This window comes from Tenrec ecaudatus, chromosome 9 (assembly GCF_050624435.1).
Source record: "Tenrec ecaudatus isolate mTenEca1 chromosome 9, mTenEca1.hap1, whole genome shotgun sequence".
In the NCBI taxonomy this organism is placed as follows: domain Eukaryota; kingdom Metazoa; phylum Chordata; class Mammalia; order Afrosoricida; family Tenrecidae; genus Tenrec; species Tenrec ecaudatus.
The window spans coordinates 49,670,831-49,959,188 of NC_134538.1; the positions used below are offsets into that span (position 1 = coordinate 49,670,831).

A 288,358-nucleotide genomic window follows, 5' to 3' on the forward strand; every position below is an offset into this window, starting at 1 on the left:
ACCCCAGATGCTATATCTTTTGATAGCCTGACACCATCAGCTTTCTTCACATTTGCTTATGCACCCATTTTGTGTTCAGCGATTGCATCAAGGAAGGTGAGTATCGCAGAGTGCCAGGTTATTAGAACAAAGTGATCTCTTTTAAAGGAAACCTTCTTTTGCCAATCCCCAGGCAATGTCCTTTTCTATCTGCACTCTGTGTCTTAATCTATCTCCACATCTATTAAATGGGTAGGTTATAGGGAGATACTATGATTTCTCTTTGTGTTCACTGGTCATAGTGCATTGCCTCAGGAAACCTGAGTAAATGGCTGATTAAGGGCAATCCTTGTTCGAAGAGAATGTTGGTGACCTCCATCAGATTTCAGAGAGATATGAAAGCTAGCATTAGAAAATAGAACAGGCCGAGAGAATGCTGTGGTACTTTTGATGTATATAATAATGCTATCTATTTAAAAGCTGAAGTTATCCATGTATAGCTTGTAAATGTAAACAGAGTCTTTTCTAATGCTCGATTTTCCAGAGAAAATTGGATACAAAATTAGTTCATCAATTTAAAAAAATTTAATAGTGCAATACACAGATATAAAATTCACATTTTTCATGAATGCAAGTATATTTAAATAAAACCAAACTACTTGATAATTAAAAATTTTTAAACAAATGAGTATGTCCTCAATCCAGTCTATATTTTCCAATTATTTTGAAACTATTACAAACAAAACAACCAACAAGCCCACTGTCATTGAGTCAATTTGGACTCATAACAATGCAATTTTTGAAAGTATAAAAGAGCCCCAAATTCACTTTATATCAAAATAATACTTTCATAATGTAAGCAATTATTTATCAAAGGAAACAGTCCACTAAATGTTTAATTCATTAGAAAATTTTCATCACAAATGCAAACATTTTATAAGACCATTTCATCCTTCCCCCTTAGCACTTATTTTCACTCTGGAAGAATGGGATGAGGTGATTGTGATTCGTGTTGGCACAGTGAAACCTAGTGTAGCAATAAGGTGCACAACAATATAAGGTCAGAGTCATCAGCTATTTCTAAATCTATTTAATCAAACACGTCATCCTTTCTGCAAATTCTCATATTCAAACCACGTTATTCACCCCAAGCCAAGCTCTCTCGCCCTCTAATAATGTCATGGTTGCTTTTGAAACCTTAGAGGGGAGGATTAACTCTCAGAAATGCATACTACTCAGAAGCTCGAAGCAAGCTTGTCCATTTAACCATCCTTGATACAATCAGAATATGAGTATACAGTATGTAACCATCCTAATCAGAAAGGGGGGAGGTCACCCCCCAACATTATGGGATTTAGTTACAGTTTCTTACCTTGGTTTAGAATTTTATGGATTAAAATATATAATCTCTTGCTCAAAAAAAAAAAAAAGCTAAAAAGCAACAATAGAACCTTTTTTTGTGAGGTAGGCAGAGCAGATCTCTTTTTATAAGACACTGAAGTTCAGAAAGATAAGTCCCTTGCCTAAGATGACCCAAATAGAAGCTGATGTAATTGGAACTTGAACTCAAGTCTGATGCTTGCTGACCTGAAGACAGCCAGGGGCAATGCAATAGACTCTAAAGCCCCAAGCCCAATCGTCACTCAGCGTGTGCTATGCAGATGGCTTGAAGTGTGAGAAAACCAGTACTATGATTCTCATACTCAAACCATGTTATTCACCCAAGCCCAATCATCACTGCTATGCAGATGTCTTGAAGCGTGATGAAAACCAGTACTATGATCTTGGAACAAAAGTACACATGTAATTTTCAATGGGGTTCTGGATAGTCCCAGTGCACTTGATGAAAACTAGTATGCAAATAATCCTATATTGTCATAATTATCAATAGAAATATAAATAATAATAGCCTGGGGACAAACTATTTGATAGCCATCGGGGGTTCCGACTCATAGTGACTCTGCACAGCACAGCAAAACACTATTCAGTTTGGCACCATCTCCACAATTGCTCTTAAGCTTTACCCTGTTTGTTGCAGCCACTGTGTCGGTCCATCTTGTCGGCATCTGCCTCGTTTTCATTGCCCCTCTAGTTACCCAGGTTGATGTCCTTTATAGGGGCAGTACATTATTTAACGTGGCTCTTCTAGCCAGAGTCCCTAACTCCCACCAAACCACCTTTTCCTGCATGGGTCTGGTAAGAAAGTCGGGGGGAATCTACTGCTAGGATACACCTGTGAGAAACTGTGTACAAGATTCTCTCTAATCACATCCAGCTGTGTACAAAGGAGTCCTGGGACGCAGGAGTAGGGAATCTCGTTACCAGGAAGAGCCCGTGGAGGAGCATGTCCTCTGGACCCCCGGTATCTGTGCAGTGAACCTCTGGGTCCAGAAAACAGGTATAACATCAAAGGAGCAGCAGCAGAACCAGGAGCCAGAGCGTGGAACGGAGTGAAGGGCTTCTCAACCCAATGGGCAAATAAAGCTAAGCGCTTTGTGCAGGAAGCTGCTTGTGGAGTGGGGTGCCTCTGGGCATGTATATGTCAGGGCGCTGGGATAGCTGAGTCATCTCGCCGGATGCCTTCAGGTTAGGGTTGACAGTGGAGTGTTACAACCCTTTGAGTATTTTTTAGTAGATCTGAAAGAACTTTTTCTCACTGGAATTAAAACTTGTTAATTTCCTTAATAAACACTTTCATCATGAATTTTGTCTGTGAGTTCTGTGTAGCTATCGCAATGGATATTAGAACCCAGAGGGGTAAACTAGAGAACATTAATTAAAACCACACATCCTTTTCCAGGAACATGTGATAACACGTGAGACCAAGTCTCGCCATCCATGCCTCCATGGAGCATTCTGGGTTCACTTATTCCAGAAGAGATCTGTTGGTTCTTTTGGCGGCCATGGTACTTCCCATACCTTTGCCAGCACCGTAATTCCAAATGCAATGATTTTTCTTTGGTCTTTCTTATGAGGTGATTAAAAACATCATGGCTTGGGCCAGGTACACCTTGGTCCTCAATGGAACATCCTCTTTTTTTTTTTTAACATAGTCAAGAGTTCTTGTGCAGATTTTCCCAAAGCATTGCATCATTAGATCTCGTGACTGCTGGCTCCGTGAGCACTGACCACGGATCCCAGCAAGAGGAAGGCCTTGGCAACTTTGGTCTTTTCTCCGTTTGCCATGCTATTATCTATGGGTCCAGCCGGCAAGTTAGAGATTGAAACGGTTCAGTTTTCAAAATCATGTCGTGAAGAATAACCTTGGTTAAAAGGAAGAAAGTAAAATACATGTTAAGATTCTGACTTCATAAACCTTTTCAATTTTGTTTACAAATAGAAAATAGATTCATTTTTTCTCATGTGTTTTCCCACTGTAAAAATTGGTTTTACCCTTGGAAAACCAACACTTTTGCTAGTTGGCTTTCTTTGAAGCATGGCTTCATGACTAGAAGGCCTCCACCACGGGAGTGATCTTGCGGAAGAACTTATGACCTCGGGAGTTGGTATTTTCAAATATATACCCTGGTGGAGCAGGGTAGCTGGCAGGGCAGACTTCCTGCTTCTTCGGTGCATACTCTGTGGAGTACATGGTCGCATCGTCAAATGGAACAGAACTTGTCAGAGAAACGGTTAAAGGTTTGCAACTCTTTGTGGGAATCAGTTCATGTGGCACATAGTGAGATCGGAAAGTGCTCAGACCATCAAATTTTCCAGATGGGTTGGGTATCTGCTGTTGCCTCTTAATCATTCCTTGACGACAACTTTCCCATGCTGGAAAATCTTCCTTTGTGGTACTCTTTCCTTGGAAGGGGACATTCTTATTTCTTCTCTGAGAAATGGGCCTTATGGCAGCCACACGGCTGGCCTGATATGGGACATAATCGAGATGACTTGTGCTACTGAACTGCATAGGACCTGTCGGTGGGACATAGTCTGCTGCTTTCTTGACAGTGGCCGGTGGCATTGCCCAAGGCTGAAAACTTTCTTGGAATTCGGTGCTTCCTGAAAATGGAATATTTTGGGTCACTCTGTTGTAGGCAGGCTTGCAGATCTTTGCAGTTTCACCAACAAGACCCTGGAAGTCACTGTGGTGAATTGTGAGAGCCTCAAAAGGTTGGCTGGGTGGCTTGTAAACTTCTTTTGGCCTTGCGCATTTGAATTCCACCTGATGTGGGACATAGTCAAGGCGGTGACTGGTGTCGCCATTAAAGGGGACTGTAGAGTGTTGGAGCGCAAAGGACGGTTTGAGGCTTTGCCGTGGTTTTATCTCCTGAGGCGTGTAGTCATCCTGAAATGTTGTTGAGTTTCCGAATTTCACAGTAGGTGGGCGGTAACTTTCTTTGGGTTTATAAAGTTCGCTTTTCTGAATGTCCCAAGCCCTATAATCATCTTGAAAATGAAAAAAAAAGTGTTTAATTATTGAATAATCACATCTTACATACTTCTCACAGTACCCAATCCTTCCATTTCCTTTATCATCTGAATAGTATCAAATATGACATTTGTCTAATTCCCTTCAGACCTGTTTGTTTTTATTTCCACTCTCTTCTTCCTACCTACCAGCTTTAAGACACACAACTTCCTACTTCCAGACTCATTCGATCCCATAGCAAAGAAACAGCACATCTGGCCTTTTTGTTTATCAGTTTTGAGAGCCCAAAAGGCTGAATTTTAGATGAGGACAGATTTTAAGAGATAATTATTGTGCTTCCTCACTTGGGAGCTGCAAAAACTGGTTGAAATTCTCATGCTAATATGAGTCATATATAGTACACACGTTAATTTAAGGTTAACATAAGTCATAAAATTCGAGCTGGATTCAGAAGAGGGTGTGCTATGAAGGCTATCATTGCTGATGTCAGCTGGATCTTGGCTGAAAGGAGAGACTTTCAGGAAGATGTTTCCTTGTGTTTTATTGACTGTGCAAAGACAGTCAGCTGTGTGGATCATCACAGACTACAGAGCCTGCCTGGAGAGGAAGGGGAGTATGTCGTGCTCCTGTAGCACTCCTACGTCGGCCAGGAGGCAGTCATACAAACAGAACGAGGGAGCACTGCATGGTGTAAAACCAGGAAAGGTGCGAGTCAGGGCTGCATCCTTTCACAATACTCATTGGATCTGTATGCCGAGCACATAATCTGACAAGCTGGGCTATACGGAGAAGAATGTGGAATCAGGATTGGAGGAAGGTTTATTATCAACCTAAGATATACAAATGATACAATTTTGCTTTCCAAAATGGAGGACTTGAAACATTTGCTGATGAACATGCAGGGCTACAGCCTTCTTAATGGATTGCATCTTAATGGAAGAGAAACCCAAATCCTCATAACTGGACGAATAGGCAACATCATAATAAATAGAGAAAAGACTGAAGTTGTCAAGGATTCGATTTTACTTGGATCTATGGTCAATGCTCACGAAAGCAGCAGTTAAGAAATCAAATAATGTATTACACTGGGCAAATCTACTGTGCAAGTGTTGAAGAGCAAGGATGTCCCTTTGAAGAGAAGGTATGCCTGACCCAAGTCATGGGGTTTTCAATTGCCTTACATGCATCTGAAAATGGGAAAAGGAATTAGGAATACCAAATAATGGATGCATTTGAATTATGGTCTTAGCAAAGAATACTGAACCTAGCATTGACTGCCAAAAGAACAAACATCAGTCTTGGAAGAAATGCAGCCAGAATGTTCTTTAGAAGTGAGGGTGGTGAGACTTCATTTCAGGGATTTTGGACATGTTATCAGGAAGAAACGGGAAAAGGACATCATGCTTGCTACGGTAGATCAGCAAAGAGGAGGAAGACCATCAAGGAGATGGATTGACTTAGCGGCTCTCACAATGGACTCAAACACAAAAATAATTGTGAGAAAGGCACAGGACCGGGCACAACATCAGTTATAAAACTCAAGTGCTGTGATGTGTGGGCAAAGTGATGTTAGGGTTATTCCTTGCTTTGGAAGGACTTCTCCAAAGAGAGACAATCTCCACTCTATTATAGTCACTAGGAGTCAAAACTAGGAGTCCTGGTGGCATAGTGCTTACATGTTGGGCTGCTAATCCAAGTCAACCCAAGTTCAGAAGTTTGAAACCACCAGCTACTCTGTAGGAGAAAGATGAGGCTAGCTACTTCTGTAATGTGGTATTAGTCCTGGGAAGCCACAGCGACAGTTCTACCCTGTCCTACAGAGTCGCTGTGAGTCGGAATTGGCTCGAAGGCAGTGATTTTGGCTTTTATGAGAACTGTATTCCTACAAGACTCCCTAAACAAAGTTAAAGGAGAACTTGTACTATCTTATAAAGATCTTTGACCACCTCTTCCTTTTCATGAAATGAGCTTGGTGATTCCCACAGATAGAGTACCACTTAGTGCTCAGGCCTGAACTGAGTACTTTTCAAGACTATTCACAATAAATGTCGAATTTAAAAGGGAGCATCAGAGCTAAAATATGAGATTAAAATTTCAATACTGCAAGCCTGCCTCCTAATGCTTATTAGACCAGGGATGGGAAATTGAAGTGCATACATTTTAACTACTATGAGATGGAAAAGGTTACAAGCTGGAAAATACTATAGAATTAATTTCACCAAATGTATTCAAAAATACCAAAATTTCATTTCTAAAATACAATATAAAGTATTTGGATCTGGCCTGAAATGTGTACAATGCAACTGGAAAAATGAAACCTCAACTGATTATATGTGGCTACTTCCTTCCAAGAGATACATGCCTCACATATAGGGCAAGATAGAAGGCAAGTATTGACCTAGCCCCGGTGGCACAATGGGTTACATGTTGGGCTCTGATCCACAGGTCAGCAGTTTGAAACCACCAGCCACTCTGCTGGGGAGATAGGACTGGGAGGAGTTCCATATGGGAAACCCACTAGGGCAGTTCTACTCTTTTCTATAGGGTCACCAAGAGTCAGAATTGACCTGAGGGCAGTGAGTGAGACAGTACAAGTTATCCTATATTTTTGTTTTTGGAAAATTATTTTCCATCCTGTCTTCAAACAATTCAATCTTGTTGCTTCTCTTCTTCGTGGATTCCAAATATACCTTATATCCATATAAAAGTACCCCATCGTTTTAGATGCTGTTTTCTCACTCATTGTTTTTAGGTTTATTTTTATTAAAATTTCTCATTTACTATTTTTTTCCACTTGGCTGGGTTGAGTCTAGTGTAGGAAGGCATACATAATTATGTGTGTGTCTGTGTGTAGGAGTGGTGGTGATTATTTCTAGTATTCCCATTTACTTTCATAGTTTCTCTCTGAAGTTTTCTATCTTTTCATATATTATTTCCATTCTTTCCATTTGAGCTTTTAGCATATCAATAATCACTTAAAACTCACCGCTTTTGAGTCAATTCCAATGCATAGCTCCCTAATAAGACACAAAAGAGGTGTCCTTGCTAGTTTCTGAGGCTGTAAATCCTTATGGAAGCAGAAAGCTTCATCTTTCTCTGGTGGAGCAGCTGGTGGTTTAGAACTGCTGACTTTATGGTTAGCAGCCCAGCTCACTACCACTATATTACAAGGGCTATCAATGATAGTATTTTTAAATTCCTTATCTTGTATGTAATTAAAATCCCAAGTCATCTCTGAATCTGGTTTTAATTTGGTTTCTTGACAATTATTCCCTTTCCTTTTTATTTTTTAAAACTTGTGGTTTACTGATGAAAGCTGGACATTGTGTGAAGGAAGATAGAAAAATAATATTTATACCCAGTAATCCTTTTTTAGTATATGTGCTGCCGAAGCGAGCACACCCATTAATCCTTTTTTGCTAACTCTTTAGTGAGCAGAGTTGAGTCATTCTTACTAGTATTTAAACTTTGGGGTTTTTTTTGTATTAGATGTCATCTTCATTTTATAAGTGGCACGTTACCTTTGTAGGTTGGGACAGTGTCCAACTTTCCTTTTTTAACTTGCTGTCTTTCCAAAGGCCGGGCTATGGCCACAGGCTGCACTTTATAAGAATTAAAATCCCGTTTGTAGGTAGTACCAAGATCAATCTGTCCAACTTTGGGCTTATATTCTTCCGGTACATGACGAGGCGGTTTGACTATGTCATATGGACGATAATCTGACCTGAAATATATATATTTCAAACAGACTCACATGTTCATATTTCTAATTATTCCAATACAGTATTAAACATGCCAAGATCTTTACTTGAAAATTTGAGAAAATATTAAAATAGTAGCAGTTGATACATAATTTGAAAAAAAGAGAATTCTATAAGTTTCTGCTCAATGATTCAACTAGTGAATATGACAAAAATCCTAGTTTGCAACATATCCTTACAGTACATTTTTTTGTTAGTTGGCAATGAATAAAATCCCCATGTAATTGATGTTTTGCTCACATGGAAGGAAATCTCAGGTGGTCTGATGAGCTTGAAAAATAACCCAAGGGAAACATAACCCTTGGGCCCACATTGTCAAGAGTCTAATTCACCCTGCTTCAAGATTCTATGTAACAATTCAGACACTTTCTTCTCACTGAAGTCCAATTGCCATCCTACTCATTAATCAATAACTCTGGCCATTAGAGATTAATCAAAACTGTAATATAGGTATGAGTCTTACTCATGTATGGCTCTCTTAGGACAAGGGAGACATAGGTGGGAGTCAGATGGTAATCCAACTCTGTGGATATTATGTCACTACGTGAGAGGCAGGAGTGTAAGCACTGAGGCAGACGAGTGAAGACCACTGATTCACACTGACCTGGTTCCAAATCCTGGCTTCATTTACTATCAGTAGCACCATCTTGATGAATTCCTTGACCTATGCCTGTTTCCTCATATGTAAATAGGGCATGAATATTGTCTACCTCATAGGGTTGTTTCTCAGCAAGGGTGTCAAACTGGTGGCCAGTGGGCCGCATATGGCCCCCAGGTAATTTTGTGGCCCACCATACTCTGAAATAAAGTGTAATGAGGGAATTGTGTGTACGGTATTTCCTCGATCTCCCCTAAGCACTATTTTCTTCATATCATTTTTTTTCCTATTTTCATTTCATTTCAGAGCATCATGGGCCACAAAAATTACCTCGGGGACCACACGCGGGCCGCGTTTGACACCCATTTTTCAGGATTGTCCATACACATACTTTAGAGGACTGTTTGGTATTTAAGAAGGGCAGCTGGGCTGCTCACAGCCAAGGTCTGCAGTGCAAAACCATCCGCTGCTCCTTTGAAGTGTTTCTGAGTGTGCTATTATGAAAACTTGGAACATGAAGGCTTGGTACTGACAGATGGAGAAAAGTCGTTCTGTGTGAGCACTATTTAGGAAGCAGAAGTGATAGGACCAGATGAGTTGAATACTGGAAAATAGGTGAGGGAGGAAGAAGGTGTGCATGCTTTCTGATGTGTGCAGCTGAGGATGTGATCTTATTTGCTAAGATAGGGAACAGGTTGAAAAGATTTGTTGAGGGAAATAGTTTTATTTGAGACACATTGAGTTTAGAGGTACTTCACCTTCATTTCTTACGTGGCAGGTTACCTTTGTAGGTTGGACAGTGCGCACAGAAAAAGCCTCAACACATAAAAGTCCAGGTCTGTTCTTCCTCATTCGTCTCAAACAACAGAGTGCTTCCATTAACTACCTCACTGCTTCTAAGTCGATGCTGACTCATAGCAACCCTACAAGACAGAGTAGAACTGCTCCGTCGGGTTTCCATCATGGACATCTTTATGGGGGCAGAGAGCTTCAGCTTTCTCCCAAGGAGCTGCTGGTGACTTTGAACTGGGATTCTGGGCTAGCTATTGCGTATTTCCTCCTCTCCATGGCCCTTTCTGCTCTGCTCGGAAGGCACTTTTTTCTCCACATAATCCTGTTCATTGCTACACATCTTCCTAGCCTTACCAACATTTTTTCCGCTCTTCTGCTGAAGGAAAACCAACCAACCAACCAACAAACAAACCCTAACAACTTTTATGCTGGCTCTCAAGGAACCTTTTGCCTGTCCTTCATGTTTTATCACTGTTGCCAGTTTAGAATTACCTTGAGTGCTTGTTTGGGTTAACGCCTCCACTCCAATCAGACATGAAATTCTGCTCACGCAGAGATCGTGGCTGTTTGTCCTCATGACTGAATCTCACTGGTCTAACATTGTGCCTGGCACTTAGGAGAGGCTTTCTAAAGCATGTTTACACGGGCAGAATGGTAGTAGAGAGCACATGCCTCTGCTCTTCAAGACCTCTGAGTTGCTTTCTCTTTCCAAATACAGCTAGACAGGAGTGAACTAAAATCGATGGAAGAATCAGAAAGACGATGGAGAGTTCAGAACGTCTTGGTTTCTCTGATTAGACTAGGTGTTAGAAAAAGTACCTCCAAACCCAAAGCAACCTTCAACTGAGAAGTATTCATAATTAGAGGGCGAATGCCATTGTAGTCATGGAAGATAGCTTGTAAGACTTGACATGCCCAGACTCCTAATCTGTCAGGGCAAACTTCCTGGCACTCTTATGCTATATTACTGTGCTGCAACAAAGGGCCAGAAGCCTTGTACAAACCCAATGATCTGCCTTTTACCGTCTCCTCCTTCCTGTATTGATAAAATGTTTGAAGTATAAGTTGGCACCTTGTTCTGTCAAGTAACTACCGCTTGTTTGTACAGATAAGTCAGCTGCCTGCTGCTGGAGCAACATGAAGGCGACACGCAAGAGGTGCAGAACTCTAGGGTCTGGCTCTCCAAGACACTGCAGGTCCCCCGTCAGAACACCGAGAAGAGAGTCACTGTCTGACTAAACGGAGAGACAGCAATTTAAAATATGGAATTTTTCATTTCATTAGCATATCTGGACGCTTTGGAATTTAGAACATTTCTTTCTGTTTTTTTTTTTAAACTATCAAAGGTTCCTTGTTCAAGTCAACTGGGGAAACAGAATTGGAAAGTGGATGCCTTTTAAAACTCTCCCAATTTAACATTCAGAATCGATTAAATGAAAAAACCTTATTCACTCAATTTAAACATGGTACAATTTATAAGATTATATAAAAAAGTACTGCTATACAATAATGGAAGCCTTTATCAAACAAAGGATCCAAATGTGAAACTAGTCTTTCTTAACATATCCTCCATGTAGGTCTACACGCTTCTGGAAACACGGTCTCCTTCTTCCCTGAAGAATTGTGTTCCTGGATTCACAGCCCGCCAGAACAGCACTTTGGCAGCCTCAGGCGTTCAAATCCTGTTTCTTTTCATTATCCTAGGGGTCTGGAACAAAGAGTTTGGGGACAAGAAGGACCGGGGCTACAGAGAGGCTGGAATAAGGTTTCCCAAGGAAATTCTCGTCAGACAGACCTTGCTCCACTAGGAGAATAAGCACTGTCGTGATGGGGAAAAATCTTGGTCCAAGGTTCCTGGACCTTTTCTAACCAATGGAGTTTTCCTTATTCTTAACATTTCTTCCTAAGTTCCCATGAGCATGATTTCTCTGCCATTCAGAAAAATCTGTCAAGATTACCCCATGGGAATTAAAAAAAATCCATCGCTGTATCCTCCTGAGCCATCTCCCTCAGCCTGACTTTAACTGGCCAGTAAAGGCCCTGGAAAGGCACTTTTTAGATTGGACCTCCCCCACTTCCTTTTGGAAGATACCCTAATGAGACTAAGACAAGTGTGACGCTGAAAAACCTGTGTGCTGCCATGCACTGGTGGCAGAGACATGTTTATGCATATATGTTTGGAATACACCTGTGTGCGCATGAACTGGAGCCCTAGTAGAAACACTTTGTGACACACACTCATGTTAAGATGTTCTTATGGACCATTAACGGCATCAAGGAAGAAAGAAGATAGATGAAGAGAAAGAATAACCATTCCTACTTGCCAACCGGTTATTTAGTTTCACCTCATTTGCTGCAGTTGTTCACTTTCATTGTTGATTTATCGGATTGCTTGTTTCGGGCATGTCTACCCTTCAAGACTGCAAACCACAGGAGGGTGAAGCCCTCTATATTGGGTGCCATGCCACATCCGGTGAGCCGCCAGTACTGACCCCCTGCAGGGCAGCTGTGGCAACAGAAACACCAAAACACCAGCCAGGCGGGTTTAAACTGGTCTCCTCGGACCCACTCCATTGCCTGCTGACTCTGCTACATGGGGTTCCGGAACCTGCCAATTTAGCCTTATTAGGATGCTCTGAAGATGCCACGGAGGACCCGGGAAAATCTGCTCTGAGGAGGAGTCATGCACCCCCAGCAACAATTGGAGCCACCTGAGTACTTTTGACAACTAGGGCTGCTTGAAAGGAGGTTAAAGTGAAACTGATCTCATTTATGTGAGATACCTAGAACAGGCCAATGCAGAGATCAAAGTTCATGGGCGGTTACCAGGGGTGGGTAGGTGCTGGAAATGGGACACCCTTGCTTAAGGGGTGCTGAGTTGCTGGTAAGGGTAATGGAAAAATCAGAAATGTACCGTGAGGGTGGTTGCCCAATATGGGGGAAATAATTAAGGCCAGTGAATCAAACATTTCAACAAGTGGGTGACGTGCTAATGTTTTGTTACAGGTACTTTATCACCAGTTGTTTTTCTAAGTAGAAATAATGACCCAAAGGTTTAAACGTTCCCACCTTGCTCTTTAAACAGAACTGGCCTTTTATGAACGAAGAAATGGCAATGGCTAGGTATTAGCGCTGTTGTAGAGCACTCTGAAAGCGTCAGTGACAGAAAACTGATACGAGTTCCTTGAAAGGAGGAACCCCAACAAATTCAACTGTATAAACCTAAAGCTAAAGATTTTACCATGAATGTAGCACACATTAAAGAGTGAGTAAATAAAAGAATTAACCAACCATGTTATCAAACATAGGAAGAGATGATAAAGCGAGTCTGAGTGAACACTGCCTTTGAACTTCCTTGCCCATCACCATTGAACACATATTGAGCAAACACTCTCTGTCGTGCATGGCACTAGGTTTCTGGAAGTAAAATGCTGATTTAAGAATACAGCTCGTGCCTGCCTCCATAGACAATGAAACAATTCTAATGAAAAATTATAGGAAGGGGATTATACAAGGGACCTTCATCTCTCCTGAAAACTGAGTCAAGTGCTAGAGGCAGTTTTTCAGAGGAAGTGATGGTTGAGACCCCCAGGGAGAAGGGACACTTACGAGGGGAACGAGGGAAAACTCCAGACAGGGCACAGAGTGTCCTGAAAGGCTCTGTGACAAGGGACCCTTGGGACTTTCAGAGAAAACGATCAGAGGATTCGAGGGAAACAGAAGCGTGTCAAGGGCATTGCGGTGACATGAAAGTAAAGCTCAGGGGAGGGACCACGTGGGATTTTGATACAGATTTTAGTCCATTGAACACACATGGGAGTGTGTAAGAATTCCAGGGTTGAACAGCATTATACTGCAGCAGACTACGGGACTCGAAGTGGACCAGCGGGGCAGAAACTGGAGTAGATATAGATCAGTTACAAGGACCATGGGATGCTGACAGGGGATGGTGACAGTGGGAAGGAGATTATCATGATTTTAGAAGGTTAAAAAAATCAGTGATCAATTTTCATCTCTTTTTCTTAAGTGGTGACCACACGAGTTTCTTGCTTCTTGTTGGTTCAATTTGAATTAACTAACTAGCTTAATTTAACTGGTGAGAAAATCCTATTAAGGCCAATTTGGGAGGAAAATGAGTAAAGCAAACAGTTGCTGAATATTTACTTAAATGTCGTTATTCCTTCCATTTTACCACGGCATGCTCGGGACTCCTGCTTGGGTTTAAGACTCTGGGGTGGAAGAACTTTGCCATATGTAGGATATTTTTCCAAGTATTCAGTTGTGGGGTAATGGGTGCCGGAATTTTCATAGATCCTCGTGCTTCCATGTGGACAGCGATGTCGCCTGTGCAAACATAAATACACTTGAGAGATTATTTTCACCGTCAAAACATTTAGTGTGACAACTGCATTTATTTATTTAATTTTTGCACATATATAGATGTATTAATTAATATACAGGAACCTGCTGGCGGGTATTCTCCCCAGAGGCTTTTTCTTTTTTTAATTGCTTTATTAGGGGCTCATACAACTTATCACAATCCATACATTCATCAATTGTGTAAAGCACATCTGTACATTCATTTCCCTCATCATTCTCAAAACATTTGCTCTCCACTTTAAGCCCCTGGCATCAGCTCCTCAATTTTCCCCTCCCTCCCTGTTCCTGCTTCCCTCATGAACCCTTGATAATTTATAAATTATTATTTTGTCATATCTTGCCCTGTCCGACGTCTCCCTTCACCCACTTTTCTGTTGTCTGTCCCCCAGGGAGGAGGTCGCATGTAGATCCTTGTAATCGGTTCTTTTCACCCCACCCATTTAAATGAGAGACTTCAGCTAAGCGCAGACTCTGTAGCTCTTCAAGAAGTTTGATTTACAACAAAACAAGCCAAACCCCCCAGTTACTTTGCAGTGCTGCTGAGGAAAACGGGGGAAAGGGGCGGTGTCGCCTGGGGTGGTGGAAACTGGCTCTGTTCCTCACACTTTGCCGTGTTTTCTTCTGCTTCCAATGCCGAGAAGCTAACAGATGTGTTTCCTGGTCCCTTTGCAGGGACGTTCCAGGGACAATCTCTGTTTCAACTATTAGAAATACTCATGGATTGTGGTACAGCCAGTGAGATTTGGGGTGCCAGCAGTTGCTAGGCAGGGTGATAGCAGTTTCCTGATTGTGGCAGAGCCAGTGGCTGCCTTTGTCACACAAGACTTATGATGTTCATGACAAAGCCAAGGTACAAAGGTCACGCACAGAGACTGTGGTATACCTGTACTGAGTTTCTGATACCAAAAGAAAGGTTTGGAATTCATCATCATTTTAGTGTTTAATTTTCCAACAAAGTAATATTCACATCATTGCAAATCAAACAATGAACAGGCATTTATAAAAGAAAGGAATTCGTTCCTAAATATTTTCCTCTAAGTTTCTACCACCCTTTCAGGTCTCACTTTTTGTCAGTTAAACTTCTCTACTTCTTTTATTACAAAAGTTGTTTGGGTTATGCCCTTCAATGCAACCAAGTTGCCAAACTTTGCACCTCGTTTTAATTTTACGTTGTAAATTTAGCTTCGGCTACAAGGACCACAGTACACCTTTGATGCTGGCCTACTTAGTATGCACGGAGAACCTTTCTTGTCCATGGTTTCAACATGACTCGCAGGCACTAAGGTAGAGTTGCAAGGTTCAAGGTTAAGTCACTTGTCTTCACTTTCACTCCATCGATTATTAATTATTTAAAATTTTACTTGGCCTCATGTACTGTCTAGCTGTGCCCTGACGTTTCTAGGACCTTGACTGCCACGTAGACAATCTGCATTCAACATGCAATCAAGATTTCCAACATCTCTTTTGTAGCATCAGCTTACGGAGGCATCATTTTTCATGGTAGGCTTTCACAGTAAAAGCCTTCACTTTCCTCAGACAAGTAATTTAATTGCATTAAAGAGCCATTCAGTATTTTCTTTTTTCCTTCTTAGTTGACAGTGCAGTTGCCTGGTGGGGGCAGATGTAGGAAGAGATGAAGTGCCACAGTGGTCCAGGCGCTTTGGATTCAGACGTTAGTCTTTCTGAATAAGCCTACCCTTCTGTTCTCTACAGAAACTAGTCTCCCTCAGGCCCTATAGGGCAGCCGGATTCATTGTGTCATACAGAACACCCACTTCAGTTATGTGTTTCATCTGTAAAAGTGTTCCTACCTTTCTAAAAATTGTTGAAACTTCATGTCAGTGACTCTTCTTCTCATTAAATTCAAAACCATTATTTCTACCCTTGTTTTTATATTTTTACTTCAGTGGGTTGTAGGCAAGGAATGAAGAGCAATGTTCTATCTGCCCTGCTGGCCTTTCACACACCATCATCTTTCTCTTCCCTCTTCCAACTCTTAACCAACCATTGTGACCAGGTTGTGATTTCCTGCTTCAAGTTTTCCCTTCCACCCCGCCACCCCCCCCCCCCGACTTAATGTTCCAATATAAGCAGCCACAGTTTTTCACACGAGAAGTTACATCTACATGTTGCAGGGGAAAAAGTGAGCTATCTGATGAAATATGTGAAACGACTTGCATGTGTGAAAGATTCAAACAGGGATTTGAAAAGGAAGCAGGAACAGGTCAAAATCTTCCCCCTCTCCCCCCTCCCAAGGTCTCTTGGCGATCTTGATTGAGGGAAGCAAATGATTCAAACAATACTAAGTGCTTGCTCCCTTCTCCCCCTTCCTTTATTTCAAGCAGCTCATCAAGATTTTTACATCCCTTATTGTTGGCTTCTTGGCAGACGAACTTCAAAAAATGCTTGAAGTCAACACGTTATTCTGAATTTAAAAAAAAATCATGGAAGAGGGGGTATTTCCTTAAAAGGAAAATAAAAGACCATTGTATTTTGGGATCGCAAGAGGAAAGAGATGGTCTTGAAGAGGAAAGGGATGGGCTAGGGATTTGAAAAAGAGCAGTGAGAATTCCCTCCTCCCCTCCCAGAGGAGGGGGAAAGATTCTGAGAAGGCCAGTCTCCCAGGAAGTGGTCATATTTCAAAAGTGTTGGCTAAGTGGAACAGCTGGAGGCTCACCCCACTCACTGATCGTCCAGCTTTGGTAAAAATTCTTATACCTCAACCATAAACCTTAAGAAGCAGAGGATTCTGTGAATTTGGGAGACATTTCAACGATAAGCATTACAGGTGTTCAAGACACGAGGAGACCGCTCTTGTGTTGCCACGGTTCTGCATCCTGGATACACATCCTGCTTGGAGAAAGGGACTCCCCACCACATCAGAAGCTGGTATTTCCTGAGAGCTGAAGGGGAAGACAGTTGGATGATACATAAATTAAATTAAAAATTAGAAAATAAACTATATGCCTTTTCTTGCACACTCCAGTTTGCAAACATTGTTTATATTTCAACACCTAATCACAAGCAAAGATTATGAAAAGACTTAACATTCAAGTGTTTTTCCTTGAAGGATGCGGTTACAGGGGTGACAAATACTAAAGGATCGACAGAGTTAGGTTGTTTATTCAGCAAGTCGTGATCTAATCCGCGGGTCAACAGCGCGGATGAGGAAGGAGGCTGTGTTTATAGGTGGTAGGAGGTTGGTAGGCAGGTCCCAAGGTTCAATTCTGGGCTTCATGGTGGCACCCACTACTTTTCCAGTCAGGCCGATCCCAAAGGATCCCCTGGATGGGAATGGGAATATGCTCAGCCTTGGAGAAGGGAAACCGGGCGGTGGACGTAGAGAGAGAGCTCGCTGGCACACTCATGGCCAGGCACACGGCTCCGCTTTTCCAATCGGGGCCACATCTGACCCCACCGCTGACCCCGCAGACCCGGCCCGTTTCACCTCTATTAGCTGTGAGGCCCCAAAGGCACCTCTGGACGGAGACTCGGTGTACCACCCGGAGGCAGGGGTGCAGAGCGCGCCCCGTGGATGGCGGGCAGCGCCAGCTTCCCTCCTCCACGTCCAAGGCCCCGACCCGCCGTCCTTACCCGCAAGTACAGATCTGGCACAGACACCGAGCCCGCATCCTCGCAGCTGGCGCGGCTTCCCCGGGCGCCCCGGCCCGCCAGCCGCCGCTCCCGCCGCCCCGCGCGCGCCGTCGTCCAGGCAACCGCGGGCGCCCGGGTGACCGACGCGGCGCCGGCTTCCGGTGGCGTCAGCGGCGCGGCCGGGTCGAAGGTCGCGCGCACGCAGCCCCGCCCCTGGCGAGCCGGCGTTCAGGCGCCCCGAGGTTTCCGCGTCCTGGACGTGCGTGTGTGAGAAGGTGGGTGCGGGCCGGCTCCGCTGCGGGGTCTTCGCTGCGGGCTGGGCGGGGGCCGGGGCCCGCCCTGGGCCGGGCGCCGTGGTCCACCGAGCGGTCGCCTCCAGCCCGCGGCCAGGGGCAGGGGGCGCTTCCTTCTAGACTTTGGGAGCCTTCGGGAAAGCGTCCCCAGCCCCCCCTCCCCCGGGGGTTGGGGGGGTTACATCGACCCACCGCCGGTTTCAACTCCAAGGACCCCAGAGGACAGAGCACAGCGGCCCCCGTGGGTTTCCGAGGATGTCCATCTTTTCAGGAACAGAACTTCGTCTCAACTTTCTCCCGCGGAGCGGCTTTGGGTTGGCGCTACCAACCTGTGGGGCACAGCTTAACCCTCGGTGCCACCGGGGCTCCGGGAAGGGAATGGGAAGTTGGAATTTTCTACCCCCCCCCTTTTCATTTGGAAAAGATTGAAAACCCTTCCGCGCACCTGCGTGTTTAATCAGTGAGCCCGTGGGCCCCGCACTTTTATTTGGGCTGTATACGTAGTCATTTTGCACGTGGGCGTTTCACCTCCAGCAAAAGTGACAGAACTGAGTGACTGAGGAGAATAATCCGAAGTGAGTGAGGTCAGCGGATACCCTACCTCGTGCATGTGACCCTTTTATGGATCTTTGGGCTGGAGAAGTTTACCTTGGTTCTCAGCAGAGCAGAATTACTGGTGGAGACGCACCCGCCCCCTGGGGCTGTGTGATTCATCTCAGCCCTCTGTACCGCTTGAGTCAACTCCTTGGGTGCCAATTGTGATCTGGCATTGAATTAAAGCCGGGCTGGGGCCTGGATGGGTGTCTCCCTGCGGTAGTGTGCCCTTGGGTTCTCGGTGTAAGGGATCTGAGCAGACTTGTCACCTTTCTGTGCTGTCTGTAATGTACTTTGACTTTTCACTCGCAGGAGAAGGAACCATGGTGCTCAATAGTTTGGATAGGATGATTCAACTCCAGAGGAACACTGCAAACATCAGGAATATCTGTGTTTTGGCTCATGTTGACCATGGTAAGAAACCTTTTAAGCCACCTTAATTTCAATTGCAAAGGGTTATGACGTGGTGAATTACATGGAGTGAAGTGGTAGGCTATGGAGAGCCCTGTTACACTGACAGAAGGAATGTGTCATCTTTCTTGAAGTTTTCTGTGATTTAAGAGAAGCACTTTTGAAGTGAACATGGCTAACTGGTGACTATTGTTTTAAAAAGGATTAAAATAGTGTATCACGTTGCTCTTTCAACCAGAACCTGAGGTTTGCTTAAAATGTGTAGAATTTTTTGAAATGGCTTTCTAAGAAAAAATGTCTATTGCATGATATGCCTCCGTCACCTGTGGGCCTCTCAGAGTGGTCCTTGCTCGAGTAAACTATAGCCTGGAACCATTGACTGTCCTCCGTGTCTGTAGGCTTCACGCAGTGGACTGGGGTACATGTGGAGAAATGACTCATGTGGACTCTCCTTAGAACTTATTTTATGCATTCCTATTTAGTTTTTCAGATATACATTGATGGTCTACTAAGTAAGATATTCTGCTAGGGTGTATGCTAGCAGAGTGAGATTTTTTTATTAGGACCCCACCCAGCCTGAGTTGAGTGGGGTGAGTCACTGTGTCTTGCGTAGTTGGCACTGTGCTGTGCCGCCTGTTCTTGTCTCAGCCCTTCTCATAGCCACAGTCAAGTGATTTGTATGGAGATGTGAAATAAAATGTATTTATTACCCCGAAGTAAGGCGGTAGGAGCGGGGGGGGGGGTGAAGGAACCCTAGTAGGGTAGTGGGCTATGCATTGAGCTGCGTAACAATAAGCTCAGTGATTGGAACCCACCAGCTGTTCCCTAAGAGAAGGAGGAGGCTGTCTGCTCCTGGAAAGGTTTAAGGTCTTGGGAACCCAGAGCGGCAGTTCTCCTCTGTCTTCTAGGGTGATGTGATGTGGAGTCACCTGGACAGCAGTGGGTTTGGTTTGGAGGTGAAATGAAGAGGCAGGCCCGCCCATATCTTATAGGATAAGGGTTAAATTCTTTGAAGTTACGACAACCCGAGTGCAAAGCTCCATTTCAGGATCTGCCTTTTTTTGTGCGTCACGGACAGTGTTATAAAGTATGGTGAAAGTTGAGCCTGTAAGTTAGAAGAGATGATGAGTGAGAAGCCCTTAATCATGACATCGATGCCGATTGCTTATTAGGTTGTAGGGAGCCACTTGGGGGGAGGGGGGATAAGGCAGCAATGCTTGTATTCAAATAGGACATTAGAAAGTTTAGTGGAGTGGAAGTATCTAGGTGGCTTTTTGCCATTGATGTAAAAACTGGCAATGAACTGGCTAAGACCTGAAACAAAGGCAGGGATGATGGGTCACTTTATAGGTGAAACCAGTGAGAATGAGTTTCATATAACAATCCAGTGACTAACCCACTTGCCCCTTAGGTTTGTAATTATGTTGCTCATATTTTGAAGATGTGGGGTCTGGCAGAAAGATTCTTTTGCTCTGTAAATTCATGTGGAAACTCAAAGGTCTGCGTGTGTTTAACAGATTATGTTAAATTTATTCTTTAACATTAAACTGGTAAGTGAGTGTGGTCAAATTGGTTTTAGATATAACTACTATTAGGGATAGCTAATAAGGGACAAATAGCTAATAGGGATAGCTAATAGGGGACAAATAGGGATAGCTATTGGGGACAAATTACAGTAACTAAAGGTTGTGAGATTGCCTCATCAAACTTAAAAATGCATTTTAATATGAAAATATGCAATATATAAATTATGCCTAAATATCTAAGTATGTAATATGTAAATTGTACCTTGAAAAAAGGCTCTGCACTGAAAGTCGATAGCATTCTTTTATGTGAAGTTGATGGTATTCACAGCACTGGAAAGTATGGGCATCCTTCCCTGTGACATTCTGTTGCCATAACTCTAATTAACTCCCTGAAATGCTGCTTTGTCTTGCTTCACCTAGCATTGGTAAATAGGAATTTTGCCAGATTAATTCTTATGGCCAGCTATTTGATCGTTATGTATAATATATCCTCTACTCCTATTAAAAGAGAAATAGATTTGAATCAATATTGGTGTTATTTTAATAACAGGGAAAACTACCCTGGCTGACTGCCTTATATCTAGCAATGGAATCATCTCCAGTCGCCTGGCAGGCAAGGTATGTTGTTATATTTAATACACACTTGTTTCATTTCATTAAGTATTTACTAGCTGCTTACAATGTAATGGACCATTTTCTGTGTTTTCTGCATATCCCTCCAGAAATTAACCTAGTTTCTGCATTTAAGAAGCATCTAATAACTTAGCATCTAATAATTTAGAAAGATAAATATGTGTTGAAGAAAGCCTCCATTTCTATGTTATTTCATTAATAATTTACAAGCACAAAAATGAGTTTTTGCAAGGAGTCCGATGAGATACCCTGGCATGAAAATGAAAGAATTCAGAGTTTTGTCAGAAGTATATGATTTAAGTGGGAAGACAGAGAAACTGTCAGCTAAGAGGAAATGGCGTGGATAAAGGACCTGTTCTAGGTTTCAAGGCTTTGTACAGCATCAGTACTGACCGAGACCTCCCTTAACTGAATACCTTATCTCTCTATAACTCCTCAGTCTGAAGTACATAACTACTACTTTCCTCACTCTCCAAAATTATCTATTCCCTCCCTACTTATTTGTGGGCAGTAAACCAGCTTTCATTTTATAAAGGCCATGAATTAATTGGTAGTATTTAAAATATTTTTCTACACTGCCACTTAAAAAAAATGTGTTTAAATCCATGAAAAAGCGTGGAGACTCCTTATACCTTGAGGCAACCTTCTACTTCAACCTTTGCTCAGCTGCTGTCAGTCTAGGACTGGAAAAAGAATGGCAAGAAGTGTGGCTCCCACTTGTGGCTATGCTCTCCAGACCCTCTACGACAAAGATGGAACGAACCAAGTGAACAGGTACAAATGGCCATCTTAGAACCCAGAGCTTCAAAGGCAAAGATAAAGAAGTAGCACAAACATTGATGAGAAGAAGAGACTGAGTGAAAACAACGGATAAGGGCATCAGGAGCAGTAAACTACCAACTGGCATAATGTGCTAATTTGGCATGTTTGTAAGCAGTGCTCCCAGCAGAGCAGAGACCAGATACTCAGCTCCACGCACGCAGCACCGTCCTAGCACTCACCCACATCTCTGATCCGCAGTCACAGGGACCCTTTGTGCCATTCTTCTTCTTGGCCCCGCCCCACCCCTTTTATTCCTTTTCCCTACTCACTTTCCCCCAGCAGTGGAGAGCCAGCTGTCTACCCACCATTCCTACTGCACCTGCCAGCCCATCCCTGGGATGAGTGCCACTGTGTGCTCTAGCACCACTGGAGTGACAGCACATGCAGCCAGCACACTGCCACCTGCTACCAAAGCCATACAGACAGGTAGTGAGTGCTTCAGTGCTGCCAAGCTAGTAACAGAGTAGCATGCCCACCTTCCTGCCAAGGTCTAGTTAAATAAAGCAAAACACCAGGGTGAAGCAAATAAGCATGCAATCAAGAGATTAAAAGAGTAGCATCACATTATCTCAGAAAGCAGACAACTTCAAGTTCACAGAAAACAGGACAAGAGATTCATACAAAAGATCAAGTTTTAGGCCCAGAAAATCTAGAGGAAGAAACACTCATAAGGAATTAAGGAGGCTCAATACTTATGTCCTTTTAGAAGTGTCAGAAAGAGACAAGGAACAAAACAGCAAAACCTGCTTACATCCAGGAAAAGAATACAAGAACAAATTAAGTAAATGGAAAATCAGAAGTCACACATAAAAAGCAAATAGACATCAGGAATATTAATACTAAAATTTCAGAAATAGATAATTAGAAGGACAAAGAAGTAGAATTAAATCAATGGATGACAGACATGATGAAATTGAATACAAATATCTTAATCAATTAGAGAAACCATCAGAATGAAAAGGAAGAATCTTGTGGGACACCACCAAAAAAGTATTAAGTTATATGTGATTGGAATGCCAGAGTAAGAAGAGACCATCAAAAAATATAAAAAAGAACCAAAAAAGTTTTCAAAGATTTGTTAGGAAGAAACTCGCTGCTGTTGAGTTGGTTGCACCTTAAAGATCCTGTGGGCCCAATAGAACCGCCCCAGAGAGTTTTCCAGGCTGTTATCTTTATAGCAGCAGCCGTCTCACCATTCTCCACTGGAGTGGCGGGGGGTGGGGGGGGTGGGGGGGGGTGGTTAAATTCCTGACCTCTAGGTTAGCAGTCCAGTACTTTGATTGAAAAACAAAACAAAACATGGAAGATGAGAAGATGGCCACTCGAGTTCAGCAAAGCCTAGATAATATAGACCCCAAAAGAAAATCACCAATACAGCATAATTAAACTTTCTAACACCCAAAGGAAAGAATTCTGAGAAGCTGAAATAAAAAGTTTCCTGTTACATCCTGGCCCACCAAACCCCGAGGATGATGTTCCTGCTTGGAGCAGACAACGCACGCTCGGGGAGGATTATAGGTCTGGCCCCACCGTGGGACTTGGCATCCTTCACTGAACCATGGCTGTGCGGGGGACAGCACTGGAGACACAGTGGGAATAGTGCACGGTGTGGCCCCATCATGCTGGGGCAAGGCACTGAGGGCATGCAGCAGAGCAGCAAGGGGAGCAGAGTGATGAAACCCCCAGGAAATACCAAAAACAGACTTTGGAGACAAGTAGCACCTTATCAGACTCCACTGGAAAGCACTTGCAAAGGCCAACAAACAGACCTTGAACTATTTATAGGCTTTTCCCATTTTTGTCAGTGGCTTTCTTTATTTTGATTTTGGCTGTTGTTACTGTTTTGTTGGTTTTGACTTCTTTTGTTGTCTTATTTGTCTTTGCCAGGTTTTTGCACTTAGTAATGTATCTGCATCTCTGTCTAGCTAAGATAGGTGGGATAAATAATTTGGAGATGAAAAGAATGGAACCAATGATTCTGGGTTGGGGATACAGAAGAAAGGGAGGTGGGGGAAAGAAAGGTGGGGGGTAACCAACCCAGGGTCAAGAGAACAACAAGTGAACTATAATCAATGGAAAGAAAGTCATAGGATGCCAAGTAGGGCTTAAGGGCAATGTAGCAGCGAGGAATTACTAAACCCAAATGAAGGCCAAACATGATGGTGGGACAAGAGGAAAATTAAAGGAAATAGAGGAAAGAACCAGGAAGCAAAGGACATTTATAGAGGCCTAAATACAGGCATGTACATATGTAAATACATATAGTACGAGAGGAATAGAACTGTATACTCATATCTATATGTTAAGAATTAAGGTTGCAAATGGACATTGGGCCTTAACTCAAGTACTCCCTTAACACAAGAACACTTTGTTCTAGCAATCGGGCATTCTGTGATGCTCACCTTCCTGACACGATCGCTGAAGACAATATGGGTACATAAGCAAATGTGGTGAAGAAAGCTGATGGTGCCTGACTATCACAATATATAATGTCTGGGGTCTTAAAGGCTTAAAGATAAACAAGTGGCCGTCTAGCTCAGATGCAACAAAGCCCATGGGGAAGAAGCATGCCAGCTTGTGTGATCATGAGGTGTCGATGGGATCAGGTATCAGACATCCAAGACCCAGAACAAAACTATACCCAAGGTGAAGGCGGGGGGGACGGGTTGAAATGCAGTGGAGACCCAATGTCCATCTGTAGACAATTGGACATCCCCTCACAGAGGGGTCACAGAGAAGAGATGAGCCAGTCAAGTTCCAGTATAGCACCAATGAAACACACAACTTTCCTCTAATTCTTTGGTGCTTCCTTCATCCCATTACCATTACCTCAATTCTACCTTACAAATCGGATCAGACCAGATAAGAGCCCTGGACACAGGGAATCCAGATAGATAAACCCCTAGGGGCCAACAATGAGAGTAGAGATATCAGTAGGATTAGGGGGCGGGGGAAGGGGCAATCAATCACAAGGATCAATCTAGAACCTCTTCTCGGGAACGAATAATGGAAAAGTGGGTGAGGAGCGACAGAGGATGATGTAAGATATGGAAATAATAATCTATAACTTATTAAGGGTTCCTGAGGGGGCGTTGGGTGGGGGGGGAAGGGACAGAAATGGGGAGCTGATATCAGGGGCTCAAGTGGGAAGAGAATGCTTTGAAAATGATGATAGCAGCATATGTGGAAATGTGCTTGACACACTCGAATGTATGGATTGTGATAAGAGATGTAAGAGCCCCTAATAAAAGTATTTTTTAAAAGATTCCTGCAAAAGAATAGTAATAACACTTGGCAGAAAGTATTACAAGCAAGAAGGCAAGGACATGACATATAAAACCTGAAAAGAGAAAATTGCCAACCAAGAATTACGAATCCAGAGAAATTATTGGTAAAATTAAGACATTTCTAGGTAAACGGAAATTACGAGGGGACACTAAGATCAGTTAGCATAACATAGTCCACAGTGAATTACTTCCTCCTTGGTTGAGTGGTGACTTGGGCTATGAGCCCTAAGGTGAGCGGTCGGTCATTTGCTGTGCTGTCTTGAACAAAGAAGGGTGAAGAAAACCAGAGCTGCAAGGAATCAATTATTCCAGAAGACTAATGGACCAGGTGAGCCTCAAGCACCATGACCTGTAGACCATGACCTTTAGACCAGAGCCTCCAGCACCATGACCTTTAGACCTGCCAACTACTTTAAAAAGGATTACAACTGGAGGCCCTGAATAGAGTGCGAGAAAAATGTGGAACAAAACTCAAAATCTTTAACAAAGGCCAGGTTTATTAGTCTGCTTGAGACTGATGGAGCCCCTCAAACTATGGCTCTTATATACCATCAGATCTGGAACTGATTTCCCCCTGTGGCTCATCTTCCAGCCACTGAGGTGAGCAATAGCATCAGAGAGATACACAATCTAGAACAAGCAACTGTATGAGATCAAATAGAGATAAAGCTCAGAAGAGAAGGAATGGAAAGAAAGCTGACTGAAAATGGTGAATACTAATTGAACTATGGGTTGATATAATATCTATAGAGCTCCCAATAGAATGGGGTCGGGTGTGTGTGTGTGTGTGAGTGTGTGTGTGTGTGTGTGTGTGTGTGTGTGTGTGTGAGAGATAAATACTGAAGAAGAGGGAGGAATGCTGGATGGGCAGAGTTGGAGGACATTCATGAGTTCCGAATGGCAGTGCCTTTCAATTTGTTTATATTCTCCTCCCACTCATCCACGCCCCTTGCCATCTCCTCCCATTTAAAAAATAAGGAAGCCACAAGGCTCTTCACCTTACATGAAAGTGTTCAGAACCAGTCCAATTTAACGGAATGCATTAGTAAGTAAGCTGCGCTTGTGACGTTTTTCCAGTTAAGGTACATGGATAGCAGAGAAGATGAGCAGGTCCGAGGGATCACGATGAAATCCAGTGCCATCTCACTGCATTACAGAGAAGGTAAACCAATTTGTATTTTGAAGAAAAGTGAGTTTGCATTTTCCATTCCATGCCCTCCTTTCTCCCTCTGGGCTAATTGCACTCCTCCATTTCTTTGCTCCTTGCTCCACGTTAGCCTCTCCAAATGACTAAAGTAGGCTGTGTAGTCTTGGGTGTAGGTGGGCACCTCTGACTGACTTGAGGGCAGTGACAGTCCACACCTGCCCCCATCCACGTAGATAATTGTATGGATTTTTTCCACAAGGAATGTCAGGAGCCTTAGTATTTTCCTCACTCTACCCTAGCTGTGTAATTCCTGGCTACATCCTTACTCTGTTAGAGACTGATTTGATTTATATAATTGCTGGTTCCCATGGTCAGCCTTGGCTTGCTGTCTCCAAATCAGGATGCCATTTTATCAGTAACACTTTGAGAATTTACCTGGAAAAAGTCATACAAATGTGTGAACTGAGTGTGTTGGTGAGTTAATATTCACCCAAACCTTTGTATTCGTGAGGAAAATGACAATACGCTGCCTGTCAATGGGAAGTTAGTTAAGTAACTGGTCATGCATGCTGTGAAAACAGCTGTGATTGATTTCCGAGGGGCCATCCAGAAGTTCGTGGACAAGTCCCATTGTCTTTTAATTCCATTTCCCCCAGCTTTTTGAAGCACCATCATACATGCCGTGTGGGGTACCAGGCCCCACAATCGAATGGGTCCAAGAGGCGGTTGTGTAATTGAAGGGTAAAATTAGAGGCATCAGACAAAATAAATCATGAATGCTAACTTCTGGGACAGTCATTATTTCAGTAGGCAGATCCGCGCAGAGACAGAATATATTTCTAACCAAGGCTTATATACCCTCGGGGGGCATGCAAGCCCCCCAGATTACAGGTAACCACATCGTAACAGAAAGGGGTCGTACAATTGGCATATGTGTAACAGGAAGGGGAGGCACTAGAGGCATGCATGTATCACGAAGGCACACAAGTAACAAGATGGGCAGACTCTAGAGTCAAGGTGGCAGCCTAACCTTGATCTTCCCTGAGTTGGCTTGACCTTAGGTGTCCTTGGGCTCTCCTCCAGGAGAAGAATCCATTATCCTTATCAGAAGGAGGTGGGCTCTATTTAGGTTGGGACATACATAGGGTCTGATTGCTTTGGATGGCTGATAATCTTCAGGCAGATAGCCTTTAAGCAGTTGACCTTCAAGTGTATAGTCAGGGACCATGTGTCTGTAAGCAGCACCTTAGGTTTGGCATATATTATGGGGTACAGCCTGCAGAATAACTTTCCTGTTTCCCACAATGCAGTTGTGTAGAACAATGTTAATTAGCACAGTATTTTTATAAGATTTAAATGGTGATAAAATATGTATACATAAAGTGTCTAGGGCACCTTAGTTATCTTCAAAACCTGGATAATGGAGAAACTTGCACCTCATTACTATTTATATTTGAATTGCATGAAACGTTTACAGGAACAGTGAGTGTATTGTTACAGTTAGAAAAACAAAATCAAGATGTTTTATTTCCCTAATGGACTGGCCTGTTGTTCATTTTTCCCTCCATCATGTCTGATATTGGCAGGAAGGGATGGACGCTGGGGCACTGACCAGTCTTGAAAGAATGTTTACTCGGCTAGGTCCAGTAAATCCTCAAAATTTACTATGCAAAGTAGTGCTTCATTAAAAGACAAAGTAATGCTCTTTCAAATTTAAACAAGTGTGTGTTTAAATTTTAATGATCCAGAGAGTGACATCGGAAAGCTGCAGTCACCCTTTTCTGATATGCAGGTTACTGACTCTGCAAGTGTCAGTTTAGTTGCTCTGCTCTGGACTGTGTCCAACAACAACCCCTCCTTCCAGTCCCTTTAAGGTGTAACATAATTGCCCAGAAACTCACTCATTCCAACTCACCTTTTGTTCTTTCTGGTATGGACAGTTGTAGGATAATTGCCACCAGACCCAGGGAATTGTATGAAATGGCCTCTGTTCTATAACATCAGCAACTTGCTCACCATACTCTTTCAGATAGGTTTCCTTGATTACACAGATGAGAGACACATTAGCTTGGTTTGGGGTAGGGATGGCTTATTGAAAGATTATGTTTGGAGTGATATTGGTGACAATATTTTATAATTGGAAAATTAAAAAATAGAACAAAGACACCAGGAGCCTTTTTGGCGGCAGACAGTGCTTCTGCAGAGACCACATGCGTTTATGGGATCTCCTGGACTGCCGCTGCTGCCCTTGTTTCTCACTTACATCTATCTGTTCTTCCTGTTTATCCCGAGGTTTGATAGTGTTTTCTTTTTTGTTCCTCCATCTTCATAAATTCATCTTCTTCTGGCCCCTTGTCCTTGCTTCTACATATGTCAACATGTTCTTTGACCCTATTTCTGCTGTTGGGTTTCTGAGAATGTACGAGGGGGTCATCCACCCTCCCCAAAAGACACCCCCCCCAAAAAGCTATGCATTAAAATGTTCTTTTTTACAAAACAACCTTATCACCTTCAAAGTACTCTCCATTACACTTGTCATATCTGTGATTCCAATCTTGGAAACATTTTTCAAACTTATTTGTTTGGATGGCTGACAGCGCCTCCCTTGTTTTTTTTTCTTTGCCTCTTATACATCATCAAATTGCTCACTGTCCTTTCATGTCCCTCTGCATTCGCAGAAAAAAGAAGTTGCGCAGAGTGAGGTCAGGTAAGTTAGGTGTGTGGGGCAAGAGAGGCATGCTGTTGTTTGCCAAAAACTGGTGCACTGGGATGGCTGCCTGAGCAGGTGCATTGTTGTGGTGGCAAAACCATTCCCTGTCTGCCACAAATCAGGCCTTTTTTATCAAACACTGTTAAAAAATATTTTCAGAACCTCTAAATGGAAAGTTTGAATAACAGACTGACCTGGTGGAACAAACTCCAAATGCACTACGAGTCACCATTTTTATCTGCTTGGGATTTGATAAATGTCCAGACATAGTTTGTCACCAATCGACATTTCACCTTTTTTGAAATGATAGAATCACTTGTACAGTACACTTGAGCTTTTCCCATAGTGCTCTCCTTGTAAACTGTGTTCAACATCAAAACATTTTCTACACCCTTTTTTCCTGAGCAGGAAACAAATTTCACAGCTGCATACTGTTCTCTTAAAGCCACCATTAAAAAAACAAGGTTCTAGCAAAACGGCTTTTACAAAAAAATTTCCCCGACCAGAGAGAACCTTCCCAGGTGATGCTACTGGGTGCACTAACTCAGAACAGATTACTTGATGCTCACCTAGCAGGAAAGCCGCGTACTAGGAAATCTCTCCCTTGCAGAGCTTTTCCCCAGTTTTTTGGGGGTACTCTCGTATTTAAAAAAACCTCTTTTTATTAGGGGCTCATACAACTCTTATCACAATCCATACATACATCATGGTGTCCAGCACATTTGTACATTTGTTGCCATCATCAGTCTCAAAACATTTGCTTTCTACTTGAGCCCTTGGTATCAGCTTCTCATTTTCCCCCCTCCCTCCCTGCTCCCCCATCTCATAAACCCTTGATAATTTATAAATTATTATTTTGTCATATCTTGCCCTGACATCTCTCTTCACCCACTTTTCTGTTGTCTGTCCCCCAGGGAGGAGGTTGTATGTAGATCCTTGTAATTGGTTTCTCGTTACCAACCCACCCTCCCTCTACCCTCCCAGTATTACCACTCACACTACTGATCCTGAAGGGATCATATGCCCTGGATTCCCTGCATTTCCAGTTATCTGTACCAGTGTTCATCCTCTGGTGTAGCCAGAATTGTAAGTTACAATTTGGTTCATGATAGTGTGGGGGAGGAGGGGAGGAGAAGCATTTAAGAACTAAAGGAAAGTTATATGTTTCATCGTTGCTACATCTCACCCTGACTGGCTCGTCTCCTCCCCGAGACCCTTCTGTATGGGAATGTTCAGTGGCCTACAAATGGGCTTTGGTTTTCCACTCCGCACTCCCCCCTCATTCACTATGATCAGGTTTTTTGTTCTGATGATGCCTGATACTGATCCCTTCGGCGCGTCTTCCATGTGGGCTTTGTTGCTTCTGAGCTAGATGACTGCTTGTTTACCTTTAGACCTTTAAGACCCCATAGCCAGGCACCATCAGCTTTCTTCACCCCATTTGCTTATGCACCAATTTGTCTTCAACTATCATATCATGGAGGTGAGCACACAATGATATGATTTTTTGTTCTTTGATGCCTTCAAGCCTTTAAGACCACTGATGCTATATCTTCTGATAGCCGGGCACCATCAGCTTTTTCACATTTGTTTATTCACCCTCTTTGTCTGCAGCGGTTGTGTCGGGAAGGTGAGCATCATAGAATGCCAATTTAATAGAAGAAAGTATTCTTGTATTGAGGGAGTACTTGAGTGGAGGCCCAATGCCCTTCTGCTACCTTAATACTAAACCTATAAATATATACACATAGGTCTATTTCCCCATCCTCGTATATAAATATGTTTGCACATGTACATGTCTTTATTTAGACCTCTAAATGCTCTTTGCCTCCTAGCTCTTTCCTCTATTTCCTTTGACTTTCCTCTTGTCCCACTATCATGCTCAATCTTCATTTGGGTTTCAGTAAGTCCTTTCTGTTACATTACCCTTGATCACACTATACCAGGCCTCCTACACCCTCCTCACCACACACTTGGATCACCTGTTGTTCCCTTGACCCTGGGTTTGTTAACACCACTACCTTTCCCTGCATCTCTCCTTCTCCCATGTACCCCCATAACTGTCGGTACGTTGTTTTTTTCCTCAAGGTTGTTCATCCAGCCTACTTATTTAGACAGACCTGCAGAGTTACTAACATGCACAAGAACAAGACAGAGCAAGACCAAGCAAGAATGTACAACAAAACAACAACAACAGACCAATGACAACAAAACAAAACAAAACACAAGAAAGAAAAGCTTGTAGTTAGTTCAAGAACTGTTTGTTGGCCTTTAGGAGTGTTTTCCAGTCCAGTCTGTTGGCGCACCACGCCCTGGCCCCAAAGTCCACCTTCAGCATTCCCTGGGGACCTCACTGCTCTGTTTCCTTGCTGTTCTGTTGCACCCCCTTAATGTTTTGCCTCAGTGTGGTGGGATCAGATCTAGTGCAATTCCCACACTGTCTCCGGTGTTGTCCCCTATAGGGCTATGGGTCAGTGAGGGACGTCATGTCTCATTGTGGGGCTGGCCATGTGGTCCTCTGTGGACTGGCTGCTCTAATTGGGGACATCGTTCTCAAGGCCTGGTGGGCCAGGATGTGCTCCACTCTCTCCTCTTCCTCCTTCATCGACTCCCGTGTGCTCCGATCAGATTCAGCGCAGTCCTTTGAAATAAATTCTTCTGGGGGAGGGGCAGGTGTCCACATAGTAGTTGGGATTGGGGCTGGCTTTCAGACCTCTCCACTGGTTCCCTACTCCACGCTGTCACGTTGCATTCACATCTTGGAACACTGGGTTTAAGTCTGGTCCTTCTTTCCCTGTGGAGATATAAACAATACCCTCCACTTGGCTTGGGTGGGTTAGTGTCCTGTGCCCCCGCTACCCTATATTTTATTATTATTTTTCCTTTCCCTTCATCCTTTTTAGTTGTCTACCGTATGTATTCCTGTATGTGGTCTGGTCCCTGCCATATTACCTGGCCCTTACCTCAAGAATGTTTGTATACAGTAGCTTTTTCTCTATGCCCCCTTTACATTTTTTTTTAAAGCTTACCTTAGTGTACTCATGTTGTACTTGCCCTTTTGTGCTTGGTTTACTTCACTTAGCATGATTTCCTCCAGTTCTTCCCATGTAGCGATGTGCTTGCTATGTTCATCACTGCTTTTTAGCGTTGTGTAGTATTCCATCGTATGTATATACCACAGCTTTTCAATCCACTCGTCAGTTGATGGAAATATGGGTTGTTTCCAACTCCTTGAACGTGTGTGAACTGTGCCGCAGTGAACATTGGAGCACAGATATCTGGCCTTGGCTTATTTATTGCCCCTTCTGGGTATATGACCAGTAGGGGGATTTCTGAGTTGTATGGTAACTCAATTTCCATCTGTTTTAGATATCGCCAGAGCGATTTCCATAGCGATTGTACATACTTACAGGTCCACCTTCAGTAGATGAGAATTCCTGTCTCCCCACAACTCTTCCAACATTTGTTGCTTTCTGATTTTTTGAATTGGGCTATCTTTAAGGGTGTTAGGTGTTACCTCATTTTTGTTTTATTTTGCATTTCTCTTATGGCTAATGGTCGGGAACATTTTCTCATATTTTTGTTGGCCATTCGGATTTCTGCCCCTGTGAAATGTCTGTTCAAGTCCTTTGCCCACCTCCTCAGTAGGCAATTAGTTGTTTTCATTTTGGGAGCTAGCATAGTATTGTAAATTTTAGTAATAAGGCCTTTGTCTGATGTGTCATTGCTATAGATGTCTTCCCAGTCCGTGGACTCTCTTATTACTCTCTTGGTGAATTCTTTTGATGTACACAGGAGTTCTCTGCTAATTCTGTGCTTCTTCCCTCTCCATATGAAGTTGGTAATCAGTTTTTCCATTTCTTTGAAGAAAGGTGAGGGTAATTGTATTGGGATTGCATTAAACTTATATAGTGCCTTTGGCAGAACTGACATCTTGACTGTATTGAGTCTTCCAATCCACGAGCATGTTGTATTCTTCCATTTGTTGAGGTCGCTCTTGGTTTCTTGTAATAGTGTTCTGTAGTTTTCCCTGTATAGATCTTATGTTCTTTTAGTGAGGTATATCCCTAGATATTTCAGTTTGTGCTTGGCTATTGTGAAGGGTACCACCTTTTTGATCTCCTCTTCTGAGGTTTTATCCGATGTATTTAACAGTCTGATGGACTTCTGTTTGTTGATATTGTATCCTGCTACTTTGCCAAACTCCTCTATTGCTTCCAGTATTCCCCTGTGGAGCTTTTGGGATTTTTCACATATAAAATCATATCATCTGGAAATAACGATAGTTTCACCTCTTCTTTCCCCAGACAAATACCTTTGATGTCTTTTCTTTGCCTTATGCTATTACCTAAAACCTGCAGCCCGATATTAAATATGAATGAGGAAAAGAGGCATCCTTGTCTGGTCTTTTTCAGTGAGATTATGTTAGTCTTTTCTCCACTGTCTACCATGTTTGCTGTTGATTTTTCATATATAGCTGTATTGTCTTGAGGAATTTTCCTTCAATTCTACCTTCTTAAGTGTCTTAAACAGGAATTGGTGTTGGATGTTGTTGAATGTTTTTTCTCCATCTATCGATATTATCATGTTATTCTCACAGTTTTTCACGTCAGTGTGATGAGTAATACTAATGGTCTTTTGTATGTTGAACCATCTCTGCATCCCTGGTATGAATCCCACTTGGTAATGGTGAATTATTTTGTTGGCTAGTATTTTGTTAAGGATTTTTGCATAAGTGTTCATTAGGGATATTGGTCTGTAGTTCTCAATTTTTGTGGGATCCTTGCCCGGTTTGGGTATCAGAGTTATACTGGCTTCATAGAAGGAGTTCGGGAGTTTGCCATCTTTTTCTATGTTCTGGAAGAGTTTGTGTAGGATTAGTGTTAGTTCTTCCCTAAATGCTTGGTAGAATTCTCCAGCGAAGCCATCTGGTCCAGGGGATTTTTTTGGTTGGTAATCCCTTGATAACCTTATCTATTTCTTCTATAGCTATGGGTCTGTTGAGATTCTTGACGTCCATCGAGGATAGTCTAGGGAGGGATTGTTTTTAATAGAATTTGTCAATGTCTTCCAAATTGTTGAATTCATGGGAGTACAATCCTTTGTAGTACTGTGAAATCATTCTTTTGAGTTCATTAGGGTCCGTTGTAATGTCCCCACTTTGAACCCTTATTCTTGCTATTGAAATTTGTTCCTTCCTTTCTTTGGTTAGGTTTGCCAGCAGTCTGTCGATTCTGTTTATCCTTTTAAAGAACAAACTTTTAGCAGCATTAATTTTTTCCATCATTTTCTTGTTTTTCCTCTCCTGAACGTCAGCTCTGATTTTTATAATTTCTTTTCTTTTGCTATTAATACGATTGTCCTGCTGACTCTGCTCTAGTTGTTGCAAATTTCATGCCAGCATATCAATCATGGGTCTCTCTTCCTTTCTCAGGTGTGCGTGTATTGCTATTAAACTTCCTTTGATTACTGCCTTTGTGTGTCCCAGAAGTTTATGTACGTTGTTTGCTCATTCTCCTTGGTTTCTAGAAATTTCCTAATTTTCTCTGATCTGTGCCAGTATTCACTCCTTTTGCAGTAGTTATTCATCCTCCAATTATTTGCTCTTGTTTTCTTTGTCTTCCTTTTGTTGATTTCCAGCCTTATGGCACAGTGGTCAGAGAGAGAGGTCTGTATGATATCAATGTGCTTAAATTTATGTAGACTTGCCATATGCCCCAGCATGTGGTCTGTCTTCGAATATGTTTAATGGAGGCTTGAGAAGAATGTGAATTTTTCATATTTGGATGAAAAGCTCTGTAACTATCAGGTCAAATTGTCTAATTGTAGTGTTCAGCTCTCTAGACTCCTTGTTGAGTATCTTTTCCTGTGATCTATCTTCTTCAGAGAGCAGTGTACTGAAGTCACCCACTATAATTGTTGAGGCTGTGATTTCTTTTTCATCTTTTGGAGTGTTTGGTTGACGTATTCAGCGGATCTCTCGTTCGGGGAATATATGTTTACAGTGCTTAGTAGTTCTTTGTCTACCATTCCCATGAGCACACTATAAATTGTCCCTACTTATCTTTTAAAAAAATTTATTAATATATCATTTTATTGGGGCTCATATAACTCTTACCGTAATCCATACATACATCAATTGAGTAAAGCACCCTTACACAGTCGTTGACCTTGTCATTCTCAAAATTCGCCTTCCACTTGGGTTCCTGGATTCAGCTCATTTACTTTTTTCCCCCTCCCCTCCGTCCCCGCTACCCCCTCCCTCATGATCCCTTAATAGTTTATAAATTATTATTTTATCTTACACTGCCCAGCATCTCCCCTCACACACCTTCCTGTTACCCATCCCCCAGAGAGGTTACATGTAGATCCCCGCGATCAGTTCTCCCTTTCTACACCCCTTCCTGCCTGGTGTCACCACTGGTCCTGAGGGGTTCATCCGTCCTAGATGTCCTGTGTTTCCAGATTCCTACCGCACCGCTGTGCATCCTCTGGTCTAAGCCGGTCCTCAAGGTAGAATTGGGATCATGATAATTGGGGAGGAAGCGTTCAGGAACGAGAGGAAGGCTTTGAGTTTCATTGTTGCTGCACTGAACCCTGAGTGACTCATCTCCCCACTACCCCTCTGCAAGGGATGTCCAGCTGTCTACAGATGTGCATTGGGTCCACATAACTCCTCATTCCTCCAGTTGATTCTCGAGGTCCGTGTTTCTGCTACTGGTTTTTGTTATCTCCTCCCTAAGCTCCTGTATTTCCCATTGGTATATGGCCTTTATCTCCTCTATCATTTCATCCTTTTTCTGTAGTTTCCCTCATATCCTGTCTGACTCCAAGCAGCATTCTGAAAACTTTTTTCTATGGCAGCTCTTATGTCTGTTTTCTATGCATGCCATTTATGTTCGGGATGTCTTCTGCCATTGTCTTTTGTTTCTCCTGTTTTTTCGTTGAGGTCGTTGTGGCTGATGGCAGTTGGCATTGCATTGTTTTAGAGGAGTCAGACATGATTTTCCAGGGAGTCTAACAGCATTGGCTCTCTCTGGGAGACTTGTAGGAATTCTTCTAGGAATCGCCTACAACTAATGTCACTATGGAATTAACCTACCACTTAATCCTCCTGTGGCTTCCCTTTTCAGGGGAGTGCCACAGAAGGCTGTGGGTTGCCTGCTTTGGTGTTGCGGAAGTTGGGTAGAGGTTCTTGCAGCAGCTTTGAATGTTGATGACTGTTGGCCGAGCTGCTTTAAGCACAGTCAGGAATTCCCAGGTAAGAAGTTGAGCAGAGTATCCACTGGTGAAGTTCAACAGGGCTTTCCCTAGCCTCAGGCGAGCTACATAGGGTGGAGTTCACCTAACTGGGTGTGGCACAGTTGTAAATGCCCTAGGCTAAGGGGAGATCAGCAGTGGAGTGTGAGAACAGGAAAGAGACAAAAGAGGAGGGAAAAAAAATCCCACTGAGACTGTGCAAGGATATAGAGAAGAGAAGGAAACAAAAATAACAATGTAACTGAATCCTGATCCCTGCAGGTGGTGCTGCAAGGGTTTAGTCTCTGCCCAGTGGCAGAGGCGGCAAACTGTGGCTGTGTTGAGAAAAAGCCCCTGCATAGCCCGAAGCAAATATGGGGGGGATATAGAGAAGATAGGGAAACAAAATTAACAAGTTAGCTGAACCCCAGTCCCTGCCCTTGGAGCTACAAGTGTTTATTCCCTCCTCCGAGGCTGGCGGTGGCAAACTGGTTCTGTTGAGTTAGCGCTTGTGGGCTCCCAATGGTCCCGGCTCAGTTGGGGCTAAGGTCAAGCCCTAGCCGGCCTCACTGTGGTAAGACAAAAGCTCCCAGCCCCTCAAACCCTTGTGGGTCTGTGCCTACTTAGCTTTATGATGCTCCTCCTGAAATCAAGCAGTGTTGAATCTCACTCTAAGCAACGCTCCTGGGCTGAATTCTGCGGAGTCCCCCAGATACTGTTACTCCAAAGCCATCTTCCAGGAAGTCTCTTGTATTCCTAAGAGCAGGGGTGTGACCAGTTTCTTAACTCTTTATGCCAGCCCATTTGCAGAGGCTGTGGATTGGCTGCCCTTGGTTTGGATAGACATGTCCTAGGACAATCAGTGGTGATCATGGTGGAGTCATTAGTGCTAGGCATGTTTTTCTTTGAGCATAACATGGCTATCTTGAAGTGCCTTTGGGGCTAAGTAGTCTCCAAAATTAGGAATTAGTGCACACACTTGCTTTCAAATCTATGAAATGGGAAAAAGTTTGAGAAGTTGAGTGAGACCTATGTTCTCAGGACATTTGAGAGATAATGTGCATTCTTATCTCAGTACGGACACTCCAAGGTTGGGTATTTCCTGCTGTGAAGGTGGGACAATCTGAAGGGGAACCTCAAGACAGGAAGGAAAGAAAATGATGGTTGAAGAAACTTCACAGTGAGCTTCATTTGCAATTTGAGTAAATGGGATCCAGGTCACACCTGACTGCCTCTGGCCACAGAGGAGAAGGTAAATCCAGCTCCACTAAATTTCCATCAGACAGGCTAGGTGTGCCTCCACCCTCCATGTTTCTTATTCTGACTTTATTTTGACACTAACTGTTCCACCCACAACACTATACCTCTCTATTGGGTTTGATAATCCATTGCAAAAGCCACACGGAAATCACAGGCTTTACTCATGATTAAAGGGGTTTATTAGGGAAGTTAACAGGTAGCCACACTGAACTCACAGGCTCTACTCATAATTGAGGGGATTTACTAGGGAAGTTAACAGGTTACCACAGCCAGGATCAGCACACATTAAGAATACAGTTGTGGGTCCACAGCAACACCCCTCAGTAGGGACCCAAGAATCCCTAATCCTGAGCCTCTTAGCCACGTGGTTTTGGGCCTCTGCCTTCACGGGCCAGGAAGCCAGCCCACTATTCTGCCATAGAGCTTCATAGCTTTGGTGCTGCTCTTTGCTCTGTGCCAGGTCTCTGTGCCACAGCTTCTGGTGCCTCTGTTCTCTCGGCCTCCACCACTTCACACAGAGATCTTGCATGTGCTCACTGGTGGCTCTGATTTCTTGTGGCCCTGGGAGATTTCTGTTCTGGCTGCTGAAGTAGCCAGAGGACCGTACTGAAATGGACCAATCCCCTCTGTTGATGTTTATAATACCCCTTATAATGTCCCATCCTGTCATATGGTGGGAGTTACAGACACATGAGCTAGAAGAAGCATAAAAAGAAATTTGGCTGCACCACATCATGCTCTCCCCTTTTCCCACTCTTCTGTGAAGCATTCCTTCTTTGTTGGGAGTTTCATGCCAAATGCTCATTAGAATTCTTTTTCTGTTCTGGCTCTTAAGTTAACCAGTGTTCAGAAACTTTAATTACCTTTATTTAGATTCAAAGATAAGGCCTTACTTTTATATACAGTACACACATGTTTTTAGGTGTTAAATTCGTTTCCACTCCTAGCAACCTTACGTACAACAGCACCAAACTCAAAGAGAACCACAATGGTTTTATTTGAGCCCATCCTTGTATTCACTGTATCTGCCCATTTCTCTCAGTGGGTTCATCTTTTTTTACTGGCCTTCCATTATCCCAAGCATGATGTCCTTTTCCAGGGACTCGTCTTTCCTGATAACAAGTCCAAAGTACCTGTGATGAAGGTTTTCTACCTTTGTTTCTAAGGAAAATTCTGAGTGTATTTCTTTTAAGACAAATTTATTTGTTCTTCTGGCAGTAATCCACAGTATTTTTAATAGTATTCATTAATACCATAATTAAAATACATCAATTCTTCTATGGTCTCTCTTATGTGCCTATGAGGTGCTTGGGTCAGGTGCACTTTAGTTCTCAGAGTGATTACCTTATTCTTCCAAACAAGACCTTTGAAAGAGTTCTTGTGCAGTAGTTTTGTCTAGTGCAGTGTACCATTTGATCTCCTGACTGTTGCTTCCATGACTGTTGATTGTGAATCCAAGCACAATGAAATGCTTGCCAACTTCAGTCTTTTCTCTCTTGATCATAAAGTTGTCTATTTGTCCAGTTGTGAGGATTTTGGTTTATATTGAATTGTAATTAATCATGAATGCTGCATACTTCCTCTATTTCAGCATGCAAGTTTGTGTCATCTGTATATCTGAAGTTGTTACCAAGACTTCTTGCCATCTTTATTCCATATTTTCTGAATGTTTGTTCAACATACAGATTGATTAAGTACAGTGAATGGATACCATCCTGACACACACCCTCCCTGATTTTAAACCACTCTGTATTCCTTTGTTCCTTTGAATGACTACCTCTTGGTTCATGCACTGGTTCCACGTGAGCATAGCATTCTAGAATTCCCATTCTTCTCAGTGCTGTCAGTCAGCACTCAGTGCTATAATTTGTCACCAGATTGCTAGTAATTATATATATATATTTATAAAGATATATAATTCAAGAAATAAACCGTTAAATAATATACAGATAGATAATACAATAAGTTAACAGTTAAATTATAAAGCAGTGAGACACTAGCAGTCCTTCAAGTTTTGAGAGCTGCCAGGTGCCAGTTCCCTTCGTAGAGAGAGCTGGGCTATATATACCCAGGCAGCAAACAGCAAGGCAGGTCCCCAACTGTCATCAACTGTCAGTCCCCAGCTCCAGAGATGAACATTCCAATCGTGTGGGCTTAAAGGGACCTCAACTTACAGCAACACAGTCCACAGGCTAGGCATCCCACAGGTAGTGTACCCCTTTAAACTGAGGCACAGAACAAGCAAGGCGAGGCTCACCGAGCCATTTATCCCTCTGCCCTTCATTTAATCCTACTTGTGCTTATCGGCCAGGCTGGCACAATAAACTATAGCCCTCCCCATAGTCTAATGTCTTTGCATAGGTTAATAAACACACACATCTTTCTGGCATTTTCTTCTTTCGGCTGACACCATCTGATGTCAGCAATGATACCATTTGCCCTCTTCTAACAACTCCCTGTCAATGTGCTGTTGCAACTGTTTTTGTGTTATCTTCAGCAAAAATTTACTTGCATGTGATATTAATGATATTGTTGGGCTATTTCCACGTTCTATTGGTTATCTTTCTGTGGAATGGACACAAATGTGGATCTCTGCCAGTCAGTTGCCCAGGTCTTCCAAATTCCTTGGTAGAAATGAGTTAGTGCTTCTGGTGCTTCTCGGCTTTTTGAAGCTTTTCATTTGGTACTCCATCAGCTTCTTTCTTCGTGCCATTGGGTCTTGATCCTGCGCTTCCTCGGAAAGTGATAGAATGTCGAGCAATTTGTTTTGGGGCAGCGGCTCTTTGTGTGCCTTCCATCTTCCTTGCTTCCTGCTTAGTTCAATAATTTACCTTGAATATTGCAGTTTGCCTGGATTTGCATAGGTTAATATGCAATTTAATTTGCTTAGGTTAGTTCTTTCCATTGGAAATATGCTGCGCATGTTCTTCCTTTTGGACTTTCCAACTCTAGGTGTTGGCGTGTGTCATTATAATACTTTGTCTTCTCGAGCTGTCCTTTGACATTTTCTGTTCAGCTTTTTAAATTTCATCATTCTTCCATTTGCTTTAGCAACTCTGACCAAGAGCAAGTTTTTCAGAATCTTTGCTGACATCCACTTTTACCTTTTCTTTCTTTCTTGTGTGCTTAATGACATACGTTTTTACACGATATTTTTGATGTCACCCTACTGCTTATCATGTGTTCAATAAGTCAAATCTAATCTTGAGATATTTTCAAAATGCAATCGAGGGTATACTCAGGGTCATATTTTGACTCCTGTGAACTGGTTTGAGTTTTCTTCCACTTCCACTTGAATTTATGTCTGAGAAATTGATGGCTTGTTCCACAGTCAGCCCGTAGCCAGTTTTTGGTTGACGATACTGTCCTCCATTTTTCTCCGTTCTTTCCTCCCACAGTTGTGGTCTGTGTGATCTGGCAAGGTTCCCACGTGTAGTTCCCTTTTCTGTTCTAAAAAGATATTTGCAGTGAAGAAGTGTTGACCTTGTAAAATTCTGGCATGCCATCTCCCGTTTCATTTCTATCACCAGCACCATGTTTTCCAATTATGGAGCCTTCTTTTCTGTAACCAGTGTTTGCATCAAATCACAAATAATTATTAATGCATTTTGATTGCATGTTTGATCATTATCAGACTGAAGAATTTGGTTAAATCTTCATCACTAGCTATAGTAGTGCATAAATTTGAATAATTGTATTAATTAGATTTCTTTGTGAGCAAATAAATAAGATCCTATAACAGACAGTGTTGTACTTCAAGATAGATCTTGAGCTATTCTTTTTGATAATGCAATACTCTTTAAAACAAACTCACTGCTATCAAGTCATTTCTGACCCATTGTGACGTCCCACCACTTTCTGCCATTGAGTTGATTCCAACTCTTGAGATGTCAGTGGCTGTAAAATCTTCACAGGAGCATGCAGCCTCGTTTTTCTGACTCAGAGCTACCGGTGGGTTTGAATAATCCATTTTGTGGTTAGTCCTCTAACACTTAGCATGTAGCATCACCTGCACTCCATGATTCATAATTTGAATTTTCACCCCAAATCTTCCTGGGTAAACTTACCATCTCTTAGGATAACTTGGTCAACAGCTTGACTTCTCAGCAACAGTAATAGTAACCCTACTTGACTCTCGGGGCCACTTTCTGGATTTCAGAGGCATCTGCAGCTGTTTGTTCCTAACTTTTCAAATTGAAATATGCCCATCTCTACAGTCTTCCATTCTCCTCATTTTCACACCTGGGCACTGAGATACTCACTCTACGTTTTCTTCAAGATCTCTAATCTCGTGATTCCTCCCCCCACATTATCCTCCAGTTTTGTTATCTTACCAAGAGTATTAGTAAGCCCCTCCGGTTCTATGTTTCCTTGATCTCCCCTATTCCTAACAAAGCTCTAACCCGTGGTACAGCCGTTTACGGACTACCCCTGGTGTCCTTCCCATGGCACCGATGTTAGGTCTTGCTCACTTTTCCTAGTAACTGTTTTAAACCTCTGACCTCCCAAACTAACCCCAAATTTCCTCTCCACAATTTCAGTGGAAGTAAATTCCTTCTGTTTCACAGGAAGTAGAAGTCTCTCAACTGCTTGTGACCAACGCCTCAAGACATAACGGTATTAACATCTTTGCTTATCTTCTGTGAAAGACCTGCTCTCTGGAGCTCCCCTCCCGCTGATCCTGTTTTCTCCGTATCCTCCACATCTTCCTCTTCCTACTGGACATCAGCTTTTCACCGTGCGCAAGTCGGACTCATCTTTTACATGTATAGTTTTATTTCTTAAACACACATGCACACCTTTATGCATATACAAGGGGGCTTCCATTATCTTTTCATTCCATCTTTCCATAAACCTTCGAAGCCTTCTTGCACGTACACACATTGAAAACGCAATTTGCTATAGTAGTTCAATACACAACCCTTGAGTGCAGCTAAGTGACACTCAGGAGCACTCTCAAACAGGCCTCCTTAGAAGTGTTACACGCCTTCCCTGGATGTGGTTATAATTTCTGTTAGCGGTAACAGCCATAATATCTGGTACTGCATAAACCACCTAACTTTTTCTGTATATTTCTGCGCTTGACCCTCACCAACAAAAAAAGTCAATAACTTATTTTATGTTTAAAGAAACCAACCTCAAAGAGGCATAATGTTGAAAAAGTCACACCACACAACTGTTTATGGATACATGCACACACGTATACACGTGCGCATTCTATGTTTGTGAGGGGGCTTTAAAAAGTTAGTGGAGAAATAGAATGAACAGATCGTGGGATTTTCCCATGAACTTCTTAAGCCCCTTTGTGTGTACGTATGTACTTACCTTGTTTTGAAGCACACGCTCCCTACATGGTTCGTCTCCCTCTCTAGTTACAGTGATCTTGCTGTTACTCAGCTGCGGTGACGGTGGGCACCACACGTGTTGGGATAGCACGCGGGTTGATGGGAGTGCCTCCCCTCCGGGGTGACACAGCAGGAAGAGGTTCTAGACTAGGTGCAGAACCTTTATGTGGGCTCCCAGAAGCCAGTTTTCCACTCCAGAGTCTTAATCTGGTGCTCCCTTCCATTGAGTAGAAGCAGGAAGACTGTGACATGTCATCACTTGATTTATGGGCTGTGCAGCAGGCCTTCAAAGGTGAGCAAGTTCTGAGGGAAGCCAAAATGCAAGGTGTAGTCCTGGTACCGAGTGATTGAAGTGGGTTAGTGTGAGCTAGGAAAACCGTGATGTGAGTTAGGGGAACCAACTGGTCTAGTTTGCTTCACGTTAAAGGCAAGTCTGGAAGAGTCTAGGGATGAACTTGTGCAGCCACAGCAACCAAAGCTCTGTTGCTCACGATTCATCGACGCTTCCGGACCATTGCTCCCTCCCTCTTGGCTGACATCTCCGCTCTGACACTTATGCCATCGGAGCCAACCACCCCACCTCTTGTTGTGGCAGTCTGCTGCAGAGGGAGCCTCTTGGTTGAGTTTTGGTGGTGGTGGTTCTGTCAAATTGGTTCCGGCTCTTCGCGACCCTGTGTCCTACAGACTACAACACTGGTGCAGTCGGGCACTGCCCTCATTGTGTTCCCATGTCGGAGCCTGCAGTCACTGTGTCAAGTCTGTCTTGTCAGCGGCTCCCTCTGTTCTCCTGCCCCTCTTTCTACCATACCAGCCATGATGTCCTTCTCCGGGGACTAGTCTCTCCCGACAGCATGTCCAAAGTATGTGAGACCAAGTCTTGCCGTCTTTGACTCTAAGGGACCTCTGGCTGTACTTCCCCCACAGATGTGGACGTTCTTTCGGTACTTCAGTATTCCTCGCCAGCACCAGGGACCCTGGTGGCATATTGGGCTGCCCACTGAGCCGCCAACACAAAGTCATCGGTTCAGACCCACCAGGGAAAGATGAGACTGTCTGCTTATGAGTGTAGTGCTCTTTGTAGTATTATGCTTTATCAGACACACAGCTGATGAGTCCATTTTGACTCATAGCAACCTCAGGCTATATTGATTTTTGACTTTCAGTTGTATTTATTGGTTTGAAACCTAAAGGAAAAGTCGTGCTGTTTTCTTAAACATTCGGGCTCCCTCTCTTCCATTGCCATTGAGTCAGTTCAGACTCACTGAGACTATATATAGGGCAAGTAGAGGTGCCTCAGAGTTTCCAAAGCTGTATCTTTATGGCAGCAGTGGCCCTCATCTCACCTCCCCTGGAGCAGCTGTGGGCTTGAACTGTCAGCCTTAGGGTTAGCAGCTGAACCACTGCATCACCTGGCTTCCTTTGTCATTCCATAGTTGGGGTGCTCATAATTGTTAAATGCTCATAAATGAGTCATTTACTCAGGAACATATCCTCGTACCACTCAGCTCCGTGGCTGAGCACAGCCTCCCCTGTCTCAGATTCCAGCTGTATTGCTGCTGGTGGTGGTTGCTACATACAGTGTTCTTCTACATTGAAAGGTAAACGACCCCTGCACAAGGTGTAAGTCTTCCTGTGTCACTTGAGTTTTTCGCACCTGTTCTATTTTAGGTACAGTTTGTTCATCCGCTTTCTTCCTGTGCTCTCGTGAGCGTCATCAGGGTCTTGGAAGTGGAGCGCTGCCATGAGTCTTAACTGTTCTCTGAGGAGATAGCATTGGCAGGTGGTGGGACACACTCGCATCTCCTGTGAAATGATGTTGTGTACACTAAAACTGCCCCAGGACGGTGTGCGCAGTAAAGTCTCTGCACGGAACTGCTTATCCGCAGCAGAAATTACCTGCAAGGCATCTACCATAATTAACTGCAGGATCTTCCAACCTACAATAACTTAAACAGAAAAAAAAAATTAAGGCACTTTTATTGACACATAATCCCATATAGAATTCAATAGTTCAGTCATATCAAGAAGAGTTATACTCTCATTACCATAATCAATTTTAGAACAATTTTTTTCTTATAGTCATTGTTAATGCATTCTTTAAAAAAATATATAATTTTTAGTTTTGTGGATGTGAAAAACAAAACAAAACTTTGGATTGGTGCTTAGCAGTTGAGATCAGCTGTCTGAAATGAAGAGATTTACCGTATACACTCGAATGTAAGCCGACCCGAGTATAAGCCGAGATACCCAATTATTACCTGGGAAACCAGAAAAACTGATTGACTCGAGTTTAAGCCTAGGGTGGGAAATGCAGGATGTGAATTAACACAGAGACCAGAGGGGAGAGACGGAGCACAGCTGCAGACACATCCTTACCAGTTCAGCTGCCGGCATAAGTGAATCACTACAGGTGCTTCAGTGAATCGGAGCCATCCATGTCATAGGCTGGCTCTGATTGGTTAGATGTGAGTAAACAAACATTCAAAGCCCTGCAGTGTCAGCGGGGCTTTGAATGAACAGCAGAGGAATGGCAGTCACCCGCGAGATGTTACAACTCACTGGGACACCACTGACACTTGTATAAGCCAAACCCCAGTTTTTCAGCACATTTTTGGTATATTTTTTATAAACCGAGTTTCTACTGTATTTCCAAATGCCTGGGACCTAAAGGAGCAGACGTTTCTGTCCCCAGATGTCTGTCTAGGTTAAGTGTGGAGCCCATTTTGACTCATAACCAACCCACATACAACAGAGCAAAACAATGCCAGTCCTACGTCATCTTTACAGCTGTTTTAGTTTAAGCCCATTGTTGCAGCCACAGAGTTACCGTATACACTCGAGTATAAGCCGACCCGAATTTTGGCAGAGGCACCTCATTTTACCACAAAAATTGCAGAAAAATGTGCTCGAAAACTCGGCTTACACGTGAGTATATACGGGAGTTCAATACACAGCTTTTAGATCATTTTAGGATACTTAAAATATTTGGCATCTGAGAAGTTTTATGACTTCACCAGATGTATTTATAATTTCTCGTAGCAATAATAATCATGATAGCTAGTACGGCTTAAACCCCTTGACTATTTTTTGCTGTATATTTCTGTACTTGATTCATACATACATACACACACAAGATAAGTGGATTTTACTTTATATTCAAGGAAACAAACCTTTCAAAAGATTAATGTGCCTAAAGTCACACAGCAGAGGCTTATGGATTTTTTCCCTTAAATAGATGCTGGACTTCTCCTGCCTTGGAGACTTAGGTTGACGCTGTCTGGGAAAGGTTAGAGTGGAAGAAGTAGTGAAAGAGCCCCCGGAGACCTGGCTCTGAGAGGAGCCTTGCTGCCTTAGTTGGCTGTGCGGTCGAGCACAGCGTTATCCTTCCTCATCGTCAAATACGATGCGGCCACTCGGGATTTCAACCAAACGGAGCAGACTCGCTATTGGCACCGACTCGATGGCAGTGAGTTTGTTTGAGAGCTTGCTGCTTCACCACAGGGCACCTCCGAGCCCCCCCCCCCCCCCCACACACACACCAGGTTGTCACTCATCTCTCCCTGCATACCAGCTGTATTAAGTTCATTCGATTCACATTTTGTTTTCAGTCTGTATGTCTTCAGACTGAACTCATTTGGTGTATCATAGGTTCTGTGACCCCTTCTCGATTCACTTTCAAGGGCTCTGTAAAGGAGCCCCAATAGCACCATGTTTCAGTGCTTGGTTGCTAACTGAACGGTCGGAGGTTAGAATCCACTCGCCGCTCTGTGAGGGAAAGCTGCTGCACTCGGCTTCCTTAAAGATCCCGAGCCTCGGGATGCCATCGGGCCCTTGTCTTCTGCCTCTTGGGTTGCTGTGAGTGGGAATCAGCCGGGCAGCACAGGGTTGGGGAGGTTGATGGAAATGGAGTGACGATGAGGGAATGTACACCGACACGCACTGCGCTTTCATTTGTTCAGTCCTTTGGAATTTTCCTAACGGTTTTGAACCCTCAGTCACAGAGCAGAGCACTGTTGTGTAGGAAGGGTGAGGTTGCTCTTTGGATTCCTTTTAACACTACTGTGAGGAGTCGGCACCCACTCCTTGGCAGCGAGCTTCATTTTGTTTGTTTATTATTTATATGCCAGCTGTACTTAGAACCGTATCAGATCACAGAAGTGTCAGACAAAGGATAAGGAAGTGCTTTGAGATCTCCTCACCTCACTCATAGAGTTTGGTCAAATGAGCAAGCCTGGCTGTTTGCTTAGCTGCCAAGGAAACAGTAGTCCAGGATGTGAGAAACAGCTCCGCAGCATGATAGGTCCTGCGTGCCAGAACTTGTTATTACATTGGGTGACTCTTTACTTGTGAGGGCTTTCCGCCAAAAACAAAGGGGTTAGACTGGGATAATACTTAGTGACTTCAAGAGTCACGCTTTCATTTTATCTGGTGAGAGCTGATAGGACCCTGGGCCATGTTAGACGTGCTTGTTTTCCGTGGTTTATTCAGTGGAGCCTGATTTCTTGAGACCCACAGTGAGAGAGAGGCTCCTCTTAGGCACAGTGGACTTTGTCTGAGGGCCGTTATTTGACTGCCTCGATTTTATTTGAAATACCCACAGCCCTCTCGGGTTGGAACTTTGTTATTTCCTGATTTAATTTATTTTTTAAAATAACACTTTATTGGGGACTCAAGCAACTCCTGTCACAATCCATCCATCCATCCATATGTCAAGCACATTTGTACATTTGTTGAGCCCTCATCATTCTCAAAACATTTTTTTTGACTTGAGCCCTTTGGTATCAGCTTCTCATTGACTGAGATGAGCCAGTCAGGGTGCAGTAGAGCACTGATGAAAAATACAACTTTCCTTTAGTTCTCTCTCTTTTTTTTAAGTTCCTGGATTTTTTAAAATCGTTTTATTAGGGGCTCATACAATTCTTATCACAACCCATACATACATCAATTGTATAAAGCACATTTGTACATTCATTGCCCCCATCATTCTCAAAACATTTGCTCTCCACTTAAGCCCATGGCATCATGTCCTCATTTTCCCCCCTCTATGCTCCCCCTCATGAATCCTTGATAATTTATAAATTATTATTTTGTCATATCTTGCCCTGTCCGACGTCTCCCTTAACCCACTTTTTTGTTGTCCATCCCCTTAGATCCTTGTAATCGGTTCCCCCTTTTCAACCCACCCTCCTCTACGCGCAACCAGTATTGCCACTCACACCACTGGTCCTGAAGGGTTCATCGACCCTGGATTCCCTGTTTCCAGTTCCTGTCTGTACCAGTGTACATCCTCTGGTCCAGCCAGACTTGCAAGGTAGAATTGGGATCATGATAGTGGAGGTTGGGGGGGAGCATTTAGTAACTAGAGGAAAGTTGTATGCTCTATCCTTGCTATACTGCCCCCTGACTGGTTTGTCTCCTCCCTGAGACACCTCTTCCAGAGAATCTCCAGTGGCCTACAAATGGGCTTTGGGTCTTTACTCCACCCCCCCCCCCCCACATTCACTGTGGTAAAATTTTTTGTTCTGATGGTGCCTGATACCTGATCCCTTTGACACCTCATGATCACACAGGCTGGTGTGCTTCTTCCATGTGGGCTTTGTTGCTTCTGGGCTAGATGGCTGCTTGTTTACCCTCAAGCTTTTAGTTCTGTAATGCTTCTCCACTCCCCCTATCATGACCCCAATTCTACCTTATAAACCTGGCTAGACCAGAGGATGTACACGGGTACAGATAAGAGCTGGAAACACAGGAAACCCAGAGCAGACAAATTTCTCAGGACCAGTATTGAGAGTAGCCATACCAAGAGGGGAAGGGGAAGGCTGGTGGGAGAATGGGGGAATCGATTACCATGATCTAGCTATAACCCCCTCCCAGGGTGATGGACAGCAGAAAAGTGGGTGAAGGGAGACATCGGTGGGTGTAAGACATGAAAAAATAAGAATAATTTATAAATGATCAAGGGTTCAAGAGGGAGGAAGGGCAGGGGAGGGAGGGGAAAATGAGAAGCTGATTTTATCTCATTTTTAAACAGTTTTATTGGAACATAATCCACATGCCATACAATTCAGTAGTTCAGTCATTTCAAGAAGAGTTGTACAATGTTACTACAATTAATTTAATCAATTCTTATACTCTTTATTAGCTCCCCATTTCTCACCCCCACAATTTCCCCTGCCAGACAAGAAACCATTCATCTAGAGTCACTCATTCTAAATTTCCTGTACCGAAACATTAGCAACAGGTGCAAAATGAAACAGAGAGAAGCCTTAATAAAAAAACAAGCCGAAATGTTAAAAGCTTTTCTGGTGGGTGCAGAGAGCCCGAGGCCATGCGAAACCCTTTGCATGAAAAGCCCTGGAAAGCAGGGGCTGAGAAGAGCCGGTGTTTGCCTGCAGTTGGCGTTCCTCTCACGGAGCCCCCGTGCACTGTGGGCTTCAGGGAGTCACAGCCCGGTGAATCTTAGCATGTGGGCTGCCACTCACTGCCACCCCGCCCGCGCGTGCTGCTTATGGAGTGGAGTGCAGGAGATGGAAGACCCGAGTTAGATGGTCTACCACTGTGAATGGTTTGATCTCAGGTAATTGACCTCAGGCCGGGTTCTCAGCGGATGTTTTTGTGTTCTATAAAACAGGGCCAATGGTGGTAATTACTGAAAATTAAATAAACAAAACATTCAAACTCACAGCTAGAGTTGAATCGTGAACCTATAGGACCAAGTACAACCCCACTGTGGGTTTCCAAGATGATACATCTTTACGGACACAGAAAGCCTTCTCTTTTTCTTGTAGACTGGTGGGTCCGAACTGCTGACTTTGCTTGAGGTTAGGAGCTCATAACCCACTACGCCCCCAGGGCTTCTTGTAAAAGGCCAGTGCAAGCAAACATTAGCTAACGTCCACAAAGTGTTTCCCACAGTGCTGCGCACAAGCAGAGAAACCACAGATGCGGGTTCTGGCCGTAGTGGCTGTGTTATTGTTTTATGCATATCCTCTGTATGACAGGCAGAAATTAAGAGGTTAACATTCCCCAAGAAAACCCATTAAACAGCCTATGCATCATCATCTTCAGTCCTGAGCCCACTGAAGTTGGTAAACACCGAATTAAAGGGAGGAACAAAAGTAATGTGTCTCTGCAGTTACTTGAGCAGTCAGATGATTTTGCCTCTCAGAGAATCCTATCTAATTGAAGGGTAATTGGGGAATGAATGTAAAATTCTAAAGTACTATTATTTTTCTGCACCATTTTCTTCTTTATGCTTTAATGTCAAATCTCCACAGCCTCAGGTGACCAGTTGTTAGGGTCTGCCTGAGACTAATGGTTTGAAGGGATGTAGTCCTAAAACTGGCCAAAGCAGGATGAGGTGACTCCCTTGCTGTACGCTCAGCTCATCTCAATGCAGGCTACTGTGAGAATTAAGGGGCTTGTTTTTGCGTGCCATACCTACTTGGTACATAGGACCCACTCCAGAAGTGTTTTTGTGCTAATTGAATCTAAATCTTGGTCACACCCTTCGGCATTGGTCTCCTGCGTCTCAGTTTCCTGTTCTGTAAAATGGGAATAGGACTATCTCATAGGACTATTGTAAGGATTCACTAGTGCACGCACTGTTAGCATATTGAAACATATTCAGCATGGCGCCCACTCCCCAGTAGACTCCTAGCCCGTGGTGGTCACTATTGGAATCATACCGTTCTTTAACATTTACAGAGGTGCTACTTAAAATCAGTAGTGTTGATAAGAGGAATTCTGAAATTGGAATGGGATCTGTTGATTGAGCTTTTAGCTTCTTATACATCTTGCTCCCGATTCCTTGAGGATGAGTATTGCATATCTGCATATGTCTTTTTAAAAATTTTGTTGCAGGTAGTGAGGAGTACCTGATTAACCTGATAGACTCTCCAGGACACGTGGATTTCTCCTCAGAAGTATCCACAGCTGTTCGCATTTGTGATGGGTGCATCATTGTGGTAGATGCCGTGGAAGGAGTCTGTCCACAGGTAACGGAACTGTAATGGGAAGAGCCTTAACGGGTTGCAGAAGGTAGGAACTCTCGTACACTGTTCCACTCCAGCCGTTGTCACTGACCATCACACAGTTGGTTCCACATTTCCCCTTTGAGGATAGTCCAGGATATAGTAGGGAGTGAGCACCCTGTCTTGAGGGGATCGTAGAGATGGGGACTAACTTCAGATACTTGGGCTTGATGTGTCTGTGATGTCCCGAGAGGCAGACTCACCAAGAATGGGAGGAACGTTGAGCTTTGGAAAGATCTAGATGTTTCACTCTAATAGAAAAGGCTTCTGAAGATTGCAAGAGACTTGATAGAAAGATACTGAACTAGCTTTGTCCTGGATAGGAGCAATTCTTTTCTGTTGACTTTTTAGTCTAGACTTCTCGCCCCTGCATGTGTGTGTACACACACACACACACACACACACACACTCTCTCTTTCTCTCTCTCTCTCTCTGACACACTCCCACTCCTTCCCCTTCCTTTTCTTGGTCTTCCATATCTGTGCTCAGTGTCTTCCAGTGTCCCTCCAAAGTTGGAAAGGATCACCCCTCTGGCCAGAGGGAAGATGCAGCTCTGATCAGGGTGAGCTCAACATAGCTCTCTAAGATTATTTATTTTAATAACCTTTTGAAGTCTTATATTTCACCTTAAAAAGAATGTCACCTTTTATCATCTGCTTCCTAATTTGTGTTTTTTTAAAGCATGTATTTATTTGAGTAAGCTCTTTAAAGAATTACAGAGTAGAAACTGTTATTTTCTATAACCTATTCCAAAACTAAACTTCTCTAGCTTTTTTTTAACCAATCATTTTATTGGGGCTCGTACAACTCTTAACACAATCTATATATACATCCATGTATCAAGCACATTTGTACATTTGTTGCCATCATCATTCTCAAGACATTTGCTTGCTACTTGAGCCCTTGGTATCAGCTCCTTTTTAAAAAATCATTTTATTAGGGGCTCATACAACTTCTATCACAATCCATGCATGCATCAATTATGTAAGGCACACTTGTACATTCATTGCCCTCATCATTCTCAAAACATTTGTTCTCCACCCAAGCCCCTGGCATCAAGTCCTCATTTTTGCCCCTCTCTCCCTTCTTCCCCCTCCCTCATGAACCCTTGCCAATTTATAAATTATTATTTTGTCATATCTTGCTCTGTCCCACGTCTCCCTTCCCCCACTTTTCTGTTGTGTGTCTCCCAGGGAGAGGTTATGTGTAGATCGTGTAATCGGTTCCCCCTTTCCAACCCACCCTCCCGGCATCACCACTCGCACCACTGGTCCTGAAGGGATCATCCGCCCTGGATTCCCTTGTGTTTCCAGTTCCAAAGCAAAAAAATTTGTATGACACACTTTCTTAATTTATTGTAGCAATCTGAACCTGCTGTCTCCAAGTTCATCTGTAGTCTTTTAGGCATCCTGACAAGCTAAGTGAAATGAATACTTTTAGAACAGTGCTTAATTCTAGGACAGCGGTGCTCCACCTTCCTAACGCTGCGACCCTTTCATACAGTTCCTCATGTTGTGCTGACCCCACTTGTGGGCCTGTCTGTATGTGGGCCTGTCTGTATGTGGGCGCACCTGCCTGGAGACAGATAGAGGAGCGGTGTCTCGGTTCCTAAGACCATCGGAAATAAGGTCTTAGGCAACCCCTGTGAAAGGGCCGTTTGACCCCCAAAGGGGTTGTGACCCCCAGGTTGAGAACTGCTGCTCTAAGAGAGGGAGTTTTCACTTAGGGAGTTGTACACTGGGGACTCCAGGAGAATGTCTTATTTTTGGCCCGTGTCCTGGTAGCATGTTTGTTTTATGATTATGTAAATTCTGCACATATGAGGGGACTTCAAAAAGTTCATGGATGAATAGAATTTTCAAGGTAATAGAGTTTTTCCACTAAGTTTTTGAAGCTCATATATATGTATATATGTGTGTATGTATATATTTCTTTTGTCATTATGTATGTAATATTTCCTGGATAAGAGGAGAGAAAACAATGCCAACAAAATGTTGATAGGAACAACAACCAAAAATAGAGGAATATGAGTCTACTCAACTCTTCTTTGTGTGTTGGGTGAATACTAAAAGGATATAATTTCCATGTTCCTGGTCTACATTATTTATTCCATCCTTAAATTGTCATTTGCAGTTGTCCCTTGCAGAAGGCTAGGGCCCTTTCTTACCTGCTGTGTTGAGTCCGTCTGTGCTGTCGTGAATCCTGGCATCTGCCTGGCCTAGTAAGAGCGCAGTAAAGGTGGTGGCGATGTGGTGACTGCTAACCAAGGGCTTCTCATGTGCTTTGGCTATTTCATTTGAGGAAATTGACATTTTTGTTTCTGTTTCTTTTAGACACAGGCAGTTCTACGGCAAGCCTGGCTTGAAAACATCCGTCCAGTTTTAGTGATTAATAAGCTTGACCGCTTGATAGTGGAGCTGAAATTTACCCCACAGGAGGCCTATTCTCACCTCAAGAATATTTTAGAACAGGTATCTTATCCTTTACCTCAGGGTTTTAAAAATTGGGGCTCAATGAGTTACAAGGGGATTGTAGAGTTGTGTATGAAGTATTGCTTCAGAATATTCCCCTATATATTTATATGTGTTTGGAGTCATGTAAGAATCATGCACCATTTATATATGTTGGAGTCATCATGTTACAACAAAAATGATGGGACAGACATGCTCCCTGGAGCCCTTTTTAGTCCCTGGAAGCACTCTTCAGTTTAAAGCTTGGACATTGGTTTTTAGCACACTCTTGTTTGATGCTTAGTAGTTGGCGATTATCTGGTTTTTTATTTCCTGTCTTTAGTTGGAGTTTTACCCAAGCATTCATTCATTTATTTATTCAGCAAGCACATGAGTATATAGTATATAAGCTGAATAAATATATTCTTTCAAGTTCATTGTGCACTGTGTATTGTGAATATGGAGATGGACAAGCTCAAGTCTCCCTTTTCAGAGCGCTCACAGTGTGGTCAGGGAGATCAGTAGTTAGGAGATAGGCAGGAGTGGGATAAGCACTGGGCATGATTGGAAAGCACAGATGAAGGCCACCTAGCCCAGATGGGTGAAGAGGAGAGAGTTTGGAAAAGTCCCATCGTGGAAATTTTGAAAGGTAGGCCTTTGCGAAGCAGAGAATTAGAGAAGGCTGTGAACAAGAAAGAATGGACGGCCAGTCACAAAGGCAAGAAGAAGCATGGTGTGCTGTCGCCTTCAAGGACTGCTAGTTGGGCATAGCTGGGGAATTTGGTCCTGTTACGGCGGGGGCTACTTTGGCTTAGCATTGCATACCACGAGTAGGAGTTTGGACTTTTTCTTGTCAAGACTCTGGAAACCCATTGATGAGATGGATACTTGTTTGCTAAAGGAGGCAATGATCCCGATAGAGCAGTGGCAAATAGTGCTGGCAAGTAGTTTCTGGTAGGGACAGACAGAGACCAGCAAAGATGAAAGACCCCTTCCTTCCCCGTGAGCTGGGAGGAGAAGGGTCAGCAGTGTTTGCAGATGTGAACAGGCTTATAGATTGGAATAAAGAGCTCCGATGGTCCAGTAACTAACACTTGACTGTTAACTGAAAGGTTGGCCGTTCAAAGCCAGCAGTTCTATGGGCGAAAGAGGTGACTGTGCCTGCAAATGACAGCTTTGGGAACCCAAAGGGGCAGTTCTCCCTTGCTGTGCGGGTGCCATGTGGGTTGTTAGAGGTTGGCAGTTAGAGGCTGGAAAGAGGCCTCAAGAGTGTTAACAGTTTCAAACAGCTGATGTGAGAACTGAGAGAGGGAGGTGACTGAAGTTACAAACCAGGATGAGCAGGTTAGAAAATAGGATTCCTGGCCCCAGTCACTGAGCCGCCTCCGAGGACTCAGCAGCCTCCCCCTCGAGCCCCCTCACTTCCCGACGCTCCGTCCCCCCTGCCCGCCTTCTCCAGCCGCCGCCTTCCACAGGCCGTTTCCACTGAGGAAAAGGAATTGTATCATATGTCCGCTATCCAGAACCTCCACTCTTTTGACCCCTTTGCTGATGCAAGTAAGGGTGATGACCTGCTTCCTGCGGGGACCGAGGACTATATCCATATAAGAATTCAACAGCGCAACGGCAGGAAGACCCTGACCACTGTCCAAGGGATCGCTGATGACTACGACAAAAAGAAGCTAGTGAAGGCCTTTAAGAAGAAATTTGCCTGCAGTGGTACTGTGATTGAGCATCCAGAATATGGAGAAGTGACTCAGCTCCAGGGTGACCAGCGCAAGAACATATGCCAGTTCCTTGTAGAGATTGGACTGGCTAAGGACGACCAGCTGAAGGTTCATGGGTTTTAAGTGCTTGTGGCTCACGGAAGCTTAAGTTAGGATTTCCTTGCAATGAATAGAAAATTCCCACTGTCCCTTGTCACAAGTTTAAAACCTCACAGCTTGTATGATGTAACCATTTGGGGTCCACTTTTAACTTGGACTAGTGTAACTCCTTCATGCAATAAACTGAAAAGAGCCATGCAAAAAAAAAAAAAGAGAGAGAAAATAGGATTCCTAGTGACACCATGGTCGCATACTGAAATCCAAGGTAAGGATTTGACATATTACTAATAATAATAATTACAAAGTGACCTTTCACAGCCCATAATTTAGTTCTACTGGATTTGAGAAGAATGAGTTGATAGCATGTAGCTAAAAGTTAATCATTGACTGTAAATGTTAACTCCGTCCATGTGCACTTAATAATGAGCCCAAATTGTCGTTGATGATTCTAGCCCTAGAAGGCTTAGTCCATGTGTCTCCTACCATGTGCGTGCTAAGCATCTGAATGACATTCTGCCATTTCCTTCTCTCTCCTAGATCAATGCACTCACGGGAACTCTTTTTACTTCTAAAGTCCTAGAAGAAAGAGCAGAGAGAGAGACTGAGGCCAAAATGAATCCCAGTTCTGAACAAGGAGAGCAGGTGTATGATTGGAGCACTGGCTTGGAGGACACAGATGATTCGCACCTTTACTTCTCCCCAGATCAGGGGAATGTGGTGTTTACAAGCGCAATAGATGGGTGGGGCTTCGGGTAAGTGTGGTTGAGTCTAATGAAATATCTTTGGGTTTTACAGAAATGGACATTTTATGTTAAACTTCAAAATTTGAAATATTGATTGATTAACATGCAATGATAATAATCCAGGGAAAGAAACGGAATCCTTTATACACTGCCCCACAATGATACCATCTTATAAAACTATAGTCCAGTAACCACACCATGATACGGTAAAGACACAACATATTTCCGTCGCCACAAGGTGGTGATCTTTTGTAGTCACCCTTGCCCTTCTCTAGCCCATCCCCACCTATTTAATAGCTGGCAACCACCCATCTGGCCTCATCATTCTGTCATTTCAAGAATAGTCTATAAATGGAGTCATACAGTGTGTAACCTTTGGGAATTGGCTGATACCACTTTGCCTAATTCTCCAGAGATTTATGTAAATTGTTGCATTTGGCAGTAATTTGTTCCTTTTGATTGTTAAGTATTATTTCATGTTGTGATTGACTACCATTCACTTGTTGATTCCAATTTTTGGCTATTATAAGTAACTGCGCATGGTTGGCTGTGTGTGGGTGCGCGTGCGTGAGTGAGCGTTCACATCTCTGAGAGAAATGTCCAGGGGTGCACCTGGGGCTGTATGGTGGTTGGTTGCTTAGAAAGCCCCCACCACACTATTTTCCAGGACTGCCGTATCCCTTCGCGTTACCACCACCAGTGCAACAGTCGGCCAGTTTCTCAGCATCCTCGCTGTTGTCACTGTTTTGTATCTAGGTGTATAGTCATATCTCATTATGCTTTTACTTTGCATTTCCTCAGTGTAGTTTTTCCATGTGCTAATTTGCTGCCGTGCACACAGGGAATAGCATGTCTGTCCAGGTTTTGTTCACTTCCTGTTTGATTATTTTGTCACTGTTGAATTTTGAGATGCACGCAGACACACACCGGGTGACTATAAATGGTAGCTTTATTTTCTCTCATCCTGTAGCTTTCTTTTCATCATTTTAGTAGTGATTCTTTGAGTCCGGAACAAAGTGTGACCTGTTGACTTCGTCATTGGGGAGCATTTTGCTAGGGAGCCACCAGGTGGGGAGCTTGTCCTTATCTTGCAGTCACTTTCAGAACAGTGTTCACGTTCTCCACGAATGATTCTCAAACTCTTAACTTAGGGGATTGTGTTAGCTTGGGTACTTTGAAGAAACAAATCTACAGAAACTCATGTATAAGAGAGAATTTTATATAAAGAGTTTTATAAGTGTGCATCAAGATAACATCCCAACCCAGTGCTGCCCAAGCCCACAAGTCCAACATTAACCCAGTAACCCATATGTCTGACATCAATCCACAAAGTCCTCCTCCATCTCACAAAACAGACACAATGATGCTGACTGCAGGAGGAAAGCTGAGTCAGTGAACATGTAAGCATCTCTGCACTGGCAGGGCCCTCCACACAGGGCTGCACTGGGGTAGGTCCATGTGGCTTCTCCTTGGGGATGTCTTGCAGGAAGTGAGCCTTGCCAGCTGAAGCAGGGAACTGGCTAAGGCAGCCACACCCTGGTCCGACCATCACAAAGCAAGAGACCTGAGAACTTTAAAGGGGGGGCTCACTGAGCCATTTATCTCTCCTCCCTTCAATTAACCCCACACGTGTTTATCGGCCAGGTTGGCACAATAAACTAACTACCTCAGGGGTGTTCGTTGTGAACAAGAGATAGGCAGAGGCTTGAGTGGATAGAATAACTGTGCTTCCCGTATCTCTCGTGCCTTTTCAGACTTTTAGAACCTCTCCATTTCAGTGAGCGAGCATGTCCTATTTAGAGATCTGCTAGCCCTTTTTCTCAGCACATTGATAGCTGACTGCATGGGAAGATGTGTGGTGGGCATAAAGCCCAAGTGGGAATGGGAAGGATTTTGCTTTCCTGATCCCTCAAGAACTGGGAAAGGCTGAATCTGTCTGTGTCCTGGAAGCTGGGAACTGAGTACACATCCAAGTCAGGAAGGTGCCCCTATCACTCTCTCGGAGCAGGCCTGGATACAGTGTGACTGTGCATGCTCGTGTCGGTTCCCGTGGTAGATGTCAATGCAGGCACATCTCTGCAAAGCACAGACGCATATTGACTTGGGTGAGTGGCAGCCAGATTCAAATTGCTGTTTTAGGTCAGTAGAACTAAGGCCCAACCTTCATGTGTAGGGACAAAAAAAGAGAGAGAATGAAAAATCCTTCATAAGAGCTTTTTTGTCTTTATGCACCACGGACTGAGACTCTGGGTTATAACATTAATCCAGTGGGTAGCGTGGAGGGCAGAAAGGCCCAGCAATTTCCTCCTTGGCTGAGTTTTCGTTGAGGCGGCTAGGCAAAAGATAGGCAGTCAGTAAAGTCTTGGTAAATGTGCTTTGTGGCTCTTTTCTGAGGCTCATGCTTAAAGTTACTCTCAGATGAAGCGGAAATGGATTAAAACAATTCAGTAATGGAGCAGTTGTGCTCAAAACTGGCAGTGAAAATTATAAGCCACCCATGACAAGAGTGTCAATAAATCACTAAATCGACAAACATTGTTATCAGTAAGAAAATTTTGTGATAATTGGAGGATCAAAAAGCATGAACAGGATAAAAATCAAGGCTGTTGAAAGATTTTGTGCATGTGTGAGTATGCATATATGAATAAGTAGTAGACGAGTGGGCTAAGCAAATGAGCTACATTTTTTAGAATTGGTGGTTTTGATAAAAGTGCTTATGGAAATCTTCAAGTTTACCACTTACGGAATTAAAAACAGAATATCACATGTACCACTGCAAGATAAAGAAAATATATAAAGTCTAAATAGCACAAATCAGACTTTCAAAAAACCCTTATTGCTTCTCGACCTTTTGGCTAAGTTGAAGTGTAAAACGATTCTGGAAATATGAGCAGAGAGTGTTCTAGAAACCTAACCAGTCAAAACTGTGAAGTGATAAATGTATGAAATCCCCTCTTAAGGAGATAACATATTTTAAAAGAAAGACATTTCATTTAAAAAAAAGTTCTAGTTATTTGCCTAAAAGAAATGAACATGAAATCCACTGGAGGGAAGCTAGACACCCAAACGTAGGTCAGAGGTGTTAAAGTAGATTTGGCAATATGAACTTCAAGGTAGAATTTGTGAAGATTGTATTAGGCATAAAGATCAGTGTATATTGATAGTTGACAGCTTTCAGTGGTTAAAAGGTAAGTTTTGTATATCAATCATCAGCAAAAAAAAAAGTGCATGAGATAAAAATAGAACTAACTATAAGTAGATATCAAGAAGCTGTCAGGCACATAGTTTGTGGAGGAATCTAGCATTTCACTCTAAGACTGTTCATGGGTCAAGTACACAGGCACCTATGTCATATGAACATATAAGTATATAACACTGGAATTTATTTTAAGTGCCAGTGTATAGAAATTGGTCCTATGGTAGGCAAAACCCCAGAGTTCTATGTGAAAATGTTGGCAGTCTGATGGGCTCATTGCCACCATCTCTCGTTTGAGCCCTCTGCTCAGGTTGCTGGCATGGAGATTAGATTCGGTGAGACCCTAGGGCATGACCCCCAGCGCAGGCTCCCTGGTCAACCAGTGCTTCCCTCCACCCGTAACCCTAGCACCTGGCTGTGGGTCCTGGTTTGGATCTGCAGGTTAGACGTGGAGGCTCCTTACCCAGCTGTGAGCAGGGTCATAGGCTTCCTGGCAAAATCAGGCCTTGGCAAATGGAAAGGCAGAGAAAGACTACAGCCTCCTGACTTGCAGTTGTGAAGAAGACTGACTGCCTTGCTCTTAGTGTGCTTCACTGCAGGAAGCCAGCTTTCTAATGTTGATAAAAAACTAAATGAATAATCATTGATTCAAGGGGGAAATCGAGATTATGACAACAAGCCAATGTAGAAAGTACTGGACCCTGGAGGCCAGCTGTGGGGTGTCTGCGCCTGTAACCTCTATGAGGGAGCTTCGAAAGCAGGGAAAATGGACTTGACGGAGATTTCATGAACTGTGTGGAGCCCTTGTTTCATTTGGATTTTCATTTCTAATTGGGAATATTGTGTTCCTTTGGCCTTCTGTGAGAGAAGACACTGGGTCTTTATCCCCAATCACTTCTAGTCTGCTTTTGCTTCTGAGCTGCTGCCTGATGCACTTTGCTTTCCTTGTTCTTACACAATGTCGTACTGGCCTCTGCCCAGCCTCCTAGTCCTCCTCTGGCTCCTCCCTCCAGCTGGGCTGCTCTGAGTTGTAGCTGAGGGCTGGAGAAGGCATTTCCTTCCCCTGTGCCAGGGCTGCGGGGTCGGTAGCTACTCGGTGGCTGTGAGTTTGTTTGGGCTTGTTTTTTCTCCTTTGTCAAGTGATTCTGTACCGTGCCTGGGCTTTGCTGGTTTCTCTGCAGGCCGATGTGCTTCGAGAAACTGTGTATTTTCCCCATTTATTCCGGGATGCTAAAAATCATTTTTTGGTAGGCCCTGGCTGTGGAGTTTGTTTTGTACGCCACTGGCAGGGAAGGATTCAAACAAGGTTTTTGTGTTGGCGTATTTGTGACAAGCATTTCCTTGGCTTTTGCCCCCTTAGCTTTGTTGTACAAATGCAGGATCAAGGAATGGAGCGGTAGCATGTATTCTAACATTTGAGTGGAGAGAATACTGCACAACCACGTGGGCATGGGAGCCAGGCTGGGTTGGAATCCCTATCTTGTTTATTCATTGGCTGTGTATTAGCTCAATGCTTCGTCTTCTTTTTCTGTGAAGTAGAGGAAATAGGTGAGTTACACGTTAGGGTGCTAACCACATGGTCAGCAGTTGGTTCGAAACTACCAACTGCTCCATGGGAGAAGGATGAGGCTTTCTATTCCCATAAAGTTACAGTGTCGGACGCTTGCAGGGGCAGTTCTACCCTGTCCTGGAGGGTCACTCTGAGTCAGAATCGACCTATTTACCTCATAGGATAGGTGAACGCACTGGTTGGTCATACATGTGGGGTACCTGGAGCAGAAACATGCAGGCTCCTGGTGTACTCACTATAGCGTTACTTTGTTGTTATTAACAATTTGATTTTCTTTCAGAATTGAGCACTTTGCCAAAATCTACAGTAAAAAAATTGGCATCAAAAAGGAAGTTCTTTTGAAAACCTTGTGGGGAGATTATTATATAAATATGAAGGCTAAGAAGATCGTGAAGGTGGATCAGGTAATGGGACACATGTCCTTTTTATTTTGGTCCTGTTCTTTCTGTGACACCATTAGTAGACGTAATCCTGCTTGAACTTACGCTGGAGTGGTTCATGTGCGGTTCTTTTTAACTGTACGTATTTGTTGACGGCTCCTAAGTCTTATGTGTAAGCATTGAGTAAATAGATTTCTTAGCCCTGTTAAGTCTAAGGAGCAAAGGATGACATTTACTGTCATTTTGAAATATTTACTCCTTTTTTTACTAGAAGAGAATTTTTAGAACCTGACCATGTGAAGATACATTGCTTGGATGGTACATTTTTGTGTCCTCCTCACCATAATGAGCCTTCTCCTCAGGACGTGACTGCATGATCCATACTATCTCCACATAGGCCTTATCTCACTGCCTGCGGTGACCCTGCAGTGTGGGTGGGAGAGGCAGGGGTGCCCCTACCCCTCTGCAGACAGGATCACAGAACCTCAGTGAGCTTGGGTTAGCAAACACACTTCACCTACCACCCCATAAAATTACTCAATGCCCCCGGTAATGAAGCATTTCTGTTGTAGAACCCATAATCCAGAATAAAGTATAGGTATCTGTTTTGCAAACTCCTGGATTGGTTCTATATCCTCCCCCCACCTCCCGCCCCCTTGGGGATTATATTACCCACTTTGGGAAACACTCCTTTAAACTTTTGTTTTTTAATGTAAAGTTCATGATTTTATGAATTTATTTTCAATTTGTAAGGCATGTTCTTTTTAGTTAGTTACCTATATTCAAAAGTTGCCGGGCAGAAAATAATAAGCCAACTCAGCTACTGTTTAGTTTTAATTTTTCTTATTCTTTTCAGGTAGCTATATACATCCTTCAATTAACATTATCTTCCCTTGTCCTTAAAAGCTTTTTATAAATAGCATCTTTAAAAATGAGCCAAAAAACCAAAACAAAACTTACTGGCTTCTGAGTCAATTCTGACTCAGAGGAGCCTGTGTTATAAAATTGGTAGCCAAGGAGTGAGAGCCCTGCTCTATATCTGAATCTTGCCGTGAGTGTAGACTAACTGCGTCTGGTGTCTGTTTTCTCTTCAAAAAAAGGGATTATCTTATAGATGGATTATCTATCTTGTGATAGTTTGATAGTTGTGTGAATGATCTATGCAGTCTTCAGAACAGATCCTGTCACATAATAAGGCTCCTGTAATCTCTTTCTTTGTGACGCTGTCATCATTTATGTATCTTTGTCTTAAGAGCATAGTTGCGCCCCCCACCCCAATGTATTGCTATTGTCACCAAAGTGGATATAACATACCTCTTTGGGCATAAGCTTTTATCCATCTTCGCGGTGTCTTTTTTTAACCAGACATCAAAGGTAGTGACTTTGTATCTGCTGATACCCATTGCTTCAGCATACTCATACAGTGATATGCAACCGTAAGGTCAGCAGTTTGAAACCACCAACTGCTCCTCTGGAGAAAGATGAGCCTTTCTACTCCCATAAAGCAGGCGTCCTCAAACTTTTTAAACGGGGCCAGTTCACTGTCCCTCAGGCCCGTTGGAGCGCCGGACTACAGTTTTTTTTTTTTAATGAACAAATTCCTATGCATACCGCATATTTCTTATTTTGAAGTAAAAAACAAAATGGGGCAAAACACCCGGCGGGCCGGATATATGTAGTTTGAGGACGCCTGTCATAAAGAGTGACCGTGTCAGAAACCCACAGGGGTAGTTCTACCCTATCCTGTGGGTCGCTATAAGTTGGAATTGACTCGATGACAGTGAGTTTGCTTTTGGTTAATGCCTATTACCAATAGCCCTTCAGAAAGGAAGTAGCCATTTATATGCCTCAGCATAGCTGAGAATATCCATCGTGTATAGTGGGTTCAAAGATATTGATAAGCTTTTTTCCCTTTTAATTCACCTTTTCTTCAAATTCAACATCTTTTTCATATGTTTAAGGGCATTTGCATTTCTAGGATGGGCTCCACGGGAAGTTTTAGCCACCTGTGCTGTACAGTTCAGCAGGGTGTCCTTTGTGTGCCCCTGCCAGGCCATGACTTCCAAAAGGTCTCCTTGTTTGCAGGGGCCTTGACTATCAGAGGAATGGGACAGTGGATCATTACTGATTGTGGGTCCTTGACTGTTGAGTATATTGTTAAAAATTTTCTCCGATTTACTACTGAATAAATATTTTCCAGTAAAAATTAGGTATCAGTAATAGAGATATCCAGAATGAATATGTAAAATACCTTTTAAATGTTCTTTTGTACAGGCCAAAGGAAAGAAACCTTTATTTGTACAGTTGATCCTGGAAAATATATGGAGCTTGTATGATGCCGTCTTGAAAAAGTAAGACGGTTATAAAGTCGTTTGTATTTGGGTCTCTGTGTGATGTGATTTACATTCCTTTCCATTCTGATGACGCACATGTCAGGGAGCTGAGGCAGCCTGAGAACATGAACAGAGCCTTTGTGAGATGAGATGCTTACAGGGTTTGGAAGCGAAAATAAAGGGCTATGTTTAACCCAAGTGAAAGGTAACAGAGGAGGGACAGAGCAGCAATATTCTATAGCCTGCTGAGGAAGAGAGGGAAGAATGGGAAGAAATGTTAGCCTTTGTTTTTTAAAAAACACACCTTAAAAAGAGAAAAAGGTAACCGTCACAGAAGAGCTACTTGCTATCTAGAATCCTAGAGGGGCAACTGGAGGGATAACTGACTTGCCAGGGGTAAGTGGACATGAAAGTTTGCCTTTACTTTTAAAGTTACTTTGTGAATTCTGAGTTATTCTAGAGGGGAGAGAATGACTTTTTTCCATCTCTTTGTAAAACTGCTTAAACAGTTGGCAGTGATTGGTCAAAGAGGTGTAGAATGGTGCTTCATGGGAAGTTTTAAAGGAAAAGTTCACTTGAAAATGTATTGGAAGAGGGATATAAGAGTCTCAGTTGAATGCCTTCTATTGTGGCAGGAGCTCTTTCAAGTGTTTTTGTTTTTTAATAGAAAAGTAATACTTCAAGACTAGATGAGTCAAATAATATTGAGTTACTACTGCCCTCATATCTCTTTGTGATGTTTGTTTCTTAATCTTACATGTTTACTTACAGAGACAAGGAAAAAATTGATAAAATAGTGACTTCGTTAGGGTTAAAAATTGGAGCGCGAGAGGCACGTCATTCAGACCCTAAAGTTCAGATCAATGCCATTTGCAGTCAGTGGCTCCCCATATCTCATGCTGTTCTCGGTATCCTTTCTTTTCATGGTTTTTAGTGAAATCATTTAATAAAGCACGGGGGGGGCATGTCGGTTTGGCACCAGGAAATCCTCTGGAAGTAATGCGTACCTCTCCAAAGTCAGTTTTTGGTGCTGGATTTAATGTTCTGTCCTGAAATTGTCGTTAGTACTTTAAAAATTAACATGTGAATACCAATTAGTGTTCATAGTTATACTATTGAATGGTTTATAAAAGATAATTTCATTTTAGTTTTATGTAGTAATTATGTAACAAACTTTCAGAAAATGTGTAAATAGATAATGTAGAAATACTGCGTTGGATCACAATTTCATTTTGGTATCATGTTTCTTTACTATATCCTATGGTGTTGATGCTCCTCAAAGGCTCGAATTGAAGTGATAGTGTAGCTATGGATGCTAAATCTCCTTATTGAATTGTGTGTGCCAGCAGTGCCCACACCACCCATTTGGGTTGGAGGCGCTGTCTGGGGAGAACACTACAGCGGGGCACTTAGCCCAAAGCTGTAGTAGACACATGCTCCATGGGCATCCTGGCTATGATGGTGGACCTGTTTGTGTCATAGCAAGTGGCTGGGTGGTCACTGGCTTTATAGACTAAAACCACATGAGCCTTCCTTTGAACGTCAGGGTCAAGGTCGCCAACCTTAATGCTCTATGATCCTCATTTATTCTGCGCAGTGTTGGACTGCTGATCTTGAGGATCTATTCTGGACTTTAGAAAGCCCATGAACTTCTTGAAATTTTTTGGTATGGCACATAACATAATATTGTGATAGAGCCCAGGCATTTTCTATATAGACCTATATTGTCTGCTCAGTACTTAGTGCGTGTGGTAGATCCTTGCCTCTGTGGAGGACCTGAGCCCAGAGTTTTGAGTCCTTAACAGCAGACTCCAGCTATGGTGTGCCAGAAACTTCCTAGTCCCCTTGACATTACAGCCGAGAGAGTGGAGAAGCTAATGTGCGCGGGATCACAAGCGTTCGACTCTCTTCCTCCGGAAACCCAGGCACTGAAAGCAGGTGAGGCAGCAATCCAAGTGTTTCCTGTCAGCAAGTACCATATTGTTTATTGTCCGAGGTCCACGTTGTGCTTGGCTGATATGTTGAATGCAATTTTCTAAATGGTTCAGTTTGTTAAATAGCCGGATTCACAAATGATCACTTTTAAAGAGTTTTGGTTTAACTAATTGTTTTCTGCAGCCATTGGGTAGGAACCAGAAACCCTACAGCTTCTCCTTCTGTCTCATTTCATAATCATGCCATATTCTATTCTCATAACCAGCCAGGAATATGTTCCCTGCCCCGCTCCCTCGTCAACATGGCTTGGGCCCTCGGGACTGTGGAATCTAGTTCCAGGGGGTATACTATTCCCTAGAACCTCTGTGCACACACTCCCCCTGAGAGGGGAAGCTTCCATCCCAGGTTCAAAGACACCACGTAATCCATCTGTATGAGCCTGCTGTCTTCCATTCATTTCCTCCAGTTCTGTTGGTTTGCCTCCATCCTCAAAACCATTTACCTGCTTCTTTCAAGGTCAGCATCGACTCAGACGGGATGTGATGCTCAGCTCCCAGTCTTCTCTGACGTGGGCTGCCACTAGCACTGAGCCCATCAGGTCACTCCTTCCTCCCTGAAACACTGTCCCTGCCCTCCGCCGACGCCCATGCTCTTGCTTCTCTCCACGCGCCTTCACTGCCTACTTCTTCGCAGGCTTGCTGGTTCCGCTCCTTCCTCTCAATTTCGTAACTTTAAGCCATCTCTTCTCTTTTCTGTCTGCAGTCCTTCTCTTGGGGACCCTACCCAGACTTAGAATAACAGTTCAATTCTTGTCATTCCCAAATTGGTGTGTCCAACCTAGGTTGACTCCCTGGACCTCCAGACTCATGTTTCCAACTTCAGACCCTGACTCTCCTTGGCTGTTTGGAAAGCATCTGAGACCTAACCTGTCCCAGACCTGCTCCCCGTCCTTGCCTCTCAGCAGCATGTGCCCGCGTTCTTTTGTTGATGTGGGCCAAACGCCTGTTTCTGTGCCCGACTCCAGTCTGTGCAGATCCCATTCTTCCTCTGAAGTATATCTGAATTTCAGCTACTGCTCATCGTCTCTACTTCTGTCTCCCCAGGCCATCCTCTCCCACCTACAGTGTTGTAACAGCCTTGTAACTCGCCTCCCTCCCACCAGTGCAGCCAAGTGCTCCTTTAAAGTGTAAGTCAGGGCAAAACCCCCTCAGGACCTTTCAGACGTGCCCCTGGCAAGACTTCTGATATATATTTAATTCTTACTTCCTATGGTTTAAAAAAATCATTTGTTTGAATTTTAATGTTCATCCAGAAATTGTTAGTGTGGGGTTTTTAAGGAAAAACATAGACTAATACTCTCCATCTCCAATAGGCAATATTGACATGAAATTGTGCTAAAATATATAACTTTAGGGAGAATTAACACCCTTTGGTATTGAACCTTAATTTAGTGCTGAGGGGTTTTGTCCCTAGGATGAATACATGATTCGCCTCTGTTTTTGTGTGAGAATGGAGACACTGTTGGTTGTATATTTTTAACAAACTCCTTTGGTGACTGTTGGCCCTTGGTAACCCTTGGTTCTCTCTTTGCCAGATGAGGGACGGATTTAATGACGCATATTGTGGGTGGTTAGTGTAGTGTGTATATTTAGATAAATGCTATTTTCTGTACATCTTAGTTGTTTTCCAGAAAAATTTAGCCTTTTCATATCATGGTGGGGGAAAAGTGACATTTTTACTTCCTTTTTGTCTAGCTTTTATGAAATGTGGAAGTGAAGACTCAGCTCCAGTTATTATCTTTGTTTCCAAAATGTTTGCAGTTGATGCTAAGGCTTTACCTCAGAATAAGCCCAGGTAAGGCTAAAGGGGAAGGTGGGCAGGGCCAAGCAGGCTGCATATTTGGGGGGTGTAGACTGGATACTCGAGATGACGCCTTCCCTCCCAGTACGACTCCGTCCCGAGTAGTCCCAGGGCAGCAGGTGCTCCGTGCCGTGTCTTAGCCTGGTACGGGAGAAAGCTGCTGGATTCAGCTCTAGCACTGCTGATTTGCACCCAGCAAAGCTGGGAATTAGTAACTGTACCCAGTAGACTGGTGATGCGTGCAGTGGTGTTGCAGCTTGTCAGGCATGCTCTACTTGAAGCCGGCACGCACTCATTTAATTCTGCCCGCTCCCGTGGAGACTGATGAGTGAGCATCCCCACTGCTCTCTGTGTGGATTGTGCCTGTGCAGGTTTGTGCATGTACGTGTGTGTGTGTGTTGGCGGCACTGGGGGGTTATATCTCAAGTCTCCAGAGGCGTGGGGAGTCCCTTTCTTCAACACCATTTGTGTTACAGACACGTGTCCCCCCTGCCTCCCGCACTGCCAGTCCCAAGGCTCTCTGGTGGAATTGATGGCCGCAGCTTCCAAGAGGGCCCCTGGTCTCGGTCATTCTGAGTGGCTTTTCAATTTCCAAGGCAGCCAGCCATTCCGCTCACCTGCCTTTTAAATATTCTCGCCCTTTGCTTTTATTCGTCTCTGCTGCTTATCTTTCAGACATTTTCATTGAATTCTTGCCTGGTAATACGTTTTTGTTAATTAGAATTCTACTCAGAGTTTCTAAACACGGTCTCTGCCCCTGAATTCCTGAGTCTAGTTGTTGCTCTTGCTTCCTCCTTAAAACCCAGCCCTTTCAAGTAACGAGGCAAGTCCTCTAAGCGGATGCCTCTTCTCTTCTTGGCGGGCGGCCTGCTTCCCACCCAGACAGCCCTGAGCGCAGGCATCCTGCTTGGAAGCCTCAGGCTGGACGGGGCAGCGTGCCTGCTGCTTTTCCTCTTCCCTCCAACTGCATCTTTCTGGCCCACATTTCTACACTCCAGGCATTCTCCTTCCAGGTCTCCTTTATCCCTAACATTGGTAACTACAGCCCTCTCGGGAAGTGTTGTTAGTCTACCCACAGCCGAAATAACTCCCGACCCAACGCTGTTTGCTTAGTTAGTAGAGCCCTGATTTCTTGCACATACATTCTTCTTGGTTCTAAGCAAATATTGAGTATGCAGTGGGAATCTCATATTAATACTTGCTGATTTATCTTGTCTATTTTGTTCCTCACTGAGCTTCCTCCCCCAACCCCAGTGTCTACAACAACCCTAGCACATGATAGGTGCTTACTGGCTCAATGGATAAATAAACAGTAACCCTGCACATTTTATGCTAACGAGCAGAATCCTATATTCCAGATCATCTGTCATGGACTTAAGTAGACTGGATATTTAATATAGGAGGTGAACCAATAAGCCTCTTTAAAAATCAAAGCTAAAGTGGAATCATTTAATTAAAAAGGTAGTTTCATACCTTCCAATCCCTTCTGAATGGGAGACCTAAGCTTGGCCATGATTGAGCTTGAGGTTTGGAGTCTTGCTAGGTTGAGACTTGAATCTTGGCCTTCTGTATGACTTTGGAATTGTCTGTGTGACATTGGGCCAAGTTACTTAATCTTCTAGGCCCCAGTTTGTTTGTTTATTTGTTTGCTTTCATCTGTAAAATAGAGCTGATAACATATACCTTTTCATTGTTGTGATAAGGAAGTGCTGCAATTCTCGAGTGTGTAAAGGGATGAACCCAATGTCTGGATCATAGTGATCAGCTCTCTTGATTTCTGCTCCAGAGCTCAGAACAATGACCGTGGCTAGAGATTGCAAGTGATCGCTTTCATCCAGCAATTCGAAAGGCCTCCTAACCTTTGGAGCTTGCAGTGAGACTCGGTCCCTCCAGTGCCTGCAGCTTTGATTGCCTAGTGGCACCTGACCAATCCAGTCTCAAGAACTGTTCTTTCATGTGTTCATAGCTTGTAGCATAGCCTTTACATCTACAGTGGATGCATCTACCTGGAGGGAGCAAACACACAACTGAACTCTTCCATTCTGAAAGGCAGGTGCGAAGGGAGGGAAACTCGTGTCCAGTAGTGCCGAGACGTGTTGCCTCTGTAGGGAGGTGCCTGAAGAATGGAGCAGGGGGCAGTCGGAGTTAGAGAGTCACCCTCCAGGTAGCCCACACGAGGCGAAAAGGAAGAGGTTTTAGGTTATTTGGCATTGGGCGCCCCACAAGTATGTAAAGGTACTGAAGGCAGGTCAACACATACATTCAGAATGCCTGAGCTGTGTGTTTGTTTTGTGTGTTTCAGAAGAGAGGACAGGGAAATGGCATAGCAAGCTGGGAGATGAGATCATCAGCCAGGTCCGAAGTCAGAGCCTGTGGAGAAAAGCAATCCTCTTAATGTCAGAGCCGAGGAGCGACAGCATGCAATGGCATACAGTGTTAGGACCGAACCAGGGGCCCGGCTTCCAGAGGCTGGAGCGTAAAGCTGGGACCCGAGCACTGTGCTGATTGTCTTGATGCTCAGCTCCAGAGTGTGGGGCTGAAGGAACTCAGGGGTCTTGACTTTGGGGCAGGATTGGTCTTGCACTTCCTTGTGTTGAAGCTGAGCAGGCAGGTGGCGTCTCATGAAAAACCACATTCTGGGGATTAGCCTGCGAAAGCCCAAACTCCTACACAGACGCTCATTTCTATTCAGCAGCGTGCTCCCCTATGGTCTTCTCTCTGGCCTGGCAGACGTGAGGGTTAACTCTTCAGGAAGAACATCTGGATCCCTCCCCACCTCTGGCAGACATACTTGGGGCCTTCAGAACGTTTGTGGAAAAGCAGTGTTCAACGATAGTGGGCTTTCCCCACCAACTTCGTGACGCCCCGCATACAAACTCACTCGCACACTCCCTTCTCCACAGTAGTCCTTCCTGGGTCTTCACCCTATGGTGATAATCTCAGCCTGACTCTTTGCCAGCTTTCCACCCTTCCGTCTTTGACTCGATCACAGGGAGTATCGTGCTGTCCCGCATAGCTCCCCTTGGGGCCATCGGGTGGTCTTGCATGCCCACTACCACGCTCAGGAAAGCTGGGCACAGAGCGTTCTTATAGAAAGACTGCTAGGAGGGAACTTGGAGAAGCCTCTGCCCGTGGAGGAGCTGGGCTGCCCCGCCTCTTTCCAGCCACATCAGTGCTTGTTTCCCCACCTGAACAACATTCTCGATGCTGCCGCGAGTTAACACGTCTGTGATGTCCTGTAGACCTCTCTCTCAGGAAGAAATTTCGCAGCGGCATGAGCGCGCGAGACAAAGACACGCGGAGAAACTGGCCGCGGCACAGGACCAGGCCCCCGTGGAGCTTGCCCAGGACGGGAGTGCTGAAACAAACCCCAAAGAAGAAGAGCCACGAGGTAGGGCTCTCGAAAATAGACTTTAGTGTGAGGTGGTTAACGGTTTGCTTGGTCTGTGGAATGTAGCCTTAGTTGTAAGGCTGAGAGTTAGTTCCTGATGTTTCTTTCCCGAAGCTGGGCCAGATAGAATAGATTTGCCCTTCCCCCTGTATTTCCAAGCAGCTACTGGATTGAAAAGAGCATTCTGGGCACTCATTATCCTGTGTTTCCAGCAGGTGATGGACACCAGGCCGAGAAGAGTCTGACCCCTAAAGCTGTGCCCCAGGAAGAAAATGACCCCGAGTCTTTCATTGCCTTTGCTCGGGTGTTCAGTGGTGTGGCTCGAAGAGGAAAGAAGATGTTTGTCCTGGGACCCAAATACAGTCCTGTTGAGTTTTTGCAACGGGTAAGAGCTGGGAGCAAAATACTCATTTGTATGTTGTTTCAAAGTTCTGGGGTTTTTTGTTGTTGTTGTTGTTTTTTTCTCAGATCCATTGGGATTGATGTATTTGTTTTGTCTCTAGAAAGGCCCACTTGAGTGAGTCCATATATCTCCTCTTGAGTTGCTTTGGAAACATTTGTTATCAAATGGATCAGATAGTAACAGCATTTAGGAAACCAAGTGTATTGGACAGGGTTCTCTAGAGAGATAAACCAGATTGCTAGTAATTATATATAAATATATTTATAAAGATAGATATATAATTCAAGAAATAAACCATTAAATAATATACAGATAGATAATACAATAAATTAACAGTTAAATTATAAAGCAGTGAGACACTAGCAGTCCTTCAAGTTTTGAGAGCTGCCAGGTGCCAGTCCCCTTCTGTAGAGAGAGCTGGGCTATATATCCCCAGGCAGCAAACAGCAAGGCAGGTCCCCAACTGTCATCAACTGTCAGTCCCCAGCTCCAGAGATGAACATTCCAATCGTGTGGGCTTAAAGGGACCTCAACTTACAGCAACACAGTCCACAGGCTAGGCATCCCACAGGTAGTGTACCCCTTTAAACTGAGGCACAGAATAACCAAGGTGAGGCTCACCAAGCCATTTATCCCTCTGCCCTTCAGTTAATCCTACTTGTGTTTATCGGCTAGGCTGGCACAATAAACTATAGCACCAGCTTAGTATACAACTCACATTTTTTAGCTCTTTTCTTATTCTCAGGTTTTTTTTCCTGCAAGGTAAAAATCACCTGGAGTGTAGTTTGAGGAAAGTGCTGAGTGGAGATGGTGCCCTATGGTGCCAGGCAGTGTCAGATCTCCGAGCAAGATGGGCCGTCCAGTGACTGGGGCTTTAGCCAAAGGTGTACGCAGTCAGCAGTTGATAGGCAGCTGTTGCATGGCAGGAAGATCCCAGAAATCTAGTCAGCTGGGATCTAAAATCCCTGAGCCAAGGGGCACAAATAGAGCTCATAGGCAAGAGCTGCCCCAGCACAGTTCTGGCAGCCAAGCAAGGTGTAGCCATCGAATCAAATGATGAAGGCGTAGGATGATGAAGATACTGGTGGTCCAGGATGTACATCAGGCACTTGCCAGAGGAGATGGGTGGAAGAGCTGCTCGCCACATGCGAAGCTGCTTCCAGGACAAGAGGCCAACTGTCTGCAGGCAAATCAGGAACGTGGGTACAAGTGATAGAGAGTGTGGTGGCAGTTGACGGAAGTCTCTGCCATCAGCTTTTTAATGGCTTGAATGCTTAATCCACCTGTTTCAACAGCTTAATCCTTGCAGGTTACAATGCTGAGTGGTGCTTATATAGTCTTTCATGGCATATGCCCTGTTCTGATCTAACAAGGAGGAGCTCTGTGAACAGTGAAAGTAGGGGTATATTTTGTGGGGGACTGAAGGTGCTATAATGGCATTGTATGAAAACCCATTATGAGGGCGCTTCCAAACGTGTGTGGAAAAATAGCATGGAAAGATAATGGACATTTTTTATGAACCCTTGACGGCCCCTCATATAATAATCTTAACATCTTAGCTTGAGTTTGAGGCCCAAAGACGAATGTGGTAGTTTTGTTATTGATGAAGAAAAACCAAGTGTCTGTTCATTGTTCTCGTCTTGTTTACTCTCTAAGCTGTCCACATGCGTAAGAAATATTATTTAGTGGAACACTGATTTATTGGACATTACAAGTTCCACGAATACTCAGATTTATCTTCTATCCTCTCTGCCTAGTGTCTGTTTGCTTTTGTCAAGCTAAAGCTTCAAATCAATAGTTTGTGTCGAATGACTCAAGCAGGAATGATAAAATGAATCAGCAGCACAAATGACTCTTTTAGTAATTGAAATCTTATAAGACCTAATTCCAAACTACTTTAAAAGAGAAAGTAACAAATTGCCTACTCAGAATTTTGTGTTCATCTTTTATATTAGTTTTCCAGTTAGCTTGAAACAATAGATGCTTATCATCTCTCCGTTGCTGTGAGTCAGGAGCTCAGGGCATTATTTCCAGTCTCACAAAGCTTCAAAGTGTGGGCCAGCCTGTGTTCGCATCTGCACACCTTACTGGGGAAGGACCTGTGGCCAAGTGCATGGAGGTTGTTGATGGACTTGCTTTTCTTAGGCATGTCGGATGAAAGGCCTTGGCTTCTTGTTGCCTGGAGGCTGCCCTCATTTCCTAGAAGCTATTTGTAGTTCCTTACGAGGTAATCTTGCCTGGCTTGGCCACTAACTCTGTCAAGCCAGCAAGCAGAGTCTCTAGAGCAGTAGTTCTCAGCCTTCCTAATGCTGCGACCCTTGAATACAGTTCCCTATGTTGTGGTGACCCCAAGCATAAAGTTTTTTTCATTGCTACTTCATAACTAATGCTGCTAATGCTTGGAATCAGTATATTACTGTTTACTTTATAAGTATCTGTGTTATTTAGCTAAAAGGTATCTCATGGAATAATTTTGTTTCAAGATTTAAAGGATAATTTAGGGTGACAGTCTTGGAGATTCATTCGCAACGTGTCTGTGAATCTGGACATTTTAAGAATTTGAGTTTTGTTCCACATTTCGCTCCCATTTTATCAGAATCCCTCTGATGTATTCCTGATCATAACAGTTAGCACCAGTAGCTGGGCACCATCTAGTTCTTCTGGTCGCAGGGTATATTAGGGCATGGTTTGTAGACCATTAGTCTCCTGGACTGGTTTCTTCCCTGAGTACTTACATTTGTTTTCTTTCTTTCTATTCTGGATATGTAGAGACCAATAGCGCCTTCTGAGTTTCGAAAATTCCATCTTCAATTTAGGATATGTTTGCATTTTCTATTTGATATCTTTTAACTACAGAAGTTCTTGGTTTTAATGTAATTGAATCTATCACTTTTCCTTTGTGAGTTCTGCTTTTAATATCTAATTTAAGAATAACAATTCATAACATACTAAGTTGAATACTTAGACATGAAAAGCAAAATATTAAGTATTTCAGGAGAAAACTTTACAACTTCAATGATAAATTTGTATGTTATGAAGAATGGATCTAATTTCCCGTTTTTCCTTGTACCACTAACCAGTTATTCTAGCACTGGTCTTGATCCTTCATGAATCATTCATTCACCAGCTACTAGTTTGTTTTACCAACTCTTGTCAAAAATCAGGTGTCACATGTTTGTCTCCGGACTAGGAGATTTCATTTTTTCTTTCATCTTAGTACTTCTGTATTCAATGCTGTCTTCATTTCTGAAAGTTTTGAACTCTAAAAGACTTTCAATCTTCTTTTCTGTCTCATTTCTCACTCTCTGCTCTTGTATATAGTTTACAGTTCCATGAAAAGCCATCTCGATATTTTTTATTGAAATTGTGTTAACTTAGCTTGAATTATTGTACTGTATAATCTTCCTAGCTGAGTGTGCAAAGTATTTTTATTTGTTTACTTAAGTTGTTTTGTTCATAGTTTTGTAATTTTCATCAGAAAACTCGTGTTAGATTGATTCTTTTATCTTATATTTTGTTGCCATTGTCAAAGTTACCATTTAAAAAAATACAGATACAAATGTGCTTGACACAATGGATGTATGTATGGATTGTGATAAGAGTTGTAAAATCCGTTTAAAATCAGTAAAATGATTTTAAAAAAATACATATTTGTTGTCTGGTTGAAATGTAGAAGTACAATGAACTGTTGCACTTTGGTCAGTAATTTGTAGGTGGTTTTAGGAAGATGATCACCTTGTCTGTGGACAGGGAGGTCTGTTTCTTCAGTCCTCACATCTTTTACTGCAGCGCTGTCATTCTGCCAGAGGGGGCGCATTCTGTCCGCTGCTGCCCTGAGGAGCAGGCTGCCTCTGGAGCGGGTGGGCAGGCGGGGGAGTAGGTGTGGCTAAAACCATACCTCTCCCTCATTGGTTTGTATGGGTTGCTTGCCTGTGCTGGCTGCCTTTTCATCGCTCCCGCTTCACTTCTGTTGCGGTTACTTTGTTTAGGTTGGGTCTCAAAAAGAGACGTGTTAGAGGGCTTGAGGTAAGCATATATCTCAGGCTGTTTTTCCTTCATCCTACCGTTCCTGATGTCCGATATATATATATTGATTGGTTGAAATACTTTCAGGTCATTTTGTTTATATATTCTCAAGGATACATGTTGTTATATGAGGGTAAGTTTTAAAAAAGAGTATTGCTGTAAAATCATAAAAACCTTTATTCAAACAAAAATACCAAAATGCGAGACTCTTGTTGCTGCCGTATCCTACGTTTGAGGAGGCAAGGTCAGGGCTGCTGGTGGCTGCGGTACGGTTTACCGGGAACGTCTCCTACAACAACACTGCTTAGATGAATGAGCAGGTGTGTTGTGCTGATGGGCGGAAGGACTTAGAACAATGTACATGGCCTTTTTCTCACCAAAGCTGTTTTCCATTTTCGTAAAACTTAAAAATAAGCCCTTGTGAACAGCCTGTGTCCTTTGAGAAAATCTATCAAGATTACCCCACTGGAACTCCAAAAGCAGTGTCCTGACTGTCAAAGCCGACCTCTGCCTGAATTTAACTCGCTTGGCAGATTCCCTTGGAAGTCACTGTTTTGATTCAATCTGGGTTTTTTTTTTAAAGCATCCTCCAGACTAAGACAAGTGTATCACTGAGCAAACTTGAAAACCCCGTCCACTGATCACAGACTTGTGTAACATGTTGTATATGGAAGGAACACATTCTTGTTTGAAGCCAGACCCTAAGTAGCAATACTTTTTTTTTACTTTCCCTTCTATTTCTGAAGATTTCACAGCTCAAAACATGATTAATTTGAGACTATCTCTGTAAGCATGAATATGATATAGGAGGAACTAATAAATCTATTACCCTTGAGGCTTATTTTTGCTGTATGAGCATTCTGTTTTCTCATCAGTGTGTCCAATATGTCACAGTTTGCTCTCTCCCAGATTAACAGTGGAGCATTAATGACAAGTGATTGCCCTTTGCATGACCTTTTTATTCCTTCTAAGTACTCTTCCATAGTTCATAATTTTCCTCTGTTGCTCACCATGAGCCCTCAACCTTGTTGAATGTCTAAAGGACATTATAAGAAGAAGCAGTCTTTCAGCGATAACCAAAATGATGAGTGTTGAAGTGTCAGTGAGGCCACCAGCGCTGCCATCTGATTCACGACCAGTTAGGGCTGTAGAGTCTTTCAGGGAATCCACCTCTGTAAAGATAAACAGCCCTTGACAATTTCAAGGGGGAGGGAGGGGTGTGGACGGAGGAGGGAAAATGAGCTGATATCAAGGGCTCAACTAGTAAGAAAATGTTTTGAGAATGATGATGGCAACAAATTTACAGATGTGCTTGACACAATTGATGGATGTATGTATGGATTGTGTTAAGAGTTGTACGAGCCCCCAATAAAATGATTTTTAAAAAGTACAGCCTTAGAAATGTTAGGATTTCTCTGTGGCCTGTTGGGTGCCTGTGGGTGAGTATCAAGCAGGCAGCAGTGGGTTCGGGGTTTATCAAGTGCTGTGGTGCTGCCAGGTGCAGCAGAATTAATATACCTGCCTGGAAAGCATTTGATTATTGAGGATCCGGATACATTTTAGATATTTGACAGGTTTTATTATTTCAAATGTCATTCCTAAAGTAGTGTGGCTGCACTGTATCATTTGCGTACAGATGGCTTTAATAGGTACTGACAGGTGTCCTTGTTTACTGTCTCAAGTTCAATTTTTACCCCCCATCCTAGGTACCATTAGGCTTCTCAGCACCACTTGATGACCTCCCCCCAGTACCCCACATGGCGAACTGTACTCTGGAAAACTTGTATCTCCTGATGGGAAGAGAACTGGAATATCTAGAAGAGGTGCCTCCAGGAAACGTACTAGGTAGGGTGATGCTGGGCATCATATCTCTGCTCCCCCCAGAGGTATTAGTTGATACAACACCAACAGAAACTTCGTGACCGCGTGGAAGAACTTTGATCCCTTTATTTATGCTTATTATTATTGATCTTTTAGAGTTTGTCTACTTTTTAATAATCAGTTTGTGGATTAATAGTTTGCTGTGAATTATGGTAGTTCATTTTAAGATATCCACTGCTTACGTGATCTGTGAGTGCGCTGTTGTAAGAGGAATTCCATTGGTGCGGGACCGTGAGGGGACTTCCTTGTCACATAAAAGCCAGTGGCTTTCTGCTCCCATAAAGCGTCAGTCTCGGGGACCCACTTGGACCGTTCTACCCTGTCTTACAGGGTTGCTATGAGTCGACATGCATTCAATGACAGTGCATTTGGTTGGCTTTTAGAGATAAGTAGGACATTTCAAATATTGCACATTTAAATCTGAATGTTGGAAGTTGTTCTGATCTAAAGGTCCATATGAATTCATTTCTCCCCACTATTCATTGGGTGTTGGCTTCACTTACAGGAGCTGATTAGCAATATATTAGCATAAATATTTGCTGCCTGCTTAACTTCTGCCCTTTTTGTGCAAAATTCACTCTAAAGTACATTGCTATGAATTGCAATGGACTTGACTTAATTTGGGTTTTTCCCACTGTGACCCTGTCCGGTTGAAGGCACTTCCCTTGAACTCTCACAGGAACCAGAGTGTACTATGGAGCGTTACATCCTGTTGTACTGCCGCACTCTTAACCCTTAGACTCACTGTTAGCTATAGAGCTATTTATGGGAGGTTGGAAATTCTCTCATATTATAGAGAAGTGGTTCAGTACAGCATGTGGATTTTATCTTGATTTGTGAGCTTTGATTCAAGAAATTTGCCAAAACTTTTTGACAATCTTCCCCAGAGATAACATTCATTTCTTTATTTTTTAATTTTTTTGGCATGCAGCTAGTACTAATTCCTAGCTTGTTTGTGTTATCGCTTCTTTCTCATACCTTTGGAAAATACCACTAAGCATTAACAATTGATATAGCTTCATGACCTGCAGACCCAGCAAAGTATGAAGAAACACACCCGAGAAAAGAATGAAAACCACCCTGCTCTTGTTCAGAATGCAGATTAGTAATCCTTGGAATTTCTGCTCACTCAGTCCGTGTCCTCATAAGGGAGGTCTCAAACATCATGTTATTGAGTGGATGGCTTTTATCTTCCCTGATAACGATAATGTAACGGGGCCCCGGGGGCATAGTGGCTGGGAGTTGGGCTGCTGATCACAAGGCCAGTAGTTGGAAACCAGCAGTCGTCCCCTGGGGAAAAAGCTAGGCTTTCTACTCCTGAAAAGAGTGAAAGGCTCAGAATCCCACAGGGACATTTCTCCCCTGTCCTATGGGATCACCGTGAGTCAGCATCAACTTGATGGCAGTGAGTTTGGTTGGGGAATAAAGAGAGGGCATTTGTGCTGTTTCCCAGTAAAAGATGGTGACTCAGCATGCATTCGTCGTTGTTTCCTTCTGTTAGTTTGTGTCTGTGTAAGGACTGCCAGGACTGAGGTTCAGGAATGGAACCATTCCTCTCCCATCTGCCCCGGGAGGCAGTCTTGACTTCTGCCATCTGCGGTGAGGAGACCTCTCATAAGAAAAACATTTTCATTTCCTCTTTAAGGAAGAGACCTTGGTCTTTATCATTGGTCTTTCAAACATAGTGTGGCATGGTGGGAAGGACAGGAGTGAGAGTGAAGAACATTAATCACTGAATGTTAAAATTTAGCTGTGTAAGAAAAGATAGACATACTACCTTGGAGTCAAATAGATGTGGAGCCAGATCTATTTTTTTCTAGTCGGTTTGCATGAAAAACCAACAGCATAGCCTTAAACTTTATCTAAGGAGATCCAGAGAGTCACAGGCTGGGGCTAGTGGGATGGCTCTCCCGTGGGTCAGGGAGTCACCCTCCTCCTGTGTCTTTGGTCTGCCATTGTCACCTTCTGCCTTTTCTTCCCAGGGAGCCAAGGGGATGCCTGCGTCCTAGGGGTCATGTCCACATTTCTGGCAGGCAGAGAGCCAAGGGCCAAAGGCCTTTTCCAGTGACATCTGTCTATTCTTTGTCTTGCCTTTTTATCAGATGGTCATTGCTGGCTGCCTTGGAAGCCAGCATTAGCCTATTTTACAATGGCTTTCAAACAGTCATTTGTCTGGTGATGCCTGAGGCCCCGTCTTTAAGATGCTCAGTTTACTTTCATTAAGGTAGATCGAAGGATTGTGAGTATTTCATTGGAGGAGTTGGGACCTAGCCAACCACTTTGATGCATCGTTTGAATGGAGACACGATCGTTATTTTACTTCTGTTTATCCAGATCTAACTGATGACTGGAAAACATATGACTTAAAAAAATCATTTTATTGGGGGCTTGTACACCCCTTGATTTTTGTTATCAATTAATTATGTAGCCCAAGGCTAGTTGTATAATCCTTGCAGGGTTTAGTTTTACTAAATACTAGGAGTGATTGCTCACATTTCTTACAATAGAAACAAATTAGCCACTTTTTTCCTGTAAGAAACTATTTATGAATTCTTAGTGATTCTTTTATATACAAAGAAGCTTCAGCAGGTTTGTAGTAAGATTCCATTACTTTTTAGTTATGTGTTCCCTGAACTGCTGGAGCCGCCTAGTATTTAGCATATGCTGTTGTATTTATCATCCTAAACTTAATGGACAAAACATTAATGGCATTGTGTGGAGTACATTTTATTGCTGCAACAATGAATTGTAGGTACGATTGTAGTTTACTTGAAATTTTAAATTGGCATTTTAGTGTGGTAGGTTGATAGTGGGGAGGGATTCAAGTAAAAATTGTTCAATATTTGTGGCATGAAAAATTCTACCTGAAGTCAGCCAATATCCCTCTGGTTGAAATAAAATCAAAACTAGCGTATCTTCAAAGTTCCCTCTGTCAGGCTTCTGTTTTCTGGAAAAATCCTTTATTTCAGAACTTAGGATATTTCCATCCTATGTGTTCATTAGAAGGAACAATCAATGTTTTGATATGAAAATGTGGTTGGATTAACAACCCATTTGAACAGTTCCATCAAAGCAAGCTTCTGAACCTTGTTTCCGACATCGGCGTCAATTGAGTTACCTTTTCAGGCCAATTTTATTGTCTATTGATTAAAAACTTGGAGCATGTGCAGCAAGTAAGCCAGAGTGTATATGTAATAAAAATTGACCTGTAAGTTAGGAGTAAGTTAAGAACAGGGCAGAAAAGAAGGCCCGGCATTCCAGATCATCAGAGGTAAATAGCAGACAGCCTAGTGAAAGGCCAGCTGGTTGCTGAGGGTTCGTAGTGCCGGGATTCCAGCCACCAGATTGCGTGACTGACCAGGTTTGTCAGTGCAATAATATTTTTTCATTGAAATGGATTTTTTTTTCTCATCTGGGTTTGAAGTGGAAAAATAAGATGGCTGAACTCCACCATAAGAATCTAACATGCTCCTCTTAACCTGCTGCCCCCAAATCAACCCAAAAAAACCAAACTCATTTTCATGAAGTCACTTGGGTGTAAGCTATAAAATAACCCACCCTCAAGCCTAATGGAGAAGTTCCCCTTTGACAGCCCCCGGCAGCACCGACACAATCATAGCTGACTCCAGAGCAGCGTCCAGCAACAAGACCTAGCGGAAAGCCAAGATAATTTCTGCTTTGCTCACCGACCCGCACTTTGGGTATAGTGTGCTGGGGACACCTCATTCTCTTCTCTTTATCAGTTGAGGTGGCACAAAGTCGGGTGACAGTCACATGAGAGTCCTGTCACTCACATGCCAGGTGATGCTTGGCTCTTGACCAGGGCCTGGACTGGGACTGCAGCCGGTGGCTTTTCCAATATGGTTGCCTGATTCCTCACAGCGTCGGGATTGGGTTGTACAGGTGATCATCCCACGTGGGAGTCAAGAGACTTAGATTGCCTCCTGTGCCCTAACCTCCGAAACTATTCCTCCCTACTTGCTTGGTAGACACGAGTCCCTAAGACTAGCTTATACACAAAGGGAGGGGAATTGACTCCCATCTCCTGCTGACAGGACCGTCAAGGAATATGGGGCATATTTTAAAATTTCCACACTACTGATCACATATCACTACATAGTTTCTTGTTGCCTTTTGTATTGTACCAGACCAGTGGCAGGACATACATCACAAATTCAGACAGAAAAGTTTATAGTGATCGGGATAGGTCTCTAAATGGCCAGGACAGGGTTAGGGGTGATGCCATTTTCTTTTACTCTTAGCAACCTAGACAAAAACGTTGTAAGCCCTATTTAATAAGGAAACAACAGACTCCGCTACCCTGAGCTCAGAAGTACTTGATGGTGCCCTTCTCTGACTACCCGCTGCTCTGATCTGGGTCACCATCGAAGGGCCTAGAGAGAGAAGAAGAAAACAGCTATGTCAAACAACGTTCCAAGTCATCAAAAGGACCCGACTTACTGTGTGAGAAAGACGGAATGGACTCCTGAAATGGTGGCTCTGGGTGCCCCGCCAGCCTGGAACTGCCCCCACCTCTGGGGTCAGCTTTCAGCCCAGCAGTAGAAAGGCCCACAGAGTGAACCACATCAGCAAGGAGTGGGCTCCTCAGAGCAGTCAGTCTCACGAGACCAAAAGAGCAGCGTTTCCTGCAACAAAGCCCAGGAAGCAGGAAGGAGACAGGAGAAAGGGCGAGTGGCAACAGGGGACCCAGGGAGGAAGTGGGAAGCGTGCTGGCACACTGGTGGTTGCAAGCAGTGTCACAAAGCAAAAGGTGTCCAGAACGGTGACTGAAAAACTAATTTGCCCTCTAAACTGTCACCCAACTACAATAAAAAAAAATCAGAGTGATACAGCTGATCCCCACAAGCTGCTTATCACAAATGACAGGGTCAGATTTACCAAGAAGCACACATGAAAATTCCTGTTGGAGAAACAAAGGAAAACATTGCATAGCATATCTGAATAATTCAGTGTTAAAGCAAAGACTAAAGGAAAGTTCTTCTATTGGCCCCTAAAGTTATGCAAAGTTCACATTTGAACTCAACTACAATTCATTTAGAGAATGTGTATTGCATGAGAGGTGTAGACTAGATTTTGTGGTCTGGACATAGTTGATTTAAAGGTTAAAATCACTTAAATCTAACCTGATATTTGTATAATTTGTATAGTAAAGCAAGGACCAAAAAGAACACATCACATTGAACACACAATAGCCTGTTGTTCACGTTCTTTTTGAGGATACCTCTGAAAATAGATGTTTGCTACAGACTCCTATTAAAATGTGAGAGGAAATTGAATTAGGAATCCTAGTCTTTAGCCTTTTCATGTAAACTTTCAGATCTATTCCGGATGGTTAAATCTTTTAAAAGTTCAGGGACGTAGTCTGAAGAAACACGATACTTTTCTTTTCACAGCAGGAGGAAATTAATAAATATTAATTAGCCTTTTTCTGAACTGGTTATGATTTTGCCATGGTTGGTCACTGTATATAGAGAGAGACTGTGTGTGTGTGTGTGTGTGTGTGTGGTGTGTGTGTGTGTGTGTGTGTGTGCGGTGTGTGTGGTGTGTGTGTTTGTGTGTGGTGTGTGTGTGTGTGTGTGTGTGTGTGTGACTCCCCAGTCAGGAGGATTGGAAAACCAGTCAGGAGTCTTTGAAGGGTTTTGCTCTATGATTTCCAAGGAGATCTCAGTCTGTAGCACTGCCACCAGGGTTCCGGGTGCGTGTGTACTTACTGTATTCTTGCACACCTAGATAGCAGCATCCTAGTAGCTAATAAAACAAATTAGTAGATTGTTTTAATGGTTTCTATTCTGTGGAGCTGTTTAAATGACAGGAAATTTTAGGCCCTAGACATTTTTTATATTGCACTCTGGCGACCAACTGTGCCTTTCTAGGTGTTAATGTTCTCAATTTTAATTAATCTTCTCATGTTCTTTTACTCTTCCTTATGTCAACTTTGGTACTTTCTGTCCTAGCAGACACTCATCCCCGTTGGGCTGATTAGCTAGTATGTTCGCAGGGTGTCCCATTCAGGGTGGGAATACAGCCCGTTCTCTGATGGGCTGGGACTGTGCTGGTGTCAGTGTGGAAGGCATGTCACCAGGCCCTTCTCTAGAGGATTAGGCCCTGTGTGCACTTGGTCAGGTGTGTCGGGGGGTGGGGGGAGGTGGTAGGGTCTCCTGCCAAAGAGCCACCCGTGGAAACTCAGCGGGTAAGACTTTATGCTGTTTCTGCATAGGCATCGTGCATGTGTCTAGACAAAAACTGAGTGGTTGCATTGAGGCCTCGGACATACTAATGAATCTCCTGGCAGACCATCTTTTACTTGAAGAGATGTTGGAAGCATACTTGTGAGTGGAGATTTAGTTATCTCTGTTGTTGTTGCACCACAGTGGGGAAGGCTGAGGACACCAGGACCTGGGAATTAGCAGGTCAACAAAGCGGCTTCAAAAAGTTTGTGGAAAAATTTCATTATCTTTTCATGCCATCTGTTTCCTGGACTTTTTGAAGCTCTCTTTGTATAGGAGGAAGTAGATGGTGAGACATTTGACCTAATGTGGACACATCACCATTAAACTCTGCCATCCTCTCCAACCCATAGTGCTGCTACAGGACAGAGTAGAGCCTGTTCATCTTTTCGGGAGCAGACCACCTCTTCTTTCTCCCATGGAGCTCTTGGTGGTTTCTTACTGCTGACTGTGTGCTCAGTAGCCCAGGATGTACCCAGAGAGCCCTGGGCACGTGACCAAAGGAAGTAATTTGTCTCATGATAAAAGCAAGTTCTCTTGTTGACAAGATTGGATGCCATGTATCCCAGTAGACACCCAATTGTCAAAAGACTACTAAAGCAAGTCAGTAAATGTCGTCATTTGTACCCATAATAATGCATTTGGAGTGCAGTTTGGCCCTAAGACCGCCCTGAGACGTAATTATATCCTTTGTCCCAGAAGTTTTACATTTTAGATTTGTTTCAGAAAAATAATTAGCATTAAAAATAATTAATATTCTGTCTCCTCAAAGATAGAATTATTTGGGGGAAGGTGATTTTTGGTGATTAAAGTGACCATAACATTTGAGTAGTGGCAGTAATTATGAAGACTTGATTTCTTGGTCAGTCTTTCACACTTTTCAGAGAAAATATACCTACTAGATGGTCTGGAAGAAGATGATCACATTGGATGGTGAAGCACATTTAATAGCGTGTGACATATGACATGACATCAACTGATGTGGCAGATATATGTTGAAATTAAGAAAATAAAGCCAAACCAGACTGACTGCCATCAAGTTGATGCCTACTCATAGGGTACCGAGAGGACAAGTGAAACTGGCCTTGTGAGTTTATGAGACTGTAATTCTTTATAGGAATAGAAAGCCTCGTCTTTCTCCCAGGGAACAACTGGTGGTTTTGAACTGCTAACCTTGAAGCTACCAGTTCAATGGGTAACCGCTAAGCCACCAGGGCTCCTCAATTAAGAAAATACATCCTACAAAACACATTAGAATGTCAAAACTAGTAACTTCTGGCAGTAGTCCTGTATTGTGTCTATAGAGCAGCACTGTTGACCAAACGGTGCTATTCCTGTGAAGAAAACGTTAATACAGATGTAGCATGTACTCCTCCTCCTAGGTAAATAGCAGCGAACTTGGTACATTATAAATAAGGATATATATGTGCATATGTGAACATATGAGTATTTATCGTAGCACTGTTCATGATAGGGAAAAAGTTGGAAGCAACCTATTCATTCAGAGGTTAGATGAATACATTATGATGTAATCACCAAATAGATTATTATGCACAAGTGAAAAATGAATGAACTATATAACATGTGTTGACTTGGTGAATTTCACAAATAGAAATATAACAAGTTGCGGATTATATGAGGGTAAATCCAGAAATACTGCTACAAAATCATACAATTTTTAAACAAAAATGATCAAATTCTAAAGCTGTTATTTCTTGACATATCCTGTACCTAGGTGTCTACTTCTGAAAGTGATGTTTCTATCTCTAACCCTTTCCTGAAGAAGTCTCCACTTCTCTACACCATCTGCGTTAGTCTGGGTTGACTAGAGAAACAAATCCAGAGACCCTCGTGTGTAAGAGAGAGCTTTATATCAAAAGAGTAATTCTGTATTCAGAAAACATCCTGGTCCAGCCCAGATCAAGTCCACAAGTCTGATATTAGCCCATATGTCCGATACCTGTCCATAAATTCTTCCTCAGACTCACGCAACACATGCAATGATGCTGAATGCAGAAAGATCACAGGCCTGGGGGGAAAGTTTCGTGGATCGAGTGGCGGTGGGAGCATCTCCAGGACTCTGGCTGCCGTCTGTGGCCCCGTGTGGTTTGTCAAAAGGAAGGTGTAAAGCATAGAGAGAGTGTGTCCTGGCTCCAGGGAGGAAGACAGAAGTTCCCAGAATCCTCAGGAGAAGGCCATGTCCATGCAGAGGCCTCATTGGCTCTGACCTGATTGACAGGATTGGACTCCACCCCTTCACTCAAGGTGACAGATTATATAACTACCACACCAAGTCAAAGCGATGGTCTTGATATCCTGGAGGAGCTCAAATCATGCTCCTTTGACATCTTCTCTGAATGTGGGGAACCAAGAAAGATCAAGGCTGTCGGGTGGACAGGGCAGGGCGGTTCCCTGGGACATTCTCTTAGGGCGGCCTTCAAAGGACGGGCTGCTGTGCATTTTCCTGAGAAAAAATGCCTTGGTGCAACTTGCTTGGCCTTTTCCTCATCAGTTTCCCTAAACCTTCTTAATATTGTCCTGTGTCCTTTGAGGAAATCTATTGAGATTACTCCTGAAGTCACAAAAACCATGACCAGAACCCTCCGAGCGGACCCATCTGGCCCAGCAGATCCTCGGGGATCTTTTTTGAAGACACTCGAGTGAGACAGAGAGGACCTGCCTGCAGGCATCTTCTGATGGCACAGACTGGATGAACTGGAACCTTAGTAGCAGTCAATGCTTGTGACTTGCCGTCGCGCGCGCGTGTGTGTGTGTGTGAGAGAGAGAGAGAGAGAGAGATTAAGTACTGTATATTGTTGGTTAGGGGCAGAGACATACGTAATAAGAAAGAGATAACCAACCATAAAAGAGGTTCAAAATAGTGATTACTTTGAGAGAAGAAGTAACTGGGGAGAACAAACCCAATATTGATAGTATCCTGTTGTTATTGTGTGCGGTCTAGTCAGTGCCAGCTCATAGTGACCTCAGAGGGCAAAGCCGACCTGCCCTGCAGGCTTTCTAAGGCCTTCAGTCTTCATGGAAGCAGAATGCCGCGTCTTTCTTTTGCTGGAGGAGTGACTGGTGGGCTCAAAGTGCCAAGCTTCCGTTAACAGCGGAGTCATTGAACCAGTGTACCACCAGGCCTCCTTTAAGACAAGCCGTGGGCTCCAGTTGTCTGAGTTTGCTTTTTATCATTTTGTGTATCTTAAATATCACCTGTGAGAAGTCCTGCAGGGGTAATGGTTCAGGGTTGGGCTTCTAGCCACATGGTCAGCAGTTCAAAACCACAGGTGTTCTGTCAGAGAAAGACAAGCCTTTCTGCTCCCTTAAAGAGGTACCGTTTTGGAAACCCACAAGGGCAGTTCAATCCTGCCTTGTAGGGTCATTATGAGTCAAAATTGATGCAGTTGCAACGAAGGGTTTCTTTGTTGTTGTTTTAATATCGCCTAAAACATTTTATGTTTTCATTAGAAGGGAAGAGGGAGTATAGTGTCTTTCCTTGACTTGGAAGCTAGCTGTCTTGAAGAAGTTATCACCTAAAGTTTGGTGGCGATATGGAAAGGTGTGGTTTGCAACCTGATAGCCAAAGTTAAAATTCCAGCTCGGCTGCTTTCTAGCTTCATAGCCGTGGGCAAGTTTCTTCATGTCTCTGGTTCCTAGTTTCTTCATTCCCAAGATGAGGATAATGCAAGATAGCTGTGAAGATCTAGTGGGATAATGCACCTTATTTTGTTCCAAAAATCAGCAGAAGGCAGAATGTTAATTAAGCAACATGGTCATCACTATTGTTTTGCATGGGAAATTATCATCGTTAATTAAGAGACCACCAAAAGTTACACGCATAAAGAAAACAAATTATAAGTGAAGCACTTAATTAGGAAGATTAAAGAATGCCTTTCTAATTTAACATATGTCACTTAAATGTAGTTTTTAAAAAAATCTAGGTTAAAAAAAATTCAAGTAGGCCACCGGCAACATTCTGAAGAGAAATATTGTCTTCTAGTGAACTCTAGCTCCTCTAATATGTATGTGGAAAATAAATCCTCACTGTTACTGAAATTGTTTCTTGACTCTCCCTCATTTTATTCAGTCACAAAGAAGCAAAACTTTTGGTGGCTTCTTAAAGAAGAACTTGAAGTAGCAGGGTGATAGCCAAACCCATTGCCCATGAGTTGATTCTGACTCCTGGTAGACCCTGGGTGTGGGTGTGACAGAGGAGAACTGCTCCATGTGATTCACTTGGCTGCAGTCTTTATGGACGCACATCTCCAAACCTTTCTTCCACCCACAGAGGGATTTGAACTGCTAACCTTTCAGTTAATAGTCCAGTACAAACTATTCATACTAGCCAAGAACTTCTAGAACCGTGTTTTCCAAACTGGGAAATCCCATCCCCTGGGCAGCATGGGAATGATGAGGGGGGCAGAGGGCAGTTATAAAGCAGATATCTACACTTTATTCTGGATTACAAACTATTGCAAAAGTTTTTATTGCCAGGGGGACACTGAGTCATCTTTTTCCACAAAAGGGGGAAATGTAGGCCAAAGAGGTTTGGAAACCTATGCTGTAGAAGATACATTATGCTGATCAAATATTTCTTCAAAGTTTAATATTCCTGGATACCAAAGGAAGATAGAAAGTACAAAACATTTCATTGCATATAAACCTGTTTGCTTTTCATTCTAAGTGTGAGGGGGTACCCCCAAAAAACAGAATCCCTCCCCACCAATACAAACAAACAAACAAATAACACCTTCAAAGTACTCTCCATTATACTTAATACATTTGTCAACTCTGCGATTCCATTCTTGGAAACCCTTCAAATTAATCTGTTGGGATAGCTGACAGCACCTCCCTTGTTTTCTTCATATCTTCTATATCATCAAATCACAGTCCTTCCATGTCTCTTTTCATTCCAGGGAAAAAAAGAACTCGCACAGAGCAAGGTCAGGTGAGTTAGGTGTGTGGGGCATGAGAGGCATGCTATTTTTTTGCCAAAACCTGGCGCACCTAGATGGCTGCGTCAGCAGGTGTATTGTTGTGGCCAAACCAGTCCCCCGTCTGCCACAAATCAGGCCTTTTTGTCACACAGGGTTACACAATTTTTTCAGAACCTCTAAATAGAAAGCTTGAGTAACAGTCTGACCTGGTGGAATGAACTCGAAGTGCACTGCAGGTCGAAATTTTCATCTATTCAGGAAGTTGATGAACATCTAGATGAGGTTTGTCATTAATTGACTTTTCACCTTTTTGAAATGAGAAAAGCTAGCTGTTGTACACTTGAGGTTTTCCCGTAGCGCTGTCTTTGTCAGCTGTGTTCAACATCGCAACCGTTTCTGCAGCATTTTCCCCAGCAGGAAACAGATTTTCACAGCTGCCTATTGGTCTCTTAAATCGGCCAGCACAAAAAAGGAAGTTCAAGTGAAACTGCTTTTACAGAAAATTCACTGTGACCAGAGAGAACCTTCCCAGGTGATGCCCGCTTAGTGGGGGGAAATGCATACTATGAAAGTTCTGTTCTGTCCAGCAAAATTCTGGGGTTTTTGGTACCCTTCATACACTGGAGTTTGGTAAATGAGAGCCGAATTCCTTCCTGATTTGAATATTACTCATTAAAGAATATTAAGGTATCCTGAAAAATAGCCTTTTATTTCAATGTGATAAAATTATCCAAAACCTCACAACCAAGGTGATGTTCTCACTAGAAATTCTTTGTTTAATCTGCCTACTCTGCTGACACCATTGCTTCTTCCTCTTTGGGCGTCCCAGGTGTTCTGGGACGCGCACAGGCACCTCCTTGATTGAATAAAGCAAAGCTATTTGATGATACAGAAGCAGAAGTCCAGAGTCCCTTACAACTATTTTTTTGTGTGCCATGAACAGAGTTCTAGCCATTTTAAGGACAAAATTACCCCCCCGAAGCCCTGCTTCAGCTCCCCCCCCCCTTGTCAAAGCAGAACTCAATGGTCTCTTGGTCTGCAGAGCTTGTCTGCCCATGTTAGTTTGCATAATAGTCTCCGGTGTGTGGTGTTCAGGGATTGGACTCCTTTGACACTTTTCCCCCTTTAATTTTCTTCATTACTAAATATTTTAGAAATTTTAGTCTTTTCTTGCATTTAAAACAACAAAAACACTGCTGTGTCCAGCCAGTTCAAGTTTATCTTCTAGATCAATACTTCACCTTCCTAATGCTGCGACCCTTTAATACAGTTCCTCATGCGTGGTGACCCCCAACCATACATTTACTGTCGTTGCTACTTCATAACTGTCATTTTGCTACTGTTATGAATCGGGCGACTTCTGTGAGAGGGTTGTTCGACCCCCAAAGGGGTTGCGCCCCAGAGGTGGAAAGCCACTGTCTTAGATGGAGAGCTGTTATGCCAGCACAGGTTGTCCAATGGGCCTTTTCATTTTTGTTTTCCACTGAGTTTTACAACTTTTTTTGTCGTTTGTTAAATTCCTAATTTTACTGATGTATTTGCCTACCCCATAGTTGCTTTTTCTTGTTGTTCATTTTATTTTTACAGTTTCTAGAATTAATTTTATCTGGTTTTATCACTATTCACACATATAACGTATGTATTTTACTATTCGGGAACAATTAAGAGCTCATTTTATGTCATCTCAAGGCGTTCGATGTCTGTGTTAAGACGTTTAATTTTATTTATAGAAGTAAGTTGTGACCATAAAAAATGACAAAAGTTTGCATCCTGTGGCTAATCACTGCAGATGTTATGTACTATCAGAGCACCAGACATTCTTTCAAATGATATCTGCACAAGCACACATGATTATATACATAGGTTCCTATAATAATGTATCTTTTAATGGCTATGAATTTAAAAGTTCCTTTGGGAATAGTCAACATCTTTGCTATACTGACCCATTTCCAATGGTACAGAGCTAAGGAAGGCCTGCCACTTACCTCAGCACCCCTTTGGTTTGGTCTCTGTTAGTCTGGGTCCTTTAGAGAAACAAATCCACAGAAACTCATGTATAAGAGAGAGATTTATATAAAGAGTTAAGTGTGCTTCAAGAAAGCATCCCAACCCAGTGCTGCCCAAGCCCACAAGTCCAACATTAACCCATATGTCCCATACCAATCCACAAAGTCCTCCTCCATCTCACAAAACAGACTCAATGATGCTGACTGCAGGAGGAAAGCTGAGTCAGTGAACGTGTAAGCATCTCAGCTTGGTAGGGGTCTCCACACCGCTTCTCCAGTGCCCAGGGCTGCATTGGGGTTGGTCCATGTAACTTCTCAGGGATGTCTTGCAGGAAGTGAGCTTTGCCAGCTAAAGCAAGGAACTGGCTAAGGCAGCTGCACCCTGGTGCGACCATCAGAAAGCAAGAGACCTGAGAACTAGAAAGGCGAGGCTCTCTGAGCTATTTATCCCTCCACCCTTCAATTAACCCCACATGTTTATCGGCCAGGTTGGCACAATAAACTAACCACCTCAGTCTCCTACCTTTTCCGCAGTCCTCTCTCTTTAGGGACTCTGGTGGTGCACCACTAAGTACATGGTTCTGAGAGTTCAGTAGTTCAGTCCTAACCTCAGGAGAAAGACCTGGGGATGTAAAGCTTCCAGAGAGCCTAGAAAACCCTGTGGGGCCGTTCTGCTCAGTCACCTGTTATCCCTGTGTGTGGTCAAAATCTCCTTGGTGGCACCAAACAATATCGAATACGCTCTTCCGGGCTAAGCCCTTACCATGTTCATGCAAGGCCTTTTGATTATGAGCCCGGGCTGAGCCGTCTCTTAATTGAGCAACCAGCTGGCAGCAACCGGAGTGACTTCAATGGCTATTTCTTCAGCCTCAGGCTCTTCCCTGAGACATGGGCTGTGGCTCTTGGCCTTCTTCCTTGAGGCTCCTGGAGAAGTCCAGGGTTTCTTTCTGGAGAGACCAGCTGCTTTTTCTGTGACATAATGAGGCTTGTGCAGCAGATTTACCAAATGCCACCTGTCTTTTGGTCCCTTTACTGCTACTTCCATGGGCATTGATGGTGGTAGATCCAAGCAAGACAAAGTCCTTGACAACTTCAACCTTTCCTCCACCATGTGTCATGATGAGCAAGGAAGACTCAAGAAAAATCGATGCATGTAAGTGGTGATGCTGGAGAAGGCTATCGAAAGTGCCAAGGACAAATGTGTGTGTCTTGGGAGCAGTGCAGCCAGAGCACTCCTCGGCTGCAAGGACAGCGAGCCCTCATCGTACATCCTTTGGAATGCTGTTCGGAGCACTCGTCCCTGGAGAAGGACGTCATGTTTGGGACAGTAGAGGGGCAGTGAAGAGAGGAAGGCCCTCAAGTGATCGGCACTGTGGCTGCAATAAAGGCTCAGGCCTAGGAACAGTTGTGATGGCACTGGACCGGGCCTTCTTTTGTTCTAGTGTGCATAAGATTGCTCTGGGTCAGAACTAACCACAGCAACAAGAAGTACACCTGGGTGACCCTCTTTAGTTTAGACTTCATTTTTCAGAGCTTCTGGCATTTGGATGAGACCTATTCCTGTGTTGGTACTGTATTTCCCTTACCTTTCCTTGGTTCTTTCAAGGAGTCCTGGCAGCTCTATTGTCTAAGCATTGCTCTGCTAACCAAAAGGTGAGTGGTTCAAATCCATCGGAGACAGAAGAGGCTGCCTGTTCCCATAAAGACTTACAGTCTTGGAAACCCTGGGAAGCAGTTCTCTTTGGTCCTTTAGGGCTACTGTGTGTCAGAACTGACTGGATTGCAGTGGTGTTTTGGATTGGGTCATTTGACTTGGGATTTGGGCAAGGAGGGACTTTACCAAGGGTGGTCAGACATCTTTGGTAAACCTTCCTTTCTCTATTTTCCAAGTCTCGAAAAAGGGAACTTTTTTTTGGAATATGTAATAAACCTGCTTGCCCTGAAAAGACAGATTTTGTTTACTTCATTTAATAGCCTAATTCTTTCATATACACTTGTGTCTTGTCCTATATATGTGATTCTATAATACACACTAGATTTGATAGCTCATCTTTGGTGCTTAAATTTAATTTTTCAAATTATTTATGGGCCCTTTACAGTTCTGACCAGACTATCCAATAAGATAATAGGAAATAACTTTGGGTTTTCAGACTGTGGGGCCTCCAGCAAGTTGGCCACTTCTGCAGGGGCATCCACACCCAAGTCTATATCTATGTCAGTTACGGAGACTGGAATCAAGTGATTTCTTATGGCCCTTCCCTCCCTCTGTCAGCCAGTTTCCTGAGCGTCTTCCCTCCCTTCTCTGTTGCCCACACCTTGAACTTCTGTACCTTCCTTCTTTCTGCGTTCAGTACCCTTCTTGCCCTCCCCCTCTCTCTCGAGGGCTTTCAGTGACATTCAGACAGCCAAAGGACTAGCAGTCTTTTGACTTATGGGAGATTCCAAAAGTCTCTATTCATACCCAGAACAACCAACCAACCAGCCAACCAAAACTCATTGTCATTGAGTGAATGTCAACTCTTAGCAACTGCTGTGGGACAGAGTAGAGCGGGCTCTGAGGCTTTAACCCTTGATGGGAGCAGAAAACTTCTCTCTCTAATGAAGCAGCTGGTGGGTTTTGAGCTGCTGACCTTGTGGTTGTCTGCCCAATCTGTAACCCACTTTGCTTCTTTTCTAGCGTCGATAGTGGGCTCTTTAAGAAGTATTGCTTCACCCTCTCTACTGGGGTGCCCCTGTTGCTCTGTCCTAGGGAGCTCTAGAAGTGAGAGGGTAACCTATTGCCTCACTTTTCCCACCAGTTCTTCCTCCTCACTGCTAGCTTGATGGGAGCAGAAAGCCTCATCTTTCTCCAGTGAGGGAACGTGGGTTTGAACTAATGACCTTGCAGTTAGCAACCCAACCCAACTCATAACCCAATTAACCACCAAACCAAAGCCAACTCAAATTCACTATAATTGAGCTATTTCTGACTCATAGAGACAGGGTAGAACTGTGCCTGTGGGTTTCAGAGACTGTAACTCTTCCATGGTGCATCTTGTAACCACTACGCCACCAGGGCTTCACTTAAGTCACCCCGCACTTTATCCTGACAGGACCACCTGCCTTGAGAGGGGTCCAGCGTAGTGTTCTTAGACTTGAGCTGGGCCATTTGCTCTAAAAGCTCGAGCAACAATCCTCATTTATGCCAGTCTTGATTTTTGGGCGATATGGATGGGAACAAAGTCATGGAATGAGAAACACTTTTGTGGCCGGTCTTGGCTGTAGTGAACACTGTGGTGACACTGAGATGAACACAAGGGGGAGCCTTTCCCACAGATTTCCACCAACTCAGAAAAAGGGAACAAAGACAGAGGTGTCTTTGTGAGAGCAAGCAGGAGCCAGTACCCACAGTGAAATTTGCATCCCCCTGCCGTGTGTTTAAAAAGAGTATGAAGCTGCTGCTGGGTGAAGGGCCTGTGGGAGCTGAGTAGATTTTGTGCTTTTCTGGGCTGCAGTTTGTGACAGCACCCCAGGCTCCTTGGGGAGAGTACCAAGACTGGATCCCATCATCCGACTTTGCACACGGCCCGCGGCATTTTTGATATCTGGGGTGCAGAGGTGACCGAACCATTCAATAGAGAAATGGAAATCCCTCTCCCTTGCTGTTTGGACAAGTTCAAAGCCGTCATTGTCTTTCTCCTGCCCCTCCCACCTCTCGGCCAAATACTGAAGACATTGTGTTAGTTGTGTATGTTTTCCTGGGTTTCCTCTTCATCTTGGAAATGGAGTTCGGACTCCTATGGCTGTTTCTAGTCGGAAGAAGCTTTGTTATGGAAATCTGTGCTGTTTCGTGAGCGATGAAGCAGAATGTAAAATATCACTAATATCCTGATCTCCGTGCAATTAGAAGCACATTGTCACTAGTTTTGTTTTATGTTTCCCAGATGACTGTTGGTTAATTTACAGCAGTTCAGCGCATAGTTGCATTGGTGATCATATTTCAGAGGATTTAAGTCTATTGGTTTCAGTGCAGAATTGAAGTAGCTGTTGTTATTCTTGCACTGTTGTATCCAAATCCATCCTATTATTTGACTCTGCAGTGGCTGGAAGAAATCAGATATGCTTTGAGAATCACAGGCAAAGCCCCTTTCCCTTAGGGTTTGGGGGTGGGATGGAATGAGGAGCATTTTTTTTTAGCTCTCTACAGAAGCAGAAATTAGTAGAGTTATTGTTTAATAGTTGTTTTTCTTGAAAGCCACAAGCGTTTAATTTTTCTAAAATGTCAACTGTAAAATTTCAATTTCTGAGCAGTGTATGTAATCAGGTTTATTATATTTGCATATCTTTTGTCACTTGTGATGCTAAGAGGCACGGCGCATGTATAAACGTATACATGAGAGATGCGCCAGGCTGGATTTGACCAGCACTGTCTCAGCACCTATTGGAGGCCGGGCATTTAGTGAGTTGCTTTGGCTTCTGTTACCTACTGTAAGTCTCACAGCAACCCTGAGTGGTGAAGTTGTTACCCTCACACTGCAGACAAGAAAGCAAAGATGGAGAAAGTTTTGACCTGCCCCAAACCTATCCCAGGCTGTCCTTTGTTAGGACTGGTCTACTCTACAGTTTTGTAGCTGAAATAGTTAAAATATGCTTGCTACTGTGGGCCTTCCGTTTTCTCATATATTGTCTAGAAGTCTCATTCCAATAAACTAGTGACCGACTCGAACGATGCCATCTGTAACTTCCGTAGGTGCCCTTCTCCAGCTGTTCAGAATGGGACACCCGTGCCAGCGAGGGGAGTGCAGCACTCCTCACGTGGGCACTCATTGGCACTCACCCCCGCGCTCAACGTGGAAGCCGAGCCCTTTGAACCACTTGAATATCAGGCCTGGTTCAATGTCAAGATAGGCCCAAATAATGACAAGTCTGTTGGGTCTTTTGAGCAACACCAACTGAAACACATATATTGTAATGTGATCAAACCCTTGAGTTTCATGGTGTGTGCAGTCCACTCCCTTCCTTCTGCAAATCAGGACTCTGAAACTCAGAAAAGCGGGTATTCTCTTGGCTTAGACAGCTGGTAGTCAGCGTGGAAACTGGAACCCAGGGCTTGCTTTTGTAAGAGGAAACTGCTGGGGAGGAGAGAGAGAGAGAGGCCGTTTGCCTCCTCCTAAAGGGGAGCTGAGGGAAGCTGAACAATGAGCATGTGTCACTCACTGTGGAAAGAGGAACAGATGGCGGGAGCTAGACCCCTCCCCACACACCGCTCTCCAGCCCAAGCCTCCGGTGCAGTTCTCAGCACCGGTGACTAACTGCATCGGGACGTTCATTTCCGAGTTTCATCAAGTGCTGTTTCGTCCTCCCTTTCCTCCTTTCCTGCCTGGCCAACTGGCCTCAAGACCCAGCTCAAAATGTCGCCTCCACGGCCTTCCTGGACTGCTTCTGACAGATACATTCATACTGTGCTCTCTATGTGAGCAGTAGAGAGCCTTACCTTGCGCCCTTGGAGCAGCTGTTAGTTTTGAACTGCCCACCTTGCATTTAGCAGCCTAACACTGCCATATAACTTAGATACAAAACACAGGCAGTGGACAGCCAGATTGGCTGTGTGTGTGAATGTGTAACTGTGTCTTTCTTAGGTAGAAAGTTGATCTGCCCAGACGTGAACATTGTCCAGCCTGAAATCTCATCACTCCAAGTTTGGCAGCAACATCACATTGGTCTTTGTTAGCTCTTTCAAACGATTTCTGTTCTTTGCCATAACTGAGTGTTTTCTGCATTGGAGTTTGGCCTGTACATGTCTGGTGTTCTATATCACCTAATGCATCAAAGACTTTTGGGATAATAACTGTGAAAAACAATTCCCTCCATATGGTTAGACACGTTTATAACCGACATTACGTGTCAGTCATCTGTCAACTTGAATGCCAGAATATAAAATTGTCTTTTTCAAAGACAGAGGCCAAAAGGGTAAAGGGTTGCAGTTTGCTATTACAATTGTAAATCATTTGAGTTTTATTGATACTTAACTGTACATATAAATGTAGTTGTTTCTTTGGGTACATCCTAGAATATTTTCCCCCGTCCCATTTTCTTCAGGATATCTCATTGAGTTTTAGATTTTGCAAACAGGACTTTAGAAAAGAGGAGAGGAAGCTGAGCGTTTAAGCCATGAACTCTATACCTCCCTTTGAATGAGCTATTTCTTTTTATAACAAGGAAGGCCCCACCACCTGGTTCGCTCAGGACATCCTGATGTTGGCCTGTTGTCTCACAGAAGTTATTAATAGTGTGCCTTTCACGCTCCACAATCCCAGTTTGGAGAATAAATTCTGTGGGCATTCTCCTTATGACTGATACTTTGTCCTTGGTCATTTTATTTTATGCTTTGATTTTAATGCGGCTTTTGTGTGTTATTTTTTACTATACTTTTCTGTATTTTTAGGTTCTCTGATGTTTTAGAAGGCACGTCCTATATTCAGCTCTATTAATGTCTGTCTTTTGTGTCTGCTTCCCCCTCCCCCCGCCAAATCGACTCTGTAAAGTCTTTGAGGATAGCAACTGATTCATCTTTGTACTCCGAATAGTGCTTACTACTGGGCTTCAAACAGAGAATGCGCTCAAGAACCGTGTATGGAATGAATCGTGGCAAAATGGTTTGGCTTTACCAGACTGAAGGGTGAAATCTGCCCAGTTGACGGGAAGGAACTGGGTTTGGGCTCTGACAGAGGAGCCCGTGGTTCTGAGTTCTGTGGAGGCCAAAGCCAACTCCGTCATCTAGCTATTAGGAGTTTGCAGTCCACTCTTTCAACGGCAGTTCTTTCTCAGTGGTAACACTGGATTGAAAAAGTAAAACGTGTGAGCCGAGTGCAAGTGAGCCTGTTTCGACCTCCGTGTTCCCCAGTAGGGTGTGTCTTCAAGCTCCAAGAGCGAGGGCCCCCAGTTTAGTTGGAAAGGCCAAGTGGAGAATAATTAGTCTGAGGAGCATGGAAGGAGCTCACGGGAGAGCATGGAGATTTTTGTGTGGATTTCTAAAGAATTGGTTTGGCTTCTTAATTTGAAGTAGACATAGTAATTGAAAACTAGGTATATTTGTTATCAATCAGTTAGCAGGCAGAAGAGGGACGAGTACCCTTTTTCAGCGTTTAAGCACAGAACCTGCCCTGTATTCTGATAGGCAGGTTACAATGTCTGTCTGATAAGACATATTGTTGTCCTTTGCCAAATCGAGCTAAGTGCCTTCAAACTTAGGTAAAATAAGGACAGTTGCCCTCAACTGTGATAATGTGGGGACTGTCATGAATAAAAACCTTTAATAATTAGAAAATAGAATAAACTTTGATTTTAAGGACTAGCGTTACTTATCTACAAACTAGAACAGGACCTAATTGACTATATATGGAAGGCTATAGACAAATCGAACACACATAAGTTATTAGATAACTGCTTACATTAATATCTGTACATGGCAATGCTCAGTAAAGGTCAGATGAATTTGTGTGGGGTGTGTGTGTGTATTCCACTTCCAGCAAGTCCTCTGTCAAAAAGATTTGGTCATTCAGTGAATTGTATTATTTTCAGACCCTCATAGTCCATTGTATAATTCTAGGATGTTCACACACACACACATTATGTATGGAAATAATATATATGTAATCACAGCTAAATATAAATTATATCTATATTTTAACAAAACAAAGTCAAGTTATATACAAAACTTAATTTTATATGTAATTACATTTATAGAAATTATGTAATTTGAATTACTTTTTATTTCACTCATTTAAATTTCAAAAGTTTATACCTATACGATAAAAATCCAAACAGTGCAGAAGTGCACAAGTAAAACTAACCAGATCCTCATTGCTCCAACCAGGAGTAGCAAATAGGTATGACTCCTTCCATCCTTCTCTCTCTTTCATCTAGCACACGTACGTTTAGGCTCTTTGTTTTGTCTGATCTGTACGAGTGGCATTAAGTGGGTTACCAGTGTGGCACAATTCAACAGCTGCATATTGAGCTCCTGCCAGTGTAGGAGGCAGTGTGCACTATGGGTACGCATACTCTCTGCCCTTGGGCAACTTATCACATTTTCAAATTCATTATGATTGCTAATCCCTTTATCAATTCTTAGGAGGGTTTTCTGCCTCGTGGTATTGTTAAACCCATGGAGTTTATTAAAGCACTTAGTTAAGCAATAGGATATGGCTATCATAGTGATTAATAATTAATCACGATGAATAATTCTACCATTTGACATTCCTAGAGGACAAAAATGGTACATCTGCTGCTTGCATTTTAATTGTTTCCAGTAGGTTTCCATACCTGCTTTTACGTCCTGCATTTGTTACTTTTAGATGCAGTCTGCCCGACTTTATTTGCCTCAGCAGGTTTTTAAAAATAAAAATTTCCTGTTAGTTATAAATGTCTTTAGCAATCCTTCCCCTCCATCTACATGTCTACATGTAATGAATGAGCGAAGTACTCTAAACCTGGTTTGGTGAACATGTGTGCTGCAGAGTCGGAAATTTCTTCTAGTTTGTTCATGTTCATTGTGTTAGGATTATTTTATCACCAACGAATTAGTTACAGCTGGGCATTTTAACCCAGCCACAGACGTAAAAAATCTCGTTTTTTAGGAACACACACACACTCACACTCACACTTATTCACCACCACCACCCTCCTTGAAAAGTTATTCAAATTTTATCACAATTTCCAAATGCCCCACAAAAACGTGTGATGGCCCTGAGTGAAAGCTGTGGCCCTGAACCCAGCCCCCGCATTTCCCTTCTCATCCTGTATGGACGGAGTGCAATTTGATGCAAGTTGACTGGCCTGAAATGATCCCAGTCAGTTGCAGACCTGGATCTGGATTAAAGTCTCATTACTTTCTGTCTGCATCCGGGCAGTAAGAAAAATCATTGAAATGAATGAGTTTGGAATTTCATGTCCAGACCCATTTTTAATACTACCTCCTTATGTCTTCATAGCACTGTATGCTTTTCAAAATACTTTTATCGGTAGCATTTGATCTGCCCAGCCCGCTGCTAGCTTCTATGTTTCAAAGGCCAGTAATGGGTAGGTTGGAAGTAATACCTATTAGAATAATGACTTTGAAAACTTTGAAATCATTTCCAGGTGTTTGAGATAGGTCACACTGGAATGACGAAACTTTACACTTTCATCCCTGTAAAAGAAAACTTTACTGCTTGAAGTAATCTTACGAAGGAACAGCCCCAAAGATTTCAGTATTTGTTGCTGCTGGGTTTTTTTTCGTTTTTTTTTTTTGCATTGGGTGTACACAGCTAACTGAGATGTCGATCAGATGTGATTTGTGTGCAGAGAGAGTTATAAATGTAGTCCAGAAAAGATGGAGAAAAGAAATACTTGAGGTTGTGGAAATAAATTATAAACAACATTACTTTTTTTAAATCCAAAAATGGATACATGGTGTGAAGGGAATAAATAGACGACTACTGAGAATCAGAGAAGAATATCTTGAGTTGTGCAGTTTCTGCTCTGGGGACTTTATTCCTATTTTACCTGTGACTTCTGGTGTTCATGTTCAAGATGTTTCACAGACGTCTTAAAGACAACTTGTACATAAAGGGTAATGTTTTATCTGTACTGGCGAAGTAAATGTATTGATTTTCACAAACGAGACACGAAGTGTAGAACTCCCTGATCGACTTCTGCTTGCCACTCCTTTCCTCCTTGTTACAGATGATGAGATCACCACTGGTAGTAAAGAAAGTTAGGACTTAAAATCTCCCCTCTGCTGTTCATGTGTGACTAAAGATTTGAACAGAAACCGACGTGCCGCCTGGCACAGCCGTGAGTGGCTCGCCTCACAAAGCAAACATAAACCCATCTCTTGGGATGAGGACAGGAGAATGAGCGCTCTCAAAGGAAGATACAGTCTTTCGATTGAAAAAGACCAGTTTGACCAACAAAAGCCAATGGGCCTGTTTGAAATGGGAAGACTTGGAAGTGTAAATATTTGGAAATAATAGCATTGGCAAAAGCAGACTGAGAAATTGGACATTGAAAACACAATGACAGGATTTTAAAAATTAGAATCGATTCAAAACTATTGAATAGATTCAAAACTGAATAAGCCTCAATCAGTTAATTAGAAGAAAACGAAAGAACTTATAATAGAACTCAGGAAAATTCTAAGTGGAAATCACTGGAACATAGAAAACAGATACAGGAATTCCGTATTCGTTACCTGTCTGTAATGAAGTATCTGTGTACTTGTGTTTAACCCTGAAAGAAATCCTAGAAGACCTTTCTCATATTGAAAGGGTAACAGGCAAAGTAACAGGCAAAGTAGAGAGAGAAAAATTCGGGGACCTAGACTTTTCAAGAAGAAAACGTGCGCAGTGACCCCAGTGATGGACTCAAACATGAAACCGGACGGGGAACATCCCATTCTGCTGCACCTTGGTCACTGTGAGGTGGGGCCACCTGGGTGGCAACTAGCAACAGTACAAACAAACAGTTTTATATCCGAAGACTTACATTGATAGGCCAAAGACCGTTTCAGGACATAAAGCCTTAAACAAGACAAGATATATTGAAGAAAGATATAACTGTTAAATTCTAAGACAGGTTACTTGTCTACGATGCCAAGTCAGGTAGCACTGAAATACAGAATCCCTCACAAGTCCTGAAACAAGATTGCTACTTTCATTATTACTGTGCCATTCAAGTCAGATAAAGGACCGGCTCACCTTGTGTGTTGCTCTGAAACCTCCAGTCGTACAAGGCTCAGTGAGCACACGACGTAGGACATCTGCAGTAAAAGTAAATAAATAAATAAATTGTGGTAGAATGAAAGAAAGAAGTGCAATGCAGGTGAGTTACTTAATGGACTTTTCTAGCCATAAGCTGTGTAACTCCTACCAAACGCTGCCTGGGATTATGCACACGTGAAGTGTTTGTGGTTTACCAAGGTGATCATATAGCTTGCTAATGGAGCATCGCACCCATCGAGGATGGGAGCATGAGAATAGAGGGGATGGAATTGTGACATAGGGATTGGTTAGTTTTGCCGTCTCACCAGGTTTAAAATGAGACATCTCAAACCAAGGAGCATCTCACCACTGTCAAGAAAGATGACCGAGGAGCAGAGTACATTATTTGGACCCTGATAGCCAGCGTGTTGAACCTCCTCACTCTAGGAGAGCAGAGAAGTGGTGGCCCCAGAGGCAGCCACGCCAAGACCATGAAAGAGAGCAATGGGTTTCCTAAGCCTGGGCATGAGAAAGCCACGTGCCTGTGGGAAGCAGGCTTCCTTGCAGATTGGATGCCTTTGGAGCATTTATCAACAGAGCAAGCTTTGTAACATTTGTCTGAGCAGAGCAGAAGCCCGGGGGATGATGTGTGGCTGAGAGGTTTAGGACTAGAGAGAGGCAGGCTTGTGGGCATAATTAAGAAGAGGTGCTCCTAATGGAAAAACTGTATCCTGAGTGTTTCTGATCCTGGCTTGTAACCTGTTAACTTCCTCAATGAACCCTATAATCAGGAACAGGGTTTGTGAGTTCTGTGTGGCCATTGCAATGAATTATCAACGAAGTAAGGAGGGCCTTGGGAAATTTTGGTGTTAGAATTGGTAAAGAAGGTTGGAGGGAGAGGCTTGATTGGCCTCTGCCTGAAAGGAATCAGCTTTGGGCTGATGTTCAGTTTCAGTCGTTGCCCTGTGTGAAGAAGTTAAAGTGGGTCACACACCATTAAAAAATTAAATATTTGAATTAAATTTCTGACATTTCAGATGCTGTGTATATAAAGCAAACTATTAAAAATAAAAGAATTTACAAAGTAGACATTGGATTTGGAGATTTGGATTTCTCTTCCAAAATAAGACCGACAAATTGAGCTAAGGATAAATCTGGAAATAGAATGTTTTGACAGTGTAGGCAGTAATCTTGACTCACAGATACATAACCCTTAATGTACTACGTACAGATGACCTTCAAAATGTCTGGGACAATTGAAAACTGGATTTTGGGGGGAACCTAAGAAAAATCTTCACAAGATATAAACTGCAGAAGAGATATTATTCTGACCAAAATACACTAAAACTAGAAACTAATTTGGGGGGTGGGTGGAGTGTCAATTAACCGTGACCCATTAGATGTTAAAATACAAACTCCTAAATCACTCTTGGAGCAAAGTAGACCTTAATTTTGCAGTTGCAGGCGACAGCCATCCCTTGAACTAAAGCATTTAAATTTCATTTTTGCCAAACAACCTTAGGAGAAGTTATACTCAGTTTGCAATGTTTTCGCCACTATTTTTAGAAAGAGGCCAAACTTTCAACTTATTCACCCCTCAGCTCCTATGACACCTGACCACCTCCATAGAAAAACACCACAGAAGCACTAATGCTTATCGCCATCCTGTCAAAGCGTGCTTTGTAAGGAGGTGTATAATAGAGGGCATGGGGAGATCACTCTAAGTGGGTAAAATGAGGTTGGATCGGACGGTGAAGCAAGATACCCAATGGGTGTGGCAATCGCATTCAGCATTCAAGGAAACGATATTCCCCATAGTTCTAGAAACTAGCCTCAAAGCACACTACAAGATGAGTTTCCAGGGAGGGCAGTGCGCCAAAGACTACCTGAACGTGCACCTGGATTCATGGGAGTTTTAAGGGTGGGTGCCGTGGGGTGGAATGGGGGAGAGCAAAGGGGGCCCCTGACATTGAAGGAGGAGCCTGTCAGAAAGGCTGCAGGCTAGAAACTCAGGTACAGGAACCAAGGGCAAGCCAAGTGACCTGAAACAGGCTTATACTACATCTCCCCAAATTTTGCAAGCCGGTTTAACTTAACCATGATTAAAACATTAAATTATATAAGCTTATAATGAAATATATTAAAAATGAAGGTGGCAAATAAGAGTAGGTCAAAAAGGTGGCTGGGCTGATGCTTCTCTCAATAGCTAAAGCACAACGAGGCTTGAAAACCTAATGCTTCGGAAGTGGTTCAATTCGTCATGAGTGTTCAGGTGCTAAAGCATCCGTTTCCTCTGCCTATTTATGTAGTTTGCAAATGTACTTTTAGGTTGGGCTTTACCAGGGAGCCAGATAGTGCTTTGTGTATTATGCCAATAGCCGTTCCTCTTATTACCCATTTTACATACATGAGCCTGTATATGCGGTAAAAAGCTCTGAGTATTGTGTTATTTAATTAGGGGAAGAAATCAACTGATTATTCTGCTGAAGAAACCAGTAGTCAAAAGGTAAACAGAAAGAGACGAAGGAAGGAAAACTTAAGAGTTGGGACAACAAACAGTATACTTCAGTTATCAATAAATAGCAGATGTGCGTGAAAAGATCAGGCTAGGAGTTAGATTTCTTAAATCCGAAAAGGGGAAAGCAAAGATACCCTAGGAATGGACACAAATGCAGTAAAAACAGGCGATTTCAGATTGTGAGAGCGCATGCTCACGCATCTAGACACAATGTCTAGATGCAAATACATGGTTTCCTTTAAAAAAAGTTATAAAATGAATTCAAGAATATAGAATCCTGAATATACCAATAACTGAGTGATTTTTAAGTTTGTGTTTATTTTTCTACTAATGGTGTGAACACTTTATGTGAGACAGTCACTTGTATTTCTGTTTTGAAATATTTTCGCATACAATCAGTCCCAGGTTACCAACAAGATACCGTATGTTCCTAAGTGTGTCTTGAAGTCAGTCTTATTTGTTGGTAAGTCGGAAGAGGCACATATGGGTCTCATTTGCGACGGAAGCGTTTTCGTTGACTTGAAAGCTCCGTGGGCAGCCCGTGGAGGGAATGGGAATGGAGAGACTTGCCAGCGGGGCTTGGGTCCGTCCTTTGGAAAGCAGTGCAACTTGACGTAGCACTAGAGGGCCAGTGCACAGAGGTCAGCTGACGGGCAACCAGGGACTGCATTTCATTACAGCATTGGTTTTCATTTATTGGTAAAAGCTTTTTATATCATCTTTGGGTAGATGCATGAGATCGTTTTTCTCAGGTTATGACTTGCCTCTTAAACTTTGTTTATTATGGCTTTGTCCATAGGGAAGTTGGAAATAAAATTATAGGCAATAATAGTGGTTTTCTTTTCCTTAGGTTTTTTTCCCTCAACCTCATCTATTTTTTTTTCCACTTAGGCTATGCACTATCAGTTATATAGATAAAAGGCAATAATCTCTCTGCTGTGAACTATCATGTACAATGTTTATGTTAACAAAAATGCATACATGCAAGCAGTTTCCCCTTTTTATTTAATGATATGTAATAGTTACAGACATGCAGGTCATTTTTAATCCATCTGGATTTTTACCTTGATATATGGTGTATGATCGAGGCACAAATGCAGTTTTTGAGATATATTTTTGTAAATAGATGACCTTATTCCAAACTGAATTGGGGGAGGGGGGAGGGAGAGGACGTGTGCGCACAAACACATACACACACGCGTTCCCGTGTGAGTGCCCACACATAAGCCGCTCCTGAGAACGGGCCTGTCCTGTGGGAAGGGGTGGTGTGCATTTGGAGGATGAGCTTTGGTAGTCAGCAGGACTGTAACTGACTTTCCCTCGGAGGGGTATGCGTGGTGGGTGATTTAAAGGGAGACGCGGTCCTCTCACCTTATGTATCTGCTGAAGTATGTGCACTACGTTATGCAGTCTGTACAGGCAAAGACCTACTAACTTACTAGCTGTTCATTGGACTTACTCTACTTTTTAAATTGTTCTTATTCAGGAGGTGAGACTGCTCTAGTATTTTTTTAAAAACTTAATTTTTTATTGCACGTATTTTGGCTCTCGAGTGGATTGTTTCATCCCATTTCATGTGTTAGACCCCTATCTACCAACTGAGAGTTAGAAATTTACATCCTCTTCTTTACTATGTGCTAGACCTTCCCCCCCCCCCCCCAAATGAGTAAGGGGGAAATATTCCCAAACAAGATGAAGTGCTAGAGATGTATTTGAGCAGGAGAGAACCAACTGCAGGGTGTCCCTCTACTTTAACTTGGGCTTTGTTGTTCATTGCTTTTAGGAAGTGGGTTTTATTTTTTTTTAGGAATGGGGGTCCCCGGGAGGGCACATGGTTTAAAGCACAATGTGAATCTTGGGGAAGCTGTCCCTGTTGGGTCCGTTCAGACTCATCATGCCCCTGTGTGGCGCTAAACTGCTCCATAGCGTCTTCTTCCAGCTTTGTTCTCTAGGGGAGAGGATCGCCAGGGCGTCCCCCAACCTCTGGTGGCTGTGAACCACCGACCAGCCTTTCCGTTAGCAGCTGACCACAACCCTTTGCGCCACCAAGGGGCCTTTATGAGCTAACAGGAGGAATTCATTCCTTTCCCGGAGAAGACTCACCCTGGCAACAAACGCCATTGCCACCAGGAGACTGAGGGTAGCTTTTCACAGTCTTGGGAGAAAGACGGGCTTTCTACTTCCTGAAGGAGTTGCAGCCTCAGAACCCCACAGAGGACACTTCTGCCCTCTCTCAGAGCAAGGCTTTGAGGCGAAAATCAACTTGTTAGCAGTGAATTGGGGTTGGTTTTTTTTTTTTCCGACAAGTCAGCCGGATTGTAGGGTTTAATAACTTTCTTGAGACCTTAATTAGTGTTCCTATCTCTTTGAGGTTACTGTGAATGTGTTATAGTCCTGATTTTAGCTTTCCTTACAATTAACCTTCTGCTTCTGCTGTTTCCTGTGGTTTCCAGGAGTGTCTGTGTTTAGAATCCTATATATCTGAACTGCCCAGCTTCTTCTCCATGGTCATAGAGAAGTCAGGCACTTCTCAGGGGGGCATTTATACTAGTGGCTTCCTAACTGTTTAAGGAGTCCCTCGGTGGTGTAAAGGGTTAATACATTTGACTCTTAACTGAAAGGGTGGATGTGGAGCCACTCAGGTGCCTCAGAATTAAGCCCTGACCGTCTAATGCCGGAGAATCGCATCTGAACGCGCTCTGGAGCACGGTGCTACTCGGACACACGTGGAGGTACTGTGACTTGGCATGGACTCAACAGAAGTTGGTTAGCAGTGCTTAAAGGGCCTGAACTAGTTGGATTAAACATACTAGCGCTGGTTAAGATGACAGTTAATAAGAACGGAAGGCAAAAGCAACGCAGATAGCTTTCCTTACGCGATGAAGACTTAGCTGGATCAAGAATAGTCGTCCGGTTTCTCTCTGCCCCCCTTGAGTGTGTGAGGCCGGGCGCAGCAGGGGGTCTTTCTGTATCCCGCTGTGCCAGAGTTGACCATGGCATCAGTACAGTGAGGCGCTCCCTCAGTCCAGACCACTCCGTGCCGCTTGTTCTGTTTGGTCCGGTTACATAACTCTGTGGAGAGCGAACTCTCGTCCCGGCTTGCACTACTCTGATGATCGCTTTCATGAAATTCCATGCAACGGGTTTCAAAGCTCACTTGACATTGCTCTTCCCGGGTTTATACGGAGTTTTCATGAGGTCTTTCACTTAAGGTGTGGAAGATCGTTCTCTGTGTGTACACACGTGTGTGTGCAAGGTGCCGTATAATCACTTGCAGGTAACGAGGTGAAGGGTATGTTTTAGAGAGAGGAATAATACCCGGCGTGTAGAGAAGTGACTTGTCCTCTGAGTATCGCGGCCCTTGATTTAAGGATTCGAGGGCCACTTCACAAAGGTCGTGGACAAAAGGAATGAAAGGATAACGGGCGTTTTCCAGGAACTTGTTGCAGCTCCCATGTGTGAGGAGTCTCCCTGGGTTCCCGACAGACGGGTTTGCTTAGATGTGGATGAACCTCCTTTGTGCAGCCACGGTAGGAAAAGCTGCTTCTGTGGCGGTGCCTCTTGGTCCATCCACCTGCCAGGGAGTCCTTGGCAGTCTGACTATTCACTGAGTCCCGAGCCCACCATGCAACTGCCCAAGAAGTAATCTGACTCGCTCGGCCTGCATCCTCTGTGTCAGGCATGTTCCCAGGCCTGTGCCTTCCACTGCGCTGCGAGCTCTGAGCAGGTTCTGTCGGAGCAAGCAGCCCTCTTTTAAAGCCTAGACTGGTTCAGTGAGTTCCACCTCGTCCATTGGGAGCCCAGCCCTCTCTCTGGGAAAGAAAGTGTTGACAAAGAGCCTGGGGTCTGGGCTGAGTTTTGGACTGATTCTCAATTCCTCCACTCACCAGTTGAGTAATGTCTGGCAATTTATTTAGCCTCTGAGCCTCAGTTGCTTCACGTAGAAGTAAAATTTTTTTCTGTGGTGAGTACATGAAAGGATGTATAAATGTGCATGTCATGTATTTAAGAAGTGCCACTGGGCTTTCTCCCACGGGCTGGCTCCCCTCCTTAAACCTGAACTCCTGAAACTAAGATACTATCCTCCACCTTGTTAGGAGCAAGGCTGCTGCCAAGGGGCCTCCTTTTACTCTGCTATAGTTTCCTGGTTCAGCAAGGTGAGCCCCAAGCTTGTCGCCTCCCTGCATCAGGACCTGCGTAACTGCTGGGTGCTTTTCTTAGCCTCCGTTCTAGTAACCGCAGATCTCCTCCCCACCCACCTCGGAGGCCCTAGGGTGCCCTGGCCCCCAAACCATGAGGATGAAGGCAGGACGAGCTCCAGCCGTCTTGAAAAATGAGCTCTCCATTAATAAGATCTGCACGCCAGTCTTCTGCTCCTGGTCGCATAAGATAACCTGATATTGTTCTTCTGGGCAGACTTCCCAGGGCTCTGCACTTTGTAGGGAATCCTGTCCTGGGTTTTGTTTTAGAATTGGCTTCACTAACTCCCTAGGAAACTTAACCAGCTGCCAACTGACCCTGTTCACAAACGGAACACAAGAGCCTGTTGTAAACCCGCGATGACATTCTAGGTGGCTATGCACACTGTGCCTCGGAGCTACAAAATAACGTGCGCCGGCCATTGCAGGCCCTTGGTTATTACTGCATTTCTTCCAGCTGCATCCATCAGATTTAGAGAGGGGAGTGCAAGTGATCACCAGACTTACTCTCCTCAACTGGCCTCTGCTGCTGTGTGTGGGATTGTGGTGTAGGAAGTTCCGTAGAGCAGTGACCCACTGGCCGGTGACTGACTATTCCTAAGGAAAGTTTCCCTAAGTGGTGTAGGCATCACTGCCTACGGAGAGAAGGATTTCCCTTGAAAATAATGAAGGAAGTGGGAGAGCTGCATGAGTGTGTGGTTGTGTTTGGTTGTTGTTTTTTAAAGGTTCACTGCCAAATTTATTTTTATTCCATGTGCTTACAGTATTAGACAAATGTGCCTGCGCAACAGTCGATTTGAGATACCAAAGAAAACAAAGTGTTCACTAAGGATACAATTTTCAGATAAGATTGCCAACTTTTCTTTCTCCCCACACTTGAGAAATTGGTACTTCTCACACTCAGCCTAAGAGGGGCATTCAAAAAGTGTGTGGAAAATTGAGTTTCAAGCTCATGGAACTTCTTGGGGCCCCCTCATGCGGGAAACTTCCCTGGACAAGGTCTCCAGTCGTTTTGCCACCTCTCAGAGCAGTCTAAGTAGCAAGTGAGCTTTTCCCGCTGGGTGGTCCCTTGTCACCTGTAGACCTCACAGCCGCCACGCAGCTCTGACCTTGGCATCAGACTGGAGGCTCAGTTTCTCCTTCCTCTTGTGTGTCTGCAGTTGCCTTCAGTGTCTGACCGACTCATGGTCGTCAGGAGGCTAGTAATCAAACCTGACAGCAGGCCACATGTGGCCTCCTGTCCTTCATCCCTGTAAAGTAGGCCTTATGGTCATATGTTCTAGTCTAAAGAATTTATTTTATAAAGCAGCTTGCTGCTCCCTTCTATTTTTGGAAGCATCCTTGTTCTTCTGGACAGGGTCATATCCCTGAAGAAGTGACCTACTATAAATGTATATACAATTCTAGGAACTGATTGCTTAATGAAGGCACCCTAGTGGTGCAGTGGTTAAGTGCTAAGCTGCTAACTGGAAGGCTGCAGTTTGAACCCGCCATCTGCTGCTCTGCGGGAAGAAAAGGCCGTGTCCTCCCACGAAGATTCCAGCCCTGGAGACAGGGCTGGCGCACGTCTACAGTGGCCTAGAGGCTCTCTCTCAGTCGGATTTCACTCGACGGTAACAGGTTTGTTCTTTCATGCACTGGACCCTGAACGTCATGAAAGAAAATTTGCGATTAAATGAGCTGTTTCAGCAGCTGTCTGAGACCATACGCTTACTACTCTCCTCATTATCATCAACCTGTTCTCACCTGTAAATTGCAGGCTTTCACACAGATCACTTCCTAGAAATGTATTTGTATATGAACCGATTTCCCCCCTGTCCTAAGTGCAGTACTTTATTAAGTTTATACATGATGGGTAGGAGGGATTGGAAACTTTCAGGGGGGTGAAGTTTCTGAAAAGAGTCTTGGGGAAGTGCTGGGGAAACCATAGCAGCTAGTATTTCGAGTGAGTATTGAATGCGTGTGCTCTTCCTAGACCCTACGTGGAAGCCCACGCCAGGCGAGAGGAGCCTGAGCTGTAGAGACAGTGCATGTCATGCAGTAGAGAGGGAACATGCACAAGAGACTGACCCTAAATGTACTCATAGCGGGCCCCACAGAGGACCGAGAAGTGCTTCCTAGACTTTCCCAGACTGTAAGTATTTATGGGAGCAGACAGCCTGCTCTTTCTCCAACAAAGCAGCTGGTGAACTTGAACTACTAGCTTGTAGGGAGAAGCTGCTTAACCCACAGCACTCCCAAGGCTTTTCTGAGTTGGATGGACCCCGTGGCAGGGGCATGAGATTGTATCGTGTAGGTCTATGTGGGGACACACACACACACACACACACACACACACACACACATTAAACACAGCTCCAGATATACTTGTTGGTGGTGCTTTATTCCCATAATCATTTCCACCTTGTGGCAGTCCCCATGAGTGCAGAACAGAACTGCCCCACAGGACCACCTAGCCTGTCCTCCTAGGTCCTCTAAGTAGGTTTTAACCACTGACCTCACCACGAGTGGCTGAGTCTTCACTGTGTAGCCAGCCCCGTGCATGTATGAGAGGATTTCAAAAAAGTAGGTGGGGGGAGTGGAATTAAAAGGTGGTGAGATTTTCTCCCACCAACTTCTTTGAAGAGCCCTGTGTATCCATCAGTGAAAAGGTGGTGGAGCCACCAAAGCAGACTTGGACTGTGTGATTTATTTCACCTGCGCGCAGGGGGTTTGAGAGCAAATAGCTGTCAGGGTCCTGCCAGCCCCGGAACTCTATGCTTATGTGATTAATTCTGCTTTTCTTCCTCGGCCCTGAGGATAATGAATCTGATGGGTATCAGGGAACTCATTTTTCTTTCTTTTATATGCTCAAGTATAGTCGCAAGTAAATGTGTCTTAATGATGTTCAGAGGTTTTAAAAAATGGTTTTAATGAGCTTGTCTGCAAAATGCAGAAATACGGGTAAATTTAAATCTTGTGGGTTGTCTGAGGATCTTTTTGTTACAGTTAAACTCAGGACCAAACCTTTTGTTTTTTTAATAGAATGTGCCGTATATGCACAACATAATTAAAAAAAGGAAAAAGCCATTGAGTGGATTTCAACTCATCACACCCTATAGGACAGAGTGGAACTACCCTGTGCGTTCCCGAGGTGGTGAGCCTTTACAGGAGCAAAAAGACCCGTCTCTTCCCCTCAGTGTGGCTGGTGGGTTTCAAGTGCTGACTTGGTGCTCGTAAGCCACCATGCCACCAGGGCCCCTCCCTTGTCGATAGAAGGGACATGTGTTGGTCGAGTCTCAGTACCTAGATGTTGAGAGCACAACAGGAGCCCTGGGCAGTGTGGGTGAGGCATTGGGGTGCTAACAGAGCACAGTTTCAGAGTATTTCATTACTGCTCTGTCTTACATGATGATATCACATGGGCATTTGTCAGGGTCTTTTCATGGCTGAGTTGATTGTATGAATATAACCCATTTTTCTTTGACCCCAGCTCCTTCCATGTGGATATTTACTTTTCATGGTTATCATTTTTCCTGTTTCAGATAGTGATGGGGGCTTTTTTTATTGCCAACGACTACGCAAAATGCTCATCTGATGTGTCCACTCAAGACTGCAGGACAGTCAAGCCGGGTCAGGGCCAGCAAATCATTTTATTGGGGTCTCCTACAACTCTTACCACAATCCATGCATGCATCCATTGTGTCAAGCACATTTGTACATTTTTCCACCATTATTCTCAAAGCATTTTCTTTCTACTTGAGCCCTTGGTATCAGCTCCTCATTCCCCCCCCCCTACCATCCCCCCATGAACCCTTGATAATTTATAAATTATTATTATTGTTGTTTTGTCATGTCTTACACTGTTCGATGTCTTCCCCTTACCCACTTTTCTGTTGTCCATTCCCCAGGGTGGGGGTTATGTATAGATCCTTGTGATCAGTTCCCCCTTTCTACCCTACTTTCCCCTTCCCCTCCTGGTATCACCACTCATTATTGGTCCTGAGGGCTTTATCTGTCCTAGAGTCCCTGTGTTTCCAGCTCTTACCTGTACCAGTGTACATGCTCTGGTCTAGCTGGATTTGTAAGGTAGAATTGGGATCATGATGGGGGTGGGGGAGGAGGGAGGATTTAACAACTAGAGGAAAGTTGTACGTTTCATCGTTGCTACACTGCACCCTGACTGGCTCGTCTCCTCCCTGCGACCCTTCCGTAAGGGGATGTCCAGTGGCCTACAGATGGGCTTTGAGTCTCCACTCCACACTCCCCCTTATTCACAATGATATGATTTGTTGTTCTTTGATGCCTGATACCTGATCCCATTGCCACCTCGTGGTCACACAGGCTGGCGTGCTTCTTCCCTGTGGGCTTGGTTGCTTCTCAGCTACATGTGGTGGCCTGTTTTCTGAGAGGTCTGGACACCTCTCTCACAGTGACACTCAGGTAGAGAACAGACAGGTGGGTGTGGGAGAAGTGAACCCCTGTTACATGATGTGCATTTGTATTTTCTTCTGGGTACAAAAATATTAACAGGCAGTTACTTACTTGCAAAGGATTCAACACCATGTGTTACTCGTTCTGAGAGTTGCATTTCTGACCACTTTTGCGTGGTCGTGTGCACCTTCCCAGAGCACTTCGATGGAGTGCTATGATGAGAGAGCCATTTACACAGCCCAGCTACAAAATCCTGTAATTCATCATCATGTTTTAAAAATACATGAGGTGTGTAAAGAGAATGGATTTCATGTGTACTACAAAGGAATGAACATTAATATCAAATAGTATTCACAATGTCACAGCTAGAGTTCCTTGAGTCCTCATCTAAGAAAGATTCCGTGAGGGCCTTGTACACGGGCGCTTCAAGCAGTGTGTAGGGAGATGGAATGAAAGTGGAAATTTCCTCCAAGTGAAACCCCCTTGTGGATGTGACACAGTGCTCTAGGGGTTGGAGGTATAGCAGCGATCAAGGTACAAAGCTCCCTGCCCTGTGGAACATACATTGTAGCGTGAGGAACCTCGTTGTTGAACACTGTATTTTCTTTACAAAACAACTAACTTATTTAAAAACAACATGCCGTATATACTCTAATATAAGCCGAGGTACCTAATTATTACCTGGGAAACCAGATAAACTGATTGACTCGAGTATAAGCCTAGGGTGGAAAATGCAGAAGCTATTGGTGAGTTTCAATAATCAAAACAAATGAAAATAAAATTACTAAAAATGAGACTTCAGTGGGGTAATGTATTTAAATATTCATTTTAAATAAAAAACAAATAAAAGGACAATAAATCATTTAACAGTAAAACTGCACAGTAAGTGGAAAATAGGTTCAACAAAAACAATAAGGTGTCTATCTACCTTAAGAGTACTATCCCTGAGCTCAATCAGCAATCAAGCTAAAATGTAAAGAGTTAAAATCCTTCAAAACTGGATTCCTCTTCATCATCCGTATCCCAATGCAGAGCTTCAGCTGGTGTGAGGTCATCACAGACGCTGTCCTCACTGAGATCGCCGTCATCACCATCACTGCTGTCATTTTCATACAAAGCATAGTCTTCACTGCCATCCATAGCATTACTAATACTACATTTCTGGAAGGCACGTTGCATCATGTCTTCTGGAATGTCTTCCCGTGGATCTTAAACCCACTTTGCTATTAACTCTATGTCAGGCTTCATGAGAGTTCTTCCTTCTGTTAGTCGGGCGTGACCAGATGACATCCATTCATGCCACATCCTTCGCACACGGTCTTTAAAAGGCTTATTCAAAGATACATCCAGAGACTGCAGTACAGATGTAAGCCCACCTGGAATATTGACTAAAGGAACTCTACTAGATTTTGCCAATTTTTTATGCCATCCGATAGGTGGGCTCTGAACATACCCCAACCAAGTAACGATGACTTTTTCTTTAAGGCTGCTCCTGGTCTTTGGTTCCAAATTCCTTCCAGCCTTTTTTTGGTTCCGTCTTCATCCATCCAACCTTTAACATGTACATGCACAGTAATTCTTGGTGGGAAATTGATCTTTTTAGGCAAGGTCTTTCTTTTAAAAATAATGACAGGACGCAGCTTAGTTCCATTAGCCAAACATAGAACAACTGTAAAGTGTTGTTTTTGTTTTTTTTAATTACCTGTGGTTTTGAGAAAAATGGTTTTTTCTCCTAAACTTGCCACAGTTCTGTAGCTTGGAAGATCAAAAGTCATGGCAGTTTCATCACTATTCCAAACATCTGCCGGGTCATAATTATAAATCCTTCTTTGTTTTATAATAAATGACTGGAATGACATAATTTTTTTCTTCAAGGTCTTGCGGCAATTTTGGGGAAATCTTTGTTCTTTGTCTCAAACATAGTAGGCCAAACCTAGTCATGAAGCGGGTACACAATCCTGGTGCAGCAAAATTTTCAATGCCTGGTGCTTTATATTTGTCATCCTTAGCCATTTGTAGAGCATGTATGCGCATTCCCATGCGTGTTATGCAGTAACTATTTTGACGACACTCCATAACCCATTTATATATTTCACTTTCCAGAACCCAATAAAAAGACTTTAAACCACCATGAGCTTTTTTAGCTTTTGGAATCTGTTCCAAGTCAGCCTTCATTTTCCGCCACTCCCTCACTTGCTTTTCGACACAGAATCCCCTACTTGCAATACTGTTATTGCTCGCTTCTGCTCTTGACACAACCTTCATTTTGAAACCAGCCTCATATGACTGGCATTTTTGTTTTGGTTCAAGAGTATCCATTTCTAATAGAATGAAAAACAAGACTTCGAAAAAGAACTTTCATGGTAATTCTCGCCCGCCCCCTGCGCAACGTGTTAGCTGGGAGGATCAGAGGGAGTCTGTGCGGGTGGGGAATGCAGGATGTGAATTAACACAGAGACCAGAAGGGAGAGACGGAGCGCAGCCACAGACACATCCTTACCAGTTCAGCTGCCCATGTAAGTGAATCACTACGGGTGTTTCTGCGAATTGGAGTTGTCCATGTCATAGGACGGCTCTGATTGGTTAGATGTGAGTAAACAAATGTAGGCTTATCAGGATTGTTGACTGGCTGGGTTGGTTAAAACCTCCCCAAGGTCTCTTAATCTCATGAAAAGTTATCTGGAAAAGTTGATTGCTTCCAGAAGAGGCTTTGTATATTATCTAAATAAATGAACCTATACCAGGTCAGGGACAGTTTTCTTTTTCGTTGTAATTATCCAGAAATGAAAACCCCATATTGGATGTTTGCTTTCTTAGCTACCGTGGAGAGCCCTCCTCACTTACTTCATTTTGCCCTAGACCAGGCTGTGGTGTATTTATTCTGATGATTGCCTGGGCCAAGATGCAGTAAAACCTCAATAAGTAAGAGACAACCAAAAGTTCACTGCCAGCGAGTCCATTCCAACTCTTAGTGACCCTCTGAGTAGACCCTGTTCAGAGTAGAACTGCCCCTGTGGGGTGCTCAGACTGCACGTTCAATTAGGAGTGGAAAGCCTCTTCTTTCTCCAGAGGAGCAGCAGGTGGGTTTGGATCACTGGCCTAAAGCACAGCCCACTATGCTACCAGGACTGTTTGAATAAGAGATAAGCACAGCCAAATAATTTGAGAGCAGCACCTGAAATTCTCATGGTGGGGCGAAAGCTGCGATGAAATGCAGCTAGCAGTAGTCTTCCCTCACTGTATTTACGTGGTCGGCGCTTTTTGCCTGCCATTTGCCCCTTCAAATTCCAGCCAGAACCAAGCCACTGCTGTTGAGTGTACTTACGGCTGTAAAGTAGACTGCTGCATTTTTCTCCAGTAGAGCAGCTGGTGGGTTTGAACCTATGGCCATTCAGTTAGGAGCTAAGCACCGTAACCACTAAACGCAGCAGGGCTCCTTCCGTCAAAGCTCCAAAAGCCAGATTTCCTGCTATCAATTCGAATCTAACTGATAGCAACCCAACTGGACAGGATAGAACTGTCTGTACGAGTTTCTGAGTCTATTTATGTGAATAGTTGATAGTTATTTTAAGCTGATTTTACTTACACAAAAGGATTTATGGACCGGGCACTTGGTATTTTCTTCCCTGGCCCTTTTAGCCTTCTCTGGGAGTGGTTGCACATTTGGCTACTAACCCAAGCGGTTGGAGAGTCTAACTCCCCAGCCACTCCGTGGGAGAAAGATGCGGCAATCTGCTTCCTTGGCAATCCATGGGGAGTTCTACTCTGTCCTATAGCATCAGTATGAGTCGGAATTTGACTCAATGGGTTTGGTTTTAAAGATGATTCTACCACAGATCACTCACTGCCACTGAGTCAATCGACCTAGTAAGACTGAGTAAAACTGCCTCTGTTGCGTGCAGCGCTGTAACTCCTTATGGGAGCAGGAAGTCTCATCTTTCTCCAGTGAGGGGGTGGTGGTTTTGAACTGCTGACATTGTGGTTGTCTGCCCAACACAGTAAAGCCTGGAATAAGAGATAACTTACTCGAGCAAGGCTCCTTTCTAGCATAGATACTGGCCTCTTTAGGAATTAGTCTTCATCTTCTCTACTGGGGTATCCCGATTATCCCGTGTGCGAGGGAGCTCCAGAGGAGAGATGGTAGCTCAGTCCCTCTCTCTCCCCACCAGTTGTTCTTCCTTTCTCACCCAGGGTTGACAGTTTTGCTTTCTTCTCAGCAGTGGCAGGGCATATGCCTGGCATTCCAGGGATGCTGGAGAGGAGTGGGGATATTCTAACTTAGAAAAAATAGCATTCATCATACCTGGATACACTGAAGAAACATGGCACAGAAGGAAAACCCAGGAGTCAGGAAAGCTCAGCATCTCCAGGATTGCCAGGAAGTGTAGGCTCTAGACTGCGCCTTTTTCCCTTTACCCCTCAGATTCCTTGAGGAAAAGGGAGGAGCTCTGAGGACTTACTGGAACGTACATTTTATGATTCTCCCTCAGAATCAGAAACTGTTATTTTACATGGAAACTAAAACGTGTTTGTAAAGCCTTAAAGAAATCCCTTGATATTAACTGAAGCCGAGCCCATTTCAGAGAAGATTTTTTCCTAGATCAGACATTCATTTGCTAGCATGATGTGGGATTGGATCTGGGCGTGGCTGCTTCCAGATCTCCCTGAAGGATCGCCTTACTCTCTGAGTGTATTCTATAGTGTTGCTTTATCTCCTTTGGCTGCTTGACCCAAATGCCATTTTAAAAACGTAGAGTAGTAACACAGATAGTCCTAAGGACGGCCGTCCCCGCTGCGCTCTGGTGTGGGTGTAAGCCGAGGACTCATGGCATGCGCCTGTGAAGGTGACTGAGATCCTTTCTGGAAGGGAACTTCTCCGGAAGAAGGTACCAGGCAGAAAGAGGAATCCACTAGACAAGTCCTGGGTCAGTCTCAGTAAGAAGCAATCATGCGACCCTGCCATTTGTCTTTGAGCACAGCCTTACTGTTCTCATGACCGAATCCTTTGAAAGAAGAGAGTAAAACCTGGAAGAACTGACCCTGTAAGACTATTGGACAGCCCACTACCAACGTGTCGATAAGGAAGAAGCATTTCCCTTACGTCAGAGACCCCTGCAGAATTTTGACACCCTAAGGATACCACCCGGTGTCTAAGTATCTGTGACAGTAACAAGCTCACAAGGAATACCCTTTGGGCTCCCAGAGATACTGTATTATATCCCAGAAATATTATGCAATTTTCAAATACAGCCCCATATACACTTAATGGAGACAAGATGCAGTGGGGTTTAGTGATTTTTGTTAATCTAACCACGTTGATAAACATAGACCTGAAATCCTTGAAGAAATAGCTTCATTAGCCTTCCTTACTGGTTTCTTCACAGATGGTCCATTAGCATTCTGCCTTATGCTACAATGGGATTCTTTAGTTTCACTGAGGGCAGAGTTTATGAATAAATTGGAAGTACATTTGTTAGAGAAAACACACTAGAGTACCTCTGCTAGAGTAAAGGAGAGTCTTCGGACATCGCTCTTGTGGATGTTATTGTTGGCTACTCGTGAGTCAGCCGCAACTCAGGGGACTCTGCACAGCGGGCCCTAACACTGCCGTGGCCTGGACCATCACTGTGGCCAGTTGCAGATCAGACTATTATGACTCACAGGGTTTGCCATGGCTGCTTTGGGGGAGTAGATTTCTGGGTCTTTCTTCTAGTCCATCTTAGTTTGGGAGCTCCGCGCCCCGTTCAGCATCATTAGCAACACTCAAGCCTCCGCCCCGCATGCAGTGCATTATCCAGGAATGGAACCTGGAAGTCCTGCATGGAAGGAGAGAATTCGACCACGGAACTAGCAGTGCCTCCATGTCTTTCTTATGGGTCTCTTATTTGGGGGGGTCTCTGCCCATAGACTCAGACACAAGGCCACGGTGGCCCATATTGTAAGAATTGATCGGCTTATTATTTTCCCGACTTAGCTTGTTGCAGCTTTTCTTCCTGGCTTTCTCAGAGCCAAAGAAGCATTTCCCAGGATGTGGGCCAAGATTATTTCACTCTCATGGTGGTTGAATGGCAACAGTGGTAGCTGGTAGAGGGGAAGGAGACACGTGAAAATCGTTGGATATTGTGTTGTCGCCTTTTATAAATAAGTAAAGGCAGCAGTCCAGAAGTGTGATGTTTTTCTAGGGATTGGTTTTGTTCTGCCCCAAAATGAAGCATACCCAAACTAAAGGTTTTCTAAACCTTTTGGAGGATCTAATGGTGTTATTTAAAAGAAGAGCTATCTGAATAAACCAGTGAGTATCAGGGACCAGGAATAGACAGGAAGGAGTGTGCAGCCCCGGAGGAGGCCAGCTGTGTAATTGGAAACAGGGCGTGATTTGGTTGAAGACAGACATGTTCAGGAGAATCTGTGTGAGGTATTGCCATGAGAGACTTATGTGGTGGCATAGGGGTTTCTGAGCTGGGCTGCGAACTGCCAAGTCAGCAGTTCAAACCCACCAGTTGCTCTATAAGCGAAAGATAAGAAGTTTGCTGTAAAGATTTACATCCTTGGAAGCCCCAAGGGTCAGTTGTACTTGGTCGTGTAGGGTCACTGGGAGTCAGCATGGACTCCATGGCAGTGGGTGGGGTCAGCGAGACAATCCAGGAGATGGACTGTGGCACATGAGTGCCTTGCTTTTGTTGCCAGTTGTGTTGTTGGGTACTGTTGAGTCGATTCCAGCACGATGTCAGCCCAGGGGACAGAGCAGAAGTGCCCGAAGGGGTTCCTAGGCTGTCATTGCAGAAGCAGATCACTGGATATTTTGACCTCAGCTTCTGGGGAGGTTCAAAGGGCTGACCTCTTTGTTAGCACCAAATGTTTAACTCTGCTGTGCTACTTGTGTCCCCTAAAGGTTCCATAATATATTTATTAATTACAGTTAATGGCATATCAGAAGATTAAGAAGTACTTGAAAAACTCATGTAATTTGTGTTAGAAGTAGGTTTAAGGAAAACTATTGATGCATAGTGTACATCAGTGTTTCTCCACCCCCCATCCCACCGCCTGGGCTCTGGGGTGGGGGTGGCGTGCTCTGGAAGGACCCAGGGGAGTGGCAAAAGCAGACACTTAGACTTCACCTCGGGTCATGGGCTATAGTACAAAAGTCTTTATTTGCCAGGGCGTGCTGACTAATGTTTTCTTTCTGAAAGGGTTCTGGATCCTGTGATGTACACAGAGAAGAGTACACAGTTCTTACGTGCACAACTTCAGGAGTTTTCACAAACTGAACGTGCACCGGGGAAACTAACCACAAGGTCTGAACACTGAACATTATTCACATCCCAAAGCCATGTGCTGGTCTCATATTGCCACCTGTACACACCTGCCCCTAGGGTTTGCAGCCCTCCTGGTTTCTAACATCGTTTATTAGCTTGGCTTGTTTTAGTTTTGTATAAGCTGGGTCATGTGTTGTGCGCCTTTTGTTCAGTGTCACTGTGTGGAGTCCGTCCGTGTTGTTGTGGTTGGTTGGTTCTTAGGGTCATACGTGTGATTACTGTGTTTATCCACCTTCTGCTGTTAAGTAGACATTTGGGCAATTTCCAGTATTTCGCTGGTTTGAGTACTGCTGCTTTGAGCATTCTTAGACGTGTGTAAATGCTGTACATACGCACTTGTACTGCAAGACCGCGGGATGCGTGTGTATTCAAGCTCACTGAGCACACCTTGCTTACACTCCAGCCATCAGCACCACCCGAAAGCTCCAGTTGCTGCGGGTCTTGGCCCTACTTGTTTATGTTGCCCTTTGAGCCGTCTGCTCTGGACGGAGCAGTGCCTTTTGTTGGTTTCCCTAATGTCTAGTGCAGTTCAGCTAATTTCCATATGTTTAGTAACCATTGGTTATACTTATTCGAAAGAAGCCCTCGTGGTCAGTGGTTCAAACTCATCAACTGCTCTGCTGGAAGAAAGATGAGGCTGTCTGCCCCTATAAAGTTCAAAAGTCTAAGGAACCTGAAGGGACAGTTAAATATAAAGTAGTCAGATATTCATTTTTCTTCTGTATGACGGGTACAGTTTGTGCCCTCTGTAAGAAATCTTGACTTACCTCAAAAATCATGAAAATGTTTTGTTACTCTTTTATAAGCTTTTTTGTTTAACATGTCAGATTATTTGGACCGATAGTCCATCTGGAATTGATTTTTGTAAATAGTGTGAGATGGAGGTCCAAGATGGACTTTTCCTATAAATATGATGATTCATTGAGTTGACCTAGAACCATTACTGAGATCCCTCTGCAGTGTCACCTTTGCCTTAAATCAGTTTATAGTCACTTGACTCCATTAACAGCTGCGCTTAAAATTATTTGAAAGTTCTTTTTTTTAAATATTTTATTAGGGGCTCATACAACTCTTATCACAGTCCATACATATACATACATCAATTGTATAAAGCACATCCATACATTCTTTGCCCTAATCATTTTCTTTTTTTTCCCTCTTTTCTTTTTTTACATTTTATTAAGGACTCATACAACTCTTATCACAATCTATACATATACATACATCAATTGTATAAAGCACATCCATACATTCCCTGCCCCAATCATTCTCAAAGCATTTGCTCTCCACTTAAGCCCCTTGCATCAGGTCCTCTTTTTTTTCCCCTCCCTCCCCTTTCCCCCCTCCCTCATGTGCCCTTGGTAATTTATACCTCGTTATTTTGTCATATCTTGCCCTATCCGGAATCTCCCTTCCCCCCTTCTCTGCTGTCCCTCTCCCAGGGAAGAGGTCACATGTGGATCCTTGTAATCAGTTCCCCCTTTCCAACCCACTCACCCTCCACTCTCCCAGCATCGCCCCTCACACCCTTGGTCCTGAAGGTATCATCCACCCGGATTCCCTGTACCTCCAGCCCTCATATGTACCAGTGTACAGTCTCTGCCCTATCCAGCCCTGCAAGGTAGAATTCGGATCATGGTAGTTGGGGGGAGGAAGCTTCCAGGATCTGGGGGAAAGCTGTGTTCTTCATCAGTACTACTTCGCACCCTGATTGACCCATCTCCTCCCCTATGAGGGGATCTCCATTGGCCGACACTTGGGCCTTGGGTCTCCACTCTGCACTTCCCCCTTCATTCAATATGGTGTGTGTGTGTGTGTGTGTGTGTGTGTGTGTGTGTGTGTGTACACACACACGCATCTAAAGTTCTTTTAGTACCTCTGTGCTGGTGCCTAAAAACTTTTCATGGTAAACATTAGTGTTTTTAATTTTTTTAAAAAGCACTCATAGTTGCAATACTGACCCTTGTACAGTTTTCATTTTGACGTGTTTAAGTTTTACTGGCATAATCCTGTTGACATAGAATTTTATTTTCTGCTTTCTCTCTCTCAGTAATCTGTAGAATTCAATTTAGTTTCTCAGCTCTCTGGCACTTGGGATGTTCTGATCTGGTTCAAAGGCCACTTGCCACCTTGTAGAAATGTATTGAGTGTGTCGTCCTACAAGAGGGCAGCAAAGGAAAATGACAGTATCCTTTTGGGCCTGTCTCGTTGGTTATTGTTGTTGGCACTCCCGTTTTATCTGCAGCTCCATGAATTCCACCCTCCGGTACAGATTCCTTTGTTCTTTGTAGAGGGGCTTTTAGGTCTTCTCATTGTGTGTTTGATTCTACCCATATGGACCAAGTCACACCGTTGCAATATGATATAATCGAAGCCCATACATAGCTACATAGCACCAAATATCATTAATGTTTAGTTTGAAGTGAGAGTGCCTTCACAATATTCATCGGAAGTTCTGATTCTGATTTCATTGAACTCTGCAGTAGGAAAGAAAATGTGAGTGATTTGTGCTTTAGTTTATATTTCAATCCATCGTGACAACTGCTTAGAAAGTTGCTTCTTCTCTCCGGGGAAGCAGTGCGTGCGCTGGAAAAGGGCTTAGCTTCCCTGGAAATGGCCTGTGTTTGCTTGAAAACTACTTAGCATTCTGATGTGGTCGTTTGTCCCTCCCAGGAATTCGGTTTTTGCAGTAGGTTCTAACGTCAAGCGGCCTGTGCCTGTGCCACAGTGACTGTACCACACCAAGATGCAGGCACGTGGCGCCGGCTTCGAAAGTCTCAAGCTGCAAGGCCCATGGAGTGCAATAAGCAATCAGCAGTGATGGGACGGAGTTTTAAAGATGCTTTCGAAGCGTTTGCGATAACAAAATGGGAGAAAAATTGAATGTGAGATCTTTCTCCTTCCTCTTGTTTTCTCCCTGGTGCTCAGCACAGATCTGTAAACATAGTAAGTGTTCAGTAGATACTTGTTGAAATAAATCTCAAAAGCACTTAAATTATATGAAATATTCATCGTTCAGTAGTGCTTTGGAGCCCTGTTCTGAACTCAAGCTATATTAGATACTGTAGTAAGACCCTTCAAATTTTATAATTTCTAAATTGACTCTTGAGAGAATTACGAACTCCTGGAAACATGACCATTAAAAACGGCAAAGGAGGCAGGGGCGGAGGCAAGTGGCTTTGGTCTCACAACCGATGCCAGTGGCCTGAGTGGCGATCGGGAGATTCAGGTCCCTCGTTGGGAGTGGCCAGTGCTTTCCCTCGAAGACTGGCGGGCTCTTCTCTCAGGGCCTTGATTAACCTTAAGAAGCATTCCTGCTCCCATCAGCTAGGAACCCAACACTCCCTCTGCGGACACCAGCACCCGGAATCCACGTCTGGCAATCCAGAGGGGAGAACATAGTTTCAGAATCTGGGGCCTAAATTGATTACTGCAAATATAATCCATTTGCAGCATAAGCCCAGGGTTCTTGGCTGTGTGGTAATTACAAACAATGCCAGTATTCAAGACACGGAAGCAACAAAAGGCTAATTTTTCCTTTTTAATTTTCTTTTTAAATATTTTTTTAATGATCAGAGAAATAGTGCATATGCTAAGGTAATTCTTTTAAATACAAAAAAATACTAAGTGTACCCTTGATCCCACTCTCCAGAAATTACCACTCTTAACATTTCTTTTTCCATAGGTATTTGCAAATATTTTGTTATAATTTTAAAGTACATACATATTTAAAGATGAAAGTTGTCTACTTTTTTCTTAGCTCAAAACATGTCAATTACAGAATGTCTGTGAATATAGAAGTAATAAAATTGAAGGTGATCATCAGATCTGGTCCTCTTGGTATGCAGATAGATTTCACACAGTAATATCATGAGCACCTATAGGTCCACTCTTTAGGTTGAACTAATTTTGATTTATTTCTACAATTGTGTCAGCTTTTTATAATAAATCAAACATTGCCCATATAACTGAAACCCCTGTATTTAAGAACACCCTCCCAACCATGCGTTGGTCCGTTGTGGGCTCTTGATTTTCCCCTTAGTTTAATAACTGCCTAATTTCCTTCCCCTTGCCCGTCCTAAGTACCTGTGCGGCTTTCTCAGAGAGGGGTGGAGTTGACCCTTGACGGTTTTCTTTAATCCACAGCTAACAGAAGTGATCCCCCGAGTTTGAGTGCGCCTATCCCATTTCGTGCACTCATCCAGAATTTCCTTAGTTCTGTATTTCCTGGATCGTTTCAATCAGCTTCTTTTGTGCTCCTGTGCTGAAGTTGCCATTTTATCCAGAAGTGACTTTGCTTCCTGTCCTTAATTGGAAATATTTTGGGTTTAAAAGTAGCAAGTATCTGGTTATGATTTCCTGGTTGTGTAAAGCCATATCTCTTTTTTCTTTCTTTAAACAAATTTCCGGCAGTTAGCCGTGTTCTGCTTCTGACATGCTGAATTTTGTATATTTTCAGCCATTTACTTTAAATCATGTGAATTGGAATGAAACACATCTTAAAGAGGTATCACTTAAAGCCGTCTATTACCATTCAGAATATGAATTACGTTAGTGGAACTGGATAGAAAGCTTATAAGTTGATTTCATGGTGATGCATTTGTTCCTTGTAAAGAAGTTATTATAACCGTCTTTAAAGTTAGTTAGCTGTATAGATGATAAAAAAAATTAAACTCACAGTTCATGCCACATACAATCGTAAATTACAAAGTGATTAACATATTAATAAAATTATTATAGCTAATGCTACTGTTATCCTTCCTGGACATCCATGACCACCTGATCCACTTACCTCCAAAGAATCAGAAAAATTTGACTCGGGCCCATACAACCATCCAACTATGGTAGAAAGGTAGCACAGTCTCACTCAACCAACTTTTATTTTAAAGTAAAAGTACGTCCCAATGGGTCAATCTCTGGCAAGTGGTGATGACTCCGGGTCGTGTAACGCAGGGATATGTAGTCTCCTTTAACAGATGTCTGATAGCTAAGGGGGAGAGTTCATGGGGATAGGTTGGGGGAACGTGGATCAATTGGAGGTGCATCCCTGCTCTCCCTTCCGTCGTTGGTCAGGTCAGGAGCGTCCTGCTGTCCTGTAGGTCGCGGGCAGCAGTCTCTCTCGGGGGAGCTTTATTGTAAGGAGCAGCAGGAGCATGCTGAAAGGGGGGCGGGGAGACAGCTGTCTAATCTCTGCAGTGTATCAACTGAATTCTTGGCTACTCCCTTATTCTGAGCGTGTTTTTGTTCATAGAATTTTCCAGCGTCCCTGTTCTTTCCCCAAAGGAGCTTCCAAGTCTTTGGGGGGAATAATGGGAGATGACTCCTCTAGCAGCTTCCTGCTGTTCCTGGGTTTAGTGGGCGAGGTGTCTCTCTACCTCCTGTCTGGCCCCGGCCTTAGAAGGTGCTGGGTTCCACCACTGACTGGGCCTGCCATTGACGGAAAAGGGAAGCGCTTGCTTGATGCAAGGTATTCAGTGGAGTGGGAACTAAAGTATATCAATCTGGATCTCTCAGAACTTGGATTTTGATCACCTGTACAGAGAATGAGACAAACTTTACTCAGGCCAGGGCCAAACAGCAGAAAAAGTACAGCTGTAGCGGGTCCTCACTTTCTTAAGAAATCTCTCCCCAACAAAGAAAGGATCAGGACCGCAGGGATTAGTAAAACTGGTGAGATAGGAGACTCCCCTTCCAGCTGCAAAAAGACTCAAGTATGGAGCAAGTCACCACCCTGTGTAAGTAAGAAATTTAGCGACTTTCTGGCTGCCTGCCTAGTGATCCAGGGTCCTTCAGAGGCTGTTGGTTGGCACATGTGGGAGTACTTCTTGACGCCAGGTCCTTTCACGCCTGCACTTCTCGGTCACCAGGACCTTGTGGCCTCTGCCACACTTCTCCTGAGAGAGAGCCAGAGGCAGTCCTGTGCCCGGTGGCCAGCTTGTCCACATTCGTGCACGGTCTTGGGCATACTGGCATGTTTCTTGGGAACTGCTCGTTTTCCCGGTACGCAGGCTCACCAGTTGTGTCAGAAGTGGCCCCATGTTGCTGCACCAATAACGCTCTCCTTTCCCCTCGGGTTCCCAGAGGCACCTGGCTTACCTTGTGCAGCAAGACTGCGGCTGGATTTGTGTCTTCCCATGGTCTGGTCTCTCCATTACCTCCATATCCTGATTCCCGTGGGTGGTAAGAGCTGAGATGCAGAGGCCTGGGGTCTCAGGGCCATTTTTCTGTACCTTCCTGTGGATATCAAAGGCTGACTGATTAATAAAATGAGTGTTTACAACTAGAGCTACCTTGAGGGAATCAGGATTCAAGTTCTTACCCTTCTGCACACTTCTACTGTCTGCTCCTGAGCACTGCAGGGTTTTCATGCTCTGGCCCATTGGCCGAAGTTCCCAGGTTTTATTTGTACTGCCTTCGTTCCTTTTATCAGACAGGTGAGTGTGCTGTTCTTCAAGGTGACTCCCACTGGCCCCGTTGCTGTCCCCACTCCGGGTGTTGATTGCCCAGGGGTAAGGTAGGCCGGTGAATGTGGAGGTTGTCTCCATATGCCTGCCCTGCAGCAATAAGATGCTTATTTTCCATCAGGCATGGGACAATGAGAAAATAAAACCCACTGGCTTCTCCAGGTTAAAGCAAGGGCAGGACAGTGTGTTCAAATGCTCTAATACAGGTGGAGGCATCGACTGAGAAGCTTCCCAACATTCTTTGCAGGCCTCAATGTCTGCCGTAGAGGAAGGAAAATGGACCTTCATGGGCCTCCCTCCCCATTAGTTAGGTGAGCTTGGAGAAGTGGGCGATCCATAGGGATTCCACCTCCGCAGAACAGGGCCTCCGAGCTCCACTTCTTATTGAAATGGGCGCTGCCCCTCTCACCTTCTTTCAAGAGAGTGTTCTTGTTTATTTGTTTTTAACAAATCTCTCACACATTTGTGAGTGGTCTCTTAAATACATGAAGATGTGGACATATGGGACCTCTGACCATTTTCCTTCTCTTTCCAAACCAAATCTAGTTGTAAAATGGTATTATAATTTTAATTGACATTAACTAGCACTTCGGGTCCCCTGCCAGGCAGTGTTACAGAAGAGCATCCATTTCTTCTTCCAGGCACTGTGGAAACCCCGTCCTTTCCAGTTTGTCCACAAGCATCCCAGTGAGGACTTGGGGGGAGGGGGGGGGTATGGGAATGCCTTGTCCTTTCCTGTCTATGGGGAGAGAAACCAAAGGGGAGGGGGAGGGTCTTTTTGCCCTGGAGCTAGGTGTCCCTGGCTTGGGGCCAATGTGAATGCCAGGGAACCTGACGTCCTGGGCCGCCCCTCTCTCATCCCATCCATGGCTGGGCATCCTCAAGGGAAGATGCCAGAGGACCTGGCGGGGCTTGCGCACCCTCTGTCTGTCAGCTTCCTCCTTGCTGCCTGTGATTCCCCTGATGATGCACGAGCGGGCTACGATGGATTGCCCTGCTGTGAGCTTCTGTAAAACGCACAGCCTGGCATACTCGACACAGTTTCATACCACGCTTCCAAAAGGGAGTGCCTAGCTCGAGAGCACAAGGTACCAAGCGCAGGCCTTGGGCGGCAGCCTGTGATCTGCACTGAGTACTCTCTCATCCAGAGAGCTCAGGAGCAGTGGGAGCCTTCGTGAGCGCGAGAAGACAGCGGGCACCGAGAGTTCTGGAGGAGGGGACAAAGGGAATTCCTGAAGGGGAGCCCAGGGACCATGGGGACAAGACAGTGCCCCCACCAGTCTGAGAGAATCCCAAAGGCGAGGCAGCAGCAAGCAGACAAAATCAAAGTTGCATGTGGCTGAGAGCAAACATCCATAAGAAGTCAGGCCTGCACCTGCAGGATCAGTGGAGATCAGAGAAATTTCTGCAGAACTTCCCCGGTGTCGGGACCAGATTGTTATCCTCTCGGGAAGCCCTTGGCCACCTGCGCCACTGCCCTCTGAAGAATCTTGGAGTCAGTGGTCCAACCACAGTACAGTAGTACTGGCACTCTGCCAAAGATTGATCTCAGAGCGAAAATACATTCCGAAGGAGGAACAAGACATGGAGACGACTTGGGGTGATACAAAGCAGAGAGAGTTATTCTACTTGTCCAAATGTGTGATAACTAAGGGGAGGAATATTCATGGTTGTTCAGAAAGAGTGGGGGAACGTCTGCTAAATTTGGGGTTCAGCCCTCCTTTTCCCTTATTTGGTCAGGCCGAAGGGTCTTGGCAGTTTCCTAGGTAATGGGAAACTCATGCCAGTGGGTGTGATTTTTATTATTGTAATGAGCAACAAGGGTTTTTTAGGTCATTTGGTTCCCCACTGGGCACACTCGTGGTGGGAGAGAGTTGTCTAATCTGAGAGTACCTTTTACTGCCGTGTATCAGTGGACTTCTCCTTGGCTACTCCCTCAGTCTCAAGATGTCTTTTCTCAGTGGACTTTCTCAGCCGCCCTGTTCTTTCCCTAACGCTGTGAGCACGGCCACCACCACGTCTGCCTGGGGCTGTCACTCTCCATTTAATTACCGTGCTTGCGGCCGGGATGCTGAAGGAACCTTCTGAAAGCACCGCACGCATCATTTGCATGTCATAGATGTAGAAAGGAGGCTTGGAAATGTTACCGAGCTGGCTGGCATAAGGCACAGCTGAGATTAACTCACCACCTTCCCGCACCCTGTCAACCACGACAACTCAGCATGTTCCCTGAAGAAAGAGGTGGCAGTGGCAAGGACCCATAGGAGTGGACAGGAATGAGGGGAAATGGCTTTCCAGTTGTACTATGTGCTTCATGCTGCTGTTCTGTCGGCCTTGCTGCCATTTCCCTGCCTCAACACTCTGCCTCCCATCCTCTGCTTGGTTAGTTCCCTATTACCGTACCTCACTTAAGGAACCTGAGTAGCACTGCTAGGTAAGAGTGAGGCTGCTGATCGCAAAGTCTGTGGTTCAAACCCACCTGCCACTCTTCTGGAGGAAGATGAGGCTGTCTGTCCTTGTGACGATTTACAGGCTCAGAAACCCTAGGGAGCAGTTCCCCTCTACCTCATAGGGTTGTTAGTTGGAATCACCCTCAGGTAGGTGGGTTACATGTCCCCTCTTCCAGGATTTCCCGTCCCCATCTCCCTATAAACTGTATTTTCCCCATGAGAATGTTTTTTACAATGGTTTGAATTATAATTGTCTATTATCTGTTTTAATCCATCATCAGATTTTAAATACTTTCAGTACAGAACTGTGCTTATTCATTCACTGGATAAGTTTTTTGTGCCTACTTTGTGATCCTTGCCCCCCCACCCCCAATTCAAATAATAGAAAAACCCAATGTAGTTAACAATACTGTACAAGCAGAACTTTGGAAGCATTAACACTTAGGCGCCAAATTGGAGGGGTGGGGAGGGGAGTACTGTGTGTGTGTGTGTGTGTGTGTGTGTGTGTGTGTGTGTTTTAACTAACTGTAGAAGCAAAAATGGAAACTCAACTGGAGAAAAAAGCACGAGTTAAAATGTGAATTCCATAAAAACTAACAAATGAAGTAAGTAAGGAAAAAGGAAGTAGAGAAACGCTCCGAGTAAAGTCGTCATCTGCTCCGTTGTCCAGCCCAGGGATCAGGATTTTATCCTGCGCTCCTCCTTGCCTTTCCTCCTGACTCTGAAGTAACCACCCAGACTATACAGCTGAGCCACGGGCATCTGTAACTCACCTGTGTCCCACTACGTCCACTGGCGCGCTTCTCCCGCAGGCCAGTGTCTCCGCACACCTTGACTCCCACAGCAGTTTCCTACCTGGTTTCGGTGCCACCAGACCTGCCCTCCTCCCAGCCCCCCCAGAGCAGGGTCTTCAGTTTCATGGTTGCCCCTTGTTTCAGCTCCTCCTGAGGGACAAACGCCTACCTTTCTCAGCGTGATAGTGATATTCAAGCCCCTTGATAATCCTGCCCTGCGGGCTCGTGTTTTGTGTCCCGTGCCATAGTTAGTGTGTCCTTGGGTTCCCCCAACACCGCGTTCCCTGACCCCATCACACGACTGATTTTTACCAATCCTTCAGCTTCTCAGCTTCACATTTAGTATGTTCTAATAAAACCATTGTTTTTAAAATATTTTAATGAATGACAGCTACCTCCTTTCCCGTGGGCACATGGAGATCTTTTTGTACTAATGTGACACAGCAGGAGATAAACAGAAGGTTGTCTTTACTGCCCTTTCAGTGTCTTTCAGATGTGATATTTGCACACTCAGGTGCTCTCCTCTGTTTCCACGGTCTTGACCTCCACCCCGTTTGTGTCGCTCTCTTACTGCAAGTCAAGCCCACCAGGCCAGGCCCTTCTCACAGGAATGGAGATGGACTGTGAAGGCCTTACGGCCCTTTCCTGCATAAGTGAAGGCCCCACCGGGACACCCCATTGTCGTTCTCTCGCCTCAGACAGCACACTCGGAGGCCAGTTTCTGATTGCTCACTCATACAGACAAGCCTGGGTGGTGCCTGAAGTTTTTGATTCTCCAGACATATCTTTTCCTCGTTCACTATCTTCTGAGAAAAGAGTCCATAGATCTTAGTGTAACTTGCTTAGAAACCATTATAAGCTGCTTAGTAGCTTCATCTGGTCCAAGAAGAAGAAGAAGGGGTAAAAATGACATGATGTCACTCTTGCAAGATTTCCCCGCCAGGGCCTCCCATAACACCAAGATGCAAAGGGCAGTTGCTTTAATGGATTGTTTTGTTTGTTTGCTTTGTCCTTTAGCATAATGCACATGCATGTTCAATCCCTTGCACTTCACCTTAGCTAAGCAACACTGGCCCATTTGGGAAATGCCGGCCAAGCCGCAAGTCCACGTTATGCTTATGTCTACCTGCCTAGAAACCTCTGTGACAAGTGTTGTCAAGCATCTGTGGGGTCTGAGACCTTTATAGTTGAGTCAAAAAGTGCAAACTCCGAATCTCGGTGCAAGATGAAGAACCAGAGCTTAAAAACCAGAGCAGTCGGGAGATAGGGCTGCCCTGCGGCCCGCAGATGGCATGGCTGGGAGCAGAGGATGCTCTCCGGAAGCAAAGGCTCTCTCGGGTCCCACGTCCTTGAGAAGGTTTCCTTGAGTGCATTTGACACTTGCCTGCGTGCTCATGTCTGACGTTAGGGCTGAGGCTCTGTGGCCTTTGTGACACGCAGCTTGTATATTACTGCAAGCGTTTAAAGGACTTACCCAGATTAAGAGGTGCAGGCTGATGGTTCTTGATGGAGTACTGTTAAACCCCAACAACCTACTGCCATCGTGTCGATTGTGACTCCTAGTGACCCTTGGGCTCTGATTTGACAGACACAGACTGTCTCCTCATTCCCTCTTGGGGAGAATGGTGGATTCAAACCAGCAGCCCTTTGGTTAGCAGCCAAGCACTTTAACCACAGTGCTGCCAGGGCTCCTTAGTGGTGTTAAAGTCTGGTTGAAATAAAACTGGCCGTTAGGAGACTGCAGGCTAGCTAGAGCATTAATGCATATTCCAACTACTGCTTTAAAAAACAAACAAACAAACAAACCATTCCAGTCTTATTTTTATACCAGCAGTGGGTGAGCAACTTCTGAATCCAGACTTCCTGAAGATAGTGCTGCAGTTCTCTGCAGCAGCTCACGGGCTAGTGGTCCCCGAGGAAATGGCATCAGTATTCAGTAATGTCTTTGCCATCCTGCTGCCCACATGTGACCTCATCCTGGACGGATTCAACCTGTGCAACAGGGAGCTGTTAGAAAGGAAAGAGGCTTGTGCGGAAAGCCCGCCGTCTCACTCACTCTCACCCCACCGGACTGTCAAGCTCATCTAGGAAGACGGGCCACCTTTCCTTGTTTCTGGGGTTCTTGTTAAAGGGAAACTCGGCCTGGCACTTTCCACAAGATTCTGATCGTGATTGTGTAGCCCCTGCAGCGTATGGTGTGCAGCCGAGCAAAGGCCGTGTGAGGGAGGCTTCAAAAAGCTTGTGGGAGAAGTATTCTCTTTCCACGAACACTTTGAAGCCTCCCATGGATGGACCCCTTTGAAAAAATGGAGTGTCCTTTGGCTGTTGTTCCCCCAGGCTGTGGGGTACAACTGGTCTAATTGTACTTGGTGAATAGAGGAGATTCACGTCAGAAGTGAATTGCGACATTCAACTTCAGTCGACAAAAGTTACTCGTGTTTGTATAAAAATCTCAAATTCTTCGTGCCTGGCAGATTGCTCTCCCTCTACTTTTCTCTCTTTTATCTCATTGTCTGTTTGTAATCATCATTCTTTTTCTGTTAACCATTTAAAACAAAACCAAACCATGCTTGCTCCATCTTTGAAATTTCCCATTCAGATGAAATATGAGGGGCTTCAGGAGCTTTGTGGGGAAACACCTACTTTCTGAGGAGAAGAAGAAAAAGGTGTTGTTAAGTGCTGCCAAGTCATCGCAGCTCTGTGAACACAGACTAAACCCCGCTCCGCCGGCCCCCCTTCAGGTGCAATGTCAGCTCTGAACCAATGAGATCTGCACTACCTTTGGATGCTTTCTCTGAACTAGCTCCTGCCACCCAAAAGGACTTCTTGGAGGGAGGATGTGCCTCATTCAGCAATCACAGCTGGGGTGGTGGTGGGGGTAATGGCTTTAGCAAGTATACTTTTTATGGAGGAATTATTCTCCCTTAATCATCATTTGAACTAAAGCAACTAATGTGAAAATCACATTCTATGAGTAGGAAGAAGGACACGGAATCTCATGAACTGGTACGCCCACCATGGAAAACAGGATATAGCACCTAGAAAGAAAAATAGTGCCCGATCCAGCAGTCCTACTCCTAACAGCAGTGCCACGAACGGGCTCAAGCACACCTGGGTTTGCTGCAGCGTTGTGAACAGTAGCAGAGAGATGGAAATGATGGTCTAAGTGCTCGTGTGCAGGTGGATAGATTCCCAAACTGGTGTATCGAGAACTTGGCACCATAAAGAAAAATAACGAATTCCCAACACATATCATGAGGAACCATTTCGAATGTGGTAACGCTGGGTGAAATACGTCCATCACAAAAGTACAAATATACGACCCCGCAGCTATTCTCTTATCTCACGGTAGTATTCTCCGGAGGTCAGCAGGCTTGGGAACGTGGGTACACCTCCACCAAAGTTGATGATAATGCAAGAAGTACACGAGACTAAAGGGCATTGTTAGTACATCCTGTCACACATACAATTTCACAAGACACCATGTATATACTATACAGGTAGACATGTGTGCGTTTAAGCACCCCTGGTAACGTAGTGGGTTGTGGGTTGGATTGCTAACCATAAGGTCAGCAGTTTGGAACCACCCCCCACTTTACAGTGGAAAGGTGAGACTTTTTAGTTCCATAAAGAGTTACAGTCTTGGAAAGCCACCAGGGCAATTGGACTCTGTCCCACAGGTCACTGTGAGTCAGAACCGACTCGGGCAGCGCGTTTGGTTTGCTGCTGTTTGGATGTCTGCATGTGCACAGGCACGCACGGGAAGAAACCCAGGACTGCAGAAGAAAGCAGTCCGTGGGATAAGTTCCAGCATAAACATGGCCCCTTATGTCCGGAGACCCCACGAAATATTTGGTGCCTGGCTCCCGCCACTCATGGCAGAATAGGTGGACCCAGTTAAAAAGAATGGGAGAAAATGAAAACCCTAACCATAATCCTAGAAAAAAGAAAGGGGCGGGGCAGGCAGGGCAGGTATTTGGACTGTCAAAGGCTTTTAAAGAATCCTTGAGACTATTTGCCATGAGAAACCCTTCACGCATATGTGGCCTACTGCCCCCTTTTCGGGGGAAAAAAAAGGTTTTTGTTTTGTTTTTAACTCATTTTGGAGGTTTTCTGTGCCTTTTCTTCCCCATTCTTAATCTTGATTAGGAACACTGGTATTCACTTCTTCATTTTCTGTCTGTTGGTGAATTCAGATCATTTTAGCAGGGCTGAGCATAGCTAAAGAGCAAGAATAGTTTGGTAATTGAAGAAGAAAATATAAACTTGAAGTTCAAAGAGGCAAACTACGCAGGCTCCCTGCAGCTTGTGCCCTCGGAGATACCCAGGAAAGACCAGCATCTCTTGGCTGATGAACACCAGGTGCTGCCTGTGCAGGAAGGAAGTGATGCAGGCTGCTCAGAGGTCAGGAGCCAGGGTGGTGAGGTTTGAAAGGGAATATTTATGCTGGGGTTTTCCTAAACCCCGAGCCTGTGGAAGATAGTGTTATTTTTAGCTTATAGTTAGACTTGGTGGAAACCGGGCCTGAAAGGCTGTTGCCTTCTTCACACTAGGGTATCAGTGGGGGCAGAACAAAGGAGCTTTCGTCATACATAGATCTCTGAGTGCTGGTGCTGGCCATGAGATTTGAGAATACAAATTGAGAGCTTGACCAGATGCCGGAAGTACAAGAACTAAATCTAGCACCCTGGACATTTTAGTCTGAAGAGGACCCCATGCACACAGAAGGCTTGGACAGTTACAAGAGATGCTTAGTAGATGACAGACAAGGACCTGGGAAATGCTTTTAAAATCCACCCAGCAGCCCCCTCGTCCCTCCCCCACCTTCTCCCGTACTCTGAAGACCAGGTTGGGATGAGAATGATCTCATGTTGTGGAAATGCAGGCTGACCTCCTCATCTCACCTGTACTGTGAATGTCCCCTGCAGCCCTCCCTTTCACCTTCCTTCACTTGCCCCAGGAGAGCTCAGCCCCTACCGCCACCCCCAGGGCAGAGCTCCCAGCCAGTCTTGGATAGCCAGGGTCACCTACGTGCCATGCCCCCCCCCCACCCCAGGGCCCTCCTCTCCCGCCCTCACCATAGTTCTGCGGTGGGAGCCCTGGCTCATCCCCTAATGACCCCAGAGACCTTTGATGGCATTGTTGGCGATAGTGGGCCCCTGTCTCTAAGCATGGTTGTTATAGAGGTGGGTATGTAGCCTGCTGGACCCCCGACTGTCTCCTTGACTAAGCACCCCAAGCCCCCACTGAGTGGTCCTATCCTCCTCCGTAAGCTTGTCTCCATAAGAATCTGTAGCTAGAGCTCCGTCTGGGCCACTGATAGCCAGGCTGCTCTCTGCCTTTGACCCTAAACTGCAGTTGCTACTGGCCATTCACCCACGACCCCACCACTGCCCACATAGCCTGATGTCAACCCCTGTGTGCCCGCCCAGAAGGGGGCTTTGAGGAAGTATAAGGTACTGTATAGGTGCTGGTCAGCACCTGTGGGGTCTTCCGGGCCTGGGCACCTGAGTCTCCCCCATACCTCCTGTCCCTACTTCCCCACCAGCCTCCTTCTGACTCTGGCCCAGCCAACCCTGCTGCTGCTCAGCGCTGGAAGCTGGGGCTCAACTCTAGGGTTCCCACTTCCTCCTTGGCCCTAAGGGCACCCGTCTTCCAGATATTGGCAGCCACTGCCCAAGCCTCAGTCCCCCGTGGGCACCCAGGACCCACTGAGGTGCATCTACTCTCCACCAGCACCCCACGCTGCCTGACACCATTAGCTGGGAAAGAGTGTGCCCCTTTGCTGCTTCTGTGTGCAGAGTGCTGGCTTTTTATGTGCACAAAGGATCCATGGACTAATGCTTTCTGATCCGGGTTGTGGTAACCTATTAACTTTCCTAGTCAACTCCCACCATTCTGGGTGTCGCCTGTGATATGTGGAACCATTGTAATGGATTATGGAAGCCAGCAGAGAGGCGGCTGCTGTGGGAGGGATGGTTGGTGTGGAATACGCACAGAGAGGTCGAGGGTGGAGGCAGGTGTGACTCCTGCCCGGTGGCAGTTGGCTTGGGCTGTTGCGGAGTTGGTGTGGCCAAAGGAGGTCAGTTATGGTCGCCACCTGGTTTACTCAGTAGGAGACCCAGAAACATGAACAACAAAAAACATAGATTTCATCACAATGTAAAACTTTTATGCTTCCCAGGACATTATCATGGAAGTGAAAACAACTTACAGAAAGGGAGAAAATATTTGTAAATCACACATCCTCTAAATGGCTGTTGTGAAGTGCTGTGGAGTTGGCCCCGACTAGTAGGGACCCTACAGATGATAAAGCACTGCCCAGTCCCGCGCCAGCCTCACATGGGTTCTTGAGTTTGAGCCCATTGTTGCAGCTGCCAAGTCAGTCCAGTTCATCGAGGGCCTCCTCTTTTTCGCTGACCTTTGACCTTAGCAAGTGTAATACCCTTTTTCAAGGACTGATCTCTCTTGATAACATGTCCAACGTATGTGAAATGCAGTCTTGCCAACCTTACTTCTGAGGAGCATTCTGGCTGTGCTTCTTCGAAGACAATTTGTGCTTTGGGTGTTCCATGGTACTTTAAATATTTTTCACCAGCACTATAATTCAAGTGCATCGATTCTGCCTAAACCTTCCTTATTTAGTGTCCAACTTTGATAAGCTTATTCGGCAGTGGAAAATGCCATGACTTGGGTCTGGTGCAACTTACTCCTCAAAATTACACCGTTTCTTGCCAGTGCTTTAAAGAGGGCTTAGGATTCAGAATACACATAGTTCCTCAACTCAATAATAAAAAGGCAGCTCAACTTAAACCTGGGCAAAGGACGTGGTTAGATACCTCTCCAAAGAACATCGACAAATGGACAATGCGCTCATAAAAAGATGCTTATTGTTTGTGTCCAACTGAACAATAAGCATCACCAGTCAGGAGCAAACTGGAAATCAAACCCACAATGAGATACCACTTCACACCTACCCCTAAACTCCAAAAGGCTCAGTGCCATCTATCTTGTAACTGTGGGACTAGAAAGTCTGCTTTCACTCAGAGAGAACCTGCTGGTTTCAAACTGCTGACCTTGAAGTTAGCAGTCCAAAAGATAACCCATACCTAGGATAGCATTAATCAAAAATCCAGAAAATAACAAGTATCGGCAAGGAGCTAGAGAAATTGGCGCCATCACCTGCTGTGGTGGGAGTGTAAAATGGCACTGCTACTATGGAATCAAGCTCAAGCTCAGAATTACCAGAAGGAGAATAAACTTAATCCCAACTTAATCCCATTGTCGTGGAGTCGATTCTGACTAGTGGGCCCAGTAGATTGCCCCACGTTTCCAAGGCTGAGACTTAAATGGAAGCACCCACCTCTCTCTGGGTTTCCCAGCCCCATTCTGAACCCTGTACCGCAGGACTCTCTGGAACTACCACTTGGCCCCGCAGCCTCAGCCTAGGCATTCAGTTGGCCCTTGAACAACACAGGTTGGGTTGCCAACCTACCACACAGTTGAAGATCTGCATGTAATCTATAGTGGACCCTGAACATGTGTTTGAACTTGAGGACTTTGCTTATCCTGTTGTATATTGTGATGCACTTAAAACGCCAGTTGCTGGAGAGAGGAGCGGCTCACTCTAAGATCGTTACCGTCACGCTGTAAGCCGGTACCTTCATGTAAATAATGCACACATTTCCTCCCCAGCAAGTGCTATGCTCATTTGTTTTATATGTTGCTGCAAAAATAATGAGCAGAGCGTGCTTACAGAAAACACCAGAGGAGGGAGGGCTACTGTACTTGGCCCAAAAAGCCAACCACATGGTGGTGTTTGCATACAGTTATGTATTCATGATTGTGAAAAGGTGGAAATCACCAGTGTCCAGATGAACAGACACCATTTAGTTCATACGTACAACGATTTATGATGCAGCCACGCGATGGAATGCGATTCCAACTACAACGTGCTACAACGTGGGTAACCCTGGAGAACATGCAGAGTGAAATACGCCAGGCATAAAAGAACCAGTGCTGTGTGAGTTGATGTGTATGAAATACCCAGAATAAGGAAATCCATATAGGGACAGAGAATAGGTGAGTGGCTGGGACTTGCGGGGTTAGGAAGTTACTGTGTTGCTTTAAATAGTGATCTATATTTTACCTCTGTCTTTTCTAATATCCCTTGCAATGGCACACAGAACCCACCACAAAGTTTATAATTAAAGTGTTTATTAAGGAAGTTAACGAGTTGTAATGCCAGTGAGAAGCGTTCGGGATCGTTGTTTATCAGGACACGTTACAAAGTTCTCCCAGGGCTGATAATAAATATCCAAGAGGCATACCCTACCCCTGGAAATCTCAACCCAAAGGCATTCCGTGCAAGCCCAGCTCCCTGCATGAGGTGCCCAGAGGCCCCCTGCTCCACAAGCCAGCCTCCTGCAGAAAAGCACTCAGCTTGACTTGCTCCGTGGGTTGGGAAGTCCATTGCTCCGTTCCATGCTCGGGCACCTGGTCCTGCTGCTGCTCCTCTGTTTTGAAAGTTGTCTTGTGGGTCCAGAAGATGAGCTCCCTCCTGACTCTTGCTGGTAGTGCGATCCCTCCTCCTGCTTCTCAGAGGGTTCATTTTATACACAACAGGATGCCATTCCAAGGAATCCAGTTAACAATTGCTCACTGCTGAATCCTATCAGTCTCTTCCTCCACCTTCTTACCAGACCCATGCAGGAAAAGGTCCTTTGATGGGAGTCAGGCTAGAAGAGGCATGTTAAGTAATTCACTACCCTTTTAGGCCACCCCCTGGTTCTTTCGGTTATTGTGGATGTTTTATCAGTGTAGAATTTCTGAATGGGGTGATGAAAAAGTTTGGAAAGAAATGACACTGATGTTTGCATAACATTCTCTATGTAATAATACCATTTGAATTATAAACTTAAAATAATTATAACACTTCTCATGCATGCACACATGCATAAATATACAAGGGGGCTTTTTAATGTTTGTGGGGGAAATTCTCTTATTTTTTATTCAATTTTTACACAGACTTTTTGAAACTCTATAGTGTGTAGGTGTAGGCTAAATAAAATTTAAAATGTAACAGCAGTGTTAAATGTGGAATGAGCACATTTTCTTTGGAAGTTTGGAGAATTAACTAAGATAGTTGTGGAAATGGGGGGATGACAGATTTTCAACATAATTTAAGGAGTTCTTTAGTAGCTTGAGCTGTTACCAAAGGGTGGTTCAGTTTGGGATGTTCCAATGGGTATGTTGGAGCAGAGGGAATCCATGCTGTGGAGTCAGGTTAAACAGAGCCTCTGAAACACAAGGTCGGTAGTTCAAACCCAGCAGCTAGTCTGCAGAGAAAGATGAGTTTGCGTATTCCTGTAAAGAGTTCATATCCCCCAATAGAATGATTTTTTAAAAAAGATATAAAATAATAATCTAACTTATCAAGGGTTCATGAGGGAGGGAGGGAAAAATGAGCTGATGTCGAGGGCTCAAATAGAAAGAAAATGCTTTGAAAATGATGATGGCAGCATATGTACAAATGTGCTTGACACAGTAGATGAATGTATAGATTGTGGTAAGAGATGGAAAAGCCCCCAATAAAAGTATTTAATTAAAAAAGAAAAGTTCATATCTTAGAAACCCGAAAAGGCAGTGTGCCTCTGACCTATAGGATTACTGTGAATTGGAATCAACCCAGTTGGTTTGGGGTATATGCAAGTAGATTTTAAAAGCAAGATAATTTCAGTGGAGACTTATTTTCATCAAAGTATCTTTTTAAAAGCCCAGTATTATAATTAGAAAGAATGTTTTCAGACAAGTGTATCTGTAAATGATCAATTCGTTAATCAGAGTTGGTATATAGTAGCCCAGGTTGATCTAGGAGCATTTATTTGCATGTTTGGAAGTAAAAATGAATAGCATTTCTATATGCTTAAGGGGAATTAACTGTCTAGTACATTAAAATGGGTGCACAGTAGTAGGTTGGTTCTGCTATTGTCGTTTCTCTAATATCAACTCACGCCGTGGTCTTTCCCTCCCGCAGGAATAGGAGGCCTCCAGGACTCGGTGCTGAAATCTGCGACACTGTGTAGTGTGCCGTCCTGTCCGCCCTTTATCCCACTCAGCTTCGAAGCCACCCCGATTGTGAGAGTTGCTGTGGAACCGAAACACCCAGGTAAGACAACCGTTTCTTAACACAATGCAGTGGCGTGCATGCTACGCCTCTGGAATGCATGTGATCAGCACTGAGTTCCTTAGCAGCTGTACCCACAGGACACTGTGGACTGATATAGGTGCTGTACTTCTGTGTAACGTGCTCACCCACCATAGAAGTCAATCTCCCTAGCAAACGGCAGTTCTTTCTCCATGGAGACGCCGCACTCTTTGATGGCACAGAACAGGCCACTGCACTCTGCTGTCCCATCTTCTTTTAGCCTTTTTCCATAACCCTTCCTTCTTGCTTTCCCTTCCTGCCTGCCTGCCTGCCTGCTTTTAACCTTCTCTGTGTGCGAGGGTAAGTCTAAAAGTATTGCTATAAAACGACAGACACCTTTATTAAACAAAGCTGTTAGACTGTGAAGCTCTTGTTTCTCAACAGAACTCCGTTGAGGCCCATTTGCTTGTGCAGGCTGACCTATCTAGTCCTTCCCAAAGAGAGCTGCGCTCTTCAGTTTCCACCAAGCCCGAGGGACCATTGTGGCATCATCGCGGGCACTCAAATCATGCTCCTTTGATTGTAAGGAGCATGAAGACGTCTGAGGGGCAAGATTAGCGCTCTAGAGTGGATGGGTTGAGGTTTCCCAAGGGAATTCTCATAGAACAGCTCTTATGACCCTCAAAGACAGAGCAGGTTCATTGCCATGATAGAAAACAATTCCTCAGCACACCTTCCCGGGCGTTTCGTCACCAATGAAGTATTCGGTTTTCTGAAGTTTTTTTCTGTGATCAATGCTCTTTAAGAAAACTCTATCCAAATGTGGTGAAGAAAGCTGATGGTGCCCGACTATAAAAAGATAGAGCGTCTGGGATCTTAAAGGCTTGAAGGTAAACAAGCGGCCATCTATCTCAGAAACAACAAAGCCCACATGGAAGAGGCACACCAGCCTGTGGTAACGAGGTGTCGAGGTGTCGAAGGGATTAGTTAGCAGGCATCAAAGAACAAAAATTCATATCATTGTGAATGAGTGGGAGTGTGGAGTGGGAACCCAAAGCCCATCTGTAGATAACTGGACATCCCCTTACAGTAGGGTCATAGGGAGGAGACCAGCCAGTCAGGGTGCAGTGTAGCAACGATGAAACATACAACTTTCCTCTAGATCCTAAATGCTTCCTACCCCCCACTATCATGATCCCAATTCTGCCTTACAAATCTGGCTAGACCAGAGGATGTACACTGGTACAGATAGGAATTGGAAACAGGGAATCCAGGACAGATGATCCCTTCAGGACGAGTGGTGAGAGGCATTACCGGGAGGGTGGGGAGAGGGTGGGTTGGAAAGGGGGAACTGATTACAAGGATCTACAGATAACCCCCTCCCTGGGGGATGGACAACAGAAAAGTGGATGAAGGGACACATTCGACAGTGTAAGATAAGACAAAATAATAATTTATAAATTGTAAGTGTTCATGAGGGAGTGGGGAGGCAGGGGGAAAAATGAGGAGCTGATGCCAGGGGCTTATGTGGAGAGCAAGTGTTTTGAGAATGATAAGGGTAACGAATGTACACAAATGCTTTATGTAATTGATGTATATATGGATTGTGATAAGAGTTGTATTTGCCCCCAATAAAATGATTTTTAAAAAATTTTAAAGAGGCAGTTCAACTATAGAAGTCTTTAGAGAAAAAGGAACTCAATTGTAAAATTTCTTCTGAATCATCATATTAGCATTGAATGTATGCAGAATTCTGGAAATTTACATTGAAACATTGAAATGGGCATCTATGTAATATTTCTTAATAGACATCTTCAAGTTGACACAACTTTGCTTGCTAAAATTGAAAGGTGACTTGAAACACTTAATGATGAAAGTGAAAAACTATAACCGCCTGTATATGTTACATCTGAATGTGAAGGTAACAAATCCTCATAGCTGGAGAAAATAATGAAAAAATCTGTCAGCACTACCCCTTTGGGGTCTTAAACTGAGTAACTGTAACCTGCTGAGCTGACGCTTCTGTCATGGATATAACTGGCCCTGGAGGTCCCCTTGGGCGCCACTGTCTTCAGGGACTTTTGGGGATGGGGACGCACACTGTTTGTGCGAGCACGTGTGTGCAGCGGTCCACAGTCCCTGAGACGTGTGAACTTATCTGTGTGGCACACACCTGGGCGTGTGTGAATGGCACTGGAGTCGCAGTTCCGACTTAGCCGAGTAGGTCCGTAAGGAGCCCTGGCAGTACCGTGCTTCACCGCTCAGAGCACCCTGTGGGAGTTGGAATGGCTGTTGAGTTGGAATGGCTCGGCAACACATGCCATAAATACTTAGATTCATCTATATGAACATCTGTGCTAATGTTGCTGGTATATTAGAAACAATGCAAAAAAAGTAGAAATTATTTTTTAAACTGCTAAGGAAATGAAATGATTAAAAAAAATTTTAATTTGCTAGCTGGTACACCATATACATGTATTATCGGTTTACTTGTGATTTTGTTTACAATTGTGTTGACCTCTCTAATGCTGGTAGCAAATTCCCTGAAAACTGAATTGTTGAAAGCCACAATAGTGTGATTATTTTCCCAGCACTCCCTTTGGCCAGGAATCTGGGGGAGTTCTAGCTTGGGGACCCCTATGTGGCTGCACCAGATGTCAGCAGGGGCTGCCATCACCTAAAGGCCTAAGTGGATTTCTGAGATAGTCCACTCACGGAAGCTCACAGGTTGGGGAACTGGCCACCTTGGGACCTCTCCACAGATGTCCAGCTGCATAGCCTTGCCGAGGCAGCTGGCTTCAGCAAGCAGTCCAAGTTACCAAAGCCGATGCTCCGATTCCTTTGTGTTCTGGCCTTGGCTAGCACACCCCATCCCTTCTGCAGGATGTGTTTTAATAGACACCTAGGCAGCACAGGCTCCCTGGGAGGTCTGCACAGGAGCGTAGCCTTAGGAGGCGAGGGTGACGTTTGGAGTTATGCAGAGCTCTGGATCTGGCGTCCGTGTATTCTGACACTTGGTTTGAATGACTGTCCTCACTAGCAAATGCACCGTACAGGTCTCATAGTCCAAGTGGGAGAAGTGCATCATTGGCTGCCTTTCTAAAGCATGTCCAGCTCAGAATCGCACTTACTTGGCACACAAAGGTTCTGACAAAGGCATTATACACATCTACTTCTCCTGATGGCACTCAGGCCTTTCTCAGTACCTCACAGGTGCTGCAGAGAGCCCAGGTAGAACCCGGTTCAATGCTTGGCCACAGAAAGGTTGGCAGCCCCGGCCTTCTGAGAAGCACCTCCGAAGAAAGGGCACTGCCTTGAAAACCCAGTGTGTGCACGTCTGCTTGGCTTCACGTGGCGACGTTGTAAGGTGGAATTGACGCCACAGCAGTTGGGTTGCTGGTAGTAGGTGGTGGTCTTTAAAAAGGTTTTGGACTTTATGGCTTTGATAAACTATTCCTTTGGAAAGGTTTTAACCAGGTTTAAGAAAGTCGACTTCCAAATGGCCAGAGGCATCATAGATGTGCGCACAAGTTATGCTCTTAGCTGTTAACCCAAGCAGCAGCCCTTAGAGCCCCCAGCAGCTCCAAAGGAGGAAGATGAGGCAGACTGCTTCCGGAAAGATGACAGTGGGGTCGTTCTCGATCCTAGAGGTCACCAGGCTTCGGAACCAACCAGACAGCAAGGGGCGAGTTAGGTTTGCCCAAGAGGTGGTTATGTTGTTTTGGGCCCAAAAAGGCCTCTCGATGGAAGCATTTGCAAACATCTTTCAAAATGCCTGCAGCTCTATTCAAAGTTGTTTGAAGAAAAAACACACCTTGTTGTTGTTGCTATTGTTAAACTAAAGGGATCGATTTGAGGGTGAGTTTTTTGCTTTGCTTTTTAAGTATTTGCCAGATCCCAGTGGTGGCCTAGTGGTTATGTGTGAGCCTATGTCAACTTGGTGGTGGCACTGAGAATACTGATGAACGGCCATTGTTTTTACTTTGTGATCTGGCTGATTGAGAGCGGACTGAAAAACTTTGTCGTCGTCCCCCACACACACACACTGTTCCCCTATGCTTATATTAGTATTATATCATCAGTCTGAGGTCTCTTTGCAGGGATCCTTTTAAGCCATGTTCCAACTTCTGTCGAGGTGAGATTAGTTAACATGAGAAACTACCTCTAACTCCTTGTTCCTGGGAGGAGGAATGCTACGATATGCTGACATCAAGTGAGGCTGCCTCTTTTTAGCCCCTGCTGTGGTGGACTCGCACTCCCTGCCAGTGCGGCCCAAAGGTGGCCTGAGCCTGAGGTGGGAGGGTGCTAGCAGCCCTGGGGGCCTCAAAGTCAGGCGCTAGCGCACGGAGGCGCTTCCATCTTCAGCACTGTTTGCTGAGCTGCCTCCTCTGACAGATGAACCCAGTGCTCACTTCTGAGTTAGTGAGACCACATATAGGAAGGGGTTTTCCAGCTCTAAAATTTTAGTAATTATGACCAGAAAACCCCACAAACACCCTGCCATCGAGTCTGTTTAGACGCATAGTGACCCTCTAGGAAAAGGTAGAACTGCCCTGTAGTTTCTGAGACTTTACGATTCAATTCTGATACCATTCCCTAGTTGGATTTGGATTTTATTAGTTTAAGTTCTTTATTTCGCTCAGGCTGATGAGCTTCTTCCATGTGGACTGAGTTGACCCCTCACTTAGATGGCTGCTTGTTTGAAGACCAGCCTTTTTAAGAGCCCAGACATTATTCCATCTGCTAACTAGGTACCATCTGGTTTCTTCACACTTTTCTGTAGCACCCATATCTTCAGTGATCTTTTCATAAGGGTGACTATCAAGGAAGACCATGACATAAATTCTACTTGTTCCTAGATTGGGGTTCAAACTGGTGCAAGCCAAAGATCCATCCATATGTCTATGTGTGTGTGTTTTACTTTAGAGTGGTCATTATCGCTTTGTGATAGAGAACAATAGATATCATCCCCTTGGGGCATAAAGTAGTGCCACTCATTTAGCCAATTATAGCAAATAGTATAGAATTTAAAACACTGTTGAGAAAAGGAAATTAAGCTTGTATAAAGGGATTTTTCAGACTGCAGTACTTGAATTTTTGACTTGTATAGATTAAAGAGTGAGTGCCTTAAGTCTCTGCCACAGGTGAGTTTGAGGTAAACCCAGTTCACTTAGGTAGGGTTCACATAGAATCCTTCTGGTATGGCCTATGAAGGATGCTGTGTACCTTGAAAGGACAGGATCTCAAGTCCCAGTAATGCACAGCACATGACGTAGGTCACCAAGGGCTGCATAGATGCTAGGTCAAGGGCGTCCAGTCAGAAACATAGTCACAGGCCTGTTCTTCTCTTTGGCTCTATCTAAGTATTGTTAAGCAGTTCTTCCTTATGAGAGGCTGCTCCCCCAGTTTACCTGTAATCGACGGATGTGTAATTATCTTCTCCAAGATACACATATCCCCCTGCGCCCATCTTGACTTGAATTTCCAGTAAGGGTTGATCACCACTTTTGTAGGAGTGTCACTTGATGTGACGTGGCCCTAGCACGATGTTGGATGACAGCAACCAGATGGTCTCCTCTTCCCCATCTTGAAAAACTGACCCCAGCTGAGGACAGGTCTTTCCTGTCAAAGAAGTTCTTAAGCTGTACAGGTAAAGGGCATGATAGATGGGTCATGGGCATCATAGGGCAGGTTCCCTACCTCGTTGCTGGCGACACCAGAGTAGAAGATCGCATGACCTGAGAGCAGAAGCCTGACTCTGGGTGTTTATCCGCACAGTAGTGGGCTCATGCAGCATTGATCCTTTTGTGATTGACTCACTTCACTGAGCATCGTGGATTCCAGGTCCCATCCATGTTAAGTGACGTTTCTTGGTTTCATTGGTGGTTTTTTCATGCATGCTATTCCACTGTATGCATGCTCCAGTTTCTTTATCCACTCTTCTACTGATAGGCAGTTTCAAGTCCTTGTGTACTCTGCTGCAGTGAACTTGGGAAAGTACACACATCTATTTATGTTGTACCTTTCTTTTGGGGGGCATGTGCCTAGGACCGTAACTCTCAATGGGACTAGAAAGCCTGCGCTTTTCTCCCAAGAAGCTGACCTGGTGATTAACAGCCCAATGCGTGACCTGCTGTGTCACACAGGGTCCTCAGAAACCCTCCTGCCGTCTAAAACATGAATGAGAAAGGATGTAGCATTTTCTTCTGCACGCGTATCAACTTTTGTAACCCTGCCGCGTCTCCCTGTGATTCCGGTGGTTTGGCATGTTGAAAAGCAAGCAGTCGTGGAGTTGGCGCATCTCCCTCCCAGTGAACGGGGGCAGGAAGCTTCCCCGGCCTGCTTTCTGCGATCAGGAGCCACGGAATCTAAACATAGTTGAAAAGGCAGCCCAACGCAAGATGTTGCTGAGAATCTCCACCTGTCACCACAAGGCCCGTACCTCTAAAGAAAAGGCCGCGATGTACTAAAAGCACAACCAAAGCCCTGCAGAAGGCCCCCGCAAAGCCCTGCAGAAGGCCCCCGCAACGCGCGGGGTGAAGGGAACAGTCGGTGTGTGATAGTGCTGACGAGATTTCTAAGCCAAAAGACAGCGCTTTTCTGGACCGCACAGTTCTTTTGTTGCTAATGAACGTGTCTGCCACAAACGACTCCCGAGTCCATTTCAATTTTACTTTTCCTCCTCTTTTATTTCTTTACACCATTCCGTCCATTATTTAGGTGAGTGATAAGTACTCTAGAGGGATTTTGTTTTGTTTCTAAAGAAACGTGTATTTACATAGTCCCTCTCAAGAAATGAAATCCACAGCAGTTCTGACAAATACTTTTTGCAAAAGATTGTTTTGAAGACGGCCGACTCTCTGCATCCGTGTCCCTGTGCTGCGCTGATCTCGTACGTGCCTGCATCGGAGGTTTGTAACAAGCCCGTGTGCGGCTGGTGCCATTGTTCGAGCAGCGGATCCTCGCTTCATGCGCCGGTGGCACATTTTGTCATTCAGCAGCTTTAAACTTTTTCTATGTGCTGTTCAAATACACTGTAGTGTAGCAGGAACAGATAAAACTGGGATCCGCATGATCATTCTAGTTTCTTGAGTGTATCTGAAACCCAGCCTGCAACCTCTCAGCTATTGCCTGCAGTTTCTGTTCATTGACTGTGGCTATAAAGCTTGTGCTTATTTGTGTATTATTCGGGAGAAAGCAGTCTACCACGGCTAAGTATGTGCATGTGCACACTTGGAACAAGATTGGGGTGAATTCCCAAGTGTAACTGATGCCAGGAAACAAGGGTCTCGAGATGCCTGTCCCTTTCAGCCAGACAGAGACCAAGTTGATTAGAGAAATGCTAAGTTTGTCTTTGCAAACCTTGGCAGAGGAAGCAAGGAGCTTGCTACCTCCAGACTGCATCAGAGACCAATTGAAAATCGAACAAATTATATACCTTAAACTAGTGTAGTAATACATATAATAGATTAATATTAATTCAAGGAATGGTGACTAGCTTTGTCACATTGACAGAGGACTTCATCCGTGAGCAAAGAAGTGGCCTCGTGGGCCTGTCCCTCCCCCCTGCCTCAGGCAGCATTGTTTATGTAAGTGGTCTTGCTTGCCCAGGTGCTTTGCCCAAACTTGCTCTATTGGATGGAGCATCTTTACTGATTAAGTGTAAGAGGAATTTTTACTGTAAGGAGGAGCTGTTATATTTGAGGTTTTTCCAAACAGATCTTAACAGACTAGATGCCAAAGCCTGTTACATGTCCAGTATTTGATTAGCAGCGGACTTAATGGCTCTTTCCCGTCCCCTCTGTGGTACTCATGGCATTTGTGTTTGCAGAGGAGAGAGGGTAGCTTTGGGAGTATTGGTTTTAAGCATCACAGTGTCTCCATGTAGTTATCTGCACAAATGAATTACGAGAACCTGGTCTTTCTTCCCATGTCTGCATTTTGTGGATAATCCATTGTTTTTAAGGGTTTTTCCCATTGTACTTCTCCCTGTGCTGGTCTTAGCCATTGCCTTTCAGTTGGACTAGTCATATTTAACCAGTATTTCATTTTCTCACCTAGGTGAAATGCCTCAGCTTGTCAAAGGAATGAAGCTGTTAAACCAAGCCGATCCTTGCGTCCAGATTTTAATTCAGGAAACGGGAGAGCATGTTTTAGTCACGGCAGGGGAAGTCCACCTTCAGAGATGCCTGGATGACTTAAAAGAAAGGTTAGGTGATAACGACAGACCTGGGAAAGAATCGTTCCAAATCAGGGGGCTGTGGTGGCGTTTCTTGAGCCAGTTGACACCAGACTGATGATGTGTTGTTGGAACAGAGCGAAATGCCCTCAACTCAAACATGACCTGTTAGTGGATCGTAGATTGCATTTCTAATAATTGATACATGGTACTCAGTTCCTGCCCTTGAATATTTTTGCATTGTTGGTTTGAGTCAAGAATGTGTTCATCTATGTGTATTTTCCTTTCAGTATATGCACAGCATCGCAGCACGCCAGGGCAACCAGGCAAAATTTTATTTTATGAATTTTAGACAAAATTTTATTTTATGAATTTTATGAATTTTAGACTGTGAAGAGGGACTTCTTTCCTTATTGACATGGTCTTGTATAATGTAAACCTTCCAGAAATCTTTTATTCTCTGTGAAAGGAAAATGTGTCATAAAATGGACATCGTAAATCGTAGAGCACTCTTTGAAAATAACCTTTTTCCTTTTATTTAAAAGGTCTTGTGTGAGTATTGGAGCAATTAGGAAGATACAGAAGAATAAAAATAATCACTCAATCTCCATGCAGAGGCCACCACCTCTGTGTCCACATGTAAAGACCTCCAGACTAGTATATGCATAGCCAAATAGACACAGCTATTCCTACACCCCCCCCCCGCCATTATTTGGTTGATAGACACTTGTAGAAATACTACTGCTAGCTTTAAAAGTATGCATATTTTAAGGCTTACATTCAATACTGCCCTTAAGAAAGACCTTTCCAATTTATATTCGAGCTAGCAGTATGTATTTGAATGTGCTGCTTTTCCCAAACCTATTCCTCCAGTCTAGCAGTCAGTGTTAGTTTCGATTGCTGTGCTTGCTGTGTTGTGGTTGGATGTTGAGTCATGGCTACCCCTCTGTGCAGGGAACAACTGCTTCACAGGGTGTGCAGGCTGTGACTTCTCTGAAGCAGGCCTCCACGGAGGTCTTTTGAGACACTTGTAGATGGGCTGGTAGGACCAGTTTTCCACTGTACTTTCTTTTTTTAAAAACATTTTATTAGGGGCTCATACAACTCTTATCACAATCCATACATATATATATATATATATATATATATACATCAATTGTATAAAGCACATCTGTACATTCTTTGCCCTAATCATTTTCTTTTCTTTTTTTTTCCTTTTCTTTTTTTACATTTTATTAGGGACTCATACAACTCTTATCACAATCCATACATATACATACATCAATTGTATAAAGCACATCCGCACATTCTTTGCTCTAATCACTCTCAAAGCATTTGCTCTCTACTTAAGCCCTCTGCATCAGGTCCTCTTTTTTTTTCCCCCTCCCTCCCCGCTACCCACTCCCTCATGAGCCCTTGATAATCCACAGATTGTTATTTTGTCATATCTTGCCCTATCCGGAGTCTCCCTTCCCCCACTTCTCTGCCATCCATCTCCCAGGGAGGAGGTCACATGTGGATCCTTGTAATCAGTTCCCCCTTTCCAACCCACTCACCCTCCACTCTCCCAGCCTCGCCCCGCACACCCCTGCTCCTGAAGGTATCGTCCACCCTGGATTCCCTGTGCCTCCAGCTCCCATATGCACCAGTGTACAACCTCTGCCCCATCCAGCCCTGCAAGGTAGAATTCGGATCGTGGTAGTGGGGGGGGGGACCTCTGTACTTTCTTGCTGTTGTGTGCCCTCGAGGTGATTCCACTCACACTCCCCTTCCCTTAACCACCTAGGGCAGGGGCCTCCACACCACCACCAGAGCAGCCTCAGGGCTTCCTAGTGCTATTGAAATGGGGCTTTTGTCATGTGTCTACTAGCTATTGTTTTTGTTTTCCTCCCAGTTAGTGAATTGCCCTGCAATGGCTCTCTTCTTTTAATTTCAAATTTTCTAGGATTATTATAATCATAGCAAAACCAATAATTATAAGGAATTAGCATAATTATATACAACATGCCAGTCACTGTGCTAAATCATATTTCTTTATTGGCTCATTTAATCTTACACAACAACCTAATAAAATTGCTGGTACTTGTGGTAGAGCCCCTGGGTGGTACAAACTATAATGTGTTCAGCTGTTAGCCAGAAGGGTGGAGGTTTGAGGCCACCCAGAGATACTTGGCTAAAAAGGTGGTGCTTGGCTTAAACCATATAGATCACAGTTCCAGTCCGGCACACGTGAGCACCAAGAGTGCTACTCGGTTCAACAGCGTACTAGTACAACTCCGAGTAGTAGTAAAAGAATAAGCTCACCTGCTGCAAGCATCTGCATCCAGGTATAGAATTTTTAAGAAAAATTTTTGAGTGGGGCCCAGAACAAGAAAAGGCTCTTCAACAAGTTCAGGCTGCCGTGCAAGCTTCTTTGCCACTGGGACCGTATGATCCAGCTGACCCAATGGTGCTGGAGGTGTCAGTTGTAGATAAAGATGCAGTGTGGAGTCTTTGTCAGACCCCTTTTGGTGAATCACAGCGTAGACTGTTGGGATTTTGGAGTAAAGTCTTGCCATCCTCTGTAGACAACTACTCCTCCTTTGAAAAACAGCTGTTGGCCTGTTACTGGGCCTTGGTGGAGACGGAATGCCTCACCATGGGCCACCAAGTCACCATGAGGCCTGAATTACCTATCATGACCTGCGTATTGTCTGACCCACGGAATCATAAAGTTGGACGTGCGCAGCAACACTCCATTGTTAAATGGAAGTGGTATATACGAGATCGGGCCAAAGCAGGACCTGAAGGGACAAGTAAGCTGCATGAAAAAGTGGTCCAAATGCCCACAGTCTCCACTCCTGTCACATTGCCTCCTTTCTCCCAGTCTGCACCTATGGCCTCCTGGGGAGTTCCTTACCATACTTTAAGTGAAGACCAAAAATGTCATTTTGGTTTATGGATGGCTCTACACGATATGCAGGTGCCACTCGTAAGTGGACAGCAGCAGCACTACAGCCCCTTTCTGGGATCTCCCTAAAGGACAGTGGTGAAGGGAAATCTTCCCAATGGGCAGAACTTTGAGCAGTGCACCTGGCTGTTCAGTTTGCATATAAGGAAAAATGGCCAGATGTGAGACTGTATATTGATTCATGGGCTGTGGCTAATGGCTTGGCTGGATGGTCAGGGTGTTTCCTGGGTGCTCAGCAATATCTTGTGAGGCATCTTCCTCAGGTAATGCTACTGATGCAGCCCCACCTGGCATATCAACTTGAATAGTTTGGCTAATCTGCTCAGGTGTTTCTAAGGGCTCAATATCCTCCTCTTCAGGATCATCAGCCCATGTGTTCCCATCCCATGTTTCAGGGTCCCAAGTTTTCCCAATTAATGCCCTTACTTTGGTTTCAGACACTACTCTAGATCTGCAATTCAGCTGCCGTTGTAATTCAGCCACTCGTATAATGAGACTCTGGACCTGGTTCTCAGCAATGTCAGCTCTTTTACTAGAGGAGAGAAGGCTCTCCTTTGTAGCACAGATGGAAGTTTTCTAATCTGTTAGTCTGCACCTGAGGCGTGCTTTTGAGTCTCTGAGATCATCCCTCTCCTTAATGACATTTTCCATTGTACGAAGGACCAACCAACCAGCTTCCCTATACTTGTCATTATCACAAAATTCCTGGAAAATATCAAATATACGATTGCCTAGAGTATCTCCTTTATCCAGCACCTCATCAATCGGTGGTGCTACTTTAGGTAGTATCTTGCTATGTCACACCATGGATTAGTAAGGGTAGCAGACGTATCCATGTCAAGACTAATCAGGTTGGAAAGCCAATTTAAGAAACCCATATTTATGGTTTATTTCTCTAGATGCACTCCTGGTACCAAAATTTGTTGGACAGGGTTCTCTAGAGAGACAAATACCAGTTTGAGAAAGTTGTGGTTTTTGTTAATTTAATTTCAAATGGTGCTATTGCTTATTCCTTCTTTAACTTTTTATAGCATTAGGTATAAAGTGTGTAAAATTGGAAGGATAGATATTCCTTCTCTTTCATTGTTGTAGAACTTCTGAGGGGTCTAATGTTAGAGAACAGGTGAGCATCGAACAAATTGCTCTGAGTTAGCGCACCCAGTGGCGTTGCCTGGGAAGGTTCTCTCTAGTCCCAGTACATTTTTTTCGCAAAAGCAGTTTTGCGAGAGCCCCGTGTTTTTGTGATGGCCAATCTAAGAGAACAGCGTGTGGCTGTGAACAGCAACAGGGTGGTGTTTGCTGTATGGGGCATGTAAGTGTGGTCTGAAACCTGGAGGTATTGCATCCAGTGGTGTTGGTGAAAGGTCGTTATGTCCACAAGCTTCTTGTCGTGTAGGAGTTTAGGGCTCCTTAATAAACTGGCTACGAAATAGCTTGTCCTGGGGCAAGAAATCTGGGAGACTTGAATGAACAATTCTACACAAATGCATTTTGACTTTTAAAGGGAACAGACAAATCCTTAGGAAAGTCTGACCCGAGGAGAAGTAGAGAGCCTTGTGGTGGCTACAGCTCAACAAAGTTCAAAGTTGTAATGATATTTTGAAAAATCAATTCATGAAAATTTATCAGGTTAGCAGAAAAAGAAGAAAGTAATCCCAATTGGTGAAGGCCTTTGATAAAATTCTGCATCCGTGCCTGAGCAGAACTCTTAGTACACTAGTAGTGGAAGGGAATTTCCTTAATCTGATAGTCTTCCAAACAAATGTAGTAGCAAGCATGTACTTACTTGGGAAAATTTTAAAGCCTTCCTTTTGTGATCAGGAATAAGATAATGGTGTGTCAATTTCAAAACGTCTGTTTAATACTGTAGTGGAAGTCTTAGACAGTACTTAGGGAAGAGAAAATATAAAACAGATAAGAACTGGAAAGGAACAAATAAAACTTATTATTTGCCAATGAAATGATTGTGTACTGAAAGTTCAAAAAGTCTCCAAGAACTGTTAGGATTGGTAAGTAAAGTCAGCAAGGTTACTAAATTTTCAAGATCAAGATAGTAAAATGAAAAGGTTACTATTTAAAGTATTAACAAAATTATCAAATACTTAGGAATAGAAATGAACTCACCTTTATGGGGCCTCTGAAAAAAACCATAAAGCATAAAAGGAGGAATAGCCTGTGTTTATTGTTTGAAAATGCAATATTATAATGATTTCAGTTCTCCCCTAACAGATTCAAAGCAATCTCAACCCAAAACTTAATGTACTTATGTGCGGATTTTAATAAGTTGATCAGAAAATGTATGTGGAAATGCAAAGAACCAGTGAGACATGTATGAAGAAGTAGAATAGGATGTCCTCTTGCTATATTGGAAATTAAAACTAACGTTAAGAAAACCCTAAGGACTGTATGATAGTGGCACAGCCACTACTGGAGGCACCAGTGTATGAAGCTGAACAGGCTTCACTGGAACTTCCAGACGAAGAGGAGCAAAGGAGAAAAACGTGGTGCTTGACTTCCAGATATCGGCCAATTCATCTAAAATATTTTTAAAAGCACTTCAAGTAAATAAGAAAAGCAACTACTCACTAGAAAGTGAGGCAGGGGCATTTGACAAGAGTACTCCCAAGACCAATAAATGTAAAAAAAGTGTTCAACTTATTAGTAATAATGACATGAAAATGAGAAAGTAGTACTCATTATACATACTCACCAAAGTCGTTGACATTTTTTAAAGTGCCAACACTAAGTAGTGACCAAAATGTCGAGTAGCAGGCCTTTACCCTTCACCCCCACAGCTATTCGGAATGGGAACTGTTACTGCTCCATAACGCATTTGGCATCATTACCTGGTAAGACGGGCATTCCATATGACTTTGCAGATGGACCCTCGAGTCTGCTCTCCATAAACTCAACACAAAGCTGGGAAAATATACATCAAGATCATTTATCATGATGAAATTTTAACAGCTCAATACTGGAAACAACTGAATAAAATACATAGAAATTATGGTATACCAATTTAGTAGAAATCTATTGAATAATCATAGTAGAGCAAAGTAGAACTATGTAAAACATGGATAAATCTCGCTGCATAATTTCAGCCAAAAAGATAAATAAACTATTTGAAAGACAGCCCCAAATACATGTTTGAGCCTATTAATGAAAAGTTTAAAATGCTGGCCAAACTAAACTTCAGTGATTACAATATTAGGATAGCATTTAACTTCCTGGAATTGCGAGGAGACATAATGGGGACTTTTAAGGACTGGCCATGTTTGCTTCTTGAGTTGGGTGGTAGTTTGCACGGATGTTCATTTTGTGATAAGGCATGGATTAGTAGATTTTTATACACGGTTCTGTAAAACCAAATCCACTGCCATCTAGTTGATTCCAGCTCATAGTGACCCTAGGAAACAAAGCCCATTGCCATTAAGTCAATGGTGACTCATAGTAAGCCTGCAGAGCACTCTTTATGGGAGTAGAAAAATCTCCCACCAAGTTCCAGGTAGTTTTGAACTGCTGACCTTGTGATTAGTAGCCCAAGGTGTAACCACTACACTATTGGGGCTCCCAATGAATGAAGCTGCCCCACAGGGCTTCCAAGATTCAATTTTTATGAGAGCAGACCCCTCCACCCCCACCCCTGCCCCCGCCCCCGCCCCCACTGCGTCTTTCCCCTTTAGAGCAGCTGGTGAGTGAGCCATTGCCCCACCAGGGTTTCTTCCACTGTTCTACATGACTGAGAGGTTTCACCACCCTACCACGCAGGTCACAATGCTAGCGTGGATCTTAGTGCATGGGAGAGATCTGCCCTTTTTGTTTTATGGGTTTGGTGTTTTGTAACCTTTCACACACACTTTCTGGAATGCGTTCTGTGCGTCAGTGGGAGAAGGGAAACTACCTGTTGTCCCTAGGCCAGGTAACTGTCAAGAGCTCTTCACATCCAGCTATGGCAGGAAGCCACAGGAAATTGCCTGGCTGTATCCCGAGTCAACTGCTCTTTGTTAAAGCAATAACAAGCTGGCTGTTGCCAGGATTTTAAAGAGCCTTTGGCCGTGAGGGGCTTGGTAGGTGTGGTGTCATACACAGGTCTCCACAGGGTGAACTGGTTTTAATTAATTTTGAAAGTGACCAATACAGATCACTTGGGAACCTCAGACATTTGAAGGACTAGAAGGGCCCACAACCAATTTTACTTTATTTTACAACCAGATTCAAGGACAATGTCAGAAAAATTCTTACAGTTTTAATAGCTTTGCCGTGTTTCTCTTGAAGTTCTAAGTATATGAACACGTTATTTTTAAATAATGGCAATTAAAAATACATTATTCCGGTTTTTTTCGTAAGACCTTTTCCTTCCAAAAATCAGGTATGGGTATTGCATTTTATTAAATTTCAACTTACCAATTTTACATGAAAAGGTCTCAGTTTATTTTATGTGCCATTTTAATGTAATATATTATTCTAATGTATAGTCTTAATACAAATCAGGTTCTATACTCAGAGTAAACACATGATTACTATTGCGATGAATGCTTTCCCCTCAGGCCCTTTTGAATTTGCCTTTTCAGTGTGGCATATGGCTAGGGTCATGGATTCCAGAGTCAGGCCTAGATTGGAATTCAGCTTCCCTACTTACCAGCCATGTGACGTTGACGACGTTATTTAACCTTTTTTACCTGGGTTTACTCATCTTATGAAAAGAAGATGGTTACAGTATTCAAAGAATAGATGTGGAATTAATTCTCATTACTTGCAGTAAATGCTCTGTAAACCCTTGATTAATGAATTCTGAGCTATTGTCTCCACCTTCCTCATGCCGCAACCCTTTCATATAGTTCCTCATGTTGGGGTGACTCTCCCAACCATAAAATTATTTTCTTTGCTACTTCATAACTGTAATATTGCTACTGTTTATGAATCGGGCAACCCCTGTGAAAGGGTCATTCAATCCCCCAAGGGGTCGCTTCCCACAGGTTGAGAACCGCAGCCCTAGAGGAAAATCCAGAGGTTCCTGTGAGCCTCTGGTCACAACATGTTCATCAGCTGATCAGTGCCTGAACTCCCTGGGTGGCACAGGGCATTGAGTGCTGACTCCTAGCCAGGGCAGTGCAGAGGGCAGGCCTGCCGATGCACTTCTTGGAAACCCTGTGAAGTTCTTCTGCTCTCTTCATGGGGTCACCACGAGATGACACTGCCTGAGTGACAGGTCCGGACATTTAATGTGTCTTGTGGATGGACTAATGCTGAACTCGCAGCCCACCGGCCTTGACTGCAGCTTAAGAACCACGCACGTTCTCCCTTAGACACAGTCCTGAGCCCTCGTGGTGAGAAACACCCAAATAGTCTCTCAGCACTACCCTGAGCGCCATTTTGAACAGTGACTCACCGGCACAGAGCACCCTAAAATATGAAAGGTGTAGCACTAAGCAGCCCAAGCACTCACTTCGACGATGAAAATTGAAACAAGAAGCCAGAGGGCTGCCCTGTCCAACCTCCTTTGGAAATGTGTGAGCCAGGCAGGCCACTAGACTCCCAGCCCACCCCTCAGACCACCAGGCGCAGGCTCTGCAGGTAGAGGACTGACGATTGCAAATTTAAGGAGTAGGCACATTCATAGTGCCAGGCACAGAACAAGGGATCAGCTTATTAAACAACATGTAGCCGGTATTTCTTCATTGCTGTTTAGCTTAGCTTTTTACAATTGGGGTTTATAAACCAAACCACAGTTAGGTTTGTGAGTGCCACCTTGGTGGGCTCTGAGTGTGGAGGGAGGGGTGGGAGTGTAGGAAGCACTGGAGTGAGCGGTCCTGGAAAGGGAGTGAACTCATTTGCAAACCCAGACCCTTTTTTAGACGTAGTAGTTCATAATAGTTTTATCTTCATGCGTTACGGTATATTAAGGTTCTCTGTATCTTTGTAAATGAGTTTTATGAACATGAGTTTCAGAAAATTATCCGTTTTGTTAAGTTTTCAAATTTATCAAAAAGTATAAAATCAGGTAAACCAGATCCCTGCCCTACACCCATGAAACCTAGAAAACAGAAACAAGTCCAGTATCAAATATATGAATTTCTGTATTCACTTCACTTACTCCTTTTCCCAGAGAAATGCATTGTTCCTAGACCCTTGACTTTCATAAAGAATACATACACACACACATACATTGTACATATGACCATCCACATAGCCAATAACAAATATAGGGAGACCTGAACCAAAGCATTGTTTTTACTTTGGAACAAGATTGACAGAAAATAAGAGGAAGTGAAAGGTTGTATGGTTCAATTGTCATCGCAGTTGATCTATGTCAATTTTCTAATTCTGCCATCTGTGAACTTACTCATTTAGGAGGGGCATTCATGACCACCCTAAACTTAACATCATGTGGGAAAAGGGGCTCTCTGAACTTGATACCAGACTAAGTAAAGCTCAGGACCTGGGCTACCCAATGGAGTAGAGACTAGCTTCATATGGCTGTTTAAAATAAAAATAACTGAAATTCAGTAAAATAGTATCAGTTTCTCAGGCTCACGAAGCTCATTTCAAATATCCACTGGCTATATAAATTTTAAGTTAATGCAAACTAAAGTCATATTAGTGACACTAGTCACTTTCACTTGCTCGTTGTCACATTTCCTTGTGCAGATACCGAACATCTCTATCATCACCCAGAGTTCTTTTGGAAAGTGCTGCACTAGGCTAACTGGCTCATGCTCCTCCTTATGATGAACCTCATTACCAATGCCAAGTACAATGGGAAATGCAGACTATTTTCCCTGAAGTTCTCTGAGTCTGTTGTCTATTTAGAGTTATAATCAATTAGACTCCCCTCCCCCCCGTGCCCTCTTAAAGTTAGTAAATACTATTTCAAAGAATTTATACATCCTTTTAAAACATTAAGGAGCCCTGGTGGCATAGAGAGTTATATGTTGGGCTGCTAACTGCAGGGTCAGCAGTTTGAAACCACCAGCTGCTCCTTGGTAAAAGATGAAACTTTCTACTCCCATAAAGATTTAGTCTGGGAATGGGGGTGGCCAATTCCAATGATCTGCATATACCTCCTCACCCTCTCCCCCCTCCCAACAGGGTGACAAGCAAGAAAAATATGGGTGAAGGGAGACAGCAGACAGTGTAAGATTTGAAAATAATAATTTATAATTTATCAAGGGTTCATGAGGGTGGGGAAGGGAGGGAAAAAATGAGCTGATACCAAGGGCTCAAGTAGAAAAAATGTTTTGAGAAGGATAATGGCAACATGTACAAATGTGCTTGACACAATGGATGTATGGATTGTTATAGGAGCTATAAGCCCCCCAATAAAATGATTAAACATATGTATTTAAAAATAGATTTAGTCTTGGAAACCCAGCAGAACCACTTCTGCTCTGCCCTTTGGGCCACAAAGAGCCAAAATCAACTTATCAAAACATCTGGAGCCTTGGTAGTACTGCTGGATAAGTATTGGACTGCTAATCATGAGGTTGGCAATTCAAACCCACCAACTGATCTACAGGCGAAAGATGAGGCTGTCTGTTCACATAAAGATTTATAGTCTATGAGACCCTTTATAGGTTCACGAGTCAGAAATTGACTTGATAGCAGATTTTTTTATTAGAACATTAGTTTTCCATTCAAAATATGCTTATCTAAATAAGTGGTTCATTTATTTTGAGAATGAACAAAAGAATGAAAACAGTATTTTCATTCTGACATAAAAGCAATTTTGTCACCACCATGTAAATTACAGATCTTTCATAATAAAATAACTGCATTTGCAGACTATTCATTGTGTAATACTTCTACACAAGAGTCACTTTGATTCTAACTTTATGTGTTTTCTCTTGGATTTGTCTGTAGGTTTGCAAAGATTCAAATTAGTGTATCTGAACCCATTATCCCATTCAGAGAAACGATCACAAAGCCGCCCAAAGTTGACATGGTCAATGAAGAGATAGGCAAACAACAAAAAGTTGCTGTCATACATCAAGCGAAAGAAGATCAAAGCAGAATCCCTGAAGGCATCCAAGTTGACTCTGATGGGCTTATCACCATGTCGACCCCCAATAAACTTGCCACACTCAGTGTGCGCGCCATGCCCCTGCCCGAAGAAGTCACTCAGATTCTGGAAGAAAATAGTGATTTGATTCGTTCGATGGAGCAGTTGACATCGTCTTTGAGTGAGGACAGAAATTCTCAGATGATTCACCAGAAGACCCAAGAGAAAATTTGGGAATTCAAAGGAAAACTAGAGCAGCACCTAACAGGGAGAAAGTGGAGGAACACGGTAGACCAAATCTGGTCATTTGGGCCAAGAAAATGTGGGCCCAACATACTAGTGAACAAAAGCGAAGATTTCCAGAACTCAGTGTGGCCAGACCCCGTCGGCAAAACTTCAAAAGGAGCCTCTAAATACCGAGATTTGGGCAATCCAATCGTGAATGGCTTTCAACTAGCAACTCTCGCTGGTCCCATGTGTGAGGAGCCTCTCATGGGTGTCTGCTTTGTTCTGGAAAAATGGGACTTAAGTAAATTTGAGGAACAAGGAACAAACGATAAGCAGAGTCAAGAGCAAAGTGATGTGGTGAAAGTGGGGCAAGGGGGCGCTGGAACTTGCTCTGGTGACGATGACACTCCCGGGCTGCCCGGGGGCTGCTCTGAGAAGAGGCCTACCCCGGGAGAAGCTGCGCTCCCTGACTGCTACGGTCCCTTCTCTGGCCAGCTGATTGCCACCATGAAAGAAGCATGCCGCTATGCACTGCTTGTGAAGCCTCAGCGCCTGATGGCAGCTATGTACACATGCGACATCATGGCCACTGGAGACGTGCTCGGTAAGGGAGTGAGGGGCGGCACAGTGAGAGCCACCTGCAACTCGTTGATCATGGTTTGCTATGTCATCTAATGTACGGAAGGCCGAGGGCCTTCGTTACTAAAACCTACCGGGGCAACATCTGAATACTAAAGATCTTTTCTTTTGCAACGAATGAAATATCTTCTGCAATGAAAAGTGTGGTGAATGTGGTTTAAGCTTCCCTCCTAACCTGTGTAGCCGTTTTTTCTCATGTGAGTAACCATTATCAGTTTGGGTACCCAAAGTCATTCGGAAAACGACCAACGAGTTAGGCAGCATTTTTGTACTCTGACACAAAAGGGCTTTTGTGAATGCTGAGTCCCTTCTAAAGAAGAAAATTACTTGAGGCTTTAGTCATTGCTATTATTATCAAACACTGCCTTCCAACCCTAGCCCCCTTTTTCCTCTGTGTGTGGGTGCAGCACACTCATGGACTCTCATGACACTTGGACCCCAGGAACATAGTACCTAGTTTGACTTTTGACAGATACTATGTCACTGAGAGTTATTTTCCTCACCTATTACAAGTAAAAAGGAGCCTAATAACTTATTGGAGATGCAAATAGAGTGCCCAGAACAGTCCCTGGCACAGTAGTGCTCTTGCCTTTGTGAACGTGTGGAACTCGTGCAGTGGTCAAGCAGGGCGTGAAGGGGGACGGAGCACCGGGTGAGGGGGTAGACTGGATTACTAGGTTCCTCTCATCCCGTGGTCTTTTGAGTCCATCTGTGGTTATTTCACATTCTTATTAGTAAGTTCTTTGGCTGATGAATTCTTAAAAAAGAAAATTATGCATTTTTTCTCCCTAAAGAATTTAGGCTGACATCACACAAAGACCCGAACAAATTGATTGTCCACAGTCACAATAAAAAACCAACAAACCAGAGTTAAAGTTACAGAGATCTGGCTCCAGATACAACCTGTGAGAATTTCCAAATATGGTATATAATTTATAGTGTTTCTCAAACTCATTTTACGATATTATTTGTGTTAATGTTATGGAACCCACAGGTCCCGTCTAGACCATTTCCAGATGTTATTCTTTTTGCTCATCACGCACTCCCTTGGTTTAAGAAAGTGAAATTAGAGTTGGAGTCCAGGAATCTTGAATCCTTGGAAATCTTTAGGAAAGCCTTCAAAGCTCATCACTCTCCCTGACAGATGCGGTGTCACTTCCGGGATTAGGCAGTGACTTCCCAGTCTTGAACAAAGAGCTGTATCTCTGGACAGTTTCCAATCCTCTCTACTACCATCTGGACTGCTTCCATGCAGTACAATTTACATAGGGGAAAAGAGCATTCGTTCTCAACTCATATGTCTTAGAGAAAACTAAGGAATTGATTACCTTTTGATTACATTTTCCTTGAATTTTTAAGCCTATTTTAAATAGTATGTAAGTATGATATTTTTGTTTTTATTTTTAATGGTAAGAAAAAGAAATCATCTTTGTACGTTTCGATCTGTACAATTCCTCAATTGCACTTTTTTGTGTGCTAGGAACTGAGATTCAACAATGAATCAAATGTTTTAAAGACATTAATGTCATTTATGTCTATATAACAGTTTCCTAATGATCAGTTTATCAACTAATTGGAAAAAGAAAAAAGCCTTGGTTGGTTTGATTTTTGAATAAATAAGCTCATATCCTCTTTAGATGTTTTTCTCATATATTTGAAAACAGGAACTAATCTTTATGTACATCCCTAATCTACTGGAAATTAGCAGAGGATTTTCTAGTCTGCAGTTTGTGGAGGACTCCTCTTTCTTTTTATTTTGCTAAATGTTAACAATAGTTATTTACCTTTTATCTGTAATTAAGCAGCTATCTCACTATCCATAACTCAAAAGGGCAACTTTTTTAGCTCTTTGGATATAAATCTGTTGCTGGTACTTGCTTATGAACTTCTCCGTCTCTTGAACTATATTATCCTGTTGCATTTGTTCTGGTGTGCTCTCTGTTCTCTGTACTAGGAGATGATAGTGTTTTCTTGCTATCTTTCTAACATTATACAATTTTCCTCAACTTCTAGGCATGCCTCATCCTTGTTTCAAAAGAAAAGGAAAAGGCCAGTTTTGCTGTTGTCTTTAGCACTGTTGTTAGGGGCAGTTTGTTCTGGCTTTTCATATCTGCATACATTAGTTGGTATCCCCATGATCCATCCGTCTTCCATTTCAAGAATCAGAATTATGAGACATAGAGTCTCCTACATGACCTCACTGATTTATTTTAGACCTATGATTATATTTGGAGGGGAGAAATATCTCTTGTTTCTTTTATTAGGATTATTCATGAGTGATAATTTTTTCAATAAATTATTGGGGGCTCTTCAGCTCTTATAACATCCATTGTATCAAGCACATTTGTAAATATGTTGCCATCATCCTTTTCAAAACATTTTCTTTCTACTTGAGCCCTTGGTATCAACTCTTCATTTTTTTCCCTCCCTCCCCTCCCTTTCCACCCTCATGAACCCTTGATAATTTATGAATTATTATTTTTTCATGTCTTACACTGACCGACATCTCCCATCACCCACTTTTCTGTTGTTTGTCCCCCTGAGGGTGTGTGTGTTATATGTTGATCATTGAGATCAGTTATCCTTTTCTCCCCCACATTTTCCCTACCCTCATGGTATTGCTACTCCTATTGTTCCTGGAGTCTGTATGTCGAGAGCTATTATCTGTGCCAGTGTACATGCTCTGGTCTAGCGGGATTTGTAAGGTAGAACTGGGGTCATGTTAGTGGGGGGCAGACTGGAGGGGGCGCGTGGAGAAAGCATTAAAGAACTAAAGGAATGTTGTATGTTTCATTGGTGCTATACGGTACGCCTGACTGGCTCATCCCTTCTGTGACCCTTCAGTGAGTGATGTCCTATTATCTACAGATGGGCTTTGGGTCTCCACTCCAGCACCCTTCATTTGCATCAGTATGATTCTTTTGGGTCTTCTGATACCCGATCTTTTCAATACCTCATGATCACACAGGCTGGTGTGCTTCTTCCATGTGGGCTTTGATGCTTCTCAGGTAGATAGCCGCTTGTTTATCTTCAAGCCTTTAAGACCCCAGACGCTATCTCTTTTAATAGCCAGGCACCATCAGCTTTGTTTACCACATTTGCTTATGCACCCATTTTGTCTTCAGTGATCCTTGTCAGGAAGGTGAGCATCACAAAATATCAGGTTATTAGAACAAAGTGTTCTTGCATTGAGGGAGTACTTGAGTAGAGGCCCAATGTCCATCTGCTACCTTAATACTTAACATATAAATATATGTACATAGACCTATATCCATATCATTGTATATAAATACATTTACATCTGTACATGCCTGTATTTATACTTCTATAAATGTCTTTTGCCTCCCTATGGCTTCCAAAGGAGTGCTGGTGGTGTGAGTTATGTGTTGAGCTGCTAACCACAGGGTACAAGATCCCAGTTCACAACTGCTGTGACGATGTAAAGTCTCAGAAACCCCCAGGAGCCATTCTTCTCTGTCCTTTCCAGTCACAGTGAGTCAGAACCGACTTGATGGCAGTGAGTTTGGTTTGGAGGTGTATGGCCTCCAGAAAGAAGTTTATGTCAGGGTCTTACCCTAAAGCTTCTCTTTATATGTTCCCTCTCCCTGCTGGGTGTGTTTTCATTCGCTCTCCTACTGTTGCTGTTGTGAGATGCCATCAAGTTAGTGCCGAGTTACAGCAGCCTTATGTACAACAAAATGAACCACTGGTCAGCCCTGTGCCAGCCTCCACGTTCCTGCTGTCCTGGACCCCATTGTAACCACTGTCAGTCTCTTTTCTACTTACCCTCTACATTGTGACACAGTATGCTTTTCCAGGGACTGGTCCCTTCTAATAATATGTCCAAAATACTTGAGAAGAAATTGCTCTGTCCTCACAACTAAGGAACATTCTGGTTGTACTTCTTCCAAGATTGTTTCTTGTTCTGTGTATGGCGTATTCCTTTTTTTTAAGGGGGTGGGGGGTGGCGCAGCACTGTGATTCAGAGGCGTCAATTCTTCTTTGGTCTTCCATTTTCATTGTCCAACCCAAATGAGAAATTGTATAGGAAGATATTTTTTCAAAATCACAAATCTCTTTTAGTTGGTGATATAGTCCCACACAAATGAACATTCGTTACTTGTAAAAATCTTTTTTTTATGTTGGTTTAGAATCATTTTTGCCCATGAACATGCTTTCTTATATCTTGACTGAATAGTCAGTAGACGTTCTCTTTGCACACTTCTTTCTGCCAATGTTGACCACTTGCATGCTTGAAACTTTCTGGTTTTATGCTCTGGTGGCACAGTGCTGCATAGAAGGTGGCGCTTGTTTGAATCACCAGCCAGAGGGGAGAGATCTGCTCCCATAAAGACTACAGCTAAGGAGACCCTATAAAAAACTCCGAACTCAACTGCCATCGAGTCTCTGCTGACTCTTCACGACTCTATAGGACAGGATAAAACTGCCCCTGTGAGCTTCCGAGACTGTAACTTTTTTTTAAAATCGTTTTATTGGGGGCTCATACAACTCTTAGCACAATCCATACATATATCAATTGTGTAAAGCACATTTATACATTCATTGCCCTCATCATTCTCAAAACATTTGTCCTCCACTTAAGCCCCTGGCATCATGTCCTCATTTTTCCCCTCCCTTCCTGCTCCCCCCTCCCTCATGAACCCTTGATAATGTATAAATTATTTTGTCATGTCTTGCCCTGTCCGGCGTCTCCTTTCACCCACTATTCGGTTGTGATGTTCAACTTTTCCATGTTTATGAGGCAATTGAAAATACCATGGCTCGGGTCAAGGATACATTAGTCCTCAAAATAACCCCACCCCAGGAATGTTTGCTTACAGTAGCTTTTTCCCTATGCCCCTCTTGCATTCTTTTTTAAATCTTACCTCAGCAGACTCATGTTCTACTTGTCCTTTTGTGCTTGATTTACTTTGCTTAGCATGATGACCTCCAGTTCTTCCCATGCAGTGATGTGCTTCCTACTTTCATCACTGCTTTTTAGCCATGTGTAGTACTCCATTGTATGTATATACCACAGCTTTTTAATACAGTTGTCATTTGATGGAAATTTGGGTTGCTTCCAACTCCTTGCAGTTTTGAACTGCGCCGCAATGATCATTGGAGCACAGATGTCTGGCCTTGGTTTGTTTCTTGCCTCTTCTGAGTATATGCCCAGTAGGGGGATTGTTGGGTCATATGGTAACTCGATTTCCATCTGTTTTAGTTATGGCCAGATCAAGTTTCCATATTGGCTATACATACTTATAAGTCCACCAGCAGTGGATGAGAGTTCCTGTCTCCCCACAGCCCCTCCAACACTTGTTGCTCTCTGATTTTTTGAATTGGGCGACCTTTCAAGGTGTTAGGTGGTACCTCATTGTTGTTTTAATTTGCATTTCTCCTATGGCTAAAGGTCAGGTACATTTTCTCATGTTTGTTGGCCATTCAGGTTTCTGCCCCTGTGAAACTTCTGTTCAGGTCCTTTGCCCACCTCTCAAGTGGGCAATTGTTGGTTTTTTTTTAATTTTTGGAAGCTAGAAGAGTATTACAGATTTTAGTAATAAGGCCTTTGTCTGATGTGTCATTGCTAAAGATGTTTTCCCAGTCCATGGACTCTTATTACTCTCTTGGTGAATTCTTTCCATGTACACAGGTGTTTTATCTTCAGTCTATCCCATTTGTCAATTGTGCCTCCTCTGTGTTTGTGTCCTTCCCTATTTCTGATAGCCTGTGTATTCCCTGTGCCAAAGTTCTCAAGTTGATCCCAATTCCTTCATTGATGGCCCTAATAGTTTAGGGTTTAACTTCAAGGTCTGTGATCCACCTTGAATTTATTCTTGTGCATGGCGTGAGATAAGTGTCTTACTTCATTTTTTTGCATGTTAATAACCATTTTTGCAGCACTACTTGTTAAAGAGGACATCTACTTGCCATTTGATAATTTTGGGGCCCTTATTAAAGATCTGATATTTTTATTTCTGGGTTTTCAATTCTTTTCCATTGGTATGAGTATCTGTCATTTTACCAATACCACGCGGTTTTGACAGCTGTGGCTGTATAATATATGCTAAAGTCAGGTAAAGCAAGCCCTCCCACTGTGTCCTTCCTCTTGGGGAATTCTCTGCTAATTCTGGGCTTCTTCCCTTTCCATATGAAGTTGGTAATCAGTTTTTCCATTTCTTTGAAGAAAGATGAGGGTAATTGTATCGGAATTGCACTAAACTTATACAGTGCCTTTGGCAGAACTGACATCTTGATTATATTGAGCCTTCCAATCCACGAGCATGAGATATTCTTCCATTTGTTGAGGTCACTCTTGGTTTCTTGTAATAATGTTCTGTAGTTTTCCCCGTATAGATCTTTTGTTCTTTTGGTCAGGGATATCCCTAGATATTTCTATTTGTGTTAGGCTATTGTGAAGGGGACTACTTTTTTTTATCTCTTCTGAGGTCTTATCTGATGTGTATAACAGTCCGATGAACTTCTGTTTGTTGATCTTGTATCCTGCCACTCTGCCAAACTCCTCTGTTGCTTCCAGTACTCCCCTTGTGGAACTTTTGGAATTTTCCATATATAAAATCGTATCTGGAAATAACGATCGTTTAACCTCTTCCTTCCCCAGATAAATACCTTTGATGTCTTTTCTTTGCCTTATGCTGTTAGCTAAAACTTCCAGCACGATATTAAATAAGGGTGGAGATAAGTGGCATCTTTGTCTGGTCTACTTTTTCAGTGGGATTATGTTAGTCTTTTCTCCATTCACTACCATGTTGGCTGTTGGTTTTTCATATTAGATTGTATTGTGTTGAGGAATTTTTCTTCCATTCCTATCTTCTCAAGTGTCTTAAACACGAATTGGTGTTGAATGTTCTTGAATGCTTTTTCTGCATCTATCGATACTATTATATGGTTCTTGTTTTTCATGTCAATGTGATGAATAATACTAATGGTCTTTCGTATGTTGAACCATCCCTGGTATGAATCCCACTTGGTCATGGTGAATTACTTGTTTTATATACTTTTGTATTCTGTTGGCTAGTGTTTTGTTAAGGACTTTTGCATCAATGTTCATTAGAGATATTGGTCTGTAGTTCTTGATTCTTGTGGGATCCTTGCCCCGTTTTGGTATCAGAGTTATACTAGCTTCATAGAAGGGATTCGAGAGTTTGCTGTCTTTTTCTATGCTCTGGAAGAGTTGGTGTAGGATTGGTGTTAGTTCTTCCCTAAATGCTTGGTAGAATTCTCCAGTGAAGTCATCTGGTCCAGGGATTTTTTTTGTTGTTGGTAATCCCTTGATAACCTTTTCTATTTCTTCTATTGCTTTGGGTCTGTTGAGATTCTTAACGCCCATCAATGATAGTCTAGGGAGGGATTGTTTTTCCGAGATTTTGCCTTGTCTTCCAAATGTTTTAATTCATTGGAGTAAAATCCTTCATATTACTGTGTAATTATCCTTTTGATTTCATTAGGGTCTGTTGTAATGTCCCCTCTTTCTTCCCTTGTTCTTGCTATTGAAATTTTCTCCCTCCTTTGTTTGGGTAAGTTTGCCAGTGGTCTGTTGATTCTGTTTATCCTTTCAAAGAAACAACTTTTAACAGCATTTTATCCCCATAGTTTTCTTATTTTCCCTCTCCTGAATCTCAGCCCTGATTTTTTTATTTCTTTTCTTTTGCTATTAGTAGGATTGTCCTGCTGACTCTGCTCTAGTTGTTGTAAATTTTGTGCCAGCCTATCAATCATGAATCTCTCTTCCTTTCTCAGGTGTGCATTTATTGCTATGAAACTTCCTCTGATGACTGCCTTTGCTGTGTCCCATAAGTTTTGGTACGCCGTGAGCTCATTCTTGTGGGTTTCTAGAAATTTCCTAATTTCATCTCTGATCTCTTCAAGTATGCACTCCTTTTGCAGTAGAGAGTTTATTCATCCTCCAATTGTTTGTTTTACTTTTCTTTGTCTTTTTGTTGATTTCCAGCGTTATGGCACAGTGGTCAGAGAGAGAGGTCTGTATGATATCAATGTTCTTAAATTTATGTAGATTTGCCTTATGCCCCAGCATGTGGTCTATCTTCAAATATGTGCCATGTGGTCTTGAGAAGAATGATTTTTTTTCTTTGTGGATGAATAGCTCTAAATATATATGAGGTTAAATGTTCTAATTGTTGTGTTTAGATCTCTAGACATCTTGTTGAATTTCTTTTCCTGTGATTGAGCTTTCTCAGAGAGTGGTGTGTTAAAGTCACCCAGTATAATTGTTGAGGCTGAGATTTCTTTTTTCATCTTTTGGAGTATTTTGTTGAAGTATTCAGCAGGGTCTCATTCGGGGAATGTATATTTACAATGCTCAGTGCTTCTTTGTCTACCATTACCTGAGCATTATATAATGTCTCTCCTTATCTCTTTTTATGGTTTGTACTTTGCGGTCAATTTTATCCGAGATTAGGATTGCAATCCCTGCTTTTTTTGAATTGCTGTTTGCTTGGTATGCCTTTCTCCAGCCTTTGATTCTCACCCCGTTTTTTCTGTAGCCTTGAGATGTGTCTCTTGTAGGCAGCGGATTGATGGATTGTGTTTTCTAAGCCTGTCTGCTAGTCTCAGTCTTTTAATCCCTGAGTTCAGGCCATTGATATTCAGGGTTATTTCTCCATCTGCCCAATCTGTGATGTCATCTTATACCTTTTATGTTGGGTGTTATCCTACTTTACTTTCTCATTAGTGTGTTGAGCATGTGTGTATGTGTATCATTCTTGACTTATTTCCATCCTTAAGCCAATGCGATCTTGTGCTCTGCTTTCTCTTTGTTGCCTTGTGGGTGAGGTTGTTCTATATGGTGATCTCTTATTTATGCTTGGTAAGTGTTGTTCTTCTGCCCTTACTGGGTCAGCAAGGATCTTTTGTAGGGCTGGGTTTCTTCTAACGTGTTCGTTTGAGTTTTTCCTTGTCTGGGAAGACTCTTATCTTCATTGATAATTTGGCTGTGTAGAGTATTCTTGGATTTGTGTTGTTTTCCTTCAGTTTTTGGAATATGTTACTCTACTTTCTCCTCTTCTTCATAATTTCTGCTGATAGGTCTGAGCATATTCTTATTTGGGAACCTTTATATGTAGTTGCTTTTTTTCCCTAGCTGCTCTCATTTTCTCCTTTTCCTCAAAGTTAGATAGTTTTACTATTATGTGCCTTCGTGACTTCTTGGGATTCTGTCTAGCTGGTGTTCTTTCAGCATCCTGAATGGTTGCCTGTTCACTAAGCTGGGGGAAGCTTTCCTCCAAGAATTCTCTAACTGTTGTTGCAGATGACTTGTTTGTTGTGTCTTCCTCTAGTAAGCCAATAATTCTAATGTTGTTCCACTCCATAGCATCAGACGTAGCTCTTAGGTTTTCTTCAGCTTCTCTGATGATCTTATTAGATTTTTATTCGCGTTTGTTAACCTCCCTGGAGGTCTAATTATGTCAGTAATTTTGTAACCAAAGGGGTACATTGTTTTGCATAAAATTAGTTGTTTTATATCTTAGGCCAGTAATTCTTAAGAAATTACTCATTTTAATCTCTCTAGTAGACATTCCTGCTATGAGGATGTCAGATCGCCCTGCGATAACACGGAGGACACTGCTAGACCAGGGCGCAGATGAGGGACTTCTCTACAATGTAATTCCATGTGTGACTCGGGGTTACTGCTTCTGACAGTTAACATTTACCCCAGCCACACACGCTATTACTGCTAGGGAAGTTAAAGTCTGCTTGACTCTCCTCCAAGTCACTGATGCGGTTCTCTGCTTCCTCCAGTCAATTCTCAAGGTCTGTGTTTCTGCAACTGGATTTTGTTATCTCCTCCCTAGGCTCTGTATTTCCCTTTGATATATGGCCTTTATATCCTCTATTATTTCATCTGTTTTCTGTATTGTTTCCCTCATATCCTATATGACTCAAGCAGCATTCTGAAATTTTCTTTTTGTGGCAGCTCAATGCTTCTTCTATGCATGTCGTTATGTTCAGGAGATCAGCTATTGGCTTTTGTTTTTCCTCTTTATTCGTTGAGGTCATTGGGTCTGATGGCTATTTTTAGAGGAGGCAGGTGCCATTTCTCAGGGAGTCAAGGAGCACAGACTCTCTCTGGGAGACTTGTAGAAATGCATCTTCGAACTGCGTACAGCTAACTTCACTATGGAATTAACCTACCACTTTATCCTCCTGTGGCTTCCCTCTCAGGGGAGTGCCCCAGAATGCTGGTGGGTTGCCTGCTTTGGTGTTGCAGAGGTTGGGCAGAGGTTTCTGCAGCAGCTTGTAATGTTGAGTGTTGGCCATTTCGAACTGCATTATGCCCCAGGCACACAGGCAAGAATTCTCTGGTAAGTAGTTGGGCAGAGTATCCCCTGGTGGAGGTCAGGAGGGCTTTCCCCAGCCTCGGGCTAGCTACACAGGGTGAAGCTCACCTAGGTAGTTGTTGCACAGGCTTAAATGCCCTAGGCTAAGGGGAGTGGTCTGGAGGTCAGCAATGGAGTGTGAGACAACAGGAAAGACAGAGTAGGGGAAAAAAACTAAAAAATAAGACAGCTTAGACTGGGGGGATGTAGAGAGGAGAGGGAATCAAAAGCAACAATGTAGCTGAGTCCCAATTCCAGCTAGTGGAGCCCCAAGGGTATAGTCCCTGACCTGAGGCAGTGGTGGCAAGGTGTACAATGTAGCTGAGTCCCAATTCCAGCCGGTGGAACCACAAGGGTTTAGTCCTTGACCTGAGGCAGTGGTGGCAAGCTGTGGCCATGTTAAGGAAAAGCCCCTGCAAAGACCTCCAAGACTGTTGGGGGATAGAGAGAAGGGATAGAAACAAAAGCAACAATGTAGTTGAGCCTGATCCCTGCCCGTGGAACTGTGAGGGTTTACTCCCTACCCCGAGGCCATGGCCACAAGTGGTGGCTGTGTTGAGAAAAAGCTCCTGTACAGACCTCCAAGACTGAGATGGAAACAAAAGTAACAATGTAGCTGAATCCCGATCCCTGCCTGTGGAGCTGCAAGTATCCAAACTGGTTGTGTTGAGACCAAGCTCCCCTACAGGCTCCAAATGATCCCTGCTGTGGCAGAAACAGTGGCGGGGTAGGTCACGCCCCAGCCGGTTTCCACTGAGGTAAGCCAAAAGCCCCCATTCCCTTGGGTATGTGTCACTCCATCACCATCTTCCCAGAAGTCCCGGAGACTGTAACTCTTAATGGAAGTACAAAGTACCTTTTGACTTGCAGCCTAACCTGTAACCAGTCCTCATCCTAGGAAACCCTTTAGGGCAGTTTTATTCTGTATGAGAGAGCTATAGTGAGTCAGAATCTTTTGACATCATCTAGCAGCACAGAAACAGTTAAGGGTTGTTACAAAACTGTTGGATAAAGTGTTGAGCTTTTAAAACAAGGTCAGCAGTTCAAAGCCACCAGCTGCCCAAGGGTTGAGGTTATTTGCTCCCTTAAAGATTTAGAGCCTCAGAGACCTTATAAGGGAAGGAAGCTGTGAGGGAGAATTGACTTGATGACTGTGGGTTTGTAAGTACTGTGGCCTTACCTTCAATTTAGGCATGACGGAATGTAAGTTTACATTTACATTTTAGAACATATGTGCCCTAGTGTGTCAGAAAAATCATCTGTGTCGTCCATTGCATGACTTTAAAAACCTTTTCTCATACCACACTTGGAGTTCTTCTGGCATTACGTAATTGGCTTCAGCTGATATTTGTCAAGCTTTAATTTTCCAGCACTATGTTTAGTATGATTCTTGTTTTGAGAAATCAGTTTGGTAACAGCTTAATTATGTAATACTATTGGTTTAATTTATACAGAAATGTTGCTCTGCACAGAAATTTTATGAGAAATTGGCATTAGCAAAATTTCAGTCAGAGAAAGTGTGGAAGGGCTAGTCTGACATGGGCTTTGATGGATGGAGTAATCCCGAGTTCACCTGGTGTGAAGTCACTAGTCATCAAAGGACACAAGGCCAAGAGCATCCAGGACCTCCTTGTGGGTGGTTCAATTTGCTATTTAGTTCCTATATGTGCTTCTACAAAATAGCATCCCACCCACTTTTTCACGATCCCCACAACATACTTTATCTCATATTTGGTAGAAGCCCATCTACATCCTGTTAATCACATTTGTTTGATTTAACAAAATCTGTAACCAAAGGAAAGAGTGTACTATGACCTGATTTATAAAAATAAGTGAACATATCTTCTAGTGCCCACCACTATCTGTGTGTGTGTTTAATTGAAGTTATTCTACAAGTGTTACCAATGACTCTTCTTCCTCAGAAATATTTTTTTCATGTATTTAACTTTCCTATACTTATCTCCTCTTTTACAATCCCTTTCCATAATTGTACATTTTGTATACCTGTACTCTCAATGTAGAAGCAGTTTAATATACTTCTTTTTACACCGATGATTTCATACGCATGTTTCCATTTGGCTACATAAACCCTAAGCCAAACTAACAGCCATCAAGCCAATTCTGACTCATAGCAACCGTGTAGGGGAAAAGTAAACTGCCCTTTGGGTTTTTAAAACGTTCAGTCTGCTTAGGGATGGGCAGCCTGTCTACCTGCAGAACAACTGGTGTGTCCACTCTGCTGTCCTTGGAGTTAGCAGTTTCATGCACAACCTTCTGCATAGCCAGGGCACCTGATTTGGCTACATGGTGTTCATAATTTTCACTTTAGGGTCTGGATAATATTCTATCAATTTGATGTTCAATAAGTCACCCATTATCCCAAAATTGGATCTTTACACTGTTTCCAGTTTGTTTACTACTAGAGAAAACATTGCTATGAACAGTTACTGCCCTTCCTAAATTCTTTTTATTTTTTTAAAGATCATTTTTATTGAGGACTCTTACAGCTCTTATAACAATCCATACATCAGTTGTATCAAGCATATTTGTGCATATGTTACCATCATAATTTTATAAACATTTACTTTCTACTTGAGCCCTTGGTGTCAGCTCCTTCCTAAACTCTGAACAAGGGGGAAAGAAATGGAAAATCAAAAGAAAACATACTCCTTTAATTTTCAAACTGCCCGTTTTAAAGATTGTAGACTCTACAGATCAATCTTGCTGCCTTTTAAGGAGGAGTAAAATGTATATTCAATATACTCTACTGCCATAAATTCAGTGAATAGGGATGTGGTTAGTCTCAGTTTAAGCATCAAGGAAGATGGTAGAACAAGTTGATTTTGAAGAAGCCAGAAAGGAAGAAAAAGATTTGAATGTAGAGTGTTCTGGATAGAAGAAACACTGAACATAGTGAAACCTCAGAGGTGTACTGTGAGCAGTGAGTGGTTGACCTTGGCTAACCCACAAGGTCTGCCATGGCAGATAGAGGAACTGAAGTGGTTGGTCACTTCCAGGTCAGGAGGCTAAAACATTTATTTATAAGCCAAACCAACCCATTCCCATCAAGTCGATTCCAGCTCGGAGCAGCCCTATGAGATAGCACCGAACTGCCCCATAGCGTTTCTAGGGCTCTAACTCTTTGAAGAAGCAGACTGCCACAGCTTTGTCCCTGGGAACTCCTGATGGGTTTGAAAAGCTGACTTTGGGGTTAGCAGCTGAATGTTTACCCACGGTACCACCGAGGCCCACAGGGACATATCGGAGTCATTAAAAATCAGGTCCCAATTAAGTGTCTGAATAGGATGCATCTTCATCTGTTTGTTGTTGTTTTTCTGTTTGTTTATTCCCTGATGGATCCCTCGTGCCGGTGTCGTATGTGTAGTGAGACCGGCAGTGACCTTTCTTTAGATGAAGAGCAAATGAGGGCGTGTGGCACGATGGAAGATGTCCCCTGTTGACCTGGGGACAGTATTTCTTGGTGATGACAGTGGTGGGGTTGGAGGATCTCTGAATGCATCCAAATATTGGAAACACCTGTCGGGAAACCCAAGAGCATTTGGAAGGTTTTACAGGCACTGCTCCTCTGTTTGGTGATCCATCAGTCTGTCCTCAACTTAAGATGTCGCTTTAGTGGAACTAAAATTGAATGGCTGAAATTACATTATTTAGTTACATTCCATTTCTATAACCATGATAGATTCAAGTCCTCCTGGTTTTCCCCAGAGAGGAGAAGCTGCTGATCCGGAAGCATCAGTCAGGTGACTAGACCCCTGACATCCACCCCCACCCCCCCCAATTCATGGTACATCTGCCCCAGTTCCCTCATTCTGTCCCCTGTTACTATATATGCACCTCCATCAACCACCTGAAAACTCTTCTTAGAATGAAGTAACAGGCTAAATAAATATGAATAGTGCACATGTTTGCTCTCACAGTATATTTTTTCCTCCTCAAATCTCAGACAGTGCACAGCCTAAGGAAGATTGATTACCAATGAGCATAGTGATTGTTCTGTTTCTCGCAAAACTTTTCCAACTCTCCCTGATGTACTATTTTCAGTCCTGGATACCATATGCCTATAAAGAAATCAGATTAGCCAGCATGGGAGGGGGAACCAAGGCCCAGAGGAGAGGAGGTGTCTTGTCTGGAGAAGAGAGTGAGATACAGATCTTCTAGTGGGTTTAAACCTGGTCTACAGAGGGAGCAAGTTTGTCCCGTGTGGCAAACACTGGGACCAAACACTTGAAGGTAACAGATTGGGGGCGGAGGATTATCTCCCAGTTGAGGCTGTGCAGAGATGGAGCGAGCATCCCTGGGGGGGAAGTGGGTTTGAGAAGCATGTCCACAGAGTTTAAATGACTAACTTGGCAATTATGCGGTCGAGCTTGTTGAACTTTACGAACGATTGTTCTGTGATTGTGCAGCTCGAGATTTCCAGTAGGATTGACTGGGAGGAGTGACTGGAATTGGGGGAATAGAGATGCCTTCTACAGAAGGCAGTGGATTCTATCCCAGACGTGTGGACTTTAAAAAGGAAGTTGGGTTCCCTGGTGATGGTTTTCTGGCCGTCCTTATAAGGATGCAATTGGCCAGGTGAGAAACCTAACTTGACTGTGGAGTTCCAGGAGCCGCTGGCACAAAATCAGTGCTTGACACCAAACAAAGGATGAGGAGGCAGCATGCTCAGTAAATAGCATCGAGCCTCAGTCAAGCTCCTCAGCAAGAACGAACAGGAATTCTTAAAAGTTAACCATAGATTGGTGATCAGAGGACCAGCAGAAATATCAGAAGGAGCAGTCTAGACCAAGGGGATTTGGTAGAGGACTTGTTGATTCATACCTTCAAATTCTTCCCAGGAATTATGGAGAATGCGGAGTAAGAAAGCAGCATTGGAGTAGTAGTACAAAGCTCCAAGGCTGCGACTTCGATAGGACCTCGGTGTTGAAGCTCCCAGGGAAGCAGCGGGCAGCTTCTCTTTAGGAAAAGTGGGGAAGGACAGGAGGGAGGGAGGATGTCGCTAGCTGGAGGACTAGGGAAGACGCTGCCCTGTGCCCTGACATGAAAAGGAAGGCACTGTCACACTTTTGGTTTTTCTTTTTTAAAGCCTTTTCTTTTTTATGTTCTACCATTTATATCCCTTTATGTTTTCAATGGGCTGCCACCAGGGGGAACTCTGAGTCAGAGAGCAGAGTATAGGCGTCAGGCCATTTTGCTCTGGGCCTCAACTCCTAGTGTAAAAACCAGTAAGGTAAGTGGCCTTGATGCCAGACCCCTGCCTGCCTGTTTGAGAAAGCAGCTCCCCGCGTCAGTGGAGGTTGAAGGAGACATTTGCTCTGTTTAAATGTGATGCTACTACTGTTTAAGGGTAATACATACATTGGGCACTTAGATAATTTGAACTATTTTTTTCTTTAAATAATCATAAGTTAAAGAAGGCTTTAGTGAGAGTATCTAAGGATTAAGGATCTTAGCCAAGAGAACATGCTAGAAGTCGTGAGATGTGGCAGGAGAAAGTAGGACCAGCCATTAAAGGTTCCAAAGAATATCCACTTTCAGGGCCATAAAACTTACGTAACCCCAGCAAGAAGACTATGAGCAAGCACATGCAATGTGTGTGTGGTTTGTCTTTGTAGTGTATGAGTGTCACTGTGCCAGCTGCTTGGACCCACACAGCTTTTGCCCTCCTCAGCGTCATGTTGGTGACATCTTGTATCGTATGGTCACATGCATTCTTATTACGAAGCACAGCCCCACGCGTTCCACTGGCTTCCATGGGTCTTCTTCCCACACAGCTGGTGAAATTATCAGAAGGTCCTCTCCAGCCTCCTGCTCCGCTCGCCATGTTTTGAGGATGGTCTGTGGGTGATGGGGTTTCGAGTGGGTTCACATTTGCTTATCCTTTCTTTCTTTGAATGGTTTTAAAAGCTTTCCAAGCTGTTGATACCGGCATTACTGAGAACGTAGCTGCTTGCTAGTGGATCGCAGCGCGGCAGAGAGTCTGCATGTGGGTCAAGCTAAATGAGCAGTCCACGGATTTAAGTGATCTCTGGCTTCACAGGTCGGGTCTATGCTGTCTTGTCGAAGAGAGAAGGCCGCGTGCTTCAAGAGGAAATGAAGGAAGGGACGGACATGTTCATCATCAAGGCTGTGCTGCCTGTTGCCGAAAGCTTTGGCTTCGCTGATGAAATCCGGAAGAGGACGAGTGGCCTGGCCAGCCCGCAGCTGGTTTTCAGCCACTGGGAGGTGAGCCCCAGACCCAGGCTTTCCCTTTTCGTCCAGGGTTAAGTGAGGTCAAGTGCAGCAGATGGAACTAACCACGCCCTTTGGCCTATTTCCAGTCAGGTAGACAAGAAAGAGGAAATGGCCATTTTTTCCTTTGGACCCTACAATCCGTAGGTTATATATAAAGTCCCCTACCTGCATACATGCGCTCATGCTCTTTTTGTTTGGTACAAGATGTGCTAAGACAGATGCTTAATCCTTTTTCTTTTTTCCTCTCTAAAGACATATTTTAGATTTTGAAGAGAAACCACAGACCCTTTGAAAGTAGAACTCCAAGGAACGTTCCTCCTGGGAAAAGCACTATCTTCAGTATTAAGAGAGGAAGCCTTATATTTCTTGCGGGGGGGGAGGGGGGAGCTTTAAATCATTCTGCATCATGTAGTCTTCAGGGCCATGATGGAGACTCCAGGTCTCTCTGGTTTTCAAGGGTGGCAGAGTGCACGGCCTCCTCAAACCCCATGTTCAGTGTGGGAACAGGGAGGTGAGAAGGGCAGCCCTGTCTGTAATCAGAAGGGAGACTTTACCACATCTCCATGGCTGGCAGACAAGAGCAGACTGAATGCATCGCTCTGGAACTCAGACACAGCAGGAGGCCAGGCTGCCTCTGCAGATGCCTCAAGGAAGAGGAGTTAGCCCACTGACTAAAGCCGACCGAGAAGGATGCTCTTATCAGAAAGCACCACAGTAGAAAAGGGCAGAGCCGGGTAACTGCAAAGGGTGAATGAAAGCCATTTGTTACGTTTCAAACCAAGCCGAAGGTGAGGACTAGAATTTTCAAACTAGAAATGTGAGTGGAGAGGCTTGAAGAAAGCAGCTCCTGTTGGCGTGGCTGACAGGGAAGGTAAGTCATCTCGGGCAGTAGTTTTGTGGAAGCAGCGTGGACTTTGGAGTTGGACAGCCCTGACTCCAGCCGCTGACTCGAGTTTTGCCCCCGAGATAAGGAATGTTGTCCATCCTGCCGAGTGGCAGGCTTGGAGAGGCCCTCAGGCGTGGAGAACGTGTTCTGGTCTGTCCTTCTGCACCTTCTGATGACTTGCCTCGGCCATGTGACGTTGCACTGGGCCCCTTGCGAATAAGCCAGGGTTCTTCTCTTATGCATTTCTAAACTACATGCATGGTATCAGACCCTGTGCTAAGTGGTGCTTAATTTCTTTGACTCTGGCCGATGGATTCCTTTCATGAGAGCGCTTTGAAATGAATACTTTAAATTTCGATGCTAAAGGTATCCTGGGAAAACGGAGGGAAACCTTTCTTTTTCAAATGAAGTTTATGGTCAAGTGAGTCATCGCAATAAAGAAGGGGGCACTTTTAAGAAAGACTAAAGGGAACCCTGACGTTGGACGGCGGAAATCTGAGTTTAATTCAGTACGGTGCGATACCCAAATTGATGCGAGTGACCTTGCCGGCCGGTCTGCAGCATGTTATGGCGGCTTTGCCTTTGAAGAGGACGCAAAGCTGCGGCCCAGTTTAATCATACTAGACCCAAGGACGTGTTAGTCTGATTTATACTTGTGTGGGACCAGGTAGGTAGGGGGTGGTCAGGACAAACTACACTTTGAACAGTGATTTACTATGAAATTTTCCTATACATTTTGTTGCTCTTAAATGGATGTTTTGGCTATTTTGTCAGTTTCTCATATCTTGATCTGTGCTATAACATTGCTACACTTCATTATGTATAAACTAGTAACCCCTGAACACATAAATTATTTGCTAATGCCTAAGTTTATGGATAGTAATTTCCCACCTATCCCAATTTCCAGTGTTTTAGTTTTGGCTTTTGACACTCAACTTTTAAATGAGAACACAAATCAGTAAGAAATAGAATGGCCCTTTCCGCCCGCTCCCCCCTCCCCCCGAGCGCCGCTCTGGCCGCACCGCGCTCGCTCAGAGCTCCGGGCTCCTGTTAAGCTAGCGCCGCCGCTGTCTCCCTTCAGCCGCCATCATGATCATCTACCGGGACCTCATCAGCCATGATGAGATGTTCTCCGACATCTACAAGATCCAGGAGATCGCAGACGGGCTGTGTCTGGAAGTGGAGGGGAAGATGGTCAGTAGGACCGAAGGTGCCATCGATGACTCCCTCATTGGGGGTAACGCCTCAGCTGAAGGCCCCGATGGTGATGCAGCAGAAAGCACCGTGGTCACTGGTGTTGATACTGTCGTGAACCATCACTTGCAGGAAACCAGCTTCACAAAAGAAGCCTACAAACAGTACATCACAGACTACATGAAATCAATCAAAGGCAAACTTGAAGAACAGAAACCAGAAAGAGTAAGGCCTTTTATGACAGGTGCTGCAGAACAAATCAAGAACATCCTTGCAAATTTCAAAACTACCAGTTCTTTATTGGTGAGAACATGAATCCAGATGGCATGGTTGCTCTGCTGGACTGCCGTGAAGATGGTGTGGCCCCATATCTGATCTTCTTTAAGGATGGCTCAGAGATGGAGAAATGTTAACACCATGGGCAACTCCGACCGGTGCTTCATCCCGACGCTGCTGTTCATCCACACGACACCAGGACTTAGACAGACGGAACTGATATCATCGTGAGCTCTTCATTTACTTTTGACCCTGATTTATTTGGAGCGGAGGCTTTTTTTTTTAGGAAAAAAAAAATGGCGTGTAGGTTGTCTAAAATAAAATGCATTTAAACTCAAAAAAAAAGAAATAGAATGGATGTGTTTTAAAAAGGTGACTTCTAAAGAGAAATAGAAGCTGTGTCTGTAGTGTAAATACATCACTGGTGGTCCTAATGGAGAACTTCATTACAGAGCCGTCTGCCGTGGATCTGGTCATCAGACGTGTGAGGACGGCAGTGGGGCTAGTAATGTTTAGAACACAGAGAGACTTCTTTCACTTCAAAGCAGTGACCTTGAGAGGCGAAACACTTTCTTCACTGGGCTGTCATTGCTGAAAACTGCGCTCGGAAACTTGCTTCTGAGTGTGTGGCAGATGACAAATCACCCGTAGCCTTGCTGGCCTTGATCAACACTGCTGTGAAACGCTGTGTCGGCCCGTTTGCTCAGAGCGCGGGGAGCCTGTCCATGCAGATCCAGAGCAGGTCCGCCAAGCCTTTCCCTACTGAAAAATCAGACATTTGAATTCACACCCGTCCTATCCTTAGAAATGATTTTAAATTTAAATCTATCAATTTTAAATTGATATTAAATTTAAATCTATCAATTAAAGCTCTCTCATCATTCCTAATTGTCAAACACATTGATTAGAAAACAGAAGAGACTTTTTTTTTTATGTAAAAACCCAAATCCCTACTGCCATCAAGTCGATATCAACTCAGATCCACCTTGTCCTAGGTCTCTGGGACTGTAAATCTGTACGGAGGTGGACAGCCTCCACTGTCTCCCTCAGAGCAGCTGGTTGGCTTGAACCACATCCATCTGGCGATTAATGGCCCAACCTGTAACTCTACAGCACCACCAGAGTTCCATTCTCATAAAAGGCTCCCAAATTTGAGTGGCTTCAATGAGGCAGGGTTTTTTCTGTTTTATCTGCATCCAGGCTCACTGGTGACACAGCCCAGGCTCCTCCTGGCTTGCTGCCTTTTTCAACACTGCACTTCCATTGATGGTGTAGTACACACTTCACGCCTCTAAAATCCCAGATCTAATCACTTGGCCACACCTAGCTAGGAGGCTGGGAAATGTAATCTGTTGCTATCAGGAGTCAGTAAACTGGCCCACTAGGTTGGTTAATGCCAATTTATTAGAACTGAGCCTTCCCCTTCATTTACTACTTTCAGTGACTGCTATCAGCCTTGAGTCGATGCAAGAGAGATGAGATGGTCTGAAAAGCCTAAACCATTTCCTAGCTGGCCTTTTAGAGAATACGGCTGCTTGCGAGCTCGCGCACACACCCCACCTCAAACCTAGGTGGCCACGTACTTATCTGAGACTAGACGGTAACGCAGAGACAGCTCCTATAACATCAGTAGGGTGTGACTAAAGTCTACTGTTGTTTCTTTTTTTGATGAAAAGTTTACATAATGAGTTCGGTTCCCATTGGTTACATTTATCACAGTGTCTCTTTCTTTCCATGTCCTATCAGTTACCTTGCTGATTCACTCGTTTCCCTGGCCCCTCCCTCTTACATTTGCTTTTGGGAGATTGTTGGCCTTTTGGTCTCATCCTGATGATTTTAAGTACAGTACTGATCTTCTGGGCGATGATCACTGTTTTATGTGCCACTCTGCTGTTTCATGAAGCATAATCTCGGGATGGACTTGGGACTGGGCTTAAAGAGTTGCTGTTCTCCACTGTCCCACTTTGTCAGGCTCTTTCTTTTTTTAAAAAAGAAGGAATATTTGTGTTCCCCTTCACGTTCTTCTCCTTCTGTCCGGGTCGGGTTCTTGTGACCCTGGTCAGAACCAGCGTGGTGCTAGCCAGATCCCATCTGCTGCTCTGGTCTCAGTGAGCTGAGCCTGTGACTCCTGTAGACTCGTGTCTTCGCCGGGCTCTTGGTTACCTTCTTACTGTTTTGTGTCTGGCCAGTCCGGACCAGTGGTTGCATCATAGATGGCTGGCCAGGCACAAGCTCCTGAGAGCCCCGATACTCCTCCCCTCAGTAGGAGGTGGACCAGGATTTTTGTGAACTTCTGTTGTGCCTGTGGACTGATTTGTCCCATAAGACGCATGGTCCTGAGCTTTCAGATCCAGAACACCGTCTTGGGCCGTGTTTGGTTAAGTCTGTGTCCTCAGTGAATCTCTGCATGCACCCATATATTTGCATTCACACATGTCTATAGATACTTCAGGGAGCTTGGATGGCAAGGTGGGGTGAGCTCTGGGCTACTGCCACTACCCTAGAAAAACCTGAGACAGAGTGTCCCAGTAAGGAGTTACGGTTTCAAAAACACTAAGTAGAACTCTTTCTACTGCGCCTTAGCGTCATTGTGAGTCTGAATCGACTCAGTAGCAGTGGGTTTTAAGGGGTCCTTGGTGGCAGTGTGGTTAAACCCCTCGACTGCTGACAGGTTAGTGGTTTGAAACTACCAGTGACTTGGTGGGGAAAGGATATGGCAGTGTGCTTTCTTTTGTACCTTGGGAAGAAACCCAGGAGGAAGCTCTTTGCACAATAGGGTGTCTTATGAGTCAGAACCATATCAGTGGCACTAGATTTGGCTTATAGCAGGAGCTACACCTAGGTTTGGGGTTGCTGGATCATGCTGTTCAGTCCTGTCTAGTCAGTTCCAATTTATAGCATCCTATGTACAGCAGAACACCACGCTGCCTGGTGCCCACCGTCCTCAAAATTGTGTTGTTTGCGCCCATTGTTGCAGCCACGCTATCAGTCCCTCATTGAGGGTCTTCCACGTTTTTGCTGACCCTCTACCGAGCATGCTGTCCTTCTCCAGGAACTGATCTCTCCAGACAAAGTGTCACCATCTTCCCTTGTAAGGAGCAGTCTGGCAGTACTTCTCCCAAGACAGATTTGCTTGTTCTTTTGGAAGCCGTTGGTATATCCTGTATTCTTCTTCAACATCATAATTCAGACGCTTCAGTTCTTCTGTTTATTCCTTGCTCAACTTTCACGTATATATGAGGCATTTGAAAATACCGACCGTGCAGGCCCACCCAATACCAAAGTGACCTCGAGCAGCTTTGCCCAGTAGAGTATGTCGTCTGATTTCCTGACAGCGGCTTCCGTGAGCATGGATGGTGCAGCCAAATAAAATGGAATCCTGAATCTTACCTGTTTTTCATGGTGTTGTCTATTGTCTTGTGGCGATGATCTTTTTGTTTTCTGTAGGAATCATAACTGAAGGGTGTAGACTGGGGTCTTCATTAGCAAGTGCTTCAAGTCTTCTTAGCTTCCAGCAAGCAGGGTTGTGTCATCTGTGTATCACAGGCTGTTAGTGAGCTGGGTTCTTCTTCTTTTAGCCCAGCTTCCTGAATTATTTGCTGAGAGCATGCCGATTGAATATGGCTGGCGAAAAGATAGAACTCTGACACACACCTTTCCTGACTTGACACCACTCGGTGTTCTTCAGTATCCCTGGTTCTCCTGGAATGACTGCCTCCCGGTCTGGGGCCAGGCTCCCCATAATTGACGTGTTCTGGGGTGCCCATTCTTCACAAGGATATGATGTTGCTTATTATCCACATAGTTGAATCCCTTCATGTAGTCAATAAAACACAAATAAATATATTGCTGGATCGTAAGATAGCTCTGTTTCTCTGGTACTTTAAGGAAATACCATACCATTCTCCATGGTGGGCACACCATTTTACAGTCCAACCAGCCATACGTTAGGCTTCCACTCTGCCCTCCACAGCATCTGTTAGTATCTGGTTTCATTGTTGACTGTTATTGTCTTTCTGTCATTTTAATCTGGCCAGAGATGGTATCTCTTTGTACTTTCGATTTGCATCTCCCGAATGGCTAATAGTTAGGAATATCTTTTCTATGGTTTGTTTTGGCTACCTAGAAAGAAAGACAATTTTCGTTATGTAAAAGCCATGAAGATCTTCAGTCTCTTTTATCTCTCATTTTTTAAAAAGTTGAACATTAATCTTACGTAACTTTTTTTAACATTGGCTCTGGCTTAGTTCTAGCTTGTTATTAAAAATCAGTGTCTTGATAAATAGCATTCAAGAAAAATCATGTCAAGAAAAGTTTTTCTCCAGTTTTATGTCCTTCTGTCATCCCCTTGCCACCTGTCATGGTCCTGTTCCCAAAGGCTTCAATCTCAAAGCCTTAGAGACTACATTCTAATTAAATGTCATTAATCTTGTCTATCTCAATTTACCCCCATAGTCAAGTTTAGAAAGAACACAGTTGTTGAGAGCTGCCTTCTTACTCTCAGAGTTTTGGGGGTTTTTTTTTCCCTTTTCATTTGTATTCTACCACACCATATAATTTACAATCAAGAGCTTTTGAGAGAAAATGCTTCAGCAAATAGAATAAAATGACAGGCATTTTCCATGAGGAAACCTTTGGAGTCAGCAGTCCCCTAATTTCTCTTTCTGTGTTTCACCCTTTTATGAATGAGGAAGAAATGGAACTAATAACAGGCACAGAAAGGAAAACATGACCAAGCAGTGGTGGTGTACATGTCTGCTCTCACCAGCTCAAGATGACCGAGCTGATCTGGAGAGGCAGGCCCGAGCTCACCCCAGGTGGGAGAAGTCATCCCGTGAGCAGTGACCCATTTGTTGTAGATGCAGGCACTTCCCACCTGCCAGCCACAATCACGTAACAAATGGGCAGACATTCAGAGAAGAGCCCCAGTGCGTTTTTCCTTCTGTTAATTATTTAGTATTTTATTATTTGATAAAATGCCAAGGCAGCAGCTAACCCCTGTGGCACCTCCATTAGAAAACGGCAGCTTGTTCAGGCTGTTGAGTGCAAAATATATTCTCTCTTTAGGCCTGTGGCATCGTCGACCCATGTTGGGCTGCTTACCATGAAACCGGTAATTTGAAGCCACGATCCAGCCTCCGAGGAAAGAGGAGGCTTTCTGCTCCCGCCAGATTGACCGCCTCGGAAACCCACAGCAGGGCACTTCTGCTCTGCCCAGTCGGGTCGTTAGGAGTCGGAATCAACTTGAAGGCAAGCAGGTTTTAGTGGGAGCCAGTTGGCACCGAGCACCTCATGCCCCAGGCTAGGAGCTGTACTCTGTGCTCCAGAGCGGGTGCTTTTCTGTGGAGCAAAGCTGCACAGTCACCCTGCTGGGTTTTCCCCAGGCCAGGAAGTCAAAGTCAGCCTCAGCCACTCAGGTGTTGCTTCGGCTTCAGCGCTAGAGCACCCTTGGCTTGTTAAGGCAAGTAGCATCAAGATGTCCACAGAGATACAGGCATAACACACCCAATCCAGCAGGTTCCAAGGAACCTGAATTAAGACTGGCACAGGGCCAAGTGTCTGAGGAAGCCTACCGGGCTGATAGGGAGATTTCCAAAATAGGGCCTAGTAACAGCTGGAAGTAATCTGAGCAAGCCTCCAAAGTATGTGCAGAAGTTCAAGACAAAATTGGACCCTTTCTGAACCCCTCCACCCCCAGATCTTCTATTGTTTGAAATAGCAGGACTCGGGTCCTAACTGGCTGATCTGAGTCCAGTGTCTCTGACCTTGCACCTCATTTGTTTCCCGCTTTTGAATTTGTTGTCTTTTTTTAACGGGGTTAAAAATGTATGCACCATTACCATGCGTATGTGCTCAGACCATGTAGCTTCTTTGTGATGTACAAAGGACCTTTCTGTTTGTCTGTTAGCTGGTTAGTAGAGGGCACCAGTAATGAGCTTGAAGCAAGTGACATCCTGTGTATGTGCACGTGGGACGGGGTCCAAGCGCCTTCCCTCCCGAGACCAAGAAGACCTGACCTGCGGATCCACTTTCTTGCTTTCTCATTCCGCTTCTTCCTGGCATCACCTCCCAGTTCCCTGCTTCTGTTGCTGGCTCAAGTAGTAGCACTGCTTCTGATACACTCCTCCTGTGGAATCGCCGTAGTGTGCTACATGAGACCGCAGCGGAGCCCACAATCCATGTCCATGATACCATTTGGATTTGGCAGGACCCCAGCAGCCTACCATGCTGGGCTCCTGACACCCTGCGAGCCTTTGCTAATGTCTTTGTAGACATCGGCCCTGGTGAGGTTTGATTTGGGGTCCCCCGCATGATGCCCTCCTTCTTCTACCTCAGCCTACTTGGTTCTGTGCTCTTACACACTTAATGAGATTTTGGCACAATCTGGGGGGTTGAGGGTGGATAAGGGCTACCCAAAGGTCATTGGAAGCAGTGGGGTTGGGCTACCAGGACAAGAACACACCAGCAGCTCTTCGACCAGGCCTCTTCCCCAGGTACAGGCCCCTGGCTGTTGCACACCAAGGCCACCAGCCTCCAGGGCTCCCATGGCCCTGTCATTTCAGCGAGAACCGAGCCACAAAGTGGTTTGAAATAACGTGGCCAAGATCTCACAGCTCAGTGGGGAGGGAGCCTGACTCCAGGCCCAGTAGTGTAGCCCCTGGGGTGCCTTAACCCCACCCAGTGCCTGCTCCTGGTTTGGGGGAAGTGCTAAACTCTCCTCTGGCTCTTGTCACCTATTGTAAGAGTGACAGGCGCCCCAGCCTCACTCCCTCTCCCCTAGCGAAGCAGATTAGCCATTTTCTAAAGCAGTTCACATATAGGTGTCTTAGAAGTATTGAGAAGTTTCCTTTCTACCAAGAGCTTTTTGAATTCTGAAAACAGAGTGACAACTTCTAGATGATGAGCATTTATTCAGCAAACAAGCAAAACAAAGCTGTTCTATCTTGAAATAATTCGAGATTCACAAAAGTTTTCCCCACAAAAAATGTGCAGGGAGCTTCACCACCCCCATCTCTCACCCTACCCCTGTCCCTAGTATCAGCATCTTGTGTCACCACACTACAGTGTCAGTGCTGGGAGACAACATTGAACCAACAGCGGAATTGCTGCCTCTCACTTCTGTGTGGACTTGATTTACCCTAACTGCAATTGGGCAGTGCATGGGGAGCGGTCGTGATCTTCGTGGCAGCTGTTGTGGCGGAGAGACAGGTTTTGGAGCTGGACCCACCTGGCGTGTGCCAGGTGTTTTCCCAAGTGGTATCTTCTTCCATCTTTGCAACAACCTTATATCAATTGTTGAGTGTTTTCATCTACAAACAGTATAATGCCATAACGATCCAGCCTCTGCTTCCTCTGTTCTCAATATCGTGTGTGTGTGTGTGTGTGTGTGTGTGTGTGTGATGGTGAGTCGACTTCAACTTGATGTCTCACGTGACACCCTTCTGTATAACAGAATACAAGTGTGGCCTGGTTGTTTGCCATCATCATGGTGAGTACTCTGGTCAGCAGTGTAGGGCCCTCCAGCACAGGAGACTCATCTTCCCCACTACATCACATAGTCCTCTCTTGAGCCCATGGAGTTGTCACTGCTGAATTTGTCAAAGTGGATCATCAGACTCTGTTTCCTAGTCTGTCTTAGCTGCAAACTCCACTGAAGCCCACCCCCAGCACTGTAGCCACCACAGTACAACAAAATGAAAGACGGGCGTTAGGTCGTTGTTAGGCACCATCCATTGGTTCCAACTCATAGCGACCCTATGTGCCAAGAACAAAACACTTCATTGTTGTGTTGGGGCGATTGCAGTCATCCATCTTGCTGAAGGTCTTCCTCTTTCCTGACCCTCCTCCACATGACCAAGCCTGCAGTCCTTTTCCAGGCACTGGTCTCCTGGCAACAAGTCGGAAATACAGGAACTACCTGAGATGAAGTCTCACCCTCCTTCCGTCTAAGAGCATTCTGGCTGTACTTCTTTTCTTTTTTCTTTAAATATTTTATTAGGGGCTCATACAACTCTTATCACAATCCATACATATACATACATTAATTGTATAAAGCACATCTGTACATTCTTTTCCCTAATCATTTTCTTTTTTTCTTTTCTTTGTTTAGATTTTATTAGGGGCTCATACAACTCTTATCACAATCCACACATATACATACATCAATTGTATAAAGCACATCTGTACATTCTTTGCCCTAATCACTCTCAAAGCATTTGCTCTCCACTTAAGCCCTCTGCATCAGGTCCTCTTTTTTTTTTTTCTGGCTGTACTTCTAAGAGGAATTTGTTTGCTTTTGTGGCAGTCCCTGATACTTTCTTTATTTTTTCCCCTCCCCCTCCTTTCCCCCTCCCTCATGAATCCTTGATAATTTATAAATTACTATATTATCTTATCTTACACTGCCTGGTGTCTCCCTTCACCCACTGTTCTGTTGCCCATCCCCCAGGGAGGAGGTTATATGTAGATCCTTGTGATTGGTTCCCCCTTTCTACCCCCCCTCCTTCCCTCCTGGTATCGCTACTCTCACCACTGGTCCTGAGGGGGTTCATCTGTCCTAGATTACCTGTGTTTCCAGATCCCAACTGTACCCCTGTGCATCCTCTGGTCTAACCAGGTTTGCAAGGTAGAATTGGGATCATGATAGTTGGGGGGAGGAAGTGTTCAAGAACTACAGGAAGGTTGTGAGTTACCTTATTGCTACACTGAACCCTGAGTGACGCATCTCCTCCCCACTACCCCTCTGCAAGGGATGTCCAGCTGTCTATACCGTGATACTTTCAATGTTCTTCACCAGAATCCTGATTCAAATGCATCTTGATTCAGTGTCCAACATTCACATGCATATGAGGCCATGGAACATGGCATGGCTTGGGTCAGATGCACCTTGATCCTCAAAGCTACCTCCTTGCTTTAAAAAGGCCTCGTACAACAGGATAGGGAGCCCTGGTGGTGTAGATTTCCCTCAACCACGACGACTGCCAGCGTTCTGCTGGCCAACACACTGACCCTGGCAAGTTGGTAACGCTCTCCAGCATGTTTCCTCACTCCTGCTCGAACCCCTGTGACTTACTGGCCCGTCTGGCCTTACATCCCCGCTCTTCCGTCAGGGGCTTCCTTTCCTTGCTAAGAGGAGATTTCTGAGTGGAGTTTACATAGAGGATCTGAGCACTCTTGTCTGGGGCTCGTTAGCCATAGCGGCACTAGACAAAGAGTGTCAGGTCCCAGCGGAAGCCCCTCCGCCCTTAAAGGCTGCTCACTGTGTGTCACGTTGTGGACGAGGCAGTCGCTTGTCGGGCCGGTTCGTGGCCCTTTGCAGGTGATTTGACTTTGCTCGCGGATAGTCTCTGTCTTGATCGGAGAGAGTCCCTGCTTCGGTGCCAGTTACTTTGTCTCCAGCCTTTCTCCGAGGGTCGGTAGCACAGCCCGTGTTCTGCAGCGTCTGCTGGATCACAATCAGAACCGAGCATCTGCACACAGCATATTTGCCGTATCTCACCTGTGACTCTCTGGACTCACGCCCTTCAGTGCTCTCACAGGTGATTCTAGGACCCCCGAGACACGCTCGCTACAGATTCCATAGCTCCTAGCTGCTCTCTCTCTGCTTTGTGGTCTGGGGAGAATTGCTATCTTTTAATCCATTCTTCTTCAGCATTCTTCTATTTAATATCTTTGTTTTTAATTTAATGTTTATATATTTCTTCCCCTGGTTTATTCTTTTTCATAACTGCCTGACACATTGTGGATCCAGTCTCTCCCTTGATCTCTTTGAGGATTTGAAATGTGCTCTCTGTAAAGTCTCTTGCCTCCTCTTCGACTCCTTGTCTGTTGGCTCCGGGGACTCGGTTGCCAGGCGGGTTTCCTTATGTGCCCTGTCATTCTTGTTTGCAAGGTCACCTCCTGTGGGGTTTTCTCTTCCACGTGCTTTGTTTTGAGGAGACCCTGATGTTAGGCCTTCAGAGGTGCCTCCTGCTCTGGGTGCCACACTCCAGCCAGGCCCTTGGGAACAGCTCCGAGTGGGTGGCAGAGGACAGCACAGTCAGCGCAGCCCGGGCTGGCCTCCAGAAGGTGGCCGCTTCCGCCTTCCCTGCACAGCTCATTTCTCGCTCAAACCCTGGCGACACGTGGGCATTCCAGCTCCAGGAGGAGTGAAGGTTCCAGAGTCCACCAGACCTGGGGCCTGGGGCTCGGCCCCACCCCTAGGTGGCCACTGAGAGCCAGCCCCTCCTGACTCACACCTCTCTTTGCTCCCAGGGGTATGGTGAGGCCTGATGGCCCCGTTTGTTCCCATAGGGTTCCCTTCCTCCCCCAAAGCCCTTCTCTTCCTCATCAATCGATAGTGCTCTCTTTTCTGAAAAGCAGTATTTTAAACAGACTTTCCCTTCACTTCTGTGCTTTCCATTTAAAGGTGCTGGCCACCAAGGGAGTCTCGCCCATTTTTGCCCCAATTGAAAAATAAGAACCTAGTCATAACCCGAAAGGCATGAGGTATGCCAAAGCCACCCTGGCCCCTGTGATCAGGGATGCTCGCTGATGCTGGAGAAGAGCGAACTCGCGCAGTACAGTGGTGCCCGGCTCCTGGCAGCTCCATCAGCCTTCAGTGATGTCCATTGGCCGTCACATGGCTGAACACTTCTCTCTCTCTCTCTCTCTCTCTCACTCACTAGCATTGCCTTTTGTCATCAGTAGCTTTATTTGTTTTGGGGGAGTTGAAAACATTACCCCTGAGAATGACATCATCAAATTATGCACTGCCACATCACGTTGCAACGATACTCACTAATGATAACATGTAAAACAGAACAAACAAAGCCAGAGGCTCCTGAGTGGGGTTGTCGTAACTCAGAGGCCTGTCCCGTGCAGGCTCTAAGTCTCGAGTTCGGTACAGGTATTCGCTGGCTTACTGGGTACTCCTCAGTGCCCTTTCCTTCCCCAAGCCGGCCCTCCTCAGCATCAGCCAGGTGGAGGAGCGAGAAAAGGAGGCAGCGACTGTAAGTGCCCCGCCTTGTCCACTCCCTCCAGCTCACCAGGGCACGGCATCGCCCTTTGGAGCAGGAGCTCCATGTAATCAAGACTGAGCTTGCATGTGTGGGTCTCCCGCTGGGGACAAAGGCAGACTAACACCAATATGTCCTCCTGAAAAGGGGAGCTTTGCAATTAAGTGCCTCGTGTTAGGGAATGAATGTGAAAGCAAGAGAGTAATCAGAAAAACTCAAACTCACTGCTGTTGAGTCATTTCCTATTCGCAGGACAGAGTAGAATGGCCCCTGCTGGTCTCTGAGACTAACACTTTGCAGGAACAAAAAGCCTCATTCTTTCTCCCAAGGGTCAGCTGGTGGATTTGAACTGGTGACCTGGCAATTAGCAGCCCAGTGCATGCATAACCCAGTCCACCACCAAGGCTCCAAAGAACAATCTATGTGATAAATGTTGTCGGGTCTACTTCCCTGAGTCCACCTCCTCCCACGATGCTTGTTATCATTGCTCCCCAGGTGAGCTTTCCCGGTAGCCGAGACTGTGCCGGAGCGCTGAGTAAGGAGAGCGGGCAGTAAAGACATTGGCTAACCTCGTACATTCCATTACCTTCTTTTTCAAGATCATTCCCAGCGACCCCTTCTGGGTGCCGACCACGGAGGAAGAGTACCTGCATTTTGGAGAAAAGGCTGATTCCGAGAACCAGGCCCGGAAGTACATGAACGCAGTGCGCAAGCGGAAAGGCCTGTATGTGGAGGAAAAGATTGTGCAGCACGCGGAAAAGCAGAGGACACTCAGCAAAAATAAGTAACTGCCCTGGAGGGGCCGTGAGCACACCAGCCCAGACATCTGTGGGCTCGGGACTGTCCGCGAGCTCTGTCTGATCCCTGCACAGTCCCTCTCATTAAAGCTGATGAGCCTCTACGTGTGTAAGAGAACACGTCTCCAAAGTGTCCCTTCGTTACTATCAGTGTGTGTTGCGGTGGTGAGGGGTCACTTCCCTCGGGTGCCAGTTCATGGTGGAAGTCTGCCACCCCGACCCATGGGCAGCAGGGCTTCTGCGGGGACGACCACCCCTGGGCTCCAGCTCCCTCCATCTCCATCCCAGTCCCCTGCTTCCATGACTCTACCCTGGGAAGCTCTCCTGGTTCACATCAAGTCACCATGTCTAGCACTGTGGGGACAGACCACCTACGTCACAGCAGCCGCCCTCTCCGTAGTCAAAAGCGGCTCGCACTCAGCTGGTCCTCTCCACATGCTGTCGAGATGAACCGCAATGGCCACTAGTTAACTTTTAAATCCTCTGGTCTTGCATACTTCAAAATGCCAGTGACAGGTATATTTTTTAAAAGGTAAATCTGTGTCTTTGCTATTTTTTCGTAACCTTACTGAGGGGATATTCACTAGTGTGCATGAGGTTGTTGCCTTACTGTAAACATTTTTGTTTCCGTAAATCTCCGTCACCGCATGTAAGGTGACCCCACTCATTGTCAGGGACTCATGCCGCCCCAGCGGACAGGGACCTTGTGATTGTCAGTGTTGCACAGGTATACTTTATAGCCACTTAAGAGAATTTCTTTTCATAATCCATAAAATTATCAGATACGGCTTTGATTTTGAAATGCTTTTTAATGGATTTCCTCAGTCAACCGGGTCATTCTTAACAGGAGTTGCAAATGTTTTATCTTTGATCTCAAGAGACCCTGGCCCATCTGGCTAAGGCTAATTGACCAGAGACCTTGGGGAAAGTGGGCCTAGATAATTCACTGACCGCTTAAGTTTAACAGATCATGATAGTCGAGTTAATTTGGGAGCATTATACCACGAATTGGTTTATTTGAAAACTTGGATAACATGGGAAAAGCTAGCCTACTTATTTGTAGCATTTGAAAATAACATCATTCAAATTGCCAGAGATGCTATTAAGAATTGTTCTTAACTCTGCACTGTACCAGCTGAGCCCTCTACGTGGTAGAGAGAAGAGCCATACTCCAGAAAGAACTGGCGCGCTTCCTGGCTTCTGTTGGGCCCTGCCAACCGTGCGGAGAGGGGGAAGTGACCTGTCCCCTTGACAGGGAGCCGCTCTCCCTTCTCAGCGTGTGGGCAGATAGCAGTGAGCAGTACAGAGGCCACCCGCCGAAGATGTGGCTGATGGGCCCTGGTGTGCAATTTGTGCGGAAGCCCCAGTCGCGGTAGCCCACCTGCCCGTCCTGGACAGCATCGTCAGACAGTGTCTTTACCATGCTCAACCCTGGTCTCCTGCCTGGGTTTACCAGAGGACCACCTACAAATGGTCAGTCCCCGAATCTTCTGTAGGAATGGGTGCTTGTAGTGGACAGGTCTCAGGGGCAGTGAGAAAGCCAGAACCTGGGCTCCTGGGGGCACTTTATATTGGGGTCCAGAGTCAGTTGCCCTACTCCAGGCCCAGGTATAGACACAGCTCTGATACCTTTTCCTGGCCAGCCCCAGGGGAGAGGTCTCAGTGGCGTCGTCCAGGTGCGAGGCTCGCTGAATGTGGGCAGCCGTGACGTGATGCACACCATGGAGCCAGCCCCACCCCCGCCCGCACTGACTCAGCACGGCCCACAAAATCTAACAAAATACATTTCCCCTTTCCCCCAAGCAACCGAAAGAGTCCTTTAAAGGGTCCCTCAGTACCTTGGCGGGGGTCGGTCTGGTCTCGGCTGAGGTGGCGAACTAGCTCGAGCCTCCTCGTGTTGTCGTGGAGTTCTGCTTCCCATAACAGCCAGCTGGAAATGGACCCCGAGAGTGAGCCTTGGGGGAGGGGAGGAGAGGCTGAGGGCCCTGGCCCCCAAACCCTCCTCGGCGGAGACCAATGCTATTGCACTTGGGTTGAGAGGCTCACAGGGCCCTGTTTCTTGGGTCACCGTTTCTATAGACCAGAGAGGAAGTGCCCATCTACTAAGTTCTTAGGTGGCATAAGCCACTCACCCAAATTCACTACCATCGAGTGGACTCTGACCCCATAGGACAGGGTAGAACTGCCCCTGTGGGTGTCTGAGCCTGTAACTCTTTACAGAAGGAGAAATTCTCATCTGTCTCCAGAGGAGCAGCCTAATGGTCAGCAGCCCAGCACGCTGCCACCTGACTCCCAACTGAAGGCCAGTGACGTGACCTGCCCTACAGTGCCGCAGAAGAAAGGTGTGGTTCACTTCCATAGAGCCCACCCCAAGAGAACCCCGGAGCAGCTGCCGGCCTGGGGTCGCCCACCACGAGTTGGAATTGACTCCCCAGTAGTGATTCACTAGGTCCTCGGCCACTGAGCGCTCCCATTTACTGATAACCTTCTGTGTGTCAGAGGCTGCATGAATGGGCTTCAAAAGTTAGTGGGGAAATAATTTTAATTCCATTCTTCCGTGAAATTTTTAAGCCCCCTTACATGTTACCCCATATAGAGTATATATATATACACACACACCCTCCACATGGACACACAGTAGTTGACCTTCACCCCATTGTATGAAACAGGGATAAGGAAATTCGTCTTACAGGTTAGGTCGCGCCTCTTAGGAAGGCCCCTCTGAGCACGTCACAAAAGCTCCCCAAGATGGGTGACTGACACATGTTTGGGTGAGGAAGCTCTTGCTAGAAGCACAATATTTGCTGCTTGTGGGGGTGGGGTGGGAGGGATCCTGTGCTTGTGCCGCCTGCAACACCAGTTGACATCAGACACTGGGTGAACCCGGCGCTCTTGAAGCAGAGTGTAGGGACCTCACCTGTCTTCGCCACAAGTGAAGGCGACCCAGCGCTCTTGGCCCGCCTGCCCCCTTAGCCAGGTGGATAGATGATTACATCCTGGAATTCAAAGGTGGTCTATTGTGCAGTACTCAAACTCAGCCTTTTTTTAGCTGGGGTGGAGGAGGGGAAGAGTTACAAAATTAGTAAGACTTTTCTAAAAACGGCACAAGCAGCGCCTGATGGATGTCGCCCTGCGTGTACAGGGCAGACCATGAAAGAGGATCCAGTTAGGCCACACACAGCGTGAGGCCTGCAGAGCGTCCAGGGCTGCACCAGCAGGTTGGGGTGGGGCGTAATCACATGGGGAGTCAAGGTCGTTCGGACCAGAGAAGAGGACAGAGGGAGGAGGGGCACAGAAATAAGAGTGGGACCCCACAGTCATGGGGATGGGGTTTCTCCCCAGTGCCTAGGCCAGGGGAGGGGAGCTTTTTCTGCACGGGGGCTCTTTGGAAATTGACAGCATTTGTCTCGGGCCATCCTGGTGGAATAGCGACTTCGCTCACCCCGGCCTGACTACCACGGTGGCTGGACGGCTTCCTTCTCCCTGCCCCTCTGCCTTCTGGCCTTCCTGAGCCCACCCCAGGGAACCCGGCCTTTGTATCACCAACACAGGTCCCTCTCCTGTTTCCCTTTTGGGGCTAGGACTGTTTTGACTTAGTCTAGTCATGGGGAGCGACCCCCCCAAAGCTTCGTTACTGAAAACACCCTGTGGAGCACAGTGCTCTGGCACTCAGAGTCACCCTGGTAACTGGGAAAGCTGGAGAACCCTGGAGGGTCAGGCTGAGACTGTCACAGGATTCAGCTTCGTGGAGAACAGCGTATAAACCAGCTATAAGCCTACTGGCCCAGACTGCATTGTGATTTCCTTCCCTTAGAGCCCAAGCGGAGTGGAAACCTCAGGGCGAGTTGCTTAAAAACCTTGAAATATCAGCAGTTCAATTCCACCAACCACTCTGCAGGAGAAAGATGAGGCAGTTAACTTCTGTAAAAGTTCACAGCCTTGGAAACCCCGTGGGCAGTTCTACCCTGTCCTATAGGATCGCGTTGGGTTGGATTGGAGTGGATGGCACTGGGTTTGGTTTGGGCCCGAATTTAAAGGCCTTTAAACACAGCTGCGACTTCCACCGTTTTTGCAAACTCTGATCAGGTGATCGTGAGGGACTTTGCTCATGTTTGAATCAGCACAAATACAAATAGTTTTCCGTTTTCCTTTTTACAAAAACATCCCAGTTGATTCATGAAGCACTGTTATCGCTAGACAGTGCAGCAGTGAGATTAGGGGCTAGGACTGGTGAGCTCAAATGTCGAGTGTCCTGGGCCCTGTCACCCCTGGCTGAGGGGCCCTGGTCAAGTTTGAGACACACACACACACTCTCTCTCTCCTGTGCTGGCAGGACTCAATGATATAATGCGTGTTAGGACACAGTGCCTGGTACATCGTACAGAGTGGGTACAAGCACTTCTTGTTGGCCTTCCCTCGGTAGCACCATTCTTGGGCAGTGTACAGGCATGGAGAAAGAACCTGTGTTGAGGCTGGCTGCAGAATTGGTTGAAATGACAAGACAAAAATCCAAACTCCACATTACACTCTTTTTCTCTGATAAGCCTTCTCATCCCGCTCAGCTCGGCCGCTTTAGACCTGCAGGCAGGCGCACGCCCTGCAAGGAAACCCCAGGCGCGCTTTCCCTCTGGTTTCTGCGCTTCTCGCTGCCTCTCCTTGAGGTCGGGTTTGACTAGCCAATGCCCCTTCTCAGATTAGAATCTGTCCCCCAAGGCACAGCAAGTAGCTTATTTCCTGCCCCCCAAGACCGTCCCCTTGGGGGACCCCAGTACACTTTGACCTTTGGGCAATGCAGGGCGAGCGCCCACCCATCTTCCTTTCCAGGCAAAAACTGCCCCTCCCACGCACCCTGCTGGTTTCCATGTTCGGTTCGGTGGCCAGACAGCTGCCTGCGTACACGATTGTCGGGGTGTGTTGGGGAAGTTAACAGGCTAGCACGCACCAAGATCAGGAAACATTAAGGATACAGTCGCATTCCCACATCTGGGCCTCTTCCCAGCGGGCTTTGTAGTCTCTCTCTGGTTCCCAGTCTCCCATGGTCCCAAGCCCCCCACTGCTCTGCCTCCCTTTTGTAATAAAACGCCATTTAAGGATGTCAGAGGTGAACTCACTGGGCTGTTCTGAGAAACTGGGTGCTCATTTAATCCCCCACCCCAATATTCTTTAGCGCTGGGACCAGGTGTGACAAGGAAAAAGTGTGGCTAATGGCCAACAATTTCTCCAAAGAAGGCAGAAACACCCTCTAGGCTAATTTCCTGTCTTTCTTCGTTTTCTTTTTTTTTTCTTTAGGCTAATTTTCTTTTGCGAGAGAACATCTCTTTCCACAGAAAAGATGAATCCTTCTATCTCTTCATGTACAAGGCGCTGTACTCGTGTAATGGGGTTTCCCAGGCTGGCCTAGTCTGATGGAGCTCTGTGTAGTTCTCCGCTTCATGTAATGTTGGACCTCTGGCTGCTTCCTCCCATCCCCAAATATCTTAGGGCGTCTCACGTGGGCTTGTGATCAAATTCACCTCCTCTGGACACTGCCCCCACTCTCCCCGAGCGCAGTCACCCACCCTTGCTCCGGTGCACCCGTTTCCCAGCATGCCCAGCTACTCCCCCTCTTGACTTGCGCCATGCTAGTAAGAGCGCTGTGAAAATGGATTCTGGGCTCAGCGGGGGGGGGGCTCTCCTCCCCTTGGTGGGGTTCCGTTGGAGTGGTCTGTGGACAGGCTACCCCAATGTTACCGTGGGAACAGGTGCACAGGGTTCCCCAGTGCCAGTTCACCCTGCCCTCTAGGGTCCCTCTGAGCCGGAACTGACTCGATGGCCGTGAGTTTGGTTTGGCATGAATCTTTGCAGACGTAGACCTCCAGCCCTTTCTTCCCTGGTGCCTGAGAAGCCTTAAAACAGCGTTGATGTCAGGATTGTGCCCCCCAGAGCCCCCAGGTTCATGTAATTTGTTCGGGCTGTGACCTCAGCTTCCAGGAATGTAAAAGCTCCACACAGGTGATTGGTTCTAAGGTGCAACTAGTGTGCGAGGCAGACACTAAGCATATACTATCGTATTTATTGCAGTGACCTGTATTAGATGGCTACTAGTCCCGCGCAGCCCTCTCATGACACTCACCCCGATGGAGCGCCCTTCCCAGGGCCACGCAGCTAGCAAGCAATACAGCGGAGGCTCCAGCAAGACCTGCTGCTCTCCCGTGAGAGACTCACTGTCATGGGGTCAGTGCTGACTCATAGGGAGCCCCCTGTTTATGGGGGTAGAAAGCCCAGTCTTTCTCCCGCGGAGCTGCTGGTGGTTTCAAACTGCAGACCAGGCAGATTGAAGCCCAGCCTGTAACCTCTACAGCACCAGAGCTCACCTGAAAGAAGGAGACAGACACACTCGCCCACTCCTGTCTCTCTGGCCACAGCCTCCCTCACACCAGCCCCACCCACCCAGCCCCAGTTGTCAACTTTGCTCAGCATTTAATGAGGCACCTGGAGCTCGGAATGCATCGCATCCATGTTTCCAGCAGGAAGGACAAAAAGGCTGCCTTCAGGAGAGAAAGCTCTCTTCAGAGAACTCTCCTGGAAGCCCCGCCAGTGACCTCCTCTCAACCTACTTGCTGCCCTCTGAGCCGCAGCCTGGGCCAGGTCTTGAGTCAGCTTTCCATTAACGGAAGGAGGGTGAATGGAGTTGTCAAGGAGTCGTCTCAGCCACAGAGACCCCGAGGACTAGCCCAGTGCTGATTCTCTTCAGATTCTTGAAAAGCAATATTGCTATTTAGTGATTTATTTTTTCCAAAATCACGTATTGAACAAGGAGCCCTGGTGGCACAGTGGTACACGTTGGGTTGCTAAGCACGAAGTCAGCGGTTCGAAATCCCTAGTGGTTCCTTGAGAGGAAGATGAGGCTGTCTGCTCCCGTAAAGAGTCAATACAGTCTCAGAAACCCACAGAGGCAGTTTTGTGGCAGTCCCACAGGGTCGCCATGAGTCAGCATCAACTTGATGGCAGTGAGTTTGGTCTGGACAGATGAAACCGGCCCTTATAGTGTGTTTGGGGATATTTTTCTTGGTTTATTTTGCGCCATAGTGACCTGAAAGGTTCAGTCTGGTTCTCCAATTATCAAAATATTTTCAGCTCAGTAATATGAACTACAAAAAGGAGCGTCCATTCCCAAAGCAGTAAGATAGTTCGTCTTGGCATCAATTGTAAAAGCTTGATCAGACCACATCCATCGGTCCTTCTGAGGAGACCCCCACAGCCATTACGGTGTAATGGTTTGAGTTTCCATTGAGTTAGCTCAGAGGGCGCTAAGGGTGAGGATGAAGAACTGGACGTGTGATCAGTGGCGTGAGATGGGAAGTGGCTATCACCCTGTCATTGAGGAGGCTGCCTCGGAAAGTGGTGGCCATGTGGATTAAAGTGGAAAGTGGTCACACACTTTCACCTACTATTCCAGAGAGCTCCTACAGAAGCCTCTGCACCCACACTCAGAGACACCCGAACAGAGCAGTGTGTGGCAGTCCCCGGGGGAAACCCCCATGCCCACGGACAGAGAGGTGACTGTTACAACAAAACAATACAGCTTAACAGCCAGTAGGAAGCTTAGTGATCTAAGCTTGGAATATTTAAAAATAATATTTAAAATAATAATAGATTGGAATATTTAAAAATAATAATAAATCAAGATACAAAACTCTATTTTGCCTGAGCTCATTTGTGTGTGTGTGTAATATATGTAAACATGAGTACATTCCTGCAGAGTGAATCTCAGGATTTACTGGCAGGCCTCTTCAGTTTGTCATCTCTGTAGGTTTAATTACAGAGCACTTTTCCTTTCTACGGAATGCTGGGTTGTTTTTGTTTTCTATTAAGTTTTCCTTTGGCACATCTAACATATATCACTTTGATATTCGGGAAAGAAAATAGTTATAAACCCCAAACCCACGGCCATGTGTCGATTCTGACTCACAACAACCATATGTAGAGTTTCCGAGACACCGAGTCTTGACGGGAGCAGACAGCCATATCTTCCTGTAGAGAGACCTGCTGACCTTGCAGTGCTTAGCCCCGAGTGCCGGCAGGGCTTCTGAAAACGACTCGTGTGAGCTAAAATAATGAAGCTTCCCTACACTAGTGGATTCTGCTGTCCGGTTGCTAAAAGGTTGCGTGCTGTGGTGTTCCGTAGGGACCTATAAACCAAACCCACTGCCATCCGGGACTCTCACGACTTTAGATGGGGTTTCCTTGTGAGTCGAAATCGTGCAGGAGCAGACAGCCTTGACTTTCTCCTTCAGAAAACCGCTGGTGGTTTTGAACTGCTGACCTTGAGGCTAGTAACCCAAGTCTTACGCAGAAGCTCCACCAGGCACCACATCTAAGGAACAGCAGCAGGCACTGAGGCCCCACAGTGCCTGCCACTCAGACAGCTTGGGCACGGTGACCCAGGCACCAAGGGAAATCATGGCCCCCTGCATTTTCTCTTGAGGTCCCCGCCCAGGGATGTTTCTGGCCTGGAGCTGAGCTTGTCCTGAACTGCGTGATTGTGCCCACAGGCGAAAAGATGAAGGCAAGCGGATGGCTAGCCCTGTAAGATCCCTCAGGCACTTGAAGGGGGGCGCTCAGGCGCTAGGGTGCCCTTGGACAGGGAAAGCAGAGCTGCCAAGTGACTAACCTACAGTTACGGGACAAAGACTGGACACCTCCAGCCGCTCCTCTGGCCACCGTGGGCCCCAAGGCAGGTCCATTGCTTCTCCTCATGGCTGGGAGGCCCAGCCCTGGCCCTGGGGTCTGGCAGCTCTTCCTTCCTGGGCTTTCCCGGGCGGCCTGCTGCGCAGCTGAATCCCATGCCAGGCTCCTTGCTTGCCCGCGTGTCTGAAGCACCACTGTCCTCTGCGGCAGTCAGAGCCAGCCGCTCGCTTGTCCTGAAAGGAGCGCACAGGGAGGAATAGGGAACCCAGAGGCCGCTGGTCTGGTCTTCGTGGGGTCGCAGAGTGCTCTCTCTGAAAGAAAGCGAACTTGGAAGCCCAGTGTCACCAAAGCCCTGTGGCAAAGGAGTCACTGAGGAAACGAGAGGAGCCTCCCAGCTTCTGCTGGGGGGGGGGGGGGGGCGGAGACGGTGGGGGGGGGGGTGTAGTGCAGCACAGCCAGGCGTCGAGGAGACCTGCACAGGCGGCACCTCAGCGTCCCCTCGCGCTCCCCCTCCCCCGTGGTGCTAACCACCAGGAGTTCGAATCTCCAAGCCACCCCGCAGGAGTAAAGTGCGTTTTCTCCTCCCGTAAAGATTGGCAGTCTCGGGAACTACTCTGCCCTACAGCGTCCCGATGAGTCGGAATCAACCCGACAGCAGTGAGTTTTTAGAGACCCTTGAGAGAGCTCACGTACACACACACACACACGCATACCCGTGTCCAATCTCACCAATTGTAGGGTGTTCTGAGAGAGAATTGGGCCCACTTTCCTAGCGTGATGGCCTGTTTCCCCAGGATGGTGTGGCCCAGAGGCGCGCAGCTTCTTACAAGTCCTTAAACTGAACGAAAGGAGTGGGATTTCCCCCACAAGCTGTGTGAAGCTCTCTCAGTCCACAAACAAAACACGCTCATCGTCCTCAAGTCGAGCCTGACTCCCGGTGACCCTGTGTATTTGAGAGTAGAGCTGCGTCCCACAGAGGTTTCCATGGGCATGACCCTTTGAAGGGATTGCCAGGCCTTTCTTCTGAGGTGCTCCAAGGTGGATTCAAACTTCTTTGTGCCTAATAGCCCAGTGCTTCTCCATCAGTGTCACTGAAGGACTCACTTATGCACAACTAGCACTGATTTCCAAACCCCTAAGGGCCTTTCCCCTCTTTCCCTCTCATTAGCTGCAGTGATGCGCAGGCCTCTTCTCTCTGAGCGTTAACATTGTGTACAAACAACAGGGGTTTTTGAGACCAGGTGGTCTCGCTCAGTGTGGGTCACATCAGAGATGGAAAGGTCACTATTTCTCTACATGATGATTCAGTTCCTTAATGGTGATCATGCTTTGGGGGAGCACCTACTCTGTGCTTGACACCACTGTAAGCACTCTGTGGATTGCTTCAGCTAAGCTTAGCCAGAGCAGACAGGTAACCCTTCTGATGGATGAGGACTCAGAGGCACAGGTTGCCTGCAGCCTGGCTCAGCATCGCAGCTAGCACTGAGAGCCTCGGGACGCTGGGGACATTTGCCCTCTCGGAGCAAGGAAAACCCTTGGGATGGTCTCGGTTACTGGATCCAAACTCTGTGCTCAGTTGGAATCTACTGCCCTCGTGTTGTAACAGAACCCTGGTGATGTAGTGGTTCCACATTGAGCTGCTAACCACAAGATCAGTGGTTCAAAACTACCATCTGGTCCTCAGGAGAAAGAGGAGCCTCTCTACTCCCTATAAAGATTTACAGGCACTTCTACTCTGTCCTATAGCATTTGGGGCAGTTACATAATCTTCTGTCAACTTTCGAAGGGGTGGAATCTAGCCTGTCAATCAGGTCGCAGCTTGATGACCTCATTTTGGAGGTGCAAAGGAGATAAATAGTTCACTGGAGGCCAGACACGTTCTCTGCTTTGTCTTCCTGCTGAAAAGACACATGGAGCTACATGGATGCAGCCAGAGCCCTGAACTGGAGGAGCCACATGAAGACCCACACCAGCGCTGAGATGCTTCTACTGCCACTGGATCCACAAGACTTCCCACCCACTGACCTGTGATCTTCATGCAACATTGCATGGCTGCATGAGTCTAAAGAGAAATTTATGGACTAGTATTGACATATGAGGTATTATCAGACTTAAGGACTTGTTCTGGGCTGGGCTGGGCTGGGCTGTTTTCTTCATGTACAATTGCTCTCTCATACACATTTGAGTCTCCCTGGATTTGTTGCTCTGGTCTACCCGGACTAACACGGGGTTGCTGTGAGTCAGAATCAACTTGATGGCAGTGAGTTGTGCGTGAGTGAGAGAGAGAGAGAGAGAGAGAGAGAATACTGTAACTACTCTACAGCAGGTTCAAACACAACACGGATTGGAGGGGTGTCATAAGATTGGCTATGTTCCGTTTTGGGATCTCTATGATAATCAGAATCAACCCAGTAGCACCAAACAGCACATGCTCCAGGTCACAGCTTTGCTGACAGACAGCAGGTGGCAGGCATGCCAGGATCAGCAGGATCTAGGGAAGGCCCCAGCGGGCACATCTTGACGGTGGAGGACATAATAACCCCCTACCTCCATGAGTCAGTACCACCGTGTTCAGCAAGACTTGCCTGTACTGGTGACTTAATGTTCTCAACTGGAAAATTGTGTTGGCACGTGGAGCCAAGCAGGGGCCAGACTTATTGATAATTTAACGATTCACTACTCCATGTTCATTTGCAGCGATAAAGATGGGCTTTCACAAGCAAGCCGGCCCATCATGGTTGAGAGGACGCTGACTTACGTCCAAGGAGAACCGCTCCTAGGGGTTTCTCGGCTACAGGCTGCAATGGCCCACTCTCACTACCCCCTCCGCGTGGGCCCACACTTCGCAGCTTTCAAGTGGTAGTTGAGTGTTAACCTCTTGTGCCCACCCCCTCACTCTCTGTGATAGTTACATAATCTGGTGTCAATTGGTGAAGATCATGAGTGAAGAGGTGGAGTCTGGCCTGTCAATCAAAATATAACCAATGAGGCCTCTGTGTGGGCATGGCCTTCTCCTGAGAATTCTGGAAACTCCTGCATTTCCTCCTGGGAAGTGGGAGACACTTCTCTCTCTAATCACTTCCTGTGAAACATCCCTCAGGAGAAGCCACATGGATCTACCCTGCTGTAGCCCTGGGAACTGGAGGAGCCGCGTGGAGACCCTGCCAGCGCTGAGATGCTTCTGCTGCCACTGGCTTTGTACCCACTGGCCTCTGATCTTCCTCCATTCAGTGTCACTGCATGTGTTTTATGATTCTGAAGAGGTCTTTCTAGATTGTTGTCAGACATATGGGCTAATATCAGACTTACAGACTTGATCTGGACTGAGTTGGGATGCTTTCTTCATGTACAATTACCCTTTATATAAAATTCTTTATACACATATGAGTGTCCATGGATTTGTTTCTCCAGTCCACCCTAACTCACTCACTCGCTCACTCACTCACTCACTGCCATGCAGTTGGTGCTAATGTGCAGCGTCCCCAGAGGGCAGGGTAGAACCGGCCCTGTGAGTTTCCAAGACTGTGAAGAACTCTTTATGGGAGTAGAAAGCCCCGTCTCTCCCCCGAGGAGCAGCTGGTGGCTTTGAACTGCTGACCTTGCCGTTAGCAGTCCACCGTGGTTATAGTCTACACCACCAGGGTTCCTCACCCAGGGGCCCTAAACCGAGAGGGCAGTGGTGGTGTTATTCAGTGCCATCGAGTTGGTTCCCACACTGAGTGCACATGGCTGATTATGCGCAGCAGAGTGAAGCCCTGCCCGGCCCTGCGCTGGTCCGCAGTTGCTATGTCTGAGCCCACTGTTGCAGCCACGGTGTCCATCCTTCCATCTTTCTCTTTCTTCTTTTTATTTTTTTTGGCCGCTTCTCCATTGACCAAACATGGTGTCCTTTCCCCAGGAGCGGTCTCTCGTGATCACATGTCTGAAGCGTCACTATCCTTGCCTCCAGGGACCATGTGGCTGCCCTCCTTCCACGGCAGATCTGTGGGTTCTTTCAGCAGTCCATAGTATTGTCAACATCTTTCACCAAAACCATCAGTCCAAGACATCAGTTTTTCTTGGTTTTCCCTTGTTCAATGTCCAACTTTCTCATACATTGGAGCCAAGTGAAAATACCGTGGCTTGAGTCGAGCGCACCTCAGAAGCACCTCCTTTCAAGATGTCTTAGGCGGCTGGTATTCCCAATGGATGGCATCGCTTCCTCCCTCGACTGCTGCTTCCGTGGACACTGGTGGTGCAGCCGAGCAAGGAGAAACCCCTGACAACTTCAGCCTCGTCTCCGTTGATCATGATGTTTTCTATCGGTCCAGCCGTGAGGACTTCGCTCTGCTTCCCATTGCGCTGGGATCCACCCCAAAGCTTGCAGTCCCTGATCGTTATCCGCAAGTGCTACAAGTCCTCCCCTCTCTCAGCGAGCAAGGTTGTGTCTCCTGTCTATCACAAGTTGCTAATAAGCCTTGGCAGAAAGTAATGATCTCCCCCTTTAACCCCCTCGGTTTATAATCTAGCTGCCCCGATGGTGCAGACAGGCCGGGAAGAAGCTCAGAAGGCTCAGGAGGAAGTGAGAGCAGAAATCACAGCTGACCACAGCTCGCAGCCCGGGGTGACTCAAAGCTCAGGACCTTTGCAGTTCTCTCTGTGCTCTTCCCGGAGCGTCTTTGTCAGAGACTGTTCATCAGCAGATGGGCTGACTCAAAAATCCCTGGATCTTGGCAAATCCGGGATCTTGTCACAATAAGAGCAACTCCCATGTGCCGGGCCAGGCTCAAGGGTTGTTGGAGTTAGAGGTAACTGCCGTGGGCTTGTCAGGTGTGGCTCGCTACGGGTCAGCAACGGGTGAGAACGGGAGGTGGTGAGAGATGACTCATGCTTCAGCCCTTCCAGAAGGACACATGCTCCCTTAGCCCCGGGTCAGCAGCAGGATTGCTTTTCTGCAGATCCCAAGTCCAAGTTCTGGCACAGCTTCCCAAACCTCAATCAACAGGCTCAGAGGCTGAAGGACCAGGTGAACAGGGACACTCCTGGAAGCCATCCTGGCCTATAGTGACCTTGTGCGTTACAAAGTACAGCTGCTCCTCAGCGTTCACTTGGCCCTGCTCTCCATGGAAAAGGAGCCCCGGTGGAGTAGTGGTTACACATTGGGCTGCTAATCACAAGGTCAACAGTTCAAAACCCAGCCTCTCTGAGGGAGAAAGCAAAGACTTCTACTCCCATAAGGAGGTACAGTTTTGGAAACTCACAAGGGCAGGTCTCCCCTGGCAGACGGGGTCACTGTGAATTGGCCATCAGCTCTCCGGCAGTGAGTTTGGTCTGGCTGTCAGAGGCTCCCTATGGGTCAGGATCCATTTAATGGTGACATGGTTGCTTCCTGCTTATTGTGTTTTGTCTTTGATCTGCACGGAGCAGATGGTCACGCCTTTCTTTCGAGACACCTCTGGGTTTGAACTGCCAACCTTTAGATGAGTCGCTGCGTGCAAACAGCTTGCACCGCCGTTTGAGGTTCTCTCAACACTGGCCCCCTCGATGCGGGAACTTCCCTGCTCCTTCAAACAGACCCCTTGTTTAAGACATAAGGCAGGAGGTCTCAAGGTGCGGGCCAGAGAGAGGTTGGAAGATTGAGCAATGTCTGGAGACCCAGCCCTGGTGGTGCAGTGGGTGAAGCCTTGTGCTGCTTCGAGGTCAGCGACTTTAACCCCTCAGAATGATGCAGCTGTGTGCTCCCACGGAAATCCCCGGGAGCAGTTCTGTCCTGTAGGGCCTCAGTGACTCAGTGGCAGTGTGTGTGTGTGTGTCTGTGTGTGTGTGTGTGTGTGTGTGTGTGTGTGTGTGTGTGCGCGCGCGCGCGCATGTGTGTTTCAGACTGCTGGCATCTAGTAGGTAAAGGCTACACTGCTAAATAAACATCCCAGGCCCCCGCAACAGAACACTATCTGAGGTGAGTGGGGGCACAGCAAGGCATTTCCATCCTGTCTGGACCTGGCACTCTGTCCTAATGGGCTTGGGACCAGCTGGTCACCAAGGCCCAGGCTGCAGCTCAAGGCCAAGGTGGGAGCCTGGCCTGGGGAATGAGCATGTCTGCATGTCCTCTGGTGCTCTGAGACTCCTGAAAGTGTTCGTCAAATTTTAGGAGTCTCCACATCCAGCTCCCTCTTTCCAGCAGCACAGGGAAAGGGCTGGGGCTGGTCCTGACCCTGGCGCCACAGGGAGGAGGTGAGGGGTCCCCTCACCAGAGGTGGTGTTTGCCTGTTCCTTTCCCCGGCTGTGGGGACAAGGAAGCTGAGGGGGAGTGCAGGAGAGATGTACACCCCCAGCTGTCCCAAAGAAGAAGATGTAACTGAGACCCAGCTGAAGTTCTGCAGCTACATACTTGGGAGTAAGTGGTCATTCAAGGTTATGTCTGTCCCAAGACAACATGAAAACCAGAAGCATCGAAATAGAAAACAGCAACTCACTAGCACCCTCAATAAATGTGCATATGCCCCATCTCTACCCCAATACACCCTGGTGACACCTGTCTTGGGATGAAGATGGGGCGCCCCACCCTGTAAAGATTCCCAGCCTGGGAAATCCTCAGGAGCAGCTCTGCTCTGTCCTGTAGGGTCAGCATGAGCCAGAATCCACTCTATGGCTGTGGGTGTGGTGTTTTCCATTTTGGGACCCAGTTTGAACCAAAAGCTTGGAGGTTCAAGTCTATCCACAGGTGCCTCTGAAGAAAGGCCTGGTGATCTCCTTCCCTGAAACCAACCCCTGGAACCCCTATGGGGCATGGTTAAACTCAGACACACAGAGGTGACGTGGATTTGGAATCAACTAAATGGCAATGTTTTTGCTTCAGTTTGCAGACCTCCGGCCCTATCTCGGGCCTTTCTCCCAATCCTGCCAAACTCCAGGAAGGTTGCTGTGGGATGGCCATCGGGGAGACAGAGAGGAGGCTGCTGCCCTGGGGCAGAGGGCCAGACAAAGAACTTTGTTCCCCAAAGAAATGGCCTGCCCAGGGGTCCCAGATTCTATGAAGCTTTCTTTTTAAAAAATAAATCATTTTATTAGGGGCTCTTACAGCTCTTATAACAATCCATACATCAATTGTATCAAGCACATTTGTACAGATGTAGCCATCATCATTTTCAAAACATTTTCTTTCTACTTGAACCCTTAGTATCAGCTCCTCTTTTTTCTCTCCCTCTTCCCCCAACTCCCACTCTCATGAACCCTTGATAAATTATTATTGTTTTCATATCTTACAGCATCCGCTGTCTCCCTCCACTCACGGTTTCTGTTGTCCATCCTCCCCTAGTGCGGTGGGGTGGAGGGGGGTTGTACGTCAGTCCTTCTGGTCGGTTCCCCCTTTCCAGGAGCTTTCTTTCATCCTCACGACGTAGTCTCCTGAAAACCCCAATGGGCAGCTGACTACGGGATGGGCAAGCCCCGCACCCCAAGCTGCCCACGCTCACGGCCAGCTCGTCATTGACTGCTTGCTCGGAAAAGGACGTGTAGGAAGTGGGGGTGCATAGGTTCTCTGTGGGGCTGCAATCTGCAGGGTCGACAGTTCGAAACCACCAGCAGCTCCATGGGAGAAAAACTGACTTTCTACTCCTATAAACCGTCACAGTCTGAGAAACCCACAGGGGGCCCTGTGAGTCAGCGTCTACTTGAAGGCCATGTTTTTTGTTTTTGGTTCTTTGGAGGCGGTCCTCAGGTTATGAACAAGATCTGGACCTTTGGCTATGACTTGACTTTGTGGCCCAGTCAGGATAGGTACAGACACAAATTCCAAAAAGTCAAACTCACTGCCATCAAGTAGATTCCAGCTCATAGGGACCCTGTAAAGGGTGTTAGAGACTGTACATGCTCAAGGGAGCAGACAGCCCCATCTTTCTTCGTCAGGGTAGCTGGTGGGTTTGAACCTACAGTAGTGTGGCTAGCAGCCCAACACCTAACCCATAGCGCCACCTGGCTCCTTATGTCGTCTTACTTGGGTGCAAGAAGGAGCCCCGGCAGTGGGAGTGGGTTACGCATTGGGCTACCCAAGCAGTTCGAAACCACCAGTCTCCCTGCAGGAGAAAGCAGAGGCTCTCTGCTCCTTCAAAGCATGCAGCCTCAGAAACCCTCTGCAGCCCTTCTCCCCTGCCCTGCAGGGGCTCTACATGTGGGCATTGGCTCGATGATGGTGAGTTGGGATTTGTGTGTGTGTGTGAAAGACCAGGCTGGACGCCTTTCCAAGGATGTAGAAGCAACGTCAGACAAGTGCACATGACTGTGCTAAAGAAGGTGCGGTGAGTGGGGGCTGGTCCCTGTGTTCCAAGCTAACCTCACGGTAAAGGCCAGCCCCAAAGTTCGTAATCCGAGGCTCGCCTCCCTGCCCTGCTGAAAGGGCGCGCTGGGTGCTGTCTCCTGGCCAGGCTGCTGGATAGGCAGCAGGGCATGTGCGGAGGTTCCAGATTGTAGCTGCCAGGACTGCTGGTCCTGGACCGGCTGGTCGCTCCCGTCAAGGTCATTTTGAGGAGGCGCTGAGGGCAGCAAGGCGACGTCTGTGGTCTCTCGGCGCTCCACGTTGGTCAACACATGGTCCAAATTAAGACGTCTGAGGCAGTTTGCATAACGCGCTGCTCGGCAGGCCAACTCTGGCACGGTCCTGTTTCCAGGAAAGCAACAGTGGAAGACATGTTGGAGACCGCGGGGGCCATCTGAGCCCGGCCGGAGTGTGCAATGCTGCTGAGAAATGACGGTCCATCGTGTCGGGGCTGGCGGGAGCTGTCTTAGTTCAGTAGGGAAGGGGGCTCATTCGTGATTGTTCATAGAGATGCACATGAAAGTATTTGGGAGGTGGGGGTCAAAATGTCATGGTGCCTGGAATTTGCTTTGAAACATTCCCCACTCTCCAGAGAATATTCTGCCATCCTCCTTACCTCATGTGCTGAGAATCCCCGTGAACCCAAGGACGCTGGCCATCTTTAGGTCCCTGGTCTGCAAGAAAAGCGTTGCCCTGAACAGTTCAAGGAAACCAGTCCACTTCCCTCCGCGGTCTCTGGGGCCCGCTCCTTACTGACCCCGAGACCCCACCCTTCTGTGCTGGACTCTTCTTCTCTTGCCTCTATTCTTCCTGCTGAAATGGGGGAGCGGGTGTTGCCGTTCATGGAGACCGGGGAGCTTCGCTTCGCCCCCACACCCTGCGCCCATTCATGTACTCAGCGGCTCACCTGTCCACTCATTCAACCACGACTGAGTGTGGGGCTGGGTCACAAAGAGTTACCACCTAGAAAACGCACAGGTGCAGTTCTACCGTGTCCTGTAGGGTCACTCGGAGTTGTGAGGCACTGAGTTCATTATTTTTTATTCTCTCTCTCTCTCTCTCTCTCTCTCTCTCTATATATATATATATATATATATATATATATATATATATATATATATATATATATATATATATATATATATATATATATATATACATATACATATGTATATATACATACATATATATACATACACACATATAAGTATATATTATGTACACACGCCCTGTGTGTATATATATGTGTGTAGATATATAAAATACGCCCAGATTATATCATTATGATAGAACATATTTAGGGGTCAAATGACCCTTTCACAGGGGTTGCCTGAATCATAGCAGTAGCAAAATTACAGTTATGAAGCAGCAATGAAAATAATTTATGGTTGGGCGGGGGGGGGGGTCACCACAGCATGAAGAACTGTATTAAGTGAGGGTTGCGGCATTGGGAAGGCTGAAAACCAGTGAACTAGAGGAAAGTTGTATGTTTCATCAGTGCTGTACTCTGGCTCGACTATTCCTTGTGACCTTTCTGTGAGGGGATGTCCAATTGCCTACAGATGGGCTTTGGGTCTCCACTCTGTGCTCGCCCTCATTCACAATGATAAGATTTTTTGTTCTGGCTCTTTGATGCCTGTTACGTGCTCCAATCAGCACCTCATGATCACACAGGCTGGTGTGCTTCTTCCATGTAGGCTTTGTTGCTTCTCAGCTAGATGGCTGCCTGTTTCTTTTCCAGCTTTTAAGACCCCAGGTGTTATATATTTTGATAGCCAGGCACCATCAGCTTTCTTCACCACATTTGCTTATGCACCCGTTTGTCTTCAGCCATTGTATCCAGAAGGTGAACATCATGGAATGACAGTTTAATAGAGCAAAGTATTCTTACATTGATGGAGTACTTGAGTAGAGACCCAATGTCCCTCTGCTACCTTAATACTAGACCTATAAATATATGCCCATAGAGCTATTTCCCCATCATCATCATATATAAATATATTTACATACATACATGCTTGTATTTAGACCTCTATAAGTGCCCTTTACCTCCTAGTTCTTTCCTCTGTTTCCTTTTACTTTCCTCTTGTCCCACAACATGTTCAGCCTTTATTTAGATTTCAATAATTCCTCTCAGTTACATTGCCCTTGATCAAGCCCTACCAGGCCTCCTATACCCTCCTCACCACTGATTTTAGATCACTTGTTGTTCCCTTGTCCCTGGGTTTGTTAACACCCACTTCCTTTCCCCCACCTCCCCATCTCATGTGTCTCCCCCACCCCCCCACCCGTCAGTCCTGTTGTTTTCTCCACTGGATTGTGTATCTCACCTATCTTTTCTAGATAGACATGCAGAGACAATAATATGTACAAAAACAGAACAATAACAACACACACACAAATCGACAAATAAAAAAAAGCTTATAAATAGTTCCAGGTCTGTTTGTTTACCTTTAGGAGTGTTTTCCGGTCAAGTCTGATGTAGTGCCACGCCCTGGTCCTGAATTCTATTTTGGGAATTCCCCAGGGACTTCGTTGCTTACTCCCCTTGCTGCTCTGTTGCGTGCCCTTAGTGTTTATCCCTGGTGTGGTAGGTTCAGATCGGGCACAATTCCCAACTGTGTCATCAGTGTTGTCTCTCGTAGAGCTATGGGTCAGTGAGACACGTCAAGTCTGTGTCTCATGGTGGGTTGGCCCTATGGTCCTCTCTGTGCAATGGCTGCTCTGAGCAGGAATATTATCGCCGGGGCTTGGTGGGCAGGTTTTTGCTGTTTTTATATCATGTTATCAGGGGCTCTTACAGATAGTATAGCCATCCATCAATCAATATATTCTTTTAATGCTATTCTGTCTGCATGAAGAGGGTCTTTTCAGGACTCTCTTTAACCTCCGCTTAAGGCAAGGGCCAGAAATGGGTTTGCCCTCACTAGGTCTTTATCCCAGAAGGCCTCAGTCTGGAGACACCAGCCCATGCACTCCCAGACCTTGAGCTTTCAGCACAGACCTATGCCCTGTGCACCTTGCTTCCTGTCCTGGAAGTCACCTGTCCAGGCTCAGCAGCAGCCGGACTATGGTTGCCGGCTCTCTCCTCCCCCCTGGTGGAGCCCTGCTACACTGCTCTGCCCAGGCCACTGGCTGGTGTGCTGAACACAGGGCTCTATAAAGCCCCCAAATGAGGTGGGTCTTGAGGTATAAATGGAAGACCATACTGCAGGGCTTGCTTTCCTAATTTCCTGGGGGTATTCAGCAAGGAAAGGGGTAGAAAGGTGCATTTACCGAGTCCCCGTTAGGTGCCAGAGGCACCGGACACTTTATAGAAATATTTTCTTGATGGAATGTGAGATAGGTGTTGGTACTTAGAGGAGAGGAAGGACATCTTGGGTGAATTGCCTAAGACAGACTAGTACATAGGAGACAGCACGGCAACCCCATCCCAGGAACCCCACATGCTGCTTCTGGGATACAAGGGAAGGCTGGAGTCTTGGAAGAAGGGCCTGGCACTCACTTCTGAAACACCCGCTCCGCTCTGACACGTGAGTCAACAGCAACTGTCAGTAGACAAAGGCAACAGAGGGCCCAGGGAGGGGCATTCTATTGTTCTGTGTCAAGTATTAATCATAGTTTTCATTACTATTTTAAAACTTCTAGTTGTGAGTTTGATTTATGATTCTTATTTAACTATTAACTGTATGAAATAAACTATCTTCCAATATATCTTTTTTTAATACTTAAAATGGTCATTAGAGCACCAAGCTAAATTATTTGAATCTCACCACGGGTTATAGTTCCTGGGACAGACAAATCCAGGTGTGCCGTGGAAGTGCGTGCTCTTCCCAGAGTTGACGGACCAATGCTGCTCTCACCCCTATCCTTCCGGAGGGATGTCTGGGTGAGGCATATCCCTCATACAGAGCCCCGTATCCCTCATACAGAGCCCTGTTCCTCATACAGAGCCCCGTGTATCCCTCATACAGAGCCCCATATCCCTCATACAGAGCCCCATGTATCCCTCATACAGAGCCCTGTTCCTCATACAGATCCCCATGTATCCCTTATACAGAGCCCCATGATCCCTCATACAGAGCCCCGTTCCTCATACAGAGCCCCGTGTATCCCTCATACAGAGCCCCATTCTTCATACAGAGCCCCATGTATCCCTCATACAGAGTCCCGTATCCCTCATACTCATACAGAGCCCTGTTCCTCATACAGATCCCCATGTATTCCTCATACAGAGCCCTGTATCCCTCATACAGAGCCCCGTTCCTCATACAGAGCCCGGTACCCCTCATACAGAGCCTCGTTTCTCAGTACCACGAACGAACCAGCACCATCCCAGAAGGGGCTCTTGCTGTGCAGCTCTCCTCAATGGCCTGCCATCAGTCACTGCACCAGCCGGGAGGCCACCTTTTCCCTTACGGCTTTGTCAGAGATAGGAGTTTCCAAAGAAAAAGAAAGAAAACAGAAAAGGATCTTTGGCTAGTGAAGTCGGTACAAAAGAGTATCAACAAACTCACTAATGGCGACGAGCATGGTGGCTTTTCACTAGCTGTGTGTTTTAATGACAATGAGCATGGTGGCTTTTCACTAGCTGTGTGTTTTCTAGTGAAAACTGGATTTGAGTAGGCAGATCTAGGTATACATTTCAACCCTGCCTTTGCTTTGTTTTAATTGTAATGTAACCATATGGAACAGAACAGTTGACATTTCAACACAGTTAACACATACGATTCAGTCAGTTGTATTCATTCCCTCCAACCTCCAGCTTTGTCCCTCCCAGCTCTGCGACCCGTGGGAAACGTGAGTACCCTTCCAATGCTTCAGGATCACTGTCTATCAAACACCGCAGCACACAGCTCAGGGCTGGTTTCCAGGTTTAAATGCAGTGACATACACAAAGCCCATAGCACGGTCCCCGCATAGAGTTAATGCTCAGTAAAAAGTAGCTGGTATCTCGGAATGGCACAAACAGGCAAGCCCTGGGCTAGTAACCCAAAGGCTGGCTGTTCAAACCTTCGTAGGAGTGCCTTGGAAGAAAGATCTGGTGATGTACGAACAAAAAATCATCCATGGAAAACCCTGTGTGCAGTTCCAATTCCATTGTGAGCCACACAGAGTTGCCATGAGCCAGAGTTGGCTTGAATTGGAACTTGACATCAATGGAAAAAATGAACAGATGATCACCTTCAAGGGCAAAAAACAAAACAAAACAAACATCTCTCTGCCCTCAAGGTCATCCCTGACTCACAGTGATCCTATCAGAGTAGAGCCCCTGTGGGTTTCCAGGCTGCAAATTTGTACATGAGTAGACCATCTCTTCTTTCTCCCAAGGAGTGGCCAGTGGTTTCTAACTACTGACCTCGTGGTTAGCAACCCAACATGTAACCACTATGCTACCAAGGTCTCCTCCAGGGATGTTGCTATTGCTGTTAGATGCCTTCAAGTCTGTCTGACCCATAGGCACCCCATGCACAACAAAAGGAAACGCTGCTCAGTCCTGCTCCATCCTTACCATGTTTCCTGAGTAGTTTATTGTGCCAACCTGGCCGATAAACACAGGTGGGGTTAATTGAAGGGCGGAGGTATACATGGCTCGGTGAGTCTCGCCTTTCTAGTTCTCAGGTCTCTTGCTTTGTGATGGTCAGACCAGGGTGTAGCTGCCTTAGTCAGTTCCCTGCTTTAGCTGGCAAGGCTCACTTCCTGCAAGACATCCCCAAGGATAAACCAATAATGTGTTAGTCTGGGTACTTTAGAGAAACAAATCCACAGAAACTCATGTATAAGAGAGTTTCATATAAAGGTTAAGTGCACATCAAGAAAAAATCCCAACCCAGTGCTCCCCAAGCCCACAAGTCCAACAACCCACAAAGTCCTCCTCCATTTTACAAAACACACACAGTGATGCCAACTGCAGGAAGAAAGCTGAGTTAGTGAATGTGTAAACATCTCAGTGCTGGCAGGGGTCTCCACACGGCTGCTCCAGCACCCAGGGCTGCATCGGGGTAGATTCATGTGGCTTCTCCCAGGGATGTCTTGCAGGAAGTGAGTCTTGCCAGCTAAAGCAGGGAACTGGCTAAGGCAGCTGTACCCTGGTCCGACCATCACAAAGCAAGAGACCCAAGAACCAGAAAGGTGAGATTCACTGAGCCATTTATCTCTCCGCCCTTTAATTAACCCCACATGTGTTTATCGGCCAGGTTGGCACAATCAACTAACTACCTCAGTTCCAATGCCTGAGCCCATTGTTGCAGCCACTGTGTGAATCCATCTCTTTGAGGGTCTTTCTCTTTTTTGCTGCCCATCCACTTTACCAAGCAGGATGTCCTTCTCCAGGGAATGGACTCTCCTGACAATACGTCCAAAATATATAAAATGAAGCCTTGCTAACTTGTCCCTATGGAGCACTATGGCCATACTTCTTACAAGACAGACAGATTTGTTCTTTTGGCAGTCCATGGTACTTTCAATATTCTTCTCCAGCATCTCAATCAAATGCATCGATTCTTCTTCAGTCCCTTATTCAATGTCTAACTTTCACATGGATCTGAGGCAACTGAAAATACTATGGCTTGGCTCAGGTGCCCCTTTCAATACTCTAAAGGGATCTTGTGTATCAGATCTACCTAATGCAATGTGTCTTCTTTTTTTAAAAAAGAATTTTATTAGGGGTTCATATAACTCCTATCACAATTCATACATACATCAATTGTGTCAAGCACATTTGTACATTCATTGCCCTCATCATTCTCAAACATTTGTTCTCCACTTAAGCCTCTTGCATTAGCTCATCATTTTCCCTTCCCTCTCCCCTTTCCCTTCCCACATGAACCCTTGATAATTGATAAATTATTATTTTGTCATATCTTACACTGTCCGACATCTCTCTCCACCCACTTTTCTGTTGTCCATCCCCCAGGGAAGAGGTTATGTATAGATCCTTGTAATTGGTTCCCCCTTTCCACCCCGTCCTCCCTCCACCCTCCCGGTATCACCACTCTCACCACTGGTCCTGAAGGTATCACCTGTCCTGGATTCCCTGTGTTTCCATTTCCTATCTGTACCAGTGTACATCCTTTGGTCTAGCCAGATTTGTAAGGTAGAATTGGGATGATAGTGTGTGGGGGTGGGAAGCATTTAGGAACTAGAGGAAAGTTGTATGTTTCATCATGGCTCGTCTCCTCCCTGAGACTCTTCTGTAAGGGGATGTCCAGTTGCCTACAATGCATCTTCTTATCTCTTTTAACTGATGCTTGCATGAGCTTTGATTGTGGATCCAAGCAAGATGAAATCCTTAACAACTTCAATCTTTTCTCCATTTATCATGATGTTACCTATTGGTCCAGCTGTCTTCCTAACCTTGAGCTTAACCCATACTGAAGGCTGCAATCCTTGATCTCCATCAGCAAGTGTTTCAAGTCCTCCTCACTTTCAGCAAGTAAGGTTGAATCATCTGTGTGTGGCAGGTTAATAAGCCATCCTCCAATCCCCGTGCCACATTTTTTTCATATAATCCAGGATCTCAGATGGTTTGCTCCCCCTAAAGATTGAATAAATATGGTGGGAAGATACAACCCTGACGCACATGTTTCCTGGTTTTAAACCATACAGTGTGCCCTTGTTCTGTCCACACCAGTGCCTCTTGATCGTGTACAAGTTCCACGTGAGCACACGAGGTGCCCTGGAACTCCCGTTCTTCTCAAATTTATCGAGAGTGTGTTATGCTCCACACAGTCAAGGACCCATGTAACCCGAGAAACACAAGTAACCATCTTCCTGGTGTTCTCTGCTTTGGTCCCAGAGCCATCTGATGTCAGCCACGATCCCCCTCCTTCAGCAATCAGTAGGTAGTAATAAAAGGTTAGTCAGCAAAATTCTGGATGTTTTTCTTATATAAGAATGACTTGGGTTGGAACCCATTGCCATTTTGAATACTGGTAGGTTTTGCAGTCTGTTTTATCCTTTTCATTTAGCGTGCTTATATCTCACTTAGAGAAGACTGATCTCTCTGTTGTTGATTCTGTTCCTTTGTGCTTCCTTTGGTTCCTTGGAACATGAGGCGTGTCATTCCTTCACATGCCAGATCAACCCTCTATCTACATATATTCCTTGCTCCAAAAGATAAGTGACATATAATGAAGAATTAGAAGGATGACGATGGAACATATGAACTCGTTTTCCTCAGTTGTGCAGGCTGGAGTGCTTTGAACATCCTTGGAATATTCAGAGAAGTGTATTTGAGTGCTCAAATTCCATATTTTATAAATTATCAAGGGTTCATGAGGGAGTAGGGAACGGAGAGGGAGGGGGAAAATGAGGACCTGATGCCAGGGGCTTAAGTAGAGAGCAAATGTTTTGAGAATGACGAGGGCAATGAATGCACAAATATGCTTTACACAATTGATGTATGTATGGATTGTGATAAGAGTTGTATGAGCCCCTAATAAAAAGATTAAAAGTAAATAAATAACTAAATAAAAATATCTGAAAATTAATCACCACCAGATATGCTCACCAGCTAATGATGAAAAAAAGATTCACTTAGTAAATATTTACCGATCTTATTAATACACTTTGACAGACCCTGAGCTCATGAAGGAGGCCCCACGGTGATGCAAACAATTTGCATTTGGCTACTGGTCAACAGTTTGAAACCGCCTTCTACTCTGCTAAAGAGTTAAACTCTTGGAGACATTGGCGGTCGTTCCACCCATCCCTATGAGTCGGAAGCGACTCGATGGCAGTGAGTTTGGATTTTGATACTCATGGACAGGCTACAGGCTTCCAGCCAGCAGCACCACAGAAGACAAGCCTGGTGACCTGCTTCCGGCCAAGGAAATTCCGTGGAGCAGTTTATTGTGTCCCACATGGGCCGCCATGAGTCGGAGTCAAAGACACCAGGTCTGTCTGGGGAGAAAGATCTTGTCATGGAGCTGGGGTGCATCACAGATGAATTCTGTTCTCTGGGGCTGCACAGCAGGACAAAGGAGCCATACGCAGACATCATCTGTTTCTCCACAGGCCCACTGTCCACCCTTCCCTACTGCTCTCAGCCCCAAGTGGCTAACCTGTGTGGACCAGATAAACATGCAGCCTTGCCTTCTGTTTTCTTTAAAACAAACAAAAAAAACAAACAAGTTGCTGTGATTTGCGTGAAAGTTTACATGGCAAATGGGTTTTCCACTCAATAGTGCATACACATGTTGAGTCATGATATGGATTAAAATTCCCATAATGTGACATCACTCTTCCCACTTCCTCCCTCTGCTTACTGTGTCGAATGGTCCCGCATTCCCATCCATTTCTGCCACCTGGGCTTGATGCCTGGCCAAATGTTGTCCTTTTAATCTTGTATGGTTGGTTGTTTTAAGGAATGTGTACTTCTCTGGCATTACTGTACCCCAGGGGTGCTCATGCTTTTTCAGCATGTGAGCTACTCATAAAATGATCAAGTCAAAATGATCTACCAACTACAAAAATACAAAACATATATTTATTTATTATATTTATTCATAAATGCATCGATAATTCTTTATATGTACAATGTATGTTTATGTACTTTGCATAACTGCATGAGTTCATATTGCACAACACAACACAATTGTGCATTTTTTTGTCATTACCTGGGTTTACTCTGATGACTTGCATTGAATGGAATGAGCCAGGGATGCACAGTCCGGACAGTAGCTGCTGACAGCCAGCCTCAAGCACATTCCGAATGATCATCAGTCATGGTGGAACGGTGCGTGGACTTCATGATCTTTCTGTGGGAAAAGGCTGACTCACAGCAATAGGCAGAGCCGAATCATGCAGTCAAGGAGGTAGCGCATTGTCTCATGTTTGGGTGCTTTCCCTCCTGCAAGTAAGTTCCAGAACTGTTCATGCGATGTGGACTTCAGCTGAATGCCGCCTTGTAGAGTCAAAATCTCCCATTCCGTTTGAAAGTGATATGTCTTTGTCTTCTTACTTGGTCCAGCTCCCCCACTCATTTTAATACCCTTGCTTACGTTTAAGAGAGAAAAACCAAGGTCTACAAATTGGCGATAACTTAGCTTGGCAGTTTTGCTGTACTTGGCACAGTCATTTGAGCGTGCGTCTGACACCTACGATTGCATCTGATTGGCTGCGCTGTATATCAATTGAGTGACGGGATTGATGATAGGCTTACATCTATTTTTTTAATGCCATGGGATCTACCCACACTACGTTTGTGATCAACTAGTAGATCGCGAGCGACGTACAGAGTACCCCTGCTGTACCCCTTTAACCTCTCCATCCTCTGGCTGAAAACTGAGCCACAGGGAGTACCTTTATTCTGAGACTTGACGAGTGTCTGAGGGTTCTGGCTTAGATGCCCCACCAGTCAGTCTCCGATAGACCAGTAAGCCTGGTCTTTTCACAATGTTGAGTTTTGTTCTACGGTTTCCTCTCAGTCCATCTCGGGGCCCTCATGACAATCCTTCAGCGTGTGGGTAATGGTAGCCAGACGCCATCTCGTTCTGCTGGTCCCAGGTTTGCAGAGGCTGGAGTGCGCATGGTCCATCAGTGCCTTCGACTAACTGCCTGCTGTGATGTCACTGCTTTGTTTGCTTGTTTGTTTATTTCACTATTCTTTATTTCCTTTAAGGAGAAACCAGTTGTTGCACCTTAGATGGCTGCTCATAAGCTTCGGAAACCCAATCACTATTCACCAAATTAAGATGTAGGACAATGCCTTTGTGGACTCTGTTATGCCAGCTGACCGTAGTGTCCCTGAGACTATGGTCTTGAGCCCGCAGGTCCATTGACTTGTTCCCTCAAATTGTTTCAACCATTTTAGTTAGGGCTAAGAGGTTTTCCTTCCTTTAGCTCCTCTATGTTTTATTCTATTCATGGATGTATTTACAGCACCCCTGATCACATACATCCAAACACTGTTGGCCAACCCTACGGACGGCCTTTGGGAGCCCTGGTGGTGTTCTGGTTACAGGTTGGGCTGAGGTCTGCTTGCTTGGCAGGTCAAAACCATGAGTACCTCCTCAGGAGAAAGACTGGGCTTTCTACTCCCATAAACCTTGGCAGTCTTGGAAACCCACCGTGGGTCACAGTGAGTCTGCCTGGACTCAATGGCAGTGAGGTTGGTTCAGTTTTGGCTACATATGGCCTTGAGTATAGCCCTGGTTTTTCATACTTGTTCATCTTTGTATTTGGGCATCCTCTTGTAGATGAATTCTTGCTGTTACTGCTACTGCAGGGTTGTGTATGTAATGGTATTTACCTTTGTTGTCTGTAATGCTCATGCACCTTTCTATGTCTTCCTTTTCTGTTTGATAATTTTATTGGGAACTCTTATAGATATTACAATATGTAACTCAGTTAGATCAAGCATAATTATATAATTGCTGCCACCATCCATTTCAAAACATTTTCTTTCTTCTTAAACTCTTTGATATCAGCCCTCCTTTATCTGCCCCTGCCAGGAACCCTTATTATTATATTATATATTATTTAATCTAGGTTTTTTCCCCTTATCTTACATCACCCAATGTAGCTGTTCACCTACAATTCTGTTATTCGTTACCCTTGAATAGGGTTATACAGTCATCATTGCTTTTGTTTCCCCCTTCCCACCCTTCCCCTCACTTCCTCTTTCCACACCCTTAGGAAATCATTACTCCTGTTACTGTTTCTGAAGAGTTTACCTATCTTGGATTTCATGTGCTTACTTGTACAACTGGACATAGGCAGGTCTAACAAGATTAATGAGTTAAAACTAAGACCATAGAAATAAGGGGAAGAAATATTGAAGAACTAGAGGAGAGTTATGTGTTTCATCAGTGCTTTATGCACCCTGGATATATCATCCTTTCTGTGTGGCCCTTCTGTGAAGGACTGTCCAATTATGTTACAGGTGGGTTTGGGTCTCCACTTTGTCACCATCAATTTGATTGTTTGTTTTTGAACTTCTGATACCTATTCCTGTTGACACCTTATGATCACACAGGCTGGTGTGCTTCTTCCATGTGGGCTTTGTTACTTCCCAGCTAGATGGCTTCTTGTTTAACTTCAAGCCTTTAACGCCCCAGATGCTATATCTTTTCATCACTGGGCACCATCAGCTTTCTTCACTACAATTGCTTATGCATGTCTCCCTTTGCTTTCTTTAGTGATGTTCTGTTGATCACACCCTCATTGTATATTGCCTTTCCCTGCACCCAAATTAATATGTGTCTACTATTCATTGTAAACCCTTCCTTGACTTGTTATAATTGTGAATTCATACAATATTCGCCCTTTTGTGATTGACTTATCCCACTCAGCATAATGTCCTCCAGATCCATCCAAATTTCAAGGTGTTTTGAGAATATTTTCTTATTTTTAACGTTACTTAGAGTTTTGGCGGTGTGGGAACTCTGGAAAGGATGGTGGTTACCCTTGGGCTGCCAACTGCAAGGTCGGCGGTTGCAAACCACCAGCCACTCTTCAGGAGAAAGATGAAGCTGTCAGTTCCCATGAACATGTCAAGTCTGGGAAGCCTAAAGAGGCAGTTCTCCTTGGTCCCTAAGGCACTGACTCGATGGCAGTGTGTTGTTGTCCTTATATGACTAACTAACATGAGTATATCTTCATGTGCTTGTTCGCTACTTGATGTCTTCATTGTTTAAATGTTTGCTCGTGTCCTCTGCTCATTTGAAAAACTGCATTGTTTGCCTTTTAGTGGTTCAGATCTTTTGTAAATTTTAAAGATTAGTCCCTTGCCCAATATGTCACAACCAGATGCTTTTTTCTCAATCTGGAGGCTCTCTTTTGATGCACAGAACTGTTTAATTTTTGGAGGTCTCAGTCATGTAGTATATCTTCTGCTGTTTGTGCATTTTAAAATTATTTTTCATAGCCTATTTAATGCCATAAATTAGGAACCCTAAATTTGCTCCTATTTTTTCCTTTGATGAGCTTTATAGTTTTAGATTTCATATTTAGGTCTTTGATCCATTTGCTTTGGTATTTATATATGGTAAAAATAGGTAGGTCCTTTAGGAAGCACCATTTTAAAAAGATACAATCTCTTCCTGCTTCGTGGGCTTCCAGCCCTTTCTCAAATATCAGCTTCCACAGTGGGTGGATTTACTTCTGGGTTCTTAGTTGTTTCATCAGTCTACATAGACTTCTAGATTGTTTTGATTACCACAGCTGATGGTAAGTATTGAGATCAGAGTGCGCAGGCCTTCCACTTTATTCCTCTTCTTTACTTTGCTTCTCTGGAGTATCTTCCCATATAAATTGGTGATTTATTTTTCTATCTCTTCTACCAATGACGATGGAATCTGGATAGGGACTGCATTATATGTGTAGATCATTTTAGGTAGTATTGACATTTTCACCATGTTGTCTTCCCATTCATGAGCTTGGGGCATTCTCCCATTTACATAGGTGTCTTTTGGTTTCTTGTAGAACTGTTTGATCGTTTTCTTTGTCTGGGTCTTTGTTTCTCTGGTTGTATTTATTCCTAAATACGTCATCTTTGGGGTAGCTATTGTAAATAGTATTGTATTCCTGATTTCCTTTCAGAGTTCTATTTTTTTATGTAGAGGAATCTGATTTTTTTTGTAGGTTGATCTTGTACCCTGAATCCTGCTTTTAGTTCCAGGGGTTTGCTTGTTGAGCCTCTGGGATTTTCTATCAGATCATACCATATGCAAATATAAATAGTTTTACCTTTTCTTTGGCAAGTTAGGCCAATTTGGCTTTTATTTCACTTTCTTACCTTACTGCTCTGGCTAGGACTTCTAATATAGTATCAAGTGGAATTAAAGATAAAGGGTATTGTAATCTGCTTTCTGTTTGCAAGGGAATGGTTTTAGTCCCTCTTCATTGAGAACAATGTTGCCCATTAGTTTCGTGTGTATGCCCTTAACTACGCTGAAGAGTTTCCATTCTATTCCCACTTTATCACTGTTTTTATCAGGAATGGGTGTTGAATTTTGCCAAATGCTCTTCTACAGCTTTGAATATAACCAGATGATTCTTTTCCTGTTTTATTTATGTGGGGATCACATTAATCACTTTTCTGATGTTGAACCATCCTTGCATATCTGGTATGAATCCCATTTGGCCATGATGTATTTTTTTTAAGATATGCTTTGATGAGTCTGTTCTTGAAATTGCTTATTTCTCCTAGATTTTCAAACTTTTTCAAGTGTACTTATTCATTAGCCTTCTTATTTCAGTTGGTTCTGCTGTGATGCTCATTTCATATCTATGTTATTTGCATCTTCTCCTTTGCTAAATTTGACAGTGATTTGTCAATTTTTAAATCTTCCCAGGGAACTAATTTAGAGTCTTAGTGATTCTTTCTATTAGTTTTCTGCTTCATTTCTTCCTCCAGAAATATGTATGATTTCCTATCTTGTAGTGACTGTATGCTTTTATTTTGTTGGCCATTATTTCTCTAATTGCTGGGTTAGAGTATCAAATTTCTTTTTCTTTTTTAAAAATGTCTGGTTACTGCTAGAATGTATCCTCTGAGCATTGCTTTGCAATGTCCCAAAGACTTTGATATGCCTAACTCAAGTAATTTTAAATTTTAGTTTTTTGTATCTTTTACTACCCACTGTTTTTAAGCAAAGCACTAATAGTTTACATGCCATTTTCACCCCCTCCTAACCCCACCCCGCCCTTAGATCTTCTTGCTGTTGAGTTCTAATTTTATAGCTCCTTGAACTGAGACGAGGCTTTTACTATTTCGACCTTTGGAGTTTTATGGAGGCTTGTCTGGTGGCCTAGCGCATGATCTATTCTGGATAATGTTTCATGGATGCTGAAAAACAAAGAATATTGTATAGTTGTGTTGAGTGCTCTGTATCTATCTATGAGATCAAGTTGGCTAATTGCATTGGTTGGTTATTCTTTGAAGTTTCTTTCTATCCTTCCTAGAAAGTGGTATGGTAAGGTTTCTAGTTCCGATTACAGAGTTGCCCATTGCTTTCTTCAGTCCTAAGAGCCCTTGCCTTCCTTATATGTTTTGAGGCTCTTTCATTGGCCGCATAGACATTTATTACGGCAATGTCCTCTTGTTCAATTGACCTTTCAATTACTATATAATGTCCGCCTTTGTCTCTTACGCTAGTTTTTGCCTTAAAGTTTATCTTATAAGAAACAGAGTATATTAGTGAGTTGGTTTGGTTTCTCTCTCTTTTTTATGAATAGTAACTTAATATATATTTTCTATCTTTTGATCATCAGTATATTTTTGTCTTTGTGTCTAGTGTATGTCTCTTGTACACAGCATATTGATGGGGTTTCCTTTTAATCCATTCTACTACTCTCTGTTTCTTGACTGTACATTTAATTAACTTACATTCATGGGGATTATGCATAGGTATGAATTTAGTGCTGAAAATTCTCTGCGTGTTGTTTTGTGTATATGGTGCTAATAGTGTATTTGTTCCACAGATTTTTCTGTGTGAGTTCATTTTGCATTTGGGTTTTCTTATTATTCATCGCTGTTGCTTTTAGTATTTACTGGATCTTTATGATTTTCTTCTTTTTTTAGTTTAGTGAGAAGGTTTATTATTTTCCTTTGCTGTTACCTTGTAATTTATTTTTTATCTTCTCAAATATAAGGGGAAAGATGATGCTTTTTACTCCTGTAATGGTAACAATCTTGAAAACTTACAGAGGCAGCTCTACCCTGTCCTATAGGGTTGCTATGAGTCAGAATTGACTCGATGGCAGTGAGTTGGTATTTTGTTTTTGCTTTTCCAAGAATAAAACAATCCATTCTATCTTCATATCATATGGACTCCCTCTCCATTTGAAAGTTCTGTAACTACACCGCTTATTCCCCCATTTTATGCATTGTAGTTTTAAAATTGGCATCTCTAGTTTCCTGTTTTTAGTCTTATAGGTTTATTTTATTTTTGGTCCTTCATCTCTTATTGGTATCTGATCTACCTTTTACCCTCTCCTTTGAAGCTCTAAGTTCCAGGGTTGTCGTCCAGACTCTCTCACTTGGTTTCTTGAGTTGTTGCTGTCGACGGTGTGAATAGTGCCCACTCTGCCAGCTTTGAGCCTCCTGACCTCTGTTTTCTGGTTGAGCGCACACAGTGGGAGGACCTGCAGGACATCAGAGGGCAGGAGGGGGAAGAGGCCAGGGTATTTACTCCCCTAGCTTCCTTCCTGTCGGGCTGCCATCAGTGTTCCTCTTCCCAAGGCCACAGCTCCTGTTAGGCGACCCTGTCTTGATTACAATAACCTAGTCTCTTGCCCTAGGGGTTGCCATGGCTTCCAGCAGTTACCAGCCCTGGTTGCTGCCCCACTTGTTGGTTTCCCTTCATCCTGCCTACACCTTTGTAAACAATCCCTCTCCCGGTATTTTCTTCATCTGCTTTGGAGTGTGCTCGACTGGTACAGACTTTATTTTAGTCCCTGGCAATGACAGCAATGCATAACAGAGAAGGTGTGCGGCGCTGCAGGAAGGCGAGAACGGAGGCACTCATTCCCCCTGAGGCAGCAGCAGCTAGCCTGGGGCAGAAGGGCGAGTTTAAGCAAAGCCTTCAGGGAGGAACTGGGATGCACAGAAGGAAGGAAAACAAGGACATCCTGGGCAGAAGTAGCAGCTGGGAAATAGGAGATGTTGGCAGGGGGATTGTTTCCCAGAGTCTGCTGCCCACACCCTCAGGAAGACATGCACATTATCCAGCTCCTTTTGAAACTTCCAAATCAGAAATCGATAGCGACCTGTCTTTTAACACATCCTCTAGATACCTCTGAAATATTTTCAAGTTTGGGGTTCACTGAACGTGGTGGTTAGACTTTCTGCCAACTTGATAGTACCTATGTGGAGGTAGAGGTGGAGACCAGTAGGATTGGGACTTCAGTAGGATTGAGTTGAGATGCTTTGTTGACCTATAAAGTTCTTTCATATATATGTCACTGGTTTTGTTTTTTTTTTTAGACAACCCAACTTAACACACTGAGATAGGAACTGCAGTTCAGAAATACTGGCGTTAGATAGGAGGAGATATGATTGAAAAGGCTGATAGGTCCCGAGGACGCAGGGAGCTCTCTACACTGTGACTGGGAGCTCTGAAGGTGGGTGTATGTGTGTGTGTGTGTGTGTGTGTGTGTGTGTGTGTGTGTGTGTGTGTGAGAGAGAGAGAGAGAGAGAGAGAGAGAGAGATGCCCATAAGAACACAGTTGGAGGGAGAAAGATCATCTGTCAAGGACAGGGGGTCCCAATGAAAGTTTCTCAACTGCAGCACAATTGCTATTTCGGCCCAGGTAACTGTCACTCAGGAACCTGAGCTTGGCATAAGGCTTCAGAATTTGCATTCCTCACAAGCTCCCAGGTCGTGTTGTTGGTGCTGATCCAGGGACCACACTGTAAGACAGACCCTCTGCCTTGGAGGCACGGTGACATCAAGAGCAGCCCTGTGCTGTGTTAAGCAAGGTGAAGGGTTTGATCCAGGACACTTACTGCAGCTGTGCCCCTCGTGGCTATGGAGTCCCCAGAGAAGGCCCAGGCTTCAGTGTTTCCATCGGTTAAATGAGTGGGTTGGGCTAAATGTGCTTAAAATATCTTCCACCCTGAAGATCCTTGACCCTGAGGGATGAGTTGGTCACCGGGTCCTGAAAGTCATGAATGGTCTCATAGTATCTTACTGGGGAAGGCCAGCAGGCCTCGGGACTCCAAAGGCCGCTTATAGATCTGAGGCCTTGTTTTTAATTCTGATCCAAAGACCAGGCAGTGTTGTGAGTTCAAGACTCAGTCGGCTGGGCGACCAGTGGTCCTGGCTCAGCTAGGGCTGAGGGGCTTCCCAGGATGCATGACTTTTTGTGCCAAAGCCGAATAGCCCAAGTCAAAAAAAGAAAAGAAAAGAAGATACATTGGGCATACATTTCTGCTGTCCTTTCCAGGCTGCCGGCTGCGTCTGAGCCAAAGGCTGGTCTTCCCCATGGAAATCCTGCTTCTGTTTCCTGTCCACAATAATCAAATCTCTTAAGTTCAGGACAGCCACTTGGTGGGGGAGACAGGAGAAGGAAGGTGCAGTGAAAAAAGCAGCCCATAAGAAGACAGTTCACCCAGGATCTAGTTCAAGTTTACCAATCACTGACATGGACATCAATAACGGAGGTTTGACTGTTAGGAACCCTGTCTTCTTCATCGGTCACACAAAGGAATGGATACAGGGGGATGTTTCAATGTCAAAGTGATTAAGCAACAGGAAGTGTCCTGCAAGAGAGCACGCATAGAGAGCCATGTGCGACTTATAAGCTACTTGAACTTGGACCAGTCACCCAAGGTTTCTGAGCCTTAAGTTCCTCATCAGTAAAATGAATATACTATTTCTGTTTCAGGGGCATTTGTAAGGATGAGGTGAAATAAATAAATAAATATATGTATATATATATATATATTTAATTAAAAGATCATTTTATTGGGGGTTCTTACAACTCTTATAACAATCCATACATCAATTGTATTAGGCATATTTGTACATATGCTGCCATCATTCTTTCTAGACATTTTTCCCCACCCTCGTGACCCCTTGATAAATTATAAATTATTATTGTTTTCATATCTTACACACCACTGTCTCTCTTCCCCCGTGGTTTCTGTTGTTCATCCCCCTGGGAGGGGAGAGGGTATGGTTATGTGTTGATCATTGTGATCTGTTTCCCCCTCCTTCCCCCCACTCCCCACCTTCTCCCCATCCTTCTGGTATCACTACTCCCATTCCTTTCGCTGGATTCCATGTGTCATGAGATTATCTCTTATCTTTCCCTGTGCACATGCTCTGGTCTAACCCGCACTAAAAGGCAGGACTGGGGTCATGAGAGTGGGAGGTGAGGAAGCCTCAAGAAACCAGAGGAATAGTTAATGTGTGTTTCATCAGTGCTATCTATACTGCACCCTGGTTGACTCATCCCTTCCTTGTGACCCCTCTGTGAGGGGATATCCCATTGTCTACAGATGGGCTTTGGGTCTCTCCTCCAAACTCCCTTGTTCTCAACAATATGTTTTTTTTTTGTTGTTTGCTTGTTTATTATGGGTCTTCTGATGCCTGTTACCTGATCCTGTCAACACCTCATGATTGCACAGGCTGGTGTGCTTCTTCTATGTGGACTTGTTGCTTCTCTGCTAGATGGTCGCTTGTTTAACTTCAAGCCTTTAAGGCCCCAGATGCTATAGCTTTTGATAGTCAGACACCATCCACTTTCTTCACCACATTTGCTTATGCACCCATTTTGTCTTCAGTGATTGTGCCGGGAGGATGAGCATTGCAGAATGTCAGGTTGTTAGAACAAAGTCTTCTAGCATTGAGGGAGGGCTTGAGCAGAAGCCCAAAGTCTGTCCACTACCTCAGTGTATTGCCATGTAAATACATGTACCTAGACCAATACCTCTACTTTTATGAATTAATGTGTTTACTTATGCACACACCTATGCTTATACCTCTATCCATAGCTTTACTTCCTAGATCATTCCTCGATTTCCTTTTGCCTTCCTCCTGCCTCACCATCACGTTCGCCCAACTTCTGCCTCTTAGTAATTCTTCTCTGCTAGATTGCTGTTGTTCCAACACCCCTAAGATCTCTACGTCCTTCTCATTGTTGATTTTAATTCCCTAGTTGTTCCCCTGTCTATGGTGTTATTCGCTCACCGCACCCTTCCCCCGTCTCCTTCTCTCCCAAGTTCCTCCAGGACCATTGGTCATGTTGCGTTCTCTTCAAGCTTTCTTCCCATGCCTATCTTATATAAGTAGGAAAACCAACAATAGCACAGACCAAACAAAAAGAAAACAAAAGCTTGGGGAAAAAACATAATGCCAGGTCTGTCCGCTGACCTTTATGGTCCAGGGAAATTCTGGGAGCTGCCCCTCCTAGCCTGAAGTCTATTTGGGGGGGGGGGGGGGCTCTTTCAGGCATTTGTGGCTTGGCTTTGCTTCCATTGCTGATCTGTTTGAAGTGAAATAAGCAATGCTTCAGCCCAGCACATCCTAATTGCCCACAGTGATTTCGGCCGTCAGGATGATTCCTTACCTCCCAGAAACTTGTGACTCTACAGCACTCTCAAGAGAAACAGACTGGAGGCTCCAGTCCCTGGGCATGGTGTGGGAACCCAGAACACAATGGCTGGGCAGACTATGGAGGTGGGGAAGCAAGGCTGACTTTGGCCTCTTCACCCTCAATCCAGCGCCACAAATCCCAGGGTCACTTCGGAAGAGATTTTCTGATTCCAGTGCCCAAGATGGGGTCTACCCAGGAGGAGTTTAGGTTGATGAGGGCTCACCAGGAAGCCATTTAAAGGCTTCTTGGAGGCGGCTTCTGATGGGGGTCTTCAAGAATAAACAAGAGTGTTATTGGAGCAGGGATCCAGTTTTCTTTCCAGATCTTTATCAGGGAAGAACTTCTCCAGTCACCAGCCCTCTTTCCTGCCTTCCTTTGCTCTTGACCGCTCTTGCCTCCCCCACCACCTGAAGTCCCTCATCTGAGGTCCGTCTTGGAGTCCTCACCCCGACTCACCTGCTCACAACCTTGTTGTTGTTTCTGTTTCTTTCTGGGGTTTTTAATTTTTGCCAAGTTCAGACAACTTTTCTGTCCCTTTTCAAATTCAGTTAAGCAAATCAGCAGTCCCCACTCCCACCCCCCATAGGTAATTCTTTAGCCTCAGTAGCCAAGATGCTGACCCAGAATCACCCAGGAATGGAGGGAGGAGAGGTGACCCAAGATGGAATTTGTTTTGCTCAACTGTAGAAAAGATCACAACCATGCATGCTTACATTTTTTTCTCTCTATAGTATCTGACGCACTGATGTTTTAAAAAATGATTTATTACCGTCCAGGTGGGAAAAACGTTAAGTGTCAGTGGTGTGGTGAGGCGAGCTAATAGCAGCACAAGAGAGGCAGCCTCGCCCCCCCTTCCAGAATTTCTTATGCCCCTGTCCCTCCCCCGTGCTGTGGAGTCTCTTTCATGCTCCTGCCTGTGTGTCCTGAAAGCAAAAGCATCCGCCAGGAGCCCGCAGGCGGCTGAGAGCAGCGTGCAGGTGTTCCTGTGAGAGTGGTCAGAGGACAAGGAGCTGCCAAGGGAGCTAGTTCACCAAGACAGGAAGTCCCACACGTCTGTCCCTTCCAGGTACCAGGGGAGGCTTCTCGGCCCTGAGCACCTGCAGTGTAGGGAGCACTGAGGGGAAGCCCAGCTGAGAGCTTCCGAGCAGAAAACGGACGGGAGGAAATGAGCATCCTCCCAGGTGAGGCTGTCCAGGGCTAAAGATTCTGACATTACGGAGGCAGCGTATGATTCAGTACAGATTGCATCTCAGTGTAAAGAAAACAAAAATCCTCATAAGTGGACCAATAGGTGATTTCATGATCAATGGAGAAAAGACTCAAGATGAAAAATATTTTATTTTACCTGGACCCATAATCAACGCGCATGAATGCAGTCAAGGAATCCAACACGCACGAAAGCCGCAGTCAAGAAATGAACGCACCACACTGGGCAAATCTGCTGCAAAAAGCCCTCTTTTAAAGTGTTAAAACGTAAGGAGACAACTTAGAAAACTAAAGTATGCCTGGCCCAAGCCGGGCTATTTCCAGGCACCCCCTCTGCATGGAAGGTTGGCCAGTGGTTAGGGACGGCTCAAAAAGAAGCGGGTTGACAGTATTGTACGGAGTGCCAGAAGAACAGACATCTCTGTCTTAGAAGAAGTACGGCCAGCATGTTCCTTAGAAGGAAGGTGGGCGAGACTTTGGTTCATTCACTGAGGACTCAGGATGGTCCAGGCCCTAGAGGACATCTGCTTGGTAGGGTGCTGGGTCAGTGGAAAAGAGCAGGGACCTCCGTGAGATGGACTGACCCAAATAGAGCGATGATTGTGAAGATGGCACAGGACCAGGCAGAGTTTTGTTCCATTGTACATAGGGGTTACTGTGAGTCATCAGAACCGACTGGAAGACACCTAACAACACCAAAAGCAAAATATCTTCCCACTACCTACATGCCAATGTGTGGCTTGCACGTTGCCACGATCCTGGAAGCGGTCCTCGTAGACTTTGAAGCAGGTACAGGGCCACCTCTGGTGGACAGGTTTTAGAGAAACTTCCCGATGAAGACAGACTAGAAAACCACAGGAAAATAGTCAAGTTCTGAAAATTAGCCAATGAAAATCTTCTAAATCACAATACTACATTGTCCCCTATAATGCTGAATCAGGAGCCTCTTAGGTCGGAAAGCCTTGCATCAGGCGTTGCTAGAATGAACTCAGACAGAGCAACCAGCATGAGGATGGGGCAGGCCGGGCACCGAACGTGCGGGCCATGAGCTGGAGCTGGAGCTGGCCTCCTGACTAGTGAAAACCGCACATTTTCGGGTGAGAATTTGACGCTAGTCTTGTTGCAGGCAAATAGTGGCGGGATCTTCACCATCCTCATGCTGCAGGAGAGTGTGGGGTGCCCCCTGATTACGGAAAGGAGGAGGAATGGGACGCTAAGGTTAGAAATGCTGAGGGTGGGTGAGCTGTGATTTTCTCTTCCTTTAAAAACAATTTTAAAAATTTATTTTTAAAATCACGTTATTGGGTGTGATTTTCTTTATTGCTGGGTAAACAGGGGCTGTTATGTGACCTCTCTGTTGACCCCTTTAACCCTTCCACCCCCAGCACATTCTCCGGAGGACACCAAAGGAGTTAAGTTATACAGGCAGCGTCTGCCTAATGCTGGACGCCCCTGAAACACGGGCAAGGGATGAGGTGGGCCCACTCTCGGCTTCGCAAAGCTCATTTGGGGCATCTCAGCCGGACAGTGGGCCGCCCGCCAGCAGGCCTGGCGCTGGGCTCAGCAATGCTCTTAGTCGAGGCTGTTCTGCCAGCCCCTTGGCATGTCCTGGACCAGGAGAGTGCTCAGCCTTTTCTCCTCTTTTACATCAAAACACAGGATTGTGGCTGGGTAATTGGAAACGTTGGTTTTTCCCTCTGCTGGACCACGGGCCAGCCATGTGTCCGCCACATGGTTCTCATTCTTAGCTTGGCTCGCTCCTGGGGCCCGTCCCAAGTTTCGACGGGTTGCCTGTTTGTCTTTGTGGCCGTCCTCTTTGTGGTGGTGCGTGTGCAGCTCTCCGTGAAGCTCTCTCATTCTCCTCACATTTCCATCATGAGGGTGGAAGGAATGCAGCCTTCCCGTCCAACATCTGCATCGTTCGGGTCTGACAAGGAGTTTGCTGGTAGAGCTCTGTAAGAAGCTTGGCTTCCAGTGGGCACTGACGCACTGGAGCTGGCAGAGAGCCTCTGAGCCAGGAGGAGTGTCTACAACACAGGTCAGGCAAGGAGCCCACCCTGGAGGCTCCTCAAGCATCCATTCACTTTGTAGGCAGCCTGATTCTCCTGCCTCATGCTTTGACTTTAATATGTGTACAGATATCTCACCCAATGGGAGCTCTCAGAAGATACTTGGGGGAGGCAAACGATGTATGCTTAACTACTGCCCTGCAAGTTGGCACTTGAAACCCACCCAATGGTGCCAGAGGAGAAGCCCTGGTGGACTGCTCTGTAAATCTTACAGCCCAGAAAACCCCACAGGGCAGCTCTTCTCTGTAACACACGGGGTTTCCATGAGTTGAAATCACCATTACTGGTTCGGTGAGCTTTCAGGGATAAACAAGGATATCAAATCTATAGTGTACCCTAAAAAAATCCTATATTGTAAAATTATAGAATGTTAAATCTCAAAGCATCTTTAAAGATTAAGTTGTCCAAGAAATGTTGTCATGTAGAGGAAGAACGAGAAGCTGAGAGGATAAACTACCTCATCTCCTGTCAACTTGAGCGAAGGGGTGGAGTCTAGCCTGTCAATCAGGCCACAGCCAATGAGGCCTGGCTTTTTCCTGAGGATTCTGGGAACTCCTGTCTTCCTCCTTGGAGGCGGGACACACATTTTCTCTGCTTTACACCGTCCTGTTGGGAAACCACGTGGAGCCATGCTGATGGCAACCAGAGCTCTGGAGATGCTTCCACCACCACTGGATCCACAAGACTTTCCACCCACTGGCCTGTGATCTTCCTGCATTCGGCATCCTTGCATGTGTTGTGTGAGTCTGAAGGGGAATTCATAGACTGCTATTGGACATATGGGCTAATATAGGATTTAAGGACTTAATCTGGACTGGACTGGGAAGTCTTATTGATGCATAATTATTTCTTGATATAAAGTTATTGCTTACATATATGAGTGTCTCTGGATTTGTTTTTCTAGTCAACTGGACTAACAGAACATGTCTCACGGTAGACCAGCCTTGAAGGGGGACCAGAGATGCTGGCTTATGCTTCTCATAGATCAGCGATTCTCACCTGTGGGTCATGACCCCTTTGGGGCTCAAATGACCCTTTTACAGGGGTTGCCCGATTCATAACAGTAGCAAAATTACAGTTATGAAGTAGCAACAAAAATAATTTGATGGCTGGGGGCTCATCACAACATGAGGAACTGTATGAAAGGGTCATGGCATGAGGAAGGTGGAGAAGCAGTCACGTAGAACATCTGTTCTAGCTATGAGCAAAGGGGAAGGACAGGTTCAGGGAGAGAGACAGGGAAGCAGCTTGCATTTTATGAGTACGATCTGCTAATCACCTGTCGCAGTGTTAACCTAGTTCGTTCCTAAGTCGGAAGCCTTTCCACACTAATTGACTTCATGGATTACTTTCATCTTCTGCCGAAATCCATCACCACCAACTGCTCGGCTTACGACAGCAGATAAGCAGATGTCTGAAATCAGCATTGCTGGGCCAGAATCCAGGGGGCCGGGCCATGCTTCCCCCAGACACTCTAGGACAGGGGTCGACAGACTTTTGAGACAGACAAGCCAATCCTGCCCCTCACAACACCTTAAAAATTATTTGAGAGCCGTATCTTTTACAGACAAATGAAATCACCATTGTCTGAATAATGCCTTTAAACTTTTTTTCAGTTTTACTTCAGAGCCACATGTACCTACCAAAAGAGCTCAACATTTGCAGCTTGCTGGCCCCTGCTCTCAGAGCTAATCTGTTCCTTGTCTTTTCCAGGTTCTGGTGACTGCCTGCTTTCCTTAGATTGTGGATGCATCATTTCAGTCTTCAAGACCAGCACCTTCAAATCTCCCTCTGCTCCATCTTCACAATGCCTTCTCTCATGTGTGTGTGTGTGTGTGTGTGTGTGTCCTTTCCATCCTCTCTCTCTTAAAATGACAATTGGGATTGCATTTAGAGCTCACTTACATAATCTAGGATAGCCTCCCCATCTCAAGATCTTTAATTACATCTGCAAAGACCACCTTGTACCCAAAAATGGTAATATTTACCTACCTCTGGGATTACGACATGATATCTTTTAGAACCATTATCTAGTCTACAACACTTGGGTTACCACCTGTTTGTGATACATGGGGTGTTCAGTAGTTGTAGAGTGTGACTGAAGGACAGAGGTCTGTGTACCACAGAAAGTGAACCCATCAAGTGGCAACTGGTTATCCTGAATGCAAATCACGGGCTAGGGAGTCTGTGAGCACATCAGTGCTCCCGCTGACACCAGAGGGATCATCAAAGCAGATCACTTTTAGATTGTGTCTGACAAGTCCTGCCCTTGGCCTTCCCTCAGTCTTTTCTGCAAAGTCTCGCTCTGTCCTTGGCAGCTCACCATGTCTGGCTCCATTACATTCATTCTTGGTGCCCTTCCTGTCCTCTATGGACATGCTCTGACCAGTTACTATCTATTTGAATGCAGTCCCGGGGAGATTAATAACAAACACACCACCACAGTTCATTTTTATGGGGTGTCATATGGCAGGCTCTTTCGATACAGTCTCGCACAGAATCTTCACAATAACCGCAGGAGGAAAGTGCTCTGACTCTTCCCTGTGTTGTTGATGAGAACATTGAGACTCAGCCAAATTGATCCCAAAGGCGACCCTCCCCAGCCTGACCCAAAAGTCTGTGCTGTTAACCACTGAATTGTACCACTTCCTGGGCATGTACCAGAAGACAGAACATGAAAAATCAATTCCAAGAAGAGTAATGGAAATGGCATTTAGAAATGAAAAAGAAAGCAAAACACAAAACTCTTCAAAGAAGAAATCAAGATGGACTTGTCAATTCTTAGACAGTAGTTAACTACCTGTGAGACCCGTGTCACGGAAGTTGGACTCAACTGAACAACCAGGGGAGTTCACTGGGCGGACGGTGGAGGAAAAGAAGCACAGGGCTTTCCCTAACCTGGTGCTGCTGAGGTTTCTTTGGTGGCTTCAATGCCTCCTGGTGAGGAGCTCAACTGCTCCTTCTCTTGTGATCCAAGTGTGAGAGTTCTTCAGCAAGCTCGACGGGGCTTTCCCTTGCACAATCCCCCAGCCTGGGCAATGCGCCGTAGCTTCCCTCATGCTTCCTCTGCCACTCTTCATTGCTCTCGTCCCTCTCCCAGCGTTCAGTCACCGTCGGCAAGGCCATCACTTGACTGCTTTCATCACTGTCTACTTGCCCACACGAGACTTGGGCTCTACAGCACCCGTGTCACTGTCTTGTTCTCTCTCTCTCTCTCTCTCTCTCTCTCTCTCTCTCTCTCTCTCCCTCTCCCTCTCCCTCTCTCTCCCTCTCTTCCATTCCTCCTTTCTTGCTCACATAGGCCCACAGAATGGAGTCTCAAGACTACTTTAAAAACAGATGTCCAATGAATGGAAATTTGGTGTTCTGCCATTCCAGATGCTCCAATAATATATGAGGGGGCTCCAAGAGTACAAGGAATAATGGAATGAACAGATGGCGGAAGGGTCTAAAATGTAGGCATCAAAATACTTCACCAAAGAGTTAATAGAGAAATCACAGACAGGAACAGTCTTTGGCAGTGGCATATCAGACAAGGGATTGACCTCCAAAATGTATAGACAACTTCAATACCTCAACAAGAAGCAGACAAAGCGCCAGTTTAAGAATTGGGTGGAGGATATGAACAGACACTTCCTTGAAAACATGGAGACACCACGAAGAAATGCCTGAGATTATCTGCCATTAGAGAGAAGCAGATCAAAACAACAATGAGATAGCATGTCACCGGTGTATTAAAAAAGTAAGGAAACAACAAATGATGTTACAGGTGTGGCGAGACCATTGGCTGTACTATAAAACAGACCACTATGGAAAATGGTGTGGCAGGTCATTACAGAGCTGGACATAGACACACCATCCCACAATCTCTCTGCTTAGTATGTGTTCTAGAGACATAGGAGCCATGACACAGATAAATATACGTCCATGTCTATCCCAGCACTATTTAACAGCAAATATATGCAAAGCACATAATTGCCTATCAATGGGAGAACAGATTAACTAGCTACGGTCCATACACTCAATGGAATACTAGGCACTGTTGAAGAATAATGCTGAATCTTCACAATCCCTCATAACCCAGATGAACCAGGAGGCGGGAAACGGATCACTCACAAAAGGATGATTAGGTTATGAGATCACTAATGTAAAAGGACAAGAAAAGGTTGAAGCACTCTGACAGGGACTAGGGGGTTGGCAGAGGAAGCTTGAGGGCAGACACGTTAATTTGAGGGGGCAGGAAGGCGCTCGACAGTAAGAGGGAGATAAGTAGGAGAAGACATTGAAGACCGCAAGCATCAAATGCGACAGAAGCACATGCTGTGATGTACAGAATCCTGGCATGCCAGCGACCTGCCAGTAGATGCATGGATAGACGCACAGGCGGAATGGGTGCAGGAAGGTGAGTGGGGATATATTCACACACACGCATATATAGGTCTGACACTGGATATTTGTGCATGAGTACTTTCCTTCATAAATGGGGGGACGCGTACAAGGGATACAGTTAGGAAGGGAATGAGTCCCTGGGCATGGGGGCTCAGGGAAATACTCTCAGATGACACCAAGGTCAATTGGCCCAACAGTTCACAAAGACAATGTTGTACACCCTGCATGGGTGATTAGGGACTGGACTCAGAACAGCCATCTAAAGAGTAACTGTTGGTTTCTCTCAGGACGAAGATCAAAGTACCGCAGACACAGATGTCACAGTGAACTAATGGGCTGCTCATCCGCCTCCGTACCGCCGAGACCGGAAGAACTAGATAGGGTCCGGGTACCACTACCAACTGTTGGGAAAAGGAGCACGTTCTAAGGTCTTGCAGAGTGGAAGACAAATGTGGAATGAAACTCAAAATCTTGAAAACGAAGACCAGCCAGGCTTACTGGTCAAAGACTGGTGGAATGCCTTTACACATCCTTCAGACCAGACACCTCCAAGCTATCACCCCACTCTAATTCTCCTGACCCCTGTGTCTGCTTAAATAGGCTGGGAAGGGCAGTCCTATGGTGATGGTGGTGGAGATGGTTGTACTTTCTCTTGGTAAAACCTGTGAGAACATAGAAGGGGGTCCTCTTAAGAACACAGGTAATGCCACAGCAATGAATGACACTTTAAAGTGAAAAGATCCAGACACAAAAGGCCATATATTCTCTGACTCCATTTGTATGCAAGATCTAAAAACTCACTGCCATCAAGCCAGTACTGGCTCCTAGCAACCCTATGACTATATGGGGCTTTCAGCCGAGTAAGGAGGAAGGGTATAGAGTGCAGTCTGTGGTGGATTCAGGAGATGAGGGGAAGGGTACCTGACTCCACTCTTGGTGGTTAGAAAAGGCAACCAAAGGAAGGTGTTACCTGTGCCAAGACCAGAAGGGTAAATATGAGGGAGTACCCACACAAACTGGAATTGCATCGAGCGGAGCTTTCATAGTACACGTTTTTCCTGCTAGGGGAGCATCAAGCAACTTGCTCTGACTTAGTGCACCCAGTGGTGTCACCGGGGAAGGTTCTCTGGTCACAGTGAATTTTTTCATAAAAGCAGTTTCGCTCAAACCTCTTTTTTTTTTTTTTTTTTAGGGCTGATTTAAGAGAACAGCGTGCAGCTGTGAAATTTTGTTTCCTGCTCAGGAAAAATGCCACAGAAACTGTTGTGATGTTGCACACAGCTTACAAGTACAGCACTACGGGGAAAACTCAAGTGTATGAGTGGTTTTTTTTTTTGTTTCAAAAAAGGTAAAATGTCAACTGATGACAAACCCCGTTCTGGACATCTATTTCCAGAATGGACGAAAATGTCAGCTTGTAGTGCATTTGGAGTTTGTTCCACCAGGTCAGACTGTTAATCAAGCTATCTATTTAGAGCAGTGGTTCTCAACCTTCCTAATGCCATGGCCCTTTCATACAGTTCCTCATGTTGTGGTGACCCCCAACCATAACATTATTTTCATTGCTACTTTATAACTGTAATTTTGCTACTGTTATGAATCAGGCGACCCCTGTAAAAAGGTCTTTCAATCCCCCAAAGGGGTCGTGACCCACAGATTGAGAACCGCTGACTTAGAGGTTCTGAAAAGATAGCGTAACAGTGTATCACAAAAAAGGCCTGATGTGTGGCAGATGGGGAACTGGTTTTGCCACCACAACAGTGCACCTGCTCATGCAGCCATCTCAGTGCACCAGTTTTTGGCAAAAACTAGCTTGTCTCTCTTGCCTCATGCACCTTACTCATCTGACATTTCTCCTTTCTTTTTGATTCTGTGACTACAGAGGGTCACGAAAGGACAGCGATTTGATGACATAGAAGAAGTGAAGAAAAAAACAAGGGAGGTGCTGTCATACATCCAAACAGATGAGTTTGAAAAATGTTTCCAAGAATGGAATCACAGATTTGACACATGTATTAAATGTAACGGAGAGTGCTTTGAAAGTTATAAGGTTATTTTGTAAAAAAAAAAAAAATTAAAAACACAGCTTTGGTGGAAAATGTGGTTTTATTTGGGTACCCCCTAGTATGTTAGCCAAAGGGAAGAGTCGATCCCAGGTGCAGAGAAATGAGCTGGACCACACTTCATTCAGACATCGTGTGACCAGAGAATCACATGGGGCTGTGAGCATGACGAGGGCGGACATTGTGCTTGGAGTATGGTGTGATCCTGAGGAGCTGCTTCATCCAGGTGCACTTGCCGTGGACTTGACCAACTCATGGTAACCTTACTTGTGTGAGAATAGAGCTGTGCTCCACGGGCTTTTCAAATGCTGTTTTTTTTTGGGGGGGGGCGGAATAGATAAACAGACCTTTCTTCTTAGGTGCCTCTAGGTGGATTTGAACTGCCCACCTAGTTAGTAGCTGAGAGCTTACCCATGCGTGCTACTCCAGGGACCTCTTTATCTTACTGCTAGTGGAATAAGGTGATCAGATGGGCAGTTCAGAAAGCTCACTCTGAGGGCAATGAGGCAACTGGACTGGAGGATGGTTGGAAGCTGGATGCTGGGAACCCAAGCAAAGTGGGGGGGGGGCATTGTAGGAGTCCAGGGGGAGAAGATGAAGGCAATCATGAAGGAAAGAAGTGAATGAGCTTGAGAAACGTCTAGGGATCCGAGGAAGGGTGGGGGGCAAGGAGGTGGGCTGGATGGGGGGAGCTGGTAGAACGTTCAGACTCTGGAGTGGCATGGAGGACGGTGACCCACTTTGAGGCTGGGAAGCACAGGAAGAGAGAGCAGATAGCAGGCTCAGCCTGCAACATGTTGAGCTTTAAGTGGTTGTGCCCCATAGCCCAAAGCCAAGTAGGAGGAAAACTGAAGCGAGAAGGCAGAGAGGTCAAGGAGCATCCAGGGCGCCGCCCTCTCAGTCCAGAGCTACAGGAAAAGATCTAAAACGTGTCCACTGCTTTTTGCACCATTTAGGCCACTGGTCCCCTTGGTGGCCAGAGGAATGAGGGGGCAGCCGCCAGACTTCAGGGCTGCTCCCGGGAGAAAGGGAAGCAGAGTGGAGAGGGTGGCCAAATCATTGAGAAGAACCGAGCACGGGTGTGTAGGGAGCCTCGGGAGGTTGGACAGATGGAAAGCCGAGGGGTGGGGATCTCAGAGTTTGGGAAAGGAGACCTGAGCAAGTTGATAAGGAGAAGGGAGAGCCACGCAAGGAGAGGGAGACAGAAGAGGACAAGGGGGCATCTGGAACAAGGGTGCCCTGAAGGTGGTCAGAAAGGGAGGCTAGAGGGCCGGATTCGCCTGGGGCACCACCTCCACTGAGAGAACTGCTGCCCAATGCCCCTGTGCCCCGCCCCCCCCCCCCCCCCCCCCCGCAGGAGCCTCAACAGAGCATGCAGGGAGAGGACATGCCGGCAGGGAGCCAGGACCAGGAGGACAGAGAAGGGTCTGGGACCCCACCTAGATCCGTTTCCAGGATGTCTCTGGGGGCCAACGCTCATTTTCGTCTCTGTGTGTCCATGTTAATTAAGAAGGGAAGGGGGAGTCTCAGGGCCCCAGGAGAAATGTCACCCTCCTCCCTCCTGGGAGGACAGTCTTCTGATGGAATTGCAGCAGGGACCTTGCCTGCGACTCCCGGGGGTGTGCACCTGTGTTTCTCAATGCTTACTGCTCTCCACTGAGGTTTCTGTAGTCAAAGGACATTCACGGCTGCACAGGAGGGCGAAGGTAATGATGTCATTGGGCTGTGCATATAAAAGTGGACACCATGCTTATGCTTTTAGATGAATATATATATTGTCCACAATAAAATGCATTGGAAAACTATTATTATTATTTTCTATTACTTCAGAAAATCCAGAAAGATGTGGCAAAGGCTGTGGGCTGTTCCGTTCTGTTCGGTCTCGTTGGGTGGCCGTGAGTCAGAATCAACTTGCCAGCAGTGTGTTCATAATGAAGCACCTAACTACGAGCTCGAATGTTGGTCACTGGGTCCCCCCCAGAGGCATCTCAGAAGACGGGGCTGGTGGATCTGCTGCCCAAAGGCCTGAAACTTAAAACAGAACAGAACTAACTCTACTGCCATTGAGTAAACGCAGATGGATAGGGTTTTCTCTCTGGGGTTCCCCAGGCTGTACATCTTTACCGGAGCACATAGCCTCGTCTTTCTCCCTCGGCGTAGCTGGTGGGCTCAAACTTCTGACTTTGCGGTTAGCTTAATCCAGGACACCACCAGGACTCTTTTCCTGTGCCTTGGAAAGCGTGTGGAACAGTTCGAGTCTAACATGTGGCATTGTCCCAGGTGGAATCTACTGGATGTCAACTAACAATAATATACAAGGAAACATGTCAGGCCGCTGAAGAGAGAGGTCGTGGGTAAAGCTCAGACCCTGATTCTCACGGCGCCAGGTGACACAGGGTGACAGAGATGGCGCTGCACACTGGCATGGGCTCTGCAGCAGTGGTGTGCACAGGTAAGTGAAAGCATGCCCAGGGGGGACCTGTGGTCAATGTCAGCTTTCCATACATGTTGTTTCTTCAATGAATACTCTGAAGAAATCGACTGAGCAACCCTTTCCGAGCTTGGTACCACAGGGCAGCCATGACGGGGGCAGAAGTCTCGCCGTCCTTGGACAAGAGAGCCCCGGTTTGATTCCCAGCCAGTGAGCAGACACCAGCATAGTCGCCCTGCTCTGTCGGTACAGACTCAGTGACTACGATGCTGCACAGGTTTCAGCAGGGCTAGGAAGCACGCCCTGGCGATCTCATTCCAAATTCATTCCCCGGATCACCCTATTGGTAATTGACAGCGGGGGATGACTCAACCCTGGGCACCATTTTGCCCCATGAACTGGCGGCCAACACCATGGCAACTCACAACATCGTGGAGCCTGCTATCAGAGACTTGCAGAGACTTGTGCTAAGGGGGCTTCTTTATTCTGGAAGTACAGCCCCTCCCACCCTCCAGAGCTGCGGGACAAGCTATCTGCTGACTTCCCCTCTGAGACCCAGGCTGATTTCCTTCTCACGCACCCAGAGTCAAAGGTCCCAAACTGACTCCACCTCTCCTGACCCCAGCCCATCAGACTGCATCCTTTCCCCGAACCTGCTCCCTCCATAGCACCATCCACCCAGGTCATTCTTCACACACGTGTGCACACACACCCCTCCACCATCGCTGAATCTCAGCTACAGTATCCTCTAAATATATTTCCAAACCAATACTCTTAGTGTTGGTACTCTTTTTTTTTAAAGGACAGACTCCGGTCAGCCAGATGCGGATACAGTCCCTCAATAGAGAAGACATATCAATCGAGGGTCCTTGAGATACAGGGAAGGGAGGAGGGAGAAGTGGCAGGCGAACTTCATCCACTGAGCACACTCCAACCCACCTCTTGGTCCGGTGGCCAACCTTTTGTGAGTCCTAGTCTATCCAGAACAGAGCGTTTGGGATAAAAGCCAGTCCCTGACTTTAAGAAGCACACGGCCCCCCTCTCTGGATCACACAACTCCTCCCTTCCCAAGGGCTCCTGGGAAATCTCTGGCTTCCTCCTCTCTGCCTCTCTTTAAGGAGCCCTGGTGGCACTGTGGGTTTAGCATCAGGCTGCTGACCACGAGGTCTGGGGTTGGAAATCACCGGGTGATTGGTGGGGGAAAGATGAGGCTCTCTGGTCCCATAAAGCTTTACAGTCTAGGGAACCCTAAGGAGCAGTTCTATGCTGCCGGACAGGATTTTTATGAGTGAGTTTGCTTTTTCTTCCTTTGGTGCAGGGCCCGGGGAGGAGCCTAAAGCTTCTTCCTGATAAATCCACCCTTTCTGCTCAGAAATGAAATCGTGACCACAGCCCCAGCCCCAGCCTGCTTCCCATGCTCTTCCCAGCATGACTCTGGCCTGGAGGGAGGGAGGTGGCGAGGGGGCGGTGGCACTGTGAGCAGAGGTGTGGTGACCAGTGCCAGCTTCGCCTCTCTCAAGTTGCAACCTATGGGAGGATCAGGTGCCTCTTTGAAATAAGCTGGGCTTCTGAACTGCGCTACAATTCTGAAAAAGGCCCCCTGCTTTCTGCCCTTCCGGAGAGGCAGCCCGAGCCTCGAATTCAAAATGACTTCCACCGTGTGCGCCACCTGCAAGGGCAAAAGCAAGTGCTCGAAGTGAGGACTTGAAAAACGGATTTTTGTTAGGGAAGGGTCTGCTGCATGAAGCCTCCCCCGACAGGTTGTTTCCCTTTTTGTCTGTAGCCTTGTAAAAGCGCACTTAACCCGGGGTTGGGGCATTCCTTTCCCTGGCTCCAGAGAGTTCCATGGGGACCGTGTTAGTCGGCGTGGTTGTGGCCCGGGAGAGGGCAGTGCTGGAGAGTGGGGAGGGGGGGGGGTTAGAGGGGGTTAGGGAGGGTTGTGTGGCCCGTTTCCCTGGCTCTCCCACTCCGCTGCTCCCAGTACCAGCGTGGGCTGGCCACTCAGTGAGATGCGGGCAGGAGCGAGGAAGAGGGGAGGGCTTCCTTTTTGATGCTCCTGGTGAACCCATAAAGTGCTATTGTTCACAGACATAATAAACATTTGCTGATCCCTTATTGCTTATATGTACGCCGCGTTGTAGGACTGCAGGGTTCTGCGGGGAACAGATGAGCTGAAACGGCTCCCTGCCGTAGGAAGCCCCTGATCTCCCTCCGGACCCTGGCTTTGCCCGTGGGCCACTGTGATGTGGCACGGTCTCTGACAACGGCTGACCAGCCCCTGAAACCACGGTCCCAGGATCATTGCTTTACACCTTGCGGCGAACATGTTTCTGAAAGCAAATCGATTTCCAAATAATAAATCCCATTTGGCGTGAGGGGTGGGAGAACAGGCTCTCTCCTCTGTCGCTGGCTCAGAGGTGAAGGATTTCGTCTTTACCCTCTGGGGTCTGGTATTAGTCGTTGGTTCAATGGCACAAAGCTCTTCCAACTGCAGCGCGCCATTAGCACTATGTGGCCGGGTGTGCTGGTGGACATGGGGTTGTGCCTGGTACACACAGCAAGATACAAAGCAGGCACCTGGATGGCACCCCCAAGCAGGTCCCCAAGGTCGAAGGCTCCCTAGGATTAGCCCCCAGCCCCTGTTTCCCACCAGCACCCTAACTCTGGCTTATTTTGGGGTCTGGCCCAGAGGACCCTTTCCCTTGCTCTTAGGAGCCGACTCCATGCAGTGAGTGTGTGTCGGGCTGTTTCCTTGAATGAGTTTCTCTTTCACTATTGGTGGATGACAGCGTTCTCAGATTCCCGAGGACTGAGGTATCAGATGACAGAATCAGGATCCGGACTGATTGCTGCCCTGCTGGTGATAATTACCTGTGCAGGTGCCGGAAAGGGGCCCTAGCTTAGCAACAGCAGGTCAGAAAGTACAGGGACCACCAAGAGGGAGCCAGGGGGAGGAGGGGAATGGGCATGTGACTTCTGGCCACAGGGCTGTCTTAGGGCCTGGGAGCTCACACCTGAGGTTGGCCCCAGACACCAAATCAGCCCCTTCCTCAGCCTCCTGGGACCCTCTCCCTTCACCACTGCCTTCTTTCCTTCCACCTCGTCTCCACCCAGATCTGCCCCATCACCAACCCTGGGAGCCACAGGAGAAAGATGGAGCTGTCCACTCTGGCCAGGTGTACGGCCCTGGAAGCCCCCAGGAGCAGTTACACTCTGCCCTCCAGGGATACCTTGAATTGGGATAGAAAGGAAAGCAATTCCACACCCCATACACAGTACCAGTTTAGCTGCTAAGTATTTCTCCTTCCAAATATCAACCAGACAGAAGAAAGGCAGGGACTTCCTGGGGATGTAAACCATGAGTGGGGTGTGCATTGTTGCCCAAGAGAGATGACTGTCAGCAAAAGAGCAAACACAGTGGAAATAACAGCCTTGCAAGGTGGACTCTGGACAGTGCAGCGCTGTCCTCTAAGCCGAGTGCCACTGGAGGGGGAGCTACGGCGCAGAGGGGACAGGGAGTGGGGCATCTCAGACCCACGCTAGTTGTGGGGAGATGGACAAGATCTACGAGGTGAAGGGCCTGGTGCTGAGAACTATATGCTCGTGAGCTCCAGCCCCCCGCCTTCTCCTAAGGCACGCTTCCTCAGGACCGCCTGCGCTTTCGGGGGACGTGGTGCCCACGTCCTCAGGGCACGCCTGGCCCTGCTCATCATTCTTTCTATTGGTGGTGGTGGCGGTTGCCATCACGCTGCTCCACCCTGGCTCTTGTGACAGAAGGAGACGTTGCTGTCTGGGCCACGTTCTTGGTCTGTGTGAGCCCGTGCTTGCAGGGACCGTGTCGCCCCATCTCGTGGACGCTGTCCTTGTTTTCTCAGACACACACCACGCCCAGCAGCATGGTGTCTTTCTCTAGCGATTGTTCTTTCCCGGCAAGAGATCCAGACTAGGCAAGAGAAAATCGTGCCCCCGTCCTGGCTTCTAAGATACCTTCTAGCTGTTCTTCTTGCAAGACAGAGTTGTCCACTGGTCGGGCCGTCTAGCCAATATTCTTCACAAACTCCCTCCCTCAAGTGCCTCGTTCTTCTGTGGCCTTCTCTCTTTCTTGCTCAGCCTATTCTACTGCAGCAAGACAGTGGCTGGTCTCTGGAGGTCTGTGACTTGCTGTCTTCCAAGTGGGTGGACGCGTGCATGCCTACGTACTCCAAGCGATGCCTGAGCACCCCTATGGGTCTCCCAGTCTCGGGGGTACCTCCACATCCGGCCACTTGCAGTTACTGGATTATGGCTCACACTTTGTGTTCTGCAGCTGCTCCCTTGTCTCCACCCAAGGAGCCCCCCAAATAATTGCCGCTCCTTGTTTGTCCCCACACAGCAGGGCGTGGGCTTGCTCTGGGCCGTGGCGTCAAGCTTCCTGTCCAGTGTTGCTGAGCACGTTTACATGGCCACCTCGAGACCAACTATTTAAAACCTTTCTTTCCTGTTGCATTCCACTTAGAAAGGTCCTTTCCGCTAACCTATGGGGGGAAGCTGGGGGAGAGGGCTTGCCCTCTGCCCTCTGATGAGTCTCCTCTCCCTCTTGGTGTTCCATCTCCCTCTTGGGGTTCCATCTGTCCCTCTCACCCCCTTCCAAACTCAGCTCTAAGCACATCCAAATCCATACAGGGGCTTGGCAGGAAGACGGGCTGCTCCATCCGTAAAGGCCGGTTATAAAGCGCCTCCTTTACAGATCCAAGTTTAAGGAATCAGCGAGTCCTCACCTCCTGGTAAACACCGGATGGGCAGAGAGGTTGTGGATTTGGGTCACCGGGCGGCGCTCCTTTCCCTGGCTCACCTTGGCGGCCTTACTGCCTTCTCACGACCTTGATGATTATGAGATGGTCCTTTTCGCTCTCACCTGGGCTCCTTCTCACCTGGTATGCTAATCACGCACTCCCTTATGTCACCTCTCTCTCTTTTTTAAAGATATGTATAAAGAATTCTCTTCTCAACACTTAGGGGATGCTGAATTCCTGACAAGAGTGATGAATAATTTGGGAATAAATGAGTGATGGTTGGACAACATGATGAACGTAATTAATGTCACTGAACTCGACGTGTGAAGATTGTTGAGTGTTGAGATGACTACGTGTTCTTACATACTTATTTACCACAATAAAAATGATGTACGCTTTATTTTAGGAACACTGGTGGCATTGCGAGCTAGCATTGGGCTCCTAACCATAAGGTCAGCAGTTTGAAACCACGGGCTACTCTGTGGGAGGAAGTTGAGGCTCCCTACACCTGTAAACAGCTACGGTCCCGTAAAACCCACAGGGGCAGTTCCACTCTGTTCTATAGGGGCGCTATCAGTTGGAATCCACTCAATTGCATTGAGCTTTGAGTGTTTTGACTTTGGATTTATTAATAGAGTCCAGTTTTTCAAGACTAGTTGCGATTTTTAGGAAAATTGAGCAGAGAGTAAAGAGAGCTCACATATTTCCCCACCCCAGGGACAATGTTCCCGCCGTTGTCAACATTGTACATGAGCATGGTACGTTTATTGCAAGTAGTGGGCCGATGATGATGCATCATTGCTAACTAAAGTCCACGTGTAGTTTCTTCAGAGTTCCTTACTTCGGTTTTACCCAGTGTCCTGTTTCTGTCCCAACATCCCATTCAAGACATGAATGAGGCTTGCCATCTCTTTGGGCTCCTTTGAGCTGCGACAGTTATCAGGTTGTCCTTAGTTTTGATGACCTTGGCCGATTTGAGGAATACTGCTCAGGTATTTCGTAGACTGACACTCGATTGCAATGTAGCTCATCTTTTATTCATGATCAAAACGAGGAAAAGTGTGTCGGGGATCTCTTCGTCTCACCATACTTATTAAATCTTCATGCCGAGCAAACAGTCGGAGACGCTGGTCTATACGAAGAAGAATATGACATTAAGATCGGAGGAAGCTCATTACCAACCTCGCGATAAGCAAGTGTCACAACCTTGCTTGTTGAAAGGAAAGGAGACTTAAGCACCTCCTGAGGATGATCAAAGACTACAGCCAGCCTTCACACTGGATTACACTTCCCAGCAGAGAAAACAAAACTTCTCACAGGCGGACCAAGAAGCAGCAGCATGATCAGCGGAGAAAAGACGCAAGTAGTCAAAGACTCCATTTTTCTGGCACCACCAGCATGGACGCAGAGAGGGAGAAATCAAGCAGTGCAGTGTCGTGGGCAAATGTGCTGCAAAAGACCTCTTTAGACTTACAGAGAGCAAAGGTGGCTTTGGGGACCAAGATGCGCCTGGTGCAAGCTCCAGGTATTTTCATATATCCGTGAAAGCTGGGCATGGAGTGAGGCAGCTGGCAAAGAGCTGATGCCTTCCAGTGATGGTGTTGGCAATGAAAATGGAATCCGCCATGGGCTGCGAGAAGCCTGAACAAACCTGTCTCAGAGAAGGATAGCCCAAATACCCCACAGATGAGAGAAAGGCGAGACTCTGTCTCATGAACTTGAGACGTGTCATCAGAGGGATGTCGTGCGTGGCCAAGAAGAAGGTGGATGAGAAGACCCTCAATGGGATGGATTGACATCGTGGCTGCACGAGTGGCTCAAGCGTAGAACACAGCAATGGTTGTGAGAATCAGAATCACCCTGTAACGAGACAATACCAGACGGAAGGCACTTCCTGGGACAACCAGCCACATGGAACCAAAAAGGCTGTATTTGCTTAAAAACACACCCTACTGTTGAAAACAAGGGGGCCGGAGAAGAGACCCCAAACCCATCTGTAGACAATGGGACATCCCTCACAGAAGGGTCACAAGGAAGGGGTGAGTCAACCAGGGTGCAGTATAGCACGGACGAAACACACAACATTCCTCTGGTTCCTTGAGGCTTCCTCACCACCCCTCCCTACTATCATGCCCCCAGCCCTGCCTTTCACTGCGGGCTAGACAAGACGATGTACAGCGGTACAGATAAGAGCTCAGGACACATGGAATCCAGGGACAGGACTGGGAGTACTGATACCAGTAGGATAGGGGGAAGGTGGGGGAGGAAAGGGGTTGCAGTGATTGACAGCCCCTTCTGCAAGGGGATGACAGCAGACACGTGGGTGAAGGGAGACAGCGGCAGTGTAGGTATGAAAATAATACTAATTTATAATTTATCAAGGGGTCACGAGGGTGGGAGGGGGAGGGAGGAACAAAGAGGCGCTGATACCAAAGTCTCAAATAGAAAGTAAATGTTTAGAAAATATTGATGGCGGCATATGTACAAATATGCTTGAAACAATTGATGTATGGATTGCTATAAGAGCTGTAAGAGGCCCTGATAAAATGATCTTAAAGCAAACAAACAAACAAAGCTCAGGGGGTGGGGGGTGGGTGTGGGGGTGTTGCAGGAAAAAGAACAGCCAAGAAGGATGATTGCAAACAAGCCCGGCAAGGATCCGAGGAGACTGCTGTTCCCCTGGGGGCATTACAATAATGCCACAGGCAACATGTGTACAAGCTGTCGAGTGAGAAACGAATTTGCCCTGCAAACTTTCACCCAAATGACAATACAGAGTTTCAACCACCCCTCCCCCACCCGCACCCCCCACCCAGGCCAAGTTGTCTGCGGTGGATACACAGTGGTGGCTTGGACTCCCAGTGAGAGTCAACGAAGGCAGAGAAACAAGGGCACAACCCCCCGAGCCACTCTGCTTCTGCCAGGGCGCCTGTTCACGCTCCTTTGCCTGTGTTTGAAATGGTCCAGTCTGCGCTCTGGTTCCAAAGCAAAAGTTCTGTGTTCCCTGGTGGTTCTTTTTCATGGCACAAAGCTCACTTTGAATTGCAGTTCCTTTCTTTCGTTGAAAACAAAGGGCTACAGTAGAACTCTACAAAGCACTGGAGATGGTGTCTGGGCCACACCAAGCCTGGGAACTCTGGGAGGCTCTACCAGAGACAGCATGGAGAGCTTGTCTGTGTGTAGTTCACGGTCCACCGCCATCGCAGGGCCTGTGGTCCAGGCCACCAGCATGTGAGTGAGGCTCTAAGCTGAGGCCCACCTGCTTACCTGGGCAACGGCTCTACAGAAAGCAGCTCTCAGCTCAGAGCTCGCGGCCTCCCTGCCTTCTCCCACCCTCCCGCCCAGCCCCTTGCCGGGACCCCGCCTACCGGCAGTTGCCTACACCCCAGCCTGAGGTCAGAGCTCTGACCAGATCCACCCCTCCCCGACTCCAGCAAGCCGACCTCTTGAGTGAAAGGATCGTGTGAATAGAGAGGAAGAAGCCCTGATGGAGAATCAAGCCTCGTCGCTGAGCACAGCAGATCCACAGCTCCCGAGCCCTGCTCCTGTCTGCCACCAAGGTTCACATGCTTCTGTGAGTGTCCGTCAGGTCCTCCTGGATGTGGGTTTTAAATTCTCTCCCAAACCCCAATTGTGGGTCCGACCTTGGCTTGCATTCAGCCTGCAGAGAGCCACTGTTCAGAGGGTGCTCTGGGGAGGGAAAACTGCCAGTCAAAAAGCCACGCGACCTGGCTGGTCTCGCTCTCCATCTCCTGGGCCTTTTTTCTTGCCCTCATGACCGTTCCCTCCCCACAGCCCCGAGTGTCTTTTCTGGGTAACAACAATAAAGACAGAGGGGTCCCGCAAGCCAGGCCCAGTGTTGAGTCCCTCACATGCAGATTGAAGTGGCCGTCTGGTGATCCCGGGTGAATCTGCGTGCGGACATCCCGTGCTTAAAATGGCAGAACAGAAGCTAGGAGAAGCCGGGTCTTTAATGGGACCGAGAAGACACCATGTCGATGACTCGGTGTATCAACACTGATTATCCAGATACAATCCTGGGCCCAGGAGCTGGGGATGCTAGATCCTAACAGGAGACATTCCAGCAGAGGTCAGCCTTGGGGCTGGGGCGGGTGCCCCCCTTCTCTGGGCTCCAGAGAAAACCTAGACAGCTGCAGCAGGATTGCTGGTTGGAGAAAAGTTACAGCTCATCAGATGAGCCTTCTTTGTTCCTCGCTAAGATCAAAACACCCCTGTCCTTGGAACCGGGATGTGTAGACATGACGGGCCACTTTACTAAACATACAAAACACTGTGCTCTGCAGGGTCCTGATCAGCAGACCAGTGCTTAACCCACTGTGCCACCAGGCTCTGATTTCAACACTGACTTCCTGGTAAAGGCTTTTCCTTTCTGTGACCTGTCAGGTGGTCAGGTGCCCCTTTCTGTTGCCCTTGGGGTGCTCGCTTCCCATGTCTAGCTCCTGCTTGCCGGTCTGCTTTAGTTTAGAAGCCAGACATCCTCTCTGGTTAGACCTGCCCATCAAGTAAGAGTACATGGCCGTGGGGGAGAAGCTGAGACTGACTCCGAAGGTGTGTCACCGCTGTGAGAGGAGGTGCCGTTCCCTTGTTCCAGCTGCTTGGAAGCCTCTCTCCTCACGCCAGCTCTGGCCACATTTACACAAGCCCGCTTGCTGTATAGCCAGCTCTAGAACCCAAAGCCCAAAGCGGTTGCCATTGAGTTAGCTGGACCTCCGGGGCAGGGACCCCACGTGGTGTACACAGATCTACTCCAGGGGCGTTTCAAGCCTGTGACCTTTTGGAAGCAGACCGCCAAGCCTTACTCCCGAGGCACCTCTTGGTGGGTGGAAACTGCCTACTCTTGGCGAGTAGCTGAGCAATCACTTAACCCTCTCGTGCTTCCCAGGAATTCCTTAGATGAGTTAGTTCCGTGAGCATTCAGGCGCCCTTATCATCAGGCCCTGCTCTTGGTTCTTGTAGGTCCTTTATATGCCGGGGAGTTACTTTGATCTCTTGGGGCCTCACTTCCCTCATCTTCTCCGAGGCTCAGGCGCTCTTGGACTGGTTCTTTTGTTTTTCTTTTTAATCACTTTATTGGGGGCTCATACAACTTTTATCACAATCCTTCCATACATCAATTGTATAAAGCACATTCGTACATTCGTTACCTTCATCATTCTCAAAACATTTGCTCTGCACTTAAGCCCCTGGTATCAACAACTCATTTTCCCCCCTCCCTCCCCGCTTACTCCTCCCTCATGAACTCTTGATAATTTATAAATTATTATTATTTTGTCATATCTTTCACTGTCCGGCGTCTCCCTTCACCCACTTTTCTGTTGTCCATCCCCCAGGGAGGAGGTTATATGTAGACCCTTGTAATCGATTCCCCTTCTCTGTCCCACCCTCCCTTCACCCTCCCTGTATCGCCAGTCTCAGCACTGGTCCTGAACGGATCATCTGCCCTGTATTCCCTGTGTTTCCAGTTACTATCTGTACCAGTGTACATCCTCTGATCTTGCCTTGACTGATTCTTGACCCCCTTCCACGCCACCTCTTCTCTGAGTTCTCTTCACAGATGCATTCAAGTATACATCTCTCCCTGGTCCTAGGCAGGGAGATATTGTTGAGTGTCTGCCACTGGCGACGTGGATCGGTGTGAGCCTCACTGGAGTGGCTGCAGATTCAGAGAAGGGCATTTGTGGGCCAGCTTTACGTGGCCCACGCTCGGAACAACCCAGTCATTAGCAAGGCTCTGAGCGCTGGTCTACGGGTGACTCAGAAGTGATCTCTGAATTCTACTGGTACTCCATCCCACCTGCAGAGCTGTTAGCGGGTTCCAAATAGGTCGCTCAGTCATGGGGCTCTTTCTTTTAAATCAAGGAGACTTGGAGACACTTTCTCTTTGTCTCTATTAAGAAAGTGCAACTGAACCATTAAAACAAACAAAAACAAAGCAACATAGTACATAGAAGAGTCTAAACAATAATAGGCATGTGGAAATGATGCATTTGGCTCAGAAGAAGTTGAGCAGGTTCAGTTTATGAGTGAATGGAGAAGAGATTCAGAGACTCCAATATTTCTGCAAACTCTTAATTCATTTCCACCGAAGTGTCTTGGTTTTGAATGCAGCCAGGATGGATCCGCTAGGGAAGGCCTGGGCCTGAGCATGAGAAGAGGAAGGACCCCTAGACAAGGCAGGGGCACTCCCACGGCTAAAGCTGATGAGGTCCTGCCATACTCTTAGGAAGACATTGAGAAAAACCTATGTTTCTTATAGAGACTCTGTGGTGTCGGGTTAGGCTATGATGCACATGGTCGGCAGTTCAAACCCACGAGTAGCTCCAAGAGAGAAGGACTGGGTTTTCTGTTCCTGTAAACAGTTACAGTCTTAGAAACCCACTGGGCGGCTGCTAGGAGTCAGGCTCGATTCAATGGCAATGAATTTGGTTTGGTTTGGTTTGAGAAGGGAAGGGAAGGGAAGGGGAGGGAAGAAGAGGAAAGGAGAGGGGAATGAAGCAGGGAGTGGAGGGAGAGGAAGAAGAGAAGAGATTTAATTTAAGGAATTGGCTCATGCAAATGTTGGGACAGGTAAGTCTAAAATCTGTAAGGCAGGCACATATTATCCAGGGTTATTCCGTTATTTAAAGTCAACCGATGGTGGATGCTCACCACCTCTGTGGTGACGTGGAATGACTTAGGATGGCTCTTCCTAGCTATCCACAGTCTGTGACTCTCGTCAAACAGCGGGGTGGGAGCGGGCAAATACGGGGTAGCGGACTTTCCGAAGGGGAGTTCCGGGTTTGCCATCCTCCCGGATGTGGAGTGAGTCATCTCGGAAGCAGGAGAGAATCCCAAAACCTTAAAGAAAGAAGAGTCCCCAATGGAGTATGTGCAGGATCCCCGCAGGAAGTGGGGGTGCCTCTGTGCTGAGTGGCAGCAAAAGCACCAGAGGCCACAGCACTGAGGCCATGAGCACAGGGTCCCCTCACCCCACCCCTGCACAGGAAAGCTGAGTGTCTTCAGGCAGGAGGCTGGCTGGCAGAATGGGCTCCCCTTAGGGGCTCTTGTCAGCACTAAAGGACTTTGTAAGACTTGATGGAGCAGTGCAGATGCTGAGGGGCCACATGACTGAGAGATTGAGGACCAGAGAGGGACATGACTACCAGGATGGTGGAGAAGAAGCACTGGAGACAAAAGAACTGGATCCTTCGTGTTGTCTGATCTTGACTATGGTTAACTGGTAATTTCCCTAATAAACTCCCAGGTTGTGAATATTGTTTGCGAGTTCTGTGTGGCCATGTCAGTGGATTATTGAATGCAGCCGAGAAGCCATGGGAAGGGCAGCTGGTGTCAGACTCAGGTAAAGGAAGGTGGAGGTGGAGGCACGTCTGATTTCTGTCTCATAGGACTCAGTCATGGGCTGGTGTGGAGTTGGAGTCTTCAATAGCCAAGCCAAGTAGCCTGGTGGTACAGTGGTTAACTTTGGGCTGCTAGCCAAAAGGTTGGCAGTTCAAACCCACCAGCTGTCCTGCAGGGGGAAATGTGATGGTCTTTTTTAGTAAAAGTGACAGCCTTGGAAAACCCGCCGGGGCAGTTCCACTCTGCCCAGCAAGGTCATAATCAGTTGCAATCACAATAAGTTGGCAATGTGTTTGGTTTGTTTTTCTGATAGCCTTGTCACCCTGACACCTCAGACCAACCACCATCACAGTTCTCATTCTTGTTGACAGCTAGATAATTAACTTATTCCTTCAGATCTGCTCCAGAAAGAATTTCTTATAAAAAAGCATTTATATTGCTTTCAGTGTTCCACTATACCTCCCCACCCTTGCAAGAAAAAAAAGAGAGAAAAAAATTCTGGCAATATCAATGGACAATTCTGTAATAACAGCCTATGGAGAGGATTACTGGATCAGAGGACATACCTTTCTATAACTGATCGACAGCATTGTCAATATTTCCTCTGTAAAAAGAAAAAAATGCTTCTCTGTACTTTTATCCCAATAGAAATGTTCCATTAATTGCAGGCATGTGTGGCCAAGTCGTGTACCCCACCCACCACCTCACCTGCACCTTCGCTAGTTGTTAGCCGACACTCGGCCCTCAGCCCACCCTTGCTGACATTGCTGAGCAGCGCAGGTCTCATGCCTAGTAAGCCACGGCCTCGATGTCAAAGGAACCGTGTCGAGACCACCCCGCCCCCTCAGTGGCTGTCCACCCAATGCCTCTAGAACCTTGTTTAGACGTCAGTAGAGTTCCTCCCACTTCACACCATGAGCTCCTTTGTTCCATGGGATGGTGGTGGCCATGTCTTGTTCACATGGCTTTTCCCTTCAACACCCAGAGTTCCTGGGAATGGAGGGCGGAGGATGCTGCAGGAACAATCAAATGACTGTTGTCTGGTATTGGCTGATGGGTTTTTTTTTTTTAATGTTGGCTGTTTTCTGTGTGTCCCTTCCCTACCTCCAACCACTAGATGTTCATGTTCAGGACGGCTCCTTGCTTCGTCTGCTCACTGGGCACAATGGGAGCCCCCACTGGCAGTGAAGAGCTGCTGCTGCTGCTGTGAGTTGTCATGCAGTCAGTGCCCAACTCCTGGGGACCCTGTGCCAAGAAGAAAACCAACACTGCCAGCTCCTGAGCCCTCCCCACTGACAGAGGGCGTCTTATTGGGATCCCTGGGGTTTTTGTTGGTTGACATTTGGTCGTCAATCTCCCCAAGTCTCTCTTTCTGGTCTGTCTTGGTTTGAAAGCTCTGCTGAAACCTCTTCAGTATTATGTCAGCACACGAACCCCCACCGGCAGGTGGGTGGTGGCTGGGCATGAGGTGCACTGACTGGGAATCAAACCTCAGGCTCCCTCGTGGGAAATGAGAAAGCTACAGTAGAGAATGAATACAGTGTATAGTGGAGGCTGGCAAGTGGGCCCTCTAGGGAGATCGGTTTGGATTTGCCAGCTAAGAGATACAGGTGAAAGGTTGTGAGGATGTGAGTTCTGGGGAGGGGAGAGGTCCAAACCATGTGGAGTGGGTGGCGAGAGGGAAAGGAGCCTCGGGACAATGGGAAGGAGTGGCCTGAGAGGAGGCACGGCACCTAGGGGAGGGAGGTCAGAGGCTAAGATGCTCCTGACGCAGTCAGGGAAGACTTCCTGGAGTAGGGGACTCAGACGTTAGATAGGTGGTGTTTGAAACCCACTTCTGCCACTTACAAGCTGTGCATTCTCTTGAACTAGGTATTTAATAAGTACTTTTCTCTCATGAGTAAAATGAGGTTAATGACACCGCTGATGGGGTTGCCATAAGAGTGATGTGAAGGCATGTCTGTCCCCAGCAGGGGCTCCTAGCATGGTGTCCTGAACAGAGGCGGAAGGGACGAGAAATGTTTTCCTTTGTTCAGTTCACAGTCAATTATTCAGAGCAATTAATCCCATAGATTAAGTTATCCATCTTCTCTCTACTCCTTTGATAAACAAGCAAACCAAGCAGTCAACCCAAACATTGAGTCATGGTAACTCCTGTGCCGCAGAGCAGAACTAGCCTGCATGCTCTTCTTGTCTGTAATCTTCACGGAAGCAGATTGCCAGGACTTTCCTTAACGGTGCCACTGGGGTTGAATTGCTGACCTTTAGGTTAGTAGTTGAGGGCAAGCCGTTTGTGCCATCCAGGGACCTTTAATAATAATAATAATAATAAAAAGCAACTCACTGCCATCGAGTCGATGCCAAGTCATCGCGACCCTCTAGGACAGGGCAGGACTGCTCCTGTGAGTTTCTGAGACTGTAACTCTTTCCCGGGGTAGAATGCCTCATCTTTTTCCTCTGGAGTGGCTGGTGGTTTCAAGCTGCTGACCTTGTGGTTAGCAGCCCAATACATAACCATTGCACCACACTTAAAAGCAATCTGGAAAACTCTGCCACTCCATCCCACAATCTTTCCCCACAGACTCCTTAAGATGATAACAAGATGATACTTGGGGTTTCATAGATATAATATGATGAGTGATAGGTACCTGGGTCACTGTCAACCACTCCACTGACCCTGTGTTTTAGTCCAGGTAGACCAGAGAAACAAATTCATGGACACTCACATGTGTATAAGAGCTTTATATAAAAGAGAAATTGTATATTAAAAAAACATCCTAGGACTTCCGGCAAGATGGCAATGGAGTAACACATACCAGAGGGACTCTGCAGAATTCAGGCCAGGAGAGTTGCTTAGAGGGAAATTCAATACTGTTGGAATGGAGGAGGAGCATCATAAAGATAAGTAGGCACAGACCCACGGGGTTTTGAGGCGCTGGGGGCTTTTGACTCACCTCAGTGGAGGCCGGCTGAGGCTTGACCTTGGCCCCACCACTGTCTCTGCCGGTGCTGCCACCCACCTCGGGGCAAGGACTAGATCCTTGCAGCTCCTCTTTGTATCCCCCTCGGTCTCAGAGGGCTGCAAAGGGGCCTTTTCTCAACACAGCAACAACTTGCCACTGCCACCTCGGAGCAGGGACTAAACCCTTGCAGCTCCACTGGTGGGGATCTCTACTCAGCTACATTGTTGCTTTGTTTCCATCTCTTCACTATATCCCCCTCCCCCGCAACCCACAGGCACACGGGCTTGCTTTTTAACTTTTTTTCTCCTCTTTGTATCTTTCTTGGTCTCTTACACTCTACTGCTAACCTCCAGACCACTCCCCTTAGCGTAGGGCATTTGCACCTGCACCACACCCACCTAGGTGAGCTCCACCCTCTGTAGCTATCGAGGCTGGAAAAACCCTGCTGACCCCCACCAGGGGATGCTCTGCTCAACTTCTTACCGGGAATTCCTGCCTCTGTGCCTGGGGGCATAAGGCAGCTTAGTCAACACTCCTTAACGCTCCAAGGTGCTGCAGGAACCTCTGTCCAACCTCTCCAACACCAAAGCATGCAATCCTTCTGGGCCACTCCTCTGAGAGGGAAGCCACAGGAGGATAAAGTGGTAGGTTAATTCCATAGTGAAATAAGCTATCAGCAGTTTGAAAAAGCACTCCTACAAGTCTCCCAGAGAGAGCCTGTGCTCTTCGACTCCCTGGAAAATGGCACCTGGCTCCTCTAAAACAACGCAATGCAAACAGCCATCAGCCCCAACAACCTCAACGAAAAAATGGGAGAAACAAAGGTAATGGCAGAAGATGTCCTGAGCATAATGACATGTATAGAAGAAGCAGACATTGAACTGCCACAGAAAGAAATTTTCAGAATACTGCTTGGAGTCATACAGGATATGAGGGAAACAATACAGAAAAATGATGAAGTGATAGAAGAGGTAAAAGCCATAAACCAAAAAGAAATACAGGAGCTTAGGGAGGATATAACAAAAGCCAGTAGCAGACTCACGGACCTCAAGAAGTGACTGGAGGAATCAGAAAACCGCATTAGCGACTTGGAGGACAGCCAAGCAGACTTTAACAAATGCAAACAAAAATCTAATAAGATCATCAGAGAAGCTGAAGAAAACATAAGAGCTATGTCTGATGCTATGAAGCAGAACAACATTAGATTAATTGGATTACCGGAGGAAGACACAACAAAGAAGTCATCTGCAACAATAGTGAGAGAATTTTTGGAGGAAAGCTTCCGCAGCTTAATGTATGAAAACCAGGCAACCATTCAGGAGGCTGAAAGAACACCAGCTAGATAGAATCCCAAAAAGAAGTCACTGAGGCACAAAATAGTTAAATTATCCAACCTTTGAGCACAGGCTGGTGTGCTCCTTCTATGTGGACTTTGTTGCTTCTTAGCTAGATGGCTTGTTTACCTTCAAGCCTTTAAGACCCCATACACTATATCTTTTGATAGCCGGGCACCATTAGCTTTCTTCACATTTGTTTATGCACCCGCTTTGTCTTCAGCAATCATGTTGGGAAGGTGAGCATCATGGAATGCCAGTTTAATAGAACAAAGTGTTCTTGCATTGAGGGAGTTTTTGAGTAGAGACCCAATATGCACCTGCTACCTTAATACTGAACCTATAAATATATGCCCATAGATCTATTTCCCCACTGTCTTATATAAATATTTATATGTATCTGCATGCCTATATTTAGACCTCTATAAATGCCCTTTGCATCCCTTTGGGGGTCAAACAACCTTTCACAGGGGTCGCCCGATTCATAATAGTAACAAAATTATAATTATGAAGTAGCAACAAAAATAATTTTATCTTTGGGTCACCACAACATGAAGAACTGTATTAAAGGGCCCTGGCATTAGGAAGGTTGAGAAACACTCCTCTATTTCCTTTCACCTTCCTCTTATCCCACTATAAATTTCAGCCTTCATTTGGATTTCAGTAATTCCTTTTGGTTACATTGCCCTTGATCAAACCCTAACAGGCTTCTTACACCCTCCTAGCCATCGATATTATATCACTTATTGTTCCCTTGTCCCTGGGTTTGTTAACACCCACTTCCTTTTACCAGCCTCCCTGTCTCCAATGTCCCTTCAGAACCATCAGTCCTGTTGTTTTGCCTATTTTGTCTAGATAAATCTGCAGAGATAATAATATGCACAAAAAACAAGACCGAGCAAAACAAAGCAACAAAAGAAACCAAAACAACAATGATGATGACCAAAAAAAAAAAAAGAAAAGCCTGAAAATAGTTCAAGGTCTGTTTGTTGACCTTTAGGAGTGGTTTCTGTTCAAGTCTGATGGGGTGCCATGCTCTGGCCCCAAGAGCTTTGCTACTTTCTTCAGGATGAAGTGCTAACTTCTTGACACCCTCCTCCAAGTGTTGCCCCCACCCTGGAGGGGGTTGCCCTGCCCACCTCTGATCATAGGGGGCAATTACTCTTTTGAGGTGTCTATTCCCGTCATTTGGTCGGCCTGAAGTTATGATGGTGTCACAAGTGGTAAGCATGTTCAGATGACACCCAGAAGGTTGACCAGAGTGGCCTCGGAAAAAGATCCTGCCAATTTACTTCTAGTTGGAAGTCCTATCATGGGACTGCCATGCCTGGGGGGTAGACTCTACAGTCATTGGTTCTTAAGACATTGATGACGGTGACCATTCTTGGCTCCTGTGGAACTTGTCATTGGGGGCAAGTCTGACATCTCTTTCTGGTGAAAGGTTTCAGTGATAGAATCTGCTGCCCAGAAGATGACGGCCGTCTCGAATTTTCCCTAAGCCTCCAGATTATTGTCTAGACATTGTCTGACTCCGTGATTTCTGAAGAGAGTATCCTTGCTTATTGCTCCCCCAAAAGAACTGAGGGGCCTGGTCACGGTCTGAGCACGGCTCTGCCGGAGAGAGAGGACCAATCCCTCTGCAGACAGGCCAAGCACCCCTCTGAAGGAGGGGCTCTCTGTGGGTGATGGATGTGCAGCACATGAGACCAAACCCAGCCCATGGGGAGCTGTCTGCGCACATGTTCCCCAGATGGGAGTGCCAGGGACTCAGAAAGAACTCAGGGTTGTGTCCCTGCAGTTCTGCAGGTGGGCTTCTGGGGTGGTTACCTGCTGGCTGCTGACCTGCTGCTTTGGGCACTTCCCAGCCTGGCATAAATAGAGCTGATGTGTCATGTGTCCCCTCAGGAATCGCAAGTCCAGAGTGATGGGACTCTAAGGAGAGGCTTCTCGGGAGAAAGACTGGACTTTCTAGTCCTGTAAACAGTTATAGTCTGGGAAACCCATGGGCGGGGGTCACTCTGAGTCAGCACTAACTCGGTAGCCACGAGTTTGGGTTTTGGTGTTGGATTGTGGCAGCAGAGCACTCCCCTGTGTGTTGTTCTCTGAGAGGAAGTGAAGGGAAGGCACTGACAGTGGTGGATACAGGTGCCCCCTTTGACTGCTTCTGCAGTCACAAGCATGTAGGCGGCATTGGGTGATGGTGCAGTTACATCACTGGGGCTCTGGTGACTCTCCTGTGACCTCGCTGAATGCCCTTCTCATAATTCCATGTGTGTGTGTGTGTGTGTGTGCGCGCGCGTGTGTGCATGCGCACGCCAGAAAGATGAAGGTTTCCTCCAAAGACCCCCGAAATGAATCTCACCTCAATTGTGAGAACATACCTTTTCTGTTTGCTCGAGGCAGCCCCCCCGCCCCCCCACAACCGAAACCCCAACCACATCTGTTTCCCTGGAGTTGGGCAACCTCTGGAAGTGGAAGACCAGACCTTTCGGCTGAGGCACCTCTGGGTGGGTGTGAACCCACCAGCGTTTTGGTTAGTAGCTGAGTGCAAATAGTTCGCACCATCCTGGGCCACCAGCCCTATTTCTCTGATGATGGAAATATCCTACCACCTGTGCTACCCATCACAGTGGAGCTGGGGCTGGTATGACTTGTGACAGAAGAATGGAAATTTTAGATGTGCAATGTTAATCGATGTTGCTTTCAGTGGCTGCTTTGGTTAGACAGTGCAGTTCAAGACCACCAGCTGGAGTTAAACTTCAGCCATTCCCGCTTGCTCTCTGACTCGTTGACTCAACAGAAGTGGTCTTGCAGCCTCTCAGGGCCCCACACGAAGCTGTGGGTGTATAGTCTGACAGAAACCATGAGCTACAGCCTCACCCTCGGTGCATATACCATCAGCTGGCTCAAAGAGTGGGGAGAGAGATGACCCTCGTGCAGTGTGGAGAGGCAGTAATGGAAGCTGTCTTTCCTTGCTATGGCTGCCATGACCAAAGGTTGCAGCAAGGGGTTGATTCTAAAGAACAGCAATATATGCTTTCCTAGTTTTGGAGGTTCACGGAGCAAACCAGGGTCTCAGCCATGGCACCTCACTTGGTGGGCTCTTCTCTGACTCTCTGGGACTTGTGTCACTCCTGGTGATTCCTGGATGTCTGGAGGCACCTGTCTCCACCATAGTCAATCCATCCTAGTTTCCCTTTCTATAAGAGACCCACGCTACTCCAGTGTGACCTCATTAACATATCAAAAGTGAAGCCTTTTTCCTCATGGCCTATTTATAGGTCCAGGGGGCAGGGACTCAATAGGAGTGTTGGGGGGCATATGGAATTTATGGCAGGGATCCAAACCAAGTATCAAGTGGGAAGGCATGTGGCATTCTCTGTCTGAAGAGCCCTTAAGGAGCCTTCGCACAGAAGAGAATGCTCAAGGATGTGCTCCTACACTTACCTCTGCCATCCTGGATCTTGGCATTAGTGCTCAGAAGGGAAGACTGGCCTTGAAGTTCTAACTGAACTTCAGTCTGACTCTTCTTCACCTCCTGGCAACCAGCACCAAAGAAGCTTTATTCACACGAGTGGCCTCAGCGTGGGTCAGCCAGCTAATGTCTGTGTGCTGGTAAGCCCTCTGCTCAGTCTGCAGAGAATGGGTTCTTAGAACTGGATCTAGAATCAGATTTGTTCACTGGCCACATTTCTGATCTCTTAGGAGGGGCTAACTTTCTGGTCAAAATGGAATGTGTATTTAATGGTCTAACGCCCGTATGAGATAAAACAGAAGACGGGCTTCCACTCCGACTCCCTGGTTCTCATCTGGGAGCATTGTTCCTTTGTATCATCAACAATAAAGAGTTCTATGGAATCTCAGCTACCTTCCTACTGCCGTCTAAGCTGGAACCACCGAATCTCTCTCCATACATCTAAGACCAGATGACGTGATTGGACATGAAAAACAAACAAGAAATGGAGTATTGGAAAGAAAGATAAGGATGCTATTTTCCCCCAGTGAGCACAATGTCATAATTTATTGACACAAAATGAAACATCACACCCTCCAACACTGATGCTAATTCTCTGTATAGCAATAGGCAAGTTGCTCAAATTATCGGCATTTCAGGGGCCTTCTCTGAAAAGGGGGATGGGCGGGTCATGGGGAGGAGTGTCATGAAAAGTCCTTCCTTCCAGTGTTCGTATAAAGACCAGATGAGCTAATGGACTGAGAACAGTGCTAGCACACAGCCCTCAAGACGCGATTTGTCCTGAAGGCACCAAAGAGCCTTTGAAAGGCTTTAAATAAAAAGAATTACAAAATTATTCTTGTGTTTTAGAGAACATTTCTGACAGCAATTTGGAGCCTGGATCAGAGAGAAACCCATCACTGTCAAGTTGATCCGGACCCATATGACTTTTTAGGACAGAGTAGAACTGCTTGATAGGATTTCCCAGGTGGCTATTATTACAATTAGGATGTTGGCAAACATATTGAATATTCCATGAAGTGTTCACTTGCACATGGAATCACTATGAGTCGGAACCAACTCAATGGCCGCTATTAACAAGAGCACTCCTAGTGGAAGCAGAATGCCACGTCTTTTCCCCATGGAATGGCCGTGTTTAAGCCAATGGCCTTTCAGTTAGTCATTGAATGCGAACCTGTGGGCCACCAGGGTTCCTCGGGTTTGAGAGGGATGGTGGTTAACCTGGCAGCAGGCAGACCAGCGCGGAGGCTGTTGAACTCATCCGACCAAGCAGGAGAGTGGCTGCCAGCCAAGGAGAGGCTGTGGAGATGATGCGCGGTGGCTGCCTGTATGTGTTAGGTGCCATCGAGTCGGCGCTGACTCACAGCGACCCCTGTGTACCACAGACCTAAACCCTGTCCAGTCTTGTACAGCCTCATAGTGCCTCTATTTTGAGTCCACAGTTGCAATGACTGTGTCAGTCCACCCCCTTGTCTTACTACACTGACCTTTGAGGATACCGAGCATAATAGCCTTTCCCAATAACGGATCCGAAGTCCCGCCCCCCCCTTGCTTCTAAGGAGTATTCTGGCTACCTTTCTTCCACGACAGATCGGTTCCTTCTTCTAGCCGTCCACAGTACTTTAGAACTATTGTCTTTAACCCTTAAGGGGCGTTTGGGCTGTTCCCACCTTCTGCATCAGGTCGTTGAGGAGAAGCTGTGGCGTTCTTTCTGATGGTTTCGAAGTTTATGAAGTCCTAGGCAAGGCTGTCTTCTCGAGGACAGGCATGGCGAAGGAGGTGGGGGAACAGGGATGAAAGCTAGGATCCAGACACCAAGGCCAGGACCCAGTGGCCATGCAACCAGCTAGAGAGAGTACAGACATTCACTTAGCAGAGAAATGGTCCAGAAGCTTCTTGTGGGATGAAGAAAAACCATAGCCTTAGCTCCTGGCCCTCAGGCGCAGGTGGGGGAGGCAGGGCAGCTCTTGAAAAGTTTCAGGTCAAGGCCTGTGCTCAAGGACAAACCGGAGGTAGCAAAGATGGAAGCTAGAGGAGGTTTGTGAACCAAGAGAAGAGGATGTGCAGGAATTTGGTCACCTGGCCGTCTGGGGGCTTTAGAGGGTAATAAGAAAGGTTTGAGAAGGAGGGGAGCTGGAGGAGGGAGGTCAAGGGAGAGGATGCATTGACCAGCAGGTTTAGGAAAATAGGAGATGGTCGATTTAAAAATCCTTGCTGCCAGGGTTCCAGTCGCACACGGACAAGTTTATTTTAATAAAGCATGTTTGAACCTGTCTCTGCCACCGTGGGTGACCGTAGACAAGGTCTCTCAATAGTACACAAGTGTTTGTCTCCTGGGGTATCTGCTGAAGAAAATGCACCATCAGAACTCCGACTCCCCAGGGGATCTGCTGGGCCAGCTCTGTTCAAGGCAAAGGGGTCAGCTCAAAGGTTTGTGACCACAGTTTTGAAAATATATATTATTGTTCCAAAGAGGTAATATGGATAGGGTGCAGGAGGATCCTTAAGATGAAGACGTTTTCAGATACTGAAAATTGCCTGGTTGAGAAAAAGTTGAGGAAGACAGTGCTGGGCACTGTTTTCCTTCATGGTGATCCCAGGGCTCCGCTGTCCTGTGAGAACTCCCTTGGGGAATCCGAACCCATCACCCTCCAGCCCTGATATTGCCCCTTCAGTGTCGCTCCTCCCCCCAAACTCAAAGAACCTTTAAAAGGACAACAATCACAGTCCTGTGAGGGTACCAAGCCTTCTTTGAGAAAGGGGTAGAGAGATGGACACATCACCTTGTGTGTTTTTTTTCTTGACATAAATCTCTTTATATTTACACACACACACACACACACACACACACACACACACACACACATGGGACACTGATTTTGATTTTCTAGAGAGCTCAGCCTAACACACATACCTGATGGAGGTCATCCTGAGGAACAAGGGCCTTACGTTTTGAGAGTTAGAGTCAAGAAATGCTTTTTGACTTCTCTTTAGGTGTGACCAAAGAGACATATTTTGGGAGGACATAAAAAGAGATGCATTCAGATTTTTAGTACGAATAGGACATTCTTAATGGCTCAAAGGATAAATCCTATTATAAAGTTCAACTCCTCACAATCCAAATAAAATGGATAGTTTAGGTGACTGTATCATGCCAATATTACTTTCTTATTTTTGACAAATGGAGCACGGTTATGAAAATTGCTTGTATCAGACAACATTGAGTCAATGGGACCTGTATATATTATCTTGGAAAGTGTTATGTAAAATCTAAAGGCATTTTAAAAAATTCAAAGCATCATATTTTTGCCTATAACATGCCCACATAAATAATGTACGCAGGCGGTGATGCTTGGGTTTTAGATTGGCTTGGCTGGGCCAAGATACTCCCATGATATGATCTAACACAGAGCAGTCAACTCCATGATGGAATCCTGTGTGAAGCAGCCAAACAGTTGTTGGAGGATGAAGGTAAAGTACCACCTCCTTACTCTGGTCACAGCTGTGCTACAATTCAGGGAGGTTTCTTCCGGGCTGTGGCCGACTCTTAGTCGAGACCTGTTCTTAGTGGAGACTGACTGTGTGTGGAAGCTAGTTCCCTTTTGCTGCTGGATCTGGATTCTGCATCTGGATTGTCGACCTCCTATCATATTGCTTGCTGCTCCCAGACACCATCAGCCAATCTTGGATTCATTTAGCTCTGTATCCACCAACTTGCTGTCTTCCTGTCTCCTGTTAGTCAACCCCTGAGGCTACACAAGTGAGGAGAAGCCGTCAGCTTACATCTGACCCATAGATTTGAGTCAAGTTGGACTCACCCCCTTCTACAGCTGTGTGAGCTATTTCTTGACATAAATCTCTTTATATTTACACACACACACACACACACACACACACGGGACACTGGTTTTGCTTTTCTAGAGAGCTCAGCCTAACATGCATGCATAAAACATGTGTAGCATGCATTTGGAGACTAATGCACCAGAGGGCTTCGAGGTTTGGGAAAACCCAACTATATAATGGCCATGTTCTTTGGGTAAAGACATTTAACAAAGTCAATCACCAAAGAAGGAATACACTTGGGAAATAGACAATTGCAGGCAGAGCCCTGGTGGCATAGTGGTTATGAGGAGGGCTGCTAACTGCAAGATCAGCAGTTCAAAACCGCTAGCCACTCTGCGGGAGAGAGACCAGGCTTTCTACTTCTGTAAAGTGTGACAGTGTTGGAAACACACAGGGGGCAGTTCTAGGCTGCTCTGTGGGTTGCTGTGAGCCAAAGTGGACTGAATGGCAGTGGGTGAGTGAGAATCACAGATGCGCAACTGGAACAAACTTGGTTTCTTGTATTGGCTGCACTGATTACTGATGCAAAATTAGGCTTGTCCACCTACTCTCAGCTCGGCATTCTCATTTTCTAAAACAAAGGGCAACACCAAATTTGTTGCCATTGACATCCATTCCAACTTGGGGTGGGCCTGCAGGACAGAGTAGAACCTCTTGACGAGCTTAACCCCTGCCCCAGCCAGCTCCTTGTCTCTGAAGTAGGGATCACCAGTACACACACGGTGCTCCAGAGGGCTCCTGGGTGGAGTCAGAGAATGGGCAGACGGCGTGTGTTCCTGTGCCGGCACTTAGTGAGAGCGCGAGGGATGGCGACTTTCATTGTGATGGTTCCAGGTGGTCCAAGAAATTCAGGGCAAGCATCGTGGGCGGCCTCTTCACACCACCGGACTCAGCAGTTCCATCAACAACCATGCTAAGCCCCTGTGCTGCAGAGTGGGCGATGAAATCAGTACATTCATAAATTCAGCACAGCATTTTGGAAAAGCAATGTGGCACTGACAACATAGCAAGAGGCTCTGAAAGTGCTCATTACCTTTAACCCAAGCTCCCTCCTCACAATTTTCCGGGTTCTAGTTGCTGTCACGTTGATACTGAACCATTGTACAACCGGCCCCTGGGGTTTCCAATGCTGTAAACTTTACAGAAAGTGACTGTGCCATCGTTCCCCTGTGGAAAGGCCAGCGGGTGTCAACTCCCACTTGTCGGTGTGCAGCAGAGTCCTTCACCACTGGGCCACTGAGGTTCTAAGAAAGAGTATTTTCAATCATTTCACGAGCATGTGAAAGTTGGAGATTGAATAAAAGAAGACAGGGGAACTGATGTATTTGAATGCCGAGGTTGCTGAAAAATACTGGAAGTACCATAAGCTGCCAAAAGAACAAACACCTCTGTCTTGGAAGAAGTACGTCCAGAGTGCTCCTCAGAGGCAGGAATGGCGAGACTTCGTCTCACATATTGTGGACGTGCTGTCAGGAGAGACCAGTCCTTGGAAAAGGACATCATGCTCGGCAAAGTGGAGGGGCAGCGAAAAGAGGAAGGGTACTCAGCTCAATGGATCGACCCCATGAGGTAACAACGGGCTCAAGCACAACCACAACTGTGAGGATGGTGCAGGACCTGGCGGGGTTTCACTTTACTGAACCCCGGGGCGCTATGCGTTGGGAGATGACTTGATGGCATCTAACAACAACAAGACTAGAAACATTTCAATGGAGTCCCCCATCCATCTGTGTACATAGCTTAAAGTAATAAATCAGATTGAAAACCACCAAATAAACGATCGCTTATCCTCCCACTTGACAAACACATCTCCATAACCCTGGGCCAGGACAGGGGTAAAATTCTCTGACCGTTGGGGTCCCCTATTGAAAGGTGTCCTCCTCAGGAAAGCCCTAGGCCCACTCTCTCTCCACTCCTAGTCTGTCTGGTGCCGGTCCTGAGTGACATCAATGGTTTGTGTGCTCAACTACTGACGACAGCAACTAATTAAAGGTTGGCAGTTCAAACCACAGAACAAAGGCCTGGTGAGATGCACCCAGGAAGATCCCAGCCAAGAAACCCCGAGAGAGCATTTCCAGAGTGTTTGGTGCAGACGGTTGCCGACTATTGGAGCCCACTTGACGGCGGCAGGTTTGGTTTGGTGTTTGGTTTAGCGTGTCTGCCACTGGAAGGGGCCTCGTGTGAGTGTGTAGATTCCCCCCGCCTGGTATCCATGATCCTCTGGGGTTGGATGAGGGTTGCTGCATTGGCTGAACTCTGTGCCCACTGCTGGGGTGTCTGCGCCACCAGGACATTAGGATAGCCCTGTTGGGAAGCAATTTGAAGCTCCTGGCCCAGTAATTATGCTGGTGGCATACATTCTCAAGTAATCACTCTGTATGCTGAGAAGCAAACTATTTTAGAAATCATTTAAGTATATGTGGGGTCAGGAATCCTCAATAACTTGACTAGAATTCAGAATTTCCCATCTTCCCCTAGCCATAAGAATCAATCAAATAAAAATCAAACCCACGGGCACCTAGTTGATTCAGATTCATCTCCCTGCCACCAAGTTCAGAGTGACCCTGTAGAACAGGCTGGAAGTGCCTCTGTGGATTTCTGAGGCGATAACTCTCTATGGGAGTAGAAAGCCACGGTCTTTCTCCCTTGGAGCAGTTAGCAGTTTTGAACTGCTGACCTTGAGTTAGCAGCCCAAAGGGTAAATCTTCACAGGGTAGACAGCCTCATCTTTCTGCCTCAGACTGGTCAGTGGGCTTGAACGCCAACTTTCCAGAAGCTCTTTGTTAGCTGCCCTGCACGTAAGCCACTGGGCCACCAGGGGCCTCCCCAGAATCAGTAAAGGTACTTAGAAATGCATAATTTGTCCATCAGCAATTCTGATTCAGCCTATCTGGTTCAGTAGGTGTGGGATGCTCAGGAATCCCTTTTACAAAGCCACTTCAGATAATTATTATCTTCAGGCAAAATGGGAAAGCACTCATCTAGGAATGACCCAACATTGTACACATTATTGCAGATGTTTACAAAGATAATGCAATTCTCTCCACCCCCAAAATACCAATCGCATCGTAAACACTAAGGGTGCCAAGTGAAGTCATAGACTATGAGTCAGTTAAGTAGTTGCCTCTTCAAACGTTAATTGGGCACCACCTATGGGCCAGGGGTTGTTGGTAGGTGAAGTTGAGTCCTGCACAACAGCACTAACACTGCCTGGTCCTGCACCATCCTTAAATTTGTACCTGTGCCTGAGCCCATTGTTGCAGCTGATCCATCTCTTGAGGACCTGCCTTTTTTCCCGCTGGCCCTGCCCTTTACCAAGCATGACGTCCTTCTCCAGGGACTAGTCTCTGCTGACATGTCCAAAGTAGGTAAGACGAAGCCTTGCCATTCTTGCCTCTAAGGAGCCCTCTGGCCTTACTTCTTCCAAGACAGCTTGTTTCTGCTTTTAGCAGTCCACGGCACTTTCAGTATTCCTCCCCAGCACCACAATTCAAATGTATCGATCTTTCTTTGGTTTTCCTTATTCAATGTCCAACTTTCATATGCATATGAGGCAATTGGAAATGCCATGGCTTGGGTCAGGCACACCTTAGTCCTCAAAGAAACATTCTTGATTTTCAATCCTCTCAAAAATTCAATACTTTCAAATATGTTGCAGACTTACCTAATGCAACTGGGTGTATTGATATATCTTGAATGCTGCTTCCATGAACATTGATTGTGGATTCAAGAAAGATGAAATCTTGACAAGGTCAACCGCTTCTCCATTTACCATGGTGTCACCTAGTGGTCTAGATGTCCGGATTTTGGTCTTCTTCACATTGAGCTGTAATCCATCCTGAAGCTGGCAGTCCTTGAGCTTCATCAGCAAGTGCTTCAAGTCCTCCTCACTTTCAGCAAGCAAGGTCATGTTTTCTGCATATTAAGTTGTAATAAGCCTTCCTCCAATCCTGATGTCACTTTCTTTATATAAGCCAGGTTCTCTAATGATTTGTCCAGCATACCAATTGAATAGTATGGTGAGAGGATATAACCTTGGCACATACCTTTTCCAATTCTACACCATGCAATATCCCCCGCTCTGTCTGTAGAACTAACTGCTTCACTTCTTGATTCACGTACAAGTTCCTCATGAGCACAATCAAGTGCTCTGGAATTTCCATTCTTAAGGTTATCCAGTTTTTTTATGATCCACACATGATCAATAGAACCCAAGTAAACAACTTTCTGGTATTCTCTGCTTTGGGTCAAGATCCATCTGACATCAGCAATAATATCCCTTGTTCTACATTCTCTTGGGAATCCAGCCTGCATGTCTGACAGCTCCCTGTCAATGTACTGCTGCAACCATTGTTGGATGATCTTCAGAAACATTTTACTTGCATGTGATATCGCTGATATTGTTCTATAATTTGAGCATTTTGTTGGGTTACCTTTCTTTTGAATGAGCACAAATATGAATCTCTTCCAGTCAGTTAACCGAGCAGCTGTCTTCCAATGCATGCTTGCTTCCAGTGCTTCATCAGCTTGTGGAAACATTTCGATTGGCATCCCTTGTTAGGCAGACCCAAACCAAACCAAAGTGAATCAAACTACAGTGAATCAAATCAGGCCCATTTGGACTCATAATGACCCTGCAGAGCCCTAGAGTTGGCAAGATGGTGACTCTTTACAGATGCTGACAGGCTCATCTTTTCCTCCCATGGAGTAGCTAGCTGACCTTTTGGTTTTCCCAGGGCTTCTGCTGCACAGGCAGAAGAGAACAACCGAGACCGACCGTCCATCCCCATGGAACTTACAGCTGCAGTCTGCTGGGGAATCAAGGCATGTCATCAAGTAACCAATAAGCTGAAAAGAATCGCACAGTTCTCTAATGTGTGAGATCCCACTAGCGTTTCATCTCCTTCACTGGGCTGAGTGTCCCTGGAGAGCACACGCTCATTTCTGTGTCCCCTCACCCGCTCCAGCTCAGGGAAGCACTGGGTTGTGAAGGAAGTGTATCCTGCCTGGATTTGGAGGGAGAATAAGAACACAGTCAGGAGGAGAGTTAATAAATGTTCAGAGTCATTGCTGAATTCTGCAGAAAGAATTTCCTTTAAGGCAACCTCTGGGTACCACAGGCAGCGATGCTGAAATTTCACCTAGGCTAACGCTTATTTTATAGATACGGTGCAGAGACTCCGGGCAGCAGCAGAGGGCTTGACCATTCAGGAAGAGCCTCAAATTCGGACTAGAAGTTAAACCCAAGTGAAGTTCTCAGTGCAGTCTCAGCAACCACTGACAAGATTGGGAAGAAGAGTGTTTACCTAACCCAGTCTGCTTGTGTAAAAGCTCCCTGGGGGCTCTTTGGGTTAGGCATTAGGCTGCTGACTGCAAGGTCAACATTTCAAATCCCCCAGGCTTTCCGAGGGAGAAAGATGAGGTTGTCTGCTCCTATTAAAATTTACAGTCTTGGCATAAAAGAACAAAAAATCATATCATTTTAAATGAGGGGAGTGCAGATTGGAGACCCAAAGCCCATCTGTAGGTAATGGGACACCCCCTTACAGAAGAGTCTGGGGAGGAGACGAGCCAGTCAGGGTGCAGTGTAGCAACAATGAAACATACAACTTTCCTCGAGTTCCTAAATTCTTCCTTCTCCCTCTCCCCCCACTATCATGATCCCAATTCTACCTTACAAATCCAGCTAGGCCAGAGGATGAACACTGGTACAGACAGGAAATGGAAATAAAGGGAATCCACAACAGATGATCCCTTCAGGACCAGTGGTGAGAGTGGCAATACCGGAAGGTGGAGGGAAGGTGGGGTAGAAAGGGGGAACTGATTATAAGGATCTTCATATAACCTCCTCCCTGGGGGACAGACAACAGAAAAGTGGGTGAAGGGAGATGTCGGACAGTGTAAGACATGACAAAATAATAAGAATTTATAAATGATCAAAGGTTCATGAGGGATGGGGGAGCGGAGAGGGAGGAGGAAAATGAGGAACTGATACCAAGGGCTTGCTTAAGTGGAGAGCAAGTATTTTAAGGATGAGGGCAACGAATGTACAAATGTGCTCGACACAATGATGTATGTATGAATTGTGATAAGAGTTGTATGAGTCCCCAATAAAATGATTTAAAAAATTACAGCCTTGGAAATCCAATATAGGGTTGCCACAAGTCAGAATTAAATCAGTGGTAGTGGGTTTTAGTTGAATCATTACTCGTCTACACCACTTCTGATAAACTATGAATGTTTTAAATAAGTCTCACAATTATCTGGGAACAATTACATTGCAGTATAATTGGTTTGATATAAACATTTAATATACATGATAATTTTTTTGGTAATTCTATGTGAGTACTGTTTCCTGGAAGTAAAAAACCGTACCAGATTTCCCAACACTGGCAGTTTAAGTTTCGCATGGCTCTGAGAGACTATCCTGGGTCAAGAGTGCTGCCCACTGCCCTTGGACTCCTAAGGGAGAGGGACTTATGCTCAGGGTAACCTCCTGACTCATCATTGGCATGAATGGGAACTCATTTTCAACACCCCAAGTTACACAGGTCCTTGGTTAGTAGAAGGTTTCAAGTCAATTCCATCTCCTGGCAACCCCAATGTGGGACCCCAATGTCTATAGAGTAGAATTGCTCTGTAGGGTTTTCCAGGCTGTGTGACCTGTGGCAGCAGATTGCCAGGCCTTTCTTCCAAGATGCCACAGGAAGGATTCGGATTACCAAGCTTTTGATGAGTAAGTGCTTAGGGTTCCGTTAAGGAGAGAGGTTGTTAAACTGGAGAGAGCCATGGAGTCACTCTCTTGTGTCTTATTGGGGGTTATCTTCCAAGATTAAATTATAGAGCTGGATCTACATGTCACCTCCTCCCTTGGGGATGGACAACAGAAAAGTGGGTGAAGGGAGACATCAGACAGGGCATGATATGACAAAATGATAATTTATAAATCATCAAGGGTTCATGAGGGAGAGGGGAGCAGGGAGGGAGGGGTTAAAATGAGGAGCTGATGCCAGGGGCTTAGGTGGAGAGCAAATGTTTTGAGAATGATGAGGCAATGAATGTGCAAATATGTTTTACACAATTGATGTATGTATGGATTCTGATAAGAGTTGTATGAGCTCCTAATAAAAAGGTTAAAAAATAAATAAAAATAGAAACCAAAAAAATAAAGAAAGAGCCGTAACAAGTAAATAAATAAGTTGTAGAGCTGGGGACTGAGCAGGCCCGTAACCTTAGCTTAGTCTCTCAATCAATCACTTGCTTCTCTGAGTCCCTTTCATTGGTGTTTTGGGGAGCAAGACCAGTTAGTGTGGGATGTTGTCATTGTTGTTAGATGCTGTCAGGTGGTTTCTGACTCATAGCAACCATATGTACAAAAGCCTGAAGCAGCACCTGGTCCTGTGCCATCCTCACACTGGCTCTTGTGCTCAAGTCCATTGTTTCAGTCACCGTATCAATCCATCTTGCCAAGGGTCCTCCTCTTTTTCAGTATCCCTCTACTTTACCCAGAACCATGTCCTTGTCCAGACACTGGTTTCTCCTGACAACACGTCCAAAGTCTTGCCATCCTTCCCTCGCAGGAGCTTTCTGAATCTAGGCACTTCTGAGGTATAAAAGCTGCTGATGAGACACAGGGCCACCGACAGGAAGTCCAAGACCTCGGTCTAGACTTCTGTCCTCCTTCCCTCGAAGGAACTTTCTGGTTGCACTTTTTCCAGACAGGTTTGCTTGTTCTTTTGGGAGCCCATGGTATTTTGGATCTTCATTGTCAGCACCGTAATTCAAATGCATCAATTCTTCTTCAGTCTTCCTTATTCCATGTCCAACTTTCACAGGCATAGGAGGCCATGGAAAATACCATGACTGGGCTCAGGCGCACCCTAGTCCTCAAAGGACTAAGGAACATCCTTGGGCCTCGACACTTCAAAGAGGTCTTGAGGGACAGATGGACAAATATGCTGAGATGCCCTGGTCCTGCTCTATGATAAGCTGGCTGGGGAGTCTGTTCGCTGGCATCTCGGTGTAACAGGCAAGCCGTACTTGGTCACTTCTAAGGCCGTTATCTTTGTTTCCTATGCTGCGGTGATAGAGATGCTACCAGGGCCAACTTTGAAGAACAGAAAGCTATGCTTCATGTTTCCGGAGGACAGAAGTCCAGATCAATGTCATGGACTTCCTGTCGGTGGCCCTGGGTCTCATCGGCTCCTTTTACAACTCAGAAGTGCCTAGATTCAGAACCAGCCCTACTGAGGTATCATCTAAGACCACATTTCCAAACAGGGCATGTCCACAGCTTGAGGGGTTAGGAGTTCAACACATATTTGGGGGTGGGGCATACTCTCTTCTATAATAGCCTATCCAAGGGAGCTTTTAAAAGTTCATAGAAAAACTCCATTCTCTCTCCTTAATAGTTTCATTATTGGCATACATTGCACATATCAAACAATTTGATTATTCAAACATATTAAGAAGATGCGTGTCATCATCACCACCATCAAATTCAGAACATTTGTTTCTTGTTCTTAACGTTGTTAGCTCCCCATTCCTTCCCAGCCTCCGCCACTGTGCCCCCAGGCAATTATCAATTCAGCTACTGTCTCTATAGATCCACCTATCCTGGATTTCATAAACAGAAAATCATGCAAAATACAGACAGGAAGAAAATGAGCAAACCAACAAAATAAAAATGCCTAAACAAAACAGAAAAACTTCCATCAAAAAGAAATCAAAAGGAAACAACGTTAGAATGGGTCAGAAAGGAGATTAGATGATAAGGTAGTACATTTCAACCTAACTACATCTGCCATAACTGATTTTATAAATCTCTTGGCCCGAATACAAGACTATTTGCATCCCTGGACTACAGTCAGAGATTAATCCGTGCGGGAACCCTGAAAATGATTTGGGGCATTCACCACCATCCACGGCATTCCTTAAACCCCGTGTTCAGAATTTAAGCTCTGAATACCTTTCCCTTCTCTGGATTTGAATTGTATTATTTACAATCCTTTGATCACAGAGACTGGTGTGCTTCTTCCAGGTGGACTTAGTTGATGCCTCATTTAGGTGGCTGCTTGTTTTTCAAGGCAACCCTTTTAGACCCCAGTTACTGTTCTTTCTGATAGCCAAGCACCATTTGGTTTCTTCTCCACACTTTGCTGTAGCACCATATCTTCAGTGATCGCTTCATCTTTCTATGAATGGATGAGGTTCAGAGAGCGACTTTGTATCATGGCCACTGAGAAAGTTGCACTTTCCAACACAGCCCTCCCTACCTGTTTGTGAACTTGCAAATTGTATTTGTGGAATCCATAAGTCCTTAGCACCACACCTGCCTTTCTTCCACATATATTCTCACCCGACACCAAGGAACATATTCACAATTATCCTGAAGTTTGAGACTCTTGACAAGAGCTTCAGGGGCCAATATCCTCCTGACAGAGGATATTTATGTATACTCACCGTTCATGGGGCTTTGCAATATTATTTCTGTTGAGTGGATTTGGGCTCATAGTGACCCGTATGGCAGCGGTTCTCAAGCGGTGGGTTGCGACCCCTTTAGGAGTCCAACGATCCTTTCACAGGGGGCACCCTATTCATAACAGTAGCAAAATGACAGTGATGAAGTAGCAATGAAAATAATGTTATGGTTGGGGGGGTCACCACCACGAGGAGCTGTATTATAGGGTCACAGCTGGTTGAGAACCGCCGCAGTAGAGGGTTTCTGAGGCTGTACATCTCCACAGGAACAGACAGCCTCGGTGTCTCCTGAGGAGGGCCTGGTGGATTTGAAATGCCCACTTTGAGATTAGTCTTCTAATGCTAAGCTGGGGCGTGTAGGCGGAGATGTCCAATCACAGGCATGTCAGCCCCCTTGTGGGACCTGATGGAGTGGAAGGGAGTTGGGTGGGAAGCAAGACTGCACGAGGGCTGCTGGTTGGCCACTGGCTCTCCCACTGACACTATACTCTAGGCCTAAATTTAGAGGAGTCTAAACTTAGATCTGACCTTGTAGATCAAAAGGAAGATACATGTTTCAAGACAGGACAGACCATATCATCTATCAAGTTTGCTAGCTGGATTTGTAACATTTAGATCTATTGGTAATCTATTGACCTCCATGTGCATTCTTGTCCTGCCACAGATATGAGGGACTTACTGGCCTCAGGCTCATCTCTCCAACATTCAAGGCCAGACTCCCCCTCCCGCTGGCCCCCTGGGCGCTGAGATCTTGGGTGGCTTGTCCAACCTTTTGATCTGCTGAATGTTGGCAGATGAGGTTGAAACTGATCAGCAAGAATGTAATTAATCTCTTTCCACAGGTGCAAGATGGAATCTTTGGGATACGGGGCAGAAATCCAATTCAGAAAAGAAGACTTTTTGTTTTGCTTTTGTCCATTTGTCTGGCGCATGTTCATATTTAAATGCTCAAATCATCAAGTGGAAAGCAAATGCTTTGAGAATGATGGTGGCAACAAATGTACAAATGCGCTTGACACAATGGATGGATGTATGGATTGCTATAAGAGTTGTACAAGCCTCCAATAAAATAATTTAAATTAAAAATGCTCGAATCATATTCCCTCTAATTTGTTTTAATTTCTTTCTTTCTAAAATCCATGCTGGCTCTGGCTTCCCTTTTGGGTAGGCTCTCCCCTCGTGGAAGCAAAGAAAACTACCATCTGCTCCAGGGCTGAATTCAGCAACTCCAGCAAAAGAGCACACTCCGTTCCTGATAGATCCAGCAAAAGTTCTAGATAAGCATCTCATTGGCGCTGCTTGGGTCACGTGCTCATCCTTTGACCCAGAAATCAGACTGTCAGCATATGATGTTAAGGGATTGCGACTCATAGACGCTGGGAAGTTCTCTCGGGCATTGGAAATGAGGAGCTCCGGGGACATAAGCAGAGGAAGGGGGTCATGGAGATTGGAGAGCACCAGAGAGCGGCAGTCTCCCAGAGCCTGCTCTTTCCCTCCAGCCTGCAGCTGCTCAGAGGCCCAGCTCCAAGTCCTGCCCTTGAGGGAGGCTCATGGGTCTTTCCATCCCTTTTCCCAGAGAGAGAGAGGGTGTGTGTGTGTGTGTGTGTGTGTGTGTGTGTGTAAGCCGGATCGAGCAATTTGTTCTTCTCAACGAAAGGTAAGATGAAAACAATACAAAACATCAAAAGAGAGAATGGCATTCTTTCTTTTATCTCCTCTTACGAAGTTAGGCAGATTGTCCTTCAAGAGTCTTCTGACCTAATGATTATGTTTTTATCTCATTGCGTCACAGACCCTAGGAGAAAAGGGTGTGTGTGTGTGGGGGGGGGGGAAGGAAATGACATGTGACACAGCAAGGCCTGTCTGCGTCCAGGGATGGGGACGCAAGGCCCTCGGTGGCTACAGCTCTGATGGGCCGTGGAAGGTGTGCTGGCAGATCTACTGGGGGATGCACTGTTGCTCAATGGTGATTGCATACCTCTACCCCGCCCCACTGCTAGTCCCCAGCCCCCACCCCTACTTGTGTGCCAGGCCCTCTACGGGGACTTTTAAACATCCACGTTTTGTCTGCAACTCTGTGTGCGAGGAACGTTTCACACAAAAAGAGTTATGTGTTCAACCAGTGGTTGTCTGGGCTTGATTATTAAACTGCATCCGATTTTATGTGTGTTTTGAAAGGACCTGTGGAGTCCCTGGGTTGGGCGAGTGCTTAGCTGCTATCTGAAGGTTCAAGACCACAGGGGCGCACATCAGCAGAAAGCCCTGGCCATCCACTGTTGAAGAGTCATCGTTGGGAACACTAGGGGACACGGTTCTCTCTCCTCAGACACCCATGGGCCTGGTCGTTATGATTTGGAATGGATGCCACAGAAAGTGACTCGGTGGGTTTGCGGGGTGGGGTAAAATGGATTGGAAACTTACACACGCTTGTGAGACTTTGATCCCCTTAAAATCTCTTTGCAACGGTGAAATCCATCCCTCTCCATTAGCATTTCTATAAGGTGCTCTTAAAACACCACCACCAGCAAAACCCAGGACATAAAACTCTCAAATCTGTCTCAAAACCTGATTTAAAAAATAAAAATGGAAAAGGTCCACGAGGCTGATCGGGTAGTTGCCCAAGTGGACCCACCTCTCCAGGTCCTGCCACTTTGACTAATTGCTTCACTCCGCTTAGCAAAGACTTTACTAGAAGGAAGGAAGGAGCACTAATTTTTTTTGCGAGTAAACTGCGTTTTAAAAGCACTCGGGGAGCGTGCTATTTCAAGGAGCCTTCAGGTGAATGGCGCTCTAATGAGGGGACTCCTGCTTTGGGCTGTGGTTAACTAGCTCCCTCTGGGTTCCCTTCCAGTGGTTGTGAAGTGAGTAAACAACCCTCTCAGATGGAGAGGCTTTTATGCCAGGGGTGTGCACCTGTATCCCCTGGGGAATTGGCGCCAAATACGCATGCCCAACGCCCCCTCCCCAGCCTTACAGAAGTAGCCTGGGGCAGGGGAGGGCTCAGCTGTGTGTGCACACCATGCAGAAAAAGCTCCCAGGCGATTCTGCCAGAGCCTCTGGTTAAGAACCACCGCTAATGGGTCTTATTTAGAAGCTAAGATTTTTACATGCAGCAAAACCCATTGCTTTTAAGACGAGGCATCTTAGGGGAAAACAGGCCATGATGGGAATCTTAGGGGGAAATTCTCAGGCCATGATGGGAATCTTCTACCTGGAGATATAAATAAAGAGGCGGGATTTCAGATAGGTGATTTTCCCTCACACAGACAGTTCCACGCAGGGTTCACACTGGGCTGCCAACTGCAAGGTCAAGCAGTTCAAACCCACCTGACACTCTGAGGGAGAAAGATGAGGTTGTCTGCTTCTGTAAAGCCTTACAGTCTGGGAAGGTCAAGCTAGAAGCCCAACGAGTCAGAATTGGACTCTATGGCAGGAGGCTGGCTTCTTGGGGGGCAGATCCGAGGGCGACAACGGAATCAAACCCAAACACGCATGCTCATTATTGTCTAGCAGATTCCGAATCCTGGCAGCACAGGCGTCACTGAGTAGATCGGCTCCAGAGAGAGGCAGACTGGACTTTCTACTTCTGGGAACAGTGACCGTCTGGGAAACCTGGGGGTGGCGGGTCTCAGTGAGTCGCATGGCGTCCACAGCAGCGAGCAAAAGAATCTTTGTAGAAATAGTTAGCCAGGACTTTCTTCCACTGGGAGTTAAATAGCTTAGTATTTTGCTAGCCAGCCTCTCAGAATGTCAGACGGAGAAGCTGTTAATGGATAACGGTTACTTTGTCGAAAGGGGGAGGAGGAATTTAAAAAATTTTTCAAAGCCATCTGCAGTGAGCATTATTAATTTTACAATTCACATCTATGCACATACATGTATTTCCGGTGAAGAGGGAACCACCCATTTGTGAAGTAATAAAGAGGAGGAGTGAGTGGGCTGATTTGGACACAGTACCCCCTGGCCGTGCATGAGTGCTGAGGGGTTATGCACAATTGCTTGCAGGGAATGTACCTGCTACTCTCCATGGCCCCTGCATTGCTGGTATTTCTGCCGGGAGCTCCATCTCCTACTCACCTACGCCTCTCAGTCCAGCCCCCCTGGACCCGTGGGTAGTCTCACAGGGCTCCATATGTCTTACATGCACCAGTTCCTTCATGTGGGCACGATGGAAGGCTTCTTAGTCCACCCCACCCCCTAACCCCCTTCTTTCCCTCGGGCTTCCCGACTTGCAGCAGCCAGCTTTAAGTTGCCTTTCAAATCTTGGTTTCAAATGCCCTCTCTGAGATCAGATGTCTCTGCTGACACTCAAAAGACTCAGGGTCCCCTCTCCCATGAGCCCTCTGTGTCCCAGGCCACCAAGACAGCCATTTCTTAATTGGGCCAGTGCCTTCCAATTGACTCTGACACATGGTGACCCACTGCAGGTCAATCATTCCCGAAGGCATTAATTACCCGCCTGTGGTCCCGTGTTGGAACACCTGTCCCAGCCCGTCTCCCCCGGACACAGGGCTCGGAGGTTTGGTTGTTAATAACATTTTAGCTAAGGTCTTTTATTTGACCCCAGAACGGGGACATTAGAGAACATAAGCCAAAAACCTAGAACATTAAAACAAATGTACTCTGCACTTTGAGGATTTTATGATTGATTGATTGATTTATAACTTTGTATTGGGAATTGGGTGAAGGTTTACCAAGCAGATCATCAGTTTTACACTCAACATTTCATACACCTTCTGACACAGCTCACTTATGTCATTCCCCTCAGTGGACCATCACTTAGCCCTGGGTTTTCCGTTTCCATCCCTCCTTGTTTCATAGCGCTTGGAGTTCTGTCCTTGGGGAAATGCTAGCTGGTTATTGCAGAGGGGGGTAGGTGGGCGGTGAGGTCAGTTCCGGGCCTGAAGGGTAAGGGCCATTGTCTCAGGGGTGCCACAGATCTTGATCTGACCAATAAGCCTGGTCTCGCTAATGCTTTTGAATTCTCCCCATTTTCCTCCCCCTCCATCTAGAACCTTCTAATGTGATCCCTTGCAGAAACGCTGAGGATTCTAAAATAAGAAGTATGTCTCTATCGGATCTGGTTGGTATTTTTGTCCTGAAGGAAAAAAAAAAGTAAATGCTGGGCAAACTGGCAAAATTGGAGGAGGAAAGTAAACTCCAGTAGCGTTATCTATGCTGACATTTCTGAACTTGGTGATTGTCGGGGGGTTTGTAGGAGAATAGCGTTATCCCTAGGAAATGCCACTGAAGTATTCAGAGTAAAGGGCCATGGTCTGCTGAGCAAGGGTGGTGCCGTGAATGACTTGACATGGCCCTTCTAGCCATAGTCTTGGTACCACCACACCTGGGTGGGACCGTGCAAATAGAGTGTATGTAACTTTAATGTGGAGATTGGCCGTTTTTGCCATCCCCCTGGGTTTTAAGGAGTCACGGTGGCGTAGTGGTTATGGCCTGGCTACTAACATCCAGGTCAGTGTTTAAAGCCACCTGCCCCTCCATGGGCGAAAGATATGGTTTTCTACTCCCCGCAAAAGAGTTACAGTCTCAGAAACCCACAGGGGCAGTTCTACAGTGCTCTATAGGGTTGCTATGAGTTGGGATTGACTCAGTGGCAGTGAGTTTGGGTTTTTTGGCTTACTGGGTTTTAAATACGCCATCTCAAAAGCAGGAGCTTGGGAATCAAGCTGCCGCCAACCAAGAAGAGCCAGGAGGGAAGTGCATGCGTTGGATTCAAGGCCCCTGCGTGTGGAAGCTCGTGGATTCTTCAGCCCAGAAGAGTGATTTCTGAAGCGGCAGAGAAGCAGCAGCGCTAAGAGCAAGGAACACAGTGCCGGACTTCTGGCCCACAGAGCGAGAATGCGGAGGCTCGCTCAAGTTCAAAGTGGGTTGGCGTCAGGCTGATGCCAATCAGGGAAGCTCAGTTTGCCAACCTACAGAGCTAGAGCTGAGGGCCTGTGGGGTGAGGCTTACTTAGGACAGAGTGGAGTGACCTTGGTGCATTTATCAGCAGCGCCCCAAAGAGCTTTGTCACATTGCCTGAGCATGGCACAGAGGCTGAGGACCAGAGAGAGGCCTGCCTGTGGGCACAGCCCAGAAGAGGCTGTCCTGACCAAAGAACTATATCCTGAACATTTCTAATTTTGAATTGCAAACTGTTGGCTTCTCTGATAAACCCCATCACCGTGAGCGTTGTGTATGAGTTCTGTTTGGCTGTTGTGATGAAGTCTCGGGCCCAGCAGAAAAGGAGTGAGGAGGATGGTGTCAGCACAGTAAAGGAGGGTGGAGCAGGGAAACATGTCTGACCTTGAAGTCAAGGAATCAGCCTTGGGCTGGTATGGAGCTTGATTCCCCTCCCCCTTCTGTAGGCAGAAAAAGTGAGATGTCTTTCCCCTCAGATGCCACTCTGCAAACAGGTGAGCGGATGGTGATGGTTGCTAGGTCAGCAGTTTAAACCCCACCTTGTGGTTCCACAGAAGAAAGGCCTGGTCAACGGCTTCTGGAAAGATCACAGCCAAGAAAACCCCATGGAAGACTTCCTTTCTGTAACCTGGACTGGCCATGCGCCTGGGGCCAACTGGACGGCTGATAACAACAAGCAACATACAAATGCCTCAGGGTGAGAAACTATCCAGCTATCAAATGGAGACCTGGTGGCTCAGTGGTTAAAGTATGTGGCCCCTGATGGGAAGGCCGGCCGTTCACATTTGCCAGCAGCTCTGCAGGGAAAAGATGTGGCAGCTGTTTCTTTAAAAACTTACAGCAGTGTAAACCAAATCCTATAGGGTTGCCGTGAGCCAGACTTAACTAGAGAGCAGTGATCTATCTATCTATCTATCTATCTATCTATCTATCTATCTATCTATCTATCTATCTATCACCATCTACTCATCTATCTATTATCTATAGAGTACACAAATGAGAAAGTCACTAGGGCATAATGCCAATCATGGATGAATCGGAGGGAAGGGTACGCAGATGCTCCTACACTATGCCTTCTAATTTCTGCCATTTTTTCTAACGTTTGAAAGTATGACCATATGAAAGTATGCTCCCTCCTCCCAGAGAAGAAAGTGCCATGATATCTGACATCCCCTGAGCAAAGCCTCGTGAATGCCCGGTGGTTGAATGAGATTTCCTTCAGGCTTCCCTGCAATGGCTGGGTTTCTTTACCTATTGATGTGTCTTGAATATGCTTCAAGTTCAGCCGGCCCAGTTCTGTTAGAGGCGGTTGGGCTTCCCCGCAGATGCAGCGGCAGGAGCACAAGGTCGCCTGTGCTTCCAGGAGCCCCCGACACGTGCAGGGGCCAAGTTACATATGGCCCCTCACTCCAGCCGCAGATGCACCCCCTCCAGGACAGTGGGGCCTGCAGTTCAAAACCCATCCACTCTCAATGGCCAGGCTGTGTGGACAGTGGCATCTGTGTGTCCGAAAACTTGCCCTCTGTGAGTGGGAACAGCCATGGCCACCTGTGCCCTTCACGTCTGCTGACTCCCATTCGCCAACACAGCTCCGCGCAGGCCCAAGATTCAGACCTTCTCACCCCAGGTGCCCGCGTCTCACAAGTCAGCCTAGAGGCTCCGGAACGCAATTTTGCAAACCCTCAAGCCTTTTCTGGCTAAGGGCATCAGGCTTGGTAAAATAGAGTGTTGGCCCAAAAGAGTAGGGCCCTCAATGAGATGGACTGACACTGGATTGAACTCAAACAGACTAACAATTATGAGGACGGTGCGGGGCCTGGCAGGGTCTCATTCTTCACTAGGTTGGGTCAGGGGTCACTATGAGTAGGGGGCGGGCAACTCCACGACACCTCACAATGTGTTAGAGAGAACTGCTTTACCCTTGGTCTTTGTGTTTTCCAGCAGCATTGTCTTTCATTCCCATGTGACTGAGCTCTCTGAGCTAGGGAAAGATGCTATACCCACTTTACAAAGATGGAACTTGAGACTTGGAGTCTCGGTCATTTGCTGATACAACCCGGGTGGGTGGGAGGAGGGGAAGAAGGGGGAAGGGGCAGAAATCTCCTGAGCAAACTCACAGCCTAGCAGGTGAAGGAAGAAGAGCCATCAAGAATTTTAGTCTCACACGGGAGGCACAGGGTCAAGGAGAGACACAAGCTCTTGGCTGGGAGATAAAAGGAGGGAGGAATTACTTCTGACTCTGGGGAGGCCTGCAAGGCTTCCTGGGGAAAATAACAATTGTACAGAGTCAAATAGAATGGAAAGAATTACAAAACAAAAACAAAAATTCAAAAATGAAGGGCATTTTTTAAAGATAGTTTTGAGAGCGCTGCCTTGGTGGAGAACGGGAACCCCAGATGAGGTAGTAACAGTAATAACAGTTGGGCCGCAATCCTCAAAGACGGCAGTTCAAAAATACCAGCAGCTCCATGGGAGACAGGAAGGGGCTTTCTATTCCGTGACCAGTTACAAACTCACAGGGGCAGCTCTACTCTGCCCCATAGGGCCGCTCTGAGTCAGTATTGACTCAATGGCAATGAGGGGGAGACCTAGTGGCATGCTGGTTACGTGTTGGGCTGTCATCTGCATGGCCTGCAGTTCAAAACCACCAGCAGCTCCGCAGGAGAAAGACTGGGCTTTTGGCTCACATAAGCAGTGACCTTTTCAGAAACCCACAGGGGGTCACTGTGAGTCAGCGTTGACTCCATGACAGTGAATTTTTGAGTTCTGTACTCTCAAAAAGTCTCAGAAATCCACTCTCAAAAAGTCTCAGAAATCCTCAGGGGGGCAGTTCTACCTTGTCCTGTGGGGTTGCTATGAGTCAGAATTGACTGGATGACAGTGAATTTGAACTTTTCAAAACTACATCCTATGTTCTTGGAGCCCTGGTGGAGCAGTGGATTAAGCATTGGGCTGCTATGGTGCAAGAGAGCAATGAGGCAGTCTGCTTCCAGAAGGATTTACAGCCAGGGAACCCTACAGGGGAGTCCTAGTGCGTCCTACAGGCTCACCATAAGTCGGAAGTGACTCAACCACGGTGGGATTGGTTTCCTACCTGGGGCAGGGTGTGAAAACCCGGACCTACAGTAACTTGTTTAGAAGAACGTCTCTCTGAAGCTGGCCTGATTACCAGCCTGACTTTACACATCAGCTAACGAAAGCACCTGCTGAGTACTATAGACACCTAGCATGACCACCTGCAAAGCCTGTGAGCTGAGTGAGAGCTGCAGGGTCACAGACAAATACTGATAATAAATAGTAGGAACAAGAAGGGCAGCAAAACCAAACCAAGCTCACAGTCATTGAGTCTATGCTGACTCACAGTGACTCTACAGGACAGGGTAGACCTGCCCCTGTGAGTGAGTTTCTGAGACTCACTCACCGGAGTAGAAAGCCCCATCTTTCTCCCATGGAGCAGCTGGTGATTTTGAACTGCAGACCTTGAAGTTAGCAGCTCATCTCGTAACCACTATGCTGTCAGCGCTTCTTCAATAAGGAGGGGAAGGGGAAGTAAAAGAAGAGGAAGAAGAGAGAGAGAGAGGAAAAGAGGATGTAGTAGTAGTAGTAATAGTAGTAGTCATGGTGGTTTACAGTCATTTATGGAACACTATAGAGGCTTGGCTAGAGAGTTTGATTCCTAATTCATCCTGCCTCAGCCTTGAGCAAGCTGGTAAAGTCTCATCACTGCTCATTCCTGATTGGGATCAATTGAGGAATGCATCAAAAGGCACAGTGTCCTAGGGGAAAAGTCCCTCAGGTTGGTGTTGGCTAATATGGATCCTAGATCTTATGGACAAAAGAACAAAACCCTGCCCATTCCTCAGACAGTCTCACAATCATTGCTGTTTGCTATTGTTTGCCTATTAGCCTATTGTTGAAGTCACTGCCAACCCAACTTTTTGACTGCCCCTTTCCTGTACTCTAGTGATGCTCTCAGGTAAGCATTGGACTGCTATCCTCAAGGTTGGAAGTTCAAAACCACCAGCAGCTCCACGGGGAAAAAACAAAGATGAGATTATCTACTCCTGTAAAGATTGATAGCCTCAGAAGTCCTATAGACGGCCAACAGGAATCAGGATCCACTTGATGGATGTGGGTTCGGTTTGGGTTTTACTTTACCAAGCATGATATCCCTTTCCTGATAACATGTCCAAAGTACATGACACAAAATCTCAACATCTTCCTTTCCCAGGAGCACTCCATCTGTACCTCTTCCACGACAAGTTCATGGGTTCTTCTGGAAGAAGAAATTCTTCACCGCTACTGTCATTAACAGGCATACATTCGTTGGTTTTCCTTATCGATTGTCCAGTTTTCACATGCTGTCATTGAAAATACTGTGTTTTGGGTTACACATACTTCAGTTCTCAAAGTAACATTGTTAAAAAACAAAACAAAAACCAACAACCGGAGATCAAGAAGGCAGTACCATTCATAATAGCCAAGAACAAACTGAAATATCTAGGGATATATTTAACAAAAAAACCCCAAAAGACCTATACAAGGAAAACTACAAGACCCTATTACAGGAAACCAAAAGTGACCTCCACAAATGGAGGAGAATCCTATGCTCATGGATCGGAAGGCTCAATATAATAAAGATGTCTATCCTACCCAGTACACTTTATAAGTTTACTGTATCCTGATTCAAATACCACCAACCTTCTTCAAAGAATTGGAAAAACTGACCACCAATTTCATATGTAGAGGGAAGAAGCCCAGAATTAGCAGAGAACTCCTCAAGAAGGACATAGTCGGAGGGCTCGCTTTACCTGACTTTCACACCGACTACAAAGCCACAGTGGTAAAAACAACATGGTACTGGCATAATGACAGATACACAGTCCAATGGAAAAGAATAGAAAACCCAGAAATAAAACCATCAGCATATACACAACTGATCTTCAACAAGGGCCCCAAAAGCATCAAGTGGGAAGGTGGCGCCCTATTTAACAAGAGGTGCTGGAAGCAATGGAAATTCACATGTGGAAAAATGATAAAAGATGTCTACCTCACCCCATTAATAAGAACAAACTCAAGGTGGATTACAGACCTAGAAGTAAAACCCCAAACCATCAGGGCCATTAGTGAAGGAATTGGGACAAACATAAGAACCTTGGCCCAGGGAATACAAAGGCTAACTGCAATAGGGCAGGGTACACACGAAGGGGAATCTGAAATTGACAAATGTGATTTACTAAGGATAAAACACCTGTGTGCATCAAAAGACTTTACCAAGAAGGTATCAAGGCAACCCACAGACTGGGAGAGGCTTTTTAGCAATGACACAACAGACAAAGGGTTTATTGCAATACCCACCTTGCCTGCAAAAAGAGGAAAATAACCCTTTGAAGAAATGGGAAAAAGAACTGAAAAGAAGTTTCCCTAAGGAGAAGACCCATATGGCCAATAAACATATGAGAAAATGCTCCTGATCACTAGCCATCAGAGAAATGCAAATCAAAACAACCATGAGATACCATCTAACACCTCTGAGGCCAGCCCAAATCAGAAAATCAGAGAGCAACAAATGTTGGAGGGAATGTGGCGAGACAGGACCTCTCCTACATTGCTGGTAGTCTAGTAGATATGCACAGCTGCTATGAAAGTGGTCTGGTGATACTTAAAGAAGGTGGAAATTGAGCTATCTTATGGCCAGCTATCCCACTACTGGGAATATACCCAGAAGAAGTAAGAAAGAAACCACGACCAGACGTATGCACGCCAATGTTTATTGCAGCACAATTCACAATTGCAAAGAGTTGGAAACAACCTAAATTTCCATCAGTAGACCAGTGGATCAGTAAACTCTGGCACATACACACAATGGAGTTCTATGCATCCCTAAAAAGCACTGATGAGCACATGAAACACATCTTTTCATGGGAAGAGTTAGAGGAAATTATGCTGAGCAAAGTCAGCCAATCACAAAAGGAGAAGTACAGCATGCATCCCCTGAGGTAAGTGTAATCAGCAAGGTAGGTATAGAAGAGAAGCCACCTATATCATATCATTTGGGTTGAGATACAGGGAATTGGGAGGAGGTTGGACCAAACCCAAGGAGGTTCATATTGGTCTAACACAATAATGGGAAAAGGAGGGAGGGGGAAGGGAGAAAAGGAGGGTGTTGAAAGTGAAATGATGACAGGAGGGAGCAGGGCACTAATCCACCCAGGGGGAGTACTGGTCTTGTTTTCAAAGAATCGGGAGTGGCATGCAGACTACCATGAAGCACCAAACCACGAGGACAGCGTGGTCACATGGAAAGATGCATGAAAAGAGAGAGCTACAGGGCTGGCCCCAACCAGAGCCAAACTGACCCCCTCACTGGAAGTGGGTGTGGCGGAGAGCAGAACTGAACTACAGGTTGGGGAGAGGGTCCAGCATGCCACGCCCACATGGAGTCAGGCATGGAGGGAGCAGGAGAGAGAGCCAGACTGGACTCCACACTGGCACACCAGGCCCCAGAAGATGACATCCGTGCGGGGAGCTAATTGGACACAGAGGGGATGGGGAAAATGACAACAGCACGTGTCACACTGTCCCCTACTGGAGCAGACTGTGACAGAGGACATTTCTGGGGTCACATGGGAGGGAAGCTGCATGGTCTGAATCCCCCAAAATGGAGTGAATCAAGAACGGATCATACCTGGATAAACAATCTGGAGGAGAAAACAACAGGACCAGCAGCACTGGGGGGATATGGGAGAGGTGGAGGAGGTGGAAAGGAAGTGGTGCTAACTTCTGGGAGAAGGGAACAACAAGTGATCCAAAATCTGTGATAAGAAGGGTGTAAGAAGCCTGGTAGGGCTTGAGCAAGGGTAATGTAACCGAGAAGAAATATTGGAACCCAAATGAAGGCTGAGCATGATAGTGGGACAAGAGGAGAGTAAATAGAGGAAAGAACTAGAGGTCTAAATACAGGTTTGTACATATGTAAATATACTTATGTATGACAATGGGGAGGTCTAAATACAGGTTTGTACATATGTAAATATACTTATTTATGACAATGGGGAAATAGATCTATATGCATATATTTATAGGTTTAATATTAAGGTAGCAGATGGGCATTGGGCCTCCACTCAAGTATCCCTCAATGCAAGAATATTTTGTTCTATTAAACTGGCATTCTATGATGCTCACCTTCTCAGAACGATCGCTGAAGATAAAAGGGTGCATAAGCAAATGTGGTGAAGAAAACTGATGGTGCCCAGCTATCAAAAGATATAGTGTGTGGGGTCTTAAAGGCTTGAAGGTAAACAAGCGGCCATCTAGCTAAGAAGCAACAAAGCTCACATGGAAGAAGCACACCAGCCTGTGCGATCACGAGATAACAAAGGGATCAGATATCAGGCATCAAGGGGAAAAAGTCATATCATTGTGAATGAGGGGGAGTGCAGAGTGGGGACTCAAAGCCCATCTGTAGGCAACTGGACATCCCCTGACAGAAGGGTCATGGGAGGAGACGAGACAGTCAGGGTGCAGTGTGCTTTAATGAAACATACAACCTTCCTCTAATTCTTAAATGCTTCCTCACCCCTCCCCCCCCCCGCCCCTCACTATCACGATCCCAGTTCTACCTTACAAATCTGGCAGGACCAGAGGATATACACTGTTACAGCTCGGAACTGGAAACACAGGGAATCCAGGACAGATGATCCCCTCAGGACCAGTGGCGAGAGTAGCGATACTGGGAGGGTGGGGTAGTAAGGGGAAACTGATTGCAAGGATATACATGTCAGTCTCTGGGGGACTGACAACAGAGAAGTGAGTGAATGGAGACGTCTGGCAGTGTAAGATATGACAAAATAACAATAATTTATAAATTATCAAGGGTTCATGAGGGGGGGATTGGGGAGAAAGGGGAAAATGAGCTGATGCTGAGAGCTCCAGTGGAAAGCAAATGTTTTGAGAATGATGAGGGCAGCAAATATGCTGGACACAATGGATGGATGTATGGATTTTGAGAAGTATTGTGTGAGCCACCAATAAAATGATTTTTTTTAATGTTGAAAAAGAGGGAGGTTATTTTGAGAACTAATGTATCCTTGACCCAAGCCATGGTGTTTTCAATCGCCTCATATGCGTGGAAAAGTTGAACATCAAATAAAGAGGAGCAAAGAAGAAAAAAAAACATTCAAAAATTATTTTTAATAGTTTTATGAATGTATAATTGACATATACAGCTTAATAATGTAATCATATTAAGTGTGCATTCACCACAATTTCAGAACATTTTCTTCCTTCTTGTTCTCATTGCTGTTAGCCCCTTACTTCCCCCAACCTCTCTGCCGTGCCCTAAGAAACTTTTAATGTAGAAAGAAGTTTTTTATGACAAATTCACTGAATGCAAGATATTATTTGAGTTTTTCGACTGTTGCTCCCATCAGGATTGGTTGTGGCTTCAAGGAAAATGAGGTCCATGACAACTTCAATCTTTTCTCCATTTATCCTGTTGCATACTGACCCAGCTGTGAAGGTTTTTGTTGTTTTTATGTTAAGGTGTAATCCGTGCTGTCGTCTTTGATCTTCATTAACAAGTGCTTCAAGTCCTCTTGGCTTTCAGAAAGCAAGGTTGTGTCATCTGCATATCACAGACTATTAAAAATCCTTCCTCCCAGCCTGATGCTGCTGCGTCTTCTCCTGGTTCAGTTTCTCAGATTATTTTCTCACATCCGGTTTTGGAAAGGAAACCCTATTTGTGGGCTGCAGGTAATTTAGAAGAAGGGTGTTTTCCTAGGGTGAGTGGAGGGGGAGGGGCAGGCATAACCAACCCCTTAGGGTGTTGGGGCGTCTTCTCAGAATTGAGGCCAGTCCCTAGTGTAGCCAGCTACTTCTGGGAGGGGTTCAAAGCCTGCCCTAGGTGGGCCAGCTCCTTGGGCACCTTCCAGATGGGACACACTTCCAGCCACCAAACCTGATAAAAGGAAAGCACTAGAAAATGTGTGTGTGTGTGTGTGTGTGTGTGTGTGTTTTAACTAAAACACATTAAACAGCAAACAAACAAAACTAGGCTTTCGTCTGCAGGGCACAGAACTTTTAGAAACTGAGATAATGTTCAGGACAAGGAGGGGGAACAAATGTTTCTGTTTGTTTGTTGTTTTTTAAACAATTTGCTTTGCTTCTTAAGAAATGTATGCCTAATGGAGCGTCAAGTATGGGAAATATATAATCACTCCTTTTCCAAGTGCATTTCATGGGGATTTATGCCTTGCCAGAAACTATGGAAACAGTCTGTGAAGAGTTCTACTATCAGCAAGCAATCAAAACTCCATATTGCTAGTGTTGACGGCGCTGGAGGCTTTTCCTTTTAGGATCTGCCCCTTGATAAGAAGCTGTTTAAAAATCAAGTGCTTCTAGATATCTCACTGCCTAACTCCACGTGGAGCGGATTAACGGTTTCATTAACCTGGGCATGACTGTGAGGTGTTGGAGCCAAGGCCCTGCCTTTGGCTGACCAAGATGTCCAGCTGGGCTCTGGTCTGGGTCTGGAGTGGCCCTGCCTGTCCCCGATACCTCGAGGGCTCAATGATTAGAAATCTCCTGGTGTTGGGAAGAAAGCAATGGAATGCTATAGTCTCTCATACAGTTTGCCTCCGCTTTTTTGGTGGGAGACAGGGCAATTAAGATGGTAAAATGAGTCTCCTGGAAATGCTCAGAAACCTGCCCAGTACATTTCCAAATAATTTGGACTTCAGGGTCCTGGAGTTAAAAAAAGGGGGGGGGGAGTAGGCTCTGTAATTGGATAAGTGGCTTCTATAAGAGTGCGGAGGAATTTCTGCCACTGAAGTTTTCAGGGGCGCCTGGGTCTTGGGGAACAGTCTCATTTTGACTGTGGGGGAAATGCTGCAAGGCGAGCGGCATCCTGAGGAGCACACAGGTACATTCCTCCCTGGCTCCGCAGGAGACCTGACACGGAAGGTCGCCAACACATCGACACGAGCTTGTCCCCGCTTGTCATTACACATCCACTGGTGTGTGATCAATACCAGCCTGCTCACTGGATTGGAAACTTCCCCGAGAGCAAGTCCATTTGGACCTCACCTCGCCCTCCCACCCGGATCCCTGTGGGGCTATGCCGTGACTACTAGCCTGAAGTTTGGCAGTTCCAGCTCACTCGGTGGCACTTTGGAAGAAAGGCCCGCCTTTGTAGAGATCAAAGCCAAATCCATAGCCACTGGGTTGATACAAAAAAAACCAATCAGAGCACCTCTGCTGAGCAGATACATGAGGAGGAGCCCTGGCGGTGCCTCG

At 45.4% G+C, this 288,358-nt stretch overlaps 2 protein-coding genes and 1 pseudogene across 4 annotated transcripts; 2 read left to right on the top strand and 1 right to left on the bottom strand.

The window, feature by feature from the left end:
- Positions 1–652: 652 nt before the first annotated feature.
- Positions 653–17,605, bottom strand: SAXO2 (stabilizer of axonemal microtubules 2). Its single transcript, XM_075558060.1, has 4 exons — positions 17,480–17,605; positions 13,670–13,849; positions 7,876–8,078; positions 653–4,371 (listed from the first exon to the last, which is right to left on the bottom strand). Exons 1-4 carry the CDS (start codon positions 17,515–17,517, stop codon positions 3,428–3,430), a joined length of 1,365 nt encoding a protein of 454 aa, XP_075414175.1. The 5' UTR covers positions 17,518–17,605; the 3' UTR covers positions 653–3,427.
- Positions 17,606–17,631: 26 nt separating this feature from the next.
- Positions 17,632–189,875, top strand: EFL1 (elongation factor like GTPase 1). Of its 3 annotated transcripts, none has more exons than XM_075558061.1 (20): positions 17,632–17,754; positions 18,679–18,780; positions 20,854–20,921; positions 26,123–26,207; positions 50,610–50,743; positions 53,113–53,250; positions 55,593–55,807; positions 60,845–60,968; positions 63,219–63,295; positions 64,049–64,185; positions 65,093–65,215; positions 66,967–67,066; positions 70,315–70,463; positions 70,676–70,848; positions 76,599–76,737; positions 138,879–139,010; positions 147,051–147,198; positions 157,979–158,949; positions 175,404–175,588; positions 189,550–189,875. In XM_075558061.1, exons 2-20 carry the CDS (start codon positions 18,690–18,692, stop codon positions 189,736–189,738), a joined length of 3,378 nt encoding a protein of 1,125 aa, XP_075414176.1. In that variant the 5' UTR covers positions 17,632–17,754; positions 18,679–18,689; the 3' UTR covers positions 189,739–189,875. The 3 variants fall into 3 exon arrangements, with proteins under 3 accessions (XP_075414176.1, XP_075414178.1, XP_075414177.1); XM_075558063.1 differs by having other exon boundaries at positions 70,679–70,848; XM_075558062.1 differs by lacking the exon at positions 17,632–17,754 and adding an exon at positions 18,030–18,347.
- On the top strand, positions 54,738–55,248 carry LOC142456345 (eukaryotic translation initiation factor 1 pseudogene; annotated as a pseudogene).
- Positions 189,876–288,358: the final 98,483 nt, after the last annotated feature.

Coding starts and splice junctions, on each gene's coding strand:
- SAXO2 (XM_075558060.1), bottom strand. CDS start 17,517: ATGCGGGCTCGGTGTCTGTGCCAGATCTGTACTTGCGG. Junction 8,079..13,669: donor GAAGGAATAACGACATTTAA/GTAAATATTCAG, acceptor TATATATTTCAG/GTCAGATTATCGTCCATATG. Junction 4,372..7,875: donor CACTGTCCCAACCTACAAAG/GTAACGTGCCAC, acceptor TTCATTTTCAAG/ATGATTATAGGGCTTGGGAC.
- EFL1 (XM_075558061.1), top strand. CDS start 18,690: ATGGTGCTCAATAGTTTGGATAGGATGATTCAACTCCAGAGGAACACT. Junction 76,738..138,878: donor GCCTCCAGGAAACGTACTAG/GTAGGGTGATGC, acceptor TCCCTCCCGCAG/GAATAGGAGGCCTCCAGGAC. Junction 139,011..147,050: donor TGTGGAACCGAAACACCCAG/GTAAGACAACCG, acceptor TTTCTCACCTAG/GTGAAATGCCTCAGCTTGTC.